The 288,358-nt window shown below is 47.5% G+C and overlaps 2 protein-coding genes and 1 long non-coding RNA gene across 4 annotated transcripts; 1 reads left to right on the top strand and 2 right to left on the bottom strand.

The window, feature by feature from the left end:
• Window positions 1-114,371: 114,371 nt before the first annotated feature.
• GABBR1 (gamma-aminobutyric acid type B receptor subunit 1) lies at window positions 114,372-254,674 on the top strand. Its single transcript, XM_053292649.1, is given in 24 exon segments — window positions 114,372-114,425; window positions 159,867-159,945; window positions 180,161-180,364; window positions 183,880-184,068; window positions 185,626-185,655; window positions 200,573-200,733; window positions 208,091-208,225; window positions 208,747-208,917; window positions 214,078-214,179; window positions 220,140-220,205; window positions 222,515-222,706; window positions 223,814-224,056; window positions 224,803-224,866; window positions 225,522-225,599; window positions 227,203-227,353; window positions 228,789-228,921; window positions 229,918-230,034; window positions 239,395-239,502; window positions 243,156-243,249; window positions 246,096-246,223; window positions 249,078-249,206; window positions 250,938-251,081; window positions 252,239-252,307; window positions 252,309-254,674. Coding segments are annotated over 24 exon segments (2,913 nt in total). The 5' UTR covers window positions 114,372-114,407; the 3' UTR covers window positions 252,417-254,674.
• On the bottom strand, window positions 184,833-200,012 carry LOC128343501 (uncharacterized). Of its 2 annotated transcripts, none has more exons than XR_008315570.1 (3): window positions 199,727-200,012; window positions 185,748-185,893; window positions 184,833-185,464 (listed from the first exon to the last, which is right to left on the bottom strand). It is a non-coding gene; the product is annotated as an uncharacterized LOC128343501 (long non-coding RNA). The 2 variants fall into 2 exon arrangements; XR_008315569.1 differs by lacking the exon at window positions 199,727-200,012 and adding an exon at window positions 192,330-192,919.
• A 2,813-nt stretch (window positions 254,675-257,487) lies between the features above and the next one.
• RNF225 (ring finger protein 225) lies at window positions 257,488-264,108 on the bottom strand. Its single transcript, XM_053288987.1, has 2 exons — window positions 263,975-264,108; window positions 257,488-260,120 (listed from the first exon to the last, which is right to left on the bottom strand). The coding sequence occupies exon 2, from the start codon at window positions 260,000-260,002 to the stop codon at window positions 259,334-259,336; it is 669 nt and encodes a 222-aa protein (XP_053144962.1). The 5' UTR covers window positions 260,003-260,120; window positions 263,975-264,108; the 3' UTR covers window positions 257,488-259,333.
• Between the last annotated feature and the right edge of the window lie 24,250 nt (window positions 264,109-288,358).

Below are 288,358 nucleotides of genomic sequence, written 5' to 3'. Positions count from 1 at the left end.
GGGTTGCCATCTGCTTCTCCCAGGACTGCTTGTGGAGAGGCTTTGCAGGACTGGGGTTGTAAGGGTGAGTGGGCAGTTTTTTTCCTGGTTCCACCTGCTGAGCTTACTGCTCAGCCTATATAGGAAGACTGCCAGTGGCGGTGGGCCTGCCACCGGCGGGGTCACCACCGAAGGGGCGACACCAAAGGGGGTTGCCCCTTTGGGGGAGCCACTTCGGGTGAGAAACGAGGGCGAGGGCTGGACACTTTGTCCAACCATTTGTATAGAGGGAGGCTTCTGTTCAATCAGTTTTAGGTTGTGCTGAGGTTGGGCTGAAGTTGTAATGTGTGTGGGTTTGTCTGGAGATGGGGAGCCAGGAAATGCCTTCGTTGAAGGTGGGGCTGCTATTCCTGTGGTGGTGGGGAATAGAAGAAGTAACGCTGGCAGGTCCGCAGGCTGTTCCGGGGGAAGGGTGGTCAGAAATCTAATAGCTGTCCCCCTTTCCGGCTCTCCTGCCAGCTCTTTGATCTCGGGGAGCACTGCCAACATCCCACATAACCTTACCTTGCTTCTCTGCAATGCCAGGTCGGTCCAAAATAAATCAGAACTCATCCATGATTTGATCATGGATGAAGGGGCCGACCTGATGTGTATTACTGAGACTTGGTTGGGGGAGGCTGGTGGTCCAGTTTGGTCCCAGCTTCTCCCGCCAGGATATTCTGTAGAGGAGCAGGTGAGGGGACGTGGGCGGGGAGGTGGAGTGGCTGTGGTCTATAAGGATAACATCTCCCTTACCAGGGTCCCTGTTAGGGTATCGGACCATATCGAATGTGTGTACTTGAGTTTGGGGACCAGGGATAGATTGGGACTTCTGTTGGTGTACCGATCGCCCCGCTGCCCAACGGAATCCCTTACTGAGCTCACGGACTTGGTCGCGGAACTTGCGTTGGAGTCTCCCAGACTTTTGGTGCTGGGGGACTTCAATGTTCATTTTGGGACCAATTTGTCTGGGGCAGCTCAGGAGTTCATAGCGGCCATGACGACTATGGGCCTATCCCAAGCGGTCTCTGGATCGACGCATATTGCAGGTCACACGCTTGATTTGGTCTTTTATTCTGATCAGGGTGGTGCTCCGTGGGTGGGGACTCCTTCGATCTCCCCGCTGTCATGGACGGACCACCATCTGGTTAAGGTTGGACTTACAACCACTTCCCACCTCCGCAGGGGCGAGGGGCCTATTAGAATGGTCCGCCCGAAGAGGTTACTGGATCCGGTAGGATTCCAAGGATCCTTGGAGGGATTTAATGTTGGCTCTGCAGGTGATCCTGTTGATGCCCTGGTTGAAAACTGGAACAACTTGCTTACCAGGGCAGTAGACACGATTGCTCCTAAGCGTCCCCTCCGACCTGCTTCAAAATTGGCCCCTTGGTATACGGAAGATCTACGGGGGCTGAAGCGGCAAGGTAGGCGACTGGAGCGCAAGTGGAGAAAAACTCTACTCGAATCCGACAGATTACAACATAGAGCACATTTAAAGATCTATGCTCAGGCGATACGTGCGGCAAAGAAGCGGTTCTTTTCTGCCCGTATTGCCTCTGCGAGTTCACGTCCAGCGGAGTTGTTCAGGGTTGTCAGGGGACTAGTATCTGCTCCCTCTCCCTTGAACCAGAATTTGGAAGCATCAGTTACCCGCTGTGGTGTGTTTAATGAATTTTTCGCAGACAAAATCTCTCGGATTCGGGCCGACCTAGATGGAGACTCCACAATTAATCTGATGTCTGAACTGGAGGTGTCCGACAACCCCTCTTATATGATTCGGCTGGATCAATTTCAGTTTGTGACTCCTGAGGATGTGGACAAGCTGCTTGGAGCGGTGAGGCCTACCACTTGTCCTCTTGACCCTTGTCCAACATGGCTTGTTCTATCTAGCAGGGAGGCTGTTGTAGGCGGCCTGGTAGAAATCATAAATGCTTCTCTGAGGGAGGGCAGGGTGCCTCCTTGTCTTAAGGAGGCAATTATTAGACCTCTTCTAAAGAAGCCTGCGTTAGATCCCTCAGAGTTGAGCAATTATAGGCTGGTTTCCAATCTCCCATGGTTGGGCAAGGTAATTGAGAGGGTGGTGGCCTCTCAGCTCCAGGCAGTCTTGGAGGAAACTGATTATCTAGACCCATTTCAAACTGGTTTTCGGGCGGGCTATGGGGTGGAGACTGCCTTGGTCGGCCTGATGGATGATCTCCAATTGGCAATGGACAGAGGAAGTGTGACTCTGTTGGTCCTCTTGGATCTCTCGGCGGCTTTCGATACTATCGACCATAGTATCCTTCTGGAACGTCTGAGGGAGTTGGGGGTGGGAGGCATTGTTTTTCAGTGGTTCCGCTCCTACCTCTCGGACAGATTCCAGATGGTGTCGATTGGAGATTGTTGCTCTTCAAAATCTGAGCTTAGGTATGGTGTTCCTCAAGGCTCCATACTCTCTCCAATGCTTTTTAACATCTACATGAAACCGCTGGGAGAGATCATCAGGGGATTTGGAGCTGGGTGTTATCAGTATGCTGATGACACCCAGATCTACTTCTCCACGTCAACTTCTTCAGGAGTTGGCATATCCTCCCTAAATGCCTGCCTGGAAGCAGTAATGGGCTGGATGAGGGAGAATAAACTGAAGCTGAATCCAGATAAGACGGAGGTACTTATTGTGCGGGGTCAGAACTCTAGAGACGATTTTGATCTGCCTGTTCTAGACGGGGTCACACTTCCCCAAAAGGAACAGGTTCGCAGTCTGGGAGTACTTCTGGATCAACGTCTCTCCTTGGTTTCTCAGGCTGAGGCGGTGGCCAGGAATGCCTTCTATACGCCAGCTGCGCCCGTTTCTTGAGATCAGTGACCTCAAAACAGTGGTACATTTGTTGGTAACCTCCAGACTGGACTTCTGTAATGCGCTCTACGTGGGGCTTCCTTTGTACGTAGTCTGGAAACTTCAGTTGGTTCAGAATGCGGCAGCCAGGTTGGTCTCTGGGTCATCTCGGAGAGACCACATTACTCCTTTGTTGATGGAGTTACACTGGCTGCCAGTAGGTTTCCGGGCAAAATACAAAGTGCTAGTTATTACTTATAAAGCCCTAAACGGCTTAGGCCCCGGGTATCTAAGAGAGCGTCTTCTTCGCTATGAGCCCCACCGGCCACTGAGGTCACTTGAGGAGGTCCGTCTCCAGTTGCCACCAACTCGTTTGGTGGCTACACAGAGACGGGCCTTTTCAGCTGCTGCCCCGAGATTGTGGAATGCACTCCCTGCTGAGATACGATCCTCCCCATCTCTTGCAATTTTCAGAAAACACCTGAAAACACATCTCTTCAGCCAGGCTTTCTCAGCTTTTTAAAAAATTTGTTTTTAAATTGTTTGTTTAATTGTAGTTTTATGATGTTTTTAATTGTTAATTATTGTTATGTTTTATAATTTTTATTTTAATTATTAACTGATTTTAAGGTGTTTTAATGTAAACCGCCCTGAGCCTTTTGGAAGGGCAGTATAAAAGTTTTAATAATAAAATAATAATAATAAATAAAAATAAATAAACACATGCTACAAATGCTTGTTTAAACAAATATTTGTAGTGTGTATTGTAGGGACCATTCAGAACAACAAACCCCGGAAGTGATGAAGGGAGGTGCTGAGTGGGTGTCCACTGTCCAGTCATCAGTGGGATGACGTCCTAAGGGGCCTGCTCTCAGTGCCTCTCCTCTTTCTTTCATTATGCTGGGCTGATATCATTTGAACCAGCCCTAAACACTTTTTACAGTACTTCTGGAAAATGCATGGAGTAAAAATGTATGCTCATTAAAAAAAAAAAAGGTATTCATTTTACAAAAAAAAATTGAGAATCATTATCCATGCTAAATGAACCAGAATTACATATGCATGTGTTAAATTGCACACATCTATACAAAATCATGAAACAAATATATACTCATTACACAATTATGCTCTTAATAGGTTGTACAATTAGTGTGTATATTATACGATTGTTGCTTCAAATGAGTTAGATTGCGAGGCTTCGACCAAAACGTTTTATATGAAGACCAATTTGAATAAAACGTATCCATTCTCATTGTGTTTTGTCTCTCTGAAAGATGAGTAAGCGGGACTATTTCTGTGCTGTGTGCCGTAACTGCTTATTTAGCCATTCATATACAGGAGGTTGCATTTCTTCCCTGAGCCAACTATTAATATATGAGCAGTAATTAACATCTTTTTTTAATCAACTCATAATGCTTTCTCCTCACAACCTCTTTTATGTAACCAAGCAGACTATGATTTAAAAGGAATGCCATATGCAGTTCTCTTTTGAAGGTTATAGGCAGTCTTTCCCTAAAAGGTCTTCGTTGAGGGGGAACCTTCCCACCCAATGCTGATCTTCTAACAGTCACAAGTCCAGTTTTCATTTTTTCTAAACTACTTAGAAGGTCCACTTCAGCTTGGCAGGCACTGGGTACCATCACGGGGATCCCCAACCTTGTGTCCCCAGATGCTGGCTCACATCTCCCATCATCCCCAGACACAATGGCCAAAGTGGCTGGGGATGATGGAAGTTGTAGTCCAACAGTCTCTGGGGACCCAGGGTTGGGACCCCCTGGCATAGTATTAGCAGCAGCAGTAATACTACTACGACGACAACTACTACAAGCCAGAGTGGTGTAGTGGTTAGAGAGCTGGACTAGGACCGGGGAGACCCAAGTTCAAATCCCCATTCAGCCATGATACTAGCTGGGTGACTTTGGGCCAGTCACTTCTCTCTCAGCCTAACGTACTTCACAGGGTTGTTGTGAGGAGAAACCTAAGTATCTAGTACACCACTCTAGGCTCCTTGGAGGAAGAGCAGGATATAAAATGTTAATAATAATAATAATAATAGTAATAATACTATTATGGATACTTATATACCAATCCTCAACCAAAGTTCTTAAAGCAGTGTACATAGAATACACATAGAATAAAGAATACATAACTAAGATGGTCCCCTGTCCCCAAAGGGCTCATTGTCTAAAAAGAAAAATAAGGCAGATACCAGCAACAGCCACTGGACGGATGCTGTCCTGGGGTTGGATAGGGCCAGTTGCTCTCCACCTGATAAATATCAGAGAATCACCACTTTAAAAGGTGTCTCTTTGGCTCAGATAGCAGGGGCTACTGGACCATAAGACAAAACAAGCTGGAATTTCTCATTGGGAATCTTGCCCAGTGCCAGCAACCAGATTTCCCAGATCTACTTTGGGGTGGGGGAAGGGTGTCCCAGGGGCCCAGTGCCCCAAGGCCAGCAGCTGGCAAGACCCATTTCCATGATGCTTAGTGGGATACAAAAACAATCTCCCCACCTTCTTTTGATGGCCAACACTGATGGCCTTAGTACAACACACTTGTGCATAACAACTGCACCATTGTTATTCGCTAGTGGTTTTAATACTATTGTTGAGATAGCTGGAGAACTCTTGATGGGCTAAATGGTGGGATGACCCATGTAACCAAGAAATGTGCATGGTGGGGAGGGAGAAGCCTCGCATTTTGGCTGGCTTGCGCCCTTTTGAGGCTGCACTACCTAGAGCTAAATTGCTTAGTGGTGGAAACAGCCGAGATGTCGCTTTGCGTGATGCTTGGCCTAGATAGTCAGCGAAGTGGATGACTTTCTCGATGTGATGTTCAAAGGAGGATTCAGACAGGAGGCATTCCATCCCATTGTCCCAGATTCCTGGGAGTGTGTTTTCTTTTTCTCATTCCCAATGAATATGGCATTTCGCACTGATATTGCCCTCCAAGAGCATTCAGAGCTCTTAACAGCCATTATATTCTCAGGCCAGCTCCATGCATGCAGTGGCAGAATGATGTGGGTAGCAGTGACTGTATCACTTCTGGCCACGGGATAGGGTGCATACTGTTTGCAAATGCTTCCTCCTCTTAAAAAAACAAAACAGAAAACCACAATTCTCTGCAACTTAAAAAAAAACAAAATAACCTAGATTTGTGTTTGTTTTGCATAGGAAAATAATAAAAAATGGGAACTCGCATTTGAGAGTTCACACTCTGCCACCTCATACTGCTGAATGCATAGACCAATACTGCTGAATGCATAGACTCAGTAATCCTCACCACAATCTTGTAGGGTTTTCCAGTATTAAAAAGCCACCTACTGCAGTTGGGAGCTGAGGCTAATACTTAGTGGTTTGTCTTGAGCTAGCGAGTTCCTGGCAGACTCAGAGGCAGGCACTGTTCCCTCTAAGAGGGATTCCCAGAGGTTGTTGACTACAACTCCCAGAATCCCCAGATGCAGAGGCTTTTGCTTGCGGATTATGGGAATTGTAGTCAACAACCCCTGGGAATCTCTTTTAGAGGGAAGATTGGAAACAAGGCCAATAGCGCCCCCAGAATTTAAAATTGCAGGGGGCAGGATGAGTGTTTTAACTTCCAGGAGGTGCCAGGTGAGATCCAAGGGATAAAACACTTAAGGGCTCATAATAACATTAAGATGATTTCAGTACTCCTTCAGTTGACTTAATTTGTGTACACACACACACACACACACACACACATCAGATATCAATCCCTGGCATCTCCAAAAAGGACTTGGAAAGACTCCTGCCTGTAACCTTGAGGAGCTGCTGCCAGTAAGTGCAGACAATATGGAGAGTTGGGCCAGTGCTCTCATTTGGTATAAGTACATTTCATTGACAAGACACCTTCCTCATGGTGTATGTTTTGAACTACTGATAACTTACCACCAACCCCTGTGGTTGTCTTTGGTAGAATACAGGAGGGGTTGACCATTGCCATCTCCCACACAATATGAAATGATGCTTTTCAGCATTTTCCAATATTGCTGCTGCCCGATATAGGAGTTTCCCATATTCTGGGAAACATACCAGCAGGGATTCGAACCAACAGCCTCCTGCAATATAGGCAGATTTGTTTTAGCCTCCAAAGGCACTCTTTCTGTCAACCGAGCCGTGCCCAGGACAGGCAGCCAGCTGCGGCCTGACATTGTGGTCCGAAATGAGGAGAAGAAGACAATCGTCATGGTTGATGTCACCATCCCCTTTGAAAACTGGAAAGTAGCCATGACGGAGGCCAGAGAGAAGAAGCACCAGAAGTATGCCCCACTCGCACAGGCACTCAGGGAGCGAGGCTATGAGGTCTCTGTCCACGCCCTGCTGGTCGGGGCCCTGGGGGGCTGGGACCCCGCCAACGAGCCAGTCCTGAGAGCCTGTGGTGTGGGCAAGCGCTACGCAAAGCTCATGCGCAAACTGATGGTGTCTGACGCCATCCGATGGTCCCGAGACATCTACATAGAACACATCTCGGGACACCGCCAGTACCAGGAGCCAGCTCGCCCCCCTAACATCCCAGGGGGGGAACTGGGCCAGCCCGCTCCCCTAACCCAAGAGGGGAGGGGCCACTGAGAGCTCAAAGGAACGGCTTGCCCTCCTAAATCCCAGAGGAGGGGAGCCACCCACACGGCTTGCCCCGCTACGCCCACGGGGGGCAAGCCAGGCCACTGCATCCCACGGGGGAACGACTCGCCCTCCTAAAACCCAGAGGAGGGGAGCCACCTATGGCTTGCCCCGCTACGCCCACAGGGGGCAAGTCAAGCCACTGCATCCCACGGGGAAACAGCTCACCCTCCTAAAAACCCAGAGGAGGGGAGCTAACTACGGCTTGCCCTGCCACGCCCACGGGGGGCAAGCCACCACACACTCCACCCTACCTTGGTAGAGAGGAGCTCCACCAGAGCTGCGGACAAGCCCAGCGAGGTTTCTTTTTTCCCCTGCAGGAGGATGCCAGACAACCTGGAGACCCCCAGAGGATACCCCGGACGATGTGCCACCCCCCACCCCCCACCCACAAGTTGAGACCGGGTTCCCCCGCTCTCCTGGCTTGGACTCTATCCTGGACTCTGTCCAGATCCACATACGCGCAGAACCGAAGGAGGACTTAACATACATTTGCGACGCTTTGCAGCTCGCGACTATCTCAGATGGACACTTATTTTCTTATGGCTGTCTTGACCTGCATGTATGTATGTACGTATGTATGTAACCTCCCGCTTCGGGAACGTGATCCATAGCATATCTACATGCTAAACGAACCATGCCAGCACAGCGGCTGACCACGCCAGGAACTCCTGCTGACAACGCCCCTGGAGGACCCCCTGGAGGACCCCCTGGACCTGGAGAAGACCCTTCGCCGTCAAGGACCCATGCCCAGAGGCTGCACTTGGCAGAAGAAGACTGGCACGGCCCTGCCGGCCACACGCAAGGTCAGGCTGGGATTCGTCCCTCCCTTGGGCCTTTTGGACACTCACTGAACTCCTTTAACCGGACTCTACCCAAACCCGTAGGGACTTGCGTACAGTGATGTATTCTCTCTGCCTTTGCAACCACACATTCGTTAGTACGCGGCCGTGTTTTATCGGGAAACTCTATTCACTACTGCTCTTGTAAACCATGTGTTAAACATTCTCTAATAAAAGTCAATCTATTTTTAAGCAACGCCCCCTCCTGGCTTTTCATTTGATGGACTACCAATGAAATACAGCCTACCAGAAGGCAGAGCAGAGCTTTAATCAATGCACAGCGGCAGGGGTGTGGCTCGCACTGAGATCTTTGATATGAAAACAGGGGTCTTAAAAGCATGGCCATTTTGGTTTACGCGATGTTGGAGAATGTGCTTAAAACCAATGCAGTCCTTGATTAGAGTCTGACCCTCTAGCCTTCTTCAGATGTGTTGTTCCCAGGGAAGAGGGAATATGTGGTGATGGGGAAGAATCTCCAGGAATAGCTTCAGGCAGAAGCTACACAGGCTGCCTGTGGAAGGCAGCACTGAATGTGGGTAGTGTTCCTCCATGCCAACATTCGGGGCTGCTCTCTGCAGACAGATGCCAAAGGGGCAGAGGGCCAGGAGTGTGGCCATCAAGCATGTGGGTTGGGGACATGGCTAGTGTTGCTCATTGCCCCCATCACACCTTCACTCGACTCAGTGACTTCACACCCGAAGAGGGCCTCTGTCCCTGTCTCCGGGTTACTAGTTCTAGCCCCCGAGAACACCCTTGTCACATTAGAAGCCATTCTGTCATTTGATGCAGTGTTTTCCATCACAGTGCGGCAGTGATGAGAGAAACAGCGCTTGCTGGAATGGGAGTAGGACTGTCACATCGGAACATAGGAAGCTGCCATATACTGAGTCAGACCATTGGTCGATCTAGCTCAGTATTGTCTTCACAGACTGGCAGCGGCTTCTCCAAGGTTGCGGGCAGGAATCTCTCACAGCCCTATCTTGGAGAAGCCAGGGAGGGAACTTGGAACCTAGATGCTCTTCCCAGAGCGGCTCCATCCCCTGAGGGGAATATCATACAGTGCTCATACTTCTAGTCTCCCTTTCATATGCAACCAGGGCAGACCCTGCTTAGCTAAGGGGGCAAGTCATGCTTATTACCACAAGACCAGTTTTCTCCCAGTCCTGCAATACACGTAGAAAAGCAACAAGTGCCAAATTTCCCCATCCAGAGATGAAGTGATGGGGAAAGCTTTTCCTCGGATTGAACTAATGCAGCTGTTAAAGCCACAGGTGCTCAACCAGAAGAAAAGGTGGCAACCTTATAGAGGAGGAAATGGGATGTATATTGCTCTGGGTTTGTGGGGGTAAAAAAGGGAATGAGTCAATGAACCAAGGGATGCCATGCAGAAGCCATAAGGGCAGCTCTTCCCGCCAGCAAAGGGAGGGTCTGGCTTGTGTTTAATGGCCAAGATAATCACTGCTGATGGAAAGTGTTCCTTGCTTTCTAGCTGCAGTTTACATAATGCCTCTGGCCTTTGGCTGGATCTGTTCCTTTGGGGCAGTCTGGTTGCCTCTTATATTATACTTGGCAAGAAGCTAATGAAAGGCATTAGCTTCTGTCCTTTCAAATGGGAGTCAGGAAGTTGCGGTCTCAGGATGGTGCTGATTTGGATACGTTTGCCAATCATTTGTGGGAGGATGTCCATCATCCCATTTGTCAATGCAAGCAGGCCCGGGGGCCTATCATAGCTTTTGCAAGAGGCATCATTCACACAGGCCCAAGTTTCTCAGGCACAGACTGCAGGCAGCGCCACTGTTGCAAGTGAAGGAGAGTCTAGTGGAGAAGAGTGGGCAAGGCTGCACTAGTTGTTATTATTATTTATTATTTTATATTTTATATCCCGCTCTTCCTCCAAGGAGCCCAGAGCGGTGTACTACATACTTACATTTCTCCTCACAACAACCCTGCAAAGTAGGTATCATGGCTGAATGGAGATTTGAACTCTGGTCTCCCCGGTCCTAGTCCAGCACTCTAACCACTACACCATGCTGGCTCAGCATGGTTATGTTGCCTTGTCTGCAATTCTACTTGCTCTTTCTTGGGAGCACGTACAGTTGAACTCAAGGCTATTTCCTTCCAATTACTTTTGCATAGGGATGGCCTATAAAACAAGCACAATTTTATTACATTAAAAAAAAAATTCTATGTTTCTTAGTCTTTATTTCTTATATCCCACCCTTCCTCCAAAGGGTCCAGCATGGCATTAATGGATCTCTGAGCATCACAACAGCCCTGCAAGGTAGTTAGTTCAGGCTGAGAGATGGTGAATGGCCCTTGGGCACTCAATAAGCTTCATGGCTAAGTGGGGATTTGAACCTGGGATTCCAGAATTGGCATTCAACACACTGCATTCAACACACTGCCCACTACGTCATGCTGGCAGCACAGGAGTATATATTTTCACAATGCACGGATGTTTCAGATTTTAACATTTCCCCATGAACATTTGAAATAGGAGATTTGGCCCTAGAACTCGTTTCTACTCTTATTAGAATGATGGAGTTTGTTTGTTTGTTTGTTTGTTTGATCAGTCAGATTTTCATACTGCCTGCTATGTAAATCTCTAGGCGGTATACAAATTTGGGGCAGCCACAGAGCCATATTAGTGACCACATAGTCATGACCATGCTAATAGGTATAGAAATGTTGGTTTGTGTTATATACCGCTGTGTTATATACCCCTGCTAACTGGGCAAAGAGGCACCTTTTAACGTGGTAATTCTCTTTATTTAGCAAGGGCAGAGTAACTGGCGCTATCCACCCACAGTACCTCCAGTGACTGTTGCTGGTGTCTATCTTATGTTTCTTTTTAGATTGTGAGCCCTTTGGGGACAGGGTTCCTTCTTATTTGTTTATTGTTTCTCTGTGTAAACCGCCCTGAGCCATTTTTGGAAGGGCGGTATTGAAATCGAAGAAAGAAAGAAAGAAAGAAAGAAAGAAAGAAAGAAAGAAAGAAAGAAAGAAAGAAAGACATGTCTACTGGATATTGTTAGACATAAGAGCAGGCCCAGTAAAAAGAGGCATAAATAAAATGATAGCCACCTTAGCTGCCAGTCAGTCAACATTTTCTAGCCTCAGTTTCCCCAGCTGTGCAAAAACACACTAAAGTTAAACAAGACAAAGCCACTTTTCACATGATGCGTGTTGTACAAGTGATATACATAAGAGCTGCTCCGAGCGGAAGGGGCAGCTTTCTGAGCAAATTAGTGCTCCTAGGAAAAGAAGGTGGCTGGGGCCAGCTGATCGGAAAGGCAGGCTTGCAGTTAAGGGGTAAGTGAAGCATAAAAGAAAAATGCTAATCACCTAATTAATAATTGAGAGTCAGCATTTAGCTGGGTCTTTGGCTAAGAAGGCTTTCAGAAGCCTTGAACTGACACCAGGCATGCTTCTCTGGCTGCAGAGCCCTTGCCTCAGAGGGCTGCCACAGCCATAAAATAAATGAGAACGGAAAGGCTTCCTCTGCTTCTCTCTCCTTGGAGGACCAAATAAGACTTCGGAAACTGTTGAACTTTTCCCCTGCCTCTTTTCGTCAGTTTTATTTTAAGGCAGTTTGTTCTTGTCAACACACCTGGGCCTGTTTCCAGGGAGGTTATAGGAATGAAGAGAAGTTCAAAGAAGGTGAGGAGGTTGTTTGCAAAAGAACTAGGATTGCCAACTTTTTCATTCCACAGGGCTCATATGACTTTAAGCTGTAGCATGACACATTACCATGAAAATGTGATGCCTCTTCGCCCAAGGCATCATTGGTGTATGAAATTCACTGTCACAAAATGTAGTGACAGAGGCTAAATTAATGGCTTTTAAATGGTATTATGCAGATTAATGGAGGAGGAGAGGTTTATTAGGCATGATGTCTAAACAAAACCTCTATGGACAGAAGCAGTATACCTCTGAATATGAGTTGCTGGAGAGCAATAGCAAGGAAGGACTATTGCCTTCAAGCTCTGCTTCTGGGCTTCCTGGGGCATCTGGTTGGCCAGTGCAGGAAGCAAGATGCAGGGCTCTTCTTATGTCCTCAGGTTGCCTGAGAGCCCTAAGTATGCCTTAGGTTGCCAGTTTTTCAACCAGCCCCTGTAGCTGTGTCTTTAACAGCAGCTTGACTTGCTGCAATTATAATTCCAGTTAATGCCTGTTGCTTGTTGATTTGGGTCCACCCACTGCAGGTTCCTTGCCCGGGGTCCGTGATGTTACAGGGAACAATACTCAGCACCCCCAAGAAGGGTATCATAGCTGCCAATATGTCCCTCTTTTCCCATTCACCTGAATGGGGAAATAGGGACATATTGGTAGCTACGGAGTATGTTCACAATATTTGTTCACAATAGTTCTAGGTTGTTTTTTTCTGTACTAAAATGCCCCCAATGGCTTACAATGTAAAGCTATTGTCCACCTACATGCAGAACTGTGTACTGACAACAAGAGTCCAACTTATTTATTTATTTTTATTTTTATTTTTATTTTATTTTATTTTATTTTATACATTTCTATATCACCCAAAACGCAAGTTCTCTGGGCGGGTTACAAAACAATAAGAACAGCCAATTCTAGCATTGCTGGAATCTTGGCTTCTGAGTGTTTTTTTAAAAGACAAGTTTCTAGTCCTTATGGAAAAAGATAACTTGACAGTGCGTGGGTGATGCTCGAGGCCTCAGAAGCCAGAAAGTAGGCTGAACAGGATTAACCATTAAGGACAAGATGACAGGTATGTTAATAGTTGGTGTGGCGTAGATGCTCAATACCTACAGAATGTCTTTGCTCTACCCATGACTAGCAACAAGAAGACTAGAGCTATTAATGGTGGATGTGTCATTAAGGCATGATAGCTGGGGAGGGATAGCAGGGGAGGGCAGTCTGTGGGAGGAACTCTGTGCCCGGAGCAGGCTGGTCGTCCAGACACAAGCCGTGTTCGGACGTCAGAGAGTGCAACAGCACTCACGGTTAGAGCTCCCAAAGTGGGGAGGAAGTCCCGCCCAGGAGCTGTCACTCACTTCTTCAAGCTGGCCACTCACAGTTACAGCTTAATTGGTCTGAAGGGGGAAGTGCCACCATGCAATTCCCTGAGCGGCAACCTCAGGCAATCCAGGTCGCTGCTAACAAAAGTGCTGGCCATCCTGGTTATGGCACTTCCCCCTTCACACAAACAGCGCTGTAACCATGAGTGCCCAGCTCAAGGAGGTGAGTGACAGCTCCTGGGCGGGACTTCCTTCTCATTTTGGATGCTGTGACCATGAGTGCAGCCAGAGGTGTGCCTAGGTCATTTTGGAGCCTGGACTTAAAGGCCTTTGAAGGCCCCCGCTTTCCCTGCAAATTAAGCATCATTAAGCTCAGCCAGGCGACCACACCATCCGGGATAGACTAAAGAGGATTTGGGGGGGCCCAGGGGCTGTGGAGGCCCTGGATTTTGGCCTAGAAGTCCAGGGGTAAGAGCGCCTCTGAGTGCAGCTGAGTGCAGCTGTCCCTCACAAAGGTCTGAAGAAGACTACAGACATGGTGTTTACTGTTGTGCTGAAAATTTAGCAGCGGTGGGGGGGGGATATGCCTCCAGAGATGGGCATCCAAAGGGTGGGGCAAGAGGGGACTCCCCTCTAGAGTAGTTCCCATTGAATTCAATGGGGCATTCTCTCGGGGAGGCCTGGGGGGCGGGTATTGGATTGCTGGCTTTGCCTCTCTCCTGGAAAAGGTCATGCAGATGCCCATGTCTCCGGGGATGGAAGCTCAAGATAGAGCTGTGACTAACACTGGAGCGGAGAGGGAGGCAGGCAAGCCCCTTCCTGTGAGGAAGCTAATGGCCAGAAAGTCAGCTGTCTGTGGGAAGAAACTTGTGGCAGGAGCGGCCCTGCTGGTCTTCTGATCCAAACATTTTTAACTGCTCTGCTCCTGGATTTGGTCTGGGGAGGGGCAATGCTTCTGGAGAGGACTTGCTGTATCCCACCCGCCACCCCCCGCCGCTTTAATATATACTATTTTAAAGTTGGGTATGGACTGTGTGTAGAGGAGCGGTCTTGATGAACTAAGGTATGGCGTGCTAAGAGGTGAGGTTGGGGTGGCAGATGTTGCGCTCATGGGGCACTCATGGCTTTATCATCTGGGGAGGGCCAGTCAGGCAAAGTACGGTCCCAAGCAGCCCTGTTAAAGTGGTTAGACTAGAACTAGGGGGACCCAAATTCAAACTGAGCTGGGTGTCACGATCAGTGAGACCCAGTTTTGGGGAGTGCGCGGCTAAGCCCGCTCCCCCCGCACATGAGCAGGGAGGGAGCCCTGGGCGGCTGGATTGGCCACCCACACGAATGCCGGCTCCATGACGGAGCCGGCGGGGGCTGGGGGGGGACCGATTGGCCCCCGGAAGCTCCAGCATGCCCTGCGCAAGTGTGCAGGGCATGCTGGCAAGACCCCCCGAGCCGGGAGGTAGCTTTTCGCCTCCCTTCTGGGGGTCTCCTCATGAGTAGCCGTGGCGCGGAGCCGCACCGCAGCTACTCACGATCGGGAAGCCAGGGTTTGTGGAGCGCTTGCTCCACAAACCCGGGCTAAGGGGAGGGCTACAAAAGTGGGCTAGCTGCTTGTAAGCCACCGGGCTTGCCTGCGAGCCCGGTGGTTTACATGATCAGCAAAAATTGGGCTAGGCTCTCCTCGCCCAATTTTTGCTGATCGTGAGAATAGCCCCACAGTCTTCAGCAGATCGTCTGTCAGTTGTTTCTGCAGAAGGTGAGTCAAGCTTGACAGAAGGGGGACATTCTCCAGACCTAGTTAACCTACTTTCCAGTAGGCTTATGAGATCACTTGGCATTCTGTGCATGTGTCCGTGTGTGTATATACGTGTGTCCCCCCCTCCGCCATCAACTTCACAATGCCTGAACCAAATCGTGTACAATTGTAGGGGCACATAGGGACACTTCAATGGCGTAGTTTGTGATGAAGTCATCCACCCCATTTCAAGATGGCAGATGCATAAAAGTTTGAGGCACAAATGGGCTAACATGTGAACTGCCTAACCGATTTGAACCAAATTTGCCACAGCTGTAGGGACACATAGGAATCCCCAAATGGCATAGTGTGTGATACTGCCATCCACTCCAATTCAAGATGGTGGAGGCATAAACCTTTGAGGCTCAAGTGGGCTTACTTGTGAACCACTTAACCAAATTGAACCAAATTTGCTACAGCTGTGGGGACACATAGGGATGCCCTAATGCCATGGTGTGCGATTATGCCATTTACTCCAATTCAGAATGGTGGCCACATGAACATCTGAGGCACGATCAGGCTAATTTGTGGACAATTTAACCAATTAAAAAAAAATTAGGTACACTTGCAGTGAGTGACACACAGGGTCACCTCAACGGCGTAGTCTGTGATGTCATCCATACCAATTCAAGATGGTGGAGGCGTAAACTTTTGAGGTGCAAGTGGGCTAATTTGTGAACCACTTAACCAATTTGAACTAAATTTGCTATAGCTGTAGGGACACATAGGGATGTCCTAATGGCATGGTATGTGATGATGTTATCCACTCTGATTCAAGCTGTCAGCTGCATGAACACTGGAGGTGCAACCAGGCTAATGTTTGGACTGTCTAACTGATTTGAACCAAATTTGGAATAGCTGTAGTGAGTGACACACAGGGACACCTCAGTGGTGCAGTTTGTAATGATGACAACCACCCTTAACCAAGATGGCGGACACATTAACATTCACAATCTTGTGCCTGGCGCAAGAGATCTAACTTGTGGACCTCAATTTGCTCCAAATTTAGTCCAGATGTAGAGCCAGCGAAAGGAAAGTAGGTTGATTAGTTCTTTCTAGAACAATTTGTTTTTGTTTGTTTTTAGTTTTTAAAGAGGAGAAAAATAAAAAAGGGGAATGAGGGCCTGGGCCCTGACCTCCAGAGGTGACAGCCAAACCCTGGCCCAGTTCCTCTGCATGTATAATAAACCAAATGTGAGGAAGAGACACTAGATTGCCTATTAGTCAATGATGCAAAAGTTAAGAACAGGATATGCATTCACAGCTGGTTCTTAGAATTCAACACATGAATGGGGTACTTACGCTTTAACAACTGCAGCAGTTAAGCCCAAGACCAGGAAGCTCTGGCTGGGATGTGAGGAAAAGGAGAGGAGGGCCATTAATTTTAATGTTTCCAGTCTTCAGCCCCAGGTGGAATGGAAATGGCCCATCTCCCAGAATTAGCCTTTAAGAAATCTGAAGGAGATGAGCCTCAAGTTTGCTGCTGATATGGGGGACTGGAGCTGCAGGCAGAATAGCTGTGTGCTGCATGGGGATTGTTGGGGTTGTAGTCCCAACCATATCTGGGGGACGCAAGGTGGTTGTGGTGATTGGTACAAATATTCACACACTGCTTTTCAACAACAACAAAAATCCCATTCTCAAAGCAGTTTACTTGGAAAAAATAAATAAAATGGTTCTCTGTCTCCAAAGGGCTCACAATCTAAAAAGAGACACAAGGTAGACACCAGCAACAACCTGGATGGATGCTGTGAAGGGTTGGACAGGAAGAGCTACTCTCCCCCTGCTAAATGTAAAAGAGTCACCATTTTAGAAGGTGCCTCTTTGCTCAGTTAACAGGGTTGAGAACCCTTGGCATACACAATTTCGGACATTGCCTCTCTCCATAATGGGAGGCAAACCAGATCAAACTACACAGGCCCTTTACCATCTTAACTGCACAGTTTTTGGGCAGACATATATAGGGGAAAGCGGTTCTTGAGATACTCTGGTCTCAGGCTATTTAGGGCTTAAAGCTCAAAACCAACCCCTTAGGAAGCTGCCTTGTATTGAGTCAGACCACTGGCCCACCTAGCTCAGTAATGTTTACATGGACTGACAGCCACTCTCCCGGGTTTCAGGCAAGGGTCTTTCCAAGTACTTCTTGCATGTAAAGCAGGTGCTCTGTCACTGAGCTTCAGCCCCTCCCTGGAATTTTCGGAAGGGTTGTCCTTCGTCCTGTGCATGGGCTTTCTTTGGGAATTGTACTCAGAGCCTCTCACACCCAGCATGTGATAATTATGCTACTAGGTCAGGCCATCTTAAACCATGATAAGCTACCTTAAATTAAGCTCAGAAAAAAATGGGCCTTTCTCTGGGTCCCCAACCATCATCAGACATACAGTCAGAAGGCACTAGAGACAGGGCCTTTTTGGTTGTGATGCCCATAAGCTAGAGCAGCCTCCTAACATGCCCTGTGCTACCGCTGCTTGCATTTAGATGAGCAGCCAAGATGTTTTAATTTCAACAGACTTTCTGGGATATGTGGGATATGTGGGCTAGTGTCAGGCTAGGACTTGGAAGAGCCAGGTTCAAATCCCCACTCAGCCATACAACTCACTGGGTCATCTTAGGCGAGCCATCTTTTCTTTCAACTTAACCTACATTGCAGGGTTGTTGTGAGGTTAAAATTGGGTTGGGGAAAGAACCCTTTGGCCTACGCTTGGAGGAGGCAGTGTAACAAATCAATCTAAGCCAAAGAAATAGGTCCACACTGCTTTTTTAAAACCTTGTGGTATGCTGTTTTAGATCATTTTAATGGTTGTTTTATTGTTGTCGGTTGCTGATTTATTCTTTGCAAGCTGCCCTGATTATATTTTTATATAGAAAGGTTGGGTAGAAAGGTCAGGAACAAGAAAATAAATCTGAATATTGCTGCGAGGCTGATGTGGAGGTGCTGAAAGTGGCATGGAAGATGTTCCAGCGTTGCTGTGGAGTGTATTATTTGGGTGTTATGGGCACCCAGGGTGTTGCACCCCCTACCTAGCATTAGGATAAAAATAACACGGTGGTTTCCAGAGCAACCATTACTTTTGTTGGAGGATTCTGTGTGCGCTTAAGACCTGGAGTTGCAGAGTCCAGGTGGAGCAAAAGCTGTGGGAGTTGGGAGCAGATGGTATGCAGGCCTAGCAGGAAACTGAAGGAGACAGAAATTTCCTTGGAGGCAGTGTGTGTGTGTGAGTGAATGAGAGAGAGAGAGAGAGAGAGAGAGAGAGAGAATGCTTTGAGGACAGAGGATTGCTTCAGAGCAGCACTTCAGGGACCCTGGAGCAAGGAAGCTGGCTGACTGGTGCCTGCCTTTTCCCTGGGAAGCTACAAAGCACTCAACCTTGTCACAGACTTTCTCTTCAAACAGAAAGGGGGAGGCCACATTTGGGCAAACTGCTCACTTGGGCCTAAGGCAAGGCAGTGTTCAGAGATGAATTCCCTCCTAACTGGAGAAGGAGGACAGGGGCAACATTCTGCACAGTCGGATGTGGATGGAGCGAGGGCAACTTCACCTCTTGTAGCACTGCAAGCTCTGGAAACTGAGCTGCACCACAGAAAGTCAGGAAAATGACAGGTTTAGTTTTGTTCAGCTTGAGTTGTGCTGAGTGGGCCAGGAACGGAAGAGGACCACTTCACAGAGGATGAAATCTGACCCCTGGACCCTCTGGGCTAACCAGATTTGGCTGGCCTTTCCTGGTTTTGATCATTTATTTATTATTTGTTTATTATGTTTTATACCACCTGATATGTACAGCTCTAGGCCGTGTACAAAATTTAAAATATTTAAAAGTCAACACAGATCAAAATACCCGACACTATAAACACAATAGCATAAAACAGTTCTTAAAACAAATTATTAAAATTAAAATCAATCCGAATTAAAAGCCTGCGAGAACAGGAGGGTCCTGAGGGTCTTCCTGAAAACAAACAGAGAAGGAGATGCTCTTATTTCAGTAGGGAGCATATTCCAAAGCCCTACAGCAGCCACAGAGAAAGCCTGGTCCTGGGTTGCCACCGAAGCAACGGTAACTGGACCCTTCCAGAAGATCGTAACAGGCGGCAGGGTTCATGACAAAGGAGGCGCTCTCTTAAGTAGCCAGGACCCAAGCCGTTAAGGGCTTTATAGGTGAAAACCAGCACTTTGTATTTCACCCGGAAACATATCAGCAGCCAGTGCAGCTCTTTTAAAGCTCTTTTAAAACCAGTGTCATGTGGTCCCTTCATATGGTTCCAGAGACCAATCTGGCTGCCGCATTCTGTACCAATTGTAGTTTCCGGACTACGTACAAAGGCAGTCCCACATAGAGTTCATTACAGTAGACAAGCCTGGAGGTTACCAGCATATGTGCCACTGTTTTAAGGTCATTCACCTCTAGAAATGGACGTAGCTGACATATACTGTAAGCCGAAGCTGATAACATGCACTCCTGGCCACCACTTCAACCTGAGAAACCAGGGAGAGCTTTGGGTCCAGGAACACTGTCAGGCTACGTACATACCTGATCTTTCAGGGGGAGTGTGAATCTATCCAGAACAGGCAGATCTAAACCATCTCTCGGGTCCTGGCCAGTGTTCCCTCTGACAGGGATTCCCAGATGTTGTGGAATACAACTCCCATAATCTCTAAACAAAAGCCTTTGCAGCTGGGGATTCTGGGAGTTGTAGTCAACAACACCTGGGAATCCCTGTTAAAGGGAACACTGGTCCTGCCCCACCCCCCCAGTCAGTACCTCCATCTTATGCCCGTTACTGCCACCAGGTATTTGTTTGTTTGTTTGTTTGTTTGTTTGTTTGTTTATTTGCAAAAGATATGCTATTTCCTGATGAGGTCGAACATGGAGAAGTAGATCTGGGTGTCATCAGCATATTGATAACACCCTGCACCAAACCTCCTGATGATCTCTCCCAGTCAGGGGCGTAGCTAGGGGAGAGGGGGCCCATGTTCACCACTCTCTCTGGCGGCCTCTCAGAGGGAGGGAGATATTGAAGAAAATAGGGATGGTTGAGCTGGGGGGCCCTCAGGAACTAGGGGCCCTGGGTTCTTTGAACTCTTTTGCTCAATTATAGCTACACCCCTGCTCCCAGCAGTTTCATATAGATGTTAAAGAGCACTGGAGACAGTATGGAGCCTTGTGGAACTCCATACTTCAGTTCTTGCTTAGCAGAACAACGGTCTCCAAGCAACACCATCTGGAATTTACCAGAGAGGTAAGAGCGGAACCACTGTGAAACAGTGCCACCTAATCCTACCTCCCTCAGGCGATCCAGAAGGATACTATGGTCGTTGGTAACAAAAGCCTCCAAGAGATCCAAAAGGATCAGCAGAGTCACACTCCCTCTGTTGATAGCCAATCAATGAGACCACTTAGTCATGACTAACGTCCCATTAATTTCAGTGGAATTTGGTCTGGATGCTTGCTGCCTAGCAGTGGCAGAATGAGGATGCTGGCAGCCCCTGTCCACCTGCCTGTGTTTGATGTCAGATTCAGGGAGTATGGCCAGGGCTGGTACTTCCATTAGGCCAACTAGGCAGCCTCCTAGGGCTCAGACCTCAGAAGGGGCGCAGAGTGCAGACCTCAGAGGGGTGCAGAGTTTAGAGTGTCAATGTGTTTGCCTAGGGCGCAAAATAGTCTGGCACCGGCCCTGGGCGTGGCCCCAACAATTGGGGCCGTGTCCCCCATTTGCAAGTAAACTTTGGCCTGTGCCACATTTGCAGCGCAGCTGGGAGCAAGTCTCCCTGCTTGCCAAAGCAGAGAGATGTGTTCCTTGCCAGGCCTAACAGCTCCAGTTTTGAAAGGCTTCAGCCAGTGTTGGGTTCTCAGCCTGGCCGGGAACACGTCTCTCTGTTTTTGCAAGCAAAGAGAGGTGCTCCCAGCTGTGCTGCAAACATGGCACTGGCCAAAGTTTTACTTGCAAATGTTACGCACAATCCCATTTGCTAATGTGGCCATGCCCCCTGTGTCTGATGTCAGACACAAGGGGTGTGGCTGGGGTGCCTGGCATGGCCCCTGAGTGTGGCAGCCCGGCTTCTTTGAACCACCTGTGCAATGGTGGCTCCACCCCTGCTGCCCAGTGCAGGTGTAAACTTATTTTAAAGCCTTTAAAGCTGCATTTGTACGTAGTCCAGAAGTTCCAGGAGATGCAAAATGCAGCAGCCAGGTTGGTCTCTGGGACAACTTGGAAAGACCGTATTACTCCTGTGCTGAAAGCATTGCACTGTCTTCCACTATGCTTCCAAGCAAAATACAAAATGCTGGTAATGATCTATAAAGCCCGGCATGGCTTAGGTCCAGGCTTTTTAATGTAGTGCCTTCTTCTACAGGATCCTCACCTCCTGTTAAGGTCATCTGGAGAAGTCCACCAGCAATTGCCACCAGCTTGGCTGGCAAGGATTTGGGGTCAGGCCTTCTCCTTTAGCTGCCCTGAGGCTCTGGAATGGGCCCCCAGCCAAGACACAGCATTTCCCCTCTCCGCTGGCCTTTCAAAAAGCTCTAAAGAGGCCTCTCTTAAGCTGGGCATTTTGATTTTGATGGCTGTTTCAATGGTTTTGAATGGTTTTAACTGCTTTAATTGGCTGTTTTGATCGACATCTTAATGGTTTGTTTTGTTTTGTAAATCACCTAGAGAGAAAAATTTAGATTGTATAAACATGCCACAAAGAAACAAAATAAATAAATGGTCCACCTCTATTGTTTGTTTGTCTGTGGTCATACCACTTTTCAACAAAAAGGTTCTCAAAGCAGTTTACTCTCTCTCTCTCTCTCTCTCTCTCTATATATATATATATATATATCCTGTCTACAAAGGGCTTACAAATCTATTTATACACCTCTCTCTCTCTCTCTCTCTCTCTCTCTCTCTCTCTCTCTCTCTCTCTCTCTCTGACATAAGAGGCATATAAAGACATGATAGAGATCTATAAAATCATGCATGGTGTGGAGAAAGTGTAGAGAGAGAAATTCTTCTCCCTCTCACATAACACTAGAACCAGGGGTCATCCCATAAAATTGATTGCCAGGAAATTTAGGACCAACAAACGGAAGTACTTTTTCACACAACGCATAATCCACTTGTGGAATTCTCTGCCACGAGATGTGGTGACAGCCAACAACATGGATGGCCTTAAGAAGGGTTTGGATGACTTCATGGAGGAGAGGTCTATCAATGGCAACTAGTCGGAGGGCTGTGGGCCACCTCCAGCCTCAAAGGCAGGATGCCTCTGAGTACCAGTTGCAGGGGAGTAACAGCAGGAGGGAGGGCATGTCCTCAGCTCCTGCCTGTGGGCTCCCAGTGGCATCTGGTGGGCCACTGTGCGAAACAGGATGCTGGACTAGATGGGCCTTGAGCCTGACCCAGCAGGGCTGTTCTTATGTTCTTATCCATGACTGTTTGGGCCTCACTCACTCATTGACATGAAATCCCCAGACCAAACCACAAAATATTGAAACATGCTGTTTGGCAGGGAGATTCCAGGCCTCACCCACACTACCAGAAAAATCAAAAACCCTGGGGAAAAACAGTTAATTTTCTGGGAAATGAGGGGGAACTCTTCCATTGGAAAAGCATAGGAAATGATGCCTCCCGACACACTTTGTCAGTTTTCTCAGGTACTCTTGCAGTCAGGAAGACCGAACTTTCACAGAGCGGGGAAGAAACAAAGCAGCCATAGAGGCCATTCACACGAGCAGCCCTGCTCAGGCCTGGGCAGCCCCACCTGGGTAAGGCCATTCGTGTGAATCTCTGGGATCGTTGGTCTATCTCAGTCAGCCTCCTCGAATGTCTCTCTCGAGGGGTTCTTGGAAGCAACACTATTACATGCTCAAATCAGAGGAACTCTTGTGGTCATCAACTAGCATGGAATGAAGGGAGAGTAGATGGTCATTTCATGGCACCAAAGGAATGCTTGCAAACTGCAAGCCCATTTTACATGTGTGTGTGGCTGTTTGGGCCTCATTAATTCACTCACTGACATGAAATTCCCAGACTAAACCATGGAAGATAGAAACATGCAGTTTTCACAGGTAGGTTCCAGACCTCACCCAGACAATCTGGAAAAATATATTAATGTCCTGGAAGATGTGGGGAAACTCTCCCATTGGAGGGGGGGGGATACAGGGATTGCGGTTTGGGCTAGGATTATGGTTCGAGCAAACTTTGGCAGTTTTCTTGGGTATGTTTAGACAAAGAAAGTTCAGACTTTGTGGTACAGCTGCATGCTTGCAAACTGCAAGACATTTTATGTGTGTGCATCTGCATGCGTGTGTGTGTGAGAGAGAGCGAGAGCGAGAGCGCATTAGTCACTGGAGGGACACTGTGCTTGGTTGAATAGTTGCTCTCCCTCCTAAATATGTAACCCACCACTTTAAAAGGTACCTTTCCTCAGTAACATCTAAAACAAAAATTCATGATATGCTAGGAACATAGGAAGCTTCCCTATACCGAGTCAGACAATTGGTCCAACCAGATCAGTATTGTCTACGCAGACTGGCAGCAGCTTCTCCAAGATTGCAGGCAGGAGTCTATCCCAGCCCTATCCTGAAGATGCCAGGGAGGGAATCTGGAACCTTCTGCATGCAAGCATGCAGGTGCTCTTCTCAGAGCGGCCTCATCCCCTAAGGGAAAATCTTCCAGCGCTCACATGTGGTCTCCCTTTCAAATGCAAACCTGGGCAGATCCTGCTTGGCAAAGGTGAAAATTCATGCTTGCTACCACAAGACCAGCTGTTCTCCTGCTCTTGCTCATGGAGTTGTACAGGCGGGTACCTACTGATTCTGCAATCTGATGTCGTAGTAGTGCTAAGACATCAACACTGGCTGTATCAAATGATCTAAGAAATTGCACAGGATGCTTGCAGAAACATGTAACAACACCATTTACAATGTAATCACCTGCATGTTTCCTTAGAGGTAAAATCCACTGTGTTTAATCATGCTTACTCTCCAGAAAATATGTGTAGCATTGCAGCCCATATTCTATTTACAAGATAGATTTGTAATTTTTCAGTATAACAAATATTGCCAAAATGCAGAGGTATAAAATATCTACCCATCTAGGAAAAGTTCTGATGAAGCCTTGCAAAGGACAAAAATCTAGAATAAATATTTTCTGTGACAGTGTGTGCGTGCGCAATAAAATGCATAGGGATCACTGCTTGACTTAGTCTAGAGGAAAACCAGATATTGTTTTTCCAATCATTATTAATTCTCCCCAATTTCAGTGCTGAGTGCCTGGAATTTTCTCTCTCCTTTTCCTCTCAACAACCCAGAGAGATACCTTAGGTCAGAAGTCAGCTCTTTGCTGAAGGCCAAACGATGAAAAACCTGGATCTCCCACACTCTATTGTACAACATCAGCACCTCTGTCTAGAAATCTCTCCCTGGTGTGGGGACTGCATGGTTCATATGGTGTTCATTTTGTTTAACTTCATCTGTACATTTAGATGCTGCCTTCTTTGGGTGTCAACATCCTCCAGGGCAGATCCAGTTACAAAGTCAGATTAAAAAGATCATACAAGCCAGACAGTGACAAGGACACAATAAAACCACAGATAGGTATCTATAGATCTGGATCTATATCTATCCCTCTATAAAATATAATAAAAGACCTGGCAAAAGATCCACATCTAGTATGTAGCTGCCAAAAGCTAGGTGAGGATGAGGCAGCTCACACTTTCCTGAGGAGTGAATGTCAAAGTCCAGGCATTGTTTATCTTATTATATTTTATTTTATCTGTGCCCATCCTGCATATTCACCCGCCAAAACTCAGCCTGTGTCTGCATGTGGATCAGAGTCTCTCTCAAGGGTCTTAGCAGGCAGGCAGATTCACATCCCTTCCAAAAGTTCATTAATGAAAACAGGGACATGGGGGTGCTGGAGAGTGTGGCCAAGCAACCTGGGAAGACCACCCACATGCCACCCATGGAAACCAGGTCATAAAATGCATCCAGAGCACATGCTTCCAGATCAGGGATGGGTCAGAGGATTGTGGTGCCTGAAGCGACACACCAAACAGTGCCTTGACCCTCGCCCTTGGTGGGGGCAGCCGCCTTTCAAAACCTTGCAGGCTTTGAAAGGGGCATGGGGCAGAGGGGAAGAAGCCGGCAGCCTCCTCTTCTCTCCCTGTGCTTTTTGCAAGCTTTGCAAGGAGTTGGAGGAGAAGGGCTCCTTGCAGCGTTTGCTGGGGTCAGATAAGGGCCGAAGAGCTGCTCTGATGGTGGTGGCAGAGAGGGCATCTTCTTGCCACCTGCTGCTGCTCCAGCCATCTATCGCCTGAGGTAATGGCCTGGCCTCGCCTCATGAAAGGTCCGCCTCTGTTCCAGATTCCCAAAGCCGCATTCAAGGCAGAAGCAGGCACTCCTTCAGATCTTCTTAACCCAAACTATTAAGGACTTTAAAGGTAAGATCACTTGTGAGTTAAACAGGACCTGAAACAAATGGAGCATTTCCCCACCTGCATGGGCTTTCTGATCAATTCCAGGGGATGCGTTGAACTGCACCCAATTTGTCCACAGGTTTCTTTGTACACAGAATACATAAAGCTCTAGATTCGGGTGCAGAGTTACCACCGTTTCCCTCCCCCCACCCCACCCCCACCCCCGGCCCTGTACTGCGCCTTTTACAGCTGCCTGACACAGAGAAATGTAGAGTGTTTCCTGGCATGGCCATGCCATGATGGGAAAAGCTTCCCCGCCTACTTATCTGCGTGCCAAGCTGCTCTTAAAGGCACAAGAGCAGCAAGGCAAGGGATAAAGTGGCCAGGCTGGATTCCTTTGTATGCAGTTCTCACTCTTGCTTTCCCAAATGTCTAATTAGCAGCACATATTAGAAATCCCCCTGGTCTGCTTGGGTAAACAAGATTGTATTGTAATTAGGATTTACAGTAGCGAGTTCCAGGTATTAGATAAGGGTAACCAGCAAATGAACATTCAGGTAGGAAGAGCCTTGTTGGATCAGACCAAGGCCCTGCATTCTGTTTCCCCACAGTGGCCAAGAGATGCCTTTAAGAAGCCCACAAACAGGGCATGAAGGCAATAAGCCTCTCCCACTGTTGTCCTTGAGAAACTGGTATTCAGAGGTATACTGCCCCTGAACCTGGAGGTTCCATACCACTCACACAGTAGAAGTTCATAGCACTATGAACTACATGTTCATAGTAGCCATCCTCCATGAATTTGTCTCATCCTCTTTTAAAATGAATGGCTGCCATGATGTGCAAGGAGCCAGCCAGAAACGCTGCACCTGGAAGACTGTGTGCACGGAAGAAGCAGCACCACTGTCCTGACTAGTGTTTGCATAAGCACAGGAAGGGTTAAAGTGTACCTCCTTCTCCCACCTGCCAATTATCCCCTAATAATCCCCCCCCCCATCCCCGTGACTGAAAATCCCACCATCTTTCTCTTTTCCAACATAGGAACAACCTAGGAAGCTGCCTTATGCTGAGTCAGGCCATTGGTCCATCTTGCACAGTATTGTCTACACTGACTGGCAGCAACTCTCTAAGGTTTCTGGCAGGAGACGTTCCCAGTCCTACCTAGAGATGCTGCCAGGGCTTAAACCTGGGACCTTCTGCATGCAAAGCAGATGTTCTACCAGTGAGCTTTGGCCCTATTCAAAATGCAACTACAGTGTGTGACATAATTTAGACGAGGGCTGTGGCATTTGTGGTGTGTGTGTGTGTGTGTGTGTGTGTGTGTGTGTGTGTGTTCGCGCGCGCTAACCTTTTCCCTCTCAACCATAGCCCCAACTCAGATCCTTCCTACACAGCTGCCTTTCAAAGATCTTGGGAAGTCCGATCAGAGAATGCCCACGTCACCTCTAGACTGGCACTGCCATTACTCCTATGGGAGGAAGGTTGGGAGGGGGGGACGTGTGTGTGTGCGTGTGCGTATGTGTACATCTGTCTCAGCAGATAAGGTGGAAGACGAAGTTCTCTTTGTACTTTTGAAAACAAAGGAGACTTGGGTGGCACCTTGAAGATTAGCCTCTTTACCTAAAGCCCCTCTCACCTGATACATGGAGAGTTATCCCTCCGCTCACAGCTTTGTATGTATGCATACAGACAGAAGAGGAGGGGTGGAGAGTAACTCAGTGGTAGAACATCTGTTTTTCCTGCAGAAAGCCTCCGGTTCAGTCCCGGGCATCCCCCTGGTTGGGAAAAGGGTTGGGAGAATTGGGAACAGAGGTGCTTGAAAAGCAACATCTCACTTATTTTTTTTATTCTATGTTTGGTGGGGAGAGTAAAGACCAGTTGCAGGGGAGCAACCACAAGAGAGAGGGCATGCTCTCAGCTCTTGCGTGTGAGCTTTTCGGAGGCATCTGGTGGGCCACTGTGTGATACAGGATGCTGGACTAGAGAGGCCCTGGGCCTGATCCAGCAGGGCTGTTCTTATTTATTTATTTTATTTATTTTACATTTTATATCCCGCTCTTCCTCCAAGGAGCCCAGAGCGGTGTACTACATACTTAAGTTTCTCCTCACAACAACCCTGTGAAGTAGGTTAGGCTGAGAGAGAAGTGACTGGCCACCCAATCACCCAGCAAGTATCATGGCTGAATGGGGATTTGAACTCAGGTCTCCCCGGTCCTAGTCCAGCTCTCTGACCACTACCCCATGCTGGCTCTCTTAAAGAGACTTTTTTGTGGGGTGCAATAGGTTATTATGTTTGGTGGGGGGATTCAGCAAAATGAGAGGGAACTTCTGCACCCCGTTGGGAAAGACCCATTTGTGAAACCCTGGAGAACCGATGCCAGTCCGAGGGTGGAGAACAGTGTGCCAGACCGACCAGTGGTCTGACTCTGTACAAGGAAGCTTTACAAAAGAAGGTCAGGAGACTCAGCAATGCAAGGAACAGGATGTGTGTCACATTCCTATGCAAATGAAAATGGACATCCATCAAAACAGCTAAGGATCCAGCAGAATGAGTGAGACCATCTGGGAATGAAGGGGCAAGGCAAGATCCTGTGCAGAAACATCAAATGAGGGACAATCACCTTCTGTTCATTATTATTTACTTAGTATATTTATATCCTGTTCTTCCTCCATAATGTCCAGAGTGATGTCCATGGCTATGCTTATCCTCACAACAACCCTGTGAGGTAGGTAAGGCTGAGAGATAACTGACTGGCTTAGAGTCACCTCGTGGGTTTCATGGCTGAGGAGTGGGGATTTGAACTCGGGTCTCCCCAGTCCTAATCCAACACTCTAACCAATATACCGCACTGGCCTTCTTCTGTTGAAAACAAGTTGCTCCCAGTCTCCATTGAGGCCAAATCTGATAGCATCAAATCTGCATTCCGCCCCCCCACCCCACCCCTAAACTTACTCAGTGTGGTAACCTTGAGCCATTCAGTTCCATTTTCAGTTTCTCACTCTCAGATATATCCCATCCTTCCTTAGGGCCCTGTTTGGTTCCAAGACCGGATTCCTTTACATGCCCTTTGTGGGGGGATCAGAGGCCACCGTGGCCCGATCTGAGGGAGAAGGTGATGCCACTGAACACTCTGACAACAGGAGAGCAATGGTGCCTCTCCGCCATGCCCTCTGTGAGCATGTGTGTGTGTGTGTCTTGCCTGCCTGTTCTCGCTTCAGTAAGCCCATCTCGGAGTGCCTTGTGGCACTGTGTCCCATCATCTCTGCCCAAGCAGCCTGACATGGCAGGTGGGAGTCTCTCAGTGCAGAGTGCCCCAGGCCTGCCTCGCCAAGACACGGCTGTGTGTGCATGGTGGGGAGGATGTGTCACTGCTGAGACTCGGGCCTGACAGCAGTTGTGCTCCTCTAACGAGGTACTGGGGAGCCCCCATTCTTCTTCTATGTCCTTGCATAGGAGTACTGGAGTGTGTGTGGGGGGGGGCTGCCCAGGATATTTCATAAACAGGGTCTACGTGCCGCTGCAATGCTGCTGGTGGTTATTCTGATGGAAATTCACAAGCAAACTCTCCTACCTTAAGTGGATGGTTTCCTATTGTTTGATTTGGAATTATGGATACTGTGGGTCTTGGGGACTTTTAGGGGACATAAAGGTACAGAAGTATTGAGTTTAACTCTCTCTGTTATGTTATCAGGAACAATTGAGGACTAGAGGCTGAATGCAAGAGGTAGAGCTGGAGAGGAGAGCTGGTCTTGTGGTAGCAAGCATGACTTGTCCCCTTAGCTAAGCAGGGTCTGCCCTGGTTGCATATGAATGGGAGACTAGAAGTGTGAGCACTGTCAGATATTTCCCTCAGGGGATGGAGCTGCTCTTGGAAGAACAGAAGGTTGCAAGTTCCCTTCCTGGCATCTCCAAAACAGGGCTGAAAGAGATTCCTGCCTGCCACCTTGGAGAAGCCGCTGCCAGTCTGTGTAGACAATACTGAGCTAGATGGACCTATGGTCTGACTCAGCATATGGCAGCTTCCTATGTTCCTATGTATGTGCATGCCCTCTCTCCTGTTGTTGCTCCCCTGCAACTGGTATTGAGAGGCATCATGCCTCTGAGGCTGGAGGTGGCCCACAGCCATCAATCTAGTAGCCATTGACAGACCTGTCCATGAATCTGTCTAAGCCCCTTTTAAAGCCATCAAAGCTTGTGGCCATCACCACATCCCATGGCAAAGAATTCCACAGATTAATTACACGCTGTGTGAAAAAGTACTTCCTCGTTGAAAGTGTCGACTCAATGTACGGCAGCTGTGAAAAAGGCCAATTCCATGCTAGGCGGGGGCATATCTAGGGTAGGGCAGGCAGGGCACATGCCCCGGGCGCCACTTGAAGGGGGGTGCCATTTTTTTTTAAAAGGCCACTGAAAACAAAATGGCCACCATGCATGCTCAAATGGCCTCTGGTAAAAATCTTTTAAAAAATAAATTAATATAATATAAGTCACTGTACACATATTTAGTTTGGCACTATGTACAGAGAATCAGGGATTGTGAATACTGACCTGAAGCTTATGAGCTAAGATTGTATTCATTTGCTCTTACTTTGCTTCTTGAGGTAAGTGAGTTAAATGTGATGTTGTAATAATATGGCTATTAATGGTGAGTTTGTCTTTGAATCAGTGTGAAATCCTTAGTATTAAGGCCCACTGGGAGTTTCTTGCTCTCTTTCTCTCATTTTAACTGTCTTTCTGAAATACTAGAATATATTCCAAGCAATGACACAGTTTACTCTGCAAATCCTTTAATTATTTTCAGAGTATCTGGAAAAAGTCAAATTCTCATTTATTTTTAAAACTTATGTAATTGTGATGCTACAATGCATAGTAGAGAATTAGACAGGCACTTCTGTTTAGTTTTCCAAGTACACCTCCACATAGTCTTTGGGTATTTCATGAGCCCCAGCATACTGAAATTTGTAGTTTCCCAGCATTTTTTGGTCTGGCTACATCCACTGCTAAATAGTTTTTGAAATATTAAAAGATTAACAAACTTGACTTGTATTTTTCAGCTGATATTATGGTAAAGTTACCTGAAAGATGGGTGTCAGATGTTTGGACAGGGGGCACAAATTCAATGCTTGCCCTAGGCGCTATTGATACACCTCTGATGCTAGGGATCATTAGGAAGCGGATTGAAAATAAAACGTCTAACATTATAATGCCCTTATACAAAACTATGGTGCGACCACACTTGGAGTACTGCGTACAATTCTGGTCACCACATCTAAAAAAGGACATTGTTGAACTGGAAAAGGTACAGAGGAGGGCAACCAAGATGATCAGGGGCCTATAGCACCTTTCTTATGAGGCAAGACTACAACACCTGGGGCTTTTTAGTTTAGAAAACAGATGATTGCGGGGAGACCTGATAGAGGTCTATAAAATCATGCATGGTGTGGAGAAAATTGAGAGAGAGAAATTCTTTTCCCTCTCACACAACACTAGAACCAGGGGTCATTCCATTAAATTGATTGCCAGGAGGTCTAGGACCAACAAACGGAAGTACTTTTTCACACAACGCATGATCCACTTGTGGAACTCACTGCCACAGGATGTGGCGACAGCCAACAATTTGGATGTCTTTAAGAAGGGTTTGAATAACTTCATGGAGGAGAGGTCTATCAATGGCTACCAGTCGGAAAGCTGTGGGCCACCTCCAGCCTCAAAGGCAGGATGCCTCTGAGTACCAGTTGTGGGGGAATGATAGCAAGAGAGAGGTCATGCCCTCAACTCCTGCCTGTGGCTTCCAGCAGCATCTGGTGGGCCACAGTGCGAAACAGGATGCTGGACTAGATGAGCCTTGGGCCTGATCCAGGAGAGCTGTTCTTATGTTCTTATGTTCTCTTGTTGGTCCTAAATTTCCCAACCTTCAGTTTCATGAGGTAACCCCTGGTTCAAGTGTTATGAGAGAGGGAGAAAATTTTTTCTCTGTTCACCCCTTCCACTCCATGCATAACTGTATACACCTCGATCATGTCTTCCCTTAGTTGCCTCTTTTCAAGGTAAAGAGACCCCAGGTGTTGTAGTCTTGCATCATAAGGAAGGTGCTCCAGGCCCCTGATCATTTTGGTTGCTCTCTTCTGCACCTTTTCCAGTTCTACAAAAGCCGCCTTAAGATACGGTGACCAAAGCTGTACGTAGTACTCCAGATGTGGCAGGACCATAAATTTGTATAAGGGCATTATAGTATTAGCATTTTTATTTTCAATCCCCTTCCTAATGATTCCTAGCATGGAATTAGCCTTTTTCACAGTTGCCGTGCACACTGAGATGACACTTTCAACGAGCTGTCCACCACGACCCCAAGATGTCTCTCTTGGTCAGTCACCGACAGCTCAGATCCCATCAGCGTATATGTGAAGTTGGTGTTTTTGCCCCAAAGTGCATCACTTTACACTTGCTTACACTGAACCGCATTTGCCATTTTGTCGCCCACTCCCCCAGTTTGGAGAGATCTTTTTGGAGTTCCTCACAATCCGTTGTGGATTTCACTATCCTAAATAGTTTAGTGTCATCTGCAAATCTGGCCACTTCGTTGGTCACCTCAACTTGTTGATCATTTATCTCAGTGATCACAAGTTAAAGAGCACTGGTCCCAATACTGGTCCCTGGGGGACCCCACTTCCTCCCTCCCTCCATTGTGAAAACTGTCCATTTATTCCTACTCTCTGTTTCCTGTCCTTCAACCAGTTACCGATCCACACATTAACCTGTCCCCTTATTCCATGACTGCTAAGTTTACTCAAGAGCCATTGGTGGGGAACTTTATCAAAAGCTTTTTAGAAGTTCAAGTATCCTATGTCAACTGGATCACTTTTATCCACATACCTGTTGACACTCTCAAAGAACTCCAAAAGATTAGTGAGGCAAGACTTGCCCTTGCAGAAGCCATACTGGTTCTCCTTCAGCAAGGCCTATTCTTCTATATGTCTAACAATTTTGTCCTTAAGTATGCTTTCCATCAATTTACCTGGCACCGAAGTTAAGCTGATTGACCTGTAATTTCCCGGATCCCCTCTGGATCCCTTTTTGAAAATTGGAGTCACATTGGCTGCTTTCCAGTCCTCTGGTACAGAGCCTGATTGTAGAGACAAGTTATATATTTTTGCTAGGAGGTGAGCAATTTCACATTTGAGTTCCTTCAGAACTTTTGGGTGGATGCCAACGGGCTTGGTAATTTCTTAATTTTTAGTTTTTCAAGACAATTTTGAAACTCTTATGATTCTACAAACAGATTGTTCTGTTTGTAGAACTGGAGCCAAACTGAGAAGTCAGAAGTATAACCCACCACCTAGAGTCTTTTGAGGAGGCAGTATATAAGAAAATGCTAATGAATAAATAAATAAAACCATGACTTTGGTGCTAATATGAAAAAAAGTACTATCATAGTTATCAGATGGCATGCCTCCTTTAAGGGAAATCATGACAAACCATCCTATTTACAAGGGTTAACTTTCCCCATACTGCATTAAGGTTGCAAGCTATGCCCTCACTGTTTATTTATTATTATTTTATTTACTTATTTTTATTTATTATTACATTTGTACACCACCCCAAACTTTCATCTCTGAGCAGTTAACAATAGTATAAAACAAGTTAAAATATATACAAAAACTTAAAACAAAACAATTTAAAATCAACCACGAATTAAAACCTTAAGATTTTAAAGAACAGAGAAAGCTTGGGTAAAGAAGTGGGTTTTCAAATGCTTTCTAAAAATTGTCAGAGATGGGGAGGATCGTATCTCAGTAGGGAGCTCATTCCACAGACTTGGGGCAGCAACCAAGAAAGCCCATCCCCGTGTGGCCACCAGCCGAGCTGGCGGCAACTGGAGACGGACCTCTCCGGACGACCTCAATGGGCAGTGGGGATCATAATGAAGAAGACGTTCTCTTTATCAGTGTGAAGTATTTTTTATTCCCAAATTCCTGTGATTGACACAAATATTTTTGTGAAAGTTGAGCTATTGGAGACATTGGGGAAATGTACTCCAAGTAGTCCCATTGAAATTAAAAGGACAAGTTAGTCATTGTCTAACTTGTCCTTTTAATTTCAACGGAACTACTGTGAGTAATTTTTCTCATATCGGCCATTGTATGTTACTGAAGAACATAAGAACAGCCCTGCTGGATCAGGCCCAAAGCCTATCTAGTCCAGCATTCTTTTTCACACAGTGGCCCACCAGATGCCTCTGGGAAGCCCACAGGCAAGAGGTGAGGTATGACTCTGGGAAGCCCACAGGCAAGAGGAAGCCCACAGGCAAGAGGTGAGGTATGCCTTCTCTCTTGCTATTGCTCCTCTGCAACTGGTATTTAGCAACATCTTGCCTCTGAGGGTGGAGGTGGCCTATAGACACCAGATGGGTGGAGGTGGCCTATAGATGCCATTGATAGACCTGCCCTCCGTTGATTAATTGATTAAGTGCCGTCAAGTTGGTGTCGACTCTTAGTGACCACATAGATAGATTCTCTCCAGGATGATCTGTATTCAACTTGGCCTTTAAGGTCTCTCAGTGGTGCATTCACTGCTGTCGTGATCGAGTCCATCCACCTTGCTGCTGGTCTCCCTCTTCTTCTCTTGCCTTCAACTTTTCCCAGCATTACGGACTTCTCAAGGGAGCTGGTTCTTCGCATAATGTGTCCAATGTATGATAGTTTGAGCCTGGTCACTTGTGCCTTGAGTGAGAATTCTGGATTAATTTCTATGATCCATTTGTTTGTTTTCTTGGCTGTCCATGATATCCTCAAAAGTCTTCTCCAGCACCAAAGTTCAAAAGCAACAATGCTTTTTCTATCTTGCTTCTTCAAAGTTTAGCTTTCACATCCATAGAGTGTCACGGGGGAAACCGTGGTCCAAACGATGCTAATCTTTGTAGGTGTAGACACGTCATGGCATCTAAATATCCTTTCCAAGGCCTTCATTGCAACCCTACCAAGTGCTAGTCTGCGGCGTATTGACTGCTGGATCCTTTATTGTTGACGGTTGATCCTAAAAGGCAGAAGCTATCCACCACTTCAATGTCTTCATTGTCAGTTCTGAGGCTGGTTGCTGTACCTGTCGTCATTAGTTTAGTCTTCTTGACATTTAGTTGTAGTCCCATTTTTTCACTGTTCTCCTTGACTTTCATTACTAGAGCTTGCAGATCATCCACATTCTCGGCTATCAGAGTGGTGTCATCAGCGTAGTGCAGGTTATTGATTTTTCTTTATCCAACTTTAAAACCACACTCATCTTCTTCCAATCCAGCTTCTCAGAGTATATTTTCAGCATATAAATTGAATAAAGAAAGAGAAAGTATATGGTCTTGTCTTACTCCTTTTTCCAATCTGGAACCAGCCTGTTTCAGCATATTCTATCTGGACTGTGGCTTCCTGTTCTGTGTATAGGTATCTCATGAGAACAATGAGATGTTCTGGGACATGCATTTTCCTAAGGATATTCTACAACTTGACATGGTCAACGCAATCAAAGGATTCTCTGTAGTCAATAAAGCACATATTGACTCTTTTCCAGTATTCTTTGGCTTTCTAAATTATCCAGCGTGCATCAGCAATGATGTTTCTTGTTCCTCGGCCTTTTCTGAAACCAGCTTGAACATCCAGCATTTCCCTTTCTACGTAGGGCTCTAATCTGCATTGGATGATCCTGAGCATGATTTTGCTAGCATGTGAAATTAAGAATATTGTGCGATGGTTTGCACAATCTGTTAAGTCTCCTTTCTTTGGTATGGGTGTGTAGACTGACATCTTCCAATCTGTTGGCCACTGTGTTGTTCTCCAAATTTGCTGGCATAGTTTGGTTAGAGCCTTGACTGATTCTTTTTCTGTTGCCTGCCATATTTCTGTGGCTATTCCATCAATTCCTGTAGCCTTCTGACTTGAAAATGACCAGAGTGCTGATCATCTTCCCATACTAGAGATTCTTGCGAGTAGGGAATATCTTCTAGAGTCTCTTGGATGTTGACATCCCTGCTGTACAGATTTTCAGTATACTCCTTCCATCTCTGTTTGATCTTCTCTGAATCAGTTACTATCTGTCCTTTGACATCCCTTAACATACCAATTCGAGGTTGCAACCTCCCTCTGAGTTCTTTATAGATGTCATTGTAGTACTGCTCCTTGTCTCTTCTAACAGCTTTCTGAAATTCCCTATTAAGTTCCTTCCCTCCATACATGTATATAAACTGCCTAGAGACTTGGGTAGTGAGTGGTATACAAATATGCTACATAAACCAGGAGAGAGAGAGAGAGAGAGAGAGAGAGAGAGAGAGAGAGAGAGAACACAAACATATATCAGTTATCAGTGTATATATACTGTACTGTGATAGACCTGCCCCCCACCCCCACCCCCCCACACACACTCTTATCTGAAAGGTTTGCATTCAGCTTCCATACATGCATTGTAGGATGTATGTTGACTCCAGAGGGAAACTGTTGCTTCATATAATTTGGCAATGGAGTGGTTTGGTCTCATGGCAGATGAGTGGCCATTACACTTTTGGCACTTGAAAATTCTTTGGTCATCCAACAAGTTGCAATGGCAGCTAGGAAATTCCAATTATATATTGTTTGATTCTGAGGCTTCTCCTCCTTCAGGCTGCAGAGGTAAGAGCGCCCCCTGGCTGCCATCTCTTCTACTCCTCAGCAGCTCTAAGTGGCAGCAAGGGCTTGGGGCAAGATGAGATGGCAACAGGCTTCACCCCAGCCCATATGTTTTGGCTGGGGCTGCTGCTGTTGAAAACCCAATGCAAAAATTGTCATTGTGACTAATTAAATTTAGCAAGTTAATCCTTATTACCATTTTTTAAATAGCACATTTCAGAATACAATATCTCAGTAATTCTTACCATAGTCCTGTGTTGTAGGCAGGAACAATTATCCTCATTTTTGCAGATGGCAAATGATTTTATATATTTTATAAACCACCTACCCAACCCCCATCAAATCTCTAGGCAGTTTACAAAATAAAAGCAAAGCAATTAAAATACCAAAATTCAAACAGACCAATTAAAAACAGCTTAAACAGCCATATATGGAGATCAGATGCAAAACACAACAGTCTTCTACCAACATCCAGAAACAGGGGCAGGGCCAGATTATGACATGTTAAGGCCCTAAGCAATGTCAAGCTTCAAAGGCCCCATAGCATGATTTAAACACACACACACACACACACACACACACACAGAGTAGAAGTAATAAAACTTTCTTTTTACATGGCAAAGATGCAACTAAAAAAACCAATAATCTAACAAAAACAGTAACCTTGCAATAAGCCAATTTTCATTAGATGTACCTTTTATGACAAAACCTTGTATAAAACTTGAAGTTTAGGGGGTTTCAGTTTTGGTATTCAGAGAGGGCTCTCATAATGTGAGGCCCTATGCTGTAGCTTACTTAGCTTGTGCCTAGATCTGGCATGGAACAGTAGTACAAAAAACATCTGTACTTGCAATACTGAAATCTCAGTGCTTGAACCAGACTTTTCGTAGAAAACCAGTTATGAAGATATCAGACTCTGGCAATCTCTTCCAAAGTGTCAGAAACACAGTCCCCATACATCCTTCGGACAGGTTGCTGAAGAAAGGGGAAGATAAATAGAAAGTGGGGAAACCCTGCAACAATTAACGAACGCATTTGATAGTGTGTGCCAACTCAAACAGACAAAATTACTGCAATACTCCTCCTTTTATATCCCAGTCTTCATCTTAGCAGAGCCAAGCTGTTTAGGGTTTAAAATAGCTCCCTTACAATAGATTAGCCCTCTCCCTTGCTAAGTTCTTTCTTAATACAGGGATGCAGACAGGGGGAAAGTTTGAGGAGCAGCTCCTCACAATTTGGGGTGTGTGGGAGGAAAGACACTTTTGGGGGGAATATATAGGTTTTTAGGCTTGACAGCAGGGAGTTCAGTAAAATGAGGGCAAAGTGTGCCATCAAGTCGATTTTGACTCCTGGCGCCCACAGAGCCTTGTGGCTTGCTTTGGTAGAATACAGGAGGGGTTTACCATTGCCTCCTCCCGTGCAGTATGAGATGATGCCTTTTCAGCATCTTCCTATATCGCTACTGCCTGATATAGTCCCAGCAGGGATTCGAACCGGCAACCTTCTGCTTGTTCAACCATTTCCCCGCTGGGTAGAACTCCTCAAATGCTTCCACCAGGGGTGGGGAGGAGAATCTGCATCCCTGTGTCTCCTCAGGAGCAACTCTACCTGCAGCTCGACCAGTGCGATGTGCAAAAATGAACCCAATAAGCCATAAAATAAAGAAAAACCCCACCAAGCACATGCAGCTTCAGGTTGGTGGCCTCCCCTTTCGCTTCTTTAACCTGAAGATTCATACACAGTTACCAAAAAGTAACAACAGGCTCTGGTAAAAAAGAACAGTGGGAACTCATGACTCAGAGTAAGGCAGTGTCTTATATGCTGCTTCATATGTTAAGTTGATTGAGGATGCTGCTAAGATTCAACATGAGACACCCACTCCCCCACCACCCAGGTCTTCTCCCTCCCTGTGTCTTTTTCTCATGAACTTTGGAAAATATTAAGCAAAGGTCATTTCCCTTTGCATTTAGCTGCCTGCCTCCAGCTCTAAGAACTGTAATGACCCTGCTAGTTAGGTCATGTATAGTGCAAGGTTTATTCTAATATGCAGCTGGACACATTCTGTGCAGTGCAAAAACACACACACATACCACACTGTGCAGTGGAAACCAAGTTTGTGCACAGCTGGGCCTGTACATTGCTAACCAGGCTGCGCTTTGAACTGGGAGCTCCTAGCCCATAACTTGTGCTCTTTGCTATTATGCATCACCTGGTCAGAACAGAGAAAGTGGAGAGAAGCAGCTTCATGTGCATGGAGCTTATTTGAATTTGGACCCTGCATTGACTGTGCCTGCTATATACCTTCTCAGCCTGTAAAACCTGCCCACACATGCCTCCCATTCCAAAGAGGAGAGCTGGTCTTGTGGTACCAAGCATCAATTGCCCCTTTTGCTAAGCAGGGTCTGCCCTGGTTTGTATTTGAATGGGATACCACATGTGTGAGCAGTGTAAGATATTCCCTTCAGGGGATGGGGCCACTCCATGCAGATGCTTGCAGGCAGAAGGTCCTAAGTTCCCTCCTTGGCATCTTCAAGATGTTGAGAGGCCAACAGGCTGAGAGAGACTCCTGCCTGAGCTAGAGGGACCAATGGTCTGACTTGGTATATGGCAGCTGCTGTCTGTGTTACTATGTTCCTCTTCACAGTACTCAGCCAACATAGGTTAGGGAGCATATATTTGCCCAGATAAAGAAGCATCATTTGGGGGGTATGTGTTTTTTTTCCCTTTGGCTATATTCTTATTCTGCTTTGGGACATGTTCACCATGGGTTCAGTTCCATTTATATTTCAGATGGGCACATTAATGTGAACCATGATTTTTCTTTCACAAATCTAACATGTGTGACAAAGTTCACCTCCTCCAGAATGTACTTTGCCCCTACTGTGTGTCCCCCAAACTTTTTTTTATGCTGCCACTGCCTGGAAGCTCACAAGTATTTATGCTGAAGAGATGGAAATGAAATGATGAGTAAATCCTGAATGAGTTACTCAACAACACAACTCAGGAGTTTCTCTATAGGACTACTTCAGCTGCCCACTGAAGTATTGCTACTATAAATATTTATGTACCACATTTCAACAAAAGTTCTCAATGGTTACCATAGAAAAATCAATCAATCAATCATCATCATCATCATCATCATCTGGTTCCCTCCCTGCCCCCAAAGGGATCACAATATAAAAATAAATATAAGGTACACCACCAGTAATCACCTTAAGTGGCACAGTGGGGAAATTCTTGACTAACAAGCTGAAGGTTGCCGGTTTGGATCCCCACTGATACTATATCAGGCATCAGCAATATAAGAAGATGCTGGAAGGCATCATCTCATACTCCACGGAAAGAGGCAATGGTAAACCCCTCCTGTAGTCTACCAAAGACAACCACAGGGCTCTGTGGGTGCCAGGAGTCAAAATTGACTTGACGGCACACTTTACCTTTACACCAGGGGCGCAGCAAGGTTGGAGTGGGCCCAGAGACAAATTTTGGAGGATGAATACAATTGAAGTAAGGTCGAGCTGGTGCATGGCGTGGGGAGTCAGTCCACTGCCTTACCTCTAGGGGCCCCCCAAGGCAGTGGGCCCCTAGACAACTGTCTCTCCTTGCCCTATTATAATTACACCTCTGCTTTACACCACCAGTAACAGCCACTGGAGGGATGCTGTGCTGGGGTTGGACAGGGACAGTTGCTCTCTCGCTGCTAAATATAAGAGAATTGCCACTTTAAAAGGTGCCTCTTTGCTCATTTAGCAGGGGTAACTGACCCTGTGTGTCCACACACACCTAGTATGGGACAAAGCGGCATCTGACTTTCACTTTTGTGGCAAGACTTTCAACTGTTGTTGCAATACATTTTGGGTCACACGATCAAAAACTGTTCTATCCAGGTTTGGGAGCTGTGTATGCTCCCAATTTTCAGTTGTGTGGAAGCAAAGTAGGAGAAAAATCTAGGTAGTAGAAATGATTGTGTGGTAGCAAGGTAGGAGGAAAACCAGGGTAGCTTTTCCTCCTACCTTGCTTCTACACAACCGAAAATTGGGAGCACACCCAGCTCCCATACCCAGATAGAACACAGTTTTGGATTGTGTGAATGACCTCGTTTAGTCCTCTGAATAGTTTTGATTTCTTCTAGCATACTAGAGATGAGATATGCAAAGCACTCTTTAGGGTCAGCTGCAGCTGCTTGAGCATTGATAACAATTTTGATTACATTGTTCAAATTGAGTTTGGATTGGTATTTGCTGCCGTGCTTTACAGTCCAGCCATGCACATGTAACTTTATTTAAATCTCTCTCTCTCTCTTCCACATTTGAGATGGCCAACAGGGAAGGGAATGAACAAATGAAGCAAGCTAGCAGAAAATAGCCGAAACCACTTGTTCGGGAAATCAAAATATTACACAGGTCCTGGAAATTATTTTGTTTTCTGTGGAAATCTATTTAAATTGAATCTTTAAATCATGCACACATTCATGCAAAGCTACAATGGGATGTTTCCAAACATTTCAGCTGAAAGAATATAAGGAGCTTTTCAGTGCATAGTGTTAAAGTTGATATTCCGCTGCAGGAGAAGATATTCTTTTTTAGAAATAGCGGAATCGGGAAGTAGGAAGAGCGTCTTTCCTTATCATTTACATCACACTTTATTATGTATGCAGGGTGCATAATAAGCAATTCTAAGATGCAACATGTATTATCATTTTTTAAATCTTAGTTATTCTTATCACAACACTAGGATGTAGGTTATTCTTTGCAGGACTATTCTGGCTGCAGTCCTATGCACAGCGGATAAATCATGGAGGACAATTGGAAGAAGTCCATCTATGGCTGGCTACTTATGATGACTATTAGCCACCTCCAGGTGCTGGGGCAGTAACTGAATATCCGACAGCAGCAGGAGAGGTCTATTTACCTACCTGCTCCACTTCTGGGCTTTCCAGAGCCATCTGCTTGGCCACTGTGGGAAACAGGATGCCAGACAAGGTAGGGACTCTTGATTGGATACAGCAGGGCACTTCTATTTTTATGCACATTTACTTGAAAGTAAGTCCCATTGAACTCAGTGGGACTTACTTCTGAGTAAACATGCACATTCGGAATCCAAACCTATGCACGCTTATCCAGAAGTAAGTCTCACTTTGTTCAATGGGGCTAACTTTGGAGCATTTGAGCCTTGAGCACATAGAATTTCAGCCCCCTTCCCTGAGAGTAAACCTCACAGACATTATGGGGAATTAGTTCTGAGTAGACATGCATAGACTCAAGCTGGTTTCCCAAAGAAAGCCCCCTTAAAACCAGCAGGGCTTTCTTTTGAATACATGTGCCTAGGATCAGGCTGCCAAGCTGAGAATTGCCCTGCTATTTTATGGCAGAGCCTGTTGTTTATTTTTTAATTCTCCCAGGCCTTCCCTGATTTGTTTTAATTTAAACTTAATGCCTCTCTTCTTCCTTTTGTCTATTCAGATTATAAGCCTGCTGGCAGGGTCTTGGCATTGCTGATCTGTACAATGCCTTGTTTGTTACGCACTCAAGAAACAGCGGCTAACATGAGGCGCAGCATGATGGCTCCACGATGCGGCGCTTCAAGGCTGCTCCGGAATCTGATGGCAATCCTGACACTTTTCAGCATCAGCGGTTGTGGAAGCAGCATTCCCACAGATTTCCCTACTGGTGCGAATGGGTAAGCCTACATGCTCCTCCAACTTCTGCTTCTGAACAGTGTCAGGGCTACCTTATTAGAAGGCCCCAGTGGCCCCAGGGTGCAGCATGACGGAACCATCACACTGGGCATCATGTTAGCCAATAGTCATCATCACCCCCTGCACCACTTTCAAGGTTTGCAAGGATCTACTTTGAAAGGGGGCTGCCCCTACCGGGGGCAAGGGGCAAAGCAGTATTTGGCACCCTGCTTCAGGCACCAAAATATCTTGTGCCACCTCTGATCATTGCATTGCCATCACTATCAACTCAAGTCTCATCACGAGCCATTGAATCAGAGATGCTTTACATAGGACAAAAGCTGAATGGATTCATTGCTGCAAAGGAACTATCAGAGGAGCATAGGAAGCTGCCTTAGACTCAGTCAGACCCTTGGTCCATCTAGCTCAGCATTGCTTACACTGACTGGTAGTGGCTCTCCAAGGTTTCAGCCAGGAGCCTCTCCCAGCACTACTGGGGAGTTATTCGCATATGGCTTCATGCTGCGGGGTCAATGTTGAGTGAAGCCCCTTCGAACTATACTTGCGGCATTGAGGGAAGCAGCCCCTCCCCTCTGCTCTCGAGTTTTGTTTTTGCAAGTTCACATGGCATGCTTCCGTGTTTTCCTTCTGGCCAAGGCAGGGTGGAGATTACTAAAGAACTACATCTGCATTTGTAAAGAGAGTATCCCTCTTATCATGCTAATGATTCTATGTCAGTGCCTCTCCCTATTTGCTCCAAAAAGTAGCTTAAAACCAGCATTTGAGAAACCCAGAAAAAACATCAAGTTAAGTTAGAATTTGCAAGACAAAGCCCGCTTTCTGTGTGAAGTGGGTCCAAGGATCTCGAAGGGACTTCGGGGTAAGTTTGGCTGGTGTGTGAACGCACACACTCTCCTCTGGAGGAGATTCGAGGCAGAAGCTCTGTGTGTAAAGCCTCCTGGAGATGCCAGGGAGGGAACAGATGCTCTACGGCCTCATCTGCTCAGGGGAATATCTTACAGCAGACAGCGCTGCTCATATGTCGTCACTCATCCAAATGCAGGCCCCAGGAGTCCTTGCTTAGCAAAGGGGACCATTTGTGCTTGCTACTGCAAGACTAGCTCGTCTCCCCTGTAGACTGATTGCCATATTAAGAAGAGCTCTCCTAGATCAGAGCAAAGGTTTGTCTCTAGCCTACAGCCCCCGCGCCCTGCAGTTCCCACTGTGGCCCAACCAAGTCCACAAACAAGGTTTGAAGGTCTTCCTCCTCCTATGTTGCCCCCAAGCATCTGGTGTTCTGAATCCTCTAGTACTCTGAATTTGGAGACTCTGTGTCGCTACCATGATTAACAGATTGTAGCCCTACCCAAGTCACCTTAATTGGCGCAGCAGGGAAATGCTTGACTAACAAGCAGAAGGTTGCCGGTTCGAAATCCCGGTGATATGCTTCCCAGGAAACACCTGTATGGGAAACACCTATATTGGGCAGCAGCGATATAGGAAGATCCTGGAAGGCATCATCTCTTACTGTGTGGGAGGAGGCAATGGTAAATCCTTCTTGTATTCTACCAAAGAAAACCACAGGGCTCTGTGGGCGCCAGGAGTCGAAAGCGACTTGACAGCACACTTTACCTCTAGCCCTAACCAAACTTTACACTGTGTATGCATACTGATGTCTGTATACATGTTTCTTTGTGAATGACTGCGCATTCCAGAGGAGAGCTGGTCTTGTGGTAGCAAGCATGCCTTGTCCCCTTAGCTAAGCAAGGTCCGCCCTGGTTGCATATGAATGGGATACTTGATGTGTGAGCACTGCAAGATATTCCCCTCAGGGGATGGAGCCGCTCTGGGAAGAGCAGAAGGTTTCAAGTTCCCTCCCTGGCAGCATCTCCAAGTTAGGGCTGAGAGAGATTCCTGCCAGCAACCTTGGAGAAGCCGCTGCCAGTCTGTGAAGACAATACTGAGCTAGATAGACCAATGGTCTGACTCAGTATATGGCAGCTTCCTATGTTCCTATGTGTTCATTTAAACCGTGAACTTGGGAACAGGCCCCCCTCAAGTACAGGGTACAGATAGAAAGTATACTACTGGATGTGTGTTGAACATAGCGAGTGAATAACTGTATGTGTGTACAGATCTGTAAATGCATACATGTACGCCGATTGTCCTGCATGGACATCATATGCAAACAGAGCTTCTGATAGGCTTTGTGAATCTGAGGCAATGGTACACATCTGCAGTTAACAGCACAAACCATACTGTATGAATGCCGCATGGGTTATATGCCATTTTTAACGTCTGGAAGTGTTTTGTATGTAAACCTTTTGTCACCGTCCAGCCTTTAAAAAAAACACACTCTTTTCTTTTTTCAAAAGGCTGTGGCGTATGTGAGAGAGAAATCGTCACAGCCCCGCATTTTTAACAGGAGCAGCACAAATTCACTGGGGATCAGTCATCGCTGCGTGGAAGGACACCTGCTTCAATCCCTGGCATCTCCCAGTCGGGCAGGGAAATCCTCTGGGGAGCTGCTGCCGGTCAGGGTAGACAATACTGAACTCGATGGACCGAGGGCCTGACTCAGCACGAGGCAGCTTGATCTGCACAAGTGTCTTAATCATACCCCTTTTGCACGCTGCTCCAGGGCTAAGCTCCTGCCGCTCCGCTGAGGCAGGGTAAGCCAGGGCTAGGCCAGCCTGGGCCTGCCGGGGGAGGGCTCAGCAGGAGTCGGATGCCCAGTGCCAAGGGCGGCAGGTCCACATCCCTCCCTCTGTTTTCCGGCCCCTGCCTGTGTGGGATCAGAGGCGCTGGCGGCTGGTTGATCAAAGCGCTCTGGGAGCTCTAGCTGCTGAATCAGTGCTCAGCGGGAGTTGGCAGCTGGTGCCTTAACCCTGCTTTGCCCAGAGTCTGCTGCACCCTTCAGGGCAGAGGAGAGCTGAGACTCAGTCTGGCCCTTCCTTGTGATTGACAGGCACTGAGGGCAAAGGGCATCAGCAACAGGCCTCCCGGGGGACCATGCCCTGCGACTGGAAGCCTCGTGGTTGTGTGGGGTGGGGGAAGGATCTGCTTTTTACTGCAGACACTGAGATCTCCAGACCCCCCCACCCCCACCACACACACACACACACTACTGCTCTTGAGTGCACCCCAGCCTTGGGAACCAGTCATACCTGGCACTGATGCAAATTATTTTGGCGTCTTCAAGGCACTCGGACACATCTTAGGGATGTAAGACACTGCTGCCTACTGAGTTAGACCATTGATCCATCTAGCTCAGGATTGACGACTCTGACTGGCAGCGGCACTCCAGGCCTTCAGGCAGGGATTTTTCTCAGCCCTACCTGGAGATGCTGGGGATTGAACATGGGACCTTCTGCATGCAACGGTCCCTCTGAGCTACAGCCCCAACTCCAACCTATCTTGTCATCCTTCCAGCAAGCCTGTGAAATAGTTCAGTGTAGGGGAAGGGTGCTCTAATTCAAGGGCACAGCATTTGCTTTGCATGCAGACCATTCCAGGTGGCATCCCTGGTGCCTCCAGCTAGGGCTGGGAATGACTCCTGCCTGAAACACTGGAGGGCTGTAGACAATCCTAAGCTAGATGGGCCAAAGGTCTGGCTCCATAGATGGCAGCTATCTAAGTCCATATTGTCATTCTGTGCTGCAGATGAGAGGCTGAGGTTTGAGAGAGAGTGGCTAGCTGAAGTCCATCCAGTAAGTTCACGGCAGATGCAAGATGCAAACGAGGGACTTCCTGATTTATAGCTCAGTCTCTTAGCTGCTATTATATATTGTATGTATTGACTGCAGCATTACACTGATATCACTCACGCCCATATGCTATTCCCAGGCAGTCTCTGATCAGAGCCACACTTGCTTAGCTTCAGCAAAGTGGCTGTATCATGTGCCCTCGGGCCGTACACTGGGGCCCCATGATACAGCGGTCCCCTTTGGTCTTCAGGGACATGGACCCAAAGTGCCCCACAGGATTTGTAACTGGAGAAGTAACAAGACAGGCCACAGTCTGCTCCTGCTCTCTGCCCACAAACCCCTCCCCTAACTCCCATCCCTAGTCTCGAGTCCGGACTAAACTAGATGTGAAAAGGGGCAGCCATGTTTGTTCATGCGTGTGTCTGCTCCATTTGTATCTTAAGTGGAGCGGGAAGGTCTAATTTTGTACAAGAAAAAGTGCACACAGATGATGGAAGCTTGACCCTCAACAGCCTTATCTTGTTCCTGTGGATAAGTCTTTCCCTGGGGTGTTATCCATCTCTGACGGTGTGGACCAGCCTGACCCACCTTCAGTACTGGAAGGGAATACCTGTAGTGATGGAGTGTGTGGAAGTAATACAAGGAGAGGGAGAATTCGGTTTCCTTGCTCACAAACATATTTTATCATTTGAAAAATGAGACCTACCATTCCCTGCTTTATTTAATTTCATTCATTCATTCATTCATTCATTCGTTCATTCAATTTCTATACCACCCTTCCAAAAATGGCTCAGGGCGGTTTACACAGAGAAATAATAAATAAATAAGATGGATCCCTGTCCCCAAAGGGTTCACAAACTAAAAAGAAACATAAGATAGACACCAGTCACTGGAGGTACTGTGCTGGGTGGGTGGATAAGTCCAGTTACTCTCTCCCTGCTAAATAAAAGAGAATCACCACATTAAAAGGTGCCTCTTTGCCAAGTTAGCAGGGGTTTTATTTATTGTAAAATGTAGATCATCGTTCTTCCAAAAACATGATCAAGGGCAGTGTGCAACAATGTTAAAAGCAGTATTTTCAAAATAAAAAGCACAATTAAAACCATGTAAACACAACAAAACAAAAAAAGAAAACAGTAAAGCACAGGCACATGCCATAGGAGGCCAACATTTTATTATTTATTTATTTCCATGTATGCCCCCACTCATCCTTCAAGGAGCCCAGAACAGTGTCTAAGGGTATGTTTATCCTCATAACAACCCTGCGAGGTAGGTTAGGATGAGAGAAAAGTGACCAATGGAGACTCCTGGCCATGTCGCTACCTCATCTTGTGGGAGCAATGCCAGGTCCATGGAGGCTTCTATTCTCCTGGTGTGGGTGGGGTGGAAATGACAAAAAACCAAGCAACCAGTCTCACCCATGTGGCTATGGTATTTTCACACCAACTTGTAGCCACAGGGGATATTGCCACAAAGAAGTAGGCTCCACATGACCGCAGGTGTGTGCAGGTCGGGGCAGGTGCCGCAGGGTGTGGGGGAGTCTGTGACTTCTGAACTAGTGAGCTCATCTCCTTACCAAAAGGGAAATGTAAATGAGATGAGCTGAGGCCTCTCCGCTGATGTTTTTCACTTCCTTGATAACTCCTTGTCCATTCATTGTGTGTGTGCAGCAGAGGTACAGTCAGTCTGGACCTCTCAAGCTGCCTTTTACTGAGTCAGACCACTGGACCATCAAGCCCAGTACTGACCGGGAGGAGAGCTGGTCTTGTGGTAGTGAAGATGAATTGTCCCCATTGCTAAGCAGGGTCTGCCTTGGTTTGTAATTTGGATGGGTGACTGCGTGTGAGCACTGTAAGAGCTTCCCCTTAGGGGATGGGCCCATAACTCAGTGGAAGAGCATCTGCATGCATGCATGCAGAAAGTTCCAGGTTCACCCCCTCAGCCTGGCATCTCCAGCTAGGGTTCGGAGAGACTCCTGCCTGAAACATTGGAGAGCAGCTGCCAGTCAAGAAAGACAAGTCTGAACTATTTGGACCCATGGTCTGACTTTGTATAAGGCAGCTTCCTAGGTTCCTGTGTTCACATTGACACTGCAGGGTCTCTCTCCAGCAGGGTCCATGGCTGCCAAGAGCAGATAATCTCTCCCTAATCCCCTGAGGGTGGAGGGAGGGGAATCCCGGAGGAGGAGGAGGAGGAGGAGGAGGAGGAGGAGGGACAGACATATGGAAATACAAATGGGGTTATGTGGCATGCTTTTCTCTGCTGAAGGTGGGGAAAGATGTTAGTGGCAGCCCCCAAAGCTGTATCTGGCATCCTGCAGGTCTCCCAGGGCATCAGAGGCAGAGAGCTGTGTACATGTGGGAAGGAAGGGATGGGGACGAGGAGGAAGATTATTTATATCTCTCTCTGTGTGTGTTTGGTGCATGCAGTTTTTCAGCACCTCTGATTTTTGTCAATGTGCCTCTACTAGAAATAGTGTGCCACCAAATGGTGCTCACAGAACAGGATGCCAAAGGATGCACCCAGAGGGAGGGAACCTCACACAGATCGCTCATAGCTTTAGCCAACCATCAAGATCCACACAGAAGCACAGACAATAACTTGGTATGAAACAAAGCCAGAAGCTGGCACAGTTTGCACACAGGTGAAGCATCACATTGTCACACAGCATTGAGACATCAGCACCTTGGATCTCTCTAGACAGAAAGGCATGGAGTCTTATGGATTCCTGGAGACAGTCCTCAGAGGCACATGCATAGGAGGACTGCACAGTCAGGTCCATGATGGCATGCAACTGACACATTCTTCCACAGGCATATAGTCACCATTGAGAGCCAGCACACCCCCACAGTTTCATGCAGGGTATCACTCACAATGTGATACCTCCACACACACCCTCATGCAGAAACTGCCTTGATATGCAGCCAAAGCTTTGCACAGGCATCCATTTGCACCCACAGTTTTGAGCAGCGATACATCATAGGGAGATGTGTTTAATGTGTCAGACCACTGGTCCATCTGGCTCAGGACTGTCTGCCCTGACCGGCAGCCGCTCTCCAGTCTTTTCCCAGCCCTACCTGGAGATGCCAGGGAGTGGACCTGGGACCATCTGCTGAATGCTCTGCCACTCAGCTGCCCCCATCTCGGGTGGGCATGATGACATCAAAGACAACCGCTGGCTCTCTCAGCCACATTCAGTACTGAAGTGCCATAAAATAACATACAGCAATGTAAATTAAAAGCAGTGGTCAACACCCTCTAAAAAGCCACCTCCCGAGATTCCAGACCGTCCAGCCAGCTGGGGACGCAGTCCCAAATAAAACAAGCTCTGAATCTGACAGCGGAAAAGGGTGTGTGTGTGTGTGTGGTGGGGTGGGGGGAGTTGAGTGGTCCTCAGGGTCTTCAGCGAGGAAGTCTTTCAATGTTGGGGGGGGGGAGGTGTCCACCTCAAAGACCTTTCCTAAAAATCATACTTAAACGGTTATTCATTGGCCAGCTCTGTAAATGAGAAGTAAAGACTACATGAGCGAGAAAGTGCAAGCCATTTTCAAGTGTCTCTCTCTGCCGCTTTCTTTCCCCCATCAGCTACATTCACAACTTACGTATTCTAGGTTACAAAGTGTCCTTAGTGTCACTTGTGAAAGACCAGCGTCTAGGGGCATTTCCTCCCCTCCACACGGTTTCAAAGCAGGGGAGCTCAAGCATCGGAGGAAGCGTTTCCCCACACAGAATCACACACAAAGACGCTCACACAACCATTCATACGCAGTTGCGCGCAGCAGCATAGCCCCCTGCCTGCTCGGGCGACATTCACACCATCAATCATACACAGTCACACACCCACCACCCGTCACGCAGGCAGGCACATACGCTTTCCAGATACAACTCCACGCGCGTTCACACCGCCCGCCTCTCACACAGCCGGGCGGCCCCTTCAGCACCACGGAGAGCTCCGTGGCCGCCTGCTGACGGCGCCTTGTAGGCTGCGTACCTGGAGCCCGGCTTTCTGCTCACCGGGGCTACTTCGGGACCCCAGCCCCGCCCAGCCCGGAGAAAGAAAGCTCTTCTGCCTGCCCCAGCGACTTAGGGCTACACGCGCGCGCACACACACACACGGAGGCCCCTCCCCGCCTTCACCATCATCATCCTTTTATCCATCCACCTCCTCCTTCTCCGGAGAAAGCAGCGACAGCCGCCCAAGCGGGCGGGGGAGGCGGACTGACTGAGACGGACAGACCGGCCCCTCCCCTCCCTTTCCCGGCACCGGCCATTCTCCTCCCCCTCTCGGTTTTGGGCGGTATCTGCTCCTTTCCATCCAGTGCCCAGCTGCCGCTCTGGGAGATCCCAACCACCATCAACCCCAGCATTTCCTCCTCGGCTCTTGGATCTCTTAGGATCCAGTGTTGGGATCTGCCCAATCCGCCGTTCCTTCTCTTTCTCAACCCACCCCCCTCCGCCGCCAGTCGAGATTGCTTCCTCCCAGCTGGGATCCCTCCATCACCAAGAGGGCTGCCGCTCTCCACCATCTCCTGCATCCGCCCGTGCGTCGCTCAGTTCCTGGGTCTCTCTACCTCCGGGATGGCTCAGCCACCGCGGACCTACTGCCGGTTTGGAGCTCGCTTCTTCTAGGATCTGACTCCCCACCACCACCACCACAGGGATTCTGCCCACCCGCCACACAGCTGCGTCTTTGGGCACCTTCTCCATCCCTCGCCTGGAATCTCGCCTACCTTGGACAGCGCCCCAGGTAAGACTTAGGTTCCTTTTGGCCTACCACGGGAAGGGAGCTTGTCTGGTCTTTCCCTCCTGCCCCCGCACCCTTTATGGCCACTATCTCCCACAGTCCTGAGGGAACTGGGAACAGGTTGTCCTGAGATAATTAACAGACAGGAATGGAAGACTGAGCAATGGGCTCTGGCAGGGCAGGGAGCCCTGTGCAGCAGCAGGGGAGGGTAAGGGTGCGTGTGTGTGTTGCGGGGTGGTGGTGTCCTGGGCTGGGAGGCTCCGGGCATCAGCTGGTGGTGCTGCCCAGGTGGCAAAGTGCCAGAGCCATCCCCCATGGTCCCAGCAGTGGTTTACAGAGCTGGTGCTTTGTAGCAAGGTTCTGGATTTATGTCTGGTGCCAGCTTGGTTGATTTATGCCTGTCCCCAGAGCTAGGCCAGAGAGACAGCTTAATCAGGGGCTACAGCAGCTCCCACTATGCCTCTTTTGCCTGGCATTTACAGAGCAGAGGCAGCTTGATCTTAAAGGGCACAGAGGGGTAAGAAGAGATGTGTGAGTAGGGAGCATAAGCTGGAGTGAATCAAGGCCTAGCAGGTTCGTGGGAGCCCTCCCTAGCTTCTGCGACTCTAGGGCTGATACTACCAGCCTTGTCCTGACCTCCTGCCTGTCACCCACTTCCTCCCACTTTCCTGCTTATTTGGCCCTACATCTCTGCCTCCCACATCAAATGTGTTCCATATCAATCTGCATTGCCTGTGACCCTGGGAATTCCTTTTCAACATGTGGCATGAGCCAATCTTTTTAAATGAAACTTTTTTACTGGGTTGTGTAGGCAGTTCTGGCATGGCAGCAGGCACCTCTTTTTCCCCCCTTGCACGCTCTGCTTTAAACACACTGTCGTCTGGAGGCTGCAGGTTAATCCAGAGAAGCAGGGGAACTTATGAGTGGCAAGATGGTTGTGGGCCAGCATATGAAATAATCGGCTTTTGCGTGTGGGTTGGACTAGATGATCTTCAGAAACATATTCTGGCCCTGATGGTTTTTCTACCCATGATAATGTTGCTCCCTGGGTTAACAACTTTCTCAAGCACCCCACCAAGACTGCACTCCCCCAAGCCTCTTCCTCTGGCCAAGAGCTGTCTCCACACCACCCACCCGATTCTGTTTGTGTCTAGGAAGCCTCAACTAGCGCACTTCTTAGCCCTCTAGGCAGCTGCAAGCATGCCTCTAGGCAATGGCTGGATACAGTTCAGCAGAGCTGAGCAAGCATTTACTCAGGGGTAGCGGCAGCCTCAATCTGAGTGGAACATGAAGAGAGAGGTCTAGTACTCCAGGGCAAATGCCCCAAATACAAAATCTGTGCGCAAGCCCAAAGGCTCCAGCTGCAAAGGAGACCATGGGGCAGACACTGGCTTGGGACAATGGGGCCAGGATCGGGAGAGAATGCCTCTAGATCCGGTGTGAGGGGTGCAGGCAGAAGGGGGGGCAAGTACGTGGCTGAGCTAGAGCACTGGATAGAGGTGAAACAAAAAGGAGCCTTGTGACACCCTAAAGGCCAACAGATTTATTGTGGCACACATTTGCATGGACTTATCTATCCACATACACATGGGTATAGAGGAGAAAACATGGTCCCACTGTTTACAATGTTTTTTCTCTCTCTCTATGCATCCATATAGAGGAGGAAATGTAAACATTGCGACCATCTTTTTTCTTGATATACTCAGGACTCTTCCTTGGATGTGCATATGTACACATACACACACCCATATAGAGAGCTAGGGCAGTGTCATAGTTAGAGTGTTAGACTAGGACTGAGGAGACTCGAGTTCAAATCTCCATTCAGCCGGGTGGGTGACTCTGGGCCAATCACTTATCTCTCAACCTAACCTACCTCTCAGGGTTCTTGTGAGAATAAACATAACTATCTACACTACTCATAGGAACATAGGAACATAGGAAGCTGCCATATACTGAGTCAGACCATTGGTCTATCTAGCTCAGTATTGTCTTCACAGACCGGGAGTGGTTTCTCCAAGGTTGTAGGCAGGAGTCTCTCAGCCCTATCTTGGAGATGCTGCTAGGCGGGGAACTTAGAACCTTCTGCTCTTCCCAGAGTGGCTCCATCCCCTAAAGGGAATATCTTCCAGTGCTCACACTTCTAGTCTTCCATTCATATGCAACCAGGGTAGACCCTGCTTAGCTAAGGAGACAAGTCAAGCTTGCTACCACAAGACTCCTTAGGGGAGTCCTTAGGGGCTCCTTAGGGGAAGAGTGGGATATAAATGTCAAAAATAAGAATAAATAAATATACATATATACAAACGAAGGATGGCACTTCATGCATGTATACAAGTGAGCTGTAATCCAATAAACCTAATGCTATACTAAACTGGTTCGTCTTTAAGGTACCTTCTTTTTCTTTTTGCTGTAAAAAAGAAAATGACATGGCTGCCCTTCAGGACAAAGATTGGCTTTGGATCTAAGGCAATGCAGGTATAACCCTCTCTGAAATTCACTAGGTTGCCCATTGCTTGAGGTGCTGTCTTTACAGTACTAGAGTAGGATAGTGACTAAGAGATTGAGGCAGTCCCTGGTTCAGATCTCACCTCTGCTGTGAACTCCTTCCGTGGCCTTAGTCAAGAGGCCATTCTCTCAGTCTTCCCTCCACCCAAGGGCGTAACTATAATAGGGCAAGGGGAGACACTTGTCTGGGGGCCCACTGCCTCTGCCTCTGGGGGGGCCCCAGAGGCAAGTCACATGACTGACTCCCCCAGCCGCGCACCCGCCCGGGTTTCCTTCAGTTGTATTCATCCTCCGAAATTGATGTGAGTGTTAAGACCTGGAGCTAACGGAACAGCATGTCTTTCTCCAGTACCATGAAATGACTTGCATCGTCCACAATTTACAAATCCTTAAAAAAAATAATTTAGGATTATGTTCTATTGTGGCACATAGGATATATATGAGCTGAGCTTCAGTGAGGTGGGGGGGGGGCATTTTAAAATCTTGTCTCTGGGCCCACTCCAACCTTGCTACGCCCCTGCCTCCCCCCCCCTGAAATATAGGGGTAATAATACCGACTACCCATGCAGTTTTGTTGGAAGGATTTCCAAGGCCAAATCAGCATGGCACTTTAAATCCTCTGGGGCGGGGGGGGGGGAATCCCCAGTTTAAAGTGCTTTGAAGAAGTGCCCATGACTCAGTGGCAGAGCACATGCTTTGCATGTCGGAAGTCCCAGGAGACACCCGAGGCCTTATACCAAGTCAGACCCTTGGTCCATCTAGCTCATTATTGCCTACACTGACTGGCAGCGGCTCTCTAGGGTTACCGACAGAGGCCTTTCCCAGCCCTACCTGGAGATGCTGCCAGGGACCGAACCTGGGACCCTCGGCATGCAAAGCAGATGCTCTCCCACTGAGGTGTGGCCCCATCTATTTAGAAAGGACTAGGTACTGTGTATGATCAGAAGACTGTCCTGCCAGGGAATCTGGAGAGCTCGTTAGAGTGAGTGAGGCTTGATTAGATTTATGAATGGTCTGGCCCAGGAGAAGGCAGGGTCATCGAATTCTACGTCTGTTTACATATTGTCGTTCTTACCCCTTGGCCTGGCCCAGCTCACAGCACTGTGATGAGAAGAGATGCGGCAAGCGTTGTAAAGCACTTTGTATGCAGAAAAGGGTGACAGCAGTGATTAATATTAATGGCTGAACTAACCAAGGTGGCACAAGTAACGGAGAAGCTCTTTGATTGCATTTATTTGTTTCCTGGCAAAGTGCTGATTCCTTCGGTCTCTAAATAGCTTCTGGGAGCGGATGTTTCTTGGGCTCGGCCCTGATCACTTCTCTCTCTTGGGGCCTCAAGGGTAAGCCACTGTCAGGGGCTGGGATGCCACGGTGTGCCGGTGGGGGGGGGGGCGGCAAGGGAAGGCCGGGGCTGTGAGCTTCCTCCCAGCAGTGCCTGGCTTGAGTGGAGAGCTCTCCCCCCCCCACCGCAATCTTGGGCTCGAGTCTTTGCTGCCCTGGAGCCGCTTCTCAGCTTCATGCCCAAGTACTGTGCATAGAAGGGGTGTGTGTGTGTGGTGGGACCCCAGAAAGGGACAGGAGAGAGGGAACAGAGGTAGAGCTGGGAGAAGCCCATTATGAAACCACTCTCTGAGCCCGGGCCCTGTGGCAGAGTGAGTAGCTAGGCAACCAGCTTAGAGATTGTTGTCAGCTTTGATTAGTGCTGGGGCTAATTACCCCGCTGGGGTCGGGAGACATAGCAGCTGGGGGGCGGGGGAGAGGCACTCCGGTCGCTTCGCTGGTGCCCCAGTGGCCTGATCTGTTTCTCCTCCACACAGACACACACAGAGTCCTGCCAGTTGTGGTTCTCCACAACTCTGATACTTTTGACAGGCAAGCCTTATTTCTGTCAAAGGGCCAAACTACAGTCTATTAAACGCATCCTTTGGCCCTCCATCTTTGGTTTCTCTTTACTTGAATAGCAACCATGCCCCACTCTGCCAATCAAGGTCAGGACTGTGGCATATGGAAGGAGATCTTTTACCCCTGGAGAAGGAGAGGAGAGCTCGTCTTGTGGCAGCAAGCATGACTTGTCCCCTTAGCTAAGCAGGGTTTGCCCTGGTTGCATTTCAATGGGAGACTACATGTGTGAGTACTGTAGGATATTCCCCTCAGGGGATGGAGCCACTCTGGAAAAAGCATCTAGATTCCAAGTTCCCTCCTTGGCATCTCTAAGATAGGGCTGAGAGAGATTCCTGCCTGCAACCCTGGAGAAGCTGCTTCCAGTCTGTGTAGACAATACTGATCTATCTATCTATCTATCTATCTATCTATCTATCTATCTATCTATCTATTGCATTTATATTCCGCTCTTCCTCCAAGGAGCCCAGAGTGGTGTACATAGTTAAGTTTCTCCTCACAACAACCCTGTGAAGTAGGTTAGGCTTAGCGAGAAGTGATAGGCCCAGAGTCACCCAGCAAGTCTCATGGCTGAATGGTCGGGTCTCCCCAGTCCTAGTCCAGCACTCTAACCACTACACCATGCTGGCTCCTAGATGGACCAATGGTCTGATTCAGTGTATGACAGCTTCCTATGTTCCTAAAATCCATCGGCAGAATTCAATGTGGACCTCTTTCTTTCTAGATACAGATACGGATATCTCCATATTTTTATTTTTATTTTTTAAAAAGCTATAGAATGGTAATACACTTATCTCGATCAACCAAATGACCCAAAAACATGAGCAGCAAGCTTCTGAGTTCACCAGAACTCTTCATTAATTTGGATGTTAAACAAAGAAAATGGCAAAAGGGATGGAAGCAAGGTATGATGTTATATTATTATTATTATTATTATTATTATTATTATTATTAGTTCGATTTCTATACCGCCCTTCCAAAAATGGCTCAGGGCGGTTTACACAGAGAAATAATAAATAAATAAGACAGATCCCTGTCCCCAAAGGGCTCACAATCTAAAAAGAAACATAAGACAGACACCAGCAACAGTCACTGGAGGTACTGTGCTGGGGGTGGATAGGGCCAGTTACTCTCCCCCTGCTAAATAAAGAGAATCACCACATTAAAAGGTGCCTCTTTGCCAAGTTAGCAGGGGCATGACATATAGTTGTATGACATCTGGGCTCTGTGGAGGAAGAGCAGGGTATAACTGCTAAGATAGATAGATAGATAGATAGATAGATAGATAGATAGATAGATAGATCGATCAAATATCTGCAGCTATATCAATATGCCCACTTCCCTCCCCCTCCATTTACTTTGCTTAGCATCCAGCTTGATGAACAGTTCTGCAGAACTCAAAAGCTTGTTGCTGAAAATTTCATGTTATTTGGTTGCTCCTAATAAAGCTGTGATTAAAGCTTCGCTATGCAGGGGTGAAGGACCTATTAAGATGGTCCTCTTTTAAAGCCAGCTAAGTGGACGGTCATCACCACATCCTATGGCAGTGAATGCTGTACATTAATCTTGCATTGTGTCAAGTGTGCTTTCTCTTGTCTGCCCTGGTTCTACTGCCCATCATTTTTCCGGTGTGACCACAAGTTCTCTCTCTCCAATTTCTCCGCACCAAAATTTAAAACTTCTATCCCTTTGGTTTATCTATCCGATGCACTGTCCCCTCAACTTCTCCTGTGCCATGTGACTCTCTGTCTCAGCCCCACAGCTGCCCCACCCTTTCTTGTCTGGACCAGTGTAAGGGAAAGTCACTTACTCATCTAGCCAAAGATGCATGGACAATCCCTTTTATGCACATTTGGGGACAGGGAGCCATTTTATTTATTTATAATAAAACATAAAAAGAGGTAATTGCACCAAGGAACAGACGTTTTGACGTACATACATCAGCTTCATCCCACTGTTTAAAATCCACACTTATATCCAAGACTTCCTCCCAATCTAATTAAACACCTGGGTAATACATAACAAATGGAGGAGGAGAGAGGTGGAGAAGGTTGATGACTCACAGCTATACCTGATTATTATTGACACTGAGAGAGAAAAACCCGGAAGAGGGAGGGTATTTAATTAGAGGTGTTTAATTAGATTGGGGGAAAGTCTTGGATTTAAGTGTGGGTTTTAAACAGTGGGATATAGAACACTGAATCTGACGCATATGCATAGAAATGTCTGTTCTTTGTTGCAGTTCCCTTTTTTAATGTTTTAATTTATGCAGTTTTTAAAAAGGTCTGGAGAGAAGTATTGTAGCAGATCCATCATGCTTATTGTGTCGCCATTATATTTACAATTTATTTATATCTATTTAAAACACTTTGCGAACTTTGGGAAGGTGGTTTATAAATGTTCATCATATTCGTATAGGCTCAATGAGAAACGGGGTAGGACAAGTGTCCTGTCCAAATTCGGGAGCTGTGCACACTCTCATTTTCTAATCATGCGCGTAAAAAAAAACACAAGGTAGGAGATGCAGGCAGGGATTGCCAGCTAGTCTCCTGCTGGGTAACGGGGCTTTCCCTCCTACCTCGTTCAGCAGCTGCACAGAGCTGCTGAGCAGGACAGAGCTCTTCTGAGTGCATCCCTGCATAGCATAACAACAACAGTGATGCATTTTGTAGAAGAACTTCTGACCTTTCAAAGCATTTCCACAAACACGTACTCCTTACAGTGACTGTGCAAGGTAGGCCAATATCACCCTCCTTACTGAGGGTGATATCAGCCTACTAAGTTCCTAAGGCAACTTAATGAGTGCCCGTTGGAGGTGAAGTCTGAGTAAATCACACGGGAGAAATATTAGCCGTACTCTGAAAACGATGAAAAATAGGTGTGTGGTATTGTGGATTTTAAGGATGCTGTCATAGACGGATGGTTGGAATGTGTTCAGTTGTCTCCTTTACGCCATTTGATTTCTCATTGATTCCCTGAGGGCACAACAGCCTGAATACTGCTATCTAGTAACAGATTACTTTGAGACTTGTACCAATAAATAGTGATAGTACAGTACTTCAATGTGTGTGTGTGTGTGTGTGTGTGTGTGTGTGTGTGTGTGTGTGTGTGTGTGTGTGACTGTTTGGGGGGTCTCAAGACTAAGTGAAGCTGGACCTCACACCTTTGAACTTACTCTCCTAACCACTTTCTTGGTCCTCAAATGAACATGCGGAGATTCTCATGAGCAGTCGTATGCCTCCTGCTTCCGCCTGCAAAGGACTGTGGATTGGGATAACAACACTGGCATTAGAAGACAAATAGAGCAGGATATTTCTGATCTCTCTCCCAAAATGCCACACAGGGAACTATCATTAGAACAAAGCAATGACTAGAGTATTTGATTCAATTGACTGGTTGTATTTTGCTTTATTTATAGACTACTTTCCAACCATATTGGTTCTCAAAGTGATTTTCAATAATAAAGTTAGCTGGAAAGGCAGATGGTATTCTGCTCACAATGCTGTATCCTGTAGAGTGGATCCAAGCACAGGAGAACATCTTTTCTGAATATTCTTTTTCCTGTTGGTCTGAGATCATTCCTGAAAAATTTGAGATGAGCCTCTTCTTAAAGCTCTTTGTCATAACTGTGTCATAACTGTGTCATAACAGTGTCAAGCACTGCAGATCTGGGGCTGGCAGTGTCCACTGCATTCAAAGAATGTGGGCCACTGAGGGTGCTGGGGCCATCGGGGGCACTCGCTGTGGCCATTGGGGGCACTGCCACGGTCCCGCCATTCACCTTTGCCCCTCTCCTGGCACACACTGCTGCTCCTGCCACCTGCCGCCAGTCAGGAGCTGCAGAGAGGAACAGTGCCCTTCCAACTTCTAACTGGCTTCCAACTTCCAGCTGGCTGGCACTCGGCAGTGGGAAGCAGGAGCAACAGCATGGATGGCGGAAGCAGCAGTGCTGGCAAGTTGGCACAGGTGGCAGGAGTGATGGCAAGGCACTGCTGATGGTGAGGAGGGGGCAGCTGCCACCAGGGGTGTGTGTGCCAACCCTGGCGGAGGAGGGCCACCCTCTGTGCCCTTGCTGCACTACTGAAGCACTGTCAACAGTCCACTAGGAGCTTGTCCTGCTCAAATGACATCAAAATAAATGGTACATGCTAGAACACATGCAGATCTTGTTCCTGTCAATGAAGTGTGTGTGCAACAGATAGACTGGTGTGTCCCAATAGACTGGTGTGAGTATTATGTTTTGGAAGCATTTATTGTGGATGAAATGCTCATGAATTACCACTACAGCCACCACCTTGGAACTAGCTGGGATGCACTAGTTTCCCATCAATGCAGCAGCCAAGGAGGGGGAAACATGCACTTGGGATTGAGTGACCCTCAGGCTGCCTGTTTGTCACTCCGTGCCAGCAACCATCAAGGATCAACAGGACATTCCAAGTCATTGGCCTCCATAGCGTGCAGCGAGCCAACGGTCCAAGCAAGAGGTGCACCAAGAGGTGCACTAGATGCTTCCAAAGCACTGTGAATCCTGCCCACGCTGCTTCCAATGGCAGGGCTGCTGCATGTCTACTAAGGGCTGTAGCGATGGCACTCCCATCACTCCCAATGGGCATACCATCATGATTGCATTGTTGCATTCCTAAGCAGGCACACAGCAGCCCTGCCAGAGGAAGCAGCTTGGGCAGAGCTACCATCTTTTCAGCTTGCCCATCCCACTGTCTTTAAAGAAATAAAGGGTCATGGTGGACAGCTCATTGAAAGCGTTGACTCAGTGCCCGGCAGCTGTGGAAAAGGCGAATTCCATGCTAGGAATCATTAGGAAGGGGATTGAAAATAAAAAATGCTGCTATTATAATGCCCTTATACAAATCTATGGTGCGGCCACATCTGGAGTACTGCATACAGCTTTGGTCACCATATCTTAAGAAGGCTATTGCAGAACTAGAAAGGGTGCAGAAGAGGGCAACCAAGGTTATCAGGGGCCTGGAGCACCTTCCCTATGAGGCAAGGCCAGAGGTGGAGCCACCATTGAGTGAATGGGTTCAAAGTACCTGGGCCGCCACCCCCCAGGGGCCACACCTCGTGTCCCAGACATGCCCCCCACATCTGATGTCAGACATGAGGGGGGGCGTAGTTTAGCTCCCAAATGGGGCCGTAGGGGGAGCTGTCCTATCTGGACACAAGAAAAAGTATTGGGGGGGGGGTGCTGGCGGGGTGGAATCAAAGGTGCTATGAAACTGATGATCGATCTTTTTTCAACCATGTGTAAACCTTACCCATCTTGCCTTACAAATTTACAATTGGATGAATAAAGTTCCTCACTTTAGATAGTACACAGGTGTTATACTGATTGGGAGACCTCTTTGGGCTAGGATTGCTGGGCGTACAAGTATTTAAAGAAACACCTCTGTCTGGATGTGCTTTGCTGCGGGGAAACATTGGTGTACAAGCAGCAGTCTGGTTGGTTGGCTGCATAAAGTATGGGCAATGCTTTAAAAGGAATGTGTAAACTAAACCCTCTTGGGGAGATTTGTGCATGCAGTGCATAAAGAAAGATTGTGCTGTCGAGTCGATGTTGCCTCCTGGCGACCACAGAGCTATGTGGTTTTCTTGGTAAAATACAGGAGTGGTTTACCATTGCTTCCTCCCATGTGCTATGTGATAATGCCTTTCAGCACCTTCCTGCCTGATACAGGAATTCCCCATGTTCTGGGAAACACACCAGAGGAGATTCGAGCCATCGGCCTCCTGCTCTCTAGGCAGGATGCTTCCCCGCTGCGCCATTAGGTGGCTTATGCAGTGCATACTCTCATGTATATCATGGATATACATGATGACCCATGTATATCCATACAATAAATGGATTAACCAGGAGGCTAGGGATGTGCACGGAACCGTCTGGCCTGGTTCGGTCTGGCCCCCCATCGAACCGCCCCCCCGGGCCACGGCCTCACAGAGGGCATTGTCGCATGCACAGCGTTCTTATAGAGGCCCGAAAGGGCCAAAAATTCTCAAGTTACCTGGCCGCGGCGGGCTGCGGCAGTGATTAGGAAGGCCGGCGGGGGGAGAGGGAACCTGCATGGACACCCTGCCCCCGCAGCCTCAGCAAGCCCCCTGAAGGGGCTAAAGGTACTTATTATCAAATTTAATTTTTTAAAAAAACCAAAAAATTCGCGGACCGGCTGGACTGGACCAACAGAACCGGGTGTGTGTGTTTCGGTTCGACCCCGAACCCCTAGACCCCCGGACTGGACCGCTGGACCGCCAGACCAGTCTGCACATCCCTACAGGAGGCTAAGGAGGTTGCCGGTTCGAATCCCCACTGCCAGCTGGTACCTATATTGGACAGCAGCAACAAAGGAAGATGCTGAAAGGCATCATCTCATACTGCGCGGGAGATGGCAATGGTAAACCCCTCCTGTATTCTACCAAAGACAACCACAGGGCTCTGTGGACACCAGGATTCGACGCCGACTTGACGGCACACTTTACCTTTAAGTGAGCTATGGAGCAGGACCCCACCCACCTTCCAGCTCTTTCAGTCCTGTCACTGTAGGGGGAGTTTCCAATGCAGAGATTGCGGCCATCCCATGCTTTGCCCAGACAGATTGGATGCTTCCTGCAGATCACCCAGGAAGCTGCCATCTACTGAGTCAGACACCACTGAGTCATCTTGCTCAGGATCGTTTCCACTGACTGGCAGCGGCTCTCCAGGTTTCATAGGGGAGGCCTTATCCCAGCCCTAGCTGCTGTCGGGAATTGATTCTGTGTGTAAAGAATCAGCCATTCAGAACTCCTGCAAAGGTAGCCTTACACCCCAAAGCATCGCAAAAGCGGCAGGGCTCCCCTTGCAGAAAAGAAGGGGAACAGTGGCTATGACTCCAGCGCCAGAGAAACGGAAAATATCCATCAGTCACTTGACCAGCTTGTACAGCCAAGCACAGGCCAGCTGAAGAATGAGCTGTCTGGGAGTGGGGTGGGTCTCTGGGCATGAATGCCTGAATGCATTGCTCATGAGTTAGAGCTGGCATACGGGACCTGGACATGCAGTTAAACCCAAATTCTTACCATGTATTTGAACCGAGCCCTGGTTGTATTGTGCATGAACTATAGAAGTATGTCTTAAAGAACAAATATGAAATGGTAGAATTTCTAGCAAAAATATCCAACTTGTCATGAGAACTGGCCTGGGACATAGCCAACGTAACAGGAGTTTTTAAAAAGGGATCCAGGGGTGCACCAGGAAATGGCTGTCTTGTTAGCCTATCCTGGAAAAATTGATGGAAAGCATTATTCAAGCTAGATTATTTACACATATAGAAGAACAAGACGTACTGAGGAGGACCTAGATGGCTTCTGCAAAGGGAAATGCTGCCTTACCCACCTTTTAGCATTCCTTGAGTAGAGACACTCTTACCCCTGGACTTCGGGGCCAAAGTTCAGGACCTTTACACCCCCTGAGCCCCCCGCCCCAATTCTCTTTAGTCTGTCCTGGGTGGTATGGTCGCTGTGCTGCATTGCTGGCCTGCACTGCACTGAGTGGCCAGGTATGATTGTGCCCTGTGCCGGGTGCTTTAGAGACAGAGCGGGGAGTGGGAAAAGAAATATGTGGGATGGGAATATGTTCAGTTGCGTGTTGAAATGTTTCTGCTATTCATATTTAGCATGAGAGGAGAGCTGGTCTGAGGAGAGGAGAGCTGGTCTTGTCCTAGCAAGCATGACTTGGCTCTTTAGCTAAGCAGGATCCATCCTGGTTGCATATGAATGGGAGACTTGATGAGTGAGCACTGTAAGGTATTCCCCTCAGGGGATGGAACCGCTATGGGAAGAGCAGAAGGTTCCCTCCCTCTCATCTCCAAGATAGGGCTGAGAGAGATTCTTGCTTGCAACCTTGGAGAAGCCGCTGCCAGTTGTGCAGACAATACTGAGCTAGATAGACCAATGGTCTGACTCAGTATATGGCAGCTTCCTATGTTCCTATGTTTGCATAAATATTCCTGTTTTATATTCTTACATTCTTGTGAGTTCAGTTGCTGTTTGTGCCCTCAACAACCCATGTGTTAGAAATACTCTGTGTGTCAGTCTCTGTGTGTATGTGTGTGTAGGGGATGATGCAGCAGTGAGGGGGAGGGCACTCCAAAGGCCTTTAGGTCCAGGCTCCAAAATTACCTAGGTACACCTCTGTCCTTGAGAATGTCAATAAGGATGTACTCAGAGATTATCCAGTAAACATTTTATGCTTCCTTTTTTTTTTTTTACAAAATACCTTATCAAAGGTTCCTGAGTAATTTTACAGTCATAGGATAAAAGGAAAGATCCTTTTATGAAACAATAACTGGTTAAAAACAGGAAGCTGGGAGGAAAATTGACAGTTCTCAAAATGGTGATATATGAGGTAGATCCCAAGGAGCAGTACTGGGACCAGTTCTGTTTAATATTTTCAGAAATTGTCTCAAGTCAGGGTTGAGCACATATGTAACCAAGTTTGCTGATGACACCAAATTATTCAGTGTGGTGAACACCTGAGCAGACTGCAAAGTGCTCCAAAAGGATATCTCCAATTTAGGTGAATGGGCATTAAGATACGTGGAATAAGGGTGAATGGAAATTAAGATACAATACAACAAAGTATAAAGAGTAAAGTTCAGAGGGTGGGGTGTAGCTCAGTGGTAGAACTCATGCCTTGCATTCAGAAGGTGCCATGTTTGTAGTGTTTTTGGTTAATCCATTCCTTGACCCTGGCCAGCTTTTGAATGGGGCTTTAATTATTTGTATTCCAGTCCTGGACAAACAGTCCTAACAAACAGCCAACAGCAAGAGCACAGAACAGCAGTCTGCACTTGCCTCTCTGTACATCATATCTATTGCATTAAATTATTAATATCCCTGATTCCACTCCACTGCTTTGTCCTCGCATACCACAACTATTTCCCTTGGATTCTACAAAGTCCAATTGCTGGGAGAAAGCTGGGGAGGATTCCTGCCTAAAATCCTGAAGAGTCACTGCCAGTCTGTGTAGAGCAGACAATACTGCTTTAGATGGACCAATGGTCTAATTTAGACCATGTATAAGGCAGATGTATGCCCCACAGCGATGCAAAGTATGCATTCAGGTGTTTAAAACATCTTAATGTAAAATATACACTGTTTGAACATGGCTGACAGTCACTAACCATGGAAGAGATCCTGTGGCCATGGTGGATAGCTCAGTGAAAACAGTAATTCGGTGTGTGGCATCAGTGAAAAAGACAAGCTCTATGCTGGGGATTATTGGGAAAGGGTTGAAAATAAAACTGCCAGTATCATAATACCCTTATACAAATCTCTGGTGTGGCTATATTTGGAATACTGTGTACAGGCAACCTGTCTCCAAAAAATGACATTGTGGAGTTGGAAAAGTTGTAGAAAAGGGTGACCAGATTAATCAAGCTGCCCAGCGTTCTCAATCACAAAGAGGATCCCTCCCCTTGAGTGCAGTCCCTACAGGCAAGGACTGTATGTGTCGAGAATAGACGGCTGGGTGGGGCTCTGGAACATGTGTCTGTGAAAGAGGGTTTGGCTTTTATTTGGGTACAGCATCCACAGTTTGACCACACCTGAAGAGGGCTGTACACCTTTTGTACACAAAACCAGCCATGAAAGGATGGGTTTTGCCTGCCTACATACTTCTTGAGTAGACGCGTCTGTGTGGAGAAGTGGTCCTTCTAGGTTTTGCTAGTGGTTGTGAGTACCAAACCTCATGCCAGCCAGCCTCAGGTCTGGATTTGTGGTGTGGTAGTTAGTAGGCCTGTGCTTTGGCGTTGCCCCAACAGAATAATCCGCCCCATAGTATCAGGACTGTGCGGAGTATTGGCCACTCCAAGTGCCAGCTACACAGCAGGCTTGACGGCGGCGGCCCAGGAACAGGCTGCCGCTGGCCTCCTTCACAGTGGCCTCACCGCGGCTCCCCCACCATATTAGCCACGCCCCCTGTGTGAGCGCCAGGCACATGCTGATGCAGGGGGTGTGGCCAGCACTGGGAGGGGGGACGTGCGGCCCTTTGGCCCTCCCCAGTCGGCACTTCATTCCAAGCAAGGGAGAGAAAGAAAGCACCCAGCCAGCAAACTTAGCTCTGGCTGACTGGAAGGGACTGATGGACGGTGTCCATCTCTCCCAGTGGGGAGCACAATGAGCATTTCATTCACCAGCTGGATGCTCTCTTTCTCACACTTGCTCAGAGCAAGGGAGAGCAAGAACACCCAGTCAGCGAACAAAGTGCCTGCCACTGGGAGTGGGCAAGGAGCTGTGTGTTGTGTTCCTGGAGCACTTTGTTCACTGGCTGGGCATGGGAGGGGTGGTTCGGGGGAACCCGGGGACATTTCTCCCTCCCCCATTCAACGGTGGTTATGCCCCTGTTGGCTCTGTGCAATACTGTATCTTTCTCGTGTGCAGGGGCCTCCTTCATGGGGAGGAGAGCCCTGCACTGCCCCAGCAAGGGCTGGGATAGGGTTGCCATATTCAAGCTCCCCAAATCTGGGTGGCCTAATCGGCATATTATGCAAATTATGTGGCAACTCATTTGCATTTTATTTTTTATTCATTTATTTGACAGATTTGTATGCTTTCCCCTCCTTCTCTGCCCTCCCATGTGATCGGATCCAGAGTAAAAATCCGGGCAATCTGGGCAGTGCATTTGAAATCTGCGTAAACCGGGGTGGAATTTAGCAGCCGGGTAGAAAAGCCAAAGTCCAGGGGCTGCCCTGAATTCCAGGGGACATGGCAACCCTACGCTGGGATGACACGTGGGGCATGGCCCGCGTTTGCATGGGCAGTGCCCATGGAACTCTCCCTCCCAGCCCTTCCCATGCAAATCTCTGCCACACTCCGTGGGCTGACCCTGATGACACCTACAGCATCGAGCTCTGCTTTCTGTAAAGGAGGCCTCTGGCACCAGAGGCATGTAGTACTGCACAGAGAAAGACTGCTGTGAATGCCTGTGTGGGACTGACGCGAATGCAGAGTGGGATCAATCTGGTTGGTTCAATATGCCCAGCAGGGCATTGGAGCTGTGCACCTTTGCTCTAGAGCAGGCCTGCACAACCTAAGGCCCGGGGGCCGGATTTGGCCCGCAGGGACTATTTTACTGGCCCCCAGGTATCCTGCAGCAAGACAGGAGCTGGAAACTGCCTTACAGCGCCATCCTGTGCATGCTTTCTCAGAAATATGCTCCATTGGTGTGCCCAGTGAGGCTTACTCCCATGTAAGCATGCCTAGCATTGCAGCCTGAAAGCAACAACGATTTAGGGAGAGGCGAGGACTTGGCATTTGTTTGGGGCTGGCATGAACTCTAGAGGCCCCACTCATTGAACACAAGGACAGGACCTATTCTCTGGCCACTATCCTTGGTTAAAACTATGGGTCTGTCAACAGGGGGAATAGATCCACAAGTAACTAATAATATTTTTCCTTTGACTGTAATAATGTGCTAAAAATTGACCTTGGTCCCTGGATGCCAAGTTTATTTATTTATTTATTTTTACATTTCTATCCCGCTCTTCCTCCTAGGAGCCCAGAGCGGTGTACATCGTTATGTTGATCCTCACAATAACCCTGCGAGGTCTGGTTCTGGTCTACCAGGGCATTTGAGTTGTGCGGCTCTACTCTAGAGCAGGGGCTCTCTCCGCTCTGAGTTCCCCGCTCTTGCTGGACTCCCACTCCCACTTTTATATGAGTGTTTTTTGTTGCTGCTACTTATATGGCCTTGTGTATGTTTTTTAAACTTTTAATTAGATTTGTATTTTTATACCCCAGTTTAATTTTTTTTATGGTGCAACTCTCTTATAGTTTTATATTGTTTTAAATGTCTTATAAACCACCTTGAGATTGTTTCTGTGAAAGGCGGTATAAACATCTAACAATCAATCCATCAATCAACCAATCAGCAGTAAACAAAAATGGGTATGGATTTCTGTAGACGCTGTGAGTTAACAATGCAGCTTTGATCCTATTAAAGATGGTACTGAGTGTCAAGGAAACTCTTGTATTCATTTTTTTTTTTTGGATGGCAGTATCTCTGTGGCAGAACACACACTTTATACGCTGAGAATGCCAGGTTCAGTCCCAGGCCTCTTCAATGCAAATGTCTCCTGTCTTTGTCAGGATTTTGGAGAAATAAGAGCAAACCATTAATCATCTTAGGGGCTAGAAACATGGCCACTGCAGGTGAATTTTAATTTTGTTTAATATTGGGAATTAATAATAACTGGTGGTTTTTCAAAAATAATTGCCATTACTTTGGAACCCTTACTATAGGTTATTAGGACCAATCAATCTGCTTTGGGGCCATATAAGAACTAGATAAATGGCTGCTTTGCCCCATGTAAGCTAAACTCAGGAGTTTAGCTACAATTGAATTTGGGGGTGGGGTTGGTACATTTCCCGGGCCCCCGAGGGAGTGGAACCAGCTGGCTGGCCCTCTGGCTGGTTGACAGCTTGCTCTTTGCTCTTGCCTTCCCCATCATGCCTCTCTGAAGAACGGGGGGGGGGGGCAGGGGCCCATGTTAATTTTTTTGTCCCAGGGTCCACTCCAACCTTGCTACACCTGTGTCCATATTTGATGAAGTTTGCCTTTAATAATCACACCTAGTTTTCTTGACATTTGACCAGGGTTCTAGAGAGCTATTTCTAGAGTACCTCCGAGAGACTAGCAATAGCTTATAATAAATTACAGGATGCTATTTAATTTTAAAAGTATGTCGTCAAGTCGATTTCGACTCCTGGCGCCCACAAAGCCCTGTGGTTTTCTTTGGTAGAATATAGAAGGGGATGACCATTGCCTCCTCCCGCGCAGTATGAGATGATGCCTTTCAGCACCTTCCTATATCTCTGCTGCCCGATATAGGTGTGCTATTTAATACAGAGGATTTAATTTCCATAACCTTCAGTTTTATTGTTCTGTTTTTCTAATCTTGGAAGGTTGAGGAAGTATGAGATCAGGTTAAAACTGATGTGTCACCAACAGATTTGATGGCATTTTTTCAACACTATGTTCAACAAAAAAACTCAGAATTCCTTCTGTTTTAATAGATGTGAGGTACAGATGGCATGGGAGTAACCAAATACCACCTATAAACTGATTTCCTGGAAAGATCTATCATATTTCTATACCACCTGACATGTATATCCCTAGGCAGTGCACATAAGTTAAAATACAATATAAAAATAGAATAAAATGATTAAAACAATTATGATATAAATTCAATTAAAATTAATTAAAAGTCTGAGAAAACAGGCTGAGAAAATGACAGGCATTTTCATAGAGGTCTTTTTAAAAACAGCCAGAGATGGAAAAACTGATTTTAACAGGGAGTGTATTCCAAAGCCTTGGGGCAGCCACAGAGAAGGCCTGGTCCTGAGTCACCACCAAATTAGCCAGTGGTAGCCATAACCATACCTCCCCAGATGATCTTAATAGGCAGGAGGATTCATGACAAAGGAGGAGCTCTTTTTAAATACCCTGGTCACAAGACATTAAGGTCTTTATAGGTAATAACCAGCACTTTGTATTTTGCTCAGAAATGTATCGGCAGCCAGTGCTGTTCTTTTAATATTGGTGTTATATGGTCTCTTCATGTTATCCCAGAATCCAGTCTGGCTGCTACATTCTGCACCAACTGTAGTTTCCGGACTATGTACAAAGGCAGCCCCATGTAGAATACATTACAGTAGTCAAGCCTGGAGGTTACCAGCATATACATCATTGTTTTAACGTCATTTTCCTCCAGAAATGGGCATAGCTGACATATCAGCTGAAGACCCTGGCCACTACCTCAACCTGAGAAACCAGAGAGAGTTTTGGATCCAGGAGCAACCCTCTCAATCACCCAAGATACATACTCATTTTTTCTGGGGGAGTGTAACCCCATACAGAACAGGCAGATCTAAACCATCTTGAGTTCTAACTCTCCTCAATCAGTACCTCCATCTTATTTTGATTCAATTTCAGTTTGTTATCCCTCATCCAACCTATTACCATTACCACCTCCAGGCAGGCATTTAGGGAAGTTATGCCATTACCTGATGAAGTTGATATGGAGAAATAGATTTGGGTGTCATCAATATATTGGTAACACCCTGCACCAAATCTGATGATCTCTCCCTGCGATTTCATATACATGTTAAAAAGCATTAGTGACAGTATGGAGCCTTGTGGAACTCCATACATCAACTCCCACTTTGCAGAGCAACAGTCTGCAAGTGACACCATCTGGAATCTGCCAGAGAGGTAGGAACTGAACCACTGTAAAACAGTTCCACCAAATCCCATGGTCGATGGTATCAAAAGCCACTGAGAGATCCAAAAGGATCCACAGAGTCACATTCCCTCTGTCAATACCCGGTGATCATCCATCAGGGCGACCAAGGCAGTCTCAACCCCATAACCCACCCAAAAGCCAGTTTGATGTGGGTCTAGATAATCTGTTTCCTCCAAGACTGCCTGAAGCTGAGAGGCTACCACCCTCTCAGTCACCTTGCCCAACCATGGGATATTGGAGACAGGTCTATAATGGGCTACCTCTGAGTGATCCAGTGCAGAACTCTTCAAGTAATGTCTAATAATAGCCTCCTTAAGGCAAGGAGGCATCCTGCCCTCTCTCAGAGAAGCATTTATAATATTTACCTAACCCTCTCTGATAATATTATTACCACCAGATGAAATAAACCAAGCTGGGCAAGGGTCAAGAGAACAGGTTGTAGGATGCACAGTCTGAAATAATTAGTCCACACCCTCTCAGGAGTCACGCTGAAAGTGATCCAATCTGATCCAATAAGAGGAGTTACTGGACACCTCTCTAGTAGACTCTGCAATAAATGTGGAATCCAGTTTGACTTGAATAAGAGGGATTTTATCCACAAAAAAGTCATTTAAAACATCACAGCGGGTGATCAAAGATTCCAAATTCAAGTTCAAGTGGGACGAGGCATGGACTACCTCTCTCATAACCCTAGATAACTCAGCTGGACGTGAACTTGAGGAAGCAATGTGGGCAGAAAAGAACTGCTTATTTGCCACCCGTATTGCTAGAGCATAGATCTTCAAATGTGCTCTGTGTTGTAATCTATCTATCGGATTCATGTCGTGTCTTCCTCCACTTGTGTTCTAGTTGCCTACCTCTCCGCTTCAGCTCCTTTAGGTCTTCTCAATACCATGGAGTTGATTTTGAAGCAGGTCGGAGAGGACACAGGAGCGATTGTGTCTGCTGCTCTAGTGTGTTCCTTATTCCATGTTTACATCAGAGCATTGACAGAATCATCGGCAGAACCAACTCGAAACCCAATCCTATTGAATCTAATAACCTTCTTGGGCAGACCAGTCTAATAGGTCCTTCATCCCTGCAGAGGTGGGTTGCAGCTGCGAATCCTACCTTAACCAGATGGTGGTTGTGTCTGGTTTGCAGGGCATATGTATGTAGAAAGATTGCAGGGCATCTGTACTTAGAAAGAAGAATAAGGGAGACTTTCTCATGCCTGATTCACAACTGGCTTCGAAACATCAGTCTGAGCCAAGTCATCAATGGCAGTGCATGTAATTGCATAATTTACTGACTAATGTTTGCAGACAGTCTCTTGCGCAATTTAAAGTTTTGTCAGATATTGTATGTGCTTTATATTCAGCAGCCATGGCTAAGCAGAAAGGTTTTCATAATAAATAGCAATATATAGTACTGAAAAGTGATTTAGAACTGTCTCTGGATGCTTTGAGGGAAACTGGGGGACTGATACTGACATGATAATACATATTAATCATTGGGGGGGAAATCTTTTTAACAAATCACCATTGTTAGACCTAGACTATAAAGATACGCATACTTACTTGGGAGTACATCCCACTGAATTCTAAATAAGCATGCAGAGCATAAAGCTACATGATAGTTGAACAAAATATTATTTTTGACGCATATTGGAGCCCTGTGAGACTAGAGTGAAGGAAACTGGTTGAGAATTATAAGTGTTGGAATGGTGCAGTTCTCAAAGTAGCAGGTCTTTTTATAATGGATAATTCAGAGCTGCATGGTGGTATGTAAGTGTTATTTGTGCACGTAGCATGCACCACTACAACACACACATGTGCATTTTCCTAGTCTGTGTACATGTACTTTGTTGCCTAGAATCTAATTCCAAGACATTTATTTATTTATTTGTCATATGTCTATACCACCTCTAGGCAGTGTACACAATTTAAAACAATATAAAACAGAGTAAAAACAAAACAATTTCACAGAATAAAGAAGTTAAACAATAAAAACAATGAGTTTAAAATTAATTTCAGTTAAAAGCCTGAGAGAACAAGTGCATCTTGAGGGTCTTCCTAAAAGCAAAAAGAGCAGGAGATGCTTTATGTCAACAGGGAGCATAAAACCCTGGGGCAGACACAGAGAAGATCTGGTCCCCAGTCACCACCAGACCAGCTGATGGCAACTGTAACTGGACCTGTCCAGAAGATCTCAATAGGCGACAGGGTTCATGACAAAGGAGGCACTCTCTTAAGTATCCTGGAACCAAACTGTTGAGGGCTTTATAGATAATATCCAGAACTTTGTATTTCGCTCAGATACATATCAGCAGTCACTGCAATTTTTAAAAAACTGGTGTGATATGGTCCCTTCAGATTATCCCAAAGACAAGTAAAGCTGCCACATTCTATACCAATTGTGGTTTCCAAACTATGTACAAAGGCAGCCCCATGTATAGTGCATTACAGTAGTGAACCCTGGACGTTACCAGAATATGCACCACCATTTTAAGGTTATTTACTTCCAGAAATGGGCGTAGCTGACATATCAACCAAAGCTGATAAAAAGCACTCCTAGCCACTGCCTCTACCTGAGAGACCAAAGAGAGATTTGGATCCAGGAACACACCCAAGCTATGTATCTGATCTTTCAGGGGGTTGATCTTTCAACCCCATCCAGATCAGGCAGATCTAAACCATCTCTCAGGTCCCCCCTCAGTCAGCACCTCCATCTTATTGAGATTCAACTTCAGTTTGTTTTCCCTCATCCAGCCCATTACCACCCCCAGGCAGGCGTTTAGGGAAATTATGCCATTTCCTGATGAGGTTGATGGGGAGAAATAGATTTGGCTGTCACCAGCATATTGATAAGACCCAACACCAAACCTCCTGATGATCTCTGTAGATATTAAAGAGCACTGGAGACAGTATGGAGCCTTGTGGAATGCCACACTTTAGTTCTCACTTTGCAGAGCAGCAGTCTCCAACTGGCACCATCTGGAATCTACCTGAGAGGTCGGAATGGAACCACTGTAAAACAGTGCCATCCAATCCCACCTCCCTCAGGTGACCAGGGTCGATGATATCGAAAGCTGCTGAGAGTTCCAAAAGTATCAGCAGAGTCACACTCCCTCCATCAATAGCCAATTGGAGGTCATCCACCAATTGACCAAGAGAGTCTCAAATCCATAGCCTGCTTGAAAGCTGGTTTGTAATGGGTCTAGATTATCTATCTATCTATCTATCTATCTATCTATCTATCTATCTATCTATCTATCTATCTATCTGATTTGTACACCTCCCCAAACTTGCATCTCTGGGCGGTTAACAATAACATAAAACAAGTTAAAAACATACACAAAACTTAAAACAATTTAAACAATTGATAACAATTGTCCTGTGTTCTGTGCCTCAGTTGCCAGAAGCCTTGTAGGGAGGAGGAGGAGGCTTTAACATCTGCTTCCCAGAGACAGCGGCTGCCCAGTGGTGAAAGCCTGTGTGGTTGCTGTCTGCTGTTGTCAGCTTGCCAGCCTGTGTGCCCCTAATGTGTGGGGCTGTGGCTGTTGCCCTGCAGGTGAGTCTGTGTGGGATTGGGGCCAGAGGGGGGGTGGAGTTAGCAGTTCCTGAAGGTCAGCTGCCCAGATTAGCCATCTTTCTGGGCTTATAAAAGGGCTGCTGCCCATTTGGGGGAGCCACGTCAGGGGGCAACGAGGGTGAGGGCCTGGTGATATTTTTTGGCTTTTGTTGTTTTTGGATCCTAGGTGTTTCAGATGTGTCTTGGTTTGTCTGGGGATGGGGAAACAGGGAGTGTGTCCACTGACTGTGGAGTGGCTATTCCGGTGGTGGTGGTGGAATAGAGGAAGTAAAGTTGGCAGGTCAGCACGTCGTTACAGGGGAAGGGAAGTCAGAAATCTATTAGCTGTTTCCTCTTCCAGCTGTCCTGCCAGCTCTTTGACCTTGAGGAGCAGTGCCAACCTCCCACAGACTCTCACCTTGCTCCTCTGTCATGCTGGGTCTGTCCAGAATAAGTTGGAAACCATCCATGATCTGATTCTGGATGAAGGGGCAGACCTTACAGAGACTTGGTTGAGGGAGGCTGGTGGCCTAGTTTGGTCCCAGCTTCTCCCTCCAGGATTCTCTGTTGAGGAGCCGGTGCGGGGACGTGGGCGGGAAGGTGGAGTGGCTGTGGTCTATAAGAATAACCTCTCCCTGACCAGGATCCCTGTGGAAGTGTCTGACCATATTGAATGTGTATACCTAAGTTTGGGGACCAAGGATAGACTGGGACTTCTCTTGGTGTGCTGAACGCCCCGCTGCCCAATGGAGTCCCTAACTGAGCTGATGGATTTGGTCTTGGGTTTGGCATTGGAGTCTCCCAGGCTTGTGTTGCTGGGGGACTGCAATGTCCACTTTGGGGCCAATTTGTCTGGGGTGGCTCAGGAGTTCATAGCGGCCATGACAACTATGGGCCTATCCCAAAGGGTCTCGGGACCGATGCACACTGCAGGTCACACGCTTGATCTGGTCTTTCACTCTGATCAGGGTGGTGTTCCGTGGGTGGAGACGCCTGTGATTTCCCCATTCTCATGGACGGACCACCTTCTGGTTAAGGTTGGACTCACAGTCACACCCCACCTTCGCAGGGGCGAGGGGCCCATTAAAATGGTCCGCCTGAGAAGGTTATTGGGTCCAATAGGGTTCCAAGAAGCCTTGGAGGGATTTAGTGTTGGCTCTGCTGTTGGATCTGTTGGATCCTAAGCGTCCTCTCCAACCCGCTTCAAAATTGGCCCCTTGGTATATGGAAGAACTACAGGGGCTGAAGCGGCAAGGTAGATGACTGGAGTGCAAGTGGAGGAAGATTCGACTTGCATCCGACAGATTGCAACATAGGTAGAGCACATTTGAAGATCTATGCTCTGGTTATACGGGCGGCAAAGAAACGATTCTTTTCGGCCCGTATTGCGTCTGCAAGTTCACATCCGGCGGAGTTGTTCAGGGTTGTGAGAGGGCTAGTGAGTGCCCCTCCTCCCTTGAATCAGAATTTGGAACCATTTATTACCCGTTGTGATGTGTTTAATGATTTTTGTGTGGATAAAATCTCTCGTATCCGGGCTGACTTGGATTTAGACCCCACAATTACTGCAGTGTCTGAATCGGAGGTGTCCAGCGACTCCTCTTATGTGGTCAGGCTGGATCAGTTTCAGTTTGTGACTCATGAGGATGTGGACAAGCTGCTTGGAGCGATGCAGCCTACCACCTGTTCTCTTAACACTTGCCTGACATGGCTAATACTATCTGGCAGGGACATTGTTGTAGAAGGGCTAGTAGAGATTATAAATGCTTCTCTGAGGGAGGGCAGGATGCCTCCTTGCCTTAAGGAGGCAATTATTAGACCACTTCTGAAGAAGCCTGCCATGGATTCCTCAGAGTTGAGCAACTATAGCCCTGTCTCCAACCTTCCGTGGCTGGGTAAGGTAATTGAGAGAGTGGTGGTCTTCCAACTCCAGGCAGTCTTGGATGAAACTGATTATCTAGACCCGTTTCAGACTGGCTTTCAGGTGGGCTATGGGGTGGAAACTGCCTTGGTCAGCCTGATGGATGATCTCTAATTGGGAATTGACAGAGGAAGTGTGACTCTGTTGGTCCTTTTGAATCTCTCGGCGGCTTTTGATACTATTGACAATAGTATCCTTCTGGAGCATCTGAGGGGGTTGGGAGTGGGAGGCACAGCTTTGCAGTGGTTCCACTCTTATCTCTCGGGCAGATTTCAGATGGTTTCCCTCAGGGACTGTTGTTCTTCAAAAACTGAACTTCGGTATGGTGTCCCCCAGGTTTCCGATGTTGTTTAACATCTTCATGAAACTGCTGGGAGAGATCATCAGGATATTTGGTGCAGGGTGTTATCAGTATGCTGATGACACCCAAATCTTTTTCTCCGTGTCAACATCATCAGGAGAAGCCATAACCTCCCTAAATGCCTTCCTGGAGACAGTAATGGGCTGGATGAGAGGTAACAGGCTGAGGCTGAATCCAGATAAGACGGAGGTACTTATTGTGCGGGGTTGGAACTCAGGAGATTATTTTGATCTGCCCATTCTGGATGGGGTCACACTTCCCCAGAAGGAACAGGTACACAGGCTGGGGGTGCTTCTGGACACAAAATTCTCCCTGGTGTCCCAGGTTGAGGCAGTGGCCAAAGGTGCCTTTTATCAGCTTCGGCTGATATGCCAGCTGCTTCCGTTTCTTGAGATAAATGACCTCAGAACAGTAGTACATTTGCTGTTCACCTCCAGACGACTACTGCAATGCGCTCAGTGTGGGGCTGCCTTTCTACGTAGTCCGGAAACTGCAGTTAGTCCAGAATGCGGCAGCCAGGTTGGTCTCTGGGTCATCTCAGAGAGACCATATTACTCCCATCTTAAAAGATCTACACTGGCTGCCAATACGTTTTTGGGCAAAGTACAAGGTTTGGGGGCCTATAAAGCCCTAAACAGCTTGGGCCCTGGGTATTTAAGAGAACACTTTCTTTGCTATGAACCACACCACCCATTGAGATCATTTGGAGAGGTTCGTCTGCAGTTGCCACCGGCTTGTCTGGTGGCTAGTCAGGGACAGGCCTTCTCCATTGCTGCTTGGAGGCTTTGGAACACACTTCCTGCTGAAATCAGCCTCCCCATCTCTTACAACTTTAAAAAAGGCAGTCAAGACGCATTTGTTCACCCAGGCTTTTAATTAGACATTGTTTTAATTGTGCTTTAATTGTGTTTTAATAGTTTTAACACTTTAATTTTTAATTGTTGAAATGTGTTAATCTTTTTATTGGTTGTTTTTATTGTCTTGTAAACCGCCCAGAAAACTTGTGTTTTGGGCGGTATAAAAATGTGTTAAATAAATGTTAAATAAAATAAACAATTTAAAACCTAAAAATTAAAAAAGATGATAAAGCATGGGTGAAGAGGTGGGTTTTCTGGGATAATCTGAATCATCCAAAACTGCTGGAGCTGAGAGGCCACCACTCGCTCAGTTCCCTTGTCCAACCATGGAAGAATGGAAATGGTTCTGTAATTAGCTAACTCCGAGGGATCTAGTGGCGGTTTCTTCAAGAGTGGTCTAATAATAGCCTCCTTAAGACAAGTAGGCATCCTGCCCTCCCTCAGAGAAGCATTTATAATATTTACCAGACTCTCTCTAATAATACAATTACCAAATGAAATAAGCCAAGTTAGGCAAGGGTCAAAAGAACAGGTTGTAGGACCTACAGTCTGAAGCTGTTTGTCCAAATCCTCAGCCTGAATAAGATAGAGTTTATCTGCAAAAAAAAGTCATTGAAGACTTCACAATGAGTGACTGATGGTTCCAAGTTCAAATTCAAGGGGAAGGGGACACATACTGATCCCCTCACAACCCTAGATAACTCCACTGGGTATGAATTTGCAGAAGCAATGTGGGCAGAAAAGAACCGCTTCTTTGCCACCTGTATTGCTGATCATAGATCTTAAAGTTTGCTTTGTGTTCTGATCTGTCAGATTCGCACTGAGTCTTCCGCCACTTGCGTTCTAGTCATCTAACTCATTGCTTCAGCTCCTGTAGTTCTTCCAAATACCACAGGGCTGATTATGAAGCAGGTAGGAGAGGATGCTGAGGAGCGATTGTGTCTATTGCACTAGTGAGTTCGGACGGACCACCCTACTAGGTCCTTCACCCCTGCAGAGGTGGTTTGTGTGGTTGCAAGTCTTACTTTAACCAGATGGTGGTCCATCTATGACAACAGGGAGATGACAAGAGTCCTCACCCATGGAACACCACCCTGATCAGAGCAGAAGACCAAATCAAGTGTGTGACCAGCATCATGCGTTGATCCAGAGACCAATTGGGATAGGCCCATAGTCATGGCCGCTATGTACTCCTGAGCCACTCCTGACAACCCAGTCCTGAAATGAACACTGAAGTCCCCACCAACAACAACTGGGCAACTCCAGTGCCAACTCCACAACCAGATCCATCAGCAATAGCAATAGCAGTAGCAATAGCACTTACATTTATATACCGCTCTATAGCTGGAGCTCTCTAAGCGGTTTACAATGATTTTAGCATATTGCCCCCAACATTCTGGGTAATCAGCTCAGTTAGGGACTCTGATGGGCAGCGGGGTGATGGGTACACCAACAGAAGTCCCAGTCTATCTTTGGTCCCCAGGCTTAGGTACACACATTCAATATAGGCCAATTCCCTGACAGGGTTCTAGGGGTGTGCACGGAACCAGCTGGCCTGGTTTGGTTCGAGTCCAGACTGGACTCAAACCACACCGGCCAAGTTCGGTCCGGCCCCCATCGAACACCACCACCCCAGTCTGGGGGGGCGGGGTTTGTGTGGTGGTGTTTTTTTTTAAGTAAACAGTACAAAAAAATCCCTGTAGCTCCTTTGGGTGGGCTTCCTGTATGCTGCGGGGGGGGGGGGTGTCCATGAAGATTTCCCCTCCCCCCGCCGGCCTCTGAAATCACTGCCGGGTAAAGGGACTATTTTCGGCCCGTTTGGGCCTCCGTAACTGCGCGCGATGGCCATTTTGGCCACAACCGCGCATGCATAAATGGCCTCTGCAAGGGCTGGCATGGCCCACAGCCTCACAGAGGCCATTTGCACATGCACGGTGGCCATTTTGGAAAAAACAAAGGCCCGAATGGGCTGAAAATAGTCCCTTTACCCGGCTGTGGTGGTGATTTCAGAGGCCAGCAGGGGGAGGGGGAACCTTCGCGGACACACACACACCCCGCGGCCTACAGGAAGCCCCCCGAGGGGGCTACAGGTATTTTTATTTATTTTATTTTATTTTTAAAGGACTTGTCCGGTGGTTCAGTTCCAGTCCAGACAGAACCAGGGGGGTTCGGTTCAATCCTGAACCCTGAACCTCTGGACCGAACCCACAAACCTCCAGACCGGTCTGCACATCCCTACAGGGTTCCTGATAAGGGAGATTATATTCTTGTAGACCACGGCCACCCCACCTCCCACCCACATCCCATCCCCAGCTCCACCATGGAGTAACCCACCAGGAGAAGCTAGGACCAAACTGGACCATTTAGATGCCTAAATAGAAGAGAGGAAATCCTCAGAAGTGAGAATTTCTAAGTTGGTATAAGGCAGCTTCCTATTTCTTGTGGGAAGGAGAGCTGATCTTGTCATAGCAAGTATGAATTGTACCCTTTGCTCTGACTTGATTTGCATTTGGATGGGAGACAACATGTGAGGGCTGTAAGATATTCCCCTTAGTGGGTGGGGCCATATTCCTCTTAGTGGGTGAGAAAGATACCCTTCCTCAGTGGAAGAGTATCTGCATGCTTACATTCAGAAGGTCCCAAGTTCACTCCCTGGGATCTCCAAGTAGGGCTGGAAGAAATTCCTACCTGTAACCCTGGAGAGCCACTGCCGGTCAGTGCAAACAATATTGACCTAGATGGTCCAATGGTCTGACTTGGTATTTGGCAGCTTCCTATGTTTCTTTATTCCAAAGGAGTGTTATATTCATTGGTGACGTCTGAAGAGCAGCCGTGGAGTCTGCAATAAGTGTCTTTGGCAAAGGGAGGAGAAGAAATGGGTAGGCTTGATCAAGCCCTGGGTTCTAGAGGATCCTGGACTACTCACTTTACTTTCCTCATCAGTCATTTTTTACATTATCTAACATAATACAACTTTGGCATGACTTGAATTTTTGAACTGCACACATGTTTTTAGAACTGTACACTTTTGGGGAGGAACTGCATGTTTTGCATCTGGTTGCACGTTGTTGTTGTTTTTAAAGCCCTGTAAAGTAGCATTTCTATCTTTTTTATTTGTACATATTTGTATCCTGCTCCAGAGCAGTTCACATATCAATAATATAATACATGTCAGAAAAATAAAAACAGCCCGACAATGCATAAACAAGATGACATAGCAGCAGTTAAATCCAGAGAAACAACAGCAAATACTATTAATCAACAGCTGTTATCCTATCTCAGCCTAGCTTTAACTAGTGCAACCTTTTTATAAACTTGTTTTTCATATTCCAATCCACGCCCCCCCCCGGGGTTTTATTTATTTATTTATATGCATTTATATCCCGCTCTTCTTCCAAGGAACCCAGAGTGGTGTACTACATACTTGAGTTTCTCTTTCACAACAACCCTGTGAAGTAGGCTAGGCTGAGAGAGAAGTGACTGGCCCAGAGTCACCCAGCTAGTTTCATGGCTGAATGGGGATTTGAACTCGGGTGTCCCCGGTCAATGAAAAGAACATTAATAAAGAAACAGCAATTCATTAATTGATGCCTTTTATTTAATATTTAATTAATATTTGACTTCTGATTAATGTACATTAATTAATTAACTGTGTTTTAGCGACATGCATCTTCCCACTCATATGTTTTGAGACTCTTCTCAGATTGTACACTTTTGACAAAATGTTTCTTTCACATTGCAACACAGGACTTTATTTGGTGTGTTTGTTTTGTTCTACCCAAAGAATGGTTGGCATATTAACTTTAATTTAGGGTCTTGAGGAGGTAGATGTTAGATATGTTTGAACTACACAAGATTTCACGGTAGACATACCGTGGCTGAACCAAACATTCTTCATGGTTAAAAAATAAAACATGGAAGTGCTCAAAAGCCAGTTCTCCACCAGATATACATAACTGGACCTCTGATTAATATATACCTTACAACAGAGGAGGCTCCTCATTTGGGGCACAGGGGCATTGACCTCCTCCTTGCCAGCCTCCCATTCCCTCATCAAACATGCCTTCTCTTCTTCTCTGTGTGTTTCTCTCTCTCGCTTGAATGTTGTTTTTACATTTTCACTGCTTGCCAGTAGATGGCACTGGCTCTTGGTCTTTTTTCTAAATTCCTTTGTAAAGCCATTTCCTCCTTCTTAAGGTGTTCAGTGGGATCCATTGCCCCCAAATGAAATAATTACCATACTTAGTCGCTACCCAAATTGCATATTTAGTGCCTCAGCACCAATCAGGATGTGCCTTTCTTCCCCCCTCCCACACCAAGGGTGTGCAGGGGCTAGCCCAGCCCCCAACCAATCAGAAGTCAGAATAGCTTACATGTACCCATTCTGACCAATAGCCAGCAAACAAGGCCAGCCCAGTCATCTGATTTCCTAGGGTCCTTTTAGGCAGGCTGAGCAGGCTCTCTGGAGATCTGTGTGCAAAATGGGAGCCTCAGTCTGCAAGCAAATGGCATTCAGAACAGGTAGAAGCCCTGGCTCCCTTTCTCCGGCCTTCTCTTCACAAGAGAGAAGTCAGCCCTTTTCTCCTCACTCAGCACCCCAACCAAGCCCTCAGGAGGCATTGGATTTCTCCAGCATTTGCTGGGAGCTCTTTTCTTCCCTTTTCTTTTAAAAATGCCATTAGCAAATCTAGGCAAAATACAGAGGTCTAGAGAATGAGGGGGAAAGTGGGAGATATAAGAACATAGGAAACGGCTATATACTGAGTCAGACCATTGGTCTATCTAACTCAGTATTGTCTTCACAGACTGGCAGCGGCTTCTCCAAGGTTGCAGGCAGGAATCTCTCTCAGCCCTATCTTGGAGATGCTGCCAGGGAGGCAACTTGGAACCTAGATGCTCTTCCCAGAGCGTCTTCATTCCCTGAGGGGAATATCTTGCAGTGCTCATATATCAAGTCTCCCATTCGTATGCAACTAGAGCAGACCCTGCTTAGCTATGGGGACAAGTCATGCTTGCTACCACAAGACCAGCTCTCCTATGGTGGACAGGCACTTCTTCCGGGTAGTTCTTTTACTAAGAAGCAAGGAGCCCCCCACCTTCTCTCTTCTTCTTGGACTGTAAGCAAAACTTCTTGCTAGCTCCTTCATATTTCTCTTGCTCTTTCACCTCTGTTGAGGGTGAAAGAGAGGGAGGGGACTTATAGCTTCCAAATCAAACAAGGCAATTTAACTGAAAATACCAATTGGACAACTTCAAACTTATCCTGTTTGAAATTTGTGTGTCTTTAATGCAGAAATATGTTTTAATTTTTTAAGAATTATGAGATAAGAACATAAGAACATAAGAACAGCCCTGCTGGATCAGGCCCAAGGCCCATCTAGTCCAGCATCCTGTTTCTCACAGTGGCCCACCAGATGCCACTGGAAGCCACAGACAGGAGTTGAGGGTGTGCCCTCTCTCCTGCCATTACTCCCCTGCAACTGGTACTCAGAGCCATCCTGCCTTTGAGGCTGGAGGTGGCCCACAGCCCTCTGACTAGTAGCCATTGATAGACCTCTCCTCCATGAAGTCATCCAAACCCCTCTTAAAGCCATCCAGGTTGTTGGCTGTCACCACATCCTGTGGCAGAGAGTTCCACAAGTGGATCACGCATTGTGTGAAAAAGTACTTCCGTTTGTTGGTCCTAGACCTCCTGGCAGTCAATTTCATGGAGTGACCCCTGGTTCTAGTGTTGTGTGAGAGGGAAAAGAATTTCTCTCTCACCACTTTCTCCACACCATGCATGATTTTATAGACCTCTATCATGTCTCCCCGCAGTCGTCTTTTTTCTAAACTCAAAAACCCCAGGTGTTGTAGTCTTGCCTCATAAGAAAGGTGCTCTAGGCCCCTGATCATCTTGGTTGCCCTCTTCTGTACCTTCTCCAGTTCAACAATGTCCTTTTTAAGATGTGGTGACCAGAATTGTATGCAGTACTCCAAGTGTGGTTGCACCATAGTTTTTTATAAGGGCATTATAATGTTAGCTGTTTTATTTTCATTCCCCTTCCTAATGATCCCTAGCATGGAATTGGCCTTTTTCACAGCTGCCGCACATTGAGTCAACACTTTCAACAAGCTGTCCACCACGACCCCAAGATCCCTCTCCTGGTCCGTCACCGACAGCTCAGATCCCATCAGCATATACATGAAGTTGGGTTTTTTCGTCCTAATGTGCATCACTTTACACTTGCTAACATTGAACCGCATTTGCCATTTTGTTGCCCACTCCCCCAGTTTGGAGAGATCCTTTCGGAGCTGCTCACAATCCGTTTTGGATTTCACTACCCGGAAGAGTTTGGTATCATCTGCAAATTTGGCCACATCGCTGCTTACCTCTGCTTCTAGATCATTTATGAATAAATTAAAAAGCACCGGTCCCAGTATAGATCCCTGGGGGACCCCACTTTTTACTTCCCTCCATTGTGAAAACTCTCCTTTTATACCTACCCTCTGTTTCCTGTCTTTCAACCAGTTAGCAATCCACACATGTACTTGTCCCCTTATCCCATGACCGCTAAGTTTCCTCAGGAGGCTTTGATGAGGAACTTTGTCAAAAGCTTTTTGGAAGTCCAAATAGACTATGTCAACTGGATCACCTTTATCCACATACTTGTTGACACTCTCAAAGAAGTCCAAAAGGTTGGTGAGGCAAGATTTACCTTTGCGGAAGCCATGCTGGCTCACTCCCAGCAGGGCCTGTTCTTCTAGGTGCTTTACAATTTTATCCTTGAGGATGCTTTCCATCAATTTGCCTGGAACGGACGTTAGGGTAACCGGCCTGTAATTTCCTGGATCGCCCCTGGATCCCTTTTTGAAAATCAGTGTTACATTTGCTACTCTCCAGTCCTCTGGTACAGAGCCCGATTTCAGGGATAAGTTGAAAATTTTAGCAAGGAGGTCGGCAATTTCACATTTGAGTTCTTTGAGGACTCTTGGATGAATGCCATCTGGCCCTGGTGATTTGTTAGCTTTCAGTTTTTCCAGACAGTTTAGAACATCATCCCTTGTCACTTCTATCTGACTCAGCTCTCTAGCCTCCATCCCTAAAAAGCCTGGTTCAGGAACAGGTATATGCTCAGTATCCTCTGCCGTGAAGACAGATACAAAGTACTCATTTAGCTTCTCTGCAACCTCCATATCCTCCTTAATAATCTCTTTCACTCCCTCATTGTCTAATGGTCCAACTGCTTCCCTGGCAGGTTTCCTGCTTCTGATGTACTTAAAGAAGTTTTTCTTATTCCCCTTGATTCCTTTGGCTAAATGTTCCTCAAACTCTCTTTTCGCCTTCCCTATTGTCACCTTGCATTTCTTTTGCCAGAGTTTGTGTTCCTTTCTGTTCTCTTCATTTGGACAGGCCTTCCAATTTCGGAAGGAAGTCTTCTTCCCTTTTATGGCTTCCTTGACAGTACCCATTAGCCATGCTGGCATCCTCCTGGACTTAGTGGTACCTTTCCTTCTTTGGGGTATACAATCTAACTGGGCTTCTAGTATTGTGGTTTTGAGTAAACTCCATGCACTCTGGAGCGAAGTGACTCTCCTGATTTCCCCCCTCAGCTTTCTTTTCACCATACTCCTCATTTTGGAGAAGTTTCCTCTTCTGAAATTCAAAATGTCTGTGTTAGACGTCCTTGGTGATTCTCTTCCCGCATGTATGCTGAATTTGATGGCACTGTGGTCACTGTTCCCTAAAGGGTCGATGACACTGACATCATGCACCAGGTCCTGGGTGTTACTCAGAATTAGATCCAAGGTCGCCTTCTCTCTGGTTGGTTCCATGACCAACTGTTCTAGGGCACAGTCATTTAGCGTATCTGGAAATTTGACCTCTTTGTCCTGACTTGAATGTGAATTTACCCAGTCTATGTGTGGGTAATTGAAATCACCCATAATTACAGCCCTGCCTCTCCTTGACGCCTCCCTGATTTCCTCCTGCAACTCCCAGTCACTGTCGGCATTATGATCCGGAGGGCGATAGCACGTCGCCAGTAGCACGTTCCCTTTCCGGCCTTGTATAGTCACCCACAGGGTTTCTGTGGAGGACTCCAGTCCCCCTAGCTTTTCTAGCTTGTTAGATTCTATCCCTTCTTTAACATACAGTGCTACCCCTCCTCCAAGGCGCCCCTCCCTGTCCTTTCTAAAGAGTTTATACCCAGGGATAACAGTGTCCCACTGGTTCTCACTGTTCCACCATGTTTCTGTTATGCCCACTATATCTATTTCTGCGTTAGCAACCAAGCACTCCAGCTCACCCATCTTGGCTCGGAGGCTTCTGGCATTGGTATATAAGCACCTATACTCTGAATCTCTCCCCTGAAGTATGCTATTCTTATGACTCTTTGACCTGCTGGCACAGGCTCCCGTCTGCTCTTTATGCGGTTCTATTCTGTCCCCTTCTGTTTTATCTGAATTCTTTGCAGCCTCACACTTTAAAAGATGGCTTTTGCCAAACAGGATACTGCCCAGCAAACATCAGCTGTTCCCCAGGTGTCATTTTAAAAGCTGTTCTGCAACCTTTTTGATTTTAAGCGCCAGCAGTCTGGTTCCATCTTGGTTCAAGTGCAGCCCGTCCCTTTTGTACAGGCCTTGCTTGCCCCAAAATGTGTCCCAGTGCCTAACAAATCTAAACCCCTCCTCCTGGCACCAACGTCTCATCCACGCATTGAAACCCCTCAGCTCTGCCTGTCTCACTGTACTTGTGCGTGGAACAGGTAGCATTTCTGAGAATGCTACCTTGGGGGTCCTGGATTTCAAAATGCTACCTATCAGCCTAAATTTGGCTTCCAGGACCTCCCGACTGCATTTCCCCACATCGTTGGTGCCGACGTGCACCACGACAGCTGTCTCCTCCCCAGCACTGCCTAGGAGCCTGTCTAGACGCTGCGTAATGTCCGCAACCTTCGCACCAGGCAGGCAAGTCACCGTGCAGTCAACACGCAGGTCACAAACCCATCTCTCTATCCCTCTAATGATCGAATCACCAACTACAAGGAGGCCCCCACCCTCCAGAGGAGTATCCCCTGTACGAGAGGATATGGGCTCATCATCCACGGAAGGGGTCCCTTCTAAAGGAGCATTTCCCTCTTCTTCAGACCGATATCCTCCTTGCCCAAGACCTTCATTCTCCCTGACAGCAGAGGAGCTACCAGCCCTGGAGTGGGATGCCTCTATCACATCCCTGAAGGTCTCGTTCACATGCCTCTCTGTCTCTCTGAGCTTCTCCAGATCCGCCACCTTGGTCTCGAGGGAACGGATTTGTTCCCTGAGAGCCAGGAGCATCTTGCACCGAGGACATGCCCATGAGGCAAATAGTCATACATGTGGCACTCTGTGCAATACACTGGGAAGTGCCCCTTCCCCTGATGACCTTCTATCTTCATGCTGTTTTTGTTGGCTGTTTACAGTATTTAGGGAGCTTATTGTCCGTTTTTAGATAGTTTATTAGGATAGGTCTCAGCTGTAATAGTCAACTATTTAACTGTCCAAACAGCCTTTCCCAAGAATATGAGGGATACGAGGGAGGGATATGTACTTACGTTCTCTTCTCCACCAGGCTCCTTGTAATCCTTGTGATCACAGGGGCTTGTTCCAGGCTCCCCCACACACTTCCCGCTAAACTCCTGCAAAACTCCTACGTCCTGTTTGCTATCCCTGTCCACTATGCTCTGTTCGCTATGCTCTCGGACCTTCACCTCATATGTAGAGTAGCTTTCCAACTGTCACACAGGATGTGAGTCAAAGGAAAGGAATGTGGGGCCTCTCCCAGCCCTAGCTGACTCCACCCCCTCCAGGCAGCCACTAACTAAACACTGGAGTTAGTTAACCCTAAGAACTCCTAGCCCTGTGATATCTTAACCCTAACAAGTAACAGAGAGAGAGAGAGAGAGAGAGAGAGAAAGAGAGAGAGAGAGAGAGAGAGACTAAGACCTACCCCTTTTCTTGATGATTACCTTCTCTTCATGGGCAACTTAACAGGCACAGCTTGGAAACCAGACCTGTCCAAAATCCTCAAGTAGCTCCACCACTCTATGGTCCTTATTTTTGTTTACTGTTTTGTGTGTTACCATTTTGAGGTGGGGGGTGCTTGGTAGTAGTATTGAAAAGAGAGCTCCTCAGCACAGGTATGTGATTTATATGGGTTAATTTTCCAATTTGATAAAGGAGTCGCTCAAGTAAATGTTGCACAGAACTGCCACCAGTTCTATACAGTTTATTCCAGGTAAGCCTTAACAAACTCATTGGGGCTCTTCCCAAGTATTTGCTGTGTGCATAGGATTGCAGCCCAAGGACATATCTCAGAAATGTTTATATTGTGAGAAAGGGATAAATAAGGCTTGCTAAAAAATAATAATAATGCATGCCCATATTTAGGAGAAGAAAGGAAACTAGTGGGCTCTGTGCATGGCCAAAGACATTGTGATATTTTCAAGCGGTGTGAAATGTATATGCAGGTTCTACCTGCAAACAGAGGTGCAGGTAGGTAATTTTGGATTCTGGGCCTAATGAGCTTAAATCCTGCCCCCCTCAAAATAAGCATCCAATGAAGAAGAGGGAAAAGACCATATAGTTAAACAAGTGAGGAAAGGGGGTGAGTGTCCCTCGCTGCCCCTTGTGGCTGGAATGTCTTCCCATAAAGCCTTTGGCACAAACTCCTTGTCTTGGGCAACATCCTGTAATTTCTCATAAGTAGCTGTAACTGATGGGGCTGCAAATGGTGTAGTGGGGGAATGCTTGACTAGCAAGCAGAAGGTTGCCGGTTCAAATCCCCACTGGTGCTATATCGGGCAGCAGCAATATAGGACAATGTTAAAAGGCATCATCTCACACTGCGCGGGAGGAGGCAATGGTAAACCCCTCCTAACAAAAGAAAACCACAGGGATCTGTGGGCACCAGGAGTCGAAGTCGACTTGACGGCACACTTTACCTTTAGCTATAACTAATGCATATCCCTCCTCTGTTTAATCCTGCCTCCATTTCCCTTCCCTGCCTCTGTTTTCACCTTTTCTGTCTCACTTTAGTTTGGAAGCCCTGCAGGGCAGGAATCCTATCTTTTTGTGCTTTGAAACATGTCATGCACACTGCACAGAAACAGCAACAAATATGTCAATTGCACTGAATAATGTGGGACTTCTCTGGGGAGAAAGGAGGTCAGATTCCTGCCTTGTCCCCTGAGTCGTTTAGCGTGTATATGTGTGTGCCTCCAGATCAGCCCTTCAGGAGCCCTAGATTAGGAGGATCCAGACCGGGGCTGCTTTTGTTAGCGTGTCTCTCTTTGGTGCCCATTCCTGCTGTGGTATGAATAATGAATAGGGGATGTCTGGCTGTTGGTAAGCCTCCATGGGGAGATTCATCTCCTGCAGGTTGAACACGGCTTCCCACTTAGCGCTCTCAGCTTTGGTGCGTGCAGAGGATTGTGGTTCTGATTCCTGCGCTTTCCCTCCCCGAGCTGCCATTCAAAGTGCAGCTTTTCTCCCGGCGTCCGCATCCCCCACCTGCTTTGCCTGACTTTTCTGAGGTTTCTTATTCCCTGGAGCAGCTTTAAAGATTAAGTTCAGAGTAGTGGCTGGCCAGCCCCTTGAGGTCCATCCCTCTGCTTGGGCAGTCAAGTGTACCATGTCTGGCCCCTTTTTCCAGGCTGGTGTGTGATCCACAAAGCTATGAGTCAGTGCCTGGGCTCGTGAAATGATGATGAAGATATACTGGGGAGTGGAAAGCATATAAGCAAAGAGCTCCTGGAGGCCTCAGGAAACAACAAAACCACTCCTCCTGCACTGGCAAGGTATTGTTAGGGCTGAATAGCAAAGCTATTCCTTTGTTGGACAGATTGCTGGTTAATAGTCCAAGATAATCTGCTAAATGGGGAACCGAACTCTCATCAGTAGGAACTAATGGTTAGGAGATGGTCCCCTGATAGCTGGGAATCTCTCTGCATTTTTGAATGAGATACCCATCAGAGGTTGAGAAAGTATGCTCTAGTGCAAAACAGCATCTCTGATGCAGATTTTCTGAATGCATTGGATGAATCAGGCTATACATCAGAGAGGGGAGTTTCCTATCCTCCAGGAAAAAAAGAGGGGCTTTTAAGCCACCTAATGGCGCAGCGGGAAATGACTTGCCTAGCAAGCATGAGGTTGCCAGTTTGAATCCCTGCTGAAAGACATCATCTCATACTGCGTGGGAGATAGCCATGGTAAACCCCTCCTGTTCTACCAAAGAAAACCACAGGACTCTGGTTGCCAGGAGTCGACACCGAATCGACCGTACACTTTACCTTTACCTTTTGTATATTTAAAGCTGCAGCCCAAACAGTCCTGGGAATAAGCTCTGTTGAACATGGCAGGACTTCCAAATACTATTTCCAGTTCTGCAGAATATCAGGCCATGCATAGATGCAAGTGGGAACTGGATGAAAACCCTTAGATGATCAACAAAGCTCAGGGCGGGAGACCATATCGATCAAATTGGATGCTCACCCCTTCTGGTGGCCCTATAATGAGATGTTTTTCTCCCCAAAATGCAAAAATGTCCCAGTCCCTCCCAAGTCCCTGAAAAATGAAAGGGGATTTTGACTTCTTGCATATCCAAGGCTGTGGTCATTCTGTCTGAAATGACTATGGAATTCCTTCTCAAAGGAGGTTCATCTTATCCCTTCCTTGATGGCCTTTTGCCACCAGGCCAAGCTCTTTTAATTCTGCCAGGCTTTTAACATCTAGAAATATGCTGCTGCTTGGGACCGTGCCTGCTGTTGCCTTTTATTGCTGGGCTAAGATTGTTTTGCTCATAGGTAGTTTGATGGTTTTAATAGGTTTTTCTGTTTCGTGCATTTATTTATTTATTTACTATTGTATTTATTTTATTTACATATTGCTTGACTCCAAAGGCTCTAGGTGGTTCACAAAAATAAAAGCAATAGAAACAGAATAAAACCAACTATTAAAGAACAATTCAATTTAAAACATTCAGAGATTACAGCAATTAAAAAATTTATAAACAGCAATTAAAAATTTAAAACATTCAGAGATTACTAGAAGCCTGGCTAAAAAAGTGTGTCCTAAGGGCTCTTTTAAAGGCTGGTAAAGATGTTAAGCCACCAATATCTATAGGGAGCGCATTCCACAGCCCAGGAGAGACCATAGTGAAGGCCTGCTCCCAAGTCACCGCCAGACAAGCTGGTGGTATACAGAGACGAACTTCTTATGATGAGCTTAATGTGCAGTGGGGATCATGCAGAGGAAGGCACTCTCCCAGGTAACTCGGTCCTAAGCTGTTTAGGGCTTTAAAGGTAATTACTGGTGGGGCAGCCCCCCCCCCCATACCTTCCCAGGAGTACTGAAAAACCAGTGAGGTTTGTGAGAGGAAGGCAAGATAGGAGGCACCCCGGCCAGGGAGCTCTTGTCCTCAGCTCTTGAAAACACCATCAGCCTGAGACGTTTTATTAGTCTTCTGTAATTTGCTTCTTATAATATTGTAAACCACTTTGGGTGCCTTTGTCAAGGCATAAAGGCGGTATAAAAATGTAGCAAATAAATGTATTTATACACTTACTCCCTTTGTATTATGCCTGTAACCTATTGGCAGCTAATGCAGTTGCTTTAAAACAGGCATAATATGGTCTCTCCAAGACACCCCAGAGACCAATCTAGCCGCTGCATTCTGAACCAACTGAAGTTTCCGAACCACCTACTGTACAAAGGCAGCCCCACATAGAGTGCATTGCAGTAGTCAAGCCTAGAAGTTACCAAAAGAGTGCACTGCAGTTCTGAGATCATTATCTTCAAGGAATGGACATAGCTGTTTGTGCTGGTCTGTGATCATAATAAAGGAATTGATTGACGTAGCTGTTGTGTCAACCAAAGTTCATAGAAAGTGCTCCTAGCCATAGCCTCAACCTGAGAAACTAGAGTGAGGCCTGGGTACAGAAGCACTCTCAAACTACGTATCTGTTCCTTCAGGAGGAGTGCAACCCCATCAGAACAGGAAGATCTATCACATCCCTTGAAGTATGACATCTTACCATGAGTACTTCCATCTTGCTTGGATTCAGCTTCAATTTATTATCCCTTGTCCAGTCCATTACTGCCTGTAGGCAAGTATTTAGGGGGGCTATGTCATTTCCTGATGATGATGTCATGGAGAAATAGATTTGGGTGTCATCAACATTCAGCATATTGATAACACCCTACTCCAAATCTCCTGATGATCTCATCCAGCAATTTCATGTTGACGTTAAAAAGCATCGGAGATAGTCTGGGAAACATACCAGCAGGGATTTGAACCAGCAACCTCTTGCTCCCTAGGCAAGTCATTTCCCTGCTGCACCGTTAGGTAACTTATTAACACCACACCCTCAATTCCTTCCTTCTTCTGAGCTCCCTTTTCCCTTTTCTATTAGGAAAGGAAGAAGAAAAAGAGCTCCCAGCATAGCGTCCGTCCAGTAGCTGCTGCTGGTGTCTACGTTTCTTTTGGATTATAGGCCCTTTGGGGACAGGGAACTAACTATTTATTATTTATTTTTCTATGTAGACTGCTTTGAGAACTTTGGCTGAAAAGCAGTATATAAATTATTTGTAGTAGTATAGGAACCATTTCGCTTCCCTTCCTTTCTCGGCAGGCTGTCCATGGAGAGGGTTATGGATCAGCCCCTGCAAACTGAGTAAAGAGGCACCTTTTAAAGTGGCAAGGGGCGGAGCCACCATTGAGTGAACGGTTTCAAAGGCCCTGCCTTGTGCTCCAGACACGCCCCCCCACATCTGATGTCAGATGCAGGGGGCGTGGTTTAGCTCCCCAACATGGAGTGGCTTCCCCTGCCTTTTAAAGGAAGGGAGAGCTGCTCCTGGCCATGCTGTAAACACAGTGCTGGCTGGATTTAAATCCAAAAATTTAAGCTCTATTAGCTCTGGATATTTAGCTCTGGATATTTAGCTCTAAATTGAGAGCTGGTTGGATTTAGCTGGCTGCCCTGTTTGGGAGATAGATAGGCCAGTGCTGCATTCATAGCGCTGCCGGAACGGCTCTCCCTGCCTTTAAAAGGTAGGGGAAGCCACCCTAGCTGCGGCGCTGTGGCTAATTTAACTCCCAAATGGGGCCATGTGGCTCCGTTGGGGAGCTAAGCCATACCCCCCATGACTGACATCAGATGCAGGGTTGTGGCTAACTGCTCCCTGTGTCTGACGTCAGATGAAGTGGGGTGGGGCTAGGGCGGGCCACAGAGGCAAGCTGCTGCCTCGGGCCTCCCTCTGTGCCTGAAAGTGGGTGTTCTCTTATATTTAGCAGATGAGCCCTATCCAGCCCCAGCACAGCATCTCTGCAGTGGTGGTGGGTGGTGGTTGTTGTTGTTATTATTATTATTATTGATATTGATTCGATTTCTATACCACCCTTGGTGTCTCCCTTGTGTTTCTTTTTGGGGACAGGGAAGGGAGCTATCTTTCTTCCCTATGTAAGCCACATTGAGAACTTTGTTGAACAACAGTACATACGTATTCATAGTAGTTGCAAGAGGCATAATAGTAGTACAAGTGAGAACTGGCCTGCAATCTGCTGCCCGAAGCAGCCTGCTTCATGGTAGCGCCAACCCTGTTAAATAATAGTGGTGGTAACAACTACTACTAATTTATGTATTGGCCACCCGGTAGAGCAACAATTGATCTGTGGGCAACTCACAAACTAAAAAAAACCAGTAGAATGAAACCTAAAATTAAAAACAAAAATTACAATAAAATATAAAAACATATTTTAAAATGTTTTAAGAAATATTTTTAAAAGCCTAGGTGAGCAAGAAAACCATTAAAACGAAAACCAATCTTGTGTCCTCAGGTCATCTTGTTGTTTTGTTTCCCAGCAGTCAAGCCCTGTTCAGAAATGATATTGAACTTACGTTCGGATGTCTGTACACAGGTACGTTTTTGTGTGAATTACCATCCCTGCGTTGGTTTTAAAAATGAACCTGGGTACAGAGCCCTTTGAAATTCAAGATACAGGTGGAAAATGTACTGTTTCACCTGCATTGAACAGAACATGTTAATAACTACCTGTGTACATAGGAAGCTGCCATATACGGAGTCAGACCAATGGTCCATCTAGCTCAGTATTGTCTACACAGACTGGCAGCGGCTTCTCCAAGGTTGCAGACAGGAATCTCTCTCCGCCCTATCTTGGGAGAAGCCAGGGAGGGAACATGGAACCTTCTGCTCTTCCCAGAGCGGCTCCATCCCCTAAGGGGAATATCAGGTTTGTACCTGTGTACAAATGTACAGATTTGTACATGTATACATTGTACGCAGACTATACAGATGTTGAACATAATGTGTAAATAGGGCTATGCTGTTGACAAGGGTCATGGAATACACAGCAAGCTGAGATCAGGACATGGAGGTAAGTTTTACTACATTACAAAGGTGTGGGCAGAGGAGAACTCCTAGGCACAGGGCGGCCATTTTCCATAGCAGCCCCATACTTAGCAGAGCATGTCGTTTTGCCCTAGGCCTGTTGTTATGGCTGCCGGCCAGTCATTCCTTTGTTAGGCAGATTGCTGGTTTATCAGCCAGAATGGTCACTTAGCATTTCAACAATGGGAGCTAATAGCCTAGGAAATTTGTCTTGATAGCTGAGGAATCTGAATGAGATTTCCACCAGTGCATGGGGAAGTGGATGTCCCTCCAGATAAGGAGTGGGCACCGGTCGCTTGGGAAATAGGAGTTGGCCAGAGCAGAGGCAGAGAGAGAGTTAACTAGAACTGCATCCTTCAGGGATCTTATAGGACTGTCTGCTTGTCTGCACTTCTGCTCTGCTTAAGTATGTGTAATACAGCAAATATGTATTGCAAAGACTCTTGAAATCTCTGTTATCCTCTGAAACTTTTCACCATTTGCTCAGGGAACTGGGGAGCATGTAAAACCTGCTTCATATCAGTTGCATTCAAAAGGAGAATAGATCCTCTTCATTTCCTTCAAAAGCCTTCTCAAATGAATCCTTTTTCTTTGAAGCATTTGGCATAACCAGGGCCCGCCCACGCCTTCCCAGGGTGCCTGTGGTGGTGATGTGGCAAGGCTCTGGCCTCCCTCACATGGTAACACGTCCAATGGTCCCCCCCACCTGACGGTGTCCTAGTGCTACCACTGCTCCTCCCCCTTCTCCCACCCAGCACCCTCCTGCTAGCTTAAAAAGAAAGGAATGGAGTACAAGAGCAAGTGTGGAGGAGAGGAGTGTGGGGTTTCGAGTCGGGTTGCCAACATCCCACTACTAGAATAAGGGACACGAGGCGGGGAGTATGCAGGAGTCATTGAGAGCCTGAGTGCTGCATGTGTTTTTACCGCTTTCAACTTAAACTATGGTATAAGTTGCAATGTAGATGGCGTCTCCTCTGCTTCTTGATATAACCATGGTTAGCCAAACTGGGTGTGATACAATTTTGTTTTCTAGCAAGCGAAGCCTTCTTAGCCAGTAAAAATAGGTTTCACACATGAGCACTATCTAGTAGTCATCACTTGCATGATTTTCATGATCCAGATACCTGGAGAATTGATGGCTGTTAATGTTGTTGGTGTCTATCTAAGGTTGATTTTTAGATTGTGAGCCTTTTTGTGGACAGGGGACCATCTTATTTACGTAGTATTTATTTTTCTATGGGAACTGCTTTGAGAACTTTGGCTGAAGAGTGATAGATAAATATTCATAGTTGTAGTTGTAGTAATAGTAATGTCCTCAATATGGGACTGTTGGCATCCTTAGGTCTGCCACCCACCAGAACCACAGAGTATTCTGGTAGGGAGGGAGAAGGGATTGGAGCCCATTAATTATTTTGTTATTAGTGAAAATACCTGGTTTTATTTATTTATTTTATTTATTTATTGTTGAATTTATATACTGCCTTTCATTAAAAACAACCCCAAGGCAGTTTACAAAAGTTAAAAACATACAATAAAGTGACAATTAAAATATTAAGCTAAAAATATAAAACAAATCTAATTTAAAAACTATAAAATACAAGCATTAAAACTATAAATGAGTAAAAACACATAGAAGCAGCAGTAGAAACAGTCATGTAAAAGCCTGGGTAAAAAGCCAAGATTTAAGAAGCTTTCTAAAAACTGTGATGGAGTCCGAGGAGCGAATGGCCACTGGGAGAGCATTCCAAAGTCTGGGGGCAGCAACAGAGAAGGCCCTGTCTCGAGTGCACGACAGATGAGCCTCCTTCATTGTTGGCACCCAAAGCAGAGCCCCCTCAGATGACCTTGTCAAGCAGGCAGAAACCCTTGGGAGCAGGTGGTCCCTCAGATCCTCCGGGCCCAAACTGTTAAGGGCTTTAAAGGTCAAAACCAGCACCTTGAATTGGACCCGGAAATGAACTGGCAGCCAGAGCAACTCTTTCAGAATGGGTGTGATGTGCTCCCATCGGGCAGCTCTGGACAAAACCCTAGCTGCCACGTTTTGCACTAGCTGCAGTTTCCGGATATTCTTCAAGGGCAGCCCCACATAGAGCGCGTTACAGTAATCCAGCCGTGACGTGACTAAGGCATGGGTAACCGTGGCCAGATCTGCCTTCTCGAGAAAGGAACGCAGCTGGCGAACTAGCCGAAGCCGTGCAAAGGCACCCCTGGCCACCGCCTCTACCTGAGTTTCCAAAAGCAGACCGGGTCCAGTAGTACCCCCAAGCTGCGTACTTGCTCCTTCAAGGGGAGTGCAACCCCATCCAGAACCGGTAAAATCTCCTCATCCCGATTGGCTCTCCTACTGACCAACAGTACCTTCATCTTGTCTGGATTCAATTTCAGTTTATTAGCCCACATCCAACCCATCACGGCCTCCAGCCCCTGATTCAGGACATCCACCGCCTCCCTAGGATCAGATGACAAGGAGAGATAGAGCTGAGTGTCATCCGCATATTGCTGACAACTCAGTCCAAGTCCCTGGATGACCTCTCCCAGCGGTTTCATGTAGATGTTAAGCAGCATGGGGGACAAGACCGAACCCTGCGGGACCCCACAGGCCAGTGGCCACGAAGCCAAGCAGTAGTCCCCCAGCACCACCTTCTGGACCCTCCCCCCAAGAAAGGACCGGAATCACTGCAACGCAGTACCTCCGATTCCCATACTCGAGAGGCGGCCCAGAAGGATACCATGGTCGATGGTCTCGAAAGCTGCAGAGAGGTCCAGCAGAACCAACAGGGACGCACTCCCCCTGTCTAGTTCCCGGCGTAGGTCATCCACTAGAGCGACCAAGGCAGACTCAGTCCCATACCCGGGGCGGAAGCCAGATTGAAAAGGGTCGAGATAATCCGTATCATCCAAGACCCTCTGCAGCTGGGATACCACCATACGCTCTATCACCTTGTCCAAAAAGGGTAGGTTAGAGACCGGTTTATAGTTGTCCAGGTTGGAGGGATCAAGGGAGGGCTTTTTTAGTAGTGGTCTTACCACCGCCTCCTTGAGGCATGGTGACATCCTGCCCTCCCTTAATGAGGCATTAATAGTCACCTCCAACCATCTACCTGTTCCCTCCCTGGCAGCTTTTATTAGCCATGAAGGGCAAAGGTCAAGAGCGCACGAAGTCGCCCGCACACTGCCCAGGATCTTATCCACATCCTCAGGCCGCACCAACTGAAAAGAATCCAACACAATGGTACCAGATGGTACCAGAGGCACATCTGCCGGAGCTGCCAAAACTCTGGAGTCCAAATCGGCACGGATGCGAGCGACTTTATCTGCAAAGTGACAGGCAAACTGATCACAGCGAGCTGTGGATGATTCCTCCCCCATTACCTGGGGGGATGTGTGGAGCAATGTTTTTACCACACGAAACAGCTCTGTTTGCCTGCACTGAGCAGATGCAATGGAGGCGGAGAAAAAAGGTTTCTTCGCCGCCCCCACCACCACAGCGTAGTCCCTAAAATGGGCTCTAGCCCGTGTTTGGTCGGATTCGTCACGACTCTTCCTCCAGAGTTGTTCCAGCCGTTGTCCAAGTTGTTTCATCGCCCTAAGCTCCGAGGAAAACTAAGGAGCAGATCGGGCTCCACCAAGCCGGAGAGGGCATTTTGGAGCAACCGTGTCAACAGCCCGGGCTGTCTCTCCATTCCAGAGATCGACCAGGGCCTCAACAGGGTCACCAGCTCTGGACACTGGAAACTCCCCGAGGGCCGTCTGGAATCCAAGCGGATCCATAAGCCTCCAGGGGCGGACCATCCTAATCGGCCCACCACCCCTGCAGAGGGCAGGCGGAGCAGTCAAACTAAACCCCACCAGATGATGATCTGTCCATAACAAGGGAGTGGTCTCAAATTCCCCCACCTCCAGATCATTTATTTCCTGGTCGGCAAAAACCAGATCCAGAGTATGTCCTGCCACGTGGGTAGGGCCCGATACCAACTGAGACAGGCCTATGGTTGCCATGGAGGCCATGAAATCCTGAGCCGCACCCACTAGGGGGGCCTCAGCGTGGACATTGAAATCCCCCAAAACAATAAGCCTGGAGGAACCGAAGGCCACCTCCGAGACCACTCCCACCAGCTCAGGTAGGGAGACTGAAGTGCAGTGGGGTGGTCGGTACACCAGCAGAATCCCCAGCCTATCTTGGAGGCCCACCCTCAAGGACAAGCACTCAAAATTCTGAGATTGCCTGACCGGGCATCTGGAAACGCGTCGGGGAGGATCTCTTGATAGATGACCGCAACGCCCCCTCCCCGACCTTCAAGGCATGGCTGTTGCACAATCTGGAAACCTGGAGGACAGAGCTGAGAGAGACCAACGCTGCCCAGCTCATCCAACCAGGTCTCCGTCACACATACCAGGTCAGCATGCTCATCCACAATCAAATTGTGGATGAGAGATGTTTTAGCATTAACTGACCTGGCATTCAGCAGCAGTACCCTAATCCTCGAGGGAGTGTTCTCAGAGCTCCCTGGGGTAAGAGGGCTGGGAGAAGAGCTGGAAAAAGGAACAGGCCTCAATTACCTGGACCGTTTCCCCCTGTAACGGCCTGCCCAACTCCCACCGCCATACCTCCCTCTGCCTGCTACCCGTGATATTGCTGCCCCCACTCCACCCCCATTTTTCCACTCTCCCAGACACATCTCCTCAGACTAACCACCACAGCTCCTGGTTTGAATTGAGCCATAGGTTCTTCCCATTAACTGAACATAAGGGACAAATGGCATCACGTAAGGGACCGACAATTTTTGGACGTCCCTGCTAATAATAGTCTGGAGAGTCATAGGAACATAGGCAGCTGCCATATACTGAGTCAGACCCTTGGTCCGTCTAGCTCAGTATTGTCTTCACAGACTGGCAGCAGCTTCTCCAAGGTTTCAGGCAGGAGTCTCTCTCAGCCCTATCCTGGAGATGCTGCCAGGGAGGCAACTTGGAACCTTCTGCTCTTCCCAGAGCGGCTCCATCCCCTAAGGGGAATATCTTACAGTGCTCACACTTCTAGTCTCCCATCCATATGCAACCAGGGTGGACCCTGCTTAGCTAAGGGGACAAGTCATGTTTGCTACCACAAGACCAGCTCTCCGCCCTTGACACGCTAGCTTATGGGTGGGCTCTGAAGAGGTTGCTGAACTACAATTCCTGTCACTCCCAGCCATACTTTATTACAGCTAGGGATTAGTAGATCAGCAACTACTGAAGAGTCACACATTGCCTACGCTTACTCTAGGTCATGCTCTCCTGCCCTCCTTAATTCCACTCGTTTTCCTCTTTATAAAATAGCAGGAGATAGAGGAGAAGGTTGGTGGCAGTGGTGGTGGTGGCATGCCTGTAGTGTGTGGCCAGCTGCAGGAGGGTACTGGAGTGGTGGTGGCTGGTATGAGGTGCTGCCCTGCATAGCCTCCCAGTCACCTAATGTCCTTAGGCAACAGCTTCAGTGAGCCTCACGGGTAGGCCAGCCATGGGCATAAGCCAGGGCTGCTCAACTTCGGCCATCGTGCCGATCTTGCATACCCTGTTGCGACTAACCCCACATGTATGTAGCTGAAATACAGACATATTCTTCATGTTCATCCCAGCCACAGTCTCCTCCCTCTCTTTGATCTGCTGTCTGTCCTGTTCTTAGATTGCAAGTCCTCACATTGAGGGTGTGCTCTATGAATAATAGCAGGTCATTATTATAACCATGCAATAACATTTGCCTTTACTGTGTGACCTGCCAAACACCTCCCCAGATAGGCTTTTGTCTCTGGGGTACTCCCCCATCAAAGGCGGAAAATGGTGCCCAAGCGATGGCTTGGCTTTCCATATTGCCATTGTGTAAGAGGGTGCTTTGATTTAATGGGTGTGTCGAAGACCAAGGACTTGAGATTTTTAAAAACATTCTGCCTCACGTTGATGTTTAGAAATGAAGCCGAACCAGTTTGTCAATGAAGTTGCAGCTAGGAAGAAATAAAAACAAAGCCAAAGATCAGCCTGGTTCTTTTGCTGTTGCTGTTGTTGTGTATTCGCTTCCAAGCCAATTGCCAGAACAACAAGGGGTAAGACCTTTTGTTTTCCCTCTTAACCATATTGCACAAACTTCACACATCAGGTGGGGTCATAGCTCAGTGGCAGAGCATCTGCTCTGCACGCGGAAAGTCCCAGCTTCACTCCCTGGCAGGATCTTCAGGTAAGGCTGGCAAAGAAGAAAGAGCCTGAAAGAGCCTGAAGACGAGCCTGCCTGAAAGAGCTACTGCCAGCCAGTCTAGACAATACGGAACTAGATGGACCAAAGGTGTGACTCGGTATAAGGCTGCTTCCTGTTTTCCTATGTTTCTATGTCCTTCCACTAGTATGGACTCCTCCAAACCTACCAAAGGCTGCTGGACTCTCTTCCAGGCCCAGATTTTTTTTATTTCAAGAGTTCGTAGTGCAACTGCCAGATGGGCTTCTCCACTCCTTAGAAGGCTGAGTCACTCAGGATTTTATATATTTCTGCCACCTTTTAACCTTCTTACAATTTTATGCCTTCTTTTATGCCTTTTACTTCTACTAGCTCTCAGGCGTTGGAGCCCTCATGAATACTGTTTTTAGTCCTTTTCATATTATTAGTCCTTATGTTCTTAATTTTAATTTCTAATTTCTATATGCAATCCTTTTTTATCTAATCTCACTTTTAACACATAATCACTCTTACATTTTAACATTGACTTGGTATTTAGTAGTTTTATATTATATGCGAGCATTTCTTTTATCATTTCTTTTATCTAATTTTACTCTTACCATGTAATCTATACTTTATGCTGGTCTGAGACCGTAATAAAGATTGATTGAGAGAAGGCTGAGTCTTCTGATCTTTCACCCTAAGAATGGTTTGTACAGATGCTTTATTCCAAATCAGATGATTGGCCCATCTAGGTTAGTATTGTCTTCAGTTGCTGACCTACAGTGCAGTGAAATGTGGTTCGTTGAACACTGCTCATGTTCACTGCTCGTTGAACATGAGTCTCATCCCCACCTGCATGGTTGTGGAACAGCCTCGTTACGCTGCAACTTAAGGTTGCCCAAGTGCAGTTACGCAACGTGACATCCATTTTTTCCAAGGGACATTGCGCAATTGCATGCATGCAACTTGAAGTGGCAGTGAACAGAACTGTTCTGCAACAGCACAGTTAGACTGGGTTAGACACATGCAGCAGCATGAATTTATTTTATTTATTTATGTATTAAGAGATTTAATATACCGCCCAATCCACAGACTCAGGGCAATGTACAGACAAGAATGATACTCATCTGCCTGCATTTCGCTGAGCAGTGTGTCCGTGACTGATTGGCATTGACTCTCTAGTGTTCCAGAGGGTAGTCTTTTCCAGTTCTACCTGGAGATGCCAGTGATGGACGCTGGGGTCTTCTGCACGTAAAGCAGGTGGTCCACCACTGAGCCATCCTCAATGCAAACCCTCATCCAAAGGATGCAGGCGAAAGTGGTGGTGGGAGATGGGAGGGCAGAGAGGCATGCTCATCCATCTCCTCTTTTAGCCTGGTTCCTGCAAAAGGTTTATTGCTGACTCTCTTTGCCCGCTTGGTACATTTTAACCCCTCTTTTGTTAACCCAGGAAGAGGATTAACGAGTGACAATCGGGAGGGCTTCTGCCTTTCTTCCAAAGGGCGCTTAAAGGGCATGGGGATGATCATAATCTGCCTTCATGATTATGAAAATGTTCCAGGTTAATTCATTTTGGATAAAAGATTAATATGGGATTACAAAAACCTTCCCATCCACGTGCATTGGAAGTGTGAGGGCAATCTGCCCGTTCACTCTCATTAACCCAATTCGGGGGGGGGGGGAGTGGTTCGAACATATTATAAAAGAATTAATCTGTGTTGGGTGATCTTGAGAACATGCTGTGCTCAGCTGGTTCAATTCATCTGGTTAGAAGTGTGAACAGGTCAGGGGGGGGTGATCCTGGGAGCAGCTGGAGGATCCCCATAGCTCACCAGGCAAGTGAATGCTGTACAAGCACAACTTTTGTACCCAAGAGAGTGATGAGCAAAAGGAGCACATCTGATGTTGAAAAACAGAGAGGGGTACTGGTCTGCCTCCAAAGAAAGGTGGCCAGCTCCTGGTGCTTATTCCTGACCCCCTGCTCCTCACCTATGCTCTCAGTCACTAAAAAATTATTTGAAAAAGTCATAGAGCCACCGTGGTGTAGTGATTAGAGTGCTGGACTAGGACCGGGGAGACCCGAGTTCAAATCCCCATTCAGCCATAAAACTAGCTGGGTGACTCTGGGCCAGTCACTTCTCTCTCAGCCTAACCTACTTCACAGGTTTGGTGTGAGGAGAAACCTAAATATGTAGTACACCAGTCCGGGCTCCTTGAAGGAAGAGCGAGATATAAAATGTAAAAATAAACAAATAAATAATGAATCAGTGGAAGCATAATTAGAACACTGCTAATTCAGACCAAAGGTCCATCTATTCCAGCATTCTGTTTCCCACAATGAGCAGCCGGATGCTTCTGGGTAGCCCCAAAGTAGGACATGAACAGTCCTCAGGGACATATTTTCAGGTGGCACAGAGGATTTCCAGGGGAAGGGGAGGGTGTCAATAATTGCCCCCTCCCTAATGCACCAGTGCAGTTAGTTGGAAGTTCTGTTAGGCTGCTCTCTCACTGCACTGGGACATCCTCGCTCTGTATGTCACTCCCTATTTCGTAGCTTAACCTACTTCAGAGGGCTGTTGTGAGGATAAAAGGGGGACGGGGTATAGCTATAACTGAGCAGATGGGTTCAAATAACCCAGGCCCCCAGATCCTGAGGGCCACCCAGCTCCACCCCTCCCTATTTACTTCATTACCTCCCTCGCTCCAAGGGGCTGCCAGAGAGAGGGGCAGACACAGGCCCCCTCTTCTTCCCCTAGCTACACCTCTGAAGGGGGAGAACCATGCATGAGCTCCTGGCTAGAAGAGAGGGATGGACATATCTCCGTCCCTCTCTTCTACCCAGGGGCGTAGCAAGGTTGAACTGGGCCCAGAAACAAGATTTTAAAATGCCCCCCACTGAAGCTCAGCTCATGGAGTAAAGAAATCTTAAATGAGGCTGAATAGTGGTAACAAAAAGCGTAGTAAAATTTAGATAGATAGATAGATAGATAGATAGATAGATAGATAGATAGATAGATAGATAGATAGATAGATCCTATGTGCCACAATAGAACATCATCCTAAATTATTTTTTAAAAGGTTTTGTAAATTGTGGACGATGCAAGTCATTTCATGGTACTGGAGAAAAACGTGCTGTTCTGGTAGCTCCAGGTCTTAACACTCACATCAATTTCGGAGGATGAATACAACTGAAGGAAGCCCGGGTGGGTGCGCGGCTGGGGGAGTCAGTCATGTGACTTGCCTCTGGGGCCCCCCTCAAGGCAGTGGGCCCCCAGACAACTGTCTCCCCTTGCCCTATTATAGTTACGCCCCTGCTTTTACCCAAGCGCTAAGAGCTTTTTAGGGTCCCTCTGCTCTGTACAAATTGTCTCCTGGATTAGCAGTATGGGATTTGCTTCATGCCAAAAGGAGTGCATTTTAATCGATCAATAAGTCCTCATCAGTCTTATTATTGTATGATTTTAGTCCAACTTCAATAATGCATGCATAACGAAGTACACTGAGCTTTAAAGCTAACCTAAGTGCATACACTTTTCGGGGAGCTTCTTCTTTTGAACAGAAACCCCTACATGTTTTGCAGACGTGCAGCTGTAAACTATCAATATTTTACATTTTTTTCTTGCTGAAATTTGATTGAAATCATTGTTCTCCCATTCTTCCTTCAAGGAACTTGGGGCAGCATACCTGTGTCCCCCTACTTTATCCTCGCAACAACCCTGTAAGGTGGGCTAGACAAAGAGAGGGAAATCTTGCTCACATGACTGCAGCCAGGTAGGAGAAGTGCCCAGCCTGGTTAAGAGAGCTGGGTACCCTGCCAATCCGCACTCATGTGAACTCCAAACATTAAGGTAAGAGGCAAGTAGCATGCACAAGGGCAGTTGGGTAGAATGAGGGCACCCTACTCAGGTTCCACCCCCAGCACACCACTGCTGATCAGGAGCACACTTCACTTGGCTCTTCTACCCCGGCTGGGTGCTTCTCCAACCCTGCCAGCAGTTGTGTGAACGAACGAGCCGAGAGAGAGATGGGTCATCTAGTGGGTTTCATGGCTGGGTGGGGATTTGAGCAGTTGGGTAGAATGAGGGCACCCTGCCCAGGTTCCAGCCCCAGCACACCACTGCTGATCAGGAGCACGCTTCACTTGGTTCTCCTACCCAGGCTCGGTGCTTCTCCGACCCTGCCGGTGGTTGTGTGAACGAACGAGCCAAGAGAGAGATGGGTCATCTAGTGGGCTTCTTGGCTGGGTGGAGATTTGAACCTGTGTTTCCCAAGTGCAATCTAGTGACACAGGAACCTGCCATATCCTGAGTCAGACCATTGGTCCATCTAGCTCAGTATTGTCTACACAGACTGGCAGTGGCTTCTCCAAGGTTGCAGGTAGCAGTCTCTCTCAGCCATGGAAGGAATTTGGGACCTGCTGCATGCAAGCATGCAGATGCTCTTCCCAGAGCTGCCCCATATTTCCTAGTGCTTACATGTAATCTCCCATTCAAATGCTAACAGGGCAGACCCTGCTTAGCAAAGGGGACAAGACATGCTTGCTACCACAAGACCAGCTCTCCTCCCATAACACTCTAACCAAGCTAACACTCTAACCACTACAACTCCCACCTTCTGTATAGCCTCCAAATCATTTGCAGTCCACCCCAGGATTTATTTTTGCTTTGCTTTGTTTTGTCTGGAAACCTGATAAGGGTACTTTGTACTCTTTCATTCAGGTCATTAATGAAGATATTGAACAGCTTGAAGCCAGCCCTGCTCCTTGCAGAATACCATTCTCATCTAAAACAGGTGGCTTTCCCCCTGTTCTTTGAGTGCATTTATTTTCCACCCCCAATTGCATACCCATCCTGGTATTGTAATTGCTTCTTGTCCCCCTTTCTCAGACTTCCTGTGTGGGACTAGGTCAAAAGTCCAGCTGTGATCCCCTTTGTTTTCTAAACCAGCATGAAGGTGCAAAGTAGGTTAGTCTGGCATGAATGATTTGTGCTTCATAAAACCACACTGCTGACTGCTTGTGATCTCTCCATTTTCTTTAAGTGCTGATACATTAAGGTTGCAGCCCTGTTCTATGAAAATCAATAGGAGATTTGGCACTGACTCCAATTGGATGTCATTTGCACTCTAATTGTGTTTTCATTTCCACTAATGTATTCCAAGGTACAGATCTTGAGCTAATAGAGCTGTATTTCCTAGGTTTTCTGCTTTCCTTTTTGTGAAGATATGGGCTCTATATTTGTTCTCCTCCAGTCTTCTAGCAAATGCCAGTTCCTCATGTTTTCTCCAAATAATAAATCTATCCATCCACTTCCTGTAAAATTCCTTTTTTGGTCTTCAGATCATCTTTGTGAGGTCCCTGTGCAGCCCAATCATGTTCGGAGACAGCCCATTGTTTTGCCATGTTGATACGGTTTATGGTAGGGCTCCCAGTGTGGTTCCCCACCATGAAGTTTATTCCAGTTAACGTAACCTGTCCAGGGACCTCATTTCAACTCAGAGCAACCAGGAGACCAGGCAACACATTTGAATATGCAAGAACTGCAACACTGTATTCTTCATTTTTGCTCTTATTTCATCCCATAAAGGATTTTCATATGGCCTAAGAGCGTACAGAACATCTTGAAACAACCAGAGTTGGCCTGCTTCTTCAGAAACAACAAAAAGACTTGTGGCACATTTAAAAAGTAACACATAAGAGTTTAAGGGTCAGTATCCCATTTCAAGGGGGGATTGATGGCCAGCCAAGGCCTCCCCTGAGTCAGGAATCCGTATCTGTGTCCAGAGCTCCAAGGGTGGCACAGCAGGAAAGAGGGCAATCAGTACCTTGGATAGCTTCAAGCAAGAGGACTGACTACAACAGGGAGAGATGGATGTTCCAGTGGATGCTTGGGGCTGACTGCTGGCTTATACAGCTGCTGCCCAGAGTGCATTGACTACACCTCTTTCCTGCAGAAGACTCTATATTTTTAAGGGGCTTTGCCCGATTTTGTTAGCTCCAGTGGTGCTGGGTACCTCTTTGTGGAGTGGCAGGCAGTTCCTCGAGGGACTCCTCTGAGTCAGACGATGAAGGAAGGGCTGTGTTCTCAGGTTGTGGAGGGGGTGTTGGCTGTGGTTCCCCCCAGTTCCCCTGGCATGGAGGGTCCTAGCAGAACAAGTTCCTCCAGGATTTGGATTGTAGAGTCTTTTCATTCTGACTCAGCACCTGAACTGCCCACCTCTTCCCCCAGTTGGGGAGTCCTGGATCTGGGGTCATGACAGCCTGACTCACTTGGTGACTTAAGTGAGTATGTAGTTAGACCTGTTGGGTGTAATTCTTCCTTTGTTAGGCAGGCGGCTGATTAATAATCCGGGTGATCAGCAGATGCTTCATCAATGGGAGTCAAGGGTTGTTTGTTTGTTTGTTTGATTGATTGATTTATATACCGCCTTTCCAAAATGGCTCAGGGCAGTTTACAATTAAAACAAAACACTAAACACTAAAATAGTAAAGAGCTAAAACAAATTAAAAACAATATAACAACAATTAACAATTTAAAAACATTTTAAAACAACGATTAAACAATTACAGTGATTAAAAGCCCCAAAATCGGGTTAGAATATTAAAACCGATTTAAAAACCCTGGAAATCCAGGCCAAACAAATACGTTTTAAGGGCTCTCCTGAAGACTAATAGAGAATTCAAATAGCGCATTTCCGCAGGGAGCGCATTTCACAGCCCCGGAGCAGCTATAGAGAAGGCCCACCTCTGAGTCGCCACCAGATGAGCTGGTGGTAACTGGAGACGAACCTCCTCAGATGACCTTAATGCGCGATAGGGATCACGCAGAAGAAGGCGCTCTCTAAGGTAACTCGGGCCTAAGCTGTTCAGGGCTTTAAAGGTAATAACCAGCACTTTATATTTTGCCTGGAAACATATCGGCAGCCAGAGCAATTGTTTCAAAATAGGCGTAATATGGTCTCTCCGGGTTGCCCCAGAGACCAATCTGGCTGCCGCATTCTGAACTAATTGAAGTTTCCAAACTACGTACAAAGGCAGCCCCACGTAGAGCACATTACAATAGTCAAGCCGGGAGGTTACCAGCTGGTGCACCACTGTTTTGAGGTCATCCTCCTCAAGGAATGGGCGCAGCTGTCAAATCAGCCAAAGCTAATAGAAAGCACTCCTGGCCATGGCCTCCACCTGAGAAACCAGGGTGAGGCCTGGGTCCAGGAGTACTCCCAAGCTGCGCACCTGCTCCTTCTTGGGGAGTGTAACCCCATCCAGCACAGGAAGACCTAACTCACCCCTGAGATTCTGAAGCCCCACAATGAGCACCTCCATCTTGCTTGGATTCAGCTTCAATTTGTTATCCCTCATCCAGCCCATTACTGCCTGTACGCAGGCATTTAGAGAATGAGTGCCATTTCCTGAAGAAGGGAGGGAGAAGTAGATTTGGGTGTCATCAGCATACTGATAACACCCAGCACCAAATCTCCTGATGACCTCACCCAGCGGTTTCATGTAGATATTGAAAAGCATTGGTGACAGAATGGAGTCCTGAGGGACTCCATATAACAGCTCCTGCTTTGAGTAGCGACTGTCACCAAGCTCCACCATCTGAGATCTACCCAAAAGATAGGAACGGAACCACTGCAGAGCAGTGCCCCCTATTCCCAACTCCCCCAGGCAACCCAGAAGGATACTATGGTCGATGGTATCGAACGCCACCAAGAGATCCAAGAGGACCAACAGAGTCACACTCCCTCTGTCGATTCCCTGGTAAAGGTCATCCATCAGGCCAACCAAGGCTGTCTCAACCCCATAGCCCGTTCTAAAGCCAGTTTGAAATGGGTCTAGATAATGAGTTTCCTCCAAAACCACCTGGAGCTGGTTAGTCACCACCCTCTCAATTACCTTGCCCAGCCAGGGGAGATTGGAGATTGGCCTATAACTACCCATCACTGAGGGATCCAGGGAATGCTTCTTAAGAAGAGGTCTAACTATTGCCTCCTTCAAACAGGGAGGCACCCTACCCTCCCTCAGCGATGCATTTATGATATTAACTAGGCCATCTCCAACAATCTCTCCACTAGATCGAAGCAGCCATGTTGGGCAAGGATCCAGAGGACACGTGGTAGGCCGTACGGCTCCAAGCAGCTTGTCCACATCATCAGGAGTCACAGATTGAAACTGATCCAACCTAACACTGCAAGAGGGATTGCTGGATACCTCCCTCACAGACCCTGCAGAAATAGTGGAGTCCAAGTTGGCCCGAATACAGGAGATTTTATCCGCAAAGAACCCACTAAAGGCATCACAGCAGAGAGTCTCCAGGAGCTGATTGGAGGCAGAAGGAGCAGAGATTATACTCCTCACCACCCAGGATAACTCTGCCGTACGCGAACCCGCAGACGCAATGTGCGCTGACCAAAAACGCTTTTTTGCTGCGCTCACCGCCATCGCATAGGTCTTCAAATGGGTTCTATGCTGCATCCTGTCAGATTCGAGCCGAGTTCTCCTCCACTTGCGTTCCAGTCGCCTATTAGATTATCTGAGCTGTACTATGACAACAAATATTTATATACCACTTTTCAACAAAAGTGTCCAAAGCAGTTTACAACTGTAGCATCAGAGGAGCTTTCACTCTTTGCCCTCACCATGGTCCTGATCTTGAACTCTCCTGAGGTTTCTATTTGTCTGAGGAAGAAAGCTCCTATTGGCACCAGTGGTGCCATAATGATTCACATTGCCTTATATTTGCTTTCATTTTGATTTACTTATAGCATGTTCATTTTTTCTTCCTGTTTCTCTGGGGCTGCCTCCTGCTGCCTTTCTCTGACTGTGGTCGGACTCCAAGTCCTGGGATGCAGCAGGTTTTTCTGCAGGGAACCACTGCCCTCCAGCATGTCACAGCTGGAAGGAGGGGCTTGCAGCACCTATCTGCATACCAAGGATCATTACACACTGCTGAAAGCTCTTTCCCATCTGCTGCATGTTTCCTCTTCAATAGGCTGCCCTACCCTGGCTGCTGAAACTGCAGCAATGGTGTGTGAGGATGGACTGTTATGGCCGCTTTCCGAAGGATGTTTAATCTCACAACGGATATTTGCTTGTACTCATTATTCAGTTCAGTCCGGTTTTATTGTTTGAGCTATTAGCTGTAACAAGTACTTATTACCGAGTAGCTGTAACTCAGATGACATTCAGCAACATTTACATGCTGGGTAGGCAGTTATGGGGTGTGTGTGTGTGTGTGTGTGTGTGTGTAAAGGAAGCAATAGAGAACTTGTATCTGGCTGTAAGTGAACTAGCTGCTCCCAGCATTTCACTGGTGAAAACAGCAGAGAGAGCCTTGTGACCTCTTGAAGCCCAACACCATGACTGAAGCATAAGCTCTCATGGACTAGAGCAGGGGTCCCCAATCTGTGGCCCTCCAGATGTTGCTGAACTACAATTCCCATCATCCCAGCCACAATAAGATGTAGCTGGGGGTGATGGGAATTGTAGTTTGGCAGCATCTGGAGGGCCGCAGGTTGGGGACCCCTGGACTAGAGTCCAGAAGCATGGAATGTCATTCTCCATTGACAGGTATGTTTGTGGTAACCACCTTGCAATATCTAGTATGATAACCATCTTCCAATATCTGAAGAACTGTCATATAGAAAAAGGAGCAGACACCTCCTCTGTTGCTCCTGAGGGCAGGGCTAGAAGCAATGGGTTGAAATTACAAGGAAATAGATTCAGACTAGACTTGAGCAGCAATGCCCTAACTGTAAGAGCTGTTTGACAATGGAATGTCCCATGCAGTTATAAGCTCTTCTTCATGGGAGGTTTTTGAACCGCTCCCACATGTAGTCTCCCATTCAAATGCAAACTAGGGCAGACCCTGCTTTGCAAAAGGGACAGTTCATGCTTGCTACCATAAGACCATCCCTCCTCATTTTATAGCCAAAAGGCTGTGAAATACGAGAGGTGCTAGGCTAGTTTATACCATTGAAATCCCTGTAGGAGGAGTGCCCAGCCAAGGTAGGGGAGATGGACACTCTCCCAATCAATGGTTTCATGAACTTCAGGATCAAGGTAGGAGGAGGTGAGAGTGATCATGTGGAAGGCAAGAGCTGGGCTGGACAGTTTTCCCTCCACCCTTGGTAAAATGCTGGGGTCGGGGAAAGAATCTGGGTAGGGCGCACCCATCCAACCCAGCTCCTTCCTCCCACACAATCACTTTCCCCTCCTCCTCCTCCTCTGATCTTGGAGTTCACACAACTGCCGATCAGGAGCACACTTGGCTGCCTTACCCTATCTGTCCTACCTAGATAGGTGGCTCTCCTATCTGGATTTTGATCATGTACACTAGCCTATAGTCTGTGACAATCCCACATAAAGCATGCATGCATGCATGTAAGCACACACACACACACACACACACACACACACACACACACACACACACACCGTGACGATTCATAACAGCTGTGACTGGTGACCACACACAATCTTCCTTGAGTTGCTAAGCCAGTTAATACCTCTAGAGGGAAAATAAGCCATTATCTCAATTCAAGCCTGTATGAAAATAGAGAAAATCCTGTGTCCATGTACTTGGGTGGGCCCAGGGCCAAGGACTAGTAGGTGATTGTGGGGCAGGGGTCTACCAGCAAAATATTAAAAAATACATGCAAAGCAGGTAACCACTTGGTGAGACTAAGAAGTCTTATTAAATACATGCAGTAGGAGTGATAAATGGATGGACTTGTTCCATTTCCCCAAAGAGCCTTTAAAAAGTGAAAAGAAGCCTCAGATCACGAAAATGATCCAAGTTAATTTCTCCACAAAGACAATGGCATTTTGAGCACAGGATTGGGGGAACAAAATCATCTGTTGAAAGGAAAGGAAGAGGAGGACCTCAACCCACCATTTATTACCCTGAATCCGTGGTTTCTAACCTTGGTCCCCAGATGTTAGACTACGATGACAATGATGATTTATATACCACTCTTCAACCAAAGTTTTCAAAGCGGTTTACATAGAAAAATACATAAATAAGATGGTCCCCTGTCCCCAAAGGGCTCACAGTCTGAAACGTAAGGCAGAAACCATAAACAGCCACTGGAGGGATGCTATGCTGGGGCTGGATAGGGCCAGTTGCTCCCCCCCTGCTAAATATAAGAGAATCACCACTTTTAAAAGGTGCCTCTTTGCTCAGTCAGCAGGGGCTAACTACAACTCCCACCATCCCCAGCCACTATGACCTTTGGCCATTGCAGCTGGGGGTGGTGATGGGAGTTGGACTGCTTAACATTTGAAGACCCAAAGCTGGGAACCCGTAGTACCCTAAATGTATGAACAAAATGGTGATTCAAGTATATTGTTGTGCCTGCTGTGATCTGAACCAGAGCTGAAAATGAATTTTGATGTTTCAAGCAGCAGTTAGTCTAATATGATTTCTAATAGGACCTGGGATTTTTTCCTCTTCTGTCGTGAAGGATGCAAGGCATTGGAACATACACAGCTGCTTTATACAGAGTCAGTCCACTGGCCAATCTAGTCCAGTATTGCCTACTCTGACTGGCAGCTGTTCTCGAAGATAAGGATAATTCCCTACAGTGCTACCAGAGATTTTTTTTTTAAAAAACTTTGAAATCTATCCGGGCTTAAATGGAGGCCCATCTGCATGCAAAGCATGTGCTCTACCGCCGAGCTCTGGCATTTCTAATGTACATTAGTTATTGTGAGAGCAGAACTTGGCTGTGCTCGGCACTCCTAAATTAATTCTGCCCTTAAGAGAATGTTTCCTCCCTGTTTCTGAGCAATCTGGGCATGGAACTGTAACAAAATAACTGTAGCCTGCATGACAGCAGTTGCAACCAACTCTTGTGGATGTTTGTTGAGAAGGTCTCGTTGAGTTCCTTGGGGGACTTAACCAGCAATAAGTGGGCATATGATTCAAGCCACCTTTTCCTTGGGACAGACTTGAGGTCATCGCTTGCCCTATGCTCAAGGTGGATAAATACTAAACTTAGCTTTCCTCCTTCGTTCAGTTCCCCATGTATTTTACTCCCTACCCATGTGGCTCAGTTTATCCATCTTCAGTCTGTTTCCAGGCCCAATTCAAAGTGCTGGTTTTAACCTTTAAAGCCCTAAATGGTTTGGGACCGGGTTACTTGAGAGAGCGCCTTGCCTCATATGTCCCAGCCCCCAGACCTTAAGATCTTTTTTGGAGGCCCTGCTCTGAGTGCCCCTGCCAAATGAGGTAAGGCAGGTGGCTACTAGGGACAGGGCCTTTTCGGTAGTTGCACCTTGCTTGTGGAATAGCCTGGACCTTTGAATGGTGGGCCCAGAAGCATACAGGCAGCCAGGGCAAAAGAACATAAGAACATAAGAACAGCCCTGCTGGATCGAGCCCAAGGCCCATCTAGTCCAGCATCCTGTTTCACACAGTGGCTCACCAGATGCTGCTGGAAGCCACAGGCAGGAGTTGAGGGCATGCCCTCTCTCCTGCTGTGACTCCCCTGCAACTGGTACTCAGAGGCATCCTGCAGATGCAGCCCCAGCCCAGGAGTGCACCTTCAAACACTTGTCAAAAGGCACACAACTGTATTTTGCACAGGCTGAAGCTTTCTGGTTGCCGTCATTTCCTTCTCCTCTTAGTAGCCCATTCATACATTGTGTTGAATTCACATGCAATTAGTGCACAATGTACACATGAACAGATCTGTACACACATAAAGTTATTCATACATTAAGTTCCACATGTTCAGAACTACACTTCCAATCTGTGCCCTGCATTGGAGAGGGCCTGTACTCAGGTTCACTTCTCAAATGAAAGCATGTACAGTCATTCACACAAGCCCATGGACATGTCTACGCACAGACACTGGTACGCACAGTGTGATGTGCACAATGTGATGTCCAATTAGGGATAATAATATTGTTGCTTTATATTAAAAAAAAAAAACACACACACACAGGGGCCTTTCATATGATTGGGTGGGCAGCGGGGGGAAGCAAGGTTGAGCCTACCTTCCCCACAGATGGTCTGGACTAGCCGTAGCCGCACCACACACGGTCACCATGGTGGCCACCAGCATAGTGTTCCAGAGGCGAGGAGAATCCCACAATGTATTGGGGAATTCCCTTGTGAGACCGGCACTCTAGGCACTTATCTCTGTGTCAGTGTGGATTGCAAGCAGCCCGTGCTGACACACGATCCCAGAGCCTGGCTTAATGGTGCACTTACTCCGTGACACCAAAGATCTGGGCTTTGGTGTGGATCCTGCCGGTTCTCATGGGAAGCCAAGCCCAAGCTTAGCTGCTCCCAAGAAGAGCCTCACACATACAAGCTGTTTTGAACTGAGAAATACGTGGACGATAGAAATGAGTGTAGACCAGACTAGGAACGTAGGAAGCTGCCTTAGAGTGAGGCAGACCCTCGATCCATCTAGCTCAACCTAGTCTACACTATCTGGCAGCAGCTCTCCAAAGTTTCAGGCAGAATCAGGACAATATTTTACCAGGGGCCATGCACGAAAAATTAGACACTGACCCTCGTATTGAGACAATTTAGAATGTATGTAACCACCTGGGGCCAAAGAAGTATTGCCTGGCTCTGGGTCTGTGCCCGGCTCGGTCCTTTCCCTCACTGCCATCTTCTATGCCTGTATGAATTTCTCCTTTGGGTGAGTGGACCTGGAGTCAGGAAGTGCTTGCTGTGTGGAGGTGATAGGATTTCCCCCTGTACCTGGTCATGATTCACTCCTGAACCTTGCACTGGCCCCAGAGCTTTATCTTTGCCTGCCTCACTACTTGCCTCTCTGTCTGAATTCTTTCTTGGACCGTGCTTGAACTGCAAGGCAATAAGGCAGAGGCACCACATACCTTTTCCAAGCCTGATCCAATTAAAGAGAGACCGCTGTGTCCCTCTTGGTGCAGCTGGTTGGAGTCTCCAGGCAGGGAAAGAGGGTTGTATCCTTTAGGAAAGGGCGGTAGCTCAGTGGTTGTATGCAGAAGGTTTGTATGCAGAAGGTCTGAAATTGTGAAATCATGGCGTACAGCTCACGAAAACCCCAAATCCACAATCCCAGAAAATTAGAATATTACATGGAACCAAGAAGACAAGGATTGTAGAATAGAACAATATCGGACCTCTGAAAAGTATACAGTGTACTGTGCTTGATTGGCCAGCAAACTCGCCTGACCTGACCCCATAGAGAATCTATGGGGCATTGCCAAGAGAAGGATGAGAGACATGAGACCAAACAATGCAGAATTGCTGAAGGCCGCTAATGAAGCATCCTGGTCTTCCATAATACCTCATCAGTGCCACAGGCTGATAGCATCCATGCCACGCCGCATTGAGGCAGTAATTGCTGCAAAAGGGGCCCAAACCAAGTACTGAATACATATGCATGCTTATACTTTTCAGAGGTCCGATATTGTTCTGTTCTACAATCCTTGTCTTCTTGATTCCATGTAATATTCTAATTTTCTGGGATTGTGGATTTGGGGTTTTCATGAGCTGTACGCCATGATCATCACAATTATAACAAATTAAGGCTTGACTTATCTCGCTTTGCATGTAATGCGTCTGTCTCATATATCAGTTTCACCTTTTAATTTGCATTACTGAAATTAATGGACTTTTGCACGATATTCTAATTTTCCGAGTTTCACCTGTAGGTGCATATGCTCATGAACAAGCATACCAGAACCGTAATACTTGCTTACTTATCAATCATATTTCTATACCGCCTGATCTGTACATCATCATCATTATCATCATTATTATTACATTTATATCCCGCTCTTCCTCCAAGGAGCCCAGAGCGGTGTACTACATACTTAAGTTTCCCTTTCACAACAACCCTGTGAAGTAGGCTAGGCTAAGAGAGAAGTGACTGGCCCAGAGTCACCCAGCTAGTATTATGGCTGAATGGGGATTTGAACTCGGGTCTCCCCGGTCCTAGTCCAGCACTCTACAGCACTACACCACACTGGCTCTAGCCCTTATCTCTATCATCTCTAGCCCTTATGCCAAGGGCTCCCCCAAAACCTGGAACTGGCCCTGCTGGATCTTCACAAGGTCACCACTTAGATGATCAGGCTAAGGCACCTGAGCAAGAGCAGAAAGCTGGAGCTGGTTTGTCAATCACGCAGGACATGGCTTTCTTGGTGGTTGCCCTCAGGCTGTAGAACTCACAGATGAGATTCACTTGGCTCTCTCACTCCCAGTCTTTTGGAGGAAAGTGACGACTGCCCTTTTTATTCAGTCCTCTGGCCAATGAATAGCCCTCTGCTTTTCTCTTACTTGGTTGTAGCTGTATTTGTTTATTTGAATGTGTTTTAATGAAATTTAATTATTGCTGTTTGCCACCCTGGGGTCTCGGGACAAAGTGTGGGGGTGTATATAAATGCAAACAAACATTCAGCTTATCATGAGGTCGCTTTTTAGATTATGAGCCCTTTGCAGGGCAGGGAGCCATCTACTTCTCCTGCTCCTTCCTAAGTGAACTGCTTTGAGAATCTTTGTTGAAAAGCGCATATAAACAATAATATCAATGTGCTTAATCCAGTGTTGTTACATCTCATCCTCTTCTGCCCCAAAGATCAACAGTATCAATGACTGCAAATGTTGTCATGTCTATATTCTCTTAATTAAACATTTGAAATGTTGCCAGCCAACTTGAGTTTCGGGAACTGGCTTAAGAATTATTTTCTACAAATCACGTCAGCTTTAATATATTTATCCACTCATACTGTGCAAATAAAATCAAGGATTAAAATTTGTGCTGAAATACATATTTGAGTACCCAGAGGTCTCTGTTCAAGTCAGTAGAGTTTTGCATTTATTGAGTAGAGTCTTAAGCCTGATTCACACATGCATGTATTTCACTCGATTTCTCTGTGCTTGATTAATGTACACTTGATGAATGGGAGCTAAATATGTGGACTGCCTGGATTTCAGTGTGGCCACCCATGACCCCAGCTCTGCCCTGGCCCAAGGATTTGCTCTTCTCTGTTTTCCTTGCAAGGGTTTGTGAATGGTGGAGGGGGCTATCCTTAGACTTCAATAGCAACCTTTTTTTCCTTCACTCCATCAGGACTGGAAACATAATCCAAGAAGATTTGGGTCCACAGCATCCCACCTCTGTGCCTGGGGAGACATGATCTCAAAGAGAAAGGTATGAGGAGCACATGAGCGACATGTCAACATGATTATGGAGGCTGTTCTCTTCTTTAAAGCCTGATCTGCTGAGTGCCCCAAGACCCTTGCTAGCTGTCCTTCCAGTCATGACCTCCAGGTTGGGGATGGAGGAGCCATGGCTTAATGGAACAGCATGTACTTTGGATGCAGAAGAACCAGGTTCAGTCCCTCGTACCTCCAGCTTGGGCTGGGAAGGGTCCCTGTCTGGAACCTTGGAGAGCTGCTGCCAGTCAGTGTGAACAATACTGAACTAGATGGGTCAGTGGTCTGACTCAGTAGGAGGCAGCTTCCTATGTTCACATTTCAGTGCAGGAAATTGCTGTATATGTGCATTGCTTGTGTGAGGAACAACTTGTACAGTACATATGCATTAGGCAGAAGTTCCCAACCTGTGGTACTCCAGATGTGGATGAACTACAACTCCCATAATCCTCAGGCACAAAGAACCGAATCCCCTGCCTGCACTGGGAGACCTCCATAATGCACCACACAGTTGCATGGTGCATTGTGGGAGTTCCGAGGGCCTCCCGGAACCCAAACCTCCTTGTTGCTGGCAGCAGCAGAGGAACGTCTAGGTGCACCATCTGCGTGCCCAGCAAAGAGGAATGAATAGTCTGTGGGGGAGGTAAGATTTTAAAGGTCCCTTCCCCTCACCTCTTGGTGCCCATTCTCATAACTGTGAGAAAGGGCTCATAATGGACATTCTGGTTTGAGACACCTACCAATATAGATATCAGCAGTTATAACTAGAGATTTGCAAACAAAACAAAGCTAGATATTTGCTAACAAAACATAGGCTCCTGTAACAGGATGTAAACTCTCCAAAATAAAAAGGAACCAGTGATATCTGAAGCCTGCTCCAGAAGTGATATGCTTCCTGCATAGAGAGTGTTCGTGTGTCAGAAAGAGCATGAAATTGTAACGTGGGTTGCAAAGGATGCTCACACAGGTATACAAAATAGCAGAATGCACCAAGATGCTGTGAGGGCAATTGACAGACGTGTGTGTGCTTCGCTTTCATCACAGGCAATGCAATCCTAGTCATGTTGATTCAGAAGTAAATCCTGCTCCTTTAATGGGGCTTACTCCCTAGTAAGCATGCCAAGGATTGCACAGCACTGAGCACTCAGCTGAATGTATAATTTCACTTTCTGTGAATTCTCCTGGAAGTCCTGACTGTAGTTTTTGATCTATGATGGCTCATTTACACATGCAGGCAAGTCATCAAATGAAGCAGCCAGGCTACTGAGGGGGGCTGGTTCTTTGCACCATATTACATCAATCCTGCACCAGCTGCACTGGCTTCTGATTTGTTTCCAGGCCCAATTCAAGGTGTTGGTAATAACCTTTAATGCACTAAAGGAAATAGACTCAAAGTACCCAAAGAACCTCTCTACCCATATGAGTATACAAACATTCTGCACTCTTAGGAACATAGGAAGCTTCCATATCCTGAGTCAGACCATTGGTACATCTGGCTCAGTATTGTCTACACAGACTGGCAGCAGCTTCTCAAGGCTGAAGGCAGGAATCTTTCTCAGCCCTATCCTGGAGAAGCCAGGGAGGAAACTTGAAATCTTCTGCTCTTCCCAAAGCGGCTTCATCCCCTGAGGGGAAGATCTTGCAGTGCTCACATATCAAGTCTCCCATTCAGATGCAACCAGGGCAGACCCTGCTTAGCAAAGGGGACAAGTCATGCTTGCTACCACCAGGCCAGCTCTCCTCCTGCCAGTAGTCTTTGTCAGAGGAACAAATGTTGGATGGGCAGATGTGACAGGCCTTTCTCCTTAGTGGTACCCAGGCTACAAAACTTCCAGCCATGGGAGGCTCATCGGCCATTTCCTGGTTCCTTCAAACCCCTCACTGTGTCATATTTAAATCCATCTTTTAAAAGTGGCTTTTAATTTAAATTAACTTATTGTGCCATGCCCTTTTAATAGATCCTGCTTCTGACTCCTTTTAACTGTTTCGGATTCAGTTTTTAATTTTTGATGTCTTTTATATTATTGTTGTTGTAAGTTGCCTTGCACATTTTTGAAAAGATGGGATATAAATACTTCAGATAAATAAATGATGAACAGAGCACAATCTCTGGAATCGAAATTATAGATCCTGCATTTCATAGACACTGCCTGTCTATGAATTCAAATATGTCTGTACAATCCATAGGGGTCTAGAAACTTGCTTTTGCTCAGGTGGGTTGTGGGGGGTAGGACTTAAGTTTTTTAGGTGTGTTATATTTGTGTTTTGTCTGTGCACTATCTGTGCACTATCCCTTTAAGTAGGTCACCTTAAGTGGCGCAGCGGGGAAATGCTTGACTAATAAGCAGAAGGTTGCCAGTTTGAATCTCCGGGCTGCTACTATATTGAGCAGCAGCGATATAGGAAGATGCTGAAAGGCATCATCTCACACTGCGTGGGAGGAGGCAATGGTAAACCCCTCTTGTATTCTACCAAAGAAAACCACAGGGCTCTGTAGTCATCAGGAGTCAAAATCTACTCAACGGCACACTTTACCTTATCCCTTCAAGTTCAAAGTTCAAATTTTATTTACGGTCTTAGACCAAAACATTACCTTATCCATTTAAGTACATCCTAACCTCCAGACTTCCCCTTCCTTCTCATGCCTTAGACTAGGAAAAACTCTGCTCAGGCAGGTGCTAGAAACCTGATAGGAGGCTGTATATAAACAGTATATGAAGCCTGAATTCAATAATCAAGTTCAGCAACCACTGGGAAGGCACATTTCTTTTCACCTTCTCCTTCTTAGCATTTCCAGTATGTGGAATTAAATCCCTATTTATCTTTCTTAACACATATAAAGTAAATATCAGGTGTAAGATTGCAGCCTAAGGAAGCTTAATTTTGTCTGTGCAGAATCACGGATTGTGCATATGTATCTCTTCTACCACCTGCATATGCCTCTGGTCTTGGGAAACCTTCCCCGGCTGCCAGTGGTTAAGTAGGCACGATTAGAATCTGAATTCTTCCACAAGGCAGGTTTCCGCCTTATCTCCCCTCTTTTCTTTTTGGCAAAGGTCTGGCTCAGAAAGATAAGGAAACACAAGATCCTGACATTTCATTTTACAAATCACGGAGGCAGCACAGCCTTAGTACAGAGGAGAACCCTGGAGTCTAGCGTTCTGGTGGAAGCAGAGTGCAGCTACTCAGCTCTAATGCTGCGGGAACATTTTAATAAAATGCCAAAAAGCTTACTGGACAATCAACTTAACAAGGGGAGATCCATGGAAGTGTGTGTGTGTGTGTGTGTGTGTGTGTGTGTGTGTGTGTGTGTGTGTACGCACACGTACGTGTACATACGTGTTTGCGTTTTAAGTGTACTGTGTTCTCTGTGCTCATTCCCACTTCACCTTCCCATGTATCTCACCCCTACTGACTTAATTTATTTCCAGTAATGTACACCCCACTTTTCCCATCTAAAAGATCATCAAAACAACTTGCAAGATATGACTGTTTTAAGACATTCACACATACCCACACACTCATTCACATGATTCACATGCTGCTCTTATATATACACATTACTCTCATTTGACATTCACATTTTACTTTCGTATACATGCACGCATGCAAACATGCACCGTCTGGTTGACCAATTGCTCATGCATGCTGCCAACTCCTTTGTATATTCAATCCTTTCTCACCAGCAGGGCACAGTCCCATCTGGTCCCTAGACCTTATTAATTAATTTATTATTCATTCAATTTCTATACCGCCCTTCCAAAAATGGCTCAGGGTGGTTTACACAGAGAAATAACAAACAAATAAGATGGAATCCTGTCCCCAAAGGGCTCACAATCTAGAAAGAAACACAAGACAGACACCAGCAACAATCACTGGAGGTATTGTGCTGCAGGTGGATAGGGCCAGTTACTCTCCGCCTGCTAAATAAAGAGAATCACCACGGTAAAAGGTGCCTCTTTGGCCAGTTAGCAGGGGTTAACTGTAGTGGTTAGAATGTTGGACTATGATGGGGGAGATCTGGGTTCCAATCCACACTCAGCCAGAAGGTCTTGGGCCAGGTTACCCCACCACCACCACACACACACACACATTCTCAGCCTAACCCACCTCACAGAGTTGTTTATGGGGAGATTACAGGGTGAGAGAACCTTGACAGCCTCCATAGCCACACACACCACTATGACTATAACAACAACATCAAAAGGTTGCATACAAGGTTCCCCTAATCCTCCAATCAGCCCTCTAAGGTAGGTTATGCTAAAAGTTAGTCATCCAGTAATCTCTGAGACTGAGCAATGGATTTTTTGCTTTGCTTAACATCCACCTGATGAAGAGTTCTGAAGAGCTCAAAAGCTTGTGAAAGGAAGCTTTGAAAGAAAGGAAGATAAATGCTACAAAATCAAAAGCAATATGGGAAGGAAAGTGGAGGAAGGAGGAAAAGGAAAGAGGGTCTCTCCATCTCCCTGTGCAATCCTAAGCATGTTTACTTGGACTTACTTCCTAGTAATTGTGTGTTGGAGCTGTGAAAAACCAAGACTGAAGGCCACAAAGGGGAAAGTGTGCCCCCCTAGCAGGTGTTTCTCTCTCTTCACGCACATCCCACTGGATCTCTAGTCCTATTCAAACATAAGGACTCCCGGACCTACACTGGGAACGAGACAGGGGGAGTGTGTCCCTGTTGGTTACGTGATGGGTTGGATGTAGGCTAATAAACTGAAATTGAATCCGGACAAGATGGAGCTACTGTTGGTCAGTAGGAGAGCCTATTGGGATGAGGAGATTTTACCGGTTCTGGATGGGGTTGCACTCCCCTTGAAGGAGCAAGTACACAGCTTGGGGGTACTACTGGACCTGGTTCTGCTTTTGGAAGCTCAGGTGGAGGCGGTGGCCAGGGGTGCCTTTGCATGGCTTCAGCTAGTTCGCCAGCTGCGTCCCTTTCTCAAGAAGGCAGATCTGGCCACGGTTACCCATGCCTCAGTCACGTCACGGCTGGATTACTGTAATGCGCTCAATGTGGGGCTGCCCTTGAAGAATATCCGGAAACTGCAGCTAGTGCAAAACACGATAGCTAGGGTTTTATCCGGAGCTGCCCGATGGGAGCACATCACACCCATTCTGAAAGAGTTGCTCTGGCTGCCAGTTCATTTCCAGGTCCAATTCAAGGTGCTGGTTTTGACCTTTAAAGCCCTTAATGGTTTGGGCCCAGGATATCTGAGGGACCGCCTGCTCCAAAGGGTTGCTGCCCGTTCGATGAGGTCATCTGAGGGGGCTCTGCTCCAGGTGCCGACAATGAGGGAGGCTCGGCTGTCGTGCACGTGGGACAGGGCCTTCTCTGTTGCTGCCCCCAGACTCTGGAATGCTCTCCCAGTGGCCATTCACTCCTCAGACTCCATTACAGTTTTTAGAAAGTTTGTTAAATCTTGGCTTTTTATCCAGGCTTTTACATGATTGTTTTTATTGCAGGAAGCCCCCGCAAAGGGGTTACAAGCAAAAAAGAAATTTTTTTGCAGCATGGCACTGGTGCCCCCCCTTCAAGTGGTGCCCAGGGCACATGCCCTACCTGCCCTACCCTAGATAAGCCCCTGTCCACAGCCCAGGAGACCATCACATTGTTCAAGTATACATATGACCATGTCGATAGGGCTCCTGTCTCTTCCCCACCCAAACTTGCTGCTGCTTTGAACTGGGCTCTCAGCAGCAAGTTACAGGAACTCCAGCACATAGCTGGGGAGGCAGCTGCTGTTGCCACCGCCACAGTTTCTGGGGCTGCCTGTGTCTCAAAAAGCCCTGTGCGCCATCAGCATGCACATGGCAGTCGTGCATGTGTGGGCTCCTTTTGCATGGTCAACAACACTATGCTGGCCATGCATATGTGGATGCCATGTGCATGCTGATGGTGTGCGGGGCTTTTTGGGACGTGTGCTGCTCCAAAAGCTGGAAGGGGCAGTGGAGAGCAGGTAAGCACCTGTCCTCTGTTTTCTTAAACTCCCCTTTCTAATTTTCTTCAGAGTGCTCAAACCGCGCTTTGAACTGCAGATTGGGCACATCCCTACCATTATCCCCAGCCACAGCAAACTGTAGCTAGGGATGATGGGAGTTGTAGTTCAGCAACATCTGGAGGGGTACAGATCCTGGAGTGGTGCAGATCTGGAGGATCGGTCAGATCCTGCTCTTGAGCTTCAGGAGGGGACATCATTGCTCCTGCCCTGGAACGGGGCGGGGGGGAGAGATAAAGTACCTCATGAACTACAAGAGTGTAGGTCCCTGCCCTGAGAAGCTTCCAATATAACATTCAACACAGGAAGACAATTATTACCAGAGACTTCTCTGTGCTTCCTGGCCAATAGTCTACAGCTGCCATTGAACCCTGTGGAAACATTCCCAAATATACATTGGGCCTCCTTTTATGCCTTGGTGATGCACACAAAGTCAGCAGCCTTTTCCAAAATTCCATTATGAGTATTAGGTATTTGGTAGACTACTGAAGTTGCCTTATCTTCAGTCTGACCATTGGCCCCTCCAGCTCAGTACTATCCACACTGACTGGCAGGAGCTATCCAGGGTTATAGATGGTGGGAGGAGTGGGGAGGGGGGTCTTTCTCAGCCCTACCTGGAGATGCCAGGAGTTGAGCCAGGGACTTTTACACACATGGCTCTTAGTTCGCATCTCCTCCAGAATGGGAGATGCGACTCAACATATCAGCTGGATTTACCCTGAAGTCCATGTGAGCTATCAGGGACCAATACACACACAATTCTGCTTTTCCTCAAATTACTGCTGCACATTCTAGCTTGGTCTGGGGTAAACGAAATCCTCTATTTGTGGCAGCTTTTTAAACAACAACAACAACAACCGCCAAACCCTGAGCTTTCTGGTATGCCCTGCAGCTTATCCTGCGATGTGTGGAGGGGCCATTGCCTGTAATTCAACTTTTTTCAAAACTCACACTGGTCACCATGGGAACATAGGTTTTACATATGCAGCTGTTGTTGGAGGATGCCTGGAAGCTTAACAATGGAGTCTACAGGTTCGACGTAACCTGAGCCCTTTGTGTCTGAGCTGATTCCATGAGGCTGCATGTTTCTTTGTCACAGAGAGAAAGCAATGATCTCTACTTTCAACTTCCATGGCCTCTTAAATGGTCTGGGGTGGGAACATGAGGAGATGAAGGCAGTCACAAAGGCAAGTTCATTATAAAAATCAGCAAAGATTTTGGTCGGATTCAGCGGGTTAAGTGTTCTGTTTGATCCAGCTGCGTGGCAACTTGTCTCACCAGTCTTCCATAACTAATTGTCAAGCTAACAAAAAAAAAAAAAAAAAAAAAGGTCTTTTGTCTCCTCCTCTGAGATGTGATTGGTTGGAGAAAAAACCCAGAGCAAGCGGAGGGACCATGCACAGGAAAAAGATCTGCAGGGATTGCAGAGAAGAGCCGACCCTATGTGAATGGTCCATTTAATCCCCTGAATTAAACAGCTGCAAATCAGCTGCAAAGCAGATTCGCTCTTCAGATACCCTGTGGCATGAAGCCATGTTTGGATAACTTCCTGGAATCTTATGTATACTGTTAATTGAACTGCTCCCAGGGAATTAGCAAGTATCCCTGACTGCATTTTTGGCTTGTGTGGGAGAATTAAAGGTTAAAAAGTTGTGTCATTGAGTTGGTGTCGACTCCTGGTGACCACAGAGCCATGTGGTTTTCTTTGGTAGAATACAGGAGGCAAACTTGAAATGGAGCAGTCCACCTCAGAATAAATTTGTGCAAAGCTTTGGTTGTGGGAATAACAAATAACAGCAAATATTTATATTCTGCTTTTCAACCAGTTTCCAAAGTGGTTTACACTATTTATTTTTACAGAAATAAATAAAATGGCTCCCTGTCCCCAAAGGGCTCACAATCTAAAAAGAAACATAAGACAGACACCAGCAACAGTCACTGGAAGTACTATGCCGAGGGTGGATAGTGCCAGTTACTCTCCCCCTGCTAAATAAAGAGAATCACCACATTTAAAAGGTGCCTCTTTGTCTAGTTAGCAGGGAAGAACTGAACAGAGAGGTTGGAGTTCAAAATAAAATCAGGTTTATTATAGGGTTCATGGATACAGGGAAAGAAAATAATGGTCAATAGGCAACAATACAACGAATAAAACTATCAAGACTTAGAGATTAACAAGACTATGTTACAGTTCACAAAGAGGCAATTTGGCTTGAGTTTCTGAATTAAGTTCACTCAAGGCTGGCAGGAGAGAAACTATCTATATAGAGACCAGCTTGGATTTTAGAGGAAGAAAGAAGGAGAAGAGTGAGAAGTTTGCGACCAGGATTTAGCTATTACCTTGATCTGTCCAGTGGGATGCTGTGAACCCTTGTAGCTCAGTTGTTACCAAGGGACATCTCCCCTCTGAGTAGGCAGGAAGGCAAAGGGCAGGAGCAGAAACCCAGGGACCAGGCAGAGGTCTGGGGATCAGGAAAAATCCAAGAGGGATCTGATCTCAAAGGACCAGGATCTCACAGCCAAGAGAGCTGGTACAGACCGGGTTAGGAAAAGGGGCCGGTCTGGAGGCGAGAGGCAAAGCAGGAGTGAGAGTCAAGGCAAAGCAAAATGGAGATGTCAATGCCAAGAGGTAGCAAAAGGCAGCTGGTGAGTCCAAGGAAGAAACACCTGGTGAATCTGGGGTAGAGACACAGGAGACACACCGATTGATTGTGCCTTGGTCACTTATAGCAAAAATCCTGCCCGAGGGCATTATGTTGATGATCACACCTTGAAAATGTGGACAAAAGGGACAAAGCCCAGGAAATAACATTGTTCTCTTCAAATGTGCTGAGTGTGCTTCTTTTCAGTACAAAGGCTGAATAGGTCCCAAAGAGGCTCTCCTGGTAACAAGGCAAAACATGTGTGCTACCATTAAATTACAGCCCCCACCCCCATATCCCCTTGGCTGGCCACAGCTTGTAAAGCATTTCTCCTTTCTTATTTTACACCAAACCATCCCTCTGATTTACCCCTCACTCTCTGGGTAGTGGCCTTAACTCTAAGGAATCTAGTCCCTTCCCTGGCCTTGAATGAGTCTGTGCAGATGTTGGTATTGTTATGGGATTGGGTTTATTTATGAAGGCCGGTTGTCCAGGATTTGTGTTAAGCAGATTATCCAGAATGCCTGTGTTAATGTTTCAGTAGCTGAGAGACAGACAAAGATGGCTCTGGAGTGTTTTGAATGGGAGAAGCCATCAGCTCTTGTAAGAGGCCATGACCTACCTCCCCCACCATGTTCCCTCTAATTTTTTTTCCCATCTGTGCATGGAATGAGTTTTGTTTTGGACAGCAGTAGCACGGCAGTGTGTGCACATGTGCATTCAGAATGGGGTCTTCCTGATACAATGTAAGCGGGATCCAAAATCAACTGAGCGGACATTAAAAAATGTGTGTATGTGAGCACATGTGCACACCTTAGAGCAGGGATCCTCAATGTTGGGCCCCCAGATGTTATTGGACTTCAACTCCCATAATCCCCAACCAAAGGCCACTGGGGCTTGGGATTATGGGAGTTGAAGTCCACTAACATCTGGGGGCCCAACATTGAGGATCCCTGCCTTAGAGGGAACACTGTTCCCCACCAAAGCTGACGTGTGAGTGTAAATAAAAATTATAATTTTTAAAGCAACTTGGGACAAAGACACAGTTTGGGTGAGAAAGGCGGAGTTTTGGAGGGGGTTGAATGGAGAAGTTCAGTGTTGATGCACCTTGGGGTGCAGAGTGTCTCTTTGGGGACCTGGTGTGATCTGTTCTAGGACTATCAGTATACAGATGTTGCATTCCAGCACCAGATGTTCAACTTTTATAGCTGTCACTAAACCAGTTATTGCAAAGATACCATAAGCCCCCTCCAGTGATCTCTCCAGCACAGGACATCAAACTCAGGCAGCCCCTGGAACTTCTCACCTCTCCTGGAAGTGGAGAAAGCATAACAATATTTGTTTGTTTGTTTGTTTGTTTGTTTGTTATATATGCCACCCTGAACTTGCATCTCCGGGCAGTTTACACCAACATAACATAAATTAAAACAAGAATTAAAACAATGACAGATTCTGTTAATCTAATTAAAAGCCTGGATGAATAAATGTGTCACACAGCCTTTGAAAAAGCTGTCAGAGATGGGGAAGCTCTTTTTTCTGCAGGGAGCGCATTCCAAAGCCTTGGGGCAGCAAGGAAGGCCTGTTCCAGAAGAGCTGGTGGCAACTGGAGGCAGACATCCCTGGATGATCTCAATAGGCAGGGCTCATAACGGAGAAGGTGTTCTCTCAAATACCCTGAGCCTAAGCTGTGCAATGACTGCACCACTGAGAGAACTTAAAGGCCGAATTGAAGACAGATAATCCTGGAGAGAATCTATACATGTGGTCGCTAAGAGTCGACACCGACTTGACGGCACTTAATCAATCAGTCAGTCAGTCAGTCAATCAATCAATCAATCAATCAATCAAACAAACTGTTTAGGGCTTTATAGGTTATAACCAGCACCTTGTATTTTGCCCAGTGTGTTGCATCATATACCCACTTCACGACACAATTCACATTTACTCTGTCACTGATCAAGGAGGAGAGTGTAATGTTTTTGGTTATTCCATTCCTTGAGCCACGCCAGCTTTTGAATGGGGCTTTAGTTACTTGTATTCCAGTCCTGGAGTGGAAATGGGGCTCACAAACAACTAGCAGCAAAAGCACTAAAAGGCATTCTGCACGTGCCATCATCTCTGTTTCATTCAACTCTTCATATTCCCGATTCCACCTCCCTGCCTTGCCCTTGCATACCACAACTCTTTCCCTTGGATTCTACAGAGCACTCCAATTTCGATTTTGCCTATGCCATGAACTCACTAGGTGGCTTTAGACAAAGCTCTGTTCTTGCAGCCTCAGCTTTCTCACCTGCCAGAAGGGGATAATGTTGGCTTATTCTTGCAGGGGGGGTTGCAAGAATGACTGAGGAAGGGCTTGGAGGATTCCAAAGCACTTCACAGATGGTAAGCATTAACACTGAATGGCTCCACTCAGTTTTACATCCACGACATGTCAACTTAATTGCATGAAGGCACTTAAGTAATGGAATTGGGCTTGTGGTGTCCTTTGCACCTTCCCCAGCACCCTCCTCTCCAAGTAAATGCCCCACAAGAGAACTCTTCCAGTTGTATTCACAACCTTTCTTTAAATAGAAGCCCAGCTGTCAAGTTGTCAGAAACAGAGATGGCTCCAGTGAAATTAGCAAGGGAGAGTGGAATTGACAAAGCATTAAATGCAATTATTTCCCTTGGAGGCCTTCAGGAGAGCCTTAAAGGACCATCTTTTTAGCCTGGCTTGTAATGATGTCTAGTTTTTAATTTTAATTTTAATCTGGTTTAAATGTTTTGGATTTTAATTGTTTTATTATGTGGGTTTTTTTAAAATAATAATAATGTAAACCACCCTAAGCCACTTTAGAAAGGGTGGTATATTAACTGAACAAACAAACATGCTCTCCAACAAGGGTGGCAACCTAAAACGCTGCTCACTGTGTTCTAAAAGATAGGTTGGAGCTTTTGAAAAATCCCAGTAAAGCAGGTAAGCCATTAAACAAGCATTTTTAGGAAGGTAGAATAACCAGAGGAGAATGTGATTAGAGTCTTATTTCATCTTTGAAAGGAAAACCAGAACATCTGTTGTATTTTTATCCCTTCCTTCCACCAGTGTTCAGAGCAACATGTATGGAGTTATCTCTATTTTATTTGCATTTTATTTTTAAAAGCATGAGTCACTTTTTGGCACCTCTCCAAAGCGACCTCTAAGAACATTTTAAAAATGCAAATAATGATAGATCTTCAAATAAAAACAATAGACCACAAACGACTGGCAAAGCTGAGAAAATGAGGATCAGTTAAAAAGCAAGTAGTTCACTTAAAAGTCTTGGTAAATAGAAAAAACTTGGGGCCTAAAATGTAATAGCATAACCACTTCACAGCTCTGACTAGACAGCCTATTTCAGAGGGGAGATTCTACTATTGAAAAACCATTACCCACCTGATCTCTGAAGAGAGGGGATAAACAAAGATATTTGAAGCTGCTTTCTACAGAGTCAGACTCTTGGTCTATCTAGCTCAGGATTGTCTGCACTGACTACAGTTCAGTACAGGAGATGAGAGCTGGTCTTGTGGTAGCAAGAATGACCTGTCTGCTTAGCTAAGCAGGGTCTGCCCTGGTTGCATCTGAATGGGAGACTTGATGTGTGAACACTGTAAGATATTCCCCTCAGGGGATGGAGCCACTCTGGGAAGAGCATCTAGGTTCCAGGTTCCCTCCCTGGCAGCGTCTCCAAGATAGGGCTGAGAGAGACTCCTGCCTGCAGCCTTGGAGAAGCCGCTGCCAGTCTGTGTAGACCAGGGATTCTCTACGTTGGGTCCCCAGATGTTATTGGTCTTCCACTCCCATCATCCCCAGCCAAAGGCCACTGGGACTGAGAATTATGGGAGTTGAAGTCCAATAACATCTGGGGACCCAATGTTGAGAATCCCTGGTGCAGACAATACTGAACTAGACGGACCTATGGTCTGACTCAGTATATGGCAGCTTCCTATGTTCCTATGACTGGCAGCAGCTCTCTACTATCTCGACTCAGGCCATTTCCCAGGCCTTCTTGGAGATGCCAGAGACTGTACTGGGGACCTTCTGTCTGCCAAGCAGGTGCTCTACAACTCCCCTGTGACCCCTCTCTATGGGAAAGACCGCACATAGCAGGGAACCTGCAGATTCCCCAGCCCAAGAGAGGGAGGGAGCTTGAGGTCAGTGCTGCAGATGGCCATATATGTTAGAAGCAGTCAAGTTATGCCAGAGGTATGCCCCTGTCCAGGTCTCCTCACAAGGCCTTCAATGCTATGCCAGCCTGCCTTGCACGGCCTTCGACTGGCAAGCCTTTCCTCCATCATCTGCCTCGCAGACATTGGTCCTGCTGGCAAAGGGGGCTGGCTTGCCTGGAATGAACCAGAGATGAATCTACGTATGGAGGATTTGGGTTAGCATGAAGCTAAAGGGGAACATTACTGGGGGTGACAAGCCAACTTCAGTTCCTGGTCACACATCTAGGTTTCCTGCCGCGAGGGAACATGTGGTCCTGCTATAGGGTAGCTTCACATGATTGTGGCCAACTGAGTAACTGAGATTTCAAGTAGGAACATAGGAAGCTGCCATTTACTGAGTCAGACCTTTGGTCCATCTAACTCAGTATTGTCTACCCAGACTGGCAGCGGCTTCTCCAAGGTTGCAGGCAGGAATCTCTCTCAGCCCTATCTTGGAGAAGCCAGGGAGGGAACTTGGAACCTTCTGCATGCAAGCATGCGGATGCTCTTCCCAGAGCAGCCTCATCCCCTAAAGGGAATATCTCACAGTGCTCATACATGTAGCCTCCCATTCAAATGCAAACCAGGGTAGATCCTGCTTAGCTAAGGGATAATCTATGCATGCTACCCCAAGACCAGCCCTCCTCCCTTAAGTAGGTTCTGCACAATGCCTAACCCACCCTATGGCTTTAAAAAACAGGTCGCAGAAACACATTTCAGGGACTGGAGAAGTTCAGATGAGCAAAGACAGCCCCAACTACCCTGGTCCCAAGCTGTGTAGAGATTGAACATTTTGAACTGAGAAGCAAATGGGTAGCCCATGGAGATTTTTCAGAGTTGATCAGTTCAGACTGGCATGTCACAATTAGCTATTTAGCTCCTATAGCTGAACCTCACACCAACCCTGTGAGGTAGATTCAGCTGACAGGCCCCCGGGGGAGTCTCCCTGTCAGCGCCATGGCTAAATAGGGATTTAACTCTCGGTATCCCCAGCCCCACTCCAACACTCTCTCCACACACTGTGGATGCCTTCAGTTGGAGGGTTGGGGGAGCCTTGTGGGGGGATCACTCCTCATCATATGTGGGTTGCCCCACAGCTAGCTGTTGTTGTTTAGCTCTTCAAAAAACAAACATGTATGATTCCAAAACGAACCATAAGAATAAGCAGAGGCAGAGTTTCAACTGGGTCCCATGTTGCAGGCTGGGATTAAAAGTTATATCTTTGAGAAGCCCACAAACCAGGAGATGAAATAGCAGAGGTGTACCTAGGTCATTTTGGAGCCTGGACCTCAAGGCCTTTGGAGGCCCCCCAGCCCTGCAAATCAAGCATCATCATGCTCCGCCGGGTGACCACACAACTCGGGACAGACTAAAGAGGAGTAGGTGGGGCTCAGGGGCTGTGGAGGCCCTGGACTTCAGCCCCGAAGTCCAGAGGTAAGAGCACCTCAGATGAAGAGGTATCTGATGGGCCACTGTGGGGAACAGGATGCTAGATGAGATAGATCTTGGACCTGATCAGTGTTCACAGATGTTGTTGACTACAACTCCCAGAATCCCCAGCTGCAGTGGCTTTTGCTTGGGGATTATGGGAGTTGTCGTCAACAACATCTGGGAATCCCAGTTAGAAGGAACGCTAGGCCTGATACATTTAAGGCTCTTCCTATGTTCATTTCCTTCTCCATCTTCTGTTGTCCTAGATTGTAAATGGAGGCAGGGGAGATCAGAGGTGCAGTTGAATCATCAAATTATAGAGCTGGAAGGGACCTTGGGAGGACTTCTAGTCCAATCCCCTGCTCAGTTCAGGACTCTGCTGCTTGAACTTGAATTTAGTTATAGTATGCAGTGGGGTCTGCGATGTTGTGCCACAGGCTTATTGGATCTGAAGGAGTAAAGGGAGGTGACATCACAGAAGGTGTTCTGATTTATTGTTTATTTTTGTAATTACGAGTGAATAATCAGTGTTCCCAGAGAATCCCGTGAAGTGTGAAGATGGTGTTTGGGATGCCCTGTATATTTCCCAGTTAATGTGCTGCCCCTTGCTGCTTAGTGCAGTGGCTGTGGAATGTCACTGCTGCCCTCTAGTGATCCCAAAGCTAAGTGCATGTCCCTGCTTCCTCTCAGGGATTCTCCGTGTTGGGTCCCCAGATGTTGTTGGACTTCAACTCCCATAATCCCCAGCCCCAGTGGCCTTTGGTTGGGGATTATGGGAATTGAAGTCCAATAACATCTGGGGACCCAGCATTGAGAGTCCCTGCTCTGGATAATAGGGATAGCGTATGGAAGATAATGGATGGGTGCAAGGGTGTCTTTTCTTGGTTGAACCATGCACATTAGAAACCTATAGCCTGATTCTGTGAGGGCTTGCAGAGGCACTCACACTAGTGCAAACTGCTTTGTTTGGATCAAAACCTGTTTTGGCAGCTGACCCTGGAGACACAATAATTGAAGGCAGCATGGAAAGAGACATTATTGCCCACGGCGTGTTCACTTGTCTTACTATTGCCTCAATTCACATGTGTTGCAGTTGTCATAGTGCTTCAAAAATCCACAAATCCTTGGGTTTGGGGCCAGAGGTGACCAGATGTAGCAATAAATCAAAAGAAATGTGTATGTATGGGACAGGTGACAAGGGGTGAATGGGCAACAAAATCGCAAACCAGGCTCAGTGTAAGTACGTGTCAGGTGATGTGCACTGGGGCAAGAGATCCCAGCTTCCTATATTCATTGGCTCACTACCAGTCTGAACTGGTAAGTGACTCACCAGGAAAGAGATCTTGGGGCTGTGGCAAATAGATTTTTTTTTTTTTAAAGTCGAATGAATGTGAGGCAGGTATGAAAAAAGTGACCTCCATGCTAGGGATCATTAGGACAGGAACCCAAAATAAAATTGCCATATTTTAATGCCACTACAATGGCACTATAATAGTAGTTGTATTTTGAATACTGCCTGCAGTTCTGGTTGCCCTGTCTCAAAAAAGACATTGAGCCGGGTCTCACAATCAGAGAGACCCGGTTTTGGAGGGTGCGCGAGGAGAGCGGGCTAAGCCCGCTCTCCCCACACACAAGCAGGGAGGGAACCCTGGGTGGCCGGATCGCCCCCCCCCCCCCCACGATTGTCGGCTCCGTGATGGAGCCGGCACGGGCTGGGGAGCTCAGGGGCTGCGTGGCCCCCGGAAGCTCCAGTATGCCCTGAGCAAGCACACAGGGCATACTGGGGAGACCCCCGGAGCCAGGAGGCAGCCTTTCGCCTCCCCTCCAGGGGTCTACTCGTGAGTAGCCATGGTGCGGAGCCGCACCGCAGCTACTCACGATTGGGAAGCCCAGGTTTGCAGAGTGCTCACTCCGCAAACCTGGTTTTAGGGGAGGGCTACAAAAGCGGGCTAGCCGCTTGTACACCACTGGGCTCACCTGCAAGCCCGGTGGTTTACACGAGCAGCCAAAATCGGGCTAGGCTCTCCTAACCTGATTTTTGCTGCTCGTGAGAATAGCCCCAATGTAGAGCTAGGTAAGGTGCAGGAAAAGGCAACCAAAATGATTAGGAGACTGGAGAACCTTCCTTTCAGATGCAGTGCTTTGGATGATGCCTTCCAGTATCCTGAGTTTCTTCACTGAGGCATCATGTTTTAACTTTTGTAAACCGCCTTGTGATTGTTTTTAATGAAAGGCAGTATATAAATCTATCTATCTATCTATATTCTAGGTGGATTTATCAGTGGTAGGAGGCACACGAACAGACCACGGATGCCTATTCCTTGTTCCTCCATCCTGAGGACAATTTGAGACTGAGGCCAGTGATGTCCCCATTCTGTTCATGCAAAGTTGCTGTTCATGCAAAGTTCACAGCACATAAAACAACATTCACCTATGGTGGATTAACTTCTCATAAGGCTACTGACTTTTGTCAAAGGCCTTTTCCACACTAGGACCCTTTAGTATTGCTGAAACATTGAGGTCATTCACACTATCAAAAGATGGGGCTATTCTCACGATCAGCGAAAATTGGGCTAGGAGAGCCTAGCCTGATTTTTGCTGATCGTGTAAACCACCAGGCTCTCAGGCGAGCCTGGTGGCTTACAAGCAGATAGCCCGCTTTTTTAGCCCTCCCCAAAGCCCGGGTTTGCGGAGAGAGCGCTCCACAAACCGGGGTTTCCGATCATGAGTAGCCACGGCGCTTAGCCCACTCTCCCTGCACACACTCCAAAGACGGGTCTCACTGATTGTGAGACCCGGCTCACTGTGTTCTAGCTGGGTTTGGTTGCTGTCCTAGCCAGGTTTAGGAGCTGTGCATTCATTCTCCCAATTTTCACTTGTGTGAAAGCAAGGTAAGAGGAAAACCTGGGTAGAAGTGATTGTGTGGAAGCAAGGTAGGAGGAAAAGCTACCCAAGTTTTCCTCCAACCTTGCTTCCACACAATCATTCCCACCCAAGTGTTCCTCTTATCTTGCTTCTGCACAACTGAAAATTGGGAACACACACAGCTCCCAAACCCGTGTAAAACACAATTTTTGATTGTGTGAATGACTTCATTGTTTTAGACACAGGGATTCCCAACATTGGGTCACCAGACTTGGTTGGATCTGGTTGGACTATAACTCCCATTACCCACAGCTACTATGGTCAAAGGACCAAAGCTGGAAACCCCAGCTTCATCATAATCAGCTGGGAGTGAATTTAAAGCAGTGGTTCCACACGTGGCACTTGCTATACCACTGCATTCATCATAACAGTCCTGCCATGTTCATCAGTCATCATGGGCAAGATCCTAAGTATGGTTACCCAAACGTCAGTCCCATTCAGTTCTAAATCAGCAAAGGTCTCCCCATTTGGTGTGGTGGAAAGTGACTCCCCCTTCTCCAAGCCCCTGGTGGTGTTATTGTGATTTGGAATATTTATATACCCCTTTCCAACAAAACAGTTCTCAAAGATAACAAAAACAATGATAAGATGGTTCCCCAAAGGTCTGGATAGTTGCTCCCCCCACTGCCCCGCATCTGCTGAATATAAGAGCTTCAGCAGTTTAAAGGGTCTCTCTTTGCCTACACTGAGCTGGAGTGAAATAAGCTGTTTTCTGAACGAATTCCCTCTTGGTGGTCAGTATCATTGAAATGGGCCTTTTCAATGACTTGCTTCCTTTTTGCAGCTCTAGCACTCTCACCACTGACTGGTTCATTTTTTAATTTTATTAAAATTCAAAAGCTCTGCAGCTGCAGCAATGTCGTTCTGCTGAAATGTCTCCTGCCTCACTTGGCCTGGTTCCGTCCTGCACCCTCTGGAGAAAACAGAGCTGCCATCTTGTTCCACAGCATGTAAACAAAGAGAGGGGAGAAAGGGACTGGGGGAGGAATGGAAGCTGGAGAAGCCATGGCTGCCTTGACTTTCAATGTTAGAAGGAGAGACTAGAGAGACAAAGAAGCCAGTGAGGCAACGTGTCACCCTCACCAAACTGAGTTTAAACTCAGTTTAATTTATATAGCACCAGACTTGAAAGCCAGGAAGGATATATTTCATCATCCACTTCTTGCACCATCATGCGTTCCTTCACTCTCTTCAGTCCTATCTCTTTTACTGACATGGTCATAGGAACATAGGAAGCTGCCTTATTTATTATTTTATTTATTTAACATATTTTTATACTGCCCAAAACTCACGTTATATCGAGTCAGACCATTGGTCCATCTAGCTCAGTATTGTCTCTACACAGACTGGCAGTGGCTTCTCCAAGGTTGCAGGCAGGAATCTCTCTCAGCCCTATCTTGGAGAAGCCAGGGAGGGAACTTGGAACCTAGATTCTCTTCCCAGAGCGGCTTCATCCCCTGAGGGGGATATTTTACAGTGCTCACACATGTAGTCTCCTATTCAAATGTAAACCAGGCTTGAAGAAAAGCCTCAGAAACACACTGCAGGGATTGGAACCCAGAGAAGCATGGCTCTTCCCAAAGTGTCCCCATCCCCCGAGGGGAATATCTTACAGTACTCACACATGCAGTCTCCCATTCAAATGCAACCATGGCAGACCCTGCTTAGCAAAGGGGACAAGTCATGCTTCCTACCACCAGGCCAGCTCTCCTCCTGCCAGTAGTCTTTGTCAGAGGAACAAATGTTGGATGGGCAGATGTGACAGGCCTTTCTCCTTAGTGGTACCCAGGCTACAAAACTTCCAGCCATGGGAGGCTCATCGGCCATTTCCTGGTTCCTTCAAACCCCTCACTGTGTCATATTTAAATCCATCTTTTAAAAGTGGCTTTTAATTCAAATTAACTTATTGTGCCGTGCCCTTTTAATAGATCCTGCTTCTGACTCCTCTTGACTGTTTTGGATTCGGTTTTTAATCTTTGATGTCTTTTATATTGTTGTTGCAAGTTGCCTTGCAGTTTTGAAAAGATGGGATATAAATACTTCAGATAAATAAATGATGAACAGAGCACAGTCTCTGGAATCCAAATTATAGATCCTGCATTTCATAGACACTGCCTGAGGGGAATATCTTACAGTGCTGCTCACATATGTGGTGTCCCATTCAAATGCAAACCAGGGCAGACCTTGCTTAGCAAAGGGGACAATTCATGATTGCTACCACAAGACTAGTTCTCCTCCCATATTAGCCACCCATTAGTCTGGGTGGCTAATAAGCCAGGGTGAAAGTAGGGTTGCCAACTGTCCCTCATTACGCAGGATGTCCCTCATTTCAGGGATGAAATGTTTTTCCCTATACGGACAGCATTTGTCCCTCATTGATTCAATAGCATATGATTCAATTACATATATGTCAGTGGTGCTCAGGCTCTTGATTACCACTGCAGACACCTCCCAGGCAGTCCCCACAAACGTGTGTCCCTCATTCTGGCAATGAAATGCTGGCAACCCTAGATGAAAGGGGGAGCGTTCCCCCATATTCTGTGGCTGCCCATTTCTTTGTGGAATGGTGGTGGTTTGTAATCCATGCTCCTGAGCATAAGGACAGGTAGAACCAGGATGTGGCAGCGGTTTGAGATTAATTAATCCAGAAGGAGCGTCCAATCTTCATTCAGTAGCAATGCCTGCTTCAGTTAGGTAGATTTTAGAGTCCCCATGGGTGCATGTCTAGAGATCCCCACACATGCAAATTTGAGCAGCCATCAAAAGAAGATGGAAGTAGTCAACTCGTACTGTGTCAGAGGCACAACGCCCTCATCTCCCCTCTTCTTAAAGGTCCCCTTGGCTACTACCAGATGGGGTGGGGGGAAGGGGGAGGGAGTGGGGGAGAGGGAGAATGTGTGTGTCTTTGCTGCCCTCTGCTGGTTGCAATGCAAGTTGGGCCATAGCTCAGCGGCAGCGCTCGTACTTTGCATGAAGAAAGTCTCGGAATCAGATGCAATCTCTGGCATCATTGAGTGGGGGTTGGGAAAGGTCCTTTCTGGAGACCTGCTGCCAGTCAATGTAGTCAGTATGGAGCTAGGTGGAGCAAGTGTGTCCGGCTTGGTCAAAGGCAGCTTCACACGCTGCTGGGAGGAATGTGATCAATTCTCCACCCCGTGACTCTGCTTCAGCATCTCCGCCTCTGGTCCTCCTGTCCCAGTCATGAGCCGAGCATTTTTCTACCCTGGTCTACAGCAGCCTCTCCCTGCTTATGGACTGCTTGCCCGCCTTCCCTTCCTTTGACACAGCCCAAATAGTGGCTCAATGAGAGAGCATTCTGGGAGGCAGCTCTAGTGAGGGTACATCATCACAGGGCTGTTCTTACAACCACTAACTGGATAGGGCAGGCATCCTACCCAGCTTCAGGGCAGGGGTGTAACTATAATCAGGCAAGGGGAGACAGTTGTCTGAGGGCCCACTGCCTTGGGTGGGCCCCAGAAGGCAAGTCACATGACTGACTCCCCCAGCCGCGCACCCACCTGGGCTTCCTTCAGTTGTATTCATCCTCCAAAACTGATGTGAGTGTTAAGACCTGGAGCTACCAGAACAGCATGTCTTTCTCTAGTACCATTAAATGACTTGCATCGTCCACAATTTACATAACCTTAAAAAAAAAATTAGGATGATGTTCTATTGTGGCACATAGGTACGTGTATGTATGTATGTGTGTGTCTATATGTGTGTGTGCGTGTTATTTTTTTTTACTATGCTTTTTGTTACCACTATTCAGCCTTATTTAAGATTTCTTTACTTCATGAGCTGAGCTTCGGGGGGGGGGGGCATTTTAAAATCTTGTCTCTGGGCCCACTCCAACCTTGCTACGCCACTGCTTTAGGGGCTGTGTGCACCAGGCCTGATCTTTGATCATGTGTGAGTTAAGAGCTGGGTCAGAGGAGTGGGGAGGAGAGCTGGTCTTGTGGTAGCAAGCATGACTAGTTCTCTTAGCTAAGCAGGGTCCATCCTGGTTGCATTTGAATGGGAAACCACATGCTTGAGCACTGTAAGATATTCCCCTTAGGGGATGGGGCCACTCTGGGAAGAACATCCGCATGCTTGCACGCAGAAGGTTCCAAGTTCCCTTCCTGGCATCTCCAAAACAGGGCTGAGAGAGATTCCTGCCTGCAACCTTGGAGAAGCCGCTGCCAGTCTGTGAAGACGATACTGAGCTAGATGGACCTATGGTCTGGCTCAGTATATGGCAGCTTCCTATGTCCCTAGGGGGAAGTGACTGTTTGAGAGGTGGGCACGGACTCCAACGGTGGCATCCTACCCAGCATGTTGACCCAGAATATTACACTGCACGGGAGATGGCAATGGTAAATCCCTCCTGTATTCTACCAAAAAACCCACATGTCTCTGTGGTCACCAGGAGTTGCCACCGACTGTACGGCACAACTTTACCTTTAGGAGTAAATGCCATTGGAGTCTGCTCCTGCCTTCCAGACAATCACTTTCCCCTCTTTGGATCTAGTTTTTAATTCACACAAGACCCAAAGCCAGGAGGCCACACAACGCCCGAAGCTGAGTAGAAGGCTTATCCTACCCATTTAATGGATGAGAACAGCCTTTGTGACTGTGTGAGCAGGCCTGCGTGGGCAAGGAACCGGGGCCACAGCCCTATAGCCAGTGTTTGCCTGGAATCAGGACTGAAACTCAGTAGAAGAGCATCTGCTTACACGTGGATGGTCCCAGATTCACTCCCTGGCAGCACCTCCAGGTAGGGCTGGGGAAAGACTCCTGCCTGGAACCTTGGAGAGCTGCTGCCAGTCAGTGTAGACAACACTGAACCAGATGGGCCAAGGGTCTGACTCGGGAGAAGGCAGCTTGCTGTGTATCCTGCATCAACAAGTGGTGCAAAATCTGATTAGGTCTAAAAGCAAGTACTGGTAGTGCCATGTTGCTGTGGAGTAAATTCTTATATGGAACCTGTAGTACTCTCGGCTGTGTGGAACTCCACAGGGACAAGGCCAATCAACCTCACTGAGGAGGCTCAGCCAGCGGGTACCTTGAATCACCGTCAGGAGGAAGCTGGCAGAAAGCTCCTCTGACATGTGAGGAAGCAGAGCAAGGAGCTCCCTGCTAGGGATTCAATGAACTGCTGACTGGAGAGACTCCACAGCGGGGCTGAGTGGTCCGATACCGGCCATGCCCCCTGCATACAACGTTGCCATAGGGGCATGGCCATTATTCGGAGGCAGGGGCGTGGCTAGGGAAGAGGGGGCCTGTGTCCACCCCTTTCCCCAGCGGCCCTTCCGAGTGAGGGAGATGATGAAGAAAAGAGAGAGGGGTGGAGCTGGGGCCCCCCTCAGGAACTGGGGGGCCCGGGTTCTTTGAACCCATCCACTCAATTATAGCGACACCCCTGCTCGGAAGAGGGTCTCTTTGGACCCTCTCCCAATCCTTCCCAGTCAGCATTTCATTGAAGTGCTGACTGGGGAGTGGGAGGGGGCAGGGCAGGGCGGTTCTTTATCTGCCTTGCTGGGGCGAACTTTGCGCTCCCATCTGGTGAGTGTGCTTTGTTCACTGACTGGGTGTGGGAAGGGGAAGGAGAATTCCCTGGGGAGTGAGGGAGGGGAAAGGGGTGCCTTGGCAGTAGCCTTGCCATGGAATTTAGGCTAGCCCCCAGATTTTGGCTCCTCCACCTGGCTGCTAAATTCTACCTGGATTTACACAGATTTCAAATGTGCTGCCCAAATTTTACTCTGGGTCCAATCACATGGGGGAGCAGAGAAGGAAGGGAAAGTATATAACTCTGTCAGATAAATAAATAAATAAATAAATAAATAAATAAATTTATTTATTTATTTATTTATTTATTTATTTAATATATTTCTATACCGCCCAAAACGCAAGTTCGCTGGTTGGTTTATTATGCGAGTTAGTTGTCGCATAATATGCAAATTAGGCCACCTGGATTATTATTATTATTATTATTATTATTATTATTATTATTATTATTATTATTATTACATTTTATATCCAGCTCTTCCTCCAAGGAGCCCAGAGTGGTGTACTACATATTTAGGTTTCTCTTCACAACAACCCTGTGAAGTAGGCTAGGCTGAGAGAGAAGTGACTGGCCCAGAGTCACCCAGCAAGTCTCATGGCTGAATGGGGATTTGAACTAGGGTCTCCCCGGTCCTAGTCCAGCACTCTAACCACTACACCACCTTGGCTCTTGGGAATTTGGGAAGCTTGAATATGGCAACCCTACTTGGCAGCCCCCCCCCGACTCTAGTGGCCCAGGGACTGTTGTTCCCCCTTGCTTCATTGTCCCTATGCCCCAGAAGGACAGGTACCAGAAAAGAGGGTTTGTCCCTCATAAACAGGGACAGCTGGAGTGGCTGAAACAGTAAAGAAGCTGGCAGTCCCGCTTGCCAGAAGGAGAATTACAACTGGAATACAACTAGAGCAGAAACGGAGACTGAGAAACCAGTCTGGTTTGAAGCTGGAACAAGGTGTGGATGGAACTGAATTGAAATTAAGTACCAGTGTAGAAGCATGACTGGGCGGGACGGGGGGCAGGGGGAGATGGGCTTTCCTCAAGGAAGGAGGTGTTTGTCACAGAAGCAAACAGTTGAGAACAGAACAGCCTAGAAAGGAACAAGCTGGCCAGCCAGAGCTCAGGTTGTATGAACTCTGCCTACCAGGAATCACTGAGGTCAGAAGAAAGCAGGCCTTGGTTGTTTTATTGCTTTTTGCAGAGCGGCTTTTGAGACTGGTGGACATGGATTTATTCTCATAATTGAACATGGATGCGCAGATTCTGTAAACAAAGGAGCTCAACACGTGACAGTGAGCAAGCCAAAGGAGCCTTTGAAGCTGCCTTACAGTGAGGCTGGCCCCTGGCCCAGTACTTTACTGTAGAAATCAAAACATTGGGCTACAGCTGGGGAGACCTGAGTTCAAATCCCCACTCTGCCATGAAGTTCAATCAGGGGCTGTGAGAGCAGCCCCGACACGCCCCCCGCATCTGACGTCAGACGTGGGGGTGGTAGTTTAGCTCCCGAGCGGGGGTCGCACGGCCCCTTCGGGAGCTAAACTACGGCTGGCGCTGTGTTCACGGCACCAGCCAGGAGCGGCTCTTCCCTGCAAAGGCAGGAAAGAGTCGCTCCTGGTTCGGATGCGCTGCGAAAGCAGCGCCAGCCTTAGTTTAACTGCTGAATGGGCCGCGTGGCCCCTTCAGCAGTTAAACTGCAACTCCAGACCACGCCCCCCGCGTCTGACGTCAGACGCAGGGGGCAGGGTTAGCGGAGGCACCCGTCGTGGCAGCACACGGGCCGCCGGCTTGCTAAGTGGTGGGCACTCAAGGCGGGCAGAGAGTGGCACCCAGCTATTCAGCAGGCGTGGAATAGGGAGAGTGTGTCCCCATGCAGCTTTGTTTCCCATGGTCTCCTCTAAGTTACAGGAGATGGTTCATAGCTGCAGCAAGCGTCACTGAAAAACTTGTGATTTTTCTATTATTTATATATGCATTTTTGAAAGAGGCAGGCAGACCTGCCCTTGTAATTTCAAAATGCATTTGTTCTCCACTTTTTTAGTTGGTCTTAGCTTTACCTGTGGCTTATATAGATTTATTTACTTTTAAATGTATAGCCTATGCTCAATGGTGGCCCGTGAACGCGCCACTGGGAGGGGAGCGGCGGGAGGCACCTTTAAGAGTAAATGAATTCAGTGCTTACCTCCACTCCTGCCACACCTGAACGCTGTTCAGCAAAGCAGCATGCCGCTCAGCAGCCCCTGCAGCGGGGAATCAGCACTGCTACTCACCTGGCTTCCACTGAGCCGAGCCCCCACCAGCGGCCAGGTGAGTTGCGGAGGCAATTCCCCGCTGCAGGGGCTGCTGGGCAGCATGCTGCTTCGCTGAACAGTGTTCAGGTGCGGTGAGAGTGGAGGTAAGCACCAAATTCATTTACTCTTAAAGGTGCCTCCCGCCGCCACCCCAGCTGGCATTCATGGGCTGCCACTGCCTATGCTTCTTCCAAGAAGCCCAGAGTGATGTACATGGTGACATTTATCCTCCCACCAGCCCTATGTGGAAGGTTATGTTGAGAGATAAGTGACTCTCCCAGAGTCACCCAGTGGGTTTCATAGCTGAATGGGGATTTGAACTTGAATTTCCTCAGTCTAGTCCAGCACACTAACCACTAAACCACTCTGGCTCAGAGTTCTTTCTTGTTGTTACTTATTATTAGTATTCATTTTTTAAATAATCAGGCAGACAGAGCTGCCCTGGTGACTTCAGAATACATTTACTCTCCACAAAAGCAGCCTTTTGTAGCTTGTACTGTTCTGTGTGTATGTGTGTGTGAGAGAGAGAGCATGCACACTTGTGTTTTGATCCTGCCATGTTGGATACAAATCTACACATTACTATAGTCCTGTTAAGCACTATAAAGCAACTGATGTTTTCCATATTTCTCTGTATCTCTGCTGATGAGCAATTGAGATTTGTGTGCTTGTGTGTCTGTTTGTATTTTGATCCCACTCATTAGCTACAAATCTACACTTTGCCAGTTATTGCTAAGACACCCACCTAATCCTGGCTCAAACCTCTGTAGCTGCCCACAATTAGCTCCATCTCTCACTACCTGTGGCTCCACCCATCATCTGACCTGCCTAGCACTCTCCCCCACCCCCATCCCAGGAACCACCAGCTGCCAGGGGTGTAACCACGGTAGGGCAGGCAGGGCACGTGCCCTAGGCGCTGCAGAACAGGGGTGCAAAAGTGCCTGCCAGCCCTGCCCCCACCCAAAACAAAGCTGCCACAATTTTAATTTTTTTTTATTTTTATTTTTTTTCCCGCCACAAATTCGCCCCAGCCAGCCTACCGGGGAGGGCGGTGTTCTGCTTATAGAGCTGCGGCCGCAGGCCTGCGCCCCACCCAGTTGCTGCTGTGCTGAATGCTCTCTGCTCTGCCTCCAGTGTGCAGACACCGCATGCACCAAACCCTGCCCCTCGGAAGCATCGCCGGGCCAAACAGCAGGCCTCAGCGTGGCTCAGAGATATCTGCCACGAGGGGAGGACATACACGCACCCACACCCATCCCCGCGGCGGGTGGCGGCGTTGTTAAAAGTAATGGCGGGGAAATGGTGAGGAGGAGGTGGGAGCAGGAGGCAGCGGCGGCGAGCCGCCCCACAAGGGAGCTTGGTGGTGGCGGGCACTGGCAGAGAGGGAGCAGCTGAAAATGGCAGGGAGCCCGGCGGGCAGCAAAAGTGAGAAAAGTAACGGCAGTGGTGTGGGGGGGGGGGAGGAGGGGGAGGCGGCAGCAAAAGCAGCCCCACAAGGGAGCTCGGTGGCGGTGGTGGCAGGCTCTGGCAGAGAGGGAGCAGGCGAAAATGGCAGGGAGCAAAAGCGTTGCCGGGGATGGGGCCTGCCTTTTGGTATGAGAAGCAGTTGATTTAAAGCACAGCAGAGGGGGGTGCGGGGAAGAACTTTTTTTCGCACAAGCTGCAGTTGGAGGGTGTAATGCTTGCGCCTCTCCATCCCACCCCTGCAACAGCAAGAGTGAACCAGCTTTAAAGGGCAGCTGGGCCGGAGAAGTTCCTGGAGAAGGCTGATTCCATTGCTAAAGATATTGCTTTCCCTTTCTTCTCTGCACAGGAATCTCGCCGTCCACGATGCTTCCCCTAAAGCCCGCCCCCCACCATCCCCCACCCTGTTTGTATGGTTCTCCTAGAGCTGTGTGTCCCTCAAAAACAACCCCACCCTTTCCCTGCCACCCCCTTTCCTAGGGCTGGGGTTTTTGTTTAATTCAAGCGCTTGGATTCAGCAAGTCACGGCAGCTCTCCCTCCCTCCCTCCCCAGATAGCTACAGGAGATAAGTGGGTGGGAAGGAGGCTGAATTGTGCCTAAATTTGGGGCAGGAAGGAAAAACTGCAGCCAAAATCAAACCCTGAGCAATCAAGGGATAGCGCCATTTCCTCCCCCAAGAATCGTGCTGCTTGTCTTCCCTTTTGTATGCCTCCCACCTCCTCCTCTTCTTTACCAGCAACTAAAGAGCGCAGGCCCCCTCTCTAGTTAGACCCCTCATCAAAAAAAAAAAAAAAAAGGGGGGGGGGGAGGGGGGACGAACAGATTGTCCATCGCTGCCTCCCTTGGACGCCACACACGCTCCTTATCCAGATTGCAAAGTATTGTTAAGCACACCGGGAGCGAGTAGTAAGAACATAACAGGTAGCTTTTTGCAAAGGGGTCTCACCTTCAGACTCTACCCCTTTTATTTATCCTATAATAAAGATAACTTAATTGCCAGAGAGCTGGTCCTTCTTTGCGCAAACTTAAAAAGTTTTTTAAAACACACAAGAGAGTGAGAGCAAAATATATAAAAGCAGTGTACCTTTAAGAGGAAAAAGAAAGCTGGAAGTAGCTCGAACGCAGCAAGAGACGTCTCTCACACAGTTTAGTAGATCGATGATCGAAGGGAGCTTGGAAGGAGATTATTATGGTATTGTGTTTTGGGGCAAGGTCACTTATATGCTCATTTGGTATCTAGTGCTGTTGGGAGGGAATTAGTGATTGTTGTTTTTCAAGGAACTACCAAATTTAAGGGGAGCTCCTTTACTCTCCTCTAGATAGAACTACTGGTGCATTGGCAACTTCGTTAGCTTTACATTGCCATGCCTGTGGAAATTGTCCAAAGATAAACTGAGGCTGCAATCCTAAACACACTTACTAGAGAGTAAGGCTCAGTGGGACTTACTTCTGAGTAAACATGCTTAGGATTGCACTGTGAATGATTTGTGCATTTCCTCCTTTTGTGGGTAGTGGTGCAAGTGCATAACTATTGTGTTGTGATGTTTTTGGTTCCTTCCTGTAGGATGCTTTTGGATGCTTTACCATATGTGTAAAGATCAAAAAAGTACAAAAGTGGATGTGTTTCAGTGCCAGCAGGTACAAAATGAAGCATTTGCTAAATTCATTTAATGGGATGGTGAGGATGTGTGTTAGCAATTGCTAACTTAAATGTCACACTCCTCGGTAATGTCACAACTTCACAATGAATGTTCACTTGCAATCCTTTTCCTGCTTCTAATCATTCTTCCTATATTAAGCATGTTAGTGTAATTTAGATTAAAAGAGGCTGTGCCTCCTGCCAAAAGATTGTCATTTGGATACTTCTGTTGCACGGAAGGTGCTAATGCACCTCATCATAATCACATTCATTTGCAATGCACCAAGTATTTTTAATTAATATAAATCTGCCTTCCTGTTGGGCTTGCACAAGAGGCTAAACATATTCTTAACTAGCCGACCCCGAACAGAGCATCTGTTCGCTCTTTGGGGCCGGCTACCTCTCCCCCACCCCCGTGCGCTCTTTGGGGCTGGCTGTTCCCTTCTCCCTCTTGCCCCACTCTCCCTCCCTCCCTTCTGCCCCACACTCTTGCCTCTCTTCCCCTCCCTCCCCCTCCCTTCCACCCCACTCTCTCTTGCCCTCCCTCGCCCTCCCACCCCTCTCTCTCACCCTCCCCTCCCTCTCACCCTCCTGCCCCAGTCTCTCCTGCCCTCTGTCCCCACCCCCTGATCCTCTCACCTGCCCTCCCACTGCCCTACTCCCTCTTGCCCTGCCCCTGCCCCACTCCCTCTTGCCCTCCCCTCTCCCCTTGAATTTTAAATAGTTCTACTTACTGGGCCGCTGCCGCCGCTCCTCCTCCCAAGCAGCAAACAGGAGAGTCCCGCCGCCCGGTTCCCTCTACCCCAGTCTCTCTCCCTGGGCCCACCGCACGGCCACCGGCCACCTCACTGCATCGGCCCTCGGCTGGGCTCGCCACAGCTTCGCCGCGGCCAGGCCGGGCCCACAACCACCACCCGTCGCCAGGCCGGGCCCGCCAGCGGCCCTGGCTCGTAGCCGGAGCCAGCCAGCCACCCCCACCTTATGCCCCGCTATCAGGGCGCGCCACCCGGCCACCTCGCTGCATTGACCCTTGGCTGGGCCCACCACAGCCCTGCTGCGGCCGGGCTGGGCCCGCAGCCACCACCTGTCGCCAGGCCGGGCCCGCTGCCCGCCGCTCCGGCCGGGCCTGCCGCTGCCCGGGCCCACCGCCGCCTCGCCCGGCTTCCCCCGCCACCTCCTCGCCTCGCCCGGCCAAGCCCACCGCCTCGGCTCCTCAGCCTGTCCTCCCCGTTGCTGCCAGGCCGGGCCCGCCAGCGGCCATGGCCGCCGCCTCTGTTCTCCTGGGTGCACCAGCCAATCAGGCGCCCCCGCAGCCCAGCCAATCAGCTGGGCTGCCGGGACGCACGTTCGAAAGGCACACCCAAGAGAATTAAATATATAGATATTATTTGTCATATGGCCCTTTTAATGTGATGGCTGCTGGGATCCAATATGATCTGCACACATTGGAATCAAACATCCACTGTTGTGTGCCAAAATTGCTAATAGGTTCAGATTTCTCAAAGTACAGAATTTCTGAGAACCTTTTAATTTATACATTCAGAGTTTTGTTCCCCACCCCCTTTCTCTATATGAAAATAACTCCAAAGGAGAACCCACAGTCAAGAGCCAATTACTCTTAGCATACTTCCTAGAGTAGTGTGAATGATAGAGCTTCTGCAACTCTGTGTGAGTGTGTGTGTGTATGAGAGAGAGAGAGAGAGAATATGACTCTTCTGGTCCACTCAGGTGGTGTGAAACAGGGGCGCAATTTCAGTGCTTGCCCTAGGCGCTATTTTCCCTAGATACGCCTCTGCCAGCTGCTGTTTATGAAAAGGAGGAAATGTCCTCTTCTGCTTCCTCCCCCTTTTCATAACCAGCTCAGCAGCACATGGAAGGGAGGAGGCAGAGGAGGATGTACACATCACACATTGCCACTGTCATTCAGGAAAAAAGGAAGGAGGGGGGAGTACACAGTGGCATTTGTCATGCCATTGGACTTGTTGCTTACAAAGTATGTGTCTTATCAGAAGGAGTTCTAATTCCTCCTTGTGTGCCAGGACACACTTCAAACTTCAGGCAACTCTTTCCAGTTGAAAGAAAAAGGATGTAAAAGTTCTCATTGAGGCTGGATTGTGCTCTGAATTTTAAATGTAGTTTCAATATTGGAATGTTGAATTTTATGTTTTAGGTACCATAAGCAGTTATCAGACTAAGTTGGTCATAATCAAATCCCATTGGCTGATATGAGGAAAATTACTCAAAGTAGTCCCAAATTGAAATTAAAAGGACAAGTTAGACAATGCTTGACTTGTCTTTTTATTTCAATAGGGCTATTTCAATGTTCTTCATCACGTTGGTCATTAAAATTAATGAGACTTAAGTTATTCAAACTTGTCTCTTTGATTTCCATGGTGCTTAGTCATAACTAACTAGTCTAGATGCTGCCCTGTGTAGAGGTGGCCCTCGTTATCCGGGGTTTCAACAACCACAGTTTTGCGTATCTGCAGATGGGTCTTAAAGTCCCGGTTCCTTTATCCGCACCCTAAAAAATAGGCCTATTCACAGTTTTGAGTGGCTGGAAGTGACCCGGAAATGACTTCCAATGTCATTTCCAGCTGCCATTTTACAGTGCAGAGCCATTTTGTGGCACTTTTAAAACAAAAACATTCCTTTAAATTTCACAAACTATCAGAGGAATAGGGGGTTTGGGAGGGGGCGTTGCTGGAGACCTGGAGAGCAAGGTACAGTACTTAATTTTTCTCATTTCTGCCTCCTCCCCACTTTTGTGTGTGTGTGGGAACTGAACACCTGGATTCCCACAGAGATAAGATTTCATTATTTGCAGTTTCTGAATTTGTGCCTATAAATGAGAATGGGACCCCCATGAATAATGAGGACCACCTGTAGCTAAGGCTTTGTGTCTTGTGTGTCCAGAATGCACTTGATTGCCCAAATTCTGCATCCAAAAAAGCCACGTTCTGTTCTTACTCCTGCATTCCAGAATGTATGGGATGCAATGCAAAACTATCCACGTCTCCTCAGAATCTAGTCCCACTGTATTCAGTGGATCTTACTCCAAAATAAGTGTGCAGCCTTAGGGATTTTTTTTTTAAATGGGCTTATTATTGTTGTTAAGACATTTCTACCCTGCTTTAATTGGAATTAATTTAATATATTTACAATGCATGCAAGCTTTTGATATTCTAAAAGCACTCCAATGAATGTTCAGTGAATGCGTTACTTACACGAATAGGGTTTTCCCCACCCCAAGTCCAGCTAAGGAGACGCACCTTTGTAAGTAAGCATCGTATCATTTGCCAGATCACAAACTATAGGTGTAAATGTGATATTTCCATACACACCTGAGTGCAAATGCTATCTGTTCTTACTGCACCCAGTGAAATGGATTGGCAGGAAATGTAGGATAGACCAAAGGAAGTACTTCTTCACACCGTCATCACAGGATATGATGATAGCCAGCAACTTGTATGGCTTTAAAAAGGAATTAGCGAGAGAGATGCTGAAAGGCATCATCTCATCCTGCGCAGGAGGAGGCAATGGTAAACCCCTCCTGTATTCTACCAAAGACAACCAAAGGGTTCTGAGGGCGCCAGGAGTCGACACTGACTCGACAGCACAACTTTACTTTAGAGAAATTCATGGAGGATGAGTCTATCAGTGGCTACTAGACTGGATGTTTATCTGCTACCTCAAGTTCCCGAGGCAATGTACCTCTGAGTTCCAATTGCAGGGGAGAAATGGCAAGAGAGGAAGCATGTCTTTATCTTCTGCTTCTGAGCAGAGGTGCAGCTAGGTACATAGGAGAACATAGGAAGCTGCCATATACTGAGTCAGACTATTAGTCTATCTAGCTCAGTATTGTCTTCACAGACTGGCAGCAGGCAGGAATCTCTCTCAGCCCTATCTTGGAGAAGCCAGGGAGGGAACATGAAACCTTCTGCTTTTCCCAGAGCAGCTCCATCCCCTAAGGCAGGGATCCTCAACGTTGGGCCCCCAGATGTTCTTGGACTTCAACTCCCATAATCCCCAGCCAAAGGCCCCTGGCCTGGGGATTATGGGAGTTGAAGTCCAAGAACATCTGGGGGCCCAATGTTGAGGATCCCGCCCTAAGGGGAATATCTTACAGTGCTCACACTTCTAGTCTCCTATGCAACCAGGGCGGACCCTACATAGCTAAGGGGACAAGTCATGCTTGCTGCCACAAGACCAGCTCTCCTCCTGAAGTCCTCCTGAGTCTGAAAGGTAATTTCAGACTCTGGACCTAATGGCCTTACAGAGGCCCCTCCCCTCCCTTCCTCCCCCTTATCAATAAAAGTTTTCAAAGCAGTTTACATAGAAAATAAATCATAAGCAGAATTAAAAGATAAATTAGATTAATAGATAAATAATAATTAGATTAATAGATAAATTAGATGAAAGTGAAAAAGGGGTTGTCTGGCCAGCTAAGCGCAAGGTTCTGGCTTAGCGCGAGCATCTTTCCATCGCATTCAGTGATACCACTCTGCCCTGGACATGTACCTGCATCTGAATCTTCCAGGTTGTAGCCACAGATATAAGAAAGTTCTGCAGCGGCCTTTTGGGAGCTCAGCCCTTCGAGGCACCAAAGAGCAGCCTCAGGGTTGTTGTTCAGACCAGCTGCAGGGTGAGAATCTGGCACAGTCTCTGACCTGTGTCTCTCTCAGCGCCCCCACTGGCTTCTGCATTTCAGCCGGAACAGACTCTCTGGCAATAAGGGTGGGGGGTGGGGGGGGAGAAGTAGTCAGCTCTGTGGTTGGGGTGAGGATTTCATCAGGCACTGTCTGTGCTTCTCCAGACACAAGCCGAGGACTCCTCCAAACACCAAGGATGGGGCGGAGGGCTCTGGGGGACTCCGGACTTGTCTGCAAAAGTCCAGCCTTAGCACCACCACTGCTTCTGGGCTTACCAGAGGCACCTGGTTGGTTGGCCACTTGTGGGAAACTGGATGCTGGACTAGATGGGCCTTGGTTTCTCCAGCAAGACTCTACTTATATTCTTGTGTTCATTACTTGCAAAGCAATGTGCACCTCTCTCTGGCATTCTGGCACAACTGGTCAGGCTTAATTCTAGGGATGTACATGAATCGCTATTCGAAGGGCGATTCATAATACTTCCCCGATACCATTAAAATGGAGGAGAGTGGGTGCATACCGGCTCCCCCACTGCTCACCGCCACTTCCTAAATCGTTGCCGCTCCTCCCAGCTATTGTGGCGTGCTGGCAGCACTCTCCACCAACTGCCCCCGTGCGATGCTGGCACACACTTATACATCCCTTCGGCTGCAAGAATTGTGGCTCAGTGGAAGAGCACCTGCTTTGCATGCCAAATGTTCCAGATTCAGTCCCTGGAAGGGCTGGGAAAGACCTACCTGTCTGAGACCTCAAAGAGGCACTGCAGGTCTGTGTAGACAATACTGAGCTAGATGGACCAGTGCTCCGACTCTGTAGGAGGCAGTTTCCTATGTAACCTAAGATTCCAGCCTCTAATTGTAAGGTGTGTGTAGGATTGGCACCTATGAGTCCAGGTGGCAGTCTCTCCCCCAAAACCCTGCTTTCTTGATTAGGACCGGAGTACACACTTGGGCTGACTTGGGCTTTTATATTGCCTGGACCAGCAACCAGCTCAGACATTATGATACCAGACATCCCTGTTAAAGCCCAGCCATGTGAGGTGGGCAGTATTTAACAGGAATGTCCACTAGATGGCAGCCATGCTCTTCTTCCAACACTCTCCGATTGCCATGCTGTCCTTTTAAATTTCCAGATTGTGTTCAATAACAAATACAATGTATCTGTGTCATGCTTTCGTCTTCTCTCACCTCTCTGTTGTTTCTTTCATTGAATATAATGTCTTTAGAAACAGTGACATGATTAGGGATGAAGAGGTTCTATTCCTGGCTTTGGGAAATGTTTGAGTTCACTCCTGGGTTGCCTCCTGGTATCTGGTATCTTTGCGGCATCCTTCTTGCCTCTTTTGAAAGACTGAGCCCCCAGTCCTTGCCACTGGTGTGCCACTGCTCCAGCCATCTTCCACTTCTGGCAGGATCAGGGGAGGCAGAGCAGGGCTCTCTGGTTCCCGTGGCAGCTGGCCCTGTATCACTTGCCACACTGTGAACGACCACCAGTGAGACCTCGTCCTGCTGGCTGCAACACACCGGAAGCCACTGGGCATTTTTAGGCATCATGCGGAACCGTGGTTTATTTGGAACTGTGGCTAGTCTGTATGTCTGAACAAACCGTAGTTTACTTTGGGCAATCAAATCTTGATCTGAATCCAAGATTTGAAATTGGTTTATTTGTCTCAGGAGAGGAGAGCTGGCCTTGTGGTAACAAGCATGACTTGTCCCCTTAGCTAAGCAGGGTCCGCCCTGATTGCATATGAAAGGGAGACTAGAAGTGTGAGCACTGCAAGATATTCCCTTCAGCAGATGGAGCCGCTCATGGTTTAATCTTGCTTTGTCTCAGTAGCTTCACCCCTGCAGGGCTCCCTCATAGGGAGAGGCAAACCTGGTTCATAGGAGGTAAGGAGAAGAGGCAAACAAATCACAATATGTTGAAAGAAACTAAGGACCGGGTCTCACGATCAGTGAGACCCGGTTTCCTCAGGTGAGCGGGAAGAGCGGGCTAAGCCCGCTCTCCCCGCTCACGAGCGGGCAGGGAGCCCTGGGCGGCCGGATCAGCCGCCCACACGATGGCCGGCTCCAAGACAGAGCCGGCATGGGGTGGGGGGAGTGGGGGACGCATGGCCACCGCAAGCCGCAGTGTGCCCTGTGCGAGCGCGCAGGGCATACTGGGGAGACCCCAAGAGCCTGGGAGGCAGCTCTTCGCCTCCCGGCTGGGGGTCTACTCATGAGTAGGCGTGGCACGAAGGCGCGCCGCAGCTACTCACGATCGTAAAAAGCAGGTTTGCTGGAGCGCTCGCTCTGCAAACCTGCTTTTTACCAGGGGTTCTCGAGCGGGTTACCCGCTGAAGAACCACCGGGCTCGGCTGCGAGCCCGGTGGTTCTTATGGTCAACAAAAATCGGGCTAGCCTCTGCCAGCCCGATTTTTGTTGATCGTGAGAATCGCCCCTAAGATTTGGTGATCATCTAGGGCGTCAATCCAGGTTTGCCAAATAAACCTTTGTTAAAATAAGCCGTGGTACCATGTGATGTCTGAATCTGCCCAGCACGTAAGGTGCAAGAAGTAGCTGTGCAGCCTCAGCTTTGGAGCAGATTGTGGAACCAACTATAGAAGCACTGGGGAAGAATTAAGGCAGCTGTATCAAAGTAGCACAGATGGGGATAGGGATTTGGAAGGCAGGGAGTGGAAGCTATGTTCGCCAATCTCCTAGCAAGACAGTATTCCCCCACCCCCACCATCGGTTTCTCCCTGGGCCACGGTTTCAGCGCCAAGGCCCTATCTTGAATCATGCCATCTTTCTAACTAAATATAGAAGTCACTTCCTTTCACACTCTAGCATGAACCAGGGCCAAACGACATATTCCACCAAGCACATCATTAGCCCCGATGTATTTATCTGTTTTTCCTAAATAGCAGCGATGGCGGGGGTGGATCCAAATCAGGACCACCATGTAGGGGGAAGGGGTTAGCCATGGTCCCAATAAAGTTATATGATGTACTTAATAGCTACATATTAAAGGGGAGGGGTTATGACCCCCTGTTATGATTTCCATATTTCAGATGGGAGTTGAGGTTGATTGTGAATGTAAGAACATAAGATGAGCCCTGCTGGATCAGGCCCAAGGAAGCCCATCTAGTCCAGCATCCTGTTTCTCACAGTGGCCCACCAGATGCCACTAGAAGCCTACAGGCAGGAGCTGAAAGGGGCATGCCCTCTCTCCTCCTGTTACTCCCCTGCAACTGGCAACTGCCTTTGGGGCTGGAGGTGGCCTATAGCCCTCCGACTAGTAGCCGATGACAGACCTCTCCTCCATGAAGTTATCCAAACCCCTCTTAAAGCCATCCAGGTTGTTGGCTGTCACCACATCTTGTGGCAGAGAATTCCACAAGTTGATAATGCATTGTGTGAAAAAGTACTTCCGTTTGCTGGTCCTAGATTTCCTGGCCATCAATTTCATGGCATGACCCCTGGTTGTAGTGTTATGGGAGAGGGAGAAGAATTTCTCTCTATCCACTTTCTCCACACCATGCATGATTTTATAGACCTCTATCATGTCTCCCCGCAGTCATCTTTTTTCTAAACTCAAAAGCCCCAGGTGTTGTAGCCTTGCCTCATCATAAGGAAGGTGCTCTAGGCCCCTGATCATCTTAGTTGCCCTCTTCTGCACCTTTTCCAGTTCTACAGTGTCCTTTTCTAGATGTGGCTTACAACAGCAACCCTGTAGTAAAGCCTTTAAGAACTGCCACCAACACAGTCTTGATTGGTGAAATGTCACGTCCCAGATACAGCTTTCCACTGCAGTACAGCCCTGTACGTACACTCTGTTCAGACAAAGGTGGACAGCAGAGCAATTATATAGCTATTTTAGTGAACCTGTCTTGCCCATACTGTAAGTCTAAAAATCACCAGGCATCATCACATGAGCCCGCTTCGACATTGTATGTGCAACTCAGGGAACTGTACACTCATACCTGTTTGTGTGTGAATGACTGTCCATGTGTTCGTAAGTGAGCCTGGAGACAGGTCCCTTGAAATGCAGGATACAGATAGGAAGTGTATGGCTGTACCTTGCAGTCAACATACTGTGCTAACAGGAATACAGTCGTATTGGTACAAGTGCAGCAAAGATTCCTCCATGCCACACATAGAAGCTCTTCTTATGATCAGTGAGAAAGAGCTTCTGGCAGGTCTGTGGGGAGAGCGGGCTTAACCCGCTCTCCCCTCAGACGACCAAACGTGTAGCACTGGGTGGCTGGATCGGCCACCCACATGACTGCTGGCTCTGTCTGGGGGGATTGGGGGCCACATGGGCCCCAGAAGTCCCACGATGCCCTGTGTGAGCAAGCAGGGCATTCGGGGGGGGGACCCCTGATACTGGGAGGCTGTTTGTAGCCTCCTAGTCAGCAGTCTACTTGTGTGTTGCTGTGCATCGTGGTGGCACACGAGCAGGAAGACAAGGAGGCGGGTCTCACAGTCATAGAGACCCACCTGCGGAGGGTGAGCAGGGAGCGGGCTTAGCCGCCTCTCCCTGCACACGAACAGACAGTCTGCTCTGGGCTGGGGAGTTCGGGGTTGGGGAGTTCTTGGGTTGTGCAGCCCCTGGAAGCTCCAGTATGCCCTGTGTGAGTGTGCAGGGCATACTGGAGAGACCCCTGAGCCAGGAGGCTGCTTTTAAGCACTTTTTAAGGAGCCACACCGTGGCTACTCACTATTTTAAAAACCAGGTTTAAGGGGAGGGTTACTTTGGCGGGTTATCCGCCTGGAAGCCCCCGGGCTCACCTGCAAGCCCGGTGGCTCCCACGATCAGGTGAAATCGGGCTAGGCTCCCCTAGCCCGATTTTGCCTGATTGTGGGAACAGCCGCAAGGTTAACAGAGCGCCTGCTCTGTTAACCACATTTAAGGGGTGGGTGTTTCAGGTGGGCTAGCCGCCTTGGGAGCCTGCGAGCCCAGTGGTTCCCACAATCACTGGAAACTGGGCTGAGCTCCCTTAGCCCGCTTTCCAGTGATCATGGGAATAGCCTCATAGTTTCCTCCATACAACACATAACAGGACGTTACATAGTGGGGGGAGGCGGGATCTTTTGCTAAACTGTCTGTTTACATGATCGTGTTTTGATTGCAGCGGAGGTATATCTACTTAAATTGCCTCCTGCATTAAAATACAAAACAAACAAACCAGTGCTCAGCTGAATGCAGGTGCTTCAGTTCCCTTGAATGCAGATTTACCACTCAGTAATGAAAATAGTGCTCCCAAGAAAAAGAGGAAATGTGAAGCGGGTACTCTAGTTTTTTCTTACCCCTAGGTCACTCTGTCTAGTATCCTGCAGCAGTGTGCAACATGCGTGCACTCAGAGATGGACAGCACCCCTTTCCAGGGATTTGCAATCTGCGGACCCTCTGCCATTACTCTGAGCATTTCACTTGTGAATTAATTCACCGCCCAGAGTCTTCGGAGTGGGTGGTATATTAAATAAATAAATAAATAAACGTCAAAGGAATGTATGTGAGCATCTGCTGTGCACACTTCAGTTGACTAATGTATAGGAACAGTCACCACTCCACATCTGAGATTAAACACGCTGTTTTCAGGTCAGAGGACATGACTTTTGGGTAAACTAAAACTCCCAAATGGAGCTCAGAAATGAAGCACAACTTATTTGCTCTTCTCTTCCCAACTTTCTCGATCGCCCTAACCAGACCAAAGTTACAGCCTGATCCAATATATATTTCTGTATGCTCAGGCCCCATTCGGATGTAATGTGAAACCACAGTTAAATGGGGCAGAGGTTGGAATTCCTGTACATTCAAATGCGTGAAACCAAAGTTTCATGGCAAAAATGACCTGCAGTTTCCCTCCCCAAACTCCAGTTCGAACCTTTGGTTTGTAGTGAGTTCCGCCACTCCAGCCTGAAGTTTGGGGGCCGCAATGTTATGTCTGAATGCAGATGCTGCTATAACTGCAGTTTCATGCTGTTTCTGGAACCAAGATCATAGAGAGGGTGGCCCAGACCCACCCAGGAACGTGACCACTCCATGCCTGTCATGTTTCTCAATGGCCACCTCTCCCAGCACTTGTCCTGCCCCCTGTCTCCGAGCTACTCAAGTTGTTGCCCAGCAACAGGAATGCTGCCACATCCCATCCCAAGCTTCTAAGCCTGCCAAACATGAAAGTCACATGGGTGGGATGCCTTCTTCCCACTGTGTCCCTTGTTCCCCACTCTGGCAATCAGGAGAGAAAGGGGACTGAATGGCAAGAGGGGCACGATGTGCTTTGCTCTCCAAAAACAAATCCATAAAGAAGTATGTTCACAAGCACATGTGGTCACAGTGGCACCATAAACTGGGCAACCCAGTTACCTTGCTGGGAAGATACTATATGGCAGGGCAGCAATACCCAGGGTCAGGTTTAAAAGGCAGCTCCACCTAGGGATTATTGAATGGCCCGACTCCGTTTTTTGTACAAGAAAGTTGAGGAATGGTGGCCCAGCCCCTTCCCCTTGGGTTAACGTGTGTGGTCCCTAGGCTGACTCATGAGAAGGTCTGTCCAGCAGCAGCAGCAGCAGCATTGCCTCGAGTGACAGGGCAGATTCCTTCACTGTGATGTTGATGGATGCTGCACCCAAACGGACTGCTCTCTCATGAGAGTGGAAGGCCATGGGGATACCTCTTCACAACTCATGAGAATAACCATCCGGGGGGACAGGGGGATCAGGCAGAATTGCTAATAAAGTGTGATGACAGTCCTTCTCCCATGGACCGCTCTCTCATGAGAGTGTTAGGGTTAGGGAGATACGCATGCGGGCCAGATAGCAGATGCCATCCAGCCTGGTTGCTCAGGATGAGCAAGCTCTGGCAACAGGTACCCCAGGAACACCTCTCCCTGTCTTGGCATCTGCTGCAAAGAAGCAGTCCAAGCAGGACCTCAGCCAATATGGCCGCCCATTGGAACATATCCATCTTTATTATTGCATGGAATGGTGACCCCACAGTCCTGGGGTTGCTGATGATTGGGGCTCCCCTCTCCCATGATTTGAGAGGAGTGCTGGTCTTGTGGTAGCAAGCATGACTTGTCTCCTTAGCTAAGCAGGGTCTACCATGGTTGCATATGAAAGGGAGACCTGAAGTGTGAGTACTATAAGATAATCTCTTCAGGGGATGGAGCCGCTCTGGGAAGAGCAGAAGGTTCCACATTCCCTCCCTGGCTTCTCCAAGATACGGCTGAGAGAGATTCCTGCCTGCAACCTTGGAGAAGCCACTGCCAGTCTGTGAAGACAATACTGAGCTAGATAGGCCAATGGTCTGGCCCAGTATATGGCAGCTTCTATGTTCCTATGACTCTCCGTGGCAGCCAGTCTACATATGTCACAATGTGGGTCCAAACCCAGGAAATTTAAAAGAGAGTGGGGATCTATTCCCTGTCTTGGTGTTTCCCTACTCTGCCCACCCAGGACTGCCCGGACACATAGAGAGCAGCAAATTCCCCTTTGGATGCCTGAAAGGATTGTCTGTAGAGGACGGGGTCACTGTATAAAAGTTCTGTTATTAACCAGAGAGAGTAGGGGACCCACACAAGCGGGGGACCCTTTATGTGGCTGGCCTACCTCTTGAGAGCACAGTCTGATGGAAGACCAAAGGTCTTGGAGCATCAGGTCCTCCCCAGTGGACTGGCCGTCTCATGAGAGCGTTAAGCTGGGGCAGCAGGAATTTGGTTTGATGTCCCTGGACTGCTTTGCTGGGATATGCCATTGCAAGACACATCCCAGTCACAGTGCACCAGACCCCAGGATCCTTTCCCTCCCTCATACTCTGCATCCCCCACCCCCGTTGGCAGCAATTGTGCTTGTGAGCAACTGTTGAGTGCTGGGCTCTTATGAATGCAGTGGTGCAATTGCTGCCAGGAGAAGGGCTTGCAGGGCATTTAAAGGGATCTAAATGCCTTTTCCCTGCCGAGGGCAGGAGGTCCATTCCTTCCGAAAAAAGCATGATTGCGCTTGGCACGCCCCCTTGAAGATTGTGGCCAATGGCTGTAGCCCTGCTGACATGCTGAAGCCTTGCCCACAGTCTGGCAACGCTACCACTATGGAGCTTGCTGGGATGTGGCCTCAGAGGACAAGGAAGAGGGTGGGGCTCCCCTACCCTGAAACCGGAGGTTGCCGGGCTGCGGTTGGATGAATATGTGCACTGCAATTCATGGTTACAAAAATTAACCACAGGTTCAGCAGCCTCCGGTTTCACATTACGTGCAAATGAGGCCTCCGACTCATCTATAGAACTCAATGGGACTTGAAGAGAGGCCAGTGCACTTAGGGCTGTAGTCCATAATGGTCAGTGCTCCTGGAGATCGTCTTATTCCTCTCTGTGGCTCAAAAGAAATGTGCTCATCTCCCTGACATTTGCCCTGACATCTGCTTCTTTTGAAGAAATAAAACTTTGGGGACGTGTCACAGGAGGTATGGCCAGGCGGTCCAGCAGTTTCCACTTGCCATGAGGTTCCAGGCATAACCTTCGGAAACTGTTATATAACTGCATCGCTCATAAACTGAAATAAGTCTTTTGTAGGTTTAACTAGACTATTCCGAAACAACTGCATTTCCTGCTTCTCCTTTCCCTCCTCTTTCTTTCTGAATCCACCCACCACACTCTCTTTACAGAATCCCCACTGGGACAAATTTCTCAAAGACAAAACATAAAAGATTACTAGAGAGCATGCAACAGAAACATCCACCTGGAGCCCCATGGTGTGAGGAGGAAAGCCTAGAACAGTAAAGTGACCTGGAGAGGAAGGATTAGAGCACCTTCTTTGTGGGTGGTTTCAGTGGAGAGAACAAAGAGTACATATATTGGTTCCCAGGACATGGCCACATGATCCAGCCAGCTCACTGGAGCCCAGCAGGTCCTGATCTGGTTGGTGCTTGGATGGTGACCATCTGGAATCCCCATGCACACAACCCTGCGAGGGTGACTAGGGGTGGGAGAGATGGTGAGGCAAGGAGGGGGGCAATCTCCCCCTCAGAAAAGTAGCCCCCCCCATTTCTGTTTCAGAAATCCGACATGTGCTCTCCCAGAAATGCACGTTGCCCCTTCGGTGCCCCATTCCCCACCCCCACCCCTGATGCTGCCACCACAACCCTGAATTTCATAGTAATGGTTGTGGGGAGGAAGCATCATTTAAACACAATAGATCTGAAGATTTGGTTGCCACTAACAGAGTATCAGCATACAACGGCATTAAGAAGAAAAAGAAAGATACCAACCCTCCGTGGTTTGAGTACTTTCAAATTAGAGCATATTTGCTCTCCTTTTAAAGAAAGACATCTAACAATTTTTGAGAAACTGAGCACTAGTGAAAGGAAATATATTTGATCAAAGATCTCTAAGCTTATCTTAGAGTGTGAACAAGGGAAAGAATATATGGGGAAATAAGCTCAAGATGACAGATATGATGAGCAAGGTCCAGGAACACACATACTGCACAGCGAGGTGCCAATCTAAGCATTAAGCACAATCGCTGCTTCCGGGCTCCTTTAAACCCTGACGGCATGGCTTGAAAGGCGGGGAGGGTCCATGGCTACTAAGGAGTGTGTCCTTGCACTCCCATCGCTACTCTCATTGAGAATCATGATTTTGTTCCTGTGGCAACATCAACAAATGCATATATGAGTCAAAGAGAAAAAGACAGAAGCAGAAACTCTGATTAAGAATGAGACACTTTTTTTTTGCCATATTAATTACCTGTGTATGCTACTGTGGTTCAAGTATGTGATGAAATCAGCATGCAAGTAAATGGAACATTGCAAGTGCTAATAAAAGCTAAAGAACCCTGCGGATAGCAGTCTGTGCAGTGTAGTGGTTAGAGTGTCTTACTCTGCCTGGGAAGACCTAGGTTTGAAGCACCCCTCTGCCATGCCACTGACTTGATGTCTTTAGGCCAGTTGCTGCCTCTCCTAACCTGCCTCACAAGGGTGTTGTGAAGATGGAGAGGAGAGCTTATGGAGAGGAGAGCTGGTCTTGTGGTAGCAAGCATGACTTGTCCCCTTAGCTAAGCACGGTCTGCCCTGGTTGCATATGAATGGGAGACTTGATGTGTGAGCACTGCAAGATATTCCCCTCAGGGGATGAAGCCGCTCTGGGAAGAGCAGAAGGTTTCAAGTTCCCTCCCTGGCTTCTCCAAGAAAGGGCTGAGAGAGATTCCTGCCTGCAACCTTGGAGAAGCCGCTGCCAGTCTGGGTAGACAATACTGAGCTAGATAGACCAATGGTCTGACTCAGTATATGGCAGTTTCCTATGTTCCTATGTTCCTATGAAGATACATTGAGGGAGGGGCCATGATTGCCAGCTTGAGCTTCTTGGAAGACATAATTTATTGTACTGAAGGCTGTTCTGAGAACTTGTGCTGAAGGGTAGTGTGCACATTTTCAAAAGGAATAAAATATATGACAGATAAAGAATAGCCTCCTTTCAAAGCAGCTTTTAAGTAAAAGAAACAGCAGTCTGGATCTGAATACAGATGTTTGCATGAACATGAAGGTAAGCCACATGTTAGCCATCCAAAGGTCAATGTTTCTGGGAAGATGGCAAACCACGACCTGTGGAATGTTACCCCTGGGTAGCAGAGCAGGCTTTGTGTGCTGCCTCATTATAGTGTCACAATGGGCAGGTTTCTGCAATCTGCCGGCAGCAAGTAAGGAGGAGGGAACTGGCAGTTCTCGGGGCACAAGCCCTCCTAGTGGGCCCGTCATTTAAACCCACCCACTGCCAGTTCCCAAGTCCTCTTCCTGATCTTCACCTGACATTCTCCACCCACCCAACTTCAAATCTTGGTCACAGAAGTTAAGCAAATGTCAGGTTAAAGTTGGGCAGAGGCCTTGGGAACCAGTGGTGGACAGGTCTGAATGACAAACCCACTGGGAGCATGCACTGCCCGGGAACTACCGTTCCCCCCTACTTACTTGCCAGTGGCTCGTGTGAACCACCCTATGCCAATACCAGATTTGCTACTAGGCATAAAATTCAGCACAGGGAGAATTCATTTCTCTTTAAAAAGCAAATTGCTGGCACTTAGGGTTGTAAAGAGAGAATAACTCCTGCTTTGTAAGCACTGGCGTTCTTACCCCTGGACTTCGGGGCCGAAGTCCGGAGCCTCCACACTCGCTTGGGCCCCCCCAAATCCTCTTTAGTCTGTCCTGGGTGACGTGGTTGCCGCTGGCCTACAGTGTGCCAGGCAGCCAAGTGTGATTATGACCCATGCTGGGTGCTTTAAGAGACAGAGGGGAGTGGGGAAAGAAATATGTGGAATATGTTAAGTTGAGTGTTGCAATGTTTCTGCTACTGCATATTTGCATATATATATATATATATATATATATATATATATATATATATATATACCTGTTTTATAGTCTTACATTCTTGTGAGTTCAGTTGGATGAACCACACCTCCCCCTTTCCTGCAGCCTGTGTGAATTTCCCTGACCCAATATGCTTATGTATTGGGGGAACACCCCACACCCTGCCATCTCCTTTTTGCAGGGGCGGCATTAGGGGTCAGCCATGTCAGGCACCAGCTGATGGCCTGCGCCTGTCAGAGGGTCAACCCTTGAATCTCCAGCCACGGTGTTTGCTGCCCAAGACAGAGCTGTTGCAGCCAGCATCCCCCATAGACAAATGGGACCATTTGCTGGAGCAGGAGTAACCAACCTGAAGCTCTCTGGCTGTTGTTGGGCTACAGCTCCCATGCAGTGGTGGAGCCAGACCTCCAGCGGCCCGTGTGCAGCCGCCACAGCTGCCCCACTCACCCGCCCCCCCATGTCTGACGCCAGAAGTGGGGCCCCCATGTCAGACATCAGACATGAGGGGCGTGGTCTGGCTCCCGGACAGAGCCGCATGGCTTCATTCAAGAATTAGGGCCAGGCCAGCGCTGCCTTAAAGGCAGGGGAGAGCTGCTTCTGGCCAGCACTGCGAATGCAGCGTTGGCCGTCCAGCTCCCAAACGGGGCCGCGCAGCCCTGTTCGGGAGCTACGTTGTGGCTTTCGCTGTGTTCTCAGCACAGCCAGAAGCGGCTCTTCCCTGCCTTAAAGGTTTTTGTTTATTTGTTTTTGTTTATTCAATTTCTATACCGCCCTTCCAAAAATGGCTCAAGGTGGTTTACACAGAGAAATAATAAATAAATAAGATGGATCCCTGTCCCCGAAGGGCTCACAATCTAAAAAGAAACACAAGATAGACACCAGCAACAGTCACTGGAGGTATAGTGCTGGGGGTGGATAGGGCCAGTTACTCTCCCCCTGCTAAATAAAGAGAAGGAGAAGGCACATTAAAAGGTGCCTCTTTGCCAAGATAGCAGGGGTTAGCAGTTACACCTTTTAAAAGTTTCAAATTAAAAAATATTTTTTAAAGTTATAAATAAAATACATGATGTAGCATTGGCCAGAATAGCCCTTCACAAATTCAACCTTTTTTGGTGAGCAAAAAAATGTGGATTAATGTGGATTACCTTGGTGCAGAATATGATTTCTTTTTAGCAGAGTTCACACAACCCATGAAGCCTGCCTTTCTAGTAGTAGGCAAAGAAGTGCAGAGACAGATTGTACTACCATTATAATTTTCTAGTCAGCCACTCTCTTTCCTGTCCTCAGATGCCTCTCCTACTAGTGCTCAGCTTGCTGGCAATACCACAGCCTGGGGACGGGACGTTTCATCTGAACATCACAGAAGGTAAGTGTCTCCCTTCCCTCTCCTGCCTCTACACATCTGCCTTTCGAGTTCCAACTCTGGTACATCCAGTCCCTTGTACAATGAGTACAAATCTATCATGATATGCATATGAATAAATAGCTGAAAGATTGTGTTTCCTAGCACAAGACCTCCCAGCTTCCATCACACATTAGAAGTCTCTACGACCAAGCATTCTTATTATGTCTCTACATCTTTGACATTGTTATTATTTGCGGTTATTTATCAAGCACTTAAATTCTCTTGCATTGAAATACCATCTGGAAGTCTGCAGGCAAAGAACTGGCTGGTTAGTCTGTGTAATTGCTTCACATCCTTTCCCCTTTGCCCTTTTCCTCAAGCCTCCTTCACTTTCACCCATTCTTCCTTCAAGTGCCTGTTTTCCAGTCTCTTGCCTATAGCTTGTCTCTGGATATCCCGCTCTGCCTCCTGGGTCTCTTCCCAGGCCTTGGTCTTCCTTTCCCATACAGTTACCCCATCCTTAGTACCCATGTGAGTCTTTGCTCCAGCCAAACTGACAGCTCTCCCTTCCCTCAGAGAATGGGCCACAAATATTCTGGCAGTGCTGTTCCCTGACCAGGGGTGTAGCTATAATCAAACAAGGGTGGGGACAAAAGTTCCTGGGCCTATAAGGGAGAGGCCCCCCACTGGCTGCAAAACAGCCTGCTCTTCGCTCTCTCTCCTCCTGTGTCCCTGATTTATTGGCAAGCTACTGGGTCCTGATCAGAGGGTGAGGAGTACATGAAATAATTTGCATAGGAGCGAGGGAAAGGTCATACTGAGAATATTTTGTTTTTCACCTTGTCCATGTAGTTCTTCTGCAGCAACAATACTGAGGGGAGAAGGGTGGCAGGAGGCCCAGGGGCCTATTTTCACTTCTTTTCCCAGGGCCCACTTCAACCTTGCTATGCCCCTGTCTGTGACCACTTGGAATCTTTGTGAATATTTTGTGCTATCACACTGCTTCAGCGAATTGGTGTTGGAGGCTTCACTGCCACAAGCATAATACAACATAAATGAACTTGCCACCAGATGTTGCTTACTTGCTTGCTTTCTAACAAATACTTTGTTCCATCTTAAGCAGAGACTGGATTACATGTGGACCAAAAGGTTTCTCATCATTTGTTTGCATTTATATCACTGAACAAGTCCAAAAACAGATATCATTTTGATTCTGCATACCCACCCATAACAGTTCAGGTTACTGCCATGCTGAGCTATGCAACTGGAATTATTGTACAAGTAAAAGGCAAACTAGGGATGTGCAAAACATTTTGAGCTCAAAATGTTTTGAGTGTTTCAAGCTCGAAACAGGACATCCTTAAGGTAAAGGGCTTGTTTCAAGCTTGAAACAAAACAACCACATTTCGATCGAAATGCTTCAAGCGTTTCAAGTGCCATTTTAGAGGCCTGTTTTTCCCTTGCTTGGGTTTTGCAAGGGTTTTTTCCCTTGGGTTTTCTGCGACTGGCTTCTGATTGGCTTGTGATCTCCTTGCTTCTTAGTTGGCATATCATCATACAAATCAAGTGCTGTCGTGGGGAACTGTGCCCCCATTGGCTGGGGGGAGGCAGGAATGGGCAGCCCAAAAGAGGGAGTTTCAAAATATATTCAAAGGGACTGGGAGGCAGAGAGAGCCCTTGTAGTCTCTTGAAGAGGATACTTCAGGGAAGGAGGAAGAAATCAAGGAAGGTTTGATTTCGTGGTTTTCTTTTCTCAGTATTGAGTATAATACTATAGCAGTATTGAGTATAATACTATAGCAGTGCTAGCACTGCTATAACTATCTGGTTTTGCTGGATCTCAGATTAACAAAGGCAGAACTTGGGTGCCTTCCTTCCTTGAGAAGTGATTTGTTTGTTCATGAGATAGTGATGTGGCAAGAAATGTGGCAGCTCTGTGTGTGTGTTATTTCTTGGTGATTGCTGTGATGAGTAGGGATGTGCCCGAACCACAGTTCGAAGCCCAGTTCGAGCACTTTCAGAAAGGGTCCCGGGAATGTTAAGTAAAAGGCGATCAGGCCCTTACCTGCTCTCTGCTGCCCTATTCCTTCCTCCTGGGGTGGCACGCATCCCAATAACTCCTCGTGTGGCACCAGCAAGCACATGGCATCTGCACATGTGTGGGAGCCATTTGCGTGGTCAGCAATGGTGACCATGCAAATGGTGCCTGTGCATGCAGAGATGCCATGTGCATGCTGGTGCCACACGGGGGGGGGGCGTTATTGGGATGTGCACTGCCCCAGCAGGAAGCTGAATGGGGTGGTGGAGAGCAGGTGAAGACCTTCTCTCCTTTTCTTAAAGTTCCTGGGACCCTTTCCGAAAAAGTGCTTGAACCACGGTTCGTGCACATCCCTAGTGACGAGCTCCGTGTCTGGCCTTGAGACTAACTTATGCTTCACTCACTGCTCTGGTCTGCTCTACAATCTGCATTGCAAGGTGGACTCAGTCAAAATGTGGCTGCAGTTGCTCTAGTTGAGCTTATGGCCATGCTTGCTCCGAAGGCTGCTGCTGTGGCAATGCTGTGGCAATGCTAGGAATGTAAAGAGTCCTAACTGTGTGTGAGAGAGCAACTTGTGCCAGTGATGTTACTACAGTGCAGGCACTGTGGCTGGCAGTGGATTCTGGGTCAGTGATTCTTTTTTGGCCATTTTTGGACTGTGTTTGAAATGTGTGCTTTGTGTTGGGAGGTAAAGATTCCCTTCTACTGTGTGCTTGCAGTGTTTTTCAAAGCAGAGTTACAAAATGCATTGCAAATGGCAGTGCAAAATTGTTAAAGCCATAGGGAACAATGAAACACCTCATTGTTCCCCATGGGTAGCTCCTAGGGACACCAAGTGGATTGGGTGGTGGGTGCTACCTACAACCCAACCCACAAAAGAAATGGGCAAGCGAGCAATTTTAAACAAATATTTAACCTTTTCCTCAAACCCCCATAAGCGACTGAGTGATTTTGTGGTGGAAAGGTTTTGCTCTGGTAAAACCAGTTACAGAATATTATTTTAGTCAATATAAAAGAATATTTTCAAGAATTGTGGAAAGCCACCCAGTACTGTAGCTGTGTGTTGTTGCGGTTGTTCCCCCACTCAGCCTTCCCCAAGATCTAGTGTGGTGTGTAGAAGATTCAGATCTTGGGTTCAAATCTCCCCTCAGTTATGAATCTTGCTAGTTGTCGACTGTTAGGCCAAATCTACCCTTCCTCACAGGGTAGTTGTAAGGATCACATGAGATAGCTATCCTGTCAAGCTCCTTGGGAGGAAGAGTTGAAAACAAGCATAATAAATATAGTGAAGCTTCTATATACCCATAGAATCTGTTTGCCAGACTGTAAAATATTTTCTGGGACATTTATCCAGACATCATCAACTATTAGTAGGTCCTATCTGCCACTTCCTTATAGTAAAATTATATGGATTATATAAATAGTAAAATTATATGAATACTGAGTAACAGTGTTCTTTTATTGCAATGTTGGATTGGATGAGTAGCTCCTTTATGATATAGTTCGTCTCCTAGGAAAAAGCTTGCTTGCTGGTCTGAAATTGAATTTTTGTATTTCAGAATGTACTAGATCTTTTTGTCTGTTGTTTATTTGGTTTGAGACTTGTTGCCAAAGATCAGGATCTGTCTGTTTTACCTGCTCTCAAGACTTTCTATTGTGCTGATTTCCAGAGACTTTTCAAATTCCTCTGCATATCACCCCATCTTGCTGACGGCACAACCCAGTTAACAGAAATGAATGTTAAAATGAGGAAGGGAACATTCCTCAAGCATTATCTCAGATGTCAAATGCTGTGGCAGGGAAGGGGGGAATCTCAATTTTTAATTTTGCTAGATAGACCAAACTGAAATAAAGTTTGGTAAGAGAAAGGAGTTCTCTTTGTATTCTCAAACTTCTGTTTTTCATATGAATGTCTGTATGTTAACCATCTGCCATTTCAAAGTTTGAAAATTTGTCAGTTTATATTCAGCTCCATTAATAAATAGGTTTTTTACATTTTTTTTCTGAGACTCACAAAGACACACTAGCTAAGTAGGAGTACTTGGACTTAAGCACCAAGGACATTGTTAGGCTGTATATACATGACTGATCATCTACAAAGGTCATTTACCAGAGTTTCTCCATATTCTAATGTCACACCAAGAAATTGAGTCCAGAAAATCAGTATGCAGAATGGGGGGGGGGGCAGTGTTCCCTCTAACAGGGATTCCCAGATGTTGACTACAACTTCCAGAATCCCCAGCTGCAACGGCTTTTGCTTGGGGATTATGGGAGTTGTAGACAACAACATCTGGGAATCCCTGTTAGAGGGAACACTGATGGGGGGCTATGCAGATTAGGGACTGGCTCAGAGACAAAGTTTCTACAACACAGGCAACTGTTGAGAGGGAGTAAATCTGAAAGTATGTTACATAGCAATTTTGCTGAAGGTAGATCTGCATCTTTTAGCTGTGCCTGGACCAGAGGCTGTTGTACCTGGGCAAGTCAGGCAAAGGCAAAGTCAAAACAAGGAAGGGACTAGAAGCCAAGGAGGCTCTCCACGTGAGCAGTGAAGCAGTGAACCACTCTCCCCACACACAAGCATTCTTGCCTCCCTGGGCAGCCAGATCGGCTGCCCACATGATTACTGCCTCCGTCACGGAGCCAGTAGGAGTGGCAGGGATTGGGGACCACCTGAGCCCCGGAAGTTCCAGAATGCCCTGCGCACGTGCGCAGGGCATTCTGGGGAGACCCCCAATGCCAGGAGGCTTGTTGTAGCCTCCCAGTCGGGGGTCTCCTCATGAGTTGCCATGGCGTGGAGCTGCACCGCAGCATCTCACGACTAAGAAAGCAGGGTTAGTAGAGCACTCACTCTGCTAACCTCATTTTAGGGGAGGGCTACTTTGGTGGGCTAGCTGCTGTTGAGCCACCGGGTTTGCCTACGAGCCTGGTGGTTCTCACGATAGGGGGAAACCGAGCTGGACTCCCTTAGCCCATCGTGAGCATAGCTTCAAGGAATCCAAGAGCAGAGAACAGGGTAGAACACATCCACAACAAAGCTACACCAGCAAAGGCAAATGGAAGCCTTAAGTACAGTGCCAGAAAAGCCTGGAATGCCCGTGGTCTTAAAGGGGATGCACCCTGTTTCGTTGCTGCTGGCTATGGCAGAGGTCAGCTGGTGCAGGCATTTCTGATGCTGGAGGCAGGGGCATCTCCAACCTCACCTCACCCTGCGAGTCATCTGTGTCGGGCTCAGGGTCAAGTCTACTTCACCCCAAGACTCCTCAGTGTCAAGCTCAGGTGTCATTGCAAAGACTGTCTAGACACCTTGTATTCCATGGAAGAAAGTGGGGATAAAAACGTTAAGTTTATTTATTTGTGTATTATGTGAATTGATGTACTGCCATTTGTCCTGGGACCCCAGAATGGTGAAGAGCAAATGAAAGGCAACACACTAATGAAATGATCACAATAGCTCATTACAGACACACTGGCATTTTCTGGACTATAAGATTTGCAACAGGTAAAGCGTTGCAAAGTGTGATGAATATTGCAATGGTTTAAAACTGAGAGTAAAGTGTTATTCAGTGCTTCATTGTAGGCTGGTGGCCATTCATATTTTACGTCCTTTGCAACGTGTTTTCAAGGCAGGGCTGTCCATGTTATCCTTGAAACGTGTTTATCTGCCCCTCCTCCTGCTCCATTTGGGCCAATGGAGTTGTGGGTGGCAGGGGGAATGTGAAAATATTTCTTGTAACTTCTCGGATGCCTTGTGCAAATCCGCCAGCAGGAGGAAGCACCGTTCCAAAACAAAAATCTAACTTTGTCTTGCATCATTCCAGTTTTGTGCAATAAAAATCGGGGGGGGGGGCGTTTAAAAAGAAAAGAGGGGGATTGGGGTGCATGAGGAGATCCTTTGGGGTGACAAAAGAAGGGAACGGCTTTTGTTGGGGGAGTAAAAGGGAATCCTGTGGCAAGCCAGGAAGGGGGAAAGACAGGAACTGGTGTGCCTCCAGAGAAAGAAAGAAAAGAAAAGAAAAGAAAAGAAAAGAAAAGAGGCGGAGGGGAGGCGAGTGCTCCTCCAGTGAGGATTGTGAGATTGCACAGAAGTAAATGAATCATTATTCAGTTCAATGGGTTTCCTTTTAAGTAAGTGACTCTTCTCTCTCCTTGTCCTTTGCCTTGTAGTAAGCAAGTGGGATTGCACAGAAGTAAATGATTTAGTTCAATGGGCTTCCTCTTCAGTAAAAAGTGCAGGAGAAAGGGCTGGATTCAGAAATCTACTCAGCTGCTCTCCTCTCCCCTTCTGTGTTGACAAGCTCAAGTTATATTGGAAGCAAGCAGAGCAGGAGGGAAGTGTGGGATTTGAGATCTGTGGGGAGGAAAGGAGGGGAAAGCCGAGATTTCTCCCCGCTTGTGTCTCTCCCCATGGCGAGGGGGCAGAGAAAGCAAGCATGTGGGGCGGGAGGAGAACTGTCCATACTGCAACAAGCTACAATGCATAAAATGTGGGGCAAGGCTCCCTACAATGGAAAAATACAGCTACTTTCCTGCAGTGCATTTACAAAGTTATAGGGCAAAAACGCAGCATTAAAATTTGAATCAAGGCATGGGAAATATGAGCAGCACCCTGCTGACAGTGCAGCGACGCCGAAGTGGAAAGACGGGCAATACGGAAGGGCGCTTAGCGGATACGTTGCGAGTACGTTGCAGTGTATAATCTGGAAAACGCGACTCAGAATGAACAAACTTAGCTACAACCAACTGAAGCAAATCAGAGGGCTACTCATTGGCCAAAGAAAGGCCTGAATAAAAAGAGGAGCCTTCAGTCTTCTCTGAAAGTCTGAGAGACTATTCACACGCACAGCCTAGCCCAGGCTAGGGCAGCGCAACCTGGGCTAGGCTGCACGGTTCAAGTGCTAGGTTCCCCACGGATCCTGGTGCTGCCCGCCCACCTGACCCAGCTTTTTACCCCAGCCTTTAGCTGAGGTTAAGAATGCAAGTGCACCCTTAACACCTACGCCAGGGTCATGTGGGTTCTCGGGTTGCTTGCAGCCCAAGCATGTACAGGAACAGGCGCCTCAAGGGCCTATCTCATGCGGGTATCCCCCATTGCACCATGCTTATTGTGTGGTGCATTGTGGCATCTGTGGAATCCAGTGAAGATTTCTCTTTACAAGCAAAGGGGAATCCGGACTTTAAAAAGATTCTAAGGGGGGCTGACAAGAGGGGCACCTTTAAAAGTAGGTGCTTACCAATTCTCTGGTGGCGGTGGTACAGTTCTGGCCTCCGCAAACACGTGGAGGCCATTTGCGTGACCTCCATGCATCTGCAGAGGCCTGGAACTGCGCCATCAAAAGATCAGTGAGCACCTAGTTCTAAAGGTGTCCTCTCCGCGTCCTCCATGCCCTCTGTCTCCTTGCTGCCCTTCCCCCGTCCGGCTGCCCTTAGGAGCCCTTTAAAGGCAGGATTCCCCTTTACAAGCATAGCCACTCAGACCATCAAACTAGGTTGAACTCGTTCAAGCCGGTTCGATCAAATGGACCAGACCAGTTGGTTGGTCCGACTGAACCAGTTTGCAGACTGGCGGTTCTGTTCGAATTCGTTCTGAATTGGAACCAACCCGCAAAAATTGATCTGTGCACACTTCTACAAAGGACCACATTGGAAGAAGACCAAATTGTAATAATGACAGGCAATTTCACTAGTAATAATAAGCACCTGATTTAGCCTCATTGACTTCAGGAGGAGTAAATGCAAGTACTCTGGCTTCCTCAATATGTCTGCTGTAGCATGCATATCGAGGATGGTGTCTTTGTGCTCCTTTCAACTTCAGCTCAGCACATCAGCATTCAATGACTGCTCTGTCTCTCTCATCTCAAGTCCCAGCCGGAGGAAAACTTAGAATACAGATAGCTAAGCTGACCCACATAAGCACTGGAATATTGTCTGAAATGCTGCCCATTTCAGAGGTAAAGGCAGGATAGTGTGACAAGGGAGAAAGGCTGTCATGTTAGGGCCAAGCCAATATGACATGAGCCATGACATGAGGCATGCTTCAAATCATAGGCATTGTTGTACTCAGGTAAAGCAAAAGCTTCCCCAGGCAGGGGAAGAAACATAGTCCACCTTGTCTGAAGAGACAAATGCTGTACTTGGGGAGAGAGTCTCCCTGGGTCTGCAAACACTGGTGTCCCGGACTGGTCTGAGTGCTGGTCTCCCCAAATAAGCAGTGAACTCAGGTATCGTATGGGGATGAAATATCGGCACAGGGGTGGGCTGCACAGACATGCTCTTGTGCATGCTGTGAAGTATTGAGGCGATTCTCACGATCGCTACTATGCGTGGGCAGGCAGGGGTGGGGAAGGCAGGTAAATCTTACCTTCCCCGCAGAAGAGAGATCATAAGTTGGTGGGAGCATGTTCCGCGCTCCCACATGGGTAGCCCTGCTCTGTGCAGTTCTGTGAAGCACGGAGCAGGGCAGAGGAATCCAGGGCCAGAACTTGTTGTGGGATGCCTCTGGGCATCCCACAATGTAAGGCATGACACGCGTGTTGCATTGGGGGATTCCACCATCAGATGGGCGCTCTATGCACCCATCTCAGTGTCTCCTCAGGCTGAACTCAGTCTGAGGAGACACATGATAGTCCGGTTAAGGGTGCTTAGCCTCAGTTCTCAGCCAAGTTTCGTTAGAGGTTTAATTGGGTGAGGAGTGGAGGGATCCGTGAGGATCCCGCTGCTTCTCATGACCAGCCTAACCCTAGATGGGCTGCCCCAGGCTGGTCGTGAGAACAGCCTCATTGTCTGTCTTCTCTTCTACCTGGATACTGTGTCCTCCTCTATTTCCTTGTGGAGGGCCTGTAGGTCAGTGGCAGAGCACCTGCTTTGCATACCGAAGGTCCCAGGTTCAATCCCTGGTGTCTCCAGGTAGGGTTGGAAAAATTCCCATCTGAAATTCTGGAGAGCTGCTGCCAATCGTCGTGGTCAATGCTGAGCTAGAGGGACCACTCGTCTAATTTAGAATAAGACCGCTTCTTATGTAATCAAGTCCAGCCTCCATCATTTGAAGCACACCTGAATAAGGCCACTGGAGTTCTGTGATTGGAAGTCCTGGCATTTTTTACCCCCTGGAAAGCAGCCGTGGGTAGGGCAGGATCAGAGTCACAGCATGGGAGAAGGGGGTGGGTCTAAGCTTTCCCCGCCATGCTGTGGGTGGCGCCAGTCTAAATCTCATCCCGCAAAAAACTGCTATTAGCGACAGAGGGAATCAGTCGCAGGCACACAAAAATCCCCCCTCCATGGCAAATAGTTTCGAAGGGGCAAGTTCAGTCAGGAAATTGGCACAGGGCAAAGTGCCAAGCCCTCTCTTACATGCTATGGCCCGGATCCAGATTGCCCCCCTCTACATCTGCTTTTTGAAAAAGAAGACATGATTGGAAGTTTGAGTTACAGAACCCGCATAATCATATCGTTTAGCCCCTTGTATGTGGATCCAGTTGCGCAGGACTGACATCCCTTTCTTTTCTAGCAGAGCTTCTGTTCTAGCTAGAGCTGCATAACAGGCAGAAATGCAATGGGTCAAAGGCTTCCTATCTCTGTTTCAGGCTTCCTGTTGATTTTTTGGCCTGGCATGTAGCTTCAGGATTTCTGACCAGGAAAAATAATAATAATAAAACGACCGAGCCTGCTGTTTGTTTATCTGCAGAAAACAGTGGGTGAAGCTTTTCGCAGCATGCAACTAAACATGACCACCTTACTGCAGATCAAATGGCTGTTAAAAAGAAAGTTATACAGGAGCTAGTACAAAGGTTGGCAACCCTAAGTAGCTGTTAAAGGCCCAGGAGCCTTGCCAGAAAAAAAGACAGCAACTGTAGTTGAAGAAGGGCTGAACAAGATGTTCACACGAGATCTGGGTCTAGGAACCTGGGTCCCCAAACACCTAAAAATAATTATTTTTATATTGTTTTTAGCACTGTGTTTTGAATTGTGTGTTTTAATGTTGTTTTAAAGTTGTTATACACCGCCCAGAGCCATTTGGATGGGGCGGTTTATGAATGCAATACATACATACATACATACATACATACATACCCCAGTGAGGCACTACCTTGGCGTGGTTGTGGGGCTTGCGTGCTCTGAGGAAGGTGAGAGCTATGCCAGAGGTCCAACCATACTGGACAGGTCTCACCAGAGGAGCCAGACGAAGAGTGCCTCTCCCACCAACAATATGGTGAGACATAACTTTAATAAAGCTATACCGAATCGGTCATTGCCCGGGTCAACAAGGACCGCGCCAGGTGCTGGAGTCCCTGGACATCTTGGTGGCAAGTGGGCTACAGGACTCAGGATCTTCAGTTGAGCAACCAGGGCTGGAGACTGCAAAGTTACTGGAAGAAACGTCGCTTAACCGAAAAAAATATACGAAAAATGCCAACAAGGAAATAATGATCTGCTATTACAAGTCTAGTCCAACTAGAAGAGGTTGTTTAAAAAGAATGTACCAAATTTGGAAAGAGAAGCATCCAGATACAGAAATAACAGAACAAAGGCTAAAATGAAGATGTAAAAATATTATGGGACTTCCGACTACAAACAGACAAACATCTGCCACACAATACACCAGAGATAACTGTAGTTGAGAAGAAAGAAAAACAAGTTAAAATAATCGACATAGCAATACCAAGGGATAACAGAATAGAAGAAAAAGAAATAGAAAAAAATCACAAAATACAAAGATCTACAAATTGAAATTGAAAGGCTGTGGCAGAAAAAGACCCAAATAATCCCAGTGGTAATTGGCGCCCTGGGTGCAGTTCCAAAAGACCTTGAAGAGCACCTCAACACCATAGGGGCCACAGAAATCACCATCAGCCAATTACAAAAAGCAGCTTTACTGGGAACAGCCTATATTCTGCGACGATATCTATAACAACAGCAACAACATTGACAATAAAATTCAGCCTTCCCAGGTCCTTGGGAAGGACTCGATGTCTGGATAAAACAAACCAGTCAATAACACCTGTCTGACTGTGTAAATAAATAAATAAATAAATAATAATAATAAAATGTGTGGTGGGGGGGAGTGCAGTTTAGGGTGGAAAATTCGTAAGCAGAGGGTTATGTGATATTTTCTTTGCCCACTACTTCTTCCATGCCCTCCCCTCCTTCAGCTGCTTTTCTCCCAGCCACATCTGGAAATACAGTGGGAGAAAAGTGGCTGGGGGTGGGTGTGCAGAGAAGTTGTAACCATGGGAAGGATGAAGCATCTCACCTGACATGTCTCCCTTGTCAGTGTCCTACCTTGCCAGTTCTATCTATCTATCTATCTATCTATCTATCTATCTATCTATTTATTTATTTATGGGTGGCATTTATATATTGCTTTTCAGGCAAACCTCCCAAAGCTGCTTATGTTTAAAAAAAAAAAAAGAACCAAGAACCACATTAAAAGCCATTTTTTAAAATCTGTTTTAGGTATTCAGCAGAGACCTGAGCCCTTTTATGCTATATGGTCATACGTGTGTTTGTATGAATGACTGTACCTGGGTTCATGTTAAATGTGACTCAAGAGTACAGCTCCTCAAAATGTATGGTACAGATAGGAAGCGTAGTGTTGTACCTGTGTTCAATATAACATGCAAATATCTGCACCCGTATACAGATCTTTACACTCACTGTTCAAGAGTTAAACACTAGGAGGCTCTCCTCACAAGCAGTGTGCAGAGCCTGCAGGGTTTGTGTGGGGAGAGTGGGCTTGACCCGCTCTCCCCACACATGAGCATTTTGCCCTCCCTGGGAGGCCAGATCAGCCGCCCACATGATTATTGGCTCCGTCACGGAGCCAGTAGGGGTGGTGGGGATTGGGGGCCGTCTGGTCCCCAGAAGTCCCCCAATACCCTGTGTGAGTGCGTGGGGCATTCTGGGGAGACCCCCAATGCCGGTGGGCTTGTTGTAGCCTCCTGGTCTGGGGGGGTCTGCTCGTGAGTCACCGTGGTGCGGCATCTTACGATTGAGAAAAGGGGGTTAGCAGAGCACTCGCTCTGCTAACCTCATTTTAGGGGAGAGCTACTTTGCCACTGAACCACTGGGCTTGCCTTTGTGAGCCCCCTTAGCTCGGTTTCCCCCCATCGTGAAAATAGCCTCAACATGTTAATAGAGTTTTAGATTGTGAGATCTAGGTCTGCTACCGAACATCTAGCTTCCCTTTATCCTTTTATTCAGCACAGCCAATAAATAAATGGGCGGGGGGAGTTTGCAGTTTGTTAATGTGCAGATTGAAAGTGGGCTGGGGCTACGCTGGCGCTAAACCCCACCCTACCCCACCCTCGATTTAGTTCTCAATCCAAAGCACCAGTTTGTTCTTTAATCACACTGAGATTGGCTTTTATAAGGTCATATGTTTGCCTCCAATTCCACATGGTAGCAATTTAAGGTTTGGTTCAGGAGGCCAGATGGAGTCAAAAGCTTTTCAGAACTCAATGAAGCAAGCGACAATAGCAGAAATCTGTGCTTCCTCTTTTAAATTTTTTTTTTTTTGTGGGTAAATGTCTTTAAACGAATACGCGAATGTGGTTGGTGGTTTGCTGCTTCTTTGTCTGGCAACGAAACCCACTTGAATGCTTGTTAATTACACGGCAATTTTCTTTGTTGAACAGGCTGCTGAGCGGTTTGCCTTCATTACGGCTAACATAATTATCAGATGCTGGGTACAAACAACGGGGGACAACTCTCTCCATCATGCCCTATTTAGGAGCCTCCCAGGGGCATTTGGCTGGCCATATTTGGAGACAGAGTGCTAAGCTAGATGGGTCTGTAGTTTGATCCTGCCTGGCATGTCTTCTGTTCTTCATCTCATGGCTTCTGGAGAAATTTCATATGAGATGGTGTATCTTTACGCTGCTAAATTTCTAGGTCACCCCAACCCTAAGGCTTTCTAAAAGATCAAAGCTATTTTAAAAAAACAACAACACCAAAAAAACCAATTGCTTCCATTCAACTAGGGTCCATCCCTAGATGGATGAGAACTGGCACTTACAAATGGATGCAACATACATTATTCCACAGCCCAGCCAACTAGGAGTATGTAGTTGGACAGATTGGAAGGTCCGACATGGCCATTCCCTGCCCCCAGGCATCCCCATGCTGTTTCCCAGCTGCCTGCGCTTGCTTCCAGCCTCCCCTGTGTCACTCCCTGCCTTCTGCACGGACGCTCTCACCATTCCCTGCAGCTGCCCAGCCTTCCTCGTGCCACTGCTGGATCAGCATTTAAAGAACCCCCACCCCTCCGCCACGCCCCACAATCAGCCACCTCCATGTGATGGGGGAAGGGAATGGCCATGTTGGACCTTCCAGTCTGTCCGACTACACATCCCGCCCTACTATCGACCGAATGGGGCTGCACACATATAGCTCCTACCAAATGTTCTCATAAGTGCCAATCCCTTGCTCAGGACAGGAGCAGGATGCTGGCTTTCGCCCAAGCAGCTGATCAGTGCTATTGCGAACGTCCAACTGGGACTACGTATGTGCAGACCTACCTGCTGCGCTTGTATGGGACTGGACTGAGGCCAATCCCATTCAAATAATTAAGATACAACACTCAAAATGATCCAATACCTATCTAATGCTATCTCTGGCCATTCAAAGTGAGCTGAGACAAGACCATGCTGTGTGTGTGTGTGTGTGTGTGTGAGAAAGCTCTGCCTTGCCATAGTCTTGACCTAGATCAGGATTCCCACAACCATCCTAAGGAAAATGTTTGCATTGGGTGTTGTGACTTTGCCATGGACATTGTCTCAGTTCTTTGTGTGGAGCATGCTTGTATATATTTGAATGTGTCTGTGTACTGGCTTGGGGGTGGAGTCACTGTGTGTGTTTGTCTGCTCCTTACTTGCTGCCCTGAATTCAAACTGAGAGGTTCTCTCTCTCTCTCTCTCTCTCTCTCTCTCTCTCTCTCTCTCTCTCTGCATAAGAGATTGTTAGTCAGTTTATTGTTTTCTTAGTCTATGTTCTTAGTTAGTAATAAATATCAATTTCTTGTTTCTCAGTTGGCTTCCTGTTCAATTACTTACAGTAGATAAGTAATTTCTCTGTAACGCTGGGAACCTTTTTCCAGAGCAAAGCGCAATCTTGGGAGTGCAGTTTGGATCAGAACCATGGCGGGCCAAAGAGTTAACTCCCCCTCCCCCGCCAACCTCCCAGCCCCGATCTGCAGGAGCTTTTCCCCCAGAGCAAATAGTAGATGTGGAAGGCCCAATGCATTCTGGGACCATGGCAAGATAGATAATTAAAGCCACTTCCTTACACCACTGGTCCTTAGCTGTAGCAGGCCTGTACCAGCTGTTAACTACTAAAAATACACACACATACACGAAAAGCAAGCTAGCCCTAGTTATTTGCTTTGATTAAAGTCTAATTTGACCCGCATCTGGTCCAAGGCAGTCCTTATTTCCAGCACCCTCTTGACCAATTGGGTCTCCTCCCAAGGTCTTATGAGGCCTGTCAGTTCCCATTTCTGGCAACATTGTCATTCAGCCCGCTGGGTGTTCCTATCCAGATCAGCTTTCAGTCTCCAAAGCATAGAGACAAACATTATCCTCTGCTAACAAGCCTGCACATTATGCGGCTGTTAAAGGCACAGCTACAGCAGTTGGTTGAAAAGTTGTCAGTCTTAAGAAAACCTAAATCCAGCCACTTGGTGAGCATAAGAATAGATCTGCCTGGGAGGTATTGATGGCAATCAGCAGCTCATTGTTCCACCAAATCACTCATTATAGTTCATATAATATACCTGTGAAAGAATCAGTCACCAGTGGAAGCTTTCTAAATCATAGACTTAAAATAATGGCTTGATTTGCATGGATGGTTCAGGTTTTATCCTGTGTCACATTATGATTAGGCACACCTGTTTGCTCCCCTTTTCAGTTTGGCTTGGCTTAGGCAAGGCAGAAATGAAACTAGACTAGAGGGAAGGGCTGGGAGTGGGATTTGTGTCTTCCTTAGCAACCATCCAAGGTTGCTGCCTTAGAGGGGCCTACCTCGCATTTTAAAGATTGTGGCACTAACCTAATGGCAGACCTTTGCCGCGATCAGTGGCCTAGGCTTCAAAGAAAAGAAACAGGATGACACAGGCCAGCAAACAGAAAGTAACCTCTTTTCATTGTGTTACACACACACACACACACACACAACACATCTTCTCCCTCCATTCTATCATGCCTTTCCCTGTACCCGGAACATTCTTTATCATTCTGTTCATTAACCCACCTCCTTCAAGTAATTCGTCCACTGTGTACTCAATTATCTCTGTTCTCAGACCTGGGGGCTATTCCCACGATCAGGCGAAATCAGGCTTCCTGGCAGTTAACCCACCAAACTAGCCCTCCCCTGAAACCAGGTTTTTTTGCCTGTGAGTTGCCGCAGCACGGCTATTCATGAGTGGACCCCCGGCCGGGAGGCTTAAAAGCAGCCTCCCGGCTTGGGGGTCTCTCCAGTATGCCCTGCGCACTCGCACAGGCCATAGTGGAGCTTCTGGGGGCCGCACAGCCCCTGGTCCTCCCAGCCCCCGCCGGCTCCGTCACGGACCCGGCAGTCGTGTGGGCGGCCGATCCGGCTGCCCAGGGCTACTGCCCTGCTCGTGTGCGGGGAGAGCGGGCTAAGCCCCCTCTCCCCACTCACCCTCCCCAGGTGGGTCTCTTGGATCGTGAGACCCGCCTCCTGGTCTACAAAAGGGAGGGGAGTTCCCTTTGGAGCCCAGAGGAGGTTCCCACACACACACAGCAAAGAGCATCCATGGAGTGGAGGAGGATATGAACTGGGATCATGACGGGGGCAAAGAGTTAAAGAGCCGGATACTGTGAAAAATACTGGGGGGGGGGGAATAGCTGGGGTGGGGGGAGCCTCAAGTGATGTAATTGATGAAGTGATGCCATTTGAAGTGATGTAATTCACACCACTACCACAGGAGTCTGCCGCCTCATTCTGCTGCATGTGGAACCTAGGCCTTTCAGGCCTCAGAAAGAGAAAGAGAGAGAGGCACAAGAGAAGCTGTATCCTTTGGGATCAGAAATCATGGACAAGGGCTCCATAACATAAGGAAATGGCTTCAGTACAAAGATCCTCATAATCTTGGATGAAGTCTCCCTCATAATATGCCCACCATGTTCACATAACATCCTTACCAGAACCTCCCCACATTAGGAGATCCGTTATGAAATCCTTCTTCCAAATATGATTTCTGCCGTTTAATGCCGTTGCTAAGGAGGAGAAGTGATTCAAGGAGCAGTGACCATTCCTCCCCAGTGAAAAGGCATGAATAGAACTTCATATTCGCATCATTCTTCAAATACATTATGAGAGTCCACTAATGTCTCCACTGGGTCTTCACGCTTAGCTAACAAGGAAGACGTCTGGATGACTCACCAACTACACTGGCATAAATCTTTGTAAACTGTCTCAGTAACTTAGCTTCTGTTTTAAATTAGCTTATTCCTGTGTTTAAAAAATTAGCTTTATTACAGCACAGTCCTGTTGACTCAGAAGTAAGTCCCACGGTGTCCAGTGGGGTTTACTCAAGGAAGTGTGCACAGGATTGCATCCACAGTTTAACAGCTTCAATGTGTCTAATAATTAATTACTGCTCTACTTCACTGATAATACTTCACTGCCTGATTAATAATGCTCACTTCTTTAACAAGCCTTTCATGAGCGTGTTGCCGGCTCTTTCCCTCCTACACCCTCATTTCATTGCCAGTTTCTTGATGACTTCTCTTTCTTGTATAGCTTCAAACCCTTCTGGGCAGAGACCATACCACTGCAGGGAGACTTAGTTGCGTTGAAGAGCTCAGGTGCAGTCCCAGGGCTTGGTCTGAGTGACCATGATACAGCCACTTTGCCCATGGCAAAACAGATCTAGAACTGGTCCAGGGTGGCATCAGAGCTTGGCCAAGTGGGGCACTGGCTGGGAGTCTAGGGCCATGATCAGAGGGCCCACACAGCTCAGCTCTGAGGCCCTGTCCAGTGCTTGACTTTGAGCAGTGGTGGTTGGTGGTGGCAGCAGCATGAGTTATCGTGTACAGCAATGTACTGTAACGTTATCGTTCCATTGCCACATGACTGTGATGCAGTGATGGGACAGATGCATTGTATCGTGGTTGTTGTTTTAAGATGGCAGGGGTGCCAGCCACAAAGTGTTCTGCTCCACTGCTGCCCTTCTGCCAAGCTAAGCCTCCTCCAAATGCTTGTGGTGGCTTACCTGAGTGGCAGAGCGGCAACAGCAGTCTGGAGTGTTCTGTGGCAGTCACACTGGCCAATGCCATCTTTTTTCCAATCATGCAATCTGCTTGTCCCATTGCTGCATGATCACAGTCACATGGTGATTGTATGAGTGGATTGCTTTGTTTTGTATTAAAAGGTGGCAGAGACCATTACGGCCACTGCAAAGCACTTTGAATCACTGGTGCCCTGCCATCAGGGGAGTGGGGGCCCATTGTAGCTCTCTGCAATCTCATGCTGAATCTGGTCTGATCTGCCTGGGGACCTTATTTATGCCACTTTGAGATCCATAATGGGGAAAAGGTAGGAGGTACATGAAATAAATAGCATATAAGAGTTCTCTCTTTTTATGCTTGCTACAACCCCACAAGATAGGGAAGACTAGCATTTTCCAATTTTTCAGTAAATAAGCAGTTTTTTCTGATTCAGAACTGGAGATACTCTTCCTGACTTATGCCTGAAACATAACTTAATGTGGATAATTAAGATTTAAAGTATTGGTCTAAGACTCTGAAAACCCAGAATTCAAATCCACACTTATCCATGAAGCTCACTGGAAAACCCTGGGCCAGTCACGGGCCTGGTTCACACAGTCATTTGAACCTAACTTTAATGTGGGTTAACCACATTAACATGATTGTGTGAACCCATGCCAAGGTGTTTTATGGCCTGAGATGAATCTGAGATTCCCACCTTAGTGTGGGTTTACACAGTCACACTAATGTTGGTAATTCACATTAAAGCTTGTGTGAAGCAAGCCACTATCACTCAACTTCACACAAAAGATTGTGTGAAGCAGGCCACTATCACTCAGCTTGAACTACCTTACATAGTTGTTGTGAGGATGAAATGGAGGCTCATGCACACTGCCTTGAGCTCCCAGGAGGAAAAGTGGAATACAGATGATGATGATGATGATGACAATGGCAACAATAATAACTATAATTGCATTTTTGTGCGATGATGAGCCATGGAATGTGGAACTTCCATGTTCAGAGGCAGTGTTCCTATGAATATTAGCTGCTGAGCAGCAGCAGCAGCAGCAAGAGGCTGTTACCTTCAGGCCCTGCTCCTGGACTTCTGGGGAGACATCTGGTTGGCCACGGTGGATGCAGGACTGCTAGACCTTTTGATCTGATCCAGCAAGGCTCTTCTTATGTTCTTACTTCACTTATTCTAAAATGCATATGCCACTTCTCAGCTAATTAAGGCCCATGTTCTTATGCCCACCATTCTGCGTGGGCCTCCTGATGGGAAGAAGGCAAAGGCACCACAGACAGCTTTCTTTAAGGCCATGTCATTTTGCTACATCTTTGCATCAGAATTACTCACCTTCAGGTGAGATCATCCATTGTAGAGAGGGGTTTTGGACTCACAGGAACCCTTAATTATTCATTAATTTCTCGCTGTAGACTAGCTATTCTCTCATGACACACTAGTGTGCTCTGACACACAATTTTCTCAGCTTCGGCTGAGAAAGCGTGACCTGCCTAGGGGCAACCAGGTTGTGTCACAGCCAAGAAGGAACTGGAGCCCAGGTCTGTCCAGTTTACACTTGATGTTCTGCCCACAACACTGTACCACACTTCTCTCATTTCACACCCCATCTCCCCACATTAAAGACAACTCTCCCTCCCTCCCTCTCTCTATGCAGAGTATAGAATAACTTGTTATATTTATGGGTGTATGCAGATGGCCATTTATCAAGTAGTAACTTGTAAGCATGTATCCATATGGGGAGCCACCATCTGTCTGGTGCATCCACCCATGTGGTGAGGAGAACTGTACCACTCCCCCTGCTTCCTTGGATTTCTTATTGGCCGCAGGTGTGTGATAAAATCCTCCTCAGCAGGTGGACTGATGGTACAGAAGATCATTGGGGCCCCCAGGTGGTTGCATGCTCATGGTGGTAAGTTACTGCTTGGGAAACGTGTGTCTGTTTCACCTTGCATTGCTAAGTTTGGTGACCTAAATGAGATACCTGCTGAAAATACTGTATAGCTTAACCAGGATCCAAAGAGCTCTTTAGCCGGGTATAAGCTTTTTTTAGTTAGACCATTTTTCCAATTCAGGCTGTAGATCAGGCCTGCTCAACTTCAGCCCTCCTGCTGATGTTGGCCTACAACTCCCATAATCCCTGGGTACTGGCCACTGTGGCTGGGGATTATGGGAGTTGTAGTATGAAAACAGCTGGGGGGGCAGTGTTGAGCAGGCCTGCTGTAGATCCTTGTGCCGGATCAGAAGCCATTCCTGAAATCCTGCTAGGTTTTAGGAGGCTGCTTTAGAAGAGAGAGCCTTGGAGCCTTTCCCAACAAAACTTCATATCCCAGCGTTAGTGTTACAGCAATTAATTGTTAATAACATACATCTTATAAATAATGTACTGTATGTTTTACAACTTCTAAGGCTGTTGGCAAGTGTGTGTGTGTGTGTGTGTGTGTGTGTGTGTGTGTGTAATAGTTGACCTGAAATGCATTCGGAGCAATGGCTTTTAATTTCAGTGGGACTGCTTTGAGTAATTTTCCTCCTCGAGTCAGCCATTGTCATTCACATTTTAGATCACAAGTCTTTCAATGAGATTTTGGTTATTTCCTTATTCTCTTGTCTTTCCTTCAAAAGGTTCAGGGTAACATGCATGGACACCGCTCCTTTTATCCTCTCAGCCTACTTCACAAGATTGTTGTGAGGATAAGAGGCAAGGGGAGGAGAGAACCATATATGCTACCTTGACCTCCTTGGAGGAAAGGTGGGATGGAAATGCAATCAGTCAGTCAATCAATCAATCAGTCACCAAGGGCTCCTAAATCTAAGTCTAAAATGCTAACCATGATACCACACTGGCTCTCATGATCTGCACTGCTTTTAATCAGCTTTTAACACTGTTGTTTTTCACATGCAGTATTGAATTGGTTCTATACTTTCCCTCCCTCTCCCCCTGCCCCCCAGGCTGCAAACTCATCTTCCCTCCTTGGGACGGTGGAATCCGCTACCGAGGCTTGACCCGGGAACAAGTGAAGACTGCGCGTTTCCTGCCCTTCGACTATGAGATTGAGTACGTGTGTCGTCCCGAACGCGAGATCGTGGGGCCCAAAGTGCGGAAGTGCCTGCCCAACGGCACCTGGACCGACAGTGAAGTTGAGAGCCGCTGCTGTGAGTCTGGCAGGTTGTGGCGGTAGTGGGGAGGCATGATAACCGTGACACTCAAATGGTGGCTCAAAAGAACCTTATGGCTGGAAAGGTGTCAGGTCGATAACAAGGGGATTGGGGGATAGTTTGGCCAAATTGCAAAGCAGGCTTCACTTTGGGCTCCAGGGCTGCTAGATCAGCCATACTGGACAGATTTCCTATGCCAAGTAGCCGGAGTTGGGGGTGGGGGTTCTTCCGACATCTTACCAGGGTTATTGTGCCTTTAAATATCTTTAACAGAATGCTTTTTAATGACTTTTAGTTGCCTCTTTAAAATCTGCTGGCTCTAGCATCTTTATCCTTGCAGGTTTATTGTTATTTTGGGGTTGTTTGTATCTCATCCACCTTTTATTGATTTTATAGACTGTTAAACAGTCTATAAACATAACAGTCTCCGTAATAAGCTGCCTTGAGGGCATCTGCATTGAAAGATAGAGGTATACATATTTATATATTTAGCATATATAAAGATAGAGTATAAACTCTATTGAAAGATATAGTTTATAGATCCTATAAACAAACAAGCAAATGGGTGTGATATGCAGAAATTCACCAGTTGCAGCTTCGTTCCTCCCCGCACGGAGGTGCTTGATGGGAGAGAAGCTACATCAGCTTCTGCCTGTCTTGCAGCTAATCAAGGCACACATAAGACACCAGCCTGTAGCGGCTGCTTGTCAACGTTCACTGCTAGAGGAGAATGGCAAGAGGCCTCCCGGCCCCTTTTGCTGGCTCTGCCCAAGGCAGGAGCCAATGCTGCTACTGTCACATCCCCCATGGCCCCATCCCTGCCTCCCAAGCCCAGGCACCACCCTCTTTGCGCGCGCGCCTGTGTGTGTGTGTGTGTGTGTGTGTGTGCGTGCAGGTGTGCCCCGCAGGAGGCTTGCAGTCCACTGCCTGGGTTCTCCGTCACTGGCTGCTGCACCAGCGGAGCTTTCTCTCTCTCTCCTTCTCTTGCTGAAATACCTTCCCTCCAAACATCACACTTGCTTGGAGGGAAAGGGATGCAGTGGGAGGGAGGTTGCTCCTGCTGGAGCAACAGCCAGCAACAAAGAAGCCGGGCAGCCGCCCACAAGCTCCAGGCTGCCTCCTACAGACTCTGTCGGAGTACACCATGTAAATAGCCGGCGGTGGCACTGACACCCCCTGTGAGGAGAGAGAGGGCAGTGCCTGGGCTTGGGAGGCAGGGCAGGGCACTGGCAGCTCTGGCTTCTTCTGCCCAGAGGGGAAGCCAGCAACAGCTGGCCAGCAGCAGTGGAGGCCCATTCTGTCACTCCCAAAGGTGCCAGTTGAGGCGATTGCCTCGGTTCTCCTCGTGAGAGTGTTGCCCCGGCAATCTCATGTATAGCAAGGAATTGCAGGGAGACGTACAGCAGGTGTAGGAAAGGAAAGATCATGCCGTCTAGTCGGTGTTGACTCCTGGCAACCACAGAGCCATGTGGCTTTCTTGGTAGAATTTACCGGGGGGGGGTTACCATTGCCTCCTCCCACACAGTATGAGATGAAGCCTTTCAGCATCTTCCTATATCGCTGCTTCCCAGTATAGGTGTTTCCCGTAGTCTGGGAAACATACCAGCGGGGATTCGGACCAGCAACCTCTTGCTCCCTAGGCAAGTCACTTCCCCGCTGAGATCTCCCTAATTCAGTGCTCGGGAAACCTGTCTGCCCAGCATGCCGAAGCCCATTTTGGTCAGGGGTTAGAACTGACAAGGAGAGGATGATCCAATCCCTGGCCCAAAGGCATATCAAGAGCATATTAACCATGTGTCTAGGCAACCACGGATCCAGAGATTCAGGAAATCATCTACTCCAGCTCTGGGCCAAGCTGGCATAGGCTGGCCTGTGATGGGCAGGTACTCCAGCCCTTGAGTAAGCGATGTCCACACTAGATGTGGCATGGGAGTGGCGTGATTGGGATTCCTAACTCTTTTTCCTTTTTAGAAAGCAGCCGCTGGTGGTGGTGGTGGGATTTGGATTGTGGCTGCAGTGTGTGGGCAGAGGGGTTTAGCCCTTTCTCTCTGCACCGATTCCCTGTAAGCTTTCCCTTCTGCTGCTAGTGGCAGCTTTGGCAAGATGGATCGGGCTGAAGATGTCTGTCACCAATGTTTATTTAACATCTACATGAAACCGCTGGATGAGGTCATCAGGAGATTTGGTGCAGGGTGTTATCAGGATGCTAATGACACCCAAATCTATTTCTCCTTATCATCATCATCAGGAAATGGCATTCATTCCCTAAATGCCTGCCTATGGTATGGGGAGGGGTAACGGTCTGGATGAGGGATAACAAATTGAAGCTGAATCCAAGCAAGACAGAGGTGCTCATTGTGGGGGATCGGGATTTGAGGGATGAGTTAGATCTTCCTGTGCTGGATGGGGTTACACTCCCCCAGATGGAACAGGTACTCAGCTTGGGAGTGCTCTTGGATCCAGGCCTCACCCTGGTATCTCAGGTGGAGGCTATGGCCAGGAGCGCTTTCCATCAGCTTCGACAGCTGCGTCCATTCCTTGAAGAGAACCATCTCAAAACAGTGGTGCATCAGCTGGTAACCTCCAGGATTGACTATTGCAATGCGCTCTACGTGGGGCTGCCTTTGTACATAGTTCAGAAACTTCAGTTAGTTCAAAATGCGGCAGCCAGACTGGTCTCTGGTGTAACCCGGAGAGACCATATTATGCCTGTTTTAAAACAGTTGCACTGGCTGCCAGTATGTTTCCGGGCAAAATACAAAGTGCTGGTCATTATCTTCAAAGCCCTGAACAGCTTGGGTCTGAGCTACCTTAGAGAGTGCCTTCTTCTGTATGATCTCCATCACATGTTTAGGTAATCTGAGGAGGTCCATCTCCAGTTACCACCAGTACATCTGGTGGTGATTCGGAGCCAGGCCTTCTCTGTAGCTGCTCCTTGCTTGTGGAATGCACTCCCTGCAGATATCTGTAATTTAGGCTCATTGTTGGCCTTTAAAAGAGCCCTAAAAACTTACTAGTTTGGCCTGGCCTTCCAAGGTTTTTAAATTGTTTCTAAGTATTTTAATTGGTTTTAAATTGGTTCTAAATTGTTTTGAAATTGTTTTTATATTGTTTTAAGCAGTGTGTTTTAAATGGTGTTTATTTTTATGTTTTTTAAACATGTACACTGCCCAGAGCCTTTGGATGGGGCAGTCTAGAAATGTCAATTAATCAATCAATCAGATCCCAGTATGGTGCCCCAGTCCAAATAATCCTCTCCCTCTGACTGCTTTTTGGAAGTTGAGAGTTTGAATCACAGAGCTCCCACATTGCATCTAGTTTGGCCTTCTCTTGATCAAGGACTGGAGCATCAACCCATCTGCTCCAGACCACAGTGAGTCGCAAGTAGAGAACAGGTACACTGAAGAAAATATCTCCAGGACCAATGCTTCTAGGTGACTCGCGTAAGCAAGCCAAGTTACAAGTATTTGATTATGTTTCTGAAATGGATGCTTCCTTCCTTTCCTACACAGTACGCACCTGTCCCAAGATTCACTTGAGCCTGGAGAATGGGCATGTGCATGTCCGAGCGATGGAAAGAGTGCCTGTTGAGGGCACCTGGGTGGAATATCGCTGCAATGCTGGCTTTCACTTGGTGGGTAGTCCCCGCAGCAACTGCACCAAGGTGGGCCGCTGGAGTTCCTCCAAGCCTGTCTGCGAACGTGAGTCACCAAAGCAGGACAATGGTGGTGGGGAAGGGGCACCTGGTTGGCTGGTGAGCTGTATTTAGAGCAGAAGGTTTCTGCAACCCTCATGGATATATTTTTGGGAGGCGTGGAGGACTGCAGAAGGAAGGTGGGATCTGTGAATATTTCACACAAAAGGTTGTTCAGCATGTGCAGTGTTAGTCTGGATGTCAGCCATTGAGAATATGCACAAAAGTGGGAAGATGATGTTTCTAGGGCTGATTAAAGAATTTGTAGTTGATGAATGAACTACCTTTTAACCTAGTTATTGACTGGCAGCATAATCTTATGCATGTTTACTCAGGAGTTTACTCACTGAGGTTTGGAACTGCTCTGGTCTTGTGTTTTTTGTGAGAAGATAGTACACCTCTGCCAGAAGGCCAGTGGCTGCTAAGCAGGAGTTGTGGCCAGTGTTCTCTCTAATTTTTTTCTTCTGTGTGTAGAATGAGTCAAAGGAGTGTGCGCACATGTGCATTCAGAGTGGGGTCTTCCTTGTTCAACCTAAGCGGAATCTAAAATTAACTGAGCAGACATTAAAAAACATGTGTGAGTGTGTGCACACACGCACGCCTTAGAAGGAACATGGTTGTGGCCCTGTGGTGCAGTTGTTGTTAGTTTATTGTTTGTTTTTAGTTTGCTGTATTGCTGTTTTGTTGTTTTATTTTGTTGGAAGTTGCCTCAAACTTTGGAGAGAGAGAGAAAAAATTAAACGTTTTAAATAATATAAACATTTATCAAAATCTGAACAAAGAGGCTTGTCTGAAATACTGAAAGAAGGATGAAAGAACTTATAATTTGATGTCAAATGCTACCATGCATTGTTAGAAGAGAAGGCAGTGTTAAAATCTGTTCTTTTTTGCTTCCAGACATAGTAGCACACAAAGACCAAGATAGCTTTCAAAAATAAAAGCGTGAAGTTTCACGCGTGAACTTAATTCTCAGTTTAGCCAGTACAAATTTGGCCCTATCAATTAAAATTGGCCTTTTTTTATTGATCTGCTAAAGTTTGAGTTGATTAATTTACTGATTAAACCAATTAAGGCTGCTGTCCTTGATGTTTTTAATTAACATTAGTGGCTTTGTTGACAGAATATCAGGGGAAGGAGGGAGGGAAATCAGATGAACTGCAGTTTGAGCAAAGAGCCATTTGTTGGTCATCTCTGGCAATGGCGGCTCAAGATTGCTGTGCACCCGAGGTAAGATGTCAAATGCCATCCCCTGTGTGTGCACCCTTCTTCCCTCCCCGCTTTACGAATGCAGTGGGGCAGAAGGACATCTGGCTGACCACTTCTCTGGTGCCCCAAAAATCTGCTGCCTGAGATGACCACTTCAGCTTGCCTCATGGGAGGGCCACCCCGATCTGTAGCTTCACCTGTGGTTTAGGAAACAAGCAATGGTCAGTTCAGGCCCTGGCTTCATGTTACTTGCCAGTGTGTTCTTGTAACACAGACATGTTCTGTTTGGGGAGGGAAGGCATATCTCCTTTCATCCTTCTTGGGTCTAATAACTTTCTCCCCTCATTGCCTTTCACAGTGTGGCGCTCTTCTTCTCCTAGAGTGCCAGGTGAGTTGCTTTCTATTCTCCTTCATCCCTGCTCTTTACATTTTCAATCTGTTCCACCTTCATCCCTTCACCTTACTGAACCTTGGACTTACCTTGCAGAGTCTGCTCCAACTAGGGTCTTCTGTGGTACATGAAGGTCCCCAGTTCTGGCATTCGGCTCCAGTCACAACTAAAGAACTTCATAACTGAGAGGACGTTGATCTTTCGGGGATCTTGACCCCAGTCTCTAGACCCAGGGCTCCACCAGCATAGAAAAAAGGGAAGTGTGTTAGCATCACATGGGAGAATGTACAGATTCTACATTCCTCTCTAATCCCAGACTGACCTACATCCCCAGACTGGAATGACATGCAGCTCAGAGCTCTTCTAGGGCTAGGCAAGAGTGGCAGGTTGGTACAGTGGTAGAGGAAACCGTCAAGACTTAAGGGCAGGCAGGCAGGCAGATGTCCTAGGAGGTAGGTAGCTACAAAGTGTGTTTATCTTGCTCCATTTCTCTGGAGTCGAGGTTGGCCATCAGTGCTCCTGCTCCAGACAAAGCTCACAGAAGCAAATAGAGCCAAATAGAAGGATTTTTAGGTGTTTGATATTCTGCCTTGTAGTAATTAATCGACCACATGCAAACACATGTGCATCTACACACACACACACACACACACACACACACACAGAGTATGCCTTTTTGAGTGACTGAAAGAAATGCAAGATAACTCCCACAATCAGCAGAATCAAGTGGGAAGGCTTTGCCTAGACTGTTGCACTTCAGGTTGTGCAGGGGGTGGGGTGCTTAAGAACATAAGAACAGCCCTGCTGGATCAGGCCCAAGGCCTATCTAGTCCAGCATCCTGTTTCGCACAGTGGCCCACCAGTTGCTGCTGGGGCTTGCATGTTTGAATGTTCCCACATGAACAAGCTCCTTGTATATACAAAAAACAGATCAGAGAGAATGCTAGGCAGTACTCTTCTCCCTGGCATGCTAGTTTTCTACATGCAGGGGGTGTTTTGTGCATGCATGTGTGTCCTTGTACTTTGGTCACGGAGTATTCAAACATGCAGTACCCCACGTGGAGCCTGAAGTGATGCACTCCAAGAAAAACTATCTCTTGGCTCCTCCGTTTGTGTCAACTAGCCCTTGCAATTTAATAAACAAAAGCCACCATTAGAAGGAAAGACGACCTTTAATACTGCAGTGGCAGGAACTCCTAATGTAGATTTAGAGTGACCCTCACCTTTGCTGGTTGCATAGGAGAGAGAGTATTGGCACATCGAGCCCTTTTTTGCAGGGATGGGTAAAAAATGCTGAACTTGCTGGAATTCTCTCCCACACAATTATGAAAGTTGCAGTAACCCTGTCCCTCTGCAGAGGCTGCCTCCCATGTATGAGGTCAAATGCTTACATTACAATCAATAATTCAAGGGATACTGCTTGAGCATCTTTACCCCTGAGGAAAGCCCATATGGCATTTTTGTTCTTTGATGTGAACCTCTTGAAAATTCTAACTCTCTTCCTTTTCTAAGCCCTCCCTATGAAGATGTAGATGTATGCCAATGAAGGAAGGGGATTCACATGAACAGGAAGGTGCCATATGATGAGTCAGATCATTGATCCATCTAGCCTAGTGCTGTCTATTCAGACTGCAGCAACTTTTCAAGGTTTTGGACAGAGAGGGGACTTTCCCAGTTGTGCCATCAGAGATCATTATAAGCAAGGATCCAAGGAATTAATCTTGGGATTTTCTGTTTATACAACATATGGTTTACTACTGAGCTAGGGACCTTAACAAAAGATCTGGCCTCTCTTTCCTCAGAGGCTTAGGCTTGTTCAAGAACTGAATCCAGTAACTCTTGTGCCTCACGTGAGTATCATACCCTTCCCGACTGACAAGCCTAAACTTTAAGAAAATTTCAGATGCTCCCTCTTTCCTTGGGGATGGGCTTCTTTGGGAACTGAACACTGGAGGTGGGCTTCACTACCCAAATCAAGAATCATACCCATTCCTGACCATCTTAATTCCAGTCCAGAACTGGCCTAAACTCATAACAGCCGCTATATTAGAAGCGATGAAGACTGATCTCAGTCTCGTAAGTTATGTTAATAAACAAATCTGCCTCTGCCAAACAGAGTACAGAGCTGGTCTTGTGGTAGCAAGCATGACTTGTCCCCTTAGCTAAGCAGAGTCTGCCCTGGTTGCATATGAATGGGAGACTTGATGTGTGAGCATTGCAAGATATCCCCATTAAGGGATGGAGCCGCTTTAGGAAGAGCAGAAGGTTCCAAGTTCCCTTCCTGGCATCTCCCAAGATAGGGCTGAGAGAGATTCCTGCCTGCAACCTTGGAGAAGCCACTACCAGTCTGTGAAGACAGTACTGAGCTAGATAGACCAATGGTCTGACTCAGTATGTGGCAGCTTCCTATAATGAAATAAAGATTATGCCTATACTCACATAAGAAATCTGTGGGGGAGGGCACTGAATAGTAAGCACAATACTGTTCCTCCCCCTAACTCCCAGAACGAATGCCAGAAAAACATGCTCGGGATGGCATTTGCCATCTAACTTGATTGGTTCATTGTTCTCGTATACTTTTCAATATCCCCCCCACACACAGACACACACTGCCCCAAACAGCTGCAAATTCAATATTTGGTGCAACTTTGTCACATGATACTACTAAGGCATAACATCAGCTTAATGACTGCTGTGTAGTTAACACTGAGGCTGAATTCAGACATAACAGGAAACAGGAGGTACCTTCTGCTCTGGTTTCCTCACCCGCACATCCGAATTTGGGGGAATGGAGTTTGCGGCGGAAAAGGGACCCACGGTTTCCCTCCCCAAACTCCACTCTGAACCTTCTGTCAGAACGGAGTTTTCCCGCTGCAAACTTCATTTCTGTGGCACCAGCATTGCACTCGAATGCTGGCACAGCGGTTTGGGCCTGATGGGCCGTGCGTGCTGACCTTCTGTCAAGAAGGAAGCCAGCACAGCCAGCAACCCTGCCTCTCTGCAGTCTTGCTGACCGCAGAGAGGCCCCTCTTCGGAACGTCCAAATGCGGACGGGAGAGTGTTGGGGGGGGCGGGGGGGCAGAGCTGTGGCTCCACTGGACCCACGTTTTCACTTGACGTCTGAAGGTGGCCAGAGTGAATGTCATATCCTGGTAAAAAGACTGGACTTTGAGAAGGAGGCCCCTAGTCCAAATCTCAGTTCAGCTGTGAACTCACGGCACCCAGAGAGATAACTGCTCCCATATTACAAATTGGGGGAAGGGGCTGAGAGAGAGCCTCTTAGGGAACTGTGACATTTCAGACAGCCTCCTGCCCTCACCCCCATCCCGCCAAATGTAATATGGAGATGATAATAATCATGGTCTACCTCCCGGAGTGTCTTAAGGACTGCTGGAATCAAGTATGCTAGGGGCTTTGAAGAATTAGGGGAAAGGCTATATGGACAAGAAGAGTGACTGTTGCACAGCATGCTGTGATTTCCCCTGTTGTCTATGTGTGAGCCACAGGCCGTCTGCAACAACCAAAGGTCTGTTCCCAGACAGACCTCTTAGACTTTTAGAGTTGGAAGGGACCTTGGAGGCCTTCTAGCCCAACCCCTGCACAGTTCAGGATTCTACTACAACATCTCTGACAGACATCCAGACTCTGTATGGAACTCTCTAGAGAAGGGAAGTCCACCACTGTGTGAGGGAGATTGTTCCACTGTTGAACAGCTCTTGCTATTAGGAAATTTCTCCTAATAGGATCACAGGAAACTGCCATATACTGAGCCAGACCATAGATCCATCTAGCTCAGTATTGTCCACACAGACTGGCAGCAGCTTCTCCAAGGCTGCAGGAAGGAGTCTCTCTCAGTCCTATCCTGGAGATGCCAGGGTGGGAACTTGGAATCTAGATGCTCTTCCCAGAGCAGCCCCATCCCCTTAGGGGAATATCTTCCAGTACTCATACATGTAGTCTCCCATTCAAACACAAACTAGGGTGGACCCTGCTTAGCAAAGGGGGCAATGCATGTTTGATACCACAAGACCAGCTCTCCTCCCATGTCTAGCCTAAACCTACCTCCTTGTAACCTCAACTCCTTGGTTCTACTCCTGCCCTCAGGAGCAACAGAGAACATGCTTCTTCTTCTGTGTGACAACTCCAAGGGTAGAGGGGATGGCAAGGGTGGCAAATGCCTCCCCCCAAAAGTGGCTTGCCCTCCAGCAACCCCCATTTCTGTTTCAGAAACTGAATATGTGAGACACAGCTTGCCCACCCATAAATGCACTTTGCCCCTCTTGTGCCCTCCCCTCAATATTTATATCTGGTGCCACCACTGGAGATATTTGAAGACAGCTATCATATCTCCCCTTAGTCATCTTCTCCAATCTGAGCATATAATCTCCTTTAAGTGTTCCTCATAAGATGTGGTTTCCAGACCCCGTTCCATATTTGCTGCCCTCCTCGGAATCCATTCCAGTTTATCAATGTTCTTCTCAAAATGCAGTACTTAGAATAGATTGGTAGGGTCCACAGTAAATTGGCAGAGATCTCCTTTGAGACATTCTCATGCAGAGGTGCCCAAATTTTGTTTGTTTGTTTGTTTAAAAGATTTCTACCCCACCCCTCCAGTACATTACTGCTCGGGGCGGCTCACGACATTTATAAAATAGTTGCAATATACAAAAATTAAACATATTAAACAAGTTAAAAATCCAAGTAAAAACCACAATCAACATTAGCTTTTAAAATTCCAAATTAAAATCTTCAAGCTAAAAACTAAGAATTCTAAAAACTAAAGATTAAAGAACCTACCAGATATACACAACAGGTGAAACCAGGGGCGTAGCTACCATTGTGCAAACGGGTTCAAAGAACCCGGCCCGCCAATGGTAGAGGCCGCTAAAGCCCCCAGGGGGGCGTGGCTCGGGCTACTAAGAGCCCCAAGCGAATGCTTGCCCATCCTTTGCAGGCAGGATTTGCCTGTGATGCCAGGGCTTACGCTCGGAATGTGGCGTGGGAGAAAGTACAAGACAGTACCCCTAAGCACATGTACACACACAATAGAGCTCTTCTCACGATCCATGAGAAGCAGGGCAGAGCACTGAGTGAATGGGTTTGAAGAACCCAGGACACCACCAATCAGGGGCCACGCCTGGCACCCCAGCCACGCCCCCTGCATCTGACATCAGACTTAGGGGGCGTAGCTTTGCTTGCAAACAGGGCTGTGCAGCCTCATTTGCAGGCAAAATTCCCAGCCAGCACCCGGCTGTTTGCAAGCTAAATCAGTGCCGTGTTCGCAACATGGCCGGAAGCGATCTCCCTGCCTTTCTTTTAGGGAGGGAGAGCCTCTCCGGCCACTCTGTGGATGTGGTGCTGGCCAGGGATTTTGCCTGCAAACCGGGCTGCGCGGCCCCATTTGCAAACAAAGCTACGCCCCCTGCGCCTGCCGTCAGACAGGGGCCACGGCAGCGGGCTGGACCTGAACTGCCGCTGGCCTCCCCCCACCTCTAGTGAGAAGAGCTGACAGGTGGTCTGCAGGGAAGGATGGTTTCAGGTACCTTCCCCACAGATGATCAGCTAGAAGTCCCTGGGTGGGCAGATTGTCTGCCCAGACGAGCAGCAGCTTCCGCTGCAGCTCCAGGGGTTGGGGTGCTGGGACCATGTGAGTGCGCGGTGCATTACTGGGATCCCCCCCCCCGAGTGTGCCAGCTGCAACTGCAAGCAGCCGTGGCTGACACATGATAAACTCCCCCCAGCCAGCACAGTGCACAGGCTAGGAAACAGAAGGTCAGGCTCGGGGGCGGAGCGGGGGGAAGAGATGGGGGGAAATGGGGAAAGCTGCATTTAATATACAAAATTTCAAAAAACATTAAATATTTTTTAAAAAACGAGGTTAAGGGAGCACTTAACCTTGCTATCCCCGGTGGTTCACACCAACGTGCAAAACCAGGCTGGGCTCCCTTAGCGTGATTTTGCACGCTCGTGTGAATAGCCGCTATATTTCCCCCACAGCTGAATCATCATAATCAGCCTCTAGTATTACAGAGCTGGGCTTAAGGGTTAGAAAGCCAATTTAGAAATCCATTTAGGGTTAGAAATCCATTTAGATTCCACCTTTCCTCCAAAGAACTAAACACAGCATGAATGGCTCCCCCCCCCACACACACATTTAGTAGTAGGAGTAGTACATTAATAATAACTTTAACTTTATTTGTTGGTGGCCTCATAACAATTGTTCTCTGGGTAGCTTTTTATCCCCACAACAACCCTCTGAGGTAAGCTAGGCTGAAAAACAGCAACTGATGCACAGCCAGCCAGTGAGCTTCATAGTTGGGTGGGCTTGAACCCAGGTCTGCCCAGTCATAGTCTAACATTCTCATGACTGCATCACACCACACCAGCTCTCAGTCTCAGCCATGCAAGCCTAAGCCCAGGCACCTCCCTTTGGACTCATGCTCAGCTTTTCACAATGTTTTGGTTCCCCTCGTTTAAAAAGATACTTTGAAGTGGGGGAGAGGGAATCAATATTTTTACCGTGACTTAAGCTGCAAATAGCCTAATGGGTAAACCTTTCTTCCTGCCATGAACGCAAATCAAGTTTCCATGCCAGCCAGGTCTCTTTAGGTTCCGCCAGACAGGAATAGTTTCTTCCCTCCCCTGCCCTGTGCACCTCGGATGCATCTCACCTGTTGCTTTCAGGGGCAGTGTCCATTTGCTTCTGAATGTGGGGTGCACCTGCCCGGAATTCTTGATCACTGGTGCTTTTTGGTGCAGCATCACTGACGTGGCCAGAGTTGCCATCGAGTCCCATTTGCATGCACACTTAGTCTTTCAGTCACTTCCAAGTCTGAAGCTTGTTGCAGGGATGCCACTTCCTCTGTTCTTTCCCTCTGGGTCATTTTTTATGCTGTCAAGAGTCAGATCAGCTCCTTGCTCAGCCCACATGTTGGAAGCTTTCTTGTCTGGGTCTGTCATGTACTATTTTGTGTCCTCCCCTCTGCTGCCAGGAACTGGCTGTAGAGACTATTAATTGCACTCCTTCTGACTGTGAGTCATACCTGAGCAGCCTTAAGAAGAGATTGGTAGATCTTCGTCTTCCAGTAAATCGGCAGCGATCTCCTTTGTGGCACCACATGCAGAGGTGCCCAAATGGCACTTCCTTGGACCCCACCACTATTCCCAGTTGTGGGCTCCAAAACATCATACCTCCTCAGGGCAATGAATTGTATGTATTCTTCCATTATTATTTTAGACTACCTGATCAAGCTTCTTTGGATTGGGGTGATTTGTGATCTGGTCTCCCTTCAATCCTGTTGCTTCCTGCCATCTATTCAGGCAATCTTGAGGAGTTCTGAATCTGAGATCTGGTATGCTGTCCACAACATCAGAATTGGACTCCATCATATTTATTGAGCCATTTTTGAGCCATTTTTGGAAGGGCGGTATAGGAATCAAATAAATAAATAAATGTGCAGAATTGTATTTTGTACAGGCATACATACAGTATGGTTCTGCTAAATGCAGAATTTGGCTTCTCGATAATCTTAGTCTGCATGTTTTAAAAATCAAGTTTCTAACCCTTATAGCTGCAGAGATGTGTATGACAGTGCTTAGGAAATGTCTGGTGAAATCTACATCATCCTCAGCCTCATGACACATTGATGCCAGTTGGAGAAATTCTGAATATAAATTTGTATGGAAGGGAAGCTGGCTTAAAGCCTTTCTTTAAGCCAGCAATGTGCTGGTTTAAAGAAAGAATGCAGGTACTGTATGCCCCTTGATGTCCTAGTTGTCTTATCATATTAAGTGTGAAGAATGGCCGGACTGCTCTTCATTTCTGATGTTTAAAAGTGGTGATCTCACCTCTGTAGCAATGGAATGCTCAGACATTATTTTGCAATCTTTTCTAGGATCTTTAGGGTTTCAAGATTCCCATTCAGTAGTCGTTTGATGCACTTTTCTTTTGTTTTCCACTTTCTGATGCCACCTCTTTTGGCCTGTCTAATGTGATATCTGTAGTCATTATTTAAAAACTCTCACACAGGATGCATCCAAAAGGTTGTTGGATAACTTTTAAAGCCCCCCACCCCCACCAGCCAATAGTATGCTCTTCATTACAGCAGTTAGGACCAGTAACCAAATTCCTATTTCGTAGGTTCTAACTTTGGCCTTTTGGTTGTATTGGATAGATTGCTTCTTCCGTACATCAGGCAGATTCTTTCTGACCTGCCTCATTTGTTCCACTCATCTCTCCTTGGAATCAAGAGCTTAGACTCCCACTGATTGTCCACTTTTCTTCCTATTCTGTGCTTTCCTGCCCTTCACTGGTTTCTTAGGACACATTCTAGAAAACAGTAGTTTGCATTTATACAGTGCATTTCAGTGTTTGAAACATGTTGTGTACATTATCTCAGTAATCTTACAACAGTCCTGTTAGGTAGACCAGTATTATTATCCATATTGCTGATGGAGAGCTGAGACCTTGCACAGTGGAACCAATGCCAGGCAAACAAGGCAAAGCACCACAGAGATATGGGGACAGTGAGGCCCTCCATTCATATTGCATTCTTTTTCTGCAAATGGCTCCTTTCAGTTGGGAAGTGAAAGATGAGAGTTGAGTGCCACTCTGGTCTTTTCTTAACACTGTGTTCTCCATAATACAGGTTTCAGCATGGGTCCCAGGGTTACATTTAACCTCTCTGCTAACCTACTGGTTTGAGGGTGTAGAAAGGAAGTTTCTAATTGCTCCACTCCCACACTTCTTGCTGTTTATAAAGAGCTGCCACTAAACTCCAGCTGAGGTTCCCTCCTCTGCTTGATATAATACCTTCTGGAAAACTTCATGTTCTTTTCTCTCAGAGGAGTTCTGAACATTTTAACAAGGGAGCTAAATGGGATTTTTCAGGAGTGCGGCATTGCTGGGGCATCTACGCTTTGGGTTTCTAAATGCAAGTAAATGAGAAATGGTTAGCTGTCCTTTATCCACAGTATAAGTGGCTGGCACTGTACTGTCTGCATTAGCTCCATTCCTCCCATTTACTCTTTTTCTCCACCCACTGTGCTATCATAGGAAGGGGGAGTATAACTGAGAGGTAGGCAATTGAAATGAAGGGTCGTGTTGGACCATGGAGATCTGGGTTCAAATCCCAACTCAGCCATGAAGCTCAGTGGATGTCTTTGGGCAAGCTGCTAGCTCTTTGCCCATTCCACTTCAGTGGGTTGTTGTGAAGATAAAATGGGGCAGGCATCCATCCATACACCATCCTGAACTTCTTGGAGGAAGATAGAAGGATATTCCCCTTTAATTTTCCATTGCACTTGTATACTGGGTGTCCCATCCCCATGCTATTGGAAATACAGGGTCTTCAAGACCACCATTGCCACCTGATGATAATAAATGTTATTTTTTTAGCCACTCTATAACAAATTGTTCACAACATAACATTAAAACATCAAATAAAAATACATAACACATGAAATCACAACATAACACAAGATCACCTGGTGCGCACGTACACACACACACACACACACACACACACAAATACACACACACACACACATACACGGAGACATAGCAAAACTATTGCCCAGCACACACATAATGCTTGCCCCACAGGGATGCAGCTGCCAAAAACATCCTTCCCATGGTGAATGTTCCCGTCTGGGCCATGAGATACAGAACTACTCTTCATATGGCTTGCCACCACTACACTGCAGATCCATGTCCCCCACTCCATGCTCCTAGCCATTGGCAGGAGGATGGAGACTTGCAAACGGATGGCAGCTTTCCATGTGGTCTAGACATTGCCGCTGGGACAGAAATTACTTGCCATGGGGAGGTTGTTTTTGATGGTGATAGCACCCCCTTGCCAAATGTAAATGTGTGCTCTAGCTGTTAAGTTCCACAACCCAAACAGTCAGGCTTGTTTGCCTCATGAGCAAAATTCTCACCTGTCACTGGCCTCTCCAGGACTGGCATAAACATATGTTGCAACAAAACAAGCAAATGCCACCGGATGCCATTCTTATCAGTGGGAGGGGCACCGTCTTAAGGAGGACAGGCCACTGTAGGGCAGATGCTGCCTCCTTCTTGTCCCCTCCTTGTACTTGTGCATGCCTTGACTAGCCCAGAAGGCAATACAGTGGCTCCCTTTCCAAGTGCCAACTAAGCCACTTGTTCACATCAGTGTTCAAAACCAAGCAGTGATGTAGCCCTGTTGTTTTTCATGGTCAGTTTGCTTCGCCGGAGTCCTTCCCTGGAGACTTTAAAGCACACCATGGGCCAAATGACTCTCTTTCCTTTGGACTGAAGAGTCCTATCCTGCCCCTCTCAGCATGCATGCATACATAGCTTAAGGTCTCTCCTTAGGACACGATGTTGAGAACCCAAGACTTCTTACATGATGGGTGGAGGTGCCACCTTGCAACCCTCAGGCACGACACAAAGCTCTCTCTCTCTCTGAATGCTGCAAGAATTGAGGTAATTCCTCCCACCCATTATCTCCCTGGTCCTTTTGGTCCTGCAGTTCAGCCCCTCTCTCACTAGCTGTGATGAGCAAGACTTCAGGTGAACCATACAACAGGTGTGGGAGGAGAGGGACAGACAGACCAGAGACAGAACAGGTAGGAGGAGTGGCAGCTGCTTCATTATTTGCAACATCAGGGAATGGATTTGTCCAGTTACAGGGTTGTGACCCTAATTTGGGGAATGGGGAGGATCAGGAGCACTTTCCCAGTTGTAGGTGGGAGTAAGTGAAAGGTCCCAGGTCAGAAAGAACTCTTTTGTTTCAGCCGCTAGCACCAGCACCAGCACCATCTTGAGGCCTGTTGGGAAAGGGAGGGCAAGGCAAGGATGGACAGAATGAACTAGGGCTACTCTTTCTGGGGTCTAGAACTAGAAAGAGTGGCAAAACTTTGGTGATTGCTTAGCAGCCACCGTATTCCATCTCCTTTCTGTCCAAAAAGCTGTCTTTAGAATGGTCTAGGACTGAAAGTTCAGATGTAGCAATAGCACTAGCAATAGCAATAGCACTTACATTTATATACCGCTTTATAGCCGAAGCTCTCTAAGCAGTTCACAATGATTTAGCATATTGCCCCCAACATTCTGGGTACTTATTTTACCGACCTCGGAAGGATGGAAGGCTGAGTCAACCTTGAGCCCCTGGTCAGGATCGAACTTGTAACCTTCTGGTTACAGGGCAGCAGTTTTACCACTGCGCCACCAGGGGCTCATCCTGTACTCTTTTGAATTATAGTGGAAGCAGACAGTAGTCATAAGAACATCAGAAGAAGAGCCTTGTTGCTGGATCGGGCCCAAGGCCTATCTAGTTTGGCACCCTGTTTCCCACAGTGGCCCAGCAGATCCCTTGGGAAGCCACACAACCAGGAGATGAAGGCATGTCCCCTCTCCTGCCATTGCTCCTCTGCCTCTGGTATTTGGAGGCATCCTGCCTCTGAACATGGAGGTAGCCTATAGTCATCAGTATTAGTGGTCATTGAAAGACTTATCCTCCATGAATTTGTTTAAGCCCTCTTAAAGCCATCCAAGCTGGTGGCCATCACGTCCGTGGCAGAGAACGCCACAGATTAATAGGAAAATAATAAGTCTTTCGCCCATTGAAATCTTTGGCCCATGGATGTGTTTTGGGCAAGTTATCTGGAGTAGCAGCTTAAAACCTTATACTAGGACCCAAAATGTCCATGGCCAGGTCTGCTTGAACTCATCCAGCTAGAACAATATACCAAACGTTCCTCTTCTAGGCATATGTGGAACCTGGTCATTCTGGGAAGATGTTCTATTCAGAGCTTGAAGAGGAGAGTGAACATAAGACCAGCCCTGCTGGATCAGGCCCAAGGCCCATCTAGTCCGGCATCTTGTTTCACACAGTGGCCCAGCAGATGCCGCTGGAAGCCACAGGCAGGAGTTGAGGGCATGCCCTCTCTCCTGCTGTTACTCCCCTGCAACTGGTAATTGTTGCAGGAGTGATACCTAATTTTTTTTGGGGGGGGTAACATGAGCTACACTTCTCAGATAGATGGGGGAGGATCTTATCTTTGTAAGCTGAATACATCAGAGTTCAGAGCCCGAATTTCCATCTAAAGCTCTGGGAAATAAGTAGGGTCTAGGGGGTTATAGTGGGCAGCTTTAGGGAGCCAAGATCTAGGTTGCTAATTTCTGCTTCCACTTTTTGTTTGGCCTGCCCTTTCTTCTCATTCAGCCTCAGTTTCCCTGTAGGGGGTGAATGCTAGCAAGTGGCTGGTGAAAGTGCATCGATCTGCAGGGAAGCTCTTTATGCCTTTCTCTGTTTCCGTTCCTTTCTCAGCCACCTCCGCATGTGTCTGTGCCAGGAAAATGTCAGCAACCAGCAGGGAGGGGAGCTGGTGACATACACCACCTCCTCCCCATTTGCCAGAGCTGGGAAAAGAGCCGAGGACTTAAGGCTCATTGCGCCCCCCCCCCAAACACACACATCATCATTCTCATCAGCTAGGCTACCCTTCCAGAAAACCCAGACTGCCAGTGAATCTCTTCTAGCCAGAAATCCCCTTTCTCCCCCATAAAAGGGACAGAATTAATGTGCTTCAAAGCAACTGAATTCAGCTCATTTTCATAACAGCACACCCTTTATCTGCTGCTGAAATCCTGAAAGAGAGGTTTCCTTTAGTCAGCTAGATGTTAGACCAGGGATGCACACACCTCTCTGCATATAGGTTGGGATTCCTTTGCCCCTGGCCTGGTGGCAATGAACCTCTGATCTTTCTGTTGTCCATTCCCATTGCATCCTTGTCCCAATGTTCTCCATCTCTCTCAGAAAATGGCCCTGCTTTTCCCCTCAGTGCCAATGTGTCGATCAATCCCATCTGCCTTTTCTCCCCATCCCTGCTCAGTACTTTTGTCTCCATCCTCCCTCTGCCTGCCCTTCCTGTACTCTATGTCTCAGACCTCTTTTCCTGTTTCTGCCACCTTCCTTCCTCATCATCCAATCCTCTTCCTGCATTGTGTCGCTTCAGCTCTTGCTCCAGCTTTCCTGCTCACCTTCATCCCTCTATTTCCCCTTCCTGCATCTCCACAGTAGCTCTGTTTCAATTTCTCCCCAACTGCTGCCTCCATCCATCCACATCTCACCTCGGATCTCTCTATTTCTCCATCTTTCCCCAGATTCCCTGCCCCTACATCTCTTTGCCCCCAATCTTCACCATCAGCTCTTTCTCTGTCCTTCCATCTATCTCCTTTTCTCCGTTCTTCCTTCCCCGTCTTTCTCCCCCATCCTCTAGGCTAGTCCCTTCCTCAGTATCTGGCTCTCATCCCTCCCTCCTCCATCACCTCACCTCCTGCCTTCTCCTCCATCTCCACCAAACTGAAGCATGTAGAAGAGGTGGCAGAGGCCTAGCACAGGCGCAGCCAACCTCAGGTTTTCCAGCTGTTGTTGGCCTGCCATCACCTCCAGTGCATAATACAGATGGGGATGATGGGAGTTGTAGTTCTGCAGCAGGTGGAGAGCCTCAGATTGGCCACTCCAGCTACCTCTGCCACCATTTCCATATGCCTCTGTCTGTGTTCCATCCCACTAACTCTTTACACCAGCCTTTTCTCTGCCTGGTGCATCTTCTTGTCTTCCTCTTTCTTTCCATCTATAATCCTTCCAACTCTCACACTCTTTCTTTGTTGCCTGTTTCCCTCCATCCTTCCCTGAGTTCTCATCCTGCAGGCCTTACTATGCCTCCATCTTTCCCAACAGCCATTTCTCTGTGCTTCTGTGGATCTCCAGCCACTCATCTCTCCCCCCTTTCCCAGTGTCCATCTTACCCTGTTCCTGCATCTCCTGCCTTTCCTTCCCCACTTATCCCTCCATCCCCTGCCCTGTTTTCCATCACTGCCACAGTCTCTTTCCTTCCACCCTTCTTTTCTCCATCATCCCTGGCCCTTCATCCCTAATCTCCCCCTCTTTCTCCATCCATCTATCCCACCTCCATCTTTTTGCCCTTCAGTCTCTATCCAGTCTCTTTCTTCCTCCATATACCTGCCCAGCTCTCCACCCCCACCCTCCCCCGCCTCTCTTTCTCCACCACACCATACCTGCCAGGCTCCCAGCCAGCCAGCCCTCCTCATCCATCCACCTCCATCCTTCTGCCGTCCTCAACCCTCCAGCTCCGTCACCACCCTGCTCTCCCACCCACCGGCCCCTAATCACCAGATCTCTCTCCATCACACCGCGCCCTCCCCGCCACCAAGCCTCCGTCTCTCCCCTTTCCCCATCCTCCTCCCTCTGAGAAGTTCTCAGTCTTTCCTCATCCTCCCCTACTACCTCATCACCATCTTCTCCTGCCTTCCTTTCCCTCACCCACCCATCCATCCACACTCCCTAATCCCCTCAGTCTCTCCCCCGCCCACCCACCCGCGCCCTGCCTCGCTCTCCCTTGCCCATCACCTTCGGTGGGGACTCCCCACACCTCCATCACAAGTCTCTCCTCCTGCACCCTGCGCTCCCCCACCCTCTCCTCCCCTTCAGCCCCGAGGTGGTGGCGCGCGCGGTGGTCTCATTGCCATTCGCGCCGCGCCCTGGACGACGGACGGCGCGGCTGCTCCGCGCTGACATCAGCCCCCCGCCCCCTCCCCCTGTCCCTCCCCCTCCCCCCCCTGGCTGCCTGGCTCGCCCGCCAGCCCGCCCGCTCGCTCACTGCAGCACCGACGCCGGGCAGCGCCATGGAGGAGCCCGCTCTGGCGCCCTCGCCACAGCCGCCGCCAGCCACAGCAGCAGCGCCCAGTGCAGCCGCGCGCCCTCGCCACCGCCGCCGCCCCTGACCCCGCGGCCGCCGCCGCCGGCCACCATGGCCCTGCCCGGCCCGCGCCCCGCCGGGGGCCCCCAGGCGGCCTTGCTGGTGCTCACGGGCTGGCTCTTGCTCTCTCCCCCGCTGGGCGCAGGCAAGAAGAGGCTGCACATCGGGGCGCTCTTCCCGATGACCGGCGGCTGGCCGGGGGGCCAAGCCTGCCTGCCCTCCGCCCAGATGGCCCTCGAGGACGTCAACAACCGCAGGGACATCCTGCCCGACTACGAGCTGCGCCTTGACCACCGCGACAGCGAGGTGAGAGCTGACCCCCCGCCCCCGAGCCCCGTCCCGTCCAGGTGGGCTCCCCTCCCCGGACATGGGTGGCAGCAGGAGGCGGGCGGGAAGCGCTTCTGTCCCAGCAGCTGGAGTTGGGGGCTGCTGTGAAGGCGGGGAGAGGGACCTTCACCTCCTCACTGGAGTGGGGAGTGGGGTGGGGGTCATCTGCAGGACTTGGTGACAAGCCGGGTGGATGTGGTGCCTCATGCCCAGGTGAGCCAGAGGCACAGAAGGAACATAGGAAGCTGCCATATACCGAGTCAGGCCATTGGTCCATCTAGCTCAGTATTGTCTACCCAGACTGGCAGCAGCTTCTCCAAGGTTGCAGGCAGGAATCTCTCGAAGCCCTATTTTTTTATTTTTTTAAACATCTTGTCCTATCTTGGAGATACCAGGGAGGGAACTTGGAAGTTTCTGCATGCAAGCATGCAGGTGCTCTTCCCAGAGTCGCCCCATCCCCTAAGGGGATGGAAGGAGGAAGATGACTGGACACCAGCAGTATTTGTGAGGTTGCTGCTGTGTACACACACACACACACACACACTACAGAGAAGCATGGGTGGACGAAAAGCCAGAGTATGGAAAGCTCTGACAAGGGGGTGTCAGCAATTTCTGCTAAGATGCCCAAGTGTCCTTTGTCACATGGGACAAAGGATGGATGGATGGATGTAAAGGCAAAGCAACTTGGAAATGGGGATGGGAAGGTGAAGGTTCACCTGTCAAGACAAAAGGGCAACATTTGTAAGGGCTTAAAGGTGAAGGGTGGGAGTAATGGCAGTGTCAGATCTGTGCCAAAGGGCTCCAAGCTTAGTTGCGGGGAGAAAGCATATAGATAGGGCTGGTGAGTGTGCCCTTCCGCCTCCCATTCACCTTGCTGACATGTGCGGTCAGAGCATCCCTTGTCAGAGCCCGTTGCAGCCCTGTCACCTGCCAAGACAGCAAGGCAGTGACTATGAGGGCTAAAGGTAAGGGGTAGAGAAGTGACTGGGCCAGTGGAGGAGCAATATCTCTTTATATTTGAGAAGAGCCCCAGACTGTTCTTCCCAATTAAGGGAAGGGGCTCACAAGCGACTGTTCAAGGAGTCAAATGAGGTCTCAGAGCTTTATTCCAAATCTGTTCAACACAAAAGCTAAATAAGCAAAGTATTAGCACTTAGCCATAGTACAGTCCCGCTTGTTCCCCAGTTTTTAACAAGTCAGACAGATCCTTATGGGGCATCCTCACCAGTGACCTGCTCCTGGTCTCCGGTTTGATGTGCACTGTCCAGATGAACAGCCAGTTATGAGTGGGAAAGACCCAGATTGCTACGCACCTCTTCTTTTTGTACCCCAGTTCACGCTTTACGAAGTATCCACCCACTTACTGCCTTTTTCCTCCACCCCTACCCCGCCCCCGGACAAGAGTCCCTTGAGACTACCTGGTTTCAAAACCAGCCCTCCAGAGACCTTCTTAACCCCCAACCCCCTTTTTTCCTTTCTCCTTTCCTAACAACCTTCCTAGCAGTGTCTCTTTCTTAACCTGTGGTTAGTACATCCATTCTGCAAGCTTAGCATAGCTGTTCCTGCATACCTTTGGGGTTTGACTGCAGATATTTCTGTGCATTTAACACTACATGTTTAAAGCCTGCTTGACTAATGCTGAAGCCTAGCCAATAGACTATAGAGTGGCCCCTGATGCTGTCTTTGCCCTAAGATATACTTTAAATCTCCTTCCGCAGGTTAGTACCAAAGGGCTCCAAGCCATATGGCATGGGGTGGGCATGTTGCCACAGCAGGGCTTTGGGAAAGAATAGGAACACAGGAAGTTGTCATATACCGAGTCAGACCATTGGTCCATCAAGCTCAGTATTGTCTACAAAGAGTGGCAGCGGCTTCTCCAAAGTTGCAGGCAGGAGTCTCTCTCAGCCCTATCTTGGAGAAGCCAGGGAGAGAATTGAGACCTTCTGCTCTTCTCAGAGTGGTTCCATCGCTAAAGGGAATATCTTACAGTTATCATGCATGCAGTCTCCCATTCATATGCAGCCAGGGTGGACCCTGCTTAGCAAAGACAACAATTCATGCTTGCTACCACAAGACCAGATCTCCTCCGTGCTAGAGATTGCACTGCTAGACTGGGTTGCAAAAGACTCTAACAAGGGATGTTCTTGTCCAATAGGATAGCAAGGTGAAAGAGAAAAGGAAAGGGAGACGGGTGTATGTGGCAGAACTAGAAGTAATAGCAATGGCGCATGTAGCAAGAGAAGAATTTGGGGAGCATGATCAAAACTAGAGTTGATGGGAAGGGCTTGCAGGAATACTGTTGGGGAACAGGTTGTGCAAGTCATGTTTGGGCTCGCAGACCCAAGAGAGTGATGCTGCCCATGTGAATGGACAGGGAGATGCATGTGGAAATGTGCTGAGGGGATATGTATTATAAATCTAGTGAAGCGGAGAATGGGGGAGCGAGAACTGAGGATCTTTAGATCTTTAGTTCTATCAAGAGAGTGAGAAAATATGCATAGAGAGCTAGTAACAGCCGTGGTACAATATGGATAGAGGAGATAGAATTTCAGGGGGCACTGCCAAGGCAATTGATGTTCATGGAGTTCATTTCTGGGGCTAAAGTCATTGGGTGGTGACGTCCTACTGACAATATGGACTGGACTGATGGCAAAGGATAGGGGTTATTATGAAAGTTTTGGTAGGCAAGTGTCTCTCGGTATGAATGATAAGTTGTGATACTGTACTGGCCTAAGGTGGGAGGTCGAATGAGGTGACATCATTGATGATGTGCCAAGAGATGATGACTGAGCACTACTAGGGCCCCCAGTCTATGTGGATAATCATTGCTAGGACCATGCGCTTGATTGAAGGTTGTTTCTAGGTTAGACCAGGATGGACTAGAATGCTGACATTGATTAAAGTTCCGCTCAGAACTCCTGGGCCGGGCCCCAATCCATCAGCATGGCAGCTCCATCTCTTCTGGGGGTATCTTTTGAGCCAACCACAGAGTGAAATTGCCTTCCCCCAAGGCTGGCTCCATAATTTTATGAGTCCTTGGGCAAAAATGTCTCTGGGGAGTGGGGAGGGGCTGAAGTATGTCCAGCATGGGTATGGTGTTAAAGCAGGGCTGCACAACTTTGGCCCTCCTGCAGATGTTGGACTACAACTCCCATCGTCCCTAATGACTGGCCACTCTATCTGGGGATGATGGGAGTTGTCGTCTAGCAGTAGCTGGAGGGCCAAAGTTGTGGAGCCCTAGGTTAGAGTGTATATGCAGAATAAGAAGGCTGCCCAACATCATCAGAGGCAACTCCTCATTTGGTGCAGGATCTATAACCTAGGCCAGGTCCTTCCTGAAATGAGAATGTATTCCTGAGTTTCCCACAACTGCAAATATGATTGCATAGTGGTGCCCCCCCACCCCACTCACAAGCCAGATCTGGGCTCTGAGGAGCGTTTAGTCTCCTCTCCCCACCTCAGAATGGGTCTAAAGTTCTCTCAGACTTGGCTCTGCAGATGTGTCCAGCGAAATGTTGCTGCATGTTCTCCTGTTCTTTGCTTCCTTTCCTTGCACATGCATGCCTTTGTGGACTCATTCATTCTGCCTGTTATGTATTTGTGCGTCCTTTTGCACACACTCACTTGTGCCTCTCTCTTCACATGCTGATTCTGTTTTGGAGTCCAATTCATACCTTTTGACAACCCATCCAGCCTACTGAGCTCTCACCCAGCTTTTCACACCCCTGTTTTTATGTTCACTGCGATGCTTCTGAGCATCCATTAACTCTGAACTGAGTGTAACTGAGCATCAAAATGTTCCATGCCCCAAGAATGGGAACAGGAACCAAGCGAAAGGATGAAAAGGTATTCCCCATTCAGGTTAAGCCTTTTAGGATGTCCTCACAGCCAGGTGCTACCTGGGAAACCATTCCAGCTATCACCTAGCCTGAACTTTCATCACTTGTACTGGGAAGGCAACCAAAGTACAGCTCCTTATCTCACATTTTGGCAATAATCAGACTACATTTTCCTCCCAAGGTTGGAAAATGAACCCAGGCAGCCTTTCTGCTCTTTTCTGTGGCATTTACTGCTTGACTTCCATTTCCCCCGTCTCAGTGGCGTCTCATGTGTCTGTGGATTGGTTGCATTGCCCTGAGCATGTTCATGAGTAAAGATGGCCCCAGTGTGCGTGCGTGCGTGTGCATGCATGATTTCCAAGAGTATCCATATTGCAGAGTTTTTGAGTTTCTGGTTTGTGTTTTCCTACACAACCTGCCCCACAGTCCCTTGTCCCAACTTTGGCAAACTGAACCTGGTCCCATGCCCACTCTTTAATGTCTCCTCTCCCACAAAAACTCATGTCCTCCTGCTCGCTGTCTGGCTGTCTCATGACCATAATCTGTGTATTCCTTCCGTGTTCCCGGTTATGCATTGCTGTATGCACCTATCCTCACTAATGTCCCCATCCACCCATCATAACATTCCCGTATTTCTGTTTATCCACAAAGCAAAGTCTACCATCTCCCCACCTGTCCTGCTCTGTTCCCCTGTTCTCAGGTCTTGTTTCCATGGACTCTTCTCTGTTCTGTGATTCTGTCCAACTCTGCAGAGCCTATTGCCTATCCCTGAATACAGCCATCCACCCATCCGTCAGTCTGTCTGGTCGTCTGTCCCTCCTCCCACGCAGCAGGCATCCCCCCTCCCAGCCCTGCTTGTTCTTTTCTCTCTCACACTCCCCCTCCCTCTTTTGCTACCCTGTGCTTCCCAGTCACCCCCACCCTGTGTTCTCTTTGTTCCCTCCCTATTGAAGCCCCACTCCCTGGCGCTGACAGGTTACCGTGGCAGCGCCTGCTGATGGGGTTGCCATGGAAACTGATCCTCTTTCCCGGGCGGCGATGCCCTGAATAATTCATCATCCCCTTGCGGTGGCGGTGAACAGCCAGGAGCAAGATTGCGGGCGGGGGTGGGTGGGTGGGGGGAGAGGAGTAGAGGATGGGATGGCTGGCACGTTTGTCCAGAGAGAGACAGCAGGGCAGAGGTTGGACAGGGTCTATGGAGGCAGTGGAGAATCTCACCTATTTGGAGAGGCAGGATGGCATCTGTGGCATGCTTAGTCTGGAGGGGGGGCGGGCTGGGGTGGAGGTTGGCACAAGTATCCTGACCCACTGTTGGAAAAACCAACAGATTCCCTGTTCGATGCTGCCTTCTGTTTTACCCTCACATTATCAGGCTCAGCATAAGGCTGTTAGCCATGATAGCTGAGAATGGAGCCTCCATGTTCGGATTCTGCGTGCCGCTGATGCCAGATGCTGGGGACAAATCAGAGGGGGTGGCCGTCTCCCATCATGCCTTGCTCGTGAGCTTGCAGAGCAGGGTTGAAGGAGCAATCTGGGGAGCCACTGTTGGGGAAAGAGTGCTGGGCTCTGTGAATGAACCCTTTGGTCTCCTCCAGCAAGGCAAGTCTTACCTTGTTATGTAATGACCATGTGTGCACGTGTGTTAGTATTTAATATACTGCCGTTGCTAAAGTGGTTCAGACTGGTTTACATTAAAATCAAAAACACATAATAAAACAATGAATTTTTTTTTAAACCATTTAAACCAGATTAAAATTAAAACTAGCTCTCATTAAAAGCCAGGCTAAAAAGATGGACCTTGAGGGCTCTCCTGAAGGCCTCCAAGGAAGATAAACCTCTTATATCCACGGGGAGCTCATTCCACAACCCAGCGTCGACAACTGGGTCTGTTGTCCTGCTCTGTCCCAAGTTTCTTTCTGCATCTGGCTCCATAGGAGGTGACAAAACCACTGTCAGCCAGAACCTAAGAGAGAGGAGTCCTGTCTATCACAGCCCCAGCATGTTACCCCCATCAAGTTGTGTGTGTGTGTGTGTGTGTGTGCGCGCGCACATATCCCTGCAAGCCCCTGCTAACTGGACAAAGAGGCACCTTTTAAGGTGATGGTTCTCTTGTATTTGGCAGGGGGAGAGCAGCTGCCCCTATTCAGCCCAGTAGAGCATCTCTCCAGTGTCTGTTGCTGGTGTATCTTTTGTGGGTTTTTTGGTTTGGTTTGGTTTTTGGGGTTTTTTAGGCTGTCAGCTTTTGGGGATCAGGCAACCCTTTTAAAAAATATCTTCATTTCTTTTGCTACATAAATCACTTTGAGAACTATTCTGTTGGAAAGAAGTTTATAAATCATCATCATCATCACCATCATCGTCATTGTATCGTGTATATCTATCTGTCTAGCACTCTGAGGGATTATTCTTCCGCCCTGGATCCTAGCTCAACACCCCCATCACACAGTGCAGATCCAGAAAGGCAAGCTCACAACAGACTGACTGTCTGAAAGACCCTTCTTTTCCTGTCCCAACTGTTAGCCAAGGACTCTAGTCCACTACTGTTGAACCTTTGCCTGGGGCCTCTCTGGGTCAATGTTTTTATAGGATTGAAGCCACAGGAGAACAGTGACACTTCTCCACTCAGACATGAAGCCCACCAGGTGACTTTCAGTCAGTCACTATTTCTCAGTCCAATCTACCTCACAGGGTTGTTGTGGGGATATCATGAGTGGGAGGAGAACCATAAACACTGCCTAGCCTGAGCCCCCTTGAGGAAGGGTGAAATAATACAAAATAACACATAGTTCATGTCAACTTTTCTTTGGATCTAGGAGCCAGCCCAGACATTTAGGAACAGGAGAGTGAACACTTGATAAAATTACCGGCCTTGGTGATGAGCATTGTGGAGGGGGACACGCTTAGAACAGAAACAGAGCTCCCCAGGACAAATAAAGCTGTTATTAAATAACGCTGCCTTTGAACATCCTAGTCTAGACACCACATTCAAGTTTCTAGGTGCCTTGATTCCTTGGCACCTGAGATTTGTCAGTCCCTGATATAATTAATTTGAGAGGGGAAAGCTGATCTATGGTTGGTCCCCTTTTGCTGCCTCCTCTTTTCTTATCATCTTTCCAAGCAACCTCCTTCCTCCTCAAGACCCATTTCATTAGGAAAGCCTTTTGCACACACATCCCTGCCCAGTTCTCTATCCCTGAATGTCCAGGGCCATCTTCACTCTTCCCCATTCCATACCCACTCTTCACTGGTCAAATTCTAGCCTTCCTCACCTGTCTTATCCTCTTAAAAAGTGACTTCTTTAAATAGGGACCACACCACTCCCTCCTCCTGCACAGTATCTAATATACAACTAAATGCTTAAGAGCACTTGCCTCAAGCCCTCTTGGTAGTAATTCCTGGGTTTGCTCTCAATTCTAAATGGGTAACATGTGGGAGGGATTGGGGAGGGAGACAGAACTGTCTCAGTGACAGGATTTATTCTCTGTCTACAACCACAGTGTGAACCTGGTGTGGCAACCAAATTCCTGTATGAGCTCCTCTATAATGACCCCATCAAGATCATCCTTATGCCAGGCTGCAGCAGTGTTTCCACCCTGGTGGCTGAGGCTGCACGCATGTGGAACCTCATTGTGGTGAGTGCCTGTGCTTGCATCTCTTTGTGTGTCTAGTGACTGTGGAGAGTATAGGAGCAGGCAGGCAGGTGTGCATTTAAGCCAGGACTCAGGTCAGTAACCTGGTCCCATTTCCATTTCCTAGCCCCATTTCCCTTCACACCTGAAATAGGTGTGAAGAATACCTCTGAGCATGTACAAAGTACATCCCCTCCCCCCCCGAAACATGGAGTTAGCACAGCCCCTTCCTCTGAGACTGGAAGACAGTGTTTTCAAATAAAACCTGCCTGAAAGCCACACTGCCTTAACTTTGATGCCTCAGTTTAGAAATTAAGTTGTGGCAAGCAAGTGTCTGGAGCAGGCCTTTTAATATGAGGAAAGGACCGGAGTGTATTTGGGGTTGCAATGCCATATGTGTTTGCCTGGGGGATGAGGGTGGGGAGGCAGGTCGGAAATCTTGACCTTAAGGTTGGAAGAGGTCAACTTTGGTGCCTCATCCTTTTCCTTGCTTAGCTGTGCCTCCGACCTCTGCTTTCTTGCAGCTCTCCTATGGCTCCAGCTCTCCGGCGCTGTCCAACCGCCAGCGTTTCCCCACCTTCTTCCGCACACACCCTTCAGCCACGCTGCACAACCCTACCCGCGTGCAGCTCTTCAAGAAGTGGGGCTGGACCAAGATCGCCACTATCCAGCAGACCACAGAGGTGTTCACCTCGGTATGGAGTCCCCCACTCTGAACATAAGCCTTAGCCATCACCTGGCTTCCATACATACTGTAACTTCTGGCAGCTTCCAGAACTGTTCGTAGGGGATAGGTTACATGCGTGGGAAGCTTATACTGAGTCAGACCATTGATCCATCTAGCTCAGAACTGTCCTGTCCACACTGACTGGCAGCAAAAGTTTCAGACAGGGGTTTTTCCAGTTCTACCTGCAAGCAAAGCAGATGTTCTTCCACTGAGCTAAGGTCCTTCCTCCAGCACTGAACCCAACCCTGATGATAACTCCTGGCACCAGGAGAGGTTTATGAGGTTAATGAATCATTCTTGCCATTTCTATTAATAAAAGGCAACACCCAAGGTTTCTTGCACTTTCAGACAAGGGACGCTGATCTAGCCATAACCAAAGGCAGGCTTGCTTCTCAAGGACTCCCATTCAGTTCTACCTGTAAGCATTCAGTTCTATGGGGCTAAGGAAATGGGCTGCAACCCCTGACACATACAACTCTGCCTTCCAGGAAGACCAGTGGCCCAGCTAACCAATTACTGCTTATTCTGGCTGTCACCAGCTTGTGCACTGGGCACTTCCAGCCACTTCTGGTCTGAGGAGGCACCGGAGCAGCAAGGAGGTACACTGCCACCCCTCTGGACCGTTTTAAAAGACATTGCCGGCAGGGGAAACGTGGTGGGAGGGGTAAGAGCACCCTCCCCAATCCTTAAAGATATCCCCCCACCTTCGAACCACCAGACATTCGAACTGGTTTGGAGGCCCATAAAAGGGCCTCCGAATCGGTTCGTGCACATCCCTAAAGCCTGTTCTCCCTCAGTGAGCTGATATCTCCTTTCTTCTCTTTGCCCTTTATCACCTGTATCTGCACTAGAATGTTTCACATTTGTCTAAACCTAAATGCTGCTGTCTGAATAAGTTATATATGCTAATTGACTCTATTTCAACTAGGAGATTTGAGCTTCTTTGATTTGCAGCCACATCATCCTAAGTAAATGATTTTAAGGGGTACTCATTTACACAAACTGATTTGGTCTCTTCTCATGATATATATGTTTATCCTACACAAATAAGCAATTTAAAATCCATGGGTTGTCTCTGATGCCTGAGCCTTGGTGATCCCTGTTAGAGTCCTGTTAAAATCCTGAGGCTCTCAGCTTTCTTTTAGTATAAGTTGACAGTCCTTTTACCACAATCAAGATACTGTGAAAACATTATGCTTGAATAGAACAATCTGTCTGACATACACAGCAAGGGTGTACCGATGCAGCGAGGGAGCAACCTAACAGCTTTCCAATTAACTGCACCAGTGCAGCAGGGAAGGGGCAATTTTTGACACCCTTCACTTCCCCAGAAAGTCCTCTGTGCCACCTGAAAATATGTCCCAGAAGGCTGTGCAACCCTCAAGGACATACCTTTGGGTGGCACAGAGAGCTTTTTGGGGAAGGGGAGGGTGTCAAAAACTGCACTTTCCCCTCTGCACTGGTGCAGTTAATTGGGAAATTCTATTAGGCTGCTCCCTTACTGCATCAGTATATGCTTGCTCTGTATGTCAGCCACTGATGTGATTTATTATGGAGGCTATCAGTGTACATAGTTCTTTACAGAGCGATATAAAGATGGCAAAAATATGTTCCTGCTCCAAGCAGCTTACAATCTGAAGTTAGACAGCTGAGGAGAGGAGTAGGAACGGGAGAGGCAAAGATAGCAAGGGAATAAGAAGAGGCAACAAAAAAAGAGGCAGCGATGCATTTAGTAGACTTCTAGACTGCTCTGTCTGACAGAACGTACATTTCTGGGTCCTTTTTTCCTACTGAATCTTAATAAATGTCATGTAAGATCTCGATTGCATGCTGCTTCTCTCCAAGATGTCCTAAGAAGAATTGCCGCTTGTAGTTTCAGACAAGGAAATCACACAAATGGCACCAAGGGAGAAGCGGAACATTTCCACCAGCTGTGTTCCGGTGTCCATCACATTAATGCAAATGTTAAGCAAATGAAGCTATTTTTATGTGAATTGCAATAGGCAAATGGGCTATAGCCCTCTGCCTCATTGTGGTACATTTCCACTGGCTCCTTAAGGCCCCAGGAATTGTCCTTATGCTGAATCCTGTTCTTAGTCCTGTGTCTAATCTAATCTCAGTCCTCAACCAGAGCAATTTAGGAATTTTGCATGACCCCAGTTGCACTGGGAGATGCAGAGCGTAGCTGGCAAAGGAACATTTCATGGTGCTTACAGAATCTTGGAAATGTTTTTGAAGCCATAATGCCACACAGAGCTAAGCATGCTTAGGCCATTGGTTTCAACATTAGGCAACAAAACCCTGCAGATCCACTGGATGAATTGGGAGTTGCTGATTAATAGAGGATTACACATCCTCCCCCTTCCTTTGTGCTGCTGGATTGTAGCCCGGTGTGAGGAAGGGGGGTGGGGGCTAAGTATGGGCCCTTTCAGTCTCAGCCCAAAGGAAGGGGGCTGTTCACATCCAGGTCCTTCTCACGGTCTCCTGGCTTTCTTTCTCTGACCGGAGAGAGCCACAGAGCTGCTTCTTTGGCCTTCCAGGCGGCTCACCAGCCATGCCCATTTCCTGTCTCCCTTCCCTCACTCATGAATAGGCCTCTACTGACAAGCATGAGGGGGCCTGCCTCAAGCTCAAGCAAACTGGTCAGTCGGAGGAACCAGCTGCCCACCATCTCTCAGCAATGCTGCTGCTTCCCCTCTAACTCCCTTCCCCCTTTTGTCACCCATATAAGGCCTTGTGCTGCTGGAAAATGATCCCCACCCCCTTATTTACAAAGGCAATTAAAAGGACCAAAAAAAGGGAGAACCTTCCATTGGTCAAGGGTGGTGGTGTAGCAACACTGGCAGTGGCCCATGTGCCGCAGCCCTTTGCCACCACTGCAGCCCCCTGCTGGCTCTGCTGGCCAGGGCCGGACTGGGGGCACTGAGAGGGCGGTGGAATGTATGTGGGGAGGGCGCCATGTTTTGAGCATAATAGGTAATTAATGGTGGGAGTTGGGGCGCAGGGGCACCACGCAGGTAGGGCGCACCGAGAATATGCCCTGTGGGCCAGTCTGAGCCTGCTGCTGGCCTCCACAGCTGCCACAGTCAGCACAGGGAAGCAAGCCGGCCTGTGGTATGGGAGAATGACATCGCTGCTCGGCACCCAGGCACTGGACGGTGACATCATTGCACTGCACCATGGGCGGGCTTGTTTCCCTTTGCCAGCTGCAGTGGTTAGCGGGGCCACAGAGCCAGCGAGCGGAGGGAGGCAGGGCAGGAGCCCCCAGCAAGAAGCGGCAGACCCATAGCAGGAGGCAGTGAACGGCGGAGCTAGTGGGTGGAGCAGGCAGGCACGGTGGAGGCAGCAAACAGCGGGGCCTGTGATGGCTCCCCTCAGTGGACCCCCTCCCCAGTGAGGCCCCCAGCAGCCTGTGTTCTTTATATGCAGCCACACAATGGTAGTTTGTCTCCAGGTCAAGGGGAAGATCTCCACTAGTAGCCGCTCTCATTTTCTCCTAATCCTTGCTTCCAGCCGTTACCTATCTATTGCACATCCGTTTCCTATGCATCTTCTCATCTTTATTTCCCTTCCACTGTTTCCCTTCCCAAAGAAATAGCCACATAAAGAACTCTCAAGAGTATTATATGCACCTTGTTAGTGCCATTTTGCTGATTTCCCTGTTGCAGAATTTGGTTTTCTTTAATGCACAGTTCCAGGCACACACTATTTATGTGTGAAATGTAAAGGTATATTGCAGCGCCCTGATATGAGGCACCAAATGCTGCTTTGCCCCAGACCTCTGCTCGGGCCAGCCCCCTTCAGTATTTATTTATTTGTCATATATTTATACTGCCTGATATGTTGATCTCTTAGGTGGTGTACAAAATTAAAACACAAGAAGCATATAACAATAAAAACAATTAAAATTTCACAAGATGAATAAAAATAATCTTATAAAATAAAACATTAAACAGTTTAAAATCAATTCAATTAAAAGCCTGAGAAAACAGGTGCGGCTTGAGGGTCTTCCTAAAAGCAAAGGAGATGCTCTTATTTCAACAGGGAACATTGACCCTTGCAAGCAGAGGCACTCTAATCCCTGGACCTTGGGGATATGGTCTGTGGCCTCCAAGATCCAGGGGGGCCTACAAATGGTGGTGGGGGGCCCTCTGGCAGCCACCCTGCTGAACCTCCATGCTTCCCCCCCCCCAATTACAGCAGCCATGCGGCCGAGGGGTGGCTGCCAAGAGGTGAGCGGAGCAGTCCTCCCTAACCCGGCCCCTGCAGCGGCTGGAGTGACGCTGGGCCCATCTGTTTGGCCCAGCATCTTCTGCCAACTGCGAGGCACACCTGCACCATCACTCCAGCCACTGCTGCTGCTGGGAAGTGGGGAGAGGAGAAGGACTGCTCCACTCACCCCCCGACAGCCACCCCCTCAGCCGCACGGCATCTGTAATTTTTTTTAATAAGAGGTTCGGTGATAGGCTCCCAAAAGAAAAGTAGGTTTTGGGGGGTCTCGCAGCTGGGTGGTCCGGCCGCCCAAATTACCTAGGTGCACCCCTGCTTGCAAGCTTTGAAAGTGGTGTAGGGAGGAAGCGGGGTTGCCAGCAGCCTTCTCTTCTCTCCACATGCTTCTTGCAAGCTTTGCAAGGCTTGTGAGGAGAGGAGGGCAGCTTACTCTCTTCTCCTCTTGCTCTTTGCAAAGCATGCAAAAGTCAGATCAGTCCCAAAGAGCTGCTGCAATCGCTGTGCTACCCTACCAGTGCCTCAATAATCTGCCATTTGAGGTAACCGCCTCACCTTGCCTCAGGAAAGGGCTGCCCTGCAAGGATCTATGCACTGCAAAGCCCCTGTCAAATGAAACAGATTCTCTCTCCTCCCCCCATTTTGGAGATTTTACTAGGTATTGCTTTGCATTTTCAAGATCATAGCTATGGGAGCTGGGAACTTTATAAAAACAAAAACTAAGCTTCCCAAGAAACTCTGCTGGATATCAAATGCAATGTTTTGTCTTAATTTTTGTGGAGTGAGATTGTGAAAGCACAAAATAGAAGCATTGCTTTAGCATCATTCCAAAACGGAACCCTTGCCCACCCGCCCCCCGCATTGCTGTGTTGTAATTAGGCTTCCATCTTTGTTCCCACAGACCTTGGACGACCTGGAGGAGCGAGTCAAAGAGGCTGGCATTGAGATCACCTTCCGCCAAAGCTTCTTCTCTGACCCTACAGTGCCTGTCAAGAATCTCAAGGTGCTAGATGTGTGTCTGACTGGGAGAGACTGAATGGTGTATGCACTGCCTGTAGGCTTCAGCCCAACAGATCTTAGAAATTACTTTCTGCTGTGTACCCTATTGCAATCTCTGGAACTCAACAAAGGCCCACTCCAAATTATACCATCTATGTGTCAGGTTCAGAAGCAAGGGCACAAAGAGAAGTGTTCTTGGTAGCTCTTCCCAGTTCCTGAACCTTCTTACTGTAGACCCCTCTCCAAAGTCCAAGCTGAGCTCTTTTTGTAAGTGTTGCAAACCCACCTGTTTGGGCATGTGTAATGTGCCCAAGGCAGAAACCAGAGGCTTAACAGCCCTAATGGTCTTCAAAAGAGCCCTTAAGACACTTTTAAAAATAAAATAAAATTCTGGCCTTAGATAGTTTTCAAAGTTGCATTAAATTGTTATTTTGATTGATTCTGTTGTTGTTTTATTGGTTGTAAACTGCTCAGGGCTACTAGATGGGGCAGTATAAAAACATAATAAATAAAATAATATCCCTGAGGTCTTTTGGAGACTTTTTACTCCTCTCCTTACCCTAACATCCTAGGGCGTCTCTTGATAGGAGCCAAATTTGATGGGTGTCTAGTTCTTCCAACTTTAATGCTTGGAATGAACTTACCCTAATACACATGAAATTAAAAAGCAAAAAGATTTTATTTATTTTTTATTACGAGGAGGTATCCTATTGGGGTACCTAGTGAAATTCTGCTAGCTTCCAGTTTTTATACACCCAGTTTCTCCTGCAGGGTTAGCATGCATTTTCTCAGTAACTTAGCAAAAAGGACAAAGGCATTAATGGGGGGTGAGAATCCCCTCTCAGAACAGAACATGCAGGCTGACAACATCACCAAGAAGTTAGATTTATTAACATACAGGAAAAACGTAGAATTGTATGGAAATGAAACAAAGAACATTAGGATTCTAACTCTATATACTGCTCTAGTTGATAATAATAGGCAGGTAGGTTAATCTTACATGACTACAAAAGATCCATATCAAAAGACGGTCATTTTGGGTCTGTCCCCCTCTGTCCCCTTGGCAGATGATACTGTGTGAAATCCAGAGGGTATTAATAGCTTTTGCTAACTCCAGACCTAAGACACTTAACAATGTATTATATAAGCTCCACCTCCCACCTCATTCCAAAGCTGAGGTCTAGTAAGGCGTGCTCTTCCTCCCCAGCTGAGACTTAGCACTGGGCAAGATCCTCCAGCCTTGTTTTACACTCAAACAATCAGAAATTGGGAGTGCAAGCAGCTCCCGAACTTGGGTAGAATGCTTGTCCTACCCAAGTTCTGATTATGAGACCAGCCCTAAGGACGGGGGAGAACTGGGTTCAAATCCCAACTCAGCAATGAAGCTCACTGGGGGAATGTGGGCCAGTTGCTTATCACTCAGCCTAACTTGCCTCGCAGAGTTATTGTCAGAGTAACAGGATGTACCACCACCTCAGTCTGTTGGAGGGCGTGCAGGATAAAAATGTAATAAATATCTGTAGGAAACCTGGCTGTGAAATTGATGTGAGGGCATAACCTGATTTGGGAAGTTAAAGAATAGCCGTGGAGAGCAGGATGTCTCTGAATACCAGTTGCAGGGGAGTAACAGCAGGAGAGAAGGCATGCCCTCAACTCCTGCCTGTAGGCTCCCAGTGGCATCTGGTGGACCACAGTGCGAAACAGGATGCTGGACTAGATGGGCCTTGGGCCTGATCCAGCAGGGCTGTTCTTAAGTTCTTATTATTTATTTTTTATTATTTATTTAAAACATTTATACCCCGCCCCTCCAGGGCACTACTGCTCCTTATGAGGTGTTTACCTGGTGTAGGCCATGGCAGGTCTGGACTTGTCATAGCCAATATGCATTTAGGGACTGGGATGCATCATAGCAACATAGGAAGCTGCCATATACTGAATCAGACCATTGGTCTATTTAGTTCAGTTTTGTCTACACAGACTGGCAGCAGCTTCTCCAAGGTTGCAGGCAGGGATCTCCCTCAGCCCTATCTTGGAGATGCCAGGGAGGGAACTTGAAACCTTCTGCAATTCCCAGAGTGGCTCCATCCCCTGAGGAGAGTATCTTACAGTGCTCACATGTGGTCTCCCATTCAAATGCAACCAGGGCAGACCCTGCTTAGCTAAGGGGACAGGTTATGCTTGCTACCACAAGACCAGCTCTCTAAAAAATCAGTGAAGCTATTCTCATGATCACTGGAAAGCGGGCTAAGGGAGCTTAGCCCACTTTCCAGGGATCGTGGGAACCACCGGGCTCACAGGTGAGCCCGGTGCTCTCAAGGCGGCTAGCCCACCTAATTACCCCTCCCCTAAGACGAGTTTAACGGAGCGAGTGCTCTGTTAACAATCTTTTTGCTTGTGTGTTGCCGCAGCAACACGTGAGCAGACCCCCAACCGGGAGGCTGCAAGCCATGGGCCATGCAGCCCCTGATCCCTGCTGCCCCTGCCGGCTCCGTGACAGAGCCGGCAGTCGTGTGGGCGTCTGGTCTGACAGCCCAGCTACAAGCTGCTGCTCGTCTGCGGGGAGAGCAGGCTAAGCCCACTCTCCCTGCAATTAGCCCCAAAGCTCTTCTCACTGATTGTGAGAAGCGCTTCACTATTGTCTTCACAGACTGGCAGCAGCTTCTCCAAGGTTGCAGGCAAGAACCTCTCTCAGCCCTATCTTGGAGATGCCAGGGAGGGAACTTGGAACCTTCTGATGCTCTTCCCAGAGCGGCTCCATCCCCTGAGGAGGGGAATATCTTTCAGTGCTCACACTTCTAGTCTCCCTTTCATATTCAACCAGGGCAGACCCTGCTTAGTTAAGGGGACAAGTCATGCTTGCAGGTGCAACCAGAAGCCAGGGTCTGGAAGGTGAACAAGTGTTAACCCCATTTAGCCTTTCCCCATAGAAATAAAGGTAGGTTGGCCTCTTCTGACACAGATTTAGAGAGTACAAGAGTTCTGTTCAGGCATTACGGAGGTGGGGGATTCAGTATATGGTTGCAGTGTCTCCACTCTGGCAGACCCACCACAATGGGTCCTCTCTGGCAGACCCACTCTAAAACCCTGCCCCCTGCTCTCCTCATTAGAGCATTTGTCTGAAGAGACAACTCTGTACACACGAAGATTTCTCCTTGGGTTGGAACACAGGGGCACCCCAGCTGGGAGGAACCACTCGGCAAGTGTAATGTTCCATCTCTTCAGACAAGCACTATAACTATGGAGAACAAGGGGCGGGATTAAACTGTGTCAGTGTGGGGGCAGGGCTTTCAGATGTGCTCTTGTAGATGCTGTTGCCATGCACAGTATCCCCACTTCCATCACGCCTGAGCAGGGCTTATATGCAACTTCTATAACCCAATGCATTAATATTCCTAACTCTGCAACAGTTTATTTTTGGAGATAAGAGTAGTCTGCAGAGGGTGGAGAAATTTCAGTGAAGTTTTCCTGTATTTGGGGGGTTTGTTGCTCCGATTCCTTAGAATTGGGGGCAATTTTAAACTGGTGAAGTTCTAAATGAATTCATGTGCCAGGGACATATTCATATGCAGTCAACAACTGTTCACATGTCTACAGGAATGTGTGTCCATGTATTTTTTTGTGCATGTATATGGTGTCTGTGAGGTTGCCAGCTGGTGAGGAGAAAAACAGTCTGGTCTTTTCCTGTCTCTTTAACAGTCCCTTGACCAGCCAGAATCAGCAAGTGAATCTTTTCCTGGCATGGAGCGAAGCATATTCATTAGCTTATTGCTGCCAATCAAACTGCTATTAAAGAGACAGCTGTAGTGGCCAGTTCAAAAGTTAGCAATCCTGAGGTGCATAGGGCAGCTTGTGGCTTTGTGTGGAAGTATGGAACATTTTGTCCCTATAGGCTAGTTTACGTGTTTTGACTTTATTAATGAGCGAAGGTCTATAATCAAATACCCTACTTCCCAATAGCCTGAATTCCTATCAGCCTGCCTTCAACGGAGTCAAACCATTGGTCCATCTAGCTCAGTGTTGTTTACAATGGCTGGCAGTGGCTTTCCAAGGTTCCAGAAGACTTCCCAGCCGTAGCTCAGTAGTAGAGCATCTGCTTTGTATGCAGATGTATCCCAGGTCCAATCCCTGGCGGCATCTCCAGGTAGGACTAGGAAAGACTCCTGCCTGGAACCTTGGAGAGCCGCTGCCAGTCCGCGTAGAGAATACTGAGACCGAGAGGAAGAGGCATCTTCCTATGTCCCCATGAGATGCCATGGATGGACCTTCCTTGTGTGGAGCAGATGCCCTTCCGCTGACCTCTGTATACTTTGTTTCTAGGAAGAGTCCCTGCCTGCAGCCAATATGATGAGTGGTGGCTAGAGAGCCAGCCTCTCCTTACTTAGTCTCCCTTGCCCTGCATTCCCAGCCAGAAAATATCACCAGGTGCCACCACTATACACCCTCTGCAAGCCTAGCCTTCTGCTGAAAAAGAAGCAGCAGCAACCGAGGCACCGTCTCAGTGGTTCGGGTGGCAGCTGCCCTCCCCTGAGCTGACAGATGGGCAGACTCCCCATCCTCCTGACAGCTTCTGCTCAGGGGAAAGCTGATGCCTCCAGAATAAATGAGCAAGACATTGCAGCAGCACTTAGCCTTTTTTCAGCAGGCCAGGGTTGCCGTAGATGTCTTCCAGCCGCACGGAGAAGACAGCTGCTTGTTCCCTTTCATACGAGAGCTGTATCTGGGGACTCAGTTTGGTGGGGCAAAACTTGACTCCCACTCCAGGCACTGTACCACTTTCCCCCCACTGACTAGATCCTATGGGGCTAGAATGTTGTGTTCCCCCCGCCTGGTACAGGGGAGGGGCAATTATGAGGGGAATTTTGCTAGTTAATAATAATGACATCAGATAACCAAACTCAGTATGGTTTATTAATCATTAATGACACGGCATTACAGATTCACTGGCATTGACTCTGCAAGGAAGGAAAAAAACAAGTGGCAGTGCATCTCACTAAGTACCTTGTCTGCTTCAAACATGCAGAATACACAGTGGATTCCTCTGGCCACTGGCCAATCTGATTAGCAGTAAGTCCAGCAAAAGAAAGTACTTCTTCACACAGTGCATCAATAACTTATATGGTGACACCACAAGCTCACATGGTTTTTTAGAAGAAAATTGTTAGAACCTCCATAGTCAGAGGCAGTATACTCATAATCTGAGTACTGGGTGCCTGTAATTAACAACAGGGAATGACCATCACTTTTGTGCCCTGATTGCTTCCAGAGATTTCCAGATTGCTTCTGATGGAAACCAAACCAACCTAGATAGACCTTTAGTTTGATCCAACAAAGCATTTCCTAAGTTATATTGTTTTCTTTGCATAGTATCAGAAATGCTTTTAGCAATCGCCCTCCCACCTCTTGTATCATTATATTGGCGAGGTATCCAAGACTCAGTATATTGGTAGACTTTTATGTGTATCTAACTAAAGATCCAGGAAAGGAAACGGGGTTCACGGAATGGAAAAGCAAAAACAATGGCAAGAAACCCGTGGACAAAAGAAATGATGAATTGCAATAAGGAATAATATATAAATGTATTAAGAGAGAATGAAAAACCAGCTTTTGGATTATGTGGAAAATAAAAGGTGTGGGGTACAACCTTCGTTTTTCTGTGTGGCCGGGAGAGAGGTCCTTTGTTGTCTTCCTAGTTGCTATAAAGTTCAGATCTGTGGGCCTCTGTCTGCTGGCAATGATGTTGGGGAATGATGGAATGATAGGCATGTGCAGGAGTGTGTGTGTGTGTGTTGTGTGTTGTGTTGTGTGTGTTGTGTGTGTATAAGTAGATCTTCATTTAATAAAAATGTCTGCATGTGGGGTAGGGGGGTTATACAGCATGCTCAACACATCTGTGATTAATATTTGGTTGTGCTTGTCTTTGTGGGAATGCCTTCTGGCCATCTGATCCCATTTTCCTCCCTACAGCGCCAGGATGCCCGCATCATCGTTGGGCTCTTTTATGAGACTGAGGCACGAAAAGTCTTCTGTGAGGTGGGTGCTCAGAGGTGGGGGGTTCCTTCCTGATACCCTGTCTTGGAGTAACACAATCTCTAGTGAGAATGCTTTCCTAGTTGTTTCATGCTAGGTCACCATTTGGCTATTACACTCTTTGTAAGAGTTGCTCTGTCACCAGCTCAGTTGTCAGCACTTGGTATGTGCCAAAGACTCACTAGATAGGCAAACATGCCCATTCTCTCTCCTTCTCCCTCCCTCCCTCCCTCCCTCCCTCTCTCTCTCTCTCTCTCTCTCACACACACACACACACACACACACACAGCAGTGTAGGAGCCATTTGCTCTTGGTGTGATCCCACACTACTGAGAAGTGTGTCTAAATTGAACAATCACGTCGGTGGGGCCAATAGCAGCATTCTTTCCCAAGAACATAAGAACAGCCCTGCTGGATCAGGCACAAGGCCCATCTAATCCAGCATCCTGTTTCACACAGTGGCCCACCAGATGCCTCTGGGGAGCCCACAGGCAAGAGGTGAGGGCATACCCTCTCTCCTGTTGTTGCTTCCCTGTAATTGGTATTGAGAGGCATCATGCTTCTGAGGCTGGAGATGGCCCACAGCCACCAGACTAGTAGCCATTGATAGACCTGTCCACCATGAATCTGTCTAAGCCCCTTCTAAAGCCATCCAAACTGGTGGCTATCACCACATCCCATGACAAAGAATTCCACAGATTAATTATGTGCTGTGTGAAAAAGTGCTTCCTCTTATCGGTCTTAAATTTCCTGACCTTCAGTTTCATGGGGTAACCCCTGGTTCTAGTGTGGTGAGAGAGGGAGAAATATTTCTCTCTGTCCACCCTCTCCACTCCATGCATAATTTTATACACCTCGATCATGTATCCCTTTAGTCGCTTCTTTTCCAAGGTAAAAGAAGCGACTTCCTAATCAGTACAGAGTCAGTTGGGTGGGAAGACCCATGATTAACCCTGTCCACTTGGTGATTTGTGCAAGGGAATGGGGTTGTGCCACAGTGAAGCAGCTCCCACACTGCTTTGTGTACCTGTGAAGGGCTTCTTATGTTAGAGAGGGGGAAACATGGCCAGAGAGAAACTGAGGTAACAGAGTTGAACAAGTGGATTCATATGTATTGGGAGGGAGGGAGGGTGTAAAGAATGGAAGATATTGTGTGGACAGGGAAAATCAGATAAATGTTTGTGTGAGATCATGGATAGGTGAAAAGATGGGCAGCATCCAGGCTTTTAATGGAGCAGTACCACCTTAAGTGGTGCAGTGAGGAAATGCTTGACTAACAAGCAGAAGGCTGCCGGTTGGAATCCCCGCTGCTACTATATTGGGAAGCAGTGATATAGGAAGATGCTGAAAGATATCATCTCAGACTGTGCAGGAAATTACAAGGGTAAACCCTTCCTGTATTCTACCAAAGAAAACCACTGGTCTCTGTGGGCACCAGGAGTCGATACCAACTTGATGGCACACTTTACTCTACTCTACTCCATTGGTAAAAGCTACTTCCAGGAACAGAAGATGAGTTGTGCTCATGAAAGAGGTCCTTGCACAATTGGAACTCTTCTTCCATTCATGGAAGGCGCTTCCGCCAACACAGTGCTGCTCCACTAGAGGTCTGGATGCTCTCCAAAGTATACAGTATGCTATGATGGCCTTCCATGGGGATGATGGGGCTGCAGAACATGCCTGGCATGCAGAAGGTGCCAGGTTCAATCCCTGGCATCTCCGGTTGGAGCTGAGAGGAGCCCCCATCTGAATCCCTGGGGAGCTGCTGCCAGTCAGCATAGACAATGCTGAGTTAGATGGATCAATGGCCTGACTCTGTAGAAGGCAGCTTCCTTTGTTCATGGAGTAGAAAGGACACACACTTTGGAGTGGAAACTATGCCTTATGTGCAAATACAGGCAATGAAGCTTGATGTGCTTTTAAAAACTGCAGCCATTGCAACAAGGGAAAGCAGATTTGGCAAGTGGAGATTTGGACTGGAGAGGTGGTGGGTGGTGGTGGGTGCTTTCATTCCCAAAACCATCACTGGAAGGAACTGAAATTTTATGAAGTATATAGCTGAAGGAGCAGGTGAGCCCTGGGGTGTGTGGAGGCCAACAGGGAAACAGATTGGAAAATACCCAGGAGCATGTGGGATGAGAGGATGAATGGATATGGAGGAGCAGAGGGATCCATAGCTGAACAAACGGAGGATAGGTAGGCAGGCAAAATCTCAGGGTAGACAGGCAAAGAGGTTGTGTGCATGGCCCTAATTGGATTACTCATCTTGTTAGCTAACCCTCTCTTTTCCTCTTGTGTATTACTGGAAACAGGTGTACAAGGAGCGCCTGTTTGGGAAGAGGTATGTCTGGTTCCTGATTGGCTGGTATGCTGACAACTGGTTCCGCATTAAGGATGCAAATATTAACTGCACAGAGGAGGAGATGAGGGAGGCGGTGGAGGGGCACATCACCACAGAGATCGTCATGCTGAACCCAGAGAACACCCGCAGCATCTCAAATATGGTGAGGGCAGAGCCAGAAGGGACTTGAGTAACACTCAGTGGTGAGTTTCTAAAATGAAAACTCTCCAGGACTTACAAGCTTGTCTGGACATTGCACTCTCTGGTTTGGAAGGCTCGTCCCTCAGAGAGACTGGCTGTACTTGCTCACAGATGAAAGGTATTACTCTGCACACATTTAAAGGCGTAGTCATATGCCTCCTGTTGTTGAAAGCAGGTACCAGTTCCAGGCCTGAGGTCTGGTGTCTTCTGGTTTGAATTGTGTGTGTATGTATTTATTTAATTTGTATATTCTTATTACAGGCTATGGATGATCTTCAATTTTAATTTTTTTAAAAAATAAAACCTGCCAGAAGCCTGCTGCTGCCCCGCCACGCCGGTCTTTGCCATTTTTGCCACCATTTGTGCGACGGGGGTGGGGGTGAGCCAAGCAGGCCTCCCAAATGGCGGTGGTGGTGGGCACAGCAGCTGGTGGGCCTGTCCATCTGGGTGTGCCTGCGCAGCGGGAGTATCAGGCATCTCAATGCTTGATACTCCCACTGCACAGGCGCACCAGGACGGACAGGCCTACCAGCTGCTGTGCCCTCCACCGCCGCCGCCGCCACAGGGGCGGCCTGCTCAGCTCACGCCCCCAGCCACGGAAATGTTGATGAAAACAGCTTAGATCGGCACGGCGGGTGCAAGGCAACAGTGGCAGGCTTGGCGTGTCAGCAGGCCTCTGGGGAGGCCCCCCCAGAACATTCGGACCCCCCCACTGAGACAGGAGGCCATGGACCAGATCACCAAGGTCCATGGGAAAGATCGCTTCTGCTTTCCTCCATGCTTTTCATATGCTGTACACTGTAGTTCCTTTGCATTAAATATACAACAAATTATACTACATCTTTGGAAAGCTCTTATTCTTGAAATTTAAAATAATTTTTGCATATTCTGTTGTTTCTCGAATTGTGTGTGTGTGTATTATATTTGTATACCGCCCCAAATTCATGTCTCTGATGTTATGTTTCCTCCTTTGAAAATACCCCCAAAAATCCTAACTTGAAAATGCTCCTCCTTCAGCTTTGCCGCTAATTTCTGTGGAAGATTATTTATCTCTCTTTTGCTCCTCCAGACATCACAAGAATTTATTGATAAGCTGACGAAGCGTGTAGAAAAATCTCCTGAGGAGACAGGTGGCTTCCAAGAAGCGCCGCTCGCCTATGACGCCATCTGGGCACTGGCTCTTGCACTAAACAAGACCTCAGCTGAACTGGTGAAGAAGGGCCTACGTCTTGAAGACTTCAATTATAATAACCGGACCATTACAGACGAGATCTACCGAGCACTCAACTCCTCAGCCTTTGAAGGAGTCTCGGTAAGTGATCCCTCAACATCATCTCCTGATTGCAGAACTGGAATGTTTGGGAAACAGAATACCACTGCTATAGTTACAAGCAGGACTGTTCATAAGTGCCAAAAATCTGAGTTCTGCAACTCATTGCATTATGTAGAAGGTGCTTAGTTTGCATAACATTAATAACAAATGCATTTGCATTTATAAGCCTAATAACTGAATTTATGAAGGTTGAGTTTTTTGGGAGGAGGTGGGAATAAGCTAGCATAGAGCATGGTTGGAACAGAAGGAGTGAGCAAGTATCAGTATAGGGTGTTTGGGAAATGATGAAAGACCATGGATCAGGGTTGGGTGTCCAAGTCTGGGTACAAAAGCTTAACCATGACTACAAGAACTTTGGGCTGAGACGACTTGTATGTTTTCAGATGTGTTTTGGTAACAATGAGGGCCAGAAGCTTGAACTGCTTTTAAAAAGAACAAGTGAGCAAGAAAGCTGAGATTCTCAGGCATCTAAATTCTGCATGAGTGGAATCACAGCTGAGACAAGCAGCCTGACCCACAGCTCTCCATGGGTTGCTATTGTGCTGCTATATTTCACATCCAACTCTCCAGAAATTGCAAAATAGTCCTTCTCTGATTGTTGTTGGAATCTGGGGCTCCTTCTGCTTTGCCCTGGAGGGAAAAAGTGAAGGATCCAGACTCCAATACCCAGCTGTGTGACTGAATGACGCTGAATCCACACACCTTCCTTTTCTTTCCGTGCCCAGGGACATGTGGTCTTTGATGCCAGTGGCTCTCGGATGGCCTGGACACTCATTGAGCAGCTACAGGGTGAGTGAGAATCGTCAGAGTACCAGATATGCCAATTTGACTTGTTTGGAGCTATTTTCTCTATTGACATCTTTCTGCAGTGCAGCTGTTCTCAGAGGTTGAGTGACTGGCAGCTACTTGATTCTGTGAGACACTTACATATAACACCCCTACTGTTCCTGATCCCAAAATTGTGTATTGTCTTGGCCAGAACTATTATTGGTTTGTGTACCACTCAAAACTTCCATTATTGTATTTGCTTGATTATCAGTTCCAGAACTCAAATAGGTTGAGAACTGGTGCTTGAGTTATTCATTCCCCACCCAGTTAGGTGTGTTTTTCACACCGAGCTTTTAGCTCGCCTCTCCTCCGGAATGGAAGGTATGCATTCACATATCGGCCAAATTTACCCTGAAGTCCCTGCGAGCTATCGGGGAGCACTTTGCACACGATTTGGGTTTTTCATTGCTCATTAGAGTGTAGCCCAATTTATATCCAGGGTAAAAAAAATAAATCACCTTTTAAAGTTGGTTTTGGGGGGCAACTTCAGACTTGCAGTAAAGCCTTGCAGTAAACTCCCGGTAAAGCCTGCGGTGTGAAAAATGCCCTGCCGAAGGTGGTGGGGACATAACTGGTTGACCCTCCTACTGTTTGAAATGCCTCTCTCTGCCAACAGATGGCGTCTATAAGAAGATTGGCTATTATGACAGCACAAAGGATAACCTCTCCTGGTATGGCAATGAAAAATGGATTGGTAAGCAATTGAAAGATCTCCCGTTTGAGGATGGGTGGACAGAAGGCTAGGAATCAAATCTCTTGGAGACTCAGATAATCTGACGGTTAGAAGATATGATTCCATGCAACTAGGGGTCTAGAGGATGTAGCAGGAGTAGGTTATTGTAGATTGTAAGCCTCTGTATGGAACTATTGTTTTTTGTTGTTGTTTGGTGCAGCACCTACTGACTGTAGGAACTTTATAAATAATAGCAGTATTGGTAACAAGAGTAGCTGTTGTTCAGCCACTGAAGCAGGCTTTTGAGATGTAGGTATCTAATTCTGGAACAACAATGTACAGAATAGTAGTTCTGTGGTTAGGGCAGTGCCTCAGGAAAGTGTTACAGAAAGGGATACTGAGAGGTGGGAGCTGCTATGGAGGTTCTTTCCTTCCTGCTCAGTATGTTTTGGGGTCACTTTCATACCAAAAGTGCAGTTGGTGGGAACACTGGAAAGGGCCTTCTTGGTTGCAGCACCAGATTGTGGAACTTCTTCCCTCAGGAAGCTAATCTGGTCTCTTCAGTCATATGAATGTTACAGCCCACAACGTTTGCTGAGATCACTGCTCCCTGTACTTTGGCATATAGTCAGGAGGAGATTATGATCCACAATGTACACTCTTGTTAAACTACAGGAGAACCCCATTATTCGTGGGGGTTCCGTTCTGCATGGGGGTGGTGGATAGTGAATCCGTGAATAATGGGGCATTACAGTGAATGTAAATTGGGGGCTTAGGGTCCCATACCATCCAAAATCGCACCAAAATCACCTGCAAAACACTGAAACAGGCCAAATAAAATGCCCTACCGTGCTCCACTGCCCTTATGTAGTCATACTACATAAATCAGCCAAAAATTGCTATTTCCCCCCATTTCTTTCAAAGAATGAGCTATCAAATGGCTCCTGAATTCCAAATGGCATCCGGAAATGACCTCCAAGATCCTTTCCGGACACCCCACTACCTGTGGATATGCAAGTTTAACCTTTTTTATGCCTATTTTTTTTCGCATATACCGAGGTCGGGTGTCCATTACCCAGCCACGGATATGCAAAACTGCAGGTGCTGGACCCATGATTAACAAGGTTATTCAGCTTGATCATCACATTGACTCATGTCAAAATGGCTGATGTGAATCAGTCCATGGTTTTCCAGGTGTAGAGAGGGGAGCAGGGAAACCATGTGTGGAAAAGAAAAACGGCCAGTAATTTTCCTGGATCTGGTGAAGTGTATGAGAGGAGGGAGGAGAGCTGGTCTTGTGGTAGCAAACATGACTTGTCCCCTTAGCTAAGCAGGGTCCTCCCTGGTTGCATTTGAATGGGAGACTACATGTGTGAGCACTGTAAGATATTCCCCTTAAGGGATGGAGCTGCTCTGGGAAGAACATCTAGGTTCCAAGTTCCCTCCCTGGCATCACCAAGATAGGACTGAGGTCTACAGCCTTGGAGAAGCTGCTGCTAGTCTGTATAGACAATACTGAGCTAGATAGACCAATGATCTGACTCAGTATTTGGCAGCTTCTTATGTTCCTATGTTGAGGTGAACCGGTTCCTGAAAAACTATCTTCTTCCTTCATATCTTGCAGGGGGTGTTGCTCCATCTGACTACACAAAAGTCATCACCACGTTTCGTTACCTCTCCCAGAAGCTCTTCATTTCTGTTTCAGTGCTGTCCAGCCTGGGTATCCTATTGGCCATCATCTGCTTGGCTTTCAACATCTATAATGGACATGTCAGGTGAATGGTGCTCAACCCACTCCAAAACCCACCTTGGATGTGGCTGACTTGCCCCATACCCATTTGCCTTATTAAAAGGCGCAAGCATGCCCTTTATCCCAGGTCTGGAGTCATGGATAGCCCGAGCATACACATATCCGGCTACCTGGAGTGTCCGGCTTGAGGGGGATCCCTGAATGCACTGCATTGCTTGTGCAGTGCATTGTGGGATAGCTGGAGGTCGAGACTCATTTTCCCAGCCTCTAGGATGCTGCGTGGCTCGCAGCAACACCCATCATGTGGGCACATGAACCATGCAGCTCGGCTACTCAGTGGATTGTCTGGGGGGAAGGTAGGCCCAACTCTGCCTTTCCCTCCCCACCGCTGCCATGATTATGTGCACAACCTTTGTATATTTCACTATAATGCTCCCATCCGTATGTTTTTTTCTCGAAGGGGAGTAAATTGAAACATATTGCATGTGCAGATGTCCTATAGAAGTTGAATCCACTGATCTTTACAAAACATTTGCATATGGTGTGACCACATTTGGAGTACTGTGTACAGTTTTGGTCACTGTATCTCAAAAAGGACATCATAGAACTGGAAAAGGTGCAGAAGAAAGTAACCAAGATGATCAGGGGCCTGGAACACCTTCCTTATGAGGCAAGGTTATGAGGCTTTTTTGTTTAGAAAAAGGACGACTAAGGGGAGATGATAGAGGTCTATAAAATTATGCATGGCGTCAAGTGAGAGACATTTTTCTCCCTCTCTCACAACAGTGGTCATCCCACGAAACTGAATGCCAGAAAATTTAAGACCAGCATAAGGAAGTACTTTTTTTGACAGCCGCAAGCTTGGATGGCTTTAAGCAGACTTAGACAAGTTTATGGAGGATGGGTTTGTCAATGGCTACTAGTCTTAATGGCTATAAGCTGCCTCCAGGCTCAGAAGCAGAATGCCTTTGAGTACCAGTTTCAGGGCAACAACAGCAGGAGAGAGGGCCCACCTTTATCTCTTGCCTGTGGGCTTCCCAGTGGACCACTGTGGGGAACAGGATGCTGGACTGGATAGGCCATGGACCTGATCCAGCAGGGCTCATCTTATTTTCTGATGTATCCATTGTGAAATGGCTAACCAGCACCTTCAGGCTCTAAGGATTTGGAGTCTCTTTCCTATTCTCAGTTGTGCAATGTGGTTCACCATCCCTACCACTTCTCAAAAAGGTCTTAATTTGCTGCAACTTTAAGCAAGACAGCATGTTCATAGACATCACTTTCTGTTCATAGACAGCACTTCCCTTCAAGTAACCACAAGGGTGCAACAGTGGGGTGCAGGTGGGGGAGGTAAGTGAGAAGAGGTAGCTACCTGGTGAGGGTTGCTCCTCCCTCCCTGGTACTGCCAATTCCCTTTGATTCTGGTGACTTTGATTCTGATAGCTTCCACCCCTCCACAGATACATCCAGAACTCTCAGCCGTACCTCAACAACATGACTGCTGTGGGTTGTGCAATGGCACAGGCGGCGGTCTTCCCACTCGGGCTGGATGGCCTTCACATCGGTGCAAGACTCTTCCCCTTTGTTTGCCAGGTACATTTGTCTGCTCTAGGATGAGCAGTGTGGGTTTCCTATATTGGTGCCAGGTGAGGGGCTGCTCTGTCCAGCAAACTTACTGCTGTGGAGGATTATCTGTGATAGTTGCTGGCCAGAGTGTCCCTCACCCAGAGGATGGGGGTCAGGGGAGCTAAAACTGAGAGGTTAGAGAAAGAGGCTTGAGGCTGACAGAGGGGACAGGAAACTTGAGGAGATGGAAAAGATAGGAATGAGGAAAACATGGAGGCTTTACAGACAGGGCTTTTACCTTGAATCTCCTTCGGAAGAGAGTGTGTGCGTTCACACAACAGCCAAACTTACTACCCCGAAGACCCTTCGAGATCCGTGGACCCACTCCACACATGAATCGGGCTTTGTTGTACGAATTCTAGCTTATCTTGGTGTATTTCCGGGTTTTTAAAATGCTTGTTTTAAGCTACTTTTTCTGAGCTTGAGCAAATAGGGAGAGGCACTGATGATGAGAGAGATACTCTCTATAGAAATGCAGATATAGCTCTTTAGAAATCTCTCTCCCACTCCATTGGCTAGAAGGAAAACATGCAGCATGAAGCCATGTGCAAATAACTCCATGGTGAAGTAGTTATGCTGGCATAATCCACAGGGCTGTGCCAAGTTCATATGGGGAGGGAAGATTCTAAGCACAGCATGAGCAGGCGGGGAGAGCTGAACCCACTTCCACCAAATTACTTAGCTATTTTTCCCTCCTCAAGGGTTAATTCTGGTCTCTGAAACTCACTGGAAGAAAAATAGATGGGGCAAAGACATCCAGGGGAGAAAAACAGGGGGAAAGGGCTCAATTCCTCTGTTACATGAATTTGGTGATGATCTGCCTTTTGCACAGGTCTGTCGCTGACCATGTAGTTCAGCCCTGTGCTGCAGCTTTGTGGGAAAGTGTGCTGCCCCCCCACACACATACACACCAAAAAAAGACAGTAGAAGGAGCTCTTACCATGGTTTTGGTTCTATCCACAGGCTCGGCTTTGGCTTCTGGGCCTGGGTTTCAGCTTGGGCTATGGTAGCATGTTCACCAAGATCTGGTGGGTGCATACCGTCTTCACCAAGAAGGAAGAGAAGAAAGAACGACGCAAGGTGAGGTATTTTGCTTGTTTACCGAACTACCTGAAATTGAATGTATGGCAATACTATGCAGCAGGGAGAGGATTTGGAGATATTGTAGACGGTGGTTCATTTTTTAATGTTCTTATTTGCAAATCACCTGAAGTTGGGTAGGGGCTGTACAAAAATGAAACTCAAAATTGTCTCAAGGAGTTGGTCCCAATCAAATGCTTTTTCACTTGTGGGCAAGTGCTTTGTAGATGTTTGCAAGATGATAATATTTTGCTGTGGGGGTGAGGGGTGAGGAGTCACTACCACTTCTTGTTTCACTTGCAGTTTGCTATTGTGGATCAGAATGCTCAACTCCAGAAGTTCTTTGACGTGGTCTCTGTCTTTTACACAAATGGGCTATGCGCCTGCGTAGAGACCTCGTCGGAATCTAACAAGCTCAATTCTCCTGCTTTGGGCGGGAACCGCGCCCCCAGCTGCTATGTGCAGCTGCACCACTCCTCATCCCCTCAGTCTTTCTTCGTCCGTGCTTCAGTGAACATCATGAAGTCTGCAGCTCAGCAACGAGTAGAATCTAGCTTTCCCCTTGTTGTTTTTCTCCCTGCTTCTTTAAAATTTTTCATTTCTTTCTTTATTCTTTATTTCTTCGTGTAGTAGCGGTTTTTGCTTGGCATTTTGTTTTTTTGCGGGTTTTCCCTTCCTTGGAACTCCGATCCCGGCTGGGATGGAGCTTGGTGGCCGGCCAGCCTTCGGCGTTTATGCCAGGCACGACAAACTTTTAAAAATATATCTGCTGTGGATCTAAGATCCCTTCCCCCAATATGCATACCGAGTGTCTCTTGTGCCTGGGGGAATCCCACACTGTCGAGACCTGTCTTCATTGTCAGAAGTTCACGAAGCAGGCTCGCAAAAATGGGGCTTCTCGCCTGGGCACAGCCCTGTGGGATCTGGCTCTCCGTTCCTCAGAAGCCTTATCCTTGAAGCGGTCTATAAAAATGGCTTCATCGGTACAATCAGAGTATGTGGTGTCTGCTCCTGTGGAGGCCACAAACTCGACCCCGATACCGGTTTCGGCATCCTCTGCTGCTCAGCCATTGACAGCTTTGAGTGAGCTGGTGCACTCTGAAGATCTCCCTCAGCGTCCGGTGCCTGTGGTACCTAAGTGGCGCAGTGGTAAAACTGCCGCCCTGTAACCAGAAGGTTACAAGTTCAATCCTGACCAGGGGCTCAAGGTTGACTCAGCCTTCCATCCTTCCGAGGTCGGTAAAATGAGTACCCAGAATGTTGGGGGCAATATGCTAAATCATTGTAAACCGCTTAGAGAGCTCCGGCTATAAAGCGGTATATAAATGTAAGTGCTATTGCTATTGCTAGTGCTATTGCTAAGTCCTCCCTGAATCCCTCGGGATTGGTACCAAAGTTAAAAAATAAGAAGCTGAAGTTAAATTGTGACTTACCGGTGGGTCGACACCTCCCTCCTGTACCCAAGAAGAAGAAGACAGAGGAGATTCCCACGTCAGAGGCCCCTGTGGCCAAAAGAATAAAGTAGCCTTGGATCGTCCTGTACAGAAGTCGTTGGTGTTGGTGTGGCCTAGTTTGCCTGTGGCTGAGGACTTGGCCCATGATCGGACTAGGTCGAGCAGAGAACTCTTGGTGGCAACGGATGAACTGGGGTATGCTTCATCAGAGGAGGAGGCATATTCTCCAACCAAGCCAGCAGAAGACGCATCATGGCTGCCTAGGCGTCGGTCACCCCCTCGAAGGCAACAAGAACGTGTCCCACTTAGGGACCATGGTACCCATTGAGACTCGGAAGAACGCTCCTTGACTTACAGGCAGGATCGGTCCTGGGACCATCGTGATCAGTCATAGTCAAATCGATACCGGGTGGCAGAATATCGCTCCCCCTTGAGGTGCAGTTGAGCCTTCTTACAGCACATGGCGCCAGGACTCTGGATCGTGCGATCGATACCAAGTGGACTATCGATCTGACTATTCAGACTATGTTTAACCCCACTGTGGGCCCCGTTACTCGGAGGATGCCACATATGGGAAACCCATAACGATGTGGGATTGGCGTGAACCCCACTCACACTCAGGAGGCTGTGTTCCCGCTCATCATAAAGCTCCCTGAGGGATTGTAATGAGCGTCGCAAACCACCCCCTTTGGTTCCAGTGATGCAACAGGCTACCGTGTCTGTCCAATTACTACTGGCAGAACTTTCTGCTTTGGTACCGGACAATCCGGGTAGCAAACCAGGCTCCCCTTCAGGTTCAATGCCCATGGCACAAGACCCTTTGGCTCCCCTGGAGCCTGAATATGAGAGCGATGCTAGCTCCCAGGACTCTGAAGTTGTTTCCCTGGGTTCATCCCTGCTCGACCTAGTCGTACTCGAAGCCAGTCTCCCCATTGGAGGTCCTCAAGCTGTACTCCGCGTATGTGACCCGAATGGCTTTGGCCCTGGACATGAGCCTGGGTAACCAGCAGAAGGGAGAGCTGGACCCATTGTTCAGCCTTATTGATTCGGAGGCCAAGATACTGGCAGCTTTGCCCCTGAACCTGAAGGTCATCTGGGGCCACTGGAAGAAGCCAACAATGCTTTCCCAGCCTAACAGGCATTTGGAGAATTTCTACAGGGTGCAATTGGATGATGATACATCCTTTTTGAAAAATCACTCCACTCCAAATTCGATTGTCGTGGAGGCATCCCTGCAAAGGACCAGAGGTCACAGCCAGTTGGCACCAAGTGACAAAGAAGGCAGAAAGTTGGACTCTTTCAGGAGGAGGCTTTATTCTGCCTCAGCCCTCCACTTGAGGGTGGCCAATTATCAGGCTTATTATACCCGATATAACCACTTTTTGTGAGAAAAGGTAAGTTCTTTCCTGGATCTCCTCCCACAGGACTAGAGAGATCTGGCAAAATTGTTTGTTCGCAAGGCTATTCAGGTGGGGAAGCAAGAACTTTCTTCCACCTGACATTCAGTGGAATGTGCGGCTAAGGTGATGGCCACATCCGTGGTACTCAGATGACACGCTTGGCTGCGTTCATCTGGACTGCACTATGAGGCCCGTGCTAAGGTCAAGGACCTGCCCTTTGAGGGCTCTAGCCTTTTTTCAGAGCAGACTGATGACACACTCCAGAAAGTTCAGAAATTGAGGAACACAGCACGCTCCATGTCATACACTTCGTCAACTACAAAACAGCAGAAAACTGTGGTCACCATAGCAACCACAGAAGGCCCCTTTCCAGCAACAGTCGTCTTTGGAACGGTCCTCTTGGGGCAACAAGCCCCAGTCAAGATACAAGTCGGGCACTCAGCCCAGTAAGCAGGCTTTCAGAAACAGCGCCCAAATACCTGCCAAAAGAAGCAATGACTCAGGGTGCTTCAGGACTCGCCTGGCCCCATTCTCGGCGAGCTGAGACAAAGTGACTATGGACCACTGGGTCCTTACAATCATACGTTTGGGCCATGCCCTCGGGTTTTGCAGGACACGGCTGGTGTCCGTGATTGTGGTGACTCCATGCACCCCGGAGTTGGACCAGGAGGTCACTGCTCTCCTGTCAAAGTATGCGATCGAGAGGGTCGCCAATCCCGACAGCCCCAGGTTCTATTCCCGGTACTTTCTTGTACCAAAACCAGACAGCAGTCAGCACTCTATACTGGACCTCAGGGCCCTGAACAAACATTTAGTCTACAAAAGGTTCCGAATGCTGTCGGTACCGACCATTATGACCATCCTGGAAAAGAATATGTGGATGGTTTTCCTGAACTTACAAGATGTATATTACCATGTCTCGATATGCCCTCAGCATCGTCACTTCTTGCAGTTTCAGATCAAAGGGATCCCCTATCAATTCAAGGTCTTGCCATTCAGCCTCACGATGGCATTGAGGGTTTTTATGAAATGTCTGGCCCCAGTGGTGGCTTTCCTGCAGGAGCAAGGATTACAGGTGCTACCGTATCTAGACGATTGGCTCATCTTGGTGAGCACCAGAAGGGCGGTCCTGGACGCCCTCAAGATCGTAGTAGATACTCTACAGCAGGGGTTCTCAACCTTGGGTCCCCAGAGGTTGTTGGACTTCAACTCCCATAATTCCCATCCAAAGGCCTTTGGGGCTGGGGATTATGGGAGTTGAAGTCCAATAACACCTGGGGACCCAAGGTTGAGAATCTCTGCTCTACAGGATCTGGGGTTCCAAATAAATTTTTAAAAATCCCGGTTGGAACCGGCCTGACGGATTCAGTTCATTGGACTGATATTCGACACAACCTTGGGAAACGTCTTGCTTCCAATAGGCTGCATAGATACTCTCCGGAAGCTGACGGCCACTTGGCCGGAGGTCCACAGACTATGTGCTCAGTACAACGCCTGTTGAGTCACATGGCGGCTACTACATATGTGCTGCCTCAAGCACTTCTTCAGATATGCATCATTCAGAGATGGTTTCTGGATGTCTTCGATCCCCTTCGATGGGTACGGGCAACGGCAGAGTGGTGAGTGGAGTTTCGTCAGTGTCAGTACTCCCTTTCAGGCCCCTTGATCCCATTGGGTGGTCACGACAGACGCCTCAGAGCTCAGTTGTGGGGCACACCTGGATGGGTTTTGTCTGAGTGGACATTGGTCCCCCAAGGAAAGGACTCAACACATCAATTATTTGGAGCTGTTGGCCATTTTCAGTGCTCTCAAAGCTTTCTTACCCATGATCAGGGGTCATGCAGTGACAATACAGACAGGATGATGGCGAAAGCCTACGTCAATCAACAGGGCAGCACATCCTTGAGGAGACTTCTGTTTCTGTCTCTGGACCTTTGGCATTGGTGCATGGCACATGAGGTAACGCCTCAGGCGATTCATATACAAGGTTCCCTGAATGTCCAAGCTGACACTCTGAGCAGAATGACGGTGGTCTCCCACGAGTGGGCGTTGCACCAAGGTGTTCTTGGGGACATATTTGTAAATTGGGGAATCCCAACTCTGGACCTATTTGCTTCCCAGGACAATACCCAGTGTGCCCTCTATTGCTCCAGGGGAGGGGAGGGTGAGGGTTCTCTGGGTGATGCCTTTGTCCTGTCTTGGACGGGCCCTCTTCTGTATGTGTTTCCCCTGTTTCCCCTAATTCCAAGGGTCCTGCGCAAACTGAGGATGCATCGGGCCAGGGCAATCCTGATAGCCCCATGATGGCCCAGGAGGCCTTGGTTTCCAGCCCTGAGGCACTTGGTAGTGGATTGGAGGTGCCTAACTGCCCTGCCGGACCTGCTCACAGGAGAAGGGACGGGTGCTCCACCTGGATGTTCAGTCCCTCCATCTGATGGCATGGAAGGTCCTGCCGACTTCCCATTGAGACTTAAGGACGTTTTGGTTGCTGCTAGAAAGCAGTCCACACGGAAGTCATATGCTCACAAGTGGATTCGTTTCTGTTCCTTCACTTTCCTGCATGGGTTTGATGCATTTAATCCATCTGTACAAGATATATGTAATTATCTGTTGTCCCTTAAGGAATCTGGTTTAAAGCTTTCATCCCTTAAGGTGTATTTGGCTGCCATTGTGGCACGTTCCCCCGGTAACCAGCCTTCATGGTTTAAAGATCCGGTGGTACAAATTTTTCTGAAAGGTTCAATACATATGTTCCCAGATGATCCTGTCATGTCACCGGCCTGGGACGGTATTGGCTGGTCTGCTACAGCCGCCGTTTGAGCCTTTGGCTTCAATTTACCCCCATCTCCTGACTGGAAGGTCACCTATTTGGTGGCCATTACTTCCGCCAGGAGGGTGAGTGAGTTGAGGGCCCTGAGGGTTGACCAACCATACTTTCTGTTCCATAAGGATAAAGTCATACTCAGGCCAGATGTCCAGTTCCTGCCCAAAGTGGTGTCTATGTTTCACTGTTCGTTCCTGCTCACTTTGCCCGTGTTTTTTTTTTTCCCCCAAATCCTTCATCAGATGTGGAAAGAAGGTTACACCATTTGGACGTTGGAAGGGTGTTATCCTTCTATGTTCAGAGGTCTGTTGAATGGAGGAAGTCTCCTTCCTTGTTCGTTCTGTACGATGGGACACGTAAAGGTCTACAAGTTTCGGCCCAATCCATGTCTAGGTGGATAGTTTCCACAATTGAACTTTGTTATCAATTGGCTCATAAGTAGTTGCCTGCAACAATTAAGGCACACTATGTTAGGTCCGTGGTGGCCTCTGTGACCTTTGATCGTGCAGTCCCTTTGGATGCTATATGTCAGACAGCTACCTGGGCTTCACCCCATTTGTTTATCCATCATTATGCAATTGATACCAGGGCACGGAATGATGCTGATCGAAGAACAACAGATTACTCACCTGTAACTTTGGTTCTTCTAGTGGTCCTCTGTACTTTTACATGCCCTCCCATCCTCCCCATGGGGTTCACTGAAGCTGGACTCTGTGACTGAGGAGATGAGGAGTGGCGCAGCCGCATATAGTGGCTGGGGGTGGGGTTCCCGCCCAAAGCAGGATAATTGAGTTTGTTAGATTCTGACAAGGTCTCTGTGTAGGCACATAACCCATTTGTGTAAAAGTACAGATGACCACTAGAAGAACCAAAGTTACAGGTGAGTAACCTGTTGATCTTTTGTCTTCCATATTTGGAAGTTCCCAGGTGTGCTGCTTAGTTAAAGAATTTTCAGAGTTCATAAAATGCAGCAAACTTTGGGTGTTGCTCTGCTATTAGATCCAATCCCCTCAGGTCAGAGCAAAGGGCGGGATTAAAGCTGCCTGTTAGCCAGGGTTAAGGGCACAAGTGCACCCTAAAACTGGGCTAAATGCTCGTGTGTCAGCACCACATGGTGCTAACACAGGAGCAGCCTCCTGGCCAACGCCGGAAAGATCCCCCAAATGTGTGAGTGTGCAGTACATTATGAGATTTCCGGGGGCTGAGTCGACGTGCCATGGCCCCCGACCCTCCTTGTGGCTAGGGACAGCCAGTGTCTGTCTGGGTGCGTGATCTGCCCACCCAGCGTGGACCCAAGGATCGTCTGCGGGGGAGGTAAGATTCAGCAGTCTCCCTCCCCGTGCTGCCTCAAGCCCTTCTCACTGATTGTGAGAAAGGGCCCATTGTCAACAATACTGGCCCAGATGGACCAGTGGTCTGACTTGATTCATTAGGTTCTTCATGTGCTCTAGAATGCAAGCAGATATTCATCTCATAACTATGCTGAAGAGGCAGCTTTCATTATATGCTAGTGCTTAGGCTGTGAAGTCAGTTGTTGTGGACTGATCTGATATGTGAAGTGAATTGATATGGGACTTCTTGATGTTTATCATAGACCCTTTAATCTACTATTATTAATGCTTTCCCCTTTTGTGTTTCTTATTTATTATTCTGCTTGTATTATTTATTTGGGGGGGGATATCTTCACCTCATAAATGTGACTGGAAAAACAAAGCACCCCTTAACCTCCTCCGACGCAGCCCCATTTCAGTCACGTATACCATCAGGGTGATAGGCTCATCACAAAGGGTATTTTTCATTCATGTTGTGCCTTTTAATGGAAGCATTCATACAGTCCTTTGGCAACTGGGTGTCTTTCATTCGGGACCCACTTCCTTGAGTTATTTTAATAATCACTAACATGGATCTGAAATGGTCTCCTCATGCTACAAAAGCATTCACAATATAATTTAGCATGGATTTGTTTCCTTTGGAAACACGGTAGCTATTCACATAAGAGATGGTCTACAAGAGGATGTAGATCAGCATCTGGGAACTACCCAGAAGCAAAATCTACCGCAAGGGTCATGACTGACATCATGTGGAGAGAGAGAGAAATGTCCACCCTTTCTCACAACAGAACTCCAAGGTATCTGATTGGCTGTAGATTCCAGGGCAGACAAAAAACAAAAGAACAAAAACTGGATTCCATTAACTTAGGGAAGTCACTGCCACAAGATTTGGCAAAGATCACTAGCTTAGATGGCTTTTAAAAGGGTTAGATAATGTCATGGAGGATTAGCCTGCCATGCAATCTAGCAGCCATTGGGGAAGGGGCTGTAGCTCAGTGCATCTGCTTTTCGTGCAAAAGATACCAGGTTCGATCCCTGGCACCTCCAGGTAGGGCTAGGAAAGACTCCTGCCTGAAATGCTGGAGAGCTGCACTGACTAGGGAGTCAGTGTAGACAATACTGAGCTAGATGGACTAATGGTCTGCAGGCCCCCTCAGAGGTCCAGAGAGGACTGGTCCATTTCCAGCTGAGGCCCCTAACCATTATAAAAGTAAGAAACGATGACACCTGAGAACAAAACAAGGCACCAAAAAATGCTGAGAGTGTGTGTCTCATTTTGGTCCTACAGGGATGTGCATAAAAACAAGTTATGAAACTAATCAAATGCTTAAAAATTAATGGGTGTCTAAATCTGAGGCCCACTTTGAGGTTGAGGTCCAAGCCAAATGGCCTTTCTCCCTCCCCCAGTCTTGATGGTCTGATTTGATAGGAGGCAGCTTCCTATGATAGTTGCATGGGAAGGTTATTGCCTTCAGGCTTTGCTTGTGGGTTGCCAGACACGTCCAGCTGGCCACAGCGGGAAACAAAGTGCTGAATGAGATGGAAGAGCAGGGCTCTTCTTAAGTAGTCCTGCTTTGTCAGATGGTCCACGTTCCAGCCACATCACAGCATAATAATGTCAAGGCTCAGAAGGACTTGCTGCACCAGGCAGCTGCACTCAGTCCTACCTATGCAGCACTTGGGACTAAGAAGGGGGTGGGGCCCAACAACTAGCCACATCCTCATCTGTCACTGGGGGATGGGGACTCTCTTGGGACTTTCCCAGCCTTGGACAGTCTCATGAGAGGTGGGGCTGGTGTGCCGTGTTCCCTCTAACAGGGATTCCCAGATGTTGTTGACTACAACTCCCAGAATCCCCAGCTATAATGGCTTTTGCTTGGGGATTTTGAGAATTGTAGTCGACAACATTTGGGAATCCCTGTTAGAGGTAACACTGCTGGTGTGAGATGGGGGCTCTGCCTCCTGCGGGGTCTGTGATCTGTGATAGGATTTATTTAGGTCAGAGGCCAGTGATGCAGAGAGGAGGGAAGACACTGGAGGTTTGGACACCCACTGACGCAATTACATTCCCTCCAGAACAGGTGCTGGGGTGCAGAGCAAGAGACTCCGGGGGATGAGACGGGGACTGTGGTGTATCTAGCTCCCCACTCCAACCACTCTCTTATTGCTGAGACTGCTATAGGGCCAGGCAGACAAGCCTATGCAAAGACCCACACATAACATGACTTAATAGAGTGAGCCACAGTAGCTCTTCCAGAGGAGGCCTAGAGGCTGTTCCGGAGCCCCTTGGAGTGCCAGACCGGCTCAAGCAAGCCTCAGTCCCTCACCCTCTGTGGCTTCTTTTCTTCCAGACTCTGGAGCCCTGGAAACTCTATGCCACTGTTGGGTTGCTCGTTGGACTTGACGTGGTCATCTTGGCCATCTGGCAAATTGTCCACCCACTGGAACGCACCATTGAGGTAACGATCTTCGGTGGGGCTAAGATGGGAAGTGCTAAAGACCCTGGAATTAATCTAATTGAACTATTTTCCTAAATATGAGATATGCTGAATCCCGGATTGAATTTGTGACGTCGCTAAACTCCAGGCTCAGTTTTCAGGGCAAAGGCTAAGTCCTAGAATATAGTGATGTGCACGGTCCGGAGAAGTCCGGACCGGCACCGAAGGGGGGCCTTGTTTTTAGGGCGGGGAGGGCTTGCTTAGCCCTCCCGCCTCCTTGCCCCCGCCAGCGCCCGTATTTTCTAGTATAGGGGCACTGGAAACCAGCCGCCGCCCCCCCCCCCGCCGCCGCCGCCGCGGCGAAAGAGCCCCCAATGCCAGCCCTCCCTCCCTCCCAGCTAGCTGCCCGCTCGCTCACCGCTCACCGGATAGGAAACGAGAGGAGCTCCGGCACAGAGCTCCTTTCGTTTGGAAGGCCTCCGGCAGAATGGTGTTTTGCGCGCCGCAAAGCACGCCGTTCGCCGGAGGCCCGGTCTACCCGCCGGGAAAGGACTGGAGGCCCGGTCTACCCAGCGATCGGAGGCCCGGTCTACCCGGCCCTTTCCCGGCGGGTAGACCGGGCCTCCGGCGAATGGCGTGCTTTGTGGTGCGCGCATGCGCGCGCGCGCAAAACACCATTCTGCCGGAGGCCTTCCAAACGAGAGGAGCTCTGTGCCAGAGCTCCTCTTGTTTCCTATCCGGTGAGCGGTGAGCGAGCGGGCGGGCGGGCAGCTAGCTGGGAGGGAGGGAGGGCTGGCATTGGGGGCTCTTTCGCGGCGGCGGCGGCGGCGGCAGGGGGGGGCGGCTGGTTTCCAGCGCCCCTATACTAGAAAATACGGGCGCTGGCGGGGGCAAGGAGGCGGGAGGGCTAAGCAAGCCCTCCCCGCCCTTAAAGGCATACCCCCCCACCCGGACCCGGACCAGGCAGGGCCGGACCGGTCCGGCAGTTCGGCCATTCTTTGGAATGGCCGCCAGACCGGTTCGGGCACACCACTACTAGAATATGCGAAAACAAAAATAAAAAGGAGTGCCCCTGAGCATGTGTAGAATGCCCTTCTGCTCACTATGGAGCAATTGCAGTCTAACCACACACTTAGCATTATGGAACAATGCACTGAGCTCAAATGGCCAGGTTCCCAGCCAGACCTGAGCCCAAGCACCCTTTCCCAGCACTTCTTTAAAGCAATGCCATGCCGCTGCAGTGCAATGGGAGAAGCATTGGGGAATCTGGTCACAGATCTCTACATCACATCCTAAGCAACAAGATATTTTATCACATGAAACCTATAGTCACCCAGTATAGTTCAAACTTGATAAACCATCGCTCTTTAAAGTTTATTCACCCAAGGTTTTGAATTGGGCGTGAATTGGGCTGTAAATTAACATAAAATCAATGTATGTGGCTGTGAACGGAGGTTTGGAGCGGCGTACATAGGTAATTAATTCATTAATTAATTAATTGGTTGTGGAAATGCTGATGATCAAATACAGTAAATACACTTTTTGTAGTAGTTATAACACTGGTGTTTTAACCCAGTGCTATTAACAGTTTTCAGGAGTGTATCCTTCACCAAGCGTCACAAGCCGTTATTAGCAGTAGTTCGAGCTAGTGCAGTACAAGTGAGACTTGAACTAACCTTGCCAATAATTAACCACTGTCTGTTAAGGGCTGGATTTACAGGTTTCCTGGCTGTATAATGTTTAGATCATTTAAGGTTTTACAAGGGTTTCGTATTTAAAGGTTTAAACATGCAGCTATCACTTTCTGAATCCCCTCAGCCTTCCCTGGATTTCAGTTTGTTATCTTCATCTTTTATCTTCTTGGTAGCCTTCCTCTGAATCCTTTTCAGTTTGTTACAGTCCTCCTTCAAATGTGGTTCTCAGTGAAGGGTTAATAGACTGAGTGGAGCTGGCCTGCTGCTGCTTGAGTTTGGGGGCATGTGTGTGGCACACCTGCGGGGAACCATGAGAGGGGTCCTTCCTCCTCTCCCCGGGGATATTTGAGACAGCTGTAGCTGTCCCTCACAAAACACACGTTCCTCAGCATCCCTTAAGGAAAGCTATGACAGTTAAATTGGTATGAATCTGGCTTGTCCTAGCCCAATTTGTCATTTCTCTTTTGAAGACCAAAGTTCACGTGACAGCAGTAGACCCGTCTCTTTAAGCACAGGGGACTTTCCAGATGGCGTCTTGGAATTGCTTCACTATGTATAGGCTTGCTGTCTGTCCGTATGATCTGGGTTTTGATACCGTCTTGCATATGGCAACAGCAGGGTGCCATTTTTATAGCCACAACCTGTTTCAGGGATCTTATCTTGACATTTCAGGCTTAACCGATTGTATGTGCGTTGTGAAACAGTAGCTGTTTTTTCTGTATTTTTAGAACAATTTGCAGGCTTGCTGGGATTAAAGGTAAAGTAAAGTGTGCTGTTGAGTCGATATTGACTCCTGGCGACCACAGAGCCCAGTGGTTTTTGTTTGGTAGAATGCAGGAGGGGTTTACCATTGCCATCTCCCAAGCAGTATGAGATGATGCCTTTCAGCACCTTCCTACTCAGAATTAAATGATTTAGTTCAATGGGCTTCCTCTTAAATAAGAGTGCATAAGATTGCAGTGATAGAAGTGTGGCTTGCTTTTAGAGGGGTATGTGTGTCGATCGCCAATTATTTATTTATTTATTTATTTATTTCGAGTGTTGGCTGCCCTTGTGCAAATTCACTGAGAGGCAAGTGGAGAAAAAAGAGGGGAGGGAAAGCCGCAGGCCTGTAACTAGCCTTAAAGTTGGTGGGGAGGGAATTGCAGAAGTCAGGGGAGGCAGGTTATAAAATGTTCAGTGAAAACAGTCAGTAAGGCTGGGGAGGAAAGATAATTTTTGTGTGTGGCAGGTACACACCACACCACCAGCTGGCTACAGGCCTGGAAAGCCGTCTGTCACCCGCCCCCTCCTCCTCCTCCTCTTCTCCCTCAGGGAGGTGCCTGTGTGCAGATCCAGAGGCAGGGGTTGCCTCCTCCCCTCCTCCTCTTCTCTCTCTCTCTCTCCTCTCAAAGAGTGAGAGGAGGTGGTGTAAAATCCGCTGCAACTCACTCTAATAACTGGCTTCAAAATGTGAGGGCTAGCCTTCGGATTTTACACCACTTCCTCCTGGGCAATCTGGAAAGTCCCCAGGGTCTGGCTCAAGTGTGTAAAGCAGGGGGTGTGGGTGTGGGGTGTGACTTGAGGTACAAAAGGGGTGCATGAGGGGCAGGACACTGAACCTTTCTGTTGTTTTTCTCCACACAAGACTGTGTGTAATGTTATGTTCCTTAGTTGCACTCTGATCCTGGTTGAGGGGCAGCTGGGACGTGGCAGTCAGGGAAGGTGGCAGGCAGGGGGAAGTGTTCAGTGCCCACAGCTGGCTTCATGAGCTCACTTCCTCACCCCTGTTTCCCATGCCCTTGCAGCCAACCCAAATTTAAAGGCAAGAGTCTGTTGCCCTCACATGCGCTTTGGCCTTTATAATGGAACATGAAGAAACAAAAGACTTGTTGGCACAGTGACTCATGGTTACCTCCGTTTGTTATCTGCTTTGGCTGTTATGGCCCTGATGCTGCCTCGCCCCTGATTCTTCCTCTTTCTCCACCCTTTATCCTCAAGGAGTTCACCAAAGAAGAGCCCAAAAGCGACATTGACGTGCTGATTCTACCCCAGCTGGAGCACTGCAGTTCCAACAAGATGAACACCTGGCTGGGTGAGTGTCATCTGGAAAGGGTGGGGCGGGGGGCTTTTCCAGCTCCACCACACCCGCTTCAGGTCTAGAGCCCTGTCCCTGTCCTCCCACCCATCTCAAAGTCATCAAGTATGTAAAAAGAAGAGATGTCACTGACACTGCCTACTCCAAGCTGTGCCTGGGGATCTGTTCTAGGCAGGACTGTGGATACTTTGCACTAAGAAATAAAATCAAAATTAAGAGTAAGTATGGACTCACAACAAAATGTCCCTGTCCCCCCACTGGTGGCACGGGGGAGATGAGTGTTCTGACTGTATTGTGTGACTGTATGTGTTCACATGCACATACAAAGATCAGCAGATCAACAGATGCAGAACATAATTTGCCTCTCCATTCCTAAGGGCGTTCACACACATACAGTTGTTTTTGTTATTTCGGGGGGAGGGGGGTAGCCCCTAACCCCAAAAATATAAATTTGCCAAATCCCTTCCACCTCAAAAACACAAACGTTTGAAATGGCTGGTGAGAAAACTAAGAGTTTTAGACACCTTTCCACCTCAGAAGCAGAGGCCTGGAGCCACCTTCCTTATGAGGCAAGGCTACAGCATCTGAGGCTTTCTAGTTTGAAAAAGAGGCAACTACAGGGAGACATGACAGAGGTGTATAAAATTATGCATGGAGAAGAGAGACTGGGTAGAAATAATTTTTTCTCCCCTCTCACAACACTAGAACCAGGGGTCATCCCAGGAAACTGAGGGCCAGGAAATTTAGGGCCAACAAAAGGAAGTACTTTTTCACACAGCACATAAATTAATCAATAAGATTCTCGCCATGGGTTGTGGTGGGGGCCACTAGCTTGGATAGGGCCACCAACATTGCGTTGGCTCAATTTGGGACGGGGACTTGCGGGGCGCGCAGGGGGCCGGGGGTGTGGCCACCTAGGGGTGGGGCTTATTGGTTTTTAAAAAAACTTTTAAAGCCATCGCTGAGTGGTGGCATGGGACGGTGGCGATTGCTCTCCCGGGCCACCTCCCAAATGCTGAATGGCTGCTGCTGAGGCAGGGCTTGGGTTGGGGCAGTCATGCTGAGTCGCTGACTGAGGGACCAACAACTTATTGAACCCAACCACTCACCAATGAATGAGTGAGTGAACAAGGAGCTCAGGTCGCAGCAGCCGGCCGAGGGAGGGACAGAGTCTGTGGAGGAGAGCACGCCTGCTCAGAAGCCTAAAATCGCCCTGTCTCCCTCATTTGGAGGAAGGCAGTCTTTCGCCAGCCGCCTTTTCTCCTCCACACAAACCGTTCAAGAAATCATTCATTCATTCATTCATTCATTCATTTTAGAGTGGTAAAAAAGCGGGACAATTTGCGTCCTGAAAATGCGGGACGTTCCGCATAATGCATGACTGTTGGCAATGCTAAGCTTGGATGGCTTTAAAAGGGGCTTGGACACATTCATGGAGGACAGGTCTATCAATGGCTGCTAGTCTGGTGTCTATAGGCCACCTCCAGCCTCAGAGGCAAGATTCCTCTGAATACCAATTGCAGGGGGGAAGCAGCAGGTGTGAGTATGCCCTCACCTCTTGCTTGTGGGCTTCTCAGAGGCATCTGAGAAGGGTGGGCCGCTGTGAGAAACAGGATGCTGAACTAGGTAGGCCTTGGGCCTGATCCAGCAGGGCTGTTCTTATGTTGACTGGCTGTTAAAAACCCTGTTCACCCGCCTCTCTGGCTCTTGAGATTTCACATGCATAAAGAATAGAAACAGGCACGGAGCCAGCCAAACGGCAGCCTGCATCTGGCCCCACCCTCTAGTGATGCCCCTCTAGTGATGTGCGTTACGTCACATGCATGGGGGCATGGCTTGGGCTACGGAGAGCCTGAGCAAGCTCTTCCCCATCCATTTCAGGCAGCACTTGCTGCCTGACAGCCTTTATTTCCCTTTCTCTCCCTCCAGCAAGGGAGAGAAAGAGAAATAAATGCTGTCAGGCAGCAAGTGGTGCCTGAAATGGACAGGGGAGAGCTTGCTCAGGCTATCCTGAGCATGGGGAATGCCCCCATGCGTGTGACATCACATGCACAGGGACTTTCGGCGGCCTTTTTCATTTGCGGCCCAGGTTCTTTGAACCCATTTGCACAATGGTGGCTCCGCCCCAACTAGAAACTAGTTTTATTTTTAAAATAAAAGCCAAGACGTTGCACAGTACTGAGTCCTGTATCCAAGACTAAATTATGTGCTTGCATGGAATTGCAGAACACACACAGTCCTAATTATAGAGGTCTGTGTGTTAATCTGCATTTGGGGGGGAAATTGTTCTGAGGTTTTCCACTGAAACTAACAGCAATAAATAATTGGAGGTAGATGGTATGACTGTATAATGGTCTAAGTGATCCTGGAGGTGGTTGTGTGAGCATGCACACATGCACGCACACACTGAGGCACCCAGTTATGGGGGTTGATGTGTTTAGATTACTTTTCCTATATATGGCTCAGTTCACCTTCCTTCCATACCCAAAAGCTTGCCTCTTCTCTGTAATTTGGCCCTTTGCCCCTAGATGTTGTGCAAGCCTCTTCTGTGGCTGGAGATGTTATGGTTGTTCGTAATGTAGATGCTGTGAACTGCCTTGAGATAAATTGGTACTGAAAGGCAATATATAAATGTAACAATAAACAAACAGCAGCCGAGTAACTCAGAGACATGTGCTGTGACAAGGGGGAGATCCAGTGTCCCTTAAAGCCAATGAAAAGAATAGCGTCATCTCCCACCATGCATGGAGTCTTCTGCCACTCCACCACACACAGTCCTTCACCCCTGGCCCTCCTTCCTAGCCCCAGGCTTCTCTTAACCCCACCTCTCTCCTTGCTCCCAGGGATCTTCTATGGCTTCAAGGGGCTGCTGCTGCTGCTCGGCATCTTCCTTGCCTATGAGACCAAGGGGGTCTCCACAGAGAAGATCAACGACCACCGAGCTGTGGGCATGGCGATTTACAACGTGGCTGTGAGTGCTCATTCCCAACATTTGGACCACATGACTGGCTTGAGAGGCAGTGGGAGAGAGAGGTGACCCAGGGGGTGGGGGTGGGTGGGAGCGAGGTGGTGGAGGAGGAGGAGGCTCTTGGACTGGACGGCCCATGCAAAATGTGGAATCTACAGGTCTGGGAAGTATCATATTCGGAGTTTGTTTTTTAAAAAATACAAAAGAAATCCTGTGTGTCTGTGTGTGTTTATTTAAGTGGTGCATTCAGCTAATTTAGGTGGCAGCAGTATTGTCCATGCAAAATGTGATAGCTGCAGGTCAGTGGGAAGTGTTTTATTCAGAGTTTCTTCTAAAAATACCAACAACAACAAGAGTTCCCTGAGCATATTCTGGTATGAAATGTAGTTAGAAAAATCTTTCTAACAGGTTTACCAGAATTGCCTAGCCAGAGCAAACTAGGGTCGCCAACTTTTTTGCCAGCCCTTGCTCCTATACTTTGAACAGCAGCTCAGACTGCAGGGATACAGGAGAGCATGCTAATTTCTAAAGATCATGCTGTTGCTCAGGGCACAGGAGCAGGCAGGCCACTTTTTTCTGGTCAATAGGTAATCCTTCGAGCTCTCTCACCTAGAGAGCTGCAAGATCTCAAGCATGTTGTAAAGAAGTGGGATGATATCTCACACAACAGCTCCCTGTCCCCTTCCCCACCCCTTCTCTTTCCCACTCCTCACCATCAGGTAGTATCAGGGTGAGTAGAGCTCAGGGGAAGAGAGCTGGTCCTGCAGTAGCAAGCATGAATTGTCCCCTTTCCTAAGCAGGGCCCATCCTAGGTGGCTACATGTGAGCACTGTCTGCTGTAAGATGTTCCCCTTAGGGGATGGGGGCTGTAGCTCAGTGGTAGATCATCTGCATCCTTGCATGCAGAAGTTCCCAGCTCCTGCCCGTCAGTGTTGGGGCTGCACAACTTTGGCCCTCCTGCTGATGTTGGACTACAACTCCCATGATTCCTGATTATTGGCCATTGTGGCCATGTGTACTATGAGTGTCCACCCAATGGCATAGTGCTGTGTTTTTATCACCATCTCTTTCTCTCAGAATATTAATGACTGGTGGTGCTAATATAGTCCAGTATACTTTGGACCGGTTTATTTTTAAAAGGGCTATTTCACAGCTTGCATGTTTGCCCAGAATACAATGGAACTGCATTTAAAAATACAAATAATATAAAGCAATCATTTGGTGCTTCTTGCATTGGCGGTGTGGCTATGGGGCAGAGCTGCCGGAATGGGTGTAGCTATGTGGGCTGGCATGGTGAGCGCCGGCACTTCTGAATTTGTGACTGTACTGAGATGATGACACTGATTCTGTATCATCCTCTGAAATCGGTTGGCTGGAGTTTCACATGTGAAGCTGCCTTGTACTAAAGCACACCATTGGTCCATCCAACTCAGAACTGTCCACACTGACTGGCAAAGGCTCTCTAGGGTTTCCGCAAGGAACTCTTCCAGCCCTGCTTGAAGATTCCAGGGACTGAACTTTCTGCATTCACAGCAGGGGCTTCATCCCTGAGCTACAACCCTCCTGTGCTCTTCGCATGGCATGTAATTGATTAATGCTGACCACAGGCTATGGTGCTGGCTACTGACACAGATGACTTTTAAAAGAGATCTGGCAAGTTCATTAAGGATAGATCTGTCCATGACTATGACTCAAGATGGCTGTAAAGATCCTCCATGTCTGGAGGAAATATGCCTCTGAATATGTTGTTTGGGAGCAATGCTGAGAGAGGACTCTTGTCTTCAGGACTTGCTTGTGGGCTTCCAGGAGGCATGTATTTAGCCACTGTGTGAAGCCGGATATTTAACTAAATGGACTTTTGGTCTGACGCAGCAGGGGCCTTCTTCTGTTCTTACCCAAGTTCAGATCAGTCATGAACCTCTAGGTAGCCCTGGGCAACTTGCTCACTCAGTCTTAGTTCTCCGTGGCCCAAATTCTGTGCAGCAATAGGTCACCACGAGAAGGGCTGCTCGTTTGCCAAGAGCCTTCAGCATCCTTGTGGTGAAGATGTCTTGCATATCTAAGTGGGCAAGGAGGGTGGGGAGAGAAATTTCCCCTCCCCTCCCTGCAAAAGCCCTTACACAACTGTGTGGCCCTCATGAACATGCTTCTGGAAGCAGAATTTTTTTTCCTCCCTCCCGTCATGCCTGCTCAGTTGCCCAAGAAGCCATCACCACAGGGATGCTGAAAGTTCCTTGTGAACACGCAGCCCTTCTTCTGTCATAAGAACATAAGACAAGCCCTGCTTGATCAGGCCCAAGGCCAATCTACTCCTGCATCCTGTTTCACACAGTAGCCCACCAGAGGCCTCTGGGAAGTCCACAGGCAAGAGCTGATGGTATGCCCTTTCTCCTTCTCCACCCCTAGCACAGTACCTCCAGTGACTGTTGCTGGTGTCTATCTTGTGTTTCTTTTAGATTGTGAGCCCTTTGGGGACAGGGATCCATCTTATTTATATATTATTTCTCTGTGTAAACCGCCCTGAGCCATTTTTGGGAGGGCCGTATAAGAAAATAAATAGATAGATAGATAGATAATGCTGCTACTCTCAAGATACTGCTGTGCAGAATGTGGGACTATGTGCTTTACTGCCGTCATAAAAACCTGCCTTTGGGCAGTTTTATTGTCAAGAGAGTGTGAGATAAATGCTGCTATCTAAGCCGAGCTTATAAGGCCAAGGCGATCCATAAAACACAGATGTTAATTTGCATGCATAGCATTGTCTCACCTGTCCACTTCCTCCAGAATGGCCTTAGCGACTTGTGGTTTCTGGACTATCCCAAGCTGCCTAACCTGTCTGGATCTCGCCCTGCCACAGGTTTTGTGTCTCATCACTGCTCCTGTCACCATGATCCTCAACAGCCAACAGGATGCCGCCTTCGCTTTTGCCTCGCTCGCCATTGTCTTCTCCTCCTATATCACCCTGGTTGTGCTCTTTGTGCCCAAGGTATCCAATGGCTGTGATCAAGCTGTGCATTGGCAACAACTGGCTTTCAGAATGAGATCTGGTATATATCCTGAGAGTCTCAAGAATCTCAGGTTTCACGTATCGAAAAAGAAAAAGACACGTTTCTAGCCCCCTTGAGCCAAAGTTTGTAGAGTAAAGGCAATATGCTGATGAGACAAATGCCGTGTCCCCAAGCACACTGACTTGAGAGCAAGTCCCATTGAATACCATGGGGCTTGTTTCTGGGTATAGGATCAAGCAACAAAGGAGGGTGGCTGGGGCTCACAGTGGCCAAGGAAGAGACTGCTTCACTATTCATGAACCCCTGTATTTCCCCATCTGCCTCAGTCCCTATTCACCAGTCCCAGCTGCACATTAGTAGTTCATTCCTACTGCAAATCCAGGGACCTCGAGCACATAAGAACAAAAGTAGGCTAAGCAGCTTTCATGGTGGCTCTGGATAGGTGCCAGCACTTTACCACCTGCTTATATCCAGGTAGATAAGGATCCCTGGTTAACTGTCACAGGCGGACCTGGAACTGATCTGAAATACCTGCACCCCATTATTTAATGCAGGAAGTTATCTGACATCACCGTCCAGTTTCTTAAAAACTATTGTTTTAATAAAATATAAATCCGAGCCATTTGATGCTTATAAGGATCTATACCAAAGCTTCAGAATAACCCAGGGCACAACTAAAGGCTAGTGGAAAACACAGAAAAGGGTTATTTGGAGAAAGCAGGCCATGAAACAGGCTCTGGAGAAAACAAACCAGTCGATAATACCTATCTGACTGTGTAAACAACAACAATAATAATATAATTCCCACCGGTGCATGGTCCAAACTTGGATGTTGAAAATTAAGCAACAGAGAAGGTAATGGCTGACATACCACACAACACTCTGTCTGCCTTGGAACAGAGCATCTGCACAGTTGCGCAAGAGTGCAAAATTATGCAAATAGAATAGCACAACCAAGGGCCATCATTTCCAATGGCCCTCTCTTGTGCAGCTCGATTTGTGCAGTTTTGTGGTCTGACACAACTGCGCAAATGCTCCGTTCCAAGCATTGAAAGATGAAGCATTGCATAGTATGTCAGCTACTGTTATGAAAAGAAAGAACGTGGCCAAGTGTCTCCATCTGACGTCTAGAGCGTTCCTTCCTTTAGATCTGCTTTCTGTTCCTGTCAATGAAGGTCCAGCTGAGCATGAGTAACTGCACCTTTATAAGGATAGCTGTGCTTACATTTTCTTATTTATATTTATATACCACCCTTTGTCCTAAGACCCCCCGGGGGGTTAACAAGAAGATAAAAACAATTCAATAGAAACATAAACACAGAACAAGTACAACTAAATGTTTAAAAAGAGCAAAGGACAGCTCATTGTCCCAAAGCCTGGATAAAAAGGGGCAGTCTTGAAACAGCTCTGCCTCTTCGTCTGCTTAGCACCATGCTCAGTTCCAGGACTGGATGATCACTCTACAGTGTGACAAAGAGATGTGATTTGGGGGGTGGCCTGTGTGCTGCCCTGTTCCTCTGGAGAAATGAGGGTTGAAGGCTGATGTCACGTTTGGACAATCCTTTTGGCATTCAGTTGAAGGGTGGAGTTCTGGGGTGCAGCACAGCCAAGAGGAGGTGGGAGTGCTCCCTTCCGGCTCTCAGACTCGGTCGTCTTCCCCTTCCCATGAGTTGCAGACATACTGCTGAGCACTGGGGTTATTGTTTCAGATGCGGCGTCTCATCACCCGAGGAGAGTGGCAGTCGGAGCAACAGGACACTATGAAGACCGGCTCATCCACCAACAACAACGAGGAAGAGAAATCACGAATGCTGGAAAAGGAGAACCGCGAACTGGAGAAGATAATTGCTGAGGTGAGTGTGGGGTATGTGCGTGTGCTGGTGACCAGTGGAGTCGGGCTGTATTCCTTGTTCTGCTTCCTCTTAAGTTGTGAGTGTCACTTTTTCTCCTGGAATAATACTTGTACATTCCCTGTACGCGCAGCTCATGGCAAAAACTGAGGAAGGATGTTCTTGCTTTGCTTTGCTTTGCATTTGTTTTTAACTAAGAACTTGACTGTCTACACAGTGTGGTTTTACCATTCTTAGTACTCGTAGTGCTTTTGCTGGGTGCTCAGTACTTTGCAGATATTATCTAAGTAATCTTAGACTAATGCCATAATCCCTGTATTAGAAATGGGAGACAGGCTAAGAAGACGGTGGCCCCCTAGGGCCTAGCTGCTCATTAGGGGCAGTGTCTCATGTGGCTGCATCCTCCCCCCGCCAACCAGTGCACCTCCCTGGTAATAATTGCCCACCCTCCTCCAAGGGACAGCCAGTGGACTGGAGTGGGGAAATGAGGGACTTGATGGTATCACATCTTCCCTTTCTTTTACCAAATGCTTCCAGGGGGAAAACATGGGGAGGGGAGTGCAGATCACTGGCAGCCCGGCATCCACGGCAGCATGCAGTTAGGTCCCAAGCAAGTTAATTGTTCTCAGCGAGCTCTCTTAAACCTCTACACTGTTCTAGCTCTTTGGGCATCCTGGGTGAGAACACATGACCCAAATTTACTTACACACACACACACACACACACACACACACACACACACACAGACAGACAGTTTTGGCTCTGCCACTTCTACCGCTACCTCCATGATTCTGTCTTTCCTTTAAGGTGAAAGCGTTTCATTTGGTTATTTACATTTATTTAAAACATTCGTATACCACTTATACACAGCAATTCACAATCAAACATAAAACAAGAAACCAAATCACATTAACAGAAAAAGAAAAAACAGATGGTAACAGAATTGGCCTCTAAGGTCATACTTAGCTGGTCCAAAGAATGGATCCTGATTGGTCACCAGGCAACCTCAGGGCCAGCTGCCCACCACTTCCTGGATGTGTTTGCAGAGGCAATGGTAGTTTGGTGACCATGAAGGGATGCTCTCTCACCCCGTTTCTAAAAACAAGATTGCCACATCGATCTCCTCCATGCATCACTCCTCCTGTCTTTGTCCCCAACAGAAGGAAGAGCGTGTCTCTGAGCTCCAGCAACAGCTCAAAGAGCGGCAGCAGCTGCGTTCCCGGCGGCGCTCCTCCAACTGTGCAGCTGACAACCACTTCAACAACTCGGCCTCGGCCTCAGCCGCCACTGGTCCCAATCTCTACCAGCCCAGCCTGCCTCTTGTCCGCTGCCTCGTAGCTGAACAGGCCGACAAGCTGGGGCGCAACAACTGTGACGGTAGCCGTGTCCATCTGCTCTACAAGTGACAGACCTCACAAGCCCCACTGAGGGGGAGGGGGGCAGCACCTGCGCAGCCAGGGTGGGGTGGGCAGCAGCCTATGAAGCTGGTGGGTAGGGACTTCTGCAGCTGACTGGGGAGGTTTTTTAAAAAAACAAAAACAAAAACAAAATAATATCTCTAGTCTTTGTAAACTATCTTTGTGTCCATCCACCTGCCTGCCCTTGGAACCTGGAATCCAGGTGCCAACTCTATGAAGACTTATTTTAGAAGTAGTGGATCACCGGGACTCCTCCCCTCCTTCCCCACACACACCTTGGGTCGGTAGCAGTTGGAAGCATGGTTCATCAGGCAGACAGGGTGTGTGTGTGTGTGTGTGTGTGTGTGTGTGTGAGAGAGAGAGAGAGAGAGAGAGAGAGAGAGAGAGAGAGAGAGAGAGAGAGAGAGCATGAGCGCATATCAAGATGAAGAACAATTGCCTCATGTGGTTCCTGCTGCTGTGCACTTATTTAGAGACAATTACTGGTGGTGGCAGCAGTTAGACTAGTGTAGCACAACCATGCCAAATTTGTTGTACAGTTGGGCTGTAGCATAGCAATTATAGAAAGAGTTATTTCCCTTCATGCTGTAATGCACAAGTTGTCCTTGTCAGTTTCTCTGAGTGGATAACGCATAGCTGTAGCTTAATGGTCAGGCAGAAAGAGGAACCATAGCTCAGATGTGGTCTGCTTGTATAAAAAGTATTAAAATGAACCCACCTACTCACAGACCAAGCCAGCCTGTAGCACAGTCATCGGAACATAAGAACAGCCCTGCTGGATCAGGCCCAAGAAGGCCCATCTAGGCCAGCATCTTGTTTTGCACAGTGGCCCACCAGATGCCACTGGGAGCCTACAGGCAGGAGATGAGGAGTCATGCTGTAGTGGACATCTGTATCGAAGCACTTTTGTATAATAGAAAGACTGTGTCATGTATGCCCAAACAATTACATGCAGTTAAGACTGTAGTGGATGAAGTTGCATGTGTACACATGAAACTGGTCAAATTACTGATTGTGGTTGCCTGTTTTTGTTGGAACCAGCCTCATTTTGACTTCTCGCAACACTCCTGTCCAGTCAGGTTATACTGACTGGTGTGCAACTACAATTAATTAATTTGCATGTAAGCTTGAACTGTGATGCACAGGCATGATGGAGATGAGGCTTAAATACAGTTGGCTTGAGTACAGGGATGGCATGTGCTGCCATGGGATGTGGTGATGGCCACTAGCTTAGATGACCTGGAAAGGGCATTAGACAAACGCACGGAGAGGAAAGAGCTCTTTCACCGGCCATTAGTCATGATGGCTGTGTAGAGCCTCCATGTTCCACAGCACTCCATCTTCAGTATATTGTGAATGCTAATTGCTGTGGGGGGGGGGCAACAGCAGGGAATGTCTGTTGCCTTCAAGCCCAGCTTGGAAGCAACTGGTTGACCACTGGAAAAACGGGAGTGCTGGTTGTGATGGATCTTACATGGCTTATGACTTGAAGGGAAAAAGCAGGCCCTCCTATACATTCTCCGCTGCAGAATACCGCGGTAAATGTGAACCGTGAGTCTATAGGACTTCCAGGGTACTGCCAGAAGAACAAAGGAAAACTCAAGAAAGTTGCCTCTTTTTAGAGGAACGCAGAATTGCCGTGCCTGCGCCTTTGAAGCAAAATGCATAGAAAAGCATCTTCCCTAAGAATATGGGGTCCAACTGAAGCTTGTCAAGCTGGGGCTGTTCCTACAGTATGTTTGCACCCACTGCTCTTGCTCCATAGCCCGGCCTTCCTATGCTGGACTGTGCAACTCAAGGGAGGGCCATCCTCACCACGAATGCCTTCAGCTCTCCCCCCACAAATAATGTAGAGAGCTGGAGCCACACAGTACAGGCAAGGGTTGGACAGGAGGCTGAGCAATATTAGGAAACAGGGACCAACAGCTACCTTGCACCTAGCCCTGGGGCTGCCTCAGTATTGTGAGTGCGTGCGTGCGTGTGTGTGTGTATGCAGTATGCATGCACATGTCAGTGCCAGTTCCTCCCCACACTTTCCCCCTTTTTAGCACTTTATTGCCCCAGCAGATGTGGGGAGTAATGGGTGCTGCCCAGGTTGCGGGGGAGAGGGAGCCCCGATGCCTGCTAGACTTACCCATCCGGCATACAGATGTTCGCCAGTAAAATGATACAATACGAGCCCTGGACTCCCGAGTCGTCTGTGATTTGCCTGCTTCCCGTCACTTCATCTTTCTGGTCTTTCTCTAGCTCTTGCCCCCTCGGTAGAGCAGGGGTGGCCTTGCTCTGTGTGCAAGCAGGGTAGCTCAAGAAGGAGGGTTGCCCTTGTCCTCCTCTTCCACACCCCTAGCGATGAGCCTGAGATGGGAGGGGCAAGAGGGGTGTGACTTGTGAAGCCGGAGGTGACAGCCCAGGTGGCCGGGTTTGAGCCCCAGAGTGGGAGACTCGGCTCCCTCGCCCATGGGGCAGCCAGTGGGGGCTGGTATGAGCGGGGCTGGGGAGGTGATGGGAAATGAGTCACAGTTCCTCACACTTCCCACCCCACCCTGGCTGCCTTGCTGTCTTCCGGCTCATCCCGCTGTAGCATTAACCTGAGGCACGCGGGCTGCTATTGGCCGGTTGGGGATTGCATCCCCCAGTTTGGCAAATCCCAGCCCACTTGCCTCGGGTTAATGCCTCAATAGGGTGAGCTAGGAGAGAATGAGAAAGCGGGGGGGGGGGCGGGGGGAGAGAACCGCAGCTCGTTTCCCACACGCACATCCCAGCCCTGCTCATACCGGCCACCACTGGTGGGGCGGGGGCAGCCTCTTCCATAACGAGGAGCTGTTTGGTAGGTGTGAGACCAATTTCAAAGGCAGTTGGCAAAGGCTTGCCGTATATTTAAAGACTAGCAGGTTTAGTGTGGCGTAATCTTTTGTGGATAACTGGAGGTGTGACGTGAGTGATAGTCCACTAAAGTGCAACAAATGGCACAATAAATGTCCAAGGGCTGTAAGACTTGTGTGCTTGCTGTAACATAAATGTATGAAACTGCCTTATAAAGATGAGTTCATCTAGCTCAGCATTGCCTTCACTGTCAACAAAGCCACCTCCCCTGGTGCTAGATATGAGGGGATTTTCTGACATGGTTACCTTTTGGTAACAAGGCATTGGCGCAGACCAAGGCAGACCATTGGTCCATCTAGCCACAAACCTTTTCCAACCCTGCTATCCGAAATCCTTTAACCAGAGATTAAAGCTGTGACTTAATGGCTGTACTATAGAGCTTTTGCCCTTTCGCTTATGAGTCCTGAGATGGGACCCAAGCAGAGGTCATTTCAAACCTCTTTCCCAAGTTCTTACTGGGAGAAGAGAGATGTAATATAAAAGCAGATGTAATATAAACATATATGTTGAACAGGAGATCATCACTCCTGTTCAAGTCTGGCATCCTTCTGGATGTGGGTCTGGTATCCTTCTGGCTTCTGAATTCAGTTGCCAGATGTATAGGCCAATAAAGGCTAGCTCAGCCAATGAGCATCTCCCCCCACCTCAAGCAGGATGCCCACCTTATTACTTATTTATTTATTTATTTATTTATTTATTTATTATTATTATTGGTTTATTATTATTATTATTGGTTTATTATTATTATTATTATTTATTACTTATTATTATTATTTATTACTTATTATTAATTATTATTAGCTTTGGGAAGGAGGAAGGTGACACACAGGTGGCAACCAGTCCATGCTGCCCACAGCTGCTTCTGCTACAAACTTGCAGAACTAGTTTCTTTCAGAGCTTCATCCTGGAGCAGAAAGGTAGGTTTGGACTGAATGTAACGAGGGCAATTTCACCTTGGCCCCATTGTTCTGAAGCATGACATCTGCCTTTAGCATAAGTTGACAAGCCAGTAATGAAATGGAAGTCTTTGATACTTTCAAGGTATCAAAGCTTTGCCACTGAGCTATAAGCCCCTATACTATTCGCAGCAGAACAGATGTGTCAAGATTTTTATTTTTTAAATGGCAAGAAAATCCAGCATTCACTCAAACACTGAGACGACTCCAGACCTGAGAAGTCTAATTACAACAAGGAGCAGAATTTATACATTATTTCATATGGATATCAATTGTATATTATGCAATTCTATAGTGCATAAGAAAAAAAATTAGCCACATTATGAAATAATGTGTAATTATTTCAGGTAAGCTATAGGGGGGAAGTGAATGCCCTGAAGAGCACTAAGGTTATAGTAAAGTGTGCCATCAAGTTGGCGTCAACTCCTGGCGACCACAGAGCCCTGTGGTTGTCTTTGGTAGGATACAGGAGGGGTTTACCATTGCCTCCTCCTGCACAGTATGAGATGATGCCTTTCAGCATCTTCCTATATCGCTGCTGCCCGATACAGAAGTTTCCCATAGTCTGGGAAACATACCAGCAGGGATTTGAGCTGGCAACTACTGGCTTGATAGGTCATTTCCCCATTGTGCCATTAGGTGGCTACTACCGAGGTTATACTTAAAGCATAGTTAGGAGGAAACACCAAAGACAAATGTGGGGGGATAGTGTTGGAAAAGTACAACTGATGCACTTTTGATGGTGGAATGAAGGGGAAGGTCTGTGTGCAGTTGGAACTCTTGGACATCTGTACCATAAGCACCTTTCTCATGCTTCTCTTCTCCATCCTTCTGTCCTTCATGCAGATGGCTCTCTGTGCATGTATCATTCTGTCAGTTCACCCCCATTCCTGTGCAGAAGTATAGACACCCATTTAAGAACCTATTGATTGATCATAGTGTCAAATGGAGCCCTGTAGACCGTCTGACCCAAACACCTGCTTGTTGATTCCCGTTCTAACTCTCTGGAGTTGCCCTGATCTGGGAACTACGGAGTCTTGTCTGTCTGCCATATTTTCTCGTGAATACATCCCAGAATGTTTTTACTGTGAACATTATTGGGGTTTTAAAATCCATGTGTGATCTTGTGGGATTTTGAAATTTTAAAACATGTAATAATGTTCTGGAAAAATATTTATTTGGGGACAGAAAGAAATACAAAGACAAAAATGAGGAAATCTGGGGAATTTTTTTGTCCAATACTATTGGCAGCAATGATCAATAACGTTATTAACAAATTCTATGACACATTTCTTAAAAAATGTGTTGAAGGATTGCAGGGGAAATGTGGAAAATATCAGGCTCAGAAAGCAGAGTAAGTTTCTGGGGGCAATGACACACCCCTATAAAGTGCCAGGACCTTCACAGCCTCCAGGTTGTCAACCCTCTCTTGCAACTCTGGAGCTCCAAAGTGCTAGCCATACAGAGAAGATTTTTGCATCCTGGGCTGATCTCCATGCAGGATAGTTCAATGAGGTGGCTCTGAATAATGTTTAGGAATGAGGCACCACTGATGTTGGACTAGTTACATAAAAAGCAACTGTTTTATGTTTATCTCCATGGTTTTCATGTCACCGGCTGTAGTTCAAACGGCTGATAAAGACACAAGAGCAAGCCCAGCAGGCCATTTTTTCTGGTCAGTTGGCAATCCTAACACAAAAATAGTTATGGCTGTGTGTTGGAAACAGACACCCTAAGCCCAAACCAGATTGCCCTTATTGGTTCATTGGGTCACTCCTTGTTTTGCTTTTGCCTTTTTGGCAGCTGAACTCTTCTATCTTTAACAGCTGTATGACAGGCAGAAATTCAACTGGTGACGCCTGTAACACATTTCTGCTTCTCTGTGCTAAGAAAGCTTTGCTATTTGAATTTCTGTCTACCATACAGCTATTCAAGACACAAAGGCTGCCACAAAAACAAAGTAGCAACTCTGCCAGTGATTCTGAGTACAAGAGCCAGAAGGGGCTGATAATTGTTCTACACTGATCTGTTAAAAGCGTGCAAGCTTACATCACCACTTAGAAGCAGTGGTGAAAAGGAGAGCTAAAGGCATGTAAGCTTTCATCACATGCAAGATCTCATCCTCTTACATGTTAGAGGTAGTTGGGTGCAGCAGTTATGATGCACAACATCATTCGCATGGAGCCTCTTCTGCCTGTACTAGAAACACGAATGGAGTGACTAGTCCCATGTAGCCAGCAAACTCGCATCCCTCTTGGGTGTGCAGCTCGCTGTGCTATATATAAGCCAATGAATTCTGAGAAAATATCACCCTTTGGATCTGAACTCACACTGGCCTGATCTATGCATGATGCAGAATGAAGTGGTGGGGTGGACCGTACCACCTTAGACTGCAGGTGTGGGTATCCATTTGTGATTCCTCTCCCATCTACCAAGACTGTGGCCACTTCCTGCAAGTTGCTTTAAATTAAAAAAAAAAAAAAAAACTTGTGGGAGACAAGAGTCTACCCCAACCCATGCCCTGCTGTGCTATTTTTCCATTGCAGAGAGAGGTTTTCATTCACTTAAACAGAAGAACATTAAAAATGTGACCTCCGTTCATCTACAGTGGTGCAGTCCCTTCTGCCACCTCATTCTGCTGCAAGTGTAGACCAACCCAATGACCAGAGTGGATTAGAAGCCTCTCTTACCCATGCACTGGGGAAATGGAAAGAGCTCACTTTCTCACCTCTGTGCTTGAAGTAACAGAGTGATGATTAAGTGGTGGACTAAATCTAGGCTGTATGCACCTATATGTCTGTGATGGGAACTTTCTGTGGTAGCTCACATATAGCAGCTCAGCGGTAAAGTGCTAGTGCAGTTGACGCCACATGAAGTTGATTCCACCAGTCCTAGTTTGGTTCCATTCTCCTCCCAGCATCCTCTATGTGAATGAGGCAAGAATCACTAGACAGCAAATGGAAGACAGGAAGCTGGGTGCCCCTCCTCTCTCTTCTTTTTAGACTCCTCGTGGTGGAGGGGTAGTTGTTACATAGGAGTGGTTTACCTGAGGCCCCAAGCTGTAGTTTGTTTGTGGATACCCTCCCAAAGAAACAGAATACATAGATGGTAGCAGAAAGATGTAGATGCCACAGGTGATTAAGCCGATTGTAACCACCAGTGCTATTGTGAGAGCTACATAGAAGGGCCAGCTGGAGAAGTTCAGCATGTGGCTTGGCCTTCGTGGGGCAGGCCTCCCAACGTCAACGCTCAGGCTGACGGTGTTGAGAGGTGCCTCTACCTTGGGCCCAACTTGAGTGCCACTCTTGCGCCCACCGGGCAGATAGAGCAAGCCCCGGCGACGGTCAAAGCGCACAGAGCCAGGGGGCACAGGCCCTGACGAGACTTGCTCCAGCAGGTCATTGCGGGTGGGAAGGCCAGGCAGGCCCTTGCGGGAAGGCCAGCTGGTCGGGGCCCGGCAGACTGGGCAGGTGATGGCGTTCACATCCTCAGAGGAGACGTTGATGCGGGCGAGGCACTCCAGGCAGAAGATGTGGCTGCAGCTCAGTTCCTTGGGCAGCTTGAAGAGCCGGTCATAGGGGGTGAAGCAGATCACACATTCTAGAGCACTAGGCTCAGAGGGTTGATGCAAGGGCTGGGGCTGGAAACCGACGTCGTGATGAGCCATGGCCGCACCGGGCCCAAAGACTGAGGAACAAAGTGCCGAGGGCCTCCGGTTCCGTGTCAGCAGGCAGCACCGCCACTGAGCCAGCCCAGATAAACAGATTGGGCCTGTGTTGACATTTCTGGGAAGGAGAGAAAGGCCAAATATTTACCACCAATGATAAGGGGCAGCACAAGTGCAATCGTACAGGGAGCCACCTTCCACAGGCAGATTAAAAGGGAGGCACCCCACTTAATCTGGAGATAGCATGATAGGTTATCCAGGCAGGAAGGGGGGAAATGCAAACTACATCACTCTTCAGTCATGTTCATGTTCAGGCGCGCACACACTCATTCTCCACAGGATCATTTCACCAGTGGGCATATCCCACAGGCCCCTTTTATGCAAGATCGGATGCTAGTCAAGCCCTGCTACTGCTAATAGGACTAACCATCAATGGCTTCATTCCCAAGCCCTATAGTCACTGCTGAGAGCAAGGACATCCATGTGAATAAATGCAAAGAGATGGTGAGGCACTGGTCTCAGCCCCACCACCCAGCCCCCAACAGCACATTCAGTGCACATTCTGAGCAGAGCCTACATGCACACAGTTTTTAAGCATGTTGGCTTTCTTCAGAACTTAAGATGTGTTTCCGTGTATGTTCAGTCAACACAGATGTGTGTCTTAATAGGGTGAAAGAGCTGCTGGTTTCTCTTCAATCCATTTCCACAATCTCGTTGAGGGCTATCATGAGCACAAGGCACCCTTGGGCAAACCCCAAGAGCCCAGTACCCCAAGAGGGCCTATTGCCATGATGCCTGGACTGCCTCAGGACTCTTAACATGTTTTTCTCTGCTTGCCATCTGCCATTTTAATTCCTCCAGTGTATGGAGCAAGCAGCACTATGTTGGGGAGCATTGTGAGAGAACTGAAGTTGTGGCTTTGTGAAGAAGAGCACTGTTACCTACTGCCTGCTGGTAAGGCCACTAAGGCCCATGCCCACCCACACATCGGGGCTCTTGAAGATACTTTGCTCAGGCCCCTCTTCAAAAGTGGAGTTAGCTTGGTGGTGTCGTTCAGAGATTCCAGCTCTGCCCAATTTGTTATTCTAATGCTCAGGCATTGTGGCCTCCCTGAGCACAACCAATATACCTCATCCCATCGTTTCACTAGGCTTCTCCTACCATTAAGTTGCTCACAGCCAGTGTCACGGCAGGGATCAGCATCACTGAGCGGTGGCCAAGAACCCAGGGTAGGGTTGCCAACCCTCCAGGATTGGCCTAGAGACACCAGGAATTGGCATTACTTGCCAGATGACTACTGCACATGATTCTGGAGGTTTTAATGGCTTGGGGAAAGTATTGCGGAGGGGCCGAGGGAGAAATCTCCAGGAATAACTTTGGTTCAGATCTGGCAGCACAAACCAGGGCCCTGTATAGGCCCCGCTACTGATTCCCAAGACCACCTCAGTGTGCATAGTCAAAGGCAGCTCAAAAAACACTTCCACTTGAGGCAATTAATTTACTGCCTCTCCTTGCCTTGACAGCTCTGCCAAGAAAGAGGGAAAGGGGCAACACAACAGCACCAGGAAGGAAGAGAGGTGGTGACAGTAGACCAGCTGTGGGCAAGTGGGGTGGTGGGACATAAGAACAGCCCTGCTGGATCAGGCCCAAGGCCTATCTAGCCCTGCATCCTGTTTCACACAGTGGCCCACCAGATACCTCTGAGGAGCCCACAGGCAAGAGGTGAGGGCATGTACTCTTTCCTTCTGTTACTCCCCCTGCAACTGGTATATAGAGGGAGGCATCTTGTCTCTGAGGCTGGAAGTGGCCTATAGCCATCAGACTAGTAGCCATTGATAGACCTGTCCTACTTTGTCTAAGCCGCTTATTAAAGCCATCCAACCAAAGCACCCCAGATGCTGTAGCCTTGCCTCATAAGGAAGGTGCTCCAGGCCCCTGACCATCTTGGTTGCCCTCTTCTGCACTTTCCCCCAGTTCCACAATGTCCTTCTTAAGATACAGTGACCAGAACTGCACAGTGCTCCAAATGTGGCCACACCATAGATTTGTATAAGGGCATTATAATACTAGCCTTTTGATTTTCAATCCCCTTCCTAATGATCCCTACCAAGGAATTGGCCTTTTTCCCAGCTGCCGCACACTGAGTCAGCACTTTCAACGAGCTGTCACTTTCACGATAATAACAGTATTATTGTTATAATGAAGTATTATTATTATAAACAGTATTATTAATTATATTATATTATATTATATTATAATAAACTTTTTAATCATTGTGCATTGCCCAGAGCCACAAGTTGGGGCAGTATAAAAGTGTAATGAATGAATGAATGAATGAATACTGTAGGCCTGGGCTGCGGCAGGAACTCTTCAGGATGTATGTTGCACAGGATGGGACCACAACTGTACAGACCCAGCTTTGTCCTGCACCAGAGATGTTGCCAGCCCTACTGGAAGGAACTTGATCTTAATAGATGTCAAGGCTCACAGAGGTACTTGCAAAGATGTGCAGAGGAGGATGGGATGCAAGATCCCAGGAAAATAAAAATCTGTTCCTCACGGCCTGCCCCTTCCCACCCCCAGCTGGGTAAGAAAAAAATTGAAGGGGACAATTGAAAATAGACCATTCCATGACATATTTTCTCTTTCATCAAATATCTTATTTCCCAAGTTTTCTGCAAATATGATCAAAGTAGGAAAGAAACAGTGAGATGTCCAGATTAACCTATATTTAGGCCCAAGTCAGACGACAAGCAAAACCACGGGTAGACTACCTGAGGCTAACCTCAGAAGCCAAGAATCATGCTGCAGACGATATGGCAGCTCCGGTTTCATTGCCTCCACCAGCAATCCCCCTCCCTTTTCCTCTGCCACGGAGTGCATCACTTGACCAGCAACCATTGGTTGTGAAATGGTGTGTGTGTGGGGGGGTGCTTGTGGGAGAAGCTTCAACACAAACCCCAGGTTGCTGCAGATGGCGTCAGCAGAGCTCTGGTTCCAGCAACCTGCCCAGCTTCAAGCCATGAGTTCAACCTGTGATTTGGAGATGACAGCAGATTGCAGGATTTCCCAGGATCCAGACAGTGAGAAATGCTGACCTCATGTAAGTGTAACTGAGGGTTGGTGTATCATCTGAATGAGGCATTAGACATTACTGGAAGCAAGCTTTCTAATCACACATAACTTTTCAGACAAAAATGTTCAGAATTAACTATTAAGGTTAGTGTTAACCTAACTAGGAGTAGTTTCTTACTTCTGGTTTTTGCACTGTTGCCTTTAGTGTTAAAAAAACACACAACGCACACAAGGAAGAAGTGCATGCCTTGGATGCACACACAGACCTCTCGTGCCTAAGCAAATTCTCCTTCAGACATCACAAGAGCAGCATAACAACCAAACATGCAAGAACTTTTGCACATCTGGATGGCTGCAGGTGTTGGCAGGAGCTGTAGTCTGAAGTTACTGAAGTCTAGCGCTCTGTAGAAACAAAGAAGCAAAATGTGACTACTCTAGAGCTATGTATAATGGATTTATGACCTGGCTTTACTCCATAGTTTTTTGTTTTTACTCCAAAGTGTGGTTTTTTTTTTGGGGGGGGGGGTCTTCTGCAAGACAAAATAACCTCTATACAAGCCATTTTCCTATCTCTAGCATCATTTTAAAAATACTCCCATAAAGAGGACTAGTAGGTGAAAACAAGCATATCTGCAAGAAAATGCTGAGGTTTTTTAACTTTTATTTTCGATCCCCAAAGTGTATTAATTGCCAGGAAAGGAGTGTAAATATTTTTGTTTTCTTCCAAACATTTCATTCCCCAGTCTCAGTTTCTTTTGACATTTCTGGGATTTTACATCTTTAGTCAACATGTTTATTTCCCCACCACATCTCTGCTCATTCCCAGCTCAGCAAAATTTCCATTAATCCAATCTGCATACCCCCAAAACCTCTTCTCTCTACTATTTCAGCACTCACCCTCACTTAAGGAGATCTGAAACACAAGATGTCTATTCCACTCTGTAGACTTTATTTTGAAATTATGGGCTCTCCCTTAAACATTGTCTAGCAACTATCTAGGGTTACTGACCATGCGGTGGCAGGGGGGGGGGCACCTGTGCCTTTAGCAGAGGCCTGATCTACAGAAAGCAGCAAGCTGAGCTTTTCACAGCAAGAAGATAAGTGTTATCACCTGCTTAGCAAGCTACTGTTAAAGCCACAGCAACAGGATATGATCAATAAGAAAGTCGGCCGCCGTAATTCATAGATTCACAGTCCTTTCCAACCGCTCAAGCACACATCACCCATCCAAAAAGTGCACACTGACTAACTTGGGATGCTTTTGATGTAGAACTCCAGGATCCCCAAATCCCACAACTGGAAATGTGTAAGATCGTTTCACTTCCACCCAGCCCTTCATTCTAGGAATTCATTTGGACCTTCAGACAACCCTGTAGCTTAAACTAGACTGCAAGACAGTAACTTATTGAAAACTCAGAAGGTGGTGATTATAAGAACACAGGAAGCAGCCTTATACCAAGTCCATCCAGATCAGTAATGACTGACCTGGCAGCAGGCAGAGATTTTTCTCAGTCCTACCAGGAGATGCTGGGGATTGAACCCAGGACTTTCTGCATGCTAAGCAGATGCTCTACCACCCCGCTATGGCCTCCATCTCCTAAAGGGAATATCTTACAGCAGACAGGGCTTACGCATAGTCACCCATCCAAAAGATAAACCCTACTTAGCAAAGGGGACCCTTCCGCAAAACCGGCTCTCCACCCCCTTTTACTGATGGATCTATTTTAAAAACACAGTTGTCCTATATGTTTTCAGGAGATCATAATGTATTGCAGAAGTCAGAGGGTGTGAATGTCAGACTGTGCATAGTTTGGTGCCTTAAGACCAGGGAGGTAACGGTAAAGTTGTGTCGAGTCGGTGTCGACTCCTGGCACCCACAGAGCCCTGTGGTTGTCTTTGGTAGAATACAGGAGGGGATTACCATAGCCTCCTCCCACGCAGTATGAGATGATGCTTTTCACCATCTTCCTAGATCGCTGCTGCCTGAAATAGGTGGGGATTTGAACCAACAACCTCTTGCTCCCTAGGCAAGTTACTTCCCCACTGCACCATTAGGTGGCCTAGGACCAGGGAGACCCGAGTTCAAATCCCCATTCAGCCATGAAATCCACTGACTGACCCTGGGACAGTCACTTCTCTCGCAGCCTAACCTACCTCACAGGGTTGTTGTGAGGAGAAACATAACCATTGAGGCTCTTTGGTGAAACAGTGAGATGCAAATATAAATGTGTTGCAGGGGTGGGGGAGAGAGACATGGAGGAGGTAAACTCAAGACAAGATGCCTCCATTTATCCACTCAGATTTAATATCTAGAGACTCTGGGGAGAGAGATAACCCTCCAGAAAGCCAATGCTAGCAATTTATACAAACAGTTTTGACAAGGCATTTTTAAAATGCAAAAATAAGGACAGAATAGGGAGTTTTTTTCTGCACAGTCACAGCAAGCACAGACAGTTCCAAGAGGTCTGTTCATTTATGGGATATTTTTAATTTTTAAGGGATAGTCCATAATTTCAGAATAAAGGTCTATAGGGCAGAATAGACAGCCTATGTTTCAGATATCCCAGGGACCACAAAATAAAGGCCATTTGTGGGGTGAATTCCATTGACATTTTTAAAAAGTTGATAGTTTTGTTTATTTCTCACATTTGTACTTCTTCATGAAGGTCAGAATAGTATACTTCGATCTGTCCTATTTGACTATAAACATTTTATTATACACACACACACACCCTATTTGACTGTGTGTATGTGTGTGAATATATGACAAAAAGCCTTATTCAGACATTATTTTGTACACGCGTACAGGTGGCTGTACACATGTATACATTTTGTGTGAATGACTGAGCATGCACTGAATTTAAAAATGAACCTCAGGTGCAGGTCCCACAAATGCCGGATACAGACAGGAAATATACTACTGTACATACATTCATTCACCATGATGTGTGAATAACTGCATATGCATACAGCTGTATATGCATAAACTGTACACAGATTGTACATACACTAAACATAAATTGGTGAGATTGTTTAAGGCGAATGATGGCAAATAAATGAAGATACCCATTGAGCATAATAGGTGGGATTTAGACTTTAATTAGTTAGTTAGTTGTAATATTTATCAAAGTAGTTTTAAGATATACTACTTTTTATATTATTAGTATATTAAGTAAGTTTGTTTGTTTGTTTGTTTGTTTGTTTATTCGATTTTTATACCGCCCTTCCAAAATGGCTCAGGGCGGTTTACAATTAAAAACAGAAACTATTAAAACCAACAATAATTAAAATAGAGATATAAATATTAACACCAATTAAAAAACATCTTAAAAAACAATTAAACTATCGTAACAATTAAAACCCTGAAAACCAGGTTAGCATTAAAACAATTAAAACTAATTAAAAACCCTGAAAGGCCAGGCCAAACAGATGGGTTTAAGGGCTCTCTTGAAGGTCAGTAAGGAATTAAGATTGCGAATTTCTGCTGGGAGTGCATTCCACAGTCCGGGAGCAGCCACAGAGAAGGCCCGCCTCTGAGTCGCCACCAAACAAACCGGTGGTAACTGGAGACGAACCTCCTCAGATGACCTCAACGTGCGGTGGGGATCATATAAAAGTGGGGGTGGGGATCATGTATGTAGTAGATTAGTATATTATATTAGTAGTATATTCAGATATACCTCTTTTCAACAAAAAAAAGAAGTCTCAGAGTAGTTTACTTAGCACAAGAAATGCTTCCCGGCCCCCAAAAGCTTCACAATCTGAAAAGAAACCCAAGGGAGGTACCAGCAGCAGTCACCAGAAAAGATGCTCTGCGGAGCTGAACAGGAACAGTTGCTATCCATCCTCCTACTAACTACAAGAGTACCACCACTTTAAAAGTGCCGCTCTGCCTAGATCTAAGCCTGTTTCAGTTTCTTCTATCCAGGGCCAACAACACTTTCTATGGCACCAGAGTGGCATTCAAGTGACTAGGTTCTTGGATGGGGCGGGGAGGGTTTTTTACAGTTGAGACAAGCAGTGTCTTCATGGGGACTAATCTGCAGATTGGCTTCATGTTCTGCGCGAGGCACAGGTGGGTGGGTCAAACATTCCAAAGTACAGACTGTACAGAGCAGAATGGCACGGCGGCTGCTGGCAACCTCACTGTGACGGCCTCTCTCTCTCTCTCTCTCTCTCTGTGCGTGGTTTCAGGAGCAGAGCCAGAATGAGGCTGCTCCGTGCCAGTGGATTCTGAGGATACAGCCAGAGCTGCCAACATTTCACATGCGGAAACAGGGACATGTGTGCGTTTGCAAAGCTTATTCTTCTCATCGCAAAGAACACCAGCGGAGTCCTCCCCCAACTCCTCTGCACATTTTGGGAAGCTCCTTCTCCCACGGCTCTATGTTCTGTGCCGCGGCTTGGCCATCACCCCTCTGCCTTTGGCAGCTGAAGCTGTAGCAGCTGAGTATGGGGATGATCATGGATCGTAACAGTTTCCTTTAATTTAAAAAGACAAACAAAACACTGACTGACTCGTATCCCTTTTCTTGCAAAAGTAATGCCCACTTTGCTCAATGGGGTTTATTTCCAAATAAGTGGGTATAGGGATGCAGCCTAGGCATATTAACTGGGATCAGTGCCTGTCCATGTCATTTTCTGCCAGTAATGCATTCTAAATGCTCCCCTCTCCCCACCCCTCCTTTCTCCTATTAAAATCACACACACTCTGCAGTTCTTTCCGATTCCTCCCCCTTCCTCACTCCCTTCCTTTTCTACTGTACAAGGACATAGGAAGATCCTTGCAGGTCAGGCCCACCATCCATCCAGTACAGCAGCCTGCTTCCCACAGCACCCAACTGGAAGCCCCTGGGGGTGGGGAGGCAGGCAGCCAGCCAGCCAGCAGGCGAGGCATCCTCCTCTCCCTTTCCTTCCATTGCTTCTCTGCAACTAGTACACAGAGGCATCCTGAAGGAAGCCTATGTTATTTGCTTGTTTGTTTAGTAGATTTATACACAGCCGCAAACCTATGTCTCTGGGCAGTTTACAATAAAAAAACAGTACAAATGAAAACAGAACTAAAACATTGTCACCATTTAAAATTCAACCCAATGTGAAAACTGTGAAAACTGTAAATCTCATTAAAAGCCTGGGTGGACAAATGTGTCTTAACTGTCTTTTTAAAAGTTGTCAGAGAGCTAGCCATCCAGACTAGTAGCCATTGACAGACTTGTCCACTTTGAATTTGTCTAAGCCGCATTTTTAAAGCAATCCAAGCTGGTAGTCATCGCCATGTCTTGCGGCAGTGAGTTCCACAGATTAATTATGTGCTGTGTGGTGAAGGAGTACTCTCTTCTGGACACTCTACATCTTCGACCAAACACTTTCACTAGATGACCTTGTGTTCTAGAGCTGCGAAAGAAGAAGAAGTTCCCTCTCTGTCCACACCATGCATAATTTTAGAAACCTCAGTCATGCCCCCATTAGGAAAAGAAGAGGGAAAGCCTCACGAGGCCATTTCGTTTTCCTTCCTCTACAGGCCATCGATGGCAAGGAAGGGTGATGTGGGCACTGCCCTACCCCACCCCTGAGAACTGGCCTGCAATTTCCCACCTCAAGCAGCCTGCTGCTTCGCCTGCTTGAGGATCAGGCCAGCCCTGACGAATAGCTGCAAGCGTCTCCTTCAAGATTTCAAGCAGGAACAAAAGGATCTATACCTCAACACGCCCATGTTCATAACATGGCTCACTGCCCTACTATGACATGTAGCCCTGAAGGACTCTGCTTCACCGCCTGCTGTGTGCCTTACTGGTTGGCTCCATAATAACCCATTGATTTAAAAGCCCACTGGGGAGGGGAGGGTGGGATGGTTGAAGTCATTTTGGTTAAAGTCATACTTTAAAGGGCAGAGTTGTCCTATAGCATCAACAGTTCAAAATATATCTCAGCAGTTGCACTGTGCGAAAATGGCAGGCTGTGCACAACACAGTACTTTAGGGTTCATGCTCATACATGTACGTGCCTGTGCGCTATCCACTCAGAAATTTAACACCTAGAATCCCTTCAGAAGTAGCTGGCTTAGAGATAAGAGGTATATCCACTCCTTCCTCTAATACGCCCCACCCCCCCGCAATCCTACCCAGGTTCATTCCGAAGCAAATCCCCTGTCTTCAACAGGGCTTACTCCTTAGAAAGTGAGTTTGACTGCAATCTGAGCTCCTATAATTCTGAGAAAGTTAAATCCCGAAGAATGACACTTATAGCAACTCACACCAAAACTTTTTAACAAGGTATTTCAAAGAGGCAAAAAAAGGGGGGGTGATCTACGACAAGTACCAGAAAACGGGGACAGTTGATGTTCAGCAGCTTATGTAAGCTGCTTCGAGCCCTTGGAAGAGAACAGGCTAAAAATCAAATAAACAACACTATCTCGATAAGCAGTTATGGGGAAGACGAGAAATGGGAGGCAACTGGCACATTGCTTCTCATGCCTATAGGTGCATGCATTTACATGCATTTGAATAGAGTCGAGATGCATCCACCCACATCCCACTCAGATATTTAACTTATAGAAACCTAAGGAAAGGAATTGAACCTTGTAAAACCTTAGTGCCCTGTGCACTAAACAACATCTTAGAGAACTAACCTTAAAAACAACAATGAATATTTATATACTACTTTTCAACAAAAGATCCCAAAACAGTTTAAAAACATAACATACTATGGACAACGTACTATGCGGCTTCCCAAGGTATCTAGTGCACCACTGTGTGAAACAGGGTGCTGGACTAGATAGGCCTTGGGTGAGCCTGATCCAGCAAGGCCCTTATGTGCTAAACTTTGTGTTTCTCTTTTTATATGGTATTTCCTTGCTCCCTTTTCCTTGTCCTTCTCTCTTTCTCTCTCATTGTAGGCAGCATCTTGATGTTAATTTTGTATTTGTACAGTAGTTTGTGAGGGGTTTCAGATTTTATTATTTATTTACTTACTTACTTACCCAGTCAGACAGGTGTTATTGACTGGTTTGTTTTATCCAGACATCGAGTCCTTCCCATGGACCTGGGATGGCTGAATTTTATTGTCAATGTTGTTGCTGTTGTTATAGATATCGTCGCAAAATATAGGCTGTTCCCAGTAAAGCTGCTTTTTGTAATTGGCTGGTGGTGATTTCTGTGGCCCCTATTGTGTTGAGATGCTCTTCAAGGTCTTTTGGAACTGCACCCAGGGCGCCAATGACTACTGGGATTATTTGGGTATTTTTCTGCCACAGCCTTTCAATTTCAATTTGTAGATCTTTGTATTTGGTGATTTTTTTCCATTTCTTTTTCTTCTATTCTGCTATCCCCTGGTATTGCTATGTCGATTATTTTGACTTGTTTTTCTTTCTTCTCAGCTACAGTTATATCTGGTGTATTGTGTGGCAGATGTTTGTCTGTTTGTAGTCGGAAGTCCCATAATCTTTTTGCATCTTCATTTTCAACAACTTTTTCAATTTGATGGTCCCACCAGTTTTTAGCTACAGGTAGCTTGTATTTTTTGCAGATGTTCCAGTGTATCATCCCTGCTGCCTTTGTCATTCCTTTGTTCGTAGTCAGTCTGTGCGATCTTTTTACAACAGCTGATTAGGTGGTCCACTGTTTCATCTGCTTCTTTACAAAGGCGGTACTTGCTGTTTGTCGTTGATCTACTTTTGCTCTTATTGCATTTGTTCTTAGGGCCTGTTCTTGTGCAGCCAGTATTAAACCCTCAGTTTCTTTTTTCAAGTTGCCATTCTTAAGCCACTGCCAGGTCTTGGTGATGTCTGATTTTCCACTTATATTGTGCAAATATTGACCATGCAGGGGCTTATTTTTCCATTTTTCTGCTCGGTTCTTGACTTGTTGTTTCTTGTAGGCCTGCTTTCTTTCATTGGTGTTGAATAGTTTCGCGTTATTGACCATTTGAAGTGCATCTTCTTCACTGTCCTTTATATATTCTTCAAGGCCTCTTTTCTCCTCCTCTACTGTTTGATGGACTTGCAGCATTCCTCTTCCACCTGAGCTGCGAGGAAGGTATAGCCTATCTACATCACTGCGGGGGTGCAGAGCATGATTTGATGGTCATGATTTTCCTGGTCTTACGATCTAGCGTCTCTAGCTCTGCCTGGGTCCAGTCTATTATTCCTGCAGTGTAACTGATAACAGGTATAGCCCAAGTGTTTATGGCTTGTATGGTGTTCCCGCCATTGAGTTTGGATGTGAGGATTTTTCTAATTCTCCTGATGTATTCACTTCCAATTTTTCTTTTAACTTCAGCATGTGCAATGTTATCAGCCTGGAGAATGCCCAAGTATTTGTAATGTTCTTTATCTTCCAGGTTCTTGATGTTGCTTCCATTGGGCAGTTCTATTCCTTCTGTTTTTCTTATTTTTCCTCTGTTCATTATTAATACAGCACACTTGTCTAGTCCAAACTCCATTGCTATGTCGCTACTGAATATACGGACAGTGTTTAGCAGTGATTCAATTTCTGACTGGGACTTTCCATACAACTTCAGATCGTCCATGCACAGCAGATGGTTTATTTGACTTGATGTTTTAGATGTTTGGTATCCGAGGCCTGTTTTGTTTAGTATTTGTGAAAGTGGAGTCATGGCGATTACAAACAACAGAGGGGATAGTGAGTCCCCTTGGAAAATACCTCTTCTAATGCTAACCTGTCCAAGTGTCTCACCATTGATTGTTTACTGTGTACTCCACATGCTCATTGCTATTTTAATAAATATCTGAATTTTTTGCTGACACCAGTTGTTTCTAAACATTTTAATATCCATGTGTGAGGCAATGAGTCAAAGGCTTTCTTGTAGTCAGTCCATGCAACACTTAGATTTGTTTTTCTTCTCTTGCAATTTTCTAAAACTATTTTTTCAATCAGCAGCTGGTCTTTTGTGCCTCTGGTGTTTGGACAATTTCCTTTCTGTTCAACTGGAAGCAGTTTGTTAGTTAATAAGTGTTGCATAACTTAATCTGCTATTATTCCAGTTAATAATTTGAACATGGTTGGCAGGCAGGTTATCGGTTTATAATTACTTGGAACTGCACCTTTTGCTGGGTCTTTCATGATGAGATGAGTTTTCCCAGTTGTTAGCCATTGTTCAATATCACCTCCTTGCAAAATGTGATTGAACTGTTTTGAAAGTTGTTTATGAAGGCTTGTTATGTGTTTAAGCCAAAAGCCATGCAGTTCATCGTCGCCTGGTGCAGTCCAATTTTTATTTTTCTTTGCTCTTTTACTTATTAATTCTGGTGTTATTATTAGATCTTGCATTTGTTGGTTACATTTTTTGACCTCTTTCACCCAGCCTGCTCTTTTATTATAATCTATTGGATTGTCCCATAATTTCCCCCAGAATTGCACTGTTTCTTCTTTATTTGGTGTTTCTATGTTTCTTACAGTTTCTCCTTCTATGCTTTGGTAGAAATGACTCTGATTCGACTGGAATTGGAGATTCTGCCTGTGTTGTGTAATTCTGGCTTTGTATCTACTAATCTTCTTTGACACTGCTGTTATTTGCTGCTTTATTATTTCCAGGACTTCTCTAATTTTCCTTAAATCGAGGTGGTATTTTTGGATCAGATACTGTTTGGTGTTTTCATTCTTCAGCTTCTTGTCTTTCATATCTTTCAATTTACTAGCATCTGATCTAAGCCTTGTGATTTTATTTTCTAATCTAATCTTCCATTTAGGTGATGTGCTACTTTCTTTTTTTACAGGTCCACTGATCTTATATCTGAGATCTTATGTTGTTATTGTTGCTGCACTGTACACTAGTTGGTTTGTTTCTTGCAAATTATTGGTTGTTATTTCTGCAAGAGCGGCATTGACATCTTTTAATGCCTGAGCAAGTTGTCTTTTGGCAACTGTTTTTAGAGCTGGAAGTCGAACCCTGGTGGTTGTTTGGTTTTATGTGCTCAGTTATTTTTTGCTTTAGTTCTTGTTGCTTTTCTGTTAAATGGCATTTGGGTTTTTGAGGTGAAGGCAAAGGGGAGGTTGCCTGGTTTTGATTTTGAAACTGTTCAGCAACAGTGGCATCCTCTATTTCCAACACCTCCTCCACCTGTGCCTGAGCAACTTCTTCAGTTGGTGGTAATTCTTCTTCCATATCTTGAGCCTGTGTTGCTCTTTGCAGTTCTTCCAGCTCAACTCCTGTGAATACTTTATTTCTTATTATGAATCTTCTCTGGTCTGCTAGCCTTTGTTCTGTGATTTCTGTATCTGGATGCTTCTCTTTCCAAATTTGGTACATTCTTTTTAAATAACCTCTTCTAGTTGGACTAGACTTGTAATAGCAGAGCATTATTTCCTTGTTGGCATTTTTTGTATATTTTTTCTGGTTAAGTGACGTTTCTTCCAGTAACCTTGCAGTCTCCAGCCCTGGTTGCTCAACTGAAGATCCTGAGTCCTGTTACCCACTTGCCACCAGATGTCCAGGGACTCCAGCACCTGGCGCGGTCCTTGTTGACCCGGGCGACGACCGATCCGGTATAGATTTTTTAAAGTTACGTCTCACCCTATTGTTGATGGGAGAGGCACTCTTTGTCTGGCTCCTCTGGTGAGACCTGTCCAGTATGGTTGGACCTCTGGCATAGCTCTCACCTTCCTCAGAGCACGCAAGCCCACAACCACGCCAAGGTAGTGCCTCACTGGGAGATGATGATGATGATGATGATGATGATGATGATGATGATGATGATAGTTCTGGGCCCAGGGGAGGTGCATGGGCCCCGGGCTCGTGGGAGCGCCTTCTCTGTTGCTGCCCGCTCCTTATGGAACACCCTGCCTCCTGAGATTCATAATAGCTATCTATCTATCTATCTATCTATCTATCTATCTATCTATCTATCTATCTATCTATTTTATATACCACACTTCCAAAAATGGCTCAGGGCTGTTTACATCAAAATAAAAACAAACCAAATCAATTAACAATTAAAATCAAAACTAAATCAATTAAACAGTTAAAATCATTTAAACATTAAAATCATTAACATTAAAATAATTTAAAACCAACATTAAAAGTAGAAAACCATAGAACTAATTAAAAGCCTTGGTGGGAAAATGTGTCTTCAGTGCCTTTTTGAATAAGTGCCTCCGTCTTATCTGGATACAGCCTCAGTTTGTTATCCCTCATCCAGCCCATTACTGCCTCCAGGCAGGCATCTAGGGAGGTTATGCCTTCTCCTGATGATGCCAGCGTGGTGTAGTGGTTAGAGTGCTGGACTAGGACCGGGGAGACCCGAGTTCAAATCCCCATTCAGCCATGAAAACTAGCTGGGTGACTCTGGGCCAGTCACGTCTTTCTCAGCCTAACCTACTTCACAGGGTTGTTGTGAAAGAGAAACTCAAGTATGTAGTACACCGCTCTGGGCTCCTTGGAGGAAGAGTGGGATATAAATGTAAAAATAATAATAATAAATAATAATAATAATGATGACATGGAGAAATAGATTTGGGTGTCATCAGCATACTGATAACACCCTACATCAAATCTCCTGATGATCTCTCCCAGCAGTTTCATGTAGATGTTAAACAACATTGGAGACAATATGGAGCCCTGAGGGACATCATAGGAGAGTTTTGATTTGAAAGAACAACAGTCTCCAAGGGACACCATCTGGAATCTGCCCGTAACATAGGAGCGGAACCACTGCAAAGCAGTACCTCCCACCCCCAATCCCCTCAGATGTTCCAAAAGGATACTATAGTCAATAGTCTCCAAAGCCGCCAAGAGATCCAAAAGAACCAACAGAGTCACACTCCCTTTGTCAATTCCCAATTGGAGATCATCCATCAGGCCTACCAAGGCAATCTCCACCCCATAGCCCACCCAAAGGCCCGTTTGAAATGGGTCTAGAAAGAGGCGTAACTATAGGGGGGCAGGGGGGGCACGTGCCCCAGCCGCCATCTTTTCTGGTCATGTGGGGGGCGCCGCCATGACCAATTTTTGTAAAAAAAAAAATTTAAAAATTGTTAATACAAATGTTTCCTGCTCAGTGCAGCAGCGCTGCAGCAGTCAAGGGAGCGCGTTGGTGCCCCCTTCCCCACGAGCAGTCCCTTCTGCACCGCCTGCACCCCCCCCCATTGCTTTGCTGGTGCCTGGCGGCCAGTCAGTGGCCTGGCTTGGCGGCGGCGGCAGGCGCTTGTGAGGAAAAACCTAAGTATAATGTAGTATGTTGGGGGGGCGGTGGAGGGGGCGGGGGGCGCCATTTCAGTGCTTGCCCCGGGCGCCGTTTTCCCTAGTTACGCCTCTGGGTCTAGATAATCAGTTTCCTCCAGGACCACCTGGAGCTGGGAGGCCACCACCTTCTCAATCACCTTGCCCGGCCATGGAAATTTGGAGACAGGCCTGTGTTGCTTAACTTCGAGGGATCCAAGGCAGGCTTTTTCAGAAGCAGTCTGATTGCCTCCTTAAGACTAAGCCACCTCCCTTCTGTCCTTTAAGAAGCTTTTGCTAGGCTTTTAGTTTTTAATGATTTTTTTCCTTCTTTTGGGCCTTTTTTCTCTTGCTTTCCTTGTTGTTGCTTTAATGTATGTAAACCACACCTCAAGCCTATGGAAGTCAGGAGGTCAATAAATTTGCTAAACAAACAAACAAACATTATTTTAAAAGGACAGTGCTTTAACAAGGACAGGTAGAAAATACAGGATGCTCCTGGGAGATGGAGCATATGTACAGTTTGTATCCCTCCTTTGATTATCCCATGCAGTGGTTCCCAACCTGGGTTCCTCCAGATGTTGCTGAACTAAAACTCCCATCATTCCCAGCTACAGTATATTGTGGCTGTGGCTGATGGGAGTTGTAGTTCAGCAGCATCTGGAGAAACCCAGGTTGGGAACCATTGGAGCATTACAGTATTTACCTGAATCCAAGACTAGGTTTTTCCCCAGTTCTTTGATGTTAGAAATGGGGCGGGGGAGTCATGTTAAATTCAGGGCCCCCTTCTTTGGGGTAAAGAGTATAACCTAGGAGGGTTGTCTTAGATTCAGGGCCATCTTCTATTTGGGTAAATACGGTAACCGGGTGTCTAGGTGAAGCAAACACAGCCCCAGTCTGTTCAAACAGAATCCAGAGACTCTTACATTTTATTGTACTGAGGATTACTGTTCTGTTTCTTTTTTGAACACCTGAAGCCACCTCATACTAAGTTCATTGGTCTCTTGAGCTATTAGCCCATCTAGCTCAGTCTGCAGTGACTGCCAGCTGTTCTCCAGGGTTCCAGAAAGGGGTCTTTCCTGTAGCTGCCGAGGCTCAAAGCTGGAATCTTCTGCAGACGAAGCAGGTACCCTACAACTCAGAGGCGTAACTAGGGAACATGGCGCCTGGGGCAAGCACTGAAATGGCGCCCCCCACGCCCCCCTGCCCCCCCAACATACTACATTATACTTAGGTTTTTCCTCACAAGCGCCCGCCGCCGCCGCCAAGCCAGGCCACTGACTGGCCGCCAGGCGCCAGCAAAGCAATGGGGGGGGGCGCAGGCGGCGCGGAAGGGACTGCTCGTGGGGGAGGGAGCGCCGACGCGCTCCCTTGACTGCTGCAGCGCTGCTGCACTGAGCAGGAAACATTTGTGCTAACAAAAAAATTTTAAAAAAAATTAAAAAAACTTTTTTTTGTCATGGCGGCGTCCCCCACGTGACCAGAAAAGATGGCGCCCGGGGCAAGTGCCCCCCCTGCCCCCCCTATAGTTACACCTCTGCTACAACTGAACTATAGCCCTTGCTTTGTAGATCTCTGCATTTCCTTTCTACGTATATGGCCACCTTGTGGTTATATGAGACCACCCAAAAACACAACAGGGATCACCAACAGCCGCTGGATCACAGCTGAACCCTCGACTCAGAGACAGGAACTGCAGAACGTCAGGGGGCAGCCTGCAAACTCTCCAAGGGCTTCAACTGAAACTCACCAGGACCTTCCCCAATCTCATAACTTATTCACAGATCCAGTACCCTGCATCGGAACATAGGAAGTTGCATATGAAGTGCATATGTGAAGGAGTGCCTATGAGCATGTACAGAGTGCAGTTTCCTCCTACACATCTGGAGTGGGGGAGATGCATTCCATGTTAGCAGATGTGCCTTTTCCTGCTATCACAAAGAGCCGGACATGCACATTTTAAAACGTACAGATACTCAGCATTTGCTGGCTTGCATGCCGCCCTTCAAGGCACACACATATTACTATGTACAGAGGTTTTCAAGCCCTACTTGACATAATTACACACTTGTAGATTCAGTGTGTATACTCTCTCTCTCTCTCTCTCTCTTCCGCCTTATACAAGGGCAAGGAGCCCAAGCATTCCTCCACGGCACTGAGAGCCTCAACTCCACTGTTTTCTGAGCTACCTGGAAATGCTTTTAGCCATTTGTGAGCCAGGAAACATCCACCTTTGCTAGGTCTTGCCCTTCCTCCCACATCCACCTCTCACTGCACCCACCCCAGGGAAGCCAACTGGCCCCAGCCCCACTGAGGAACACCCACCCAGTCCCTCCGCCAGCCCCATACCTCCTGCTCAGTACCCTGAGGTCTATGCAGCACCCAGGCCCTCCCCTCATTTCCTGGGAAGTCTCACCCGATCGAGAAAGGGAGACGCTTCTCCCAGCTCAGTGTCCAGCTAGCTGCATGCCAGGTGCGTGTCTGACAGTGTCACGGTGCTCGGAGCTCTTTGGGGCTCTTTCCCCAGCAGCCTCCTGTCTCCAGTTGCAGTTTGCTTGTAGCCACTCCCTGCCACTGGAATCTGTCCCCTGGAGAGAATGTATTTCTGGGTCACACCCCACTGCAGGGCTCCACCTGCTGTAGGCCGTGGGGTGAGGCAGGGGTGACCAAGCCGGTGCCACCACATTCCCTTTCAGAGGCTTAACCCTTTCCCGGGTTTCCCAGAGTGCTTCTTTCTCTCCTGACCCCAAGATCTGCTGCAGCCCGGTGGGTCTGGCCCTTCTCACAGCAGAGGCTCCTTCAGCCGCCCCTCCCCTTGCTCAGTAAACATCCCCTTACAATTGCCAAAGGGCAGGTACCAGGCCTCCATCAGACAGACTGGATGCACTTGTTTTGTAAGGAAGCCGCTCCTTCGGAGTGGAGCTCCCTGCTCATGCCATGAAATCCATGGGGGTGGAGGGTGGGGGTTTTCCTGCCAGAGACCAGCACCCCATGAAATAACGTTAGAAGCCTTCACTTACCACCCAGGAAACTGCTTTTTTGTTGTTACATTTAGATACCACAAATGCAGGAGAGGGGCACTCAGTCAGAGAAGCAAAACAGAACGGAGAAAGTACTGTCTTTCTCAAAGTGCCTCCAGGGTTCGATCGTTATGCCCCATGGAAGACTGCTTCATCAGGGTCCGTCTGGGTGGCTCAGAAACTCTGTAGGACTCTTCTCCCTATATTCTCAAGCATTGTACCAAAGAATGCTTGCAGTGAGTTGTAGCTTATATTTACATACCACATATCTGTAGAATGATTACAGTGCAAAACAAATCTTCCTCCCAAATACTATAATTTTCAGAAAGTCACATGAGGAGCTACCTAGGCCAGGATAATGAGCAGCATCCAGATTAAATTACTCAAAAGTACTATTCAGGAAATGCTCTATAGTAGAGATGTGCAGAACGTTCCATAGTTGGAACATTCCACCTTGGAAATGGGCCGTTTTGAGCATTCCAAGCTCAAAACAGAACACTCTTTAAAAACAGGGCCTGTTTTGAGCTCCAGAACATCCTGACCAAAGCAGAATATTCCAACACGTTCCGAGAACCATTTTGGAATCCAAAATGGTGCTCTTCTGGCCTCTGCACATCCACAGTGGCCATTTGTGTGGTCAGCACCACCATGCAAATGGCCACTGTGCATGCGCAGAGGCCAGAAGAGTGCCATTTTGGAATCCAAAATGGTGCTTAGAACAGGTCGGAACGTTCCAATGGACTAGGTCCATTCCGTCAGAACGACCGGCTCGACCGGTCATTCTGACAGGCCATACAGCACATTTTGCATTCTGTTCCGGTCTCAGAAAGGAATGCAAAATGTGTTTTGTGCACAATCCTACTCTATAGGACTACTTAATTTCAGTAGGACTACTCAGAAGTCATTTGGTCTGGATGCTGCCCCTGTTTCTGACGGTGGCCACCCAGAAGCCTCTGGGAAGTCCACAAGCAAGAGATGAGGGCAAACACCTCCCACACAACAGTATACAAAGTCAATTGTCAAAGGAACTTCTTGGTCTTCTCTGTGCGGAGAATGGCAGGAGGTTAGAATAGAGGGTCTCTGGATTCTCTCCAATGGTTTCAGCAGTACTGACTAGGAAAATTGCTGTACCTAGAGAGTTCTAAAGCAAGAAAGCTGGTAATCTAGTGGACAAATAAATACATTTAGAAAATATAAAGCATACAATTTGCACACAGTGGGAAAGTACAATGAGCATTAAATATGGAGAACCTAAGGTCGTGTATCCTTCTAGAGCACTGAACCCCTGCCCTTGGACTCCCCACATGTGATCTTCATTTGGGGGCAGGAATTTCATGGTGGCAGGGAGTTGAGGAAACATTGGAGGGGCGACTGTAAATTAGTGAAAAAGACTAGTTTTAGTGCAGTCATCAAAACAACAAAATGCCTAAGATTTTGAAGATGACTTTCCTTTTATACAATTTAAATAATATTAAAGCAAATCATAATTAAAAATGTTTAAAATCTTGCAAAATGCCCCAGGGGCTTGTCAGTCATCTCCATGCCTTCATGTTCATTGGCCAGAACATTGTCACATGAAATTGACATTTATTTATTCTCGAGCAAATGGGTAGGATATTGCCTTATATTTCTGTTAGTAAAGGGACTACAGACTTGTTTTAGAAAAGAAAAATAAAATCTGAAAACTTAGTCCCCGACTACTGTTATTTTTTTAGGGTTGAAACCGGTATCTGCAATAATCTCCTGCAGCCTTGCCTGGTCCCTATCCAAGTCGGACTTGTCTGACCAGTCTATGCCTCCCTGAGCTGACAAAACCAGATCTGTGTTGCTTCTGCCGGAACTAAAAGCAAACTCGAAGGAGATGCTGGGACGGAAGGGGACACCCCAGGACTGAAGGAGCCTCCCGCACACTTTGGTCCTTGCTTGAAACCCCTTGCTATCATCCACACCTCTAGGGTACCACCCAGGTGCAAAAGAGAAAGAAGCCGCTTGCTGGACCTTTCATAACTGTGGAGGGGAGTGTCAACAGGTGCAGCCCCTTCCCAAAGCCCCTTTTCTTCACTACTACGAAGGTACAGCAGAAGTCCTGCCCTCTGCATCCGTGCCCCACAAAAGCCACTCCTTGGCTAGGTACACAGACTCTGTTTTCTCCACTGTAACCAACCCTGTACATCTCTAGAGAGGGGACTTTCCATCTACTGTACTGCTAAACCCACATCAGTTTCTGTGTCTTGACTTACAGTCAGCAGTAATGACTAAGCAAGACTGCCATCTCCTGGCATTACCGACAGAGAGAGCACGATCGAGCAGTCCCTTTCCTTATGGCAGCCTCTGCCGGCAACGGAAGGGTGGAAGGGTGGATGATGCTCCGGAACTCTTGAGCGCCTTTTATCTCAAGGTGACTTCAAAGCAGTTCCTGGCTCTCTCACATCTTTATAGGCCTTCACTACGATGGAGGTTTTCAATATTTCGGGTTATAAATGGCAAAGGAGGTGATAGGAGAGAGCACAAATTCTCTGTGGTCATGATGGTAATCAATGCACACCTTTAAGATAGTACCCGTGCACAAAAGATTATTGACGAGGAGTCCAAGAGATCACTTTAAAAGCCACACGTTTAGGGGCTACCAGGATAGGAAGTTGCCTTTCCACTCTGCCCCCCAGTAGAGGTTGCATCAACCATCGTCACAACAGTGATGAAAGAGAGTGGGGTACAGTCTAGAATAAGGTACAGGCCGGGGGCGGATCTTATCTATGGGCAAAGTGGTCGGCGCTCACCTTGAGTTTCTCAGCCGGATTGTCTCTGCCTCCGTTTTGTGTGCCTATGGCCTCCCTCTGTTGTTCCCTGCTGCTCTTGACTAGGGATATGCACAAAACCACCTGGCCTGGTCCGATTTGCGTTTGAACCAAACGCGAACCTCATTGGGCCATTTTGGTTGTGGCATGGCCCCCTTTGAAACCCCCCCACCACCAGTTCAGTTCAGGATGGAGGGCTCCGATAAACATTTTTTTTCCACTTACCCCCTCCGGGGTGGGGGGGCTTCTCTAAGGTGGTGGGGAGGTTCCTCGGACATTCCCCCACCCCCGCTGGCCTTCCTTCTATTAAAAATTGCCTGGTTTGGGTGTCTTTGGCTCTTTCCAGGCCTATTCCCTGGCACGGTGGCCATTTGGGAGGCTGCCGTGCCTGCACAGTGGGACCCTGAACGGCCTGACCCACTCTAGACCAGCCACTGTAGACCAGCAGACTAGTCTAAATCAGCACACTAGTCACCTTGCCTCTCTGGCTCAGAGTCCTTCCTTGTCGTTAGTAGGGTTCATTTTTGAAATAATCAGGGCAGAGCTGCCCTCATGACTTCAGAATGCATTTACTCTCCACAGAAAGAAGCAGCCTTTTGTAGCTGGTCTGTGCTTTACTTGTGGCTTGTACAGTCGTGTGTCGTGTGTCGACGCATGCACACACTTGTGTTTTGAACTTGCCGTGTTAGATACAAATCTACACACTACTGTCGTCTTGTTAAGCACTATAGTGTTTTCCATCTTTCTCTGTATCTCTCTTAATGAGCAACAGAGATTTGTGTGCTTGTGCGTGTTTGTATTTTGATCCCCCTTATGGTGCTTAAAGGGCATAGTTAAAAAGCAGAGGGGTTGGTGAACAGCTGTTGCAAGAGACGTTTTCTGTATTTGCTTTGCTGATCCACGACTTTTTTTAGTGTTAACTGATAAGTTGTTTACTTAATATAAGGAACTGCTTTAACTTCTCCAACCAATGGCCCATCCATACCAGTAAGATCTACTTTGACTGGCAGCTGCCAGTCAAAGAAGATTTTAATGGGCCAGAAACAGCCATTACTAGCAGCGGTGTAGCACACAGAAACAGACAAGGTTGCCCAAAATATGTTGGTGCCTTGGGTGGAAAATCTAAATTCTCCACCTCCTGCTAATTAACATGAGATGAGCCACACCCTACTGGCCTTATTAAAAGGATCAAGAGATGCTCGGGAGTTCTGCAGTGCTCTTGAACAGCTCCCATGCACTTCAATGGGAGAACTTCCCTGTAGGAGTATACACAAAACAGCCTGGCCCGGTTTGGTTCAAGTTCAAACCAGACCGGGCCAGTTTGGTTTTGCCCCCCACCCTCATTTGGTTCAGTTCTGCGGGGTTCAAACTTAAAAAAAAACAACTTACCCCTTCTGGGGGGCTTCAGTGAAGTGGCCAGAGGGGGTCCGCGGAGGTCCCCCCTTCCCCTGCCAACCTTCCTTTATGCAAAAATCTTATGTTTCTATGGTAATTCACTGCTGCTAATAATAAATATTAGCATTTGTATAGCATTTTTAAGAATTCAAAGCACTTCACATGTGTAATCTTGCTGTAAACTTTGCATAGTGAGTATTGTTAGCTCTTGTGGGTTTACCTCTTCTACTACTGAACCAGGCCTGCTTTAAGCAGTCAGAGGCATATCTAGATATTAGGTCATATCTAATCCATATTCAGTTTAGCTCATCCTTCGCTGCCTATTCATAGGCTTACATCTAGAATGCCTGTAGATGTTCTCTACAGCATTACAGAATATGGGTAATAAAAGCAAAAGCTAAGGTGGTGGTTCAGGCTAGACTTGGTGAAAGCCCTCTTGTCACAAGGAGAACTTCCTGTTGAATGGGTTGAGATACTGATCCCTTGCCAATGCCTGCTGAACTTGGTTGTGGGATCTAGTAAAGTGGAGTTATACAAATTGGAGAAAGGCAGAAACCTTCCCAAAGAGTTTGCAATAGAAACCATACAGAATCCTTATTTCAGTCTAAAAAAATAAAAAGTGAAGTCACGGTTTCTGTTAATGTCTTTGGAAACCCAAGAAAGCCTGTCACAGATGTTTCTTTTTGTGGTCTCTGGTCCTCTGGCCACATCATGGAGTTCAAGGCAACATCCATGAAGTTTCCTGGCAGTCTCCCACTCAGGCACTGTGCTAACCAGCAAGGTCTGGATTATATACTTTCAGACTGTGCCTGGGGACCATAGCGTATAGATGGAAAAACTTAACAGTTGGTTCATGGATGGAAAAGGGTTTGAATTGGTTGTCTATACCTGTGTGGACCTCATTAGCAGCATTCAGAAGTATACAGAATGGCTAGTGGCTTAAAGGAATGTGGAAAGACTGCTCTCCGGCACTCATTGTTGTTCACTTATCTGCAGTAGCATAAGGGTTATGTTTCCTTGTATCTTTATCTTCAACTTAAAGCCAAGTTGTGTATACAATTTGCACCTTTGTGTGTGGAACTGCTAGCTGGAATGTCATCTTCCTGCAGAGTCATCCAGTCTGTGGAGATTTTTTTCTATTCCAGTTTTACTGGACAGGATGTTTTCGCATCTGTGTGTGTGTGTGTGTGTGTGTGTGTGTGTGTGTGTGTGAGAGAGAGAGAGAGAGAGAGAGAGAGAGAGAGAGAGAGAGAGAGAGAGAGGGCCAAAATCAAAAGTTTCAGGCTTCAGCCATGTACACACCCCACAAAATCATGGACTTTGAACTGCAGCCAAACAAAAAGTTTATCTCCATTCTGTAAAACTTGTTCGTGGGGGGAGAAAAGGAAAGTGCTTTGTTTGAAACACCTGTTCGGTATAACTACTTATGGCTCAGCCCAGAACAGGTATGCACACAGTGATTTTAAGCTGCGTCATTAACACTTTCAATGTTTTGACACAATCTTTGTATGTAGTGAGATCATTGCCTGTACAATTAAAATCTTATACCAAGAAATGCTGGATTTGGCAACCAACGTTAAGATATCTCATGACTTGTTCTGCTTCTGCAATAGAGGGGGAGGAGTACAGGAACATCAGAAGCTGCCTGATACAGAGTCGGACACTGATCCATCTAGCTCAGTATTGTCCACAATGGCAGCATCTCTCCAAGGTTTCGGGCAATGAGCCCCTGGTGGTGCAGTGGTAAAACTGCCGCCCTGTAACCAGAAGGTTACAAGTTCGATCCTGACCAGGGGCTCAAGGTTGACTCAGCCTTCCATCCTTCCGAGGTTGGTAAAATGAGTACCCAGAATGTTGGGGGCAATATGCTAAAATCATTGTAAACCGCTTAGAGAGCTCTGGCTATAGAGCTGTATATAAATGTAAGTGCTATTGCTATTGCTATTTCCTAGCCCCACCTGGAGATGTTAGGGATGGAACCTGGGACCTTCTGCAGGCAAAGTAGATGGCTCTTCTACTGAGCAACAACCCCATCTCCAAAGATCTATGCAGGGCCTTCAAACCCTGCTCCTTGGTAACTGGAAATCCTACTTGTGCTCTGCTGGTCCTGAAATTTCTCTATCCATTGCAGACACATCTTCAAGTTTGTCTTCTCACTCTGAAATGCTAAAGCCTGAACTAGCTTTATAAATACAAAAGCAAACCTTAAGGTTCTGTACATGATACAAAACTCCCATCCTTTTTCCTATATGCGTTTGGAAGTACAAGAGGCATGCACAGGTAAGATGGGCAGGGCTCTGGTTATTTTGGCGTGGCAAATTCTTCAGATGTCTATTAAAAAGTTATCTAAGTGGTTGACGTGCATATTTGGAAGAAACCCTCGAGAGTTAACAGGAATTTCCATGAAGGGCGTTCCATGAAGGATGTTTGGATCAAACCAGTTCAGGCCAACATTTTGCTTCCCATAATAGCCAGCCAGATACTCTGACTGACCAGAATGGGAAAGTAGGGATGTAAGAATTGCCTAATGAGATTAGTCCAGAGTTCATCAGATTCAGTATATTGTTTCTGAAAGAGGCCAACCAGACAATGCTAGGCAGAAAAGCAATGACCTTCCTACTTTATCTCCAGCATCTACTGTGGAGAGAGAATGCTTCAGTATGCTGAAGTTCCAGTTATTTGTCATAGATAATTGCTACAAACCTGTGGAGAAGTAAAAGCTGATTCAATATATGTCCCCTTCCTGTCCCCCTCAGAAAGATACATAAATAAGTTCTGGTAAGAACTAATCTGCCTACTTTCAATATAATCTTAATTGATAATTACCATCCTCACAAGTTAGCCCATGTGCCTCAAACATTCATCGTCTGCCATCTTGAATTGAGGTGGATTAGATCATCACAAACTACACCGTTGAGGTGTCCCTATGTGTCACTCACCATACCTGTACCAAATTTGGTTCAAATCAGTTAAGACGGTTCACAAGTTAGCCCACTTGGGCTTCAAACGTTCATGGGTCCACCATCTTGAACTGGGGTAGTTGACATCATCACAAACTATGCCATTGAGGTGTTGCTATGTGTCAATGTCTGTGTGTCCCTACAACTGTACCCAATTTGGCTCATATTGGTCCAGGCATTGCAAAGTTGATGGGGGGAAACACAGACATGGGGACACACACACACACACACACTCTGCTGGAAGTTTACTTTCCGTAAGGAAAGTAGGCTAAAAATGTTCACTAATATAAATGGCTTTTTGAAAGGAGTTAGCTAAATGCATCGTTTTTGCTGAGGATTTATGGTAAGTACAGTCAATGGCAGGGGTGTAACTATGATCGGGCAAGGGGAGGCAGCTGTCTAGGGGCCCTGGCCTCTGGGGGGCCCTCCAGAGACGTGTCACGTGCCTCCCCCCACACAGCGCCTGCCGCAGCTCCTTCAATTTGAATTATTTTATTTTATTTCTTTTCCTCCATGTGTGCGAGCATGCCATATTTCCTTGCTGTCCCTCCCTCCCTCTCCACCCTTTCCCCTTGTAGGCTCCTCCTCCGTCGAGCTCCGGCGGCTGATCTTGTAGGTGGACCCGTGGCGGCTGGAGGGTCTGCGCCCTCGAGAGCGCGCAGCCTGTCCGTGCTCCTCCTCCATGCCGCAGCTGGCCAAGTCCACCCCCTCGGGCTGGGCCATGAGCGCTCTGGCTCCAGGGCGCGGATCGGGCGCCCGCAGTATTAGCATCGGACAGCCAGGCAGGAAAAGACACCCGAGACGGAGCACGGCTGCTGCTTGCTAAGCCCGCGGGTCGGCTGTGCAACTCAGTGCTCTGGAAAGCCAAGGAGGCGGCCTCAGCGGCACTGCACCGCCCCTTCGTCGCCTCCTCCTTCTCCTGCTCGGCGTGTGCCGCCTGTTTTCCAGCTCCCGTCCTTCCTCCGTCTCCCCGAGGTAGCCTTAGGGCGGCTTGACGCGTTGACCTCCTCCCCACTCCTCACAGTCGCGTTTGGTTCCACCGCCCCGCCCCCCGCAAAAGACAAGACTCGCGGAACAATCCCTCTGCCCCAAGGTTTGTTTTCTCTCCTCATTCAGCTCCTCATTCTCCTCCCCACTCGTCGTTCCCCCAGGAAGCGGCAAAGTAATGGACTGTTGTGGTTTGTGTGAGAGATGTGTGGGGTGTGAGCTTGGTCCGTTGTTTGGGGATTCTTGCTGTGCTTCTTTGTGCTTTCAGGAAACTTTAACACTAAATTAAAAGCAATAAACTTCCAATGGGGGGGGGAGCCCTTCAAGTCTTTCACTGCCCGCGTTAGTGACGTCAACTGAGGCAAACTGTTTGTGTTGCGATCGTCACTGCGATATTTTCCCCCAGTGTAAATGGCATGTTGGAGATTGTAAAACCCTTCTGGGCGGAGGAGGCGGAGTTATGGCTTTGTTCTGTACAGCACCAGGCACTCTGTTGATGCTACAGAAACGTCAGCACTTTAGTTTATTTGGATTGGGCTCTCTCACCCTGTGCAGGAGGAGCAATGGTAAACCTTTCCTGTATTTTACCAAAAGAAAACCACAGGGCTCTGTGGGCACCAGGAGTCAAAATCGAGTTGAGGGCATACTTACCTTTACCTCTCACCATTGTTCCCTCTAATGCGTGCACAGGGGCATTACTACTATTAGGCAAGGGAGGCGGCTGCCTGGGGGCCCCATGCCTCGAGGGGCCCCCCAGAGGCAAGTCACATGAGGCAAGTCACATGACTATATATTGTGTGTGTGTGGGGGGGTGTATCAGCGATGGGCCCATTTTAAAATTTTGTCTCTGGGCCCACTCCAGCCTTGTTACGCCCCTGGTCAATGGTGCACACACACACACACACAAACCCCCCCAAAGAGAAAAAGATAGGCTTTAGTGAATGAAAACAGAGAATTGAGCCTGCTAATATTTCCTGGGGCAGGTCCCTCTTGTTTTGCTGCATGTCTCTTCCAATGCCATTTGCAGCACATTAGGACCACATGCCAGATCAGGTAGGTTTACCCCAAGGCCAGTGGCTTCCTGTTGTTCAAACACCCTTAGAATGGGGTGGAAAGTCTTCACCCTTTTCCTGCCGTGCTGTAATCATGTTCCAGTCCTAGAATTGGGCTTAGCAGGAACCAAGGAAAAGTGGGGGTGTTATTTATTAATATAATTGTGGGGGTGGGGGTGGTGTTGCTAAAAGGTCCCAAAGTAGCATTTACTGAAAGCATTATAAGAGGAAGGACAACATGCAGATGAAGAGACCTCACCAGTAAGGCTTGGGAGAAAGGTTGGCACTCCTTCAGGTTTGTCTTCTCAGCCTGGAATGTTAAAGCCTAAACTAGCTTTATATATACAAAAACAAACCTTGAGGTTCTGTACATGATACAAAACTCTGATGCTTTTTCTGGTATGTGTTTGGAAGTACAGGAGCCATGCACAGGTAAGATGGGCAGGGCTCTTGATTATTTTGGCATGGCAAATTCTTCAGATGCCTACTGAAAGGTTATCTAAGTGGTTGATGTTAAATGTGCATATTTGGAAGGAAATCTGAAGGGTTAACAAGAACTTACTTGAAGGGCGTTTGGATCAAACCAATTCAGGCCAACATTTTGCTTCCCATAATAGCCAGCCAGATACTCCAACTGCAGATCTCTTCATTGACCAGAGTGGGGCTGCCACTGCCACCCCCTGCTCACCTGCCTGTCTTCTGCCTGCTAGGCCCAGTCCCCACTGCTATCCAGAGGGAGAGGGCGGGCAGTGGATGTAGCTCCTGCTCCTTGCTACCCCTTGCCACTTGTGTGCTCTCATTTCAGGTTGTGAATTGGGTGAGCAAAGAGGCACCTCTTAAAATGGCAATTCTCTTCTATTTAGCAGGGGGAGAGCAACTGGCCCTATCCAGCCCCAGC

This window comes from Hemicordylus capensis, chromosome 2 (assembly GCF_027244095.1).
Source record: "Hemicordylus capensis ecotype Gifberg chromosome 2, rHemCap1.1.pri, whole genome shotgun sequence".
In the NCBI taxonomy this organism is placed as follows: Eukaryota; Metazoa; Chordata; class Lepidosauria; order Squamata; family Cordylidae; genus Hemicordylus; species Hemicordylus capensis.
Note: the sequence above shows the minus strand (reverse complement) of the source record. Positions and strands in the feature narration are given on the sequence as shown.

Coding starts and splice junctions, on each gene's coding strand:
- RNF225 (XM_053288987.1), bottom strand. CDS start 260,002: ATGGCTCATCACGACGTCGGTTTCCAGCCCCAGCCCTTGCATCAACCC.